We start from the raw sequence: 261543 nt of genomic DNA on the forward strand, positions 1-261543 counted from the left end.
TACTTGTAGAAACTTTTAAGCAATATCATTATGAAAGACTTTGAACAGGGAAAACTAAAAACTATCTAAGCTATGTGGCAGAAACGAAGGCTTTCTGTTTATGCTAATGAAAGGGAGGTCAACTAGGGTTGAGAATCCCATGAACATTCAAAGTTGAAACTTCTCATGGATATTAATGGAAATAAGAGGAATAAAAGGGAAACGTCATCTTAAGCTTTATCCACTATATTTGCAGATATAAACTAACCTTTTACCATAGCAAAAGCAGTCATAATCAATTAAGTTGTCAAATGAAGTAGTTACTTTGTCAAATACATACATAATGTGTTACAGTTCAATTCAGTATGCTTTCAACAATAACATGCCAAATGCTTTTAAAACAAGCATTTCTCCCAAATAAGTCCACTATCAAAAAGGCTAATTCGTTTTCCACCCTTTTGACACCTGAGTCACAACTATGGGTTTATACAGCAGTGACAGAGAGACAAGCACAAAGCTCGAGATAGGGAGGCTGAAGAGGGAATACTTATTTTATGCATCCATCTGTCGGTCAAGTGACTTCAGGGTAATCAGTGTTTCAGTCACAGAAGGATTTTGTTGGAGCAATAATGTGGTTTTGCAAAATGAAAAGAGTATGTTATATTGAAACATTGATTTATGTAGAAATGTTCTCATTGTATCACAAATTGTATGTACACCTCACCTAATATCTAACAAAGTTAGTTTTAATTTACTGATTATCGTTTTGCTTGTGCAATTCTTTTTTTATCGTGTCTTGGTCACAATTATTGACAATGGTTCGGTTTCGTTTCTCTCACAGTAGATATCGGCCCTCATGAACTCACTCTGCAACTATGAGTAAATTCAGGTCATGGAATGCTGATTACAAACAGACACGGTGCTGCATTTGATCATTTAACACGCTCTAAACTAAAAGAGCAATTACATATCTAGTAACCACGACGACGGACGGGAGTGACCAGCAGTTCAAGAGGAGGCGTCTGCAGCTGTCCCGTCCTTCCTTCAGTGTATGTTCTTCTACGCAAAGCAGCGCCGCGCTAGAAGCCAAATCTACAACCGGGAGCCAAGACGTCCCCTCCACATATTATCCTGTTTGGCACCGGTACAAAAGCAGCTTGGGAATACGGAGATAGATAAACACGAGAAAAAAGGATGATGGAGCTGAGCCAAATGGGTGGAGAAGAGACAAAAGAGGCTTGTGTGTGTGTGTGTGTGTGTGTGGGGGGGGGGGAGGGGGGGGTATGTTCACTGCTGTAGACTGAGATTGTACAGTAGACAGTAGTGTAATAGTAACCTATAAGGATTAACACATTGGATGGTCAGCATTTCTGAGCACTTATCACTGCAGAAACTCTGCTGCTGTTCATTATAAGCCACGTTGCCATTTCAGTGGAAATCATGATGGAAATATGTCATTGCCGTTTGTAATACATATCCATTTCTCCTCATTTCTCTACACTCTCCTGTTGTTTTCATTTGCAAGTGTTTTTAAATGATTTATTTGCACCTACGGAATCCTAAAAGCATTGTTATCTGAAAACAAGGGAATAATTCTGCATTGTATTGTTTCCCATACGGTTTCCAATTTGTTCATAGAAATGATCACAACGCTAGAAAAATGACACGCACGATTCCAAAAATAAGTTGCTTTATTTCTATCGGACTGAACATGCACACTTCAACACTTCACAAATCTCTGATAGCGAAATCAGACCCTGAAGCTTTTAGTGCGTCCTCATAACAGCCAAAGCACCCGCCTCCCTCACTGCATAGACAGTAGCTCAACCCGTTATAGAAACAAACAAACCCAAAGCCACCGGCGTCCCAACCAGCTGCCCCGTAAACCCACTGAGTCCCTGAGAGAAACCCTCTGTTGTGATGCATTGAGCATTTAACAAAGTAAAGGCACTGGAAGATTTACTAAAAGAAAAACCGTAGCGACAAAAAGGAGAAGAAGTCAGAGAAGGACCAGGTGAGAGAGGAATAATGACAAGGATACAAAGCGCTGACACGACGGAATGTCCCGTCCTCTCCTGAGCGGAGGCCTCGCCGTTCAAACGACTTCTGACAGTGAAAGGGAAGAATCAAAAGGGAGATGCTAAACCTCCCCCAAACCTCCCCCGCCCCCCGTGTTCACAGGCTATTGAATGAATCCTGTGTACACACACACTAATGCTGCTTCCTGGTAAAAACCGGGACACACAAAGAACATAACCAGCATGGAGGACATTTAAAGGAAGGGAAACTTGACTAGAAAGAGGCTGAAGGGCAAACTTTAAAAAAATCACGGGAAGTCAGACTGACTCTTTTTTAAAACACACACTCGTGAACATGTAACGCACACCGTGTGTCCACCGGTGAAGGTCATCGCACAAAGGAGCAGATGACATGAGGGGAAGAGCCCACTTTACAAAGTGTGGAGAGATGCAGATGTTGCAACTGAAGTCTAAATCAATCTCCATGGAATTGCTTATTATTATTATTCTTCCGTGTACGGGTTCACTGTCATTTATCCCATCTGGTGTCTGCTAAACAGCAGGAGAATCCGTTCTCGTGCAGCACATAATGTCTCTAAAAGGACAAATCTAACAAATACGAATTAAACTGTGTTCAGTGCTCATTTGATGTCACGTGCTGTCAAAGATTTTGGGGTATTATGCTCATTTGCCTTGCAAGAATCAAAGATGCTGTGATTGCACATTAAATACGTTAGCTTAGCATAAAGACAAACAGGGGTTACCAGCCAGCCTGCCTCCGTACAACAGAATCCGCCTACCAGCTCCTCTGAAATGGATATTCATCGCGCTTCCTATAGAGATGCATCGCTATGATATTGACCCAAAACTGAACCCGTTAGCTGAACACTGGTTCAGTGACAAATCTGATAGTGGATACCGTTATTTTACGTATGAATTAAGAAAGTCATTCCTGCACAGTGAGAATTCAGCTTAAAGTAAACTATTAAATGATTGTGTCGTCACACAGCTCACAGCAGTTCATCCCTACTACGGTTTTGCCGATCTTTTAGTCAACAGTAGGAGAGCTTCCTCTCGTATGAAACAAATTAAATCATTTGTATATTGCCACTTTTGCCAATTTTTTCCCAAGCGTATTCATAAGATTGAACCCTTTCCAGCTGCATGGTCCACTAGCTTCCCTCTCGAGCAACATCCTCGGGCCAGTGTCTTCTGAGAAGAGCATTTCTCATGAAATTTGCTGACTAAAACCTTCCTTCGAAATTACGCCTTCACTTCGCTGATGTCTGTTTGCAGGACAATGTAATTGTACTCAGCTCCTTTCCACCGTCCTCGTCTGTGCTGTTCGGCCTCTTCCTTTGTAGCCGGCTGGAGAGGGGAAGCACCAGAACAGAGTCCAACAGACTCTTTGTCCCCAGACGTCAGAAAACGCCACTGGCGCTCTTTCCTCCCTTTGTCTGCGCGCCTCCTACATGCGCCCAGCATGAGCATGAGTCTTTCCCGTCTTCAGCGCTCAACAATACTGCATCTCTGTGCCTCCTGCCCACACGCCAGAATACCACAGCGTGGCGCCGCGAACCTCTCCCTCGATCTGGCTCCTTCATTGTTTTGAGCACCCAGTGGCCTCTGTGTCACTCTTTCACCCGTCGCTTCGTCATCAACAGTCTCTCAATCTCCATCCTATTGTCCCTCCATCTTTAAAAATTGGTGAGCTCACCAAACCCCCACGTTAGAGCGACTTCATCGGGCAGCAGCTGCAGTCAAGGCCGCAGAGCAACGCGTTGGCGGACGGGGACGATTAACGCCGCCGCGTCTGGGACACCATCAGGTCTCTGAACAAGGCCACCAAAGATAACATTACATCCGTGTTCTTTTCACAAGAGAAGCAGGCTTTTGTTTATCTTGTTTTTCTCAAGAATGGATCTCAGTCACAAGAAGTCCAGCGATAGTGAACAGTTTCTTTGTCTGTAGTTGTTCATTTGTCTACAGGGTTACAGTACATTATTTGTTCAGGCGGTCAAAAGCCTAAATTAAAGGCTCCAGATGAGGTTTTGAGTGGTTCGGGTGCTTTACAGCGGGTCTGTGTGGTCACAAGGGGTCAGATGTTCATCTTTTTATGTTACTGTATACGTTACACGTGGAGCTCAAGGCTTTTGAGAATGGAACCACCATGCTGAGTCATTGATAGTCCTCCACAAGGATCTCACATGAAACAGAGATAAACTATTTACATTAAAATGAGTCTGATTTCAAGCTGACAGATTCACCAATATAAATTGCATTGCATTGCAGAGTTCTAATGCAGCCAAATCACAAAGCCGGTTTGACAAAGATTTTAAGTAAAAACTTGATAGAGACTGCCGCCTGCTGGACACTGTGCACATTACATCTGCCACGAAACGTCTACCAGCCTGCAGTCAATAATGAATTAAAAGGAATAAACGCATTTGACAGTAATAGCTCGGAAGTCATGAATAGTGTAGTAATGAGTAACAAAAGGTGATTCTATCGTTTACAAGATTGTTTTATTGCATGCGTTGATTTGTAAAAGCTTTTCAAAGTTGAGTACATTGTCACATGGATAAATGGACATTATTGGTTTTTCAAAAAGGCATAGAAATGTTCAAGACTGTCAACTGCCGTGATAGTAAACCATTTTATCCTCTTTAGTGAGCTACAGAACTCCTTCAGCAAAGCTTCATCACAGTGTGTGTGTGTGTGTGTGTGTGTGTGTGTGTGTGTGTGTGTGTGTGTGTGTGTGTGTGTGTTCAGAGATGCTGGTGCAGCCACAGCACTGTGTTGAGGAAGCAGTCGGCCTGTGTGTCCACTCTGGTCAGAGAATGTCCGTCATCTGGAAACCACAACAACCTGGACAGACAAACAGAACGATGCTAAAAATCGATCTTTTCCTTTATCGAGGTCTGTTCTCTGTTCATTGGCTGCACTTAGTGTTTGCTCTGTAGTACCTGACAGGTGAAGCTCTGCTCTTCAGGGCTTTATAGAGCTCCAGGCCCTGGTGAGGAGACACTCGCCTGTCTCTGCCTCCCAGCATCAGTAACACTGGAGCCTTGATCTACAAACACAAACCCAATGACAACTGATTGCTGGCTTTTCATATACATCTCGTATGAATCTACTTAGTCCTCTCTGAATTAATCCGAAATAAGTTTAACCGTGATGTCAAAATATCAGAACAAGAAAGATTTCTCTCTCAACAGCAGAACGGAAACTGGAAAGATGCGCTCAGTAGAGTTTAGATCTCTACTACTGTTGTATTGTTTAATCAAATTAATACAATGTACAATTGTTTAAACCGTCTTGAGCGTAAGCTCATCACATGTATTTCAGACCCGCATGTCTCTTTCAACAGATTTGCCCTCATTTTGAACATTAAGCGGTCAAGACTTTGTCTCCAGGACGCTCTTTATCTATGTATGTGTTATCTACATTATGCAACCAACGGCTTTGTGCAAAGCAGCGTTTGTAATCCCTCCATCCCTCAACTTCCGCTGTGGACACACAGACACACACGCACACGCAGACCGACGGACAAATGCATGCGCACACGTACACACATACGGTTAAACAGACGCAGATACCTACAAAGCCTACAGCCGGCAAAGAGAATACTTTTTGGTTTAGGAGAATGTTGGTTTCTATCATGAGTCAAATATTGCATTTATAGTTGTTGTGTGTCTGACCTGTGCAGCATGTGTGATGGGGGACCTCTCCAGCATGGCGGCCAGGGCTTCAGCAGTGGGTATCTGGTCATACGAGTATGGGAAGCCCACACTGGTGTATCGCCTGAACACACACACACACACACACACACACACACACACACACACACACACACACACACACACACACACACACACACACACACACACACACACACACACACACACACACACACACACACACACACACACACACACACAGAGGATCCAAACATTCAGCACATCGCAGAGGTTTGGACGGGCAGCAGTGGAGCAAAAGCTCACGTGTGTGTGCGCGTGTGTTGTTTTGTGCGCGTGCCTCACCAGTCTACTATGTCGCTGGTGCCCAATAAAGTAGCGGCGTTAATGACGGGGTTCCTGGCCGCGCACGCTCTGTAGAACTCCGGGTACTGACCAACCAGGTGACAGGAGAGGAAACCGCCGTGAGAACCGCCGATCACAGCCAGTCGATCGGGGTCGAGGGAGACGTCTCTCTGCAGCGCGGCGGCAACAGCGGCCTAAAGACAAATCAGGAACGGGGACTTTTTCATGGTGATACTACAAGACCGACAAAAGCGAGTCGACCTTCTCCAACTGCCAGCAATCTGTTGATAATCACGTCTCCTGTCCTCGATACTCATTCCTGTTTGTTTACATGATTCTCAATCCAGGGCTGGTCGGTACCTGCACATCTTTCACATCCTGGCTGCCGATCCGACCGATTAAGGACAAAATGCCGTCCTGGCCGAACCCCGTGGATCCCCGATAGTTCACTACAGAAAGACAGACGGCTTGAGATCGAGGGAAGACATCTCAAACAAAAGAGACCTGGAATCTTTTGATCATGTGGATTGAAGAGTTTTCATTTTTAAAAGGGGAAACTTTTTAGGCAGATTATGTTTACCCTCAAACAAAAGAAAAAAGACACAAAACTACATCCCCTGAGAATATCTTGATGAGCCTTTGTCTTCTTAGCATGTAGGTGTGCGTGTGTGCGCGCCTGTAACAGAGGAATCTCACCCATGAGCACAGCAAAGCCGAGTTTAGCCAATCCAGCTGTGGTGCAGTTCCACTCGGCTGGGAACTGGGAGTGAGGCCCGCCTGGAGGAGCAAACAAACATTCAAATACAACCACAAATTAAAGCAAGCAACATCTTCCAATACGTTTTGTTCCCCAAAAGAGAAAACCAACACAGATGAGTAAACACGCACCATGGACGGAGACCACCAGAGGCGTCTTGTTTTCATTGGGGGGTCGAGACGGTTTAACCAAGACGGCCCCGAAGTCTAAACCAGCTGAAGAGAGGAGAGGGAGAGACATCACAGCAGGTTTCATACTGACTGAGAGAGTGTGTGTGTGTGTGTGTGAGTGAGTGCGTGCGTGCTCACGGTAGTGTGTGTTGTCCTCCTCTGGTGGAGGTGTAACATCCAAAACCGTCCACTGGAAGTCAAAGGTCAGGACGGGGGGCTGTAGAGTTTGCCAGCTCACAGCCCCACCCGCTGGAGGCAGGAAGCCCACCCTCTGCAAACACAAACACATCTGCTCCGTTCAACAACACAACTTCAAACACCCTGAGGATGCACGAGTAGCTGAATTATTTTGTTTAACGATGCAGTAAACGTAATATTAGCATAATGCTTGTTGCTGTATCTCTCATGCCTGTGTGTGTGTGTGTGTGTGTGTGTGTGCGTCTGACCAGAGTAGGAGGTGTGTTCGGGCTGGAGCAGCAGACGACCATCAGGTCCTCCTGGACCGTCAGCAGCCTCCAGCTGCCGTAAGCTGGAAGATCAGAGAGACCTGCAGCGGAGGCAACAACAGAGACAGTGGAGTAAAGACCGGGAAAGAAGTGATGAAGAAAAGGGGGCAACACTTCAGGGCACAATAGACAGAAGAGAACAAAGAAATAAAGATGGGGTGTTTGGAAATAAGGACCACACATTTTTAATACTTGAAGAAATGTACTTATATTACATGGTATGGGTAGATATTGATTGTTCAATGTTCACAGGTGTGTCCAAATGACAGATGTGGACGTTGTGCAGAATTTTAAAAAGTATATTTGAATAGTGCAATTGTTTGCAAGTCTAGTTTCCAGCATCCTTATGCTCTTGCTATAAACCCTACATGCGAGCATTTCTTCAAGTACATATCGTGATGAAATGCAGTCATCTTTAGGTTGTATTAAACATCTTGTTTATTAATTTCCTGGTAGGATTTTGGTGGCAACGTTGAACCTGTTGGTCTCGTCATACCTTCCTGATTCCTCTGGTGCTCCTGATGAAGGTGAGAAGGTGGTGGAGGAGGGAGAGGAGGATCAGGAAAATGGGCGGGAGGAGGAGGAGGAAAGTGAGAGTCACAATAAGGGGGAGGAACTAGAAGGGAAGGGAAAAGAGAAGGGGTTGGTGGAGGTGGAAGCATAGGGGAGAGGGGAGTAGGAGGAAAACAAGATGGCAGATTAGAGGGAGGAAAAGGAGGAGGAAGGGAAGGCCAACAGGGGGAAGGAGGAGGTAAAAGGGGAAGGGGAGGATGAAAGAAAGGAGAAGGAGGAGGAGGAAAAACAAGAGACGGAGAAGAGGACAGCACAGAGGGAGGAGGAGGAGGAGGAGGTGGAGGAGGAGAGGATGGACTCTTACTATCACAAAGGGAAGTAACTTTGTTGGATCTTCTGTCGACCATAAAAAGATCCTGAGAGAGACGAGAGGGGGAGAGTAAGTATGTGTGCAACAAGGCTCTGCAAGGATGATCAATGCACGTATGAACATTGAAAGAAAGAAATGGACAATTGTGGAACTATGCTGATTTGTCTTCTGGACAAAGGTTAAACCACAATCTACTTATTATGGATCTCATTCCTTGACTGATCGGCAGCTCGCCGTGCGGACAGTAAAAGGGTACGAGCGAGCTTCGCCTCGCTCAAAGTTAAGCAAATCTACCAGCCAGAACTTTTGAAAGTCAGTAATCAACAAAAACTGGCATTTCGGCTCGAGTACCAATGACACAAATGATTGATTTAGAATCAAACTATTCCTTAAATGTGTTGTTTTCACCTTCCAGTTTCTTCGTGCACTGCTGAACACGACCCTCTGACTGTCTGCAGACCAGCAGCAGGCTGGCAGCGCTTCATACACACCTGCACACTGACCTGAAACAAAGTCACATGAACTCACATTCATCACCAACTTCATTGAACAGACTGACGTTTAGCATCATATTGACCATCGTAATTTAGCATGCAGACATTTTTTAAGTGTGAAGTTGATGGGAATGTGATCTTTGCATGTCCATCTGAAAACAGAACGAGATGGAAAGTCAAACTGAGGGAGGCACGAATGTCATAAATATGAAATAGTTACTGAAATATTTAAACGCAAAACCACATGGTGGAACTACAGGAAAAGTCAGAGGATCATGCAAAGTCAGCGGGACAAATCCTGCAGGGGACATGAACGTGTGTGAAGCAAAAAAACAGACAAAAAAAACGCCTCCACTGGAGCCGCAGCGGGAGTTTAACAGTGTGCGACCTACCAGTCTGTGGTCTGTTGACCACATCCAACAGGGTGGACGTCCTCTTGCTGCTAAGGTCCAACTGTGGAGGATTAAGTCACTATTAAGAAAACAAAAACGCACACGCACACACACACGCACACACACACACACAGTACCTGCTGCAGACTGAGGCATTGATTGTGAGGTCCAAACACTCTGCCCTGCAGGTAGATCAGCGTGGACCCGTCTGGACTGAGCCTGGGACACGACACTGACAAGTTGTCTCCAGACAGACACTCTGGTTTGGAGGGAGTCCAGAGTCAGAAATCAAAAGGAGCCAAGCGGAGAGTGTGTGTGTGTGTGTGTGTGTGTGTGACTCATTAACAAAGACACAAAGGCCAGTGTGCTCACCACAGTTTCCATCCAGGTCGAGTTTGAACAACGCAGACCTGAAACAGAATTTTAGGAGTACGACACAAAATGAAACTAATGTCCACAGTGTGATTCTTACACAACCAAATGAATGTACCACCAACATACTGTAAATAGAGGATATTATGTACAAATTGATATTTTCACATTAATGTTTTCTATTCATTTTGGTGCTCAAGTTGCTGTTGTCAAAGACAAAGAATCAATCTGACCTGCGGTTGGAGCAGAACCGCAGTCCGAGTCTGAAAGGTTCGTGGTACCAACCGACCAGAAACACAGACTGACCGCCGCGAGCCCACAGAGCCTGGAAGACGACGCGCAAAACACACGCAGCATTATGAAAGACCCCAAAACATAGAGAACCAGAGCGGTGGGAGGACTCCCTGCCCTCACCTGTCCAGGTGAGACGTCGAGCGGGACGCCCTGCAGGACGCTGACGGAGCCGCACTGCAGATTCACCACACAAACCACCGGGACGCTCTTATTGGTCAGCGTCTCACCCCAGTCCTCACAGTACACACTCCTGTCCTGTTTGGTCACAGTTACACAACGACAAACGAGGGCAGTTAATGTGAGTGATGTATCGTTAAAGGGAATTATACTAACTGTTCCTTTCCTCTGATGCATTTAAAAATCTGCATGTTATTCACTGTGAAGGTTATAAAGAGCAGACCCATCTGTGTAATACCTTCCTGAATGCATGTTCCCCATCGTGCGTTACCATCCACGTGCTCTTAAGCTTCTCAGCTACGTAGAGCAGCTTGTTCTCGCATTGCGACCATGAGAGGCAGCCAAACTGGGCTGGAAACACACAAACACAAATCACACAGCAGTGCCAACTTACATCACCAAATTGACGAACGCTATATTGCATGATGCCACGGTTGTAATGATGCAGCAGAGTGCGCATGGACACAAACTCACCGTCATCGTACACTCGGCCGTGTTTGTTGACAGCGCTCAGGTTGAGGCACTTCCTGAGGCCCTGGCGGTCCCATATCTGAGCAGCGACAAGCAAAGACAACAAGAGACTGTGGAAAAGCTCCGACGTTGACCTCACGAAGCACACTGCGCCTTTTCTTGTCTCACCTCGAGGAGCTGGTGGCCACTTGTTTCCCTGATGACGGCCCGAAGGCCTTGAACGGGAGAGAGTCCACTCAGCAGCCTGAAGAACAGAAGAGAAATGCGAAGGTTCAAAGACAAACCAACCCAACAGAGCAATGCTCCACGGTACGCTCTGCTTAAGGGTTAGTTTGGATAGTTGCTGCATCTGTAAGTGAGCAGAGATGCCACCTGTTTAATACCGGTATTGAGTTTCGCTGACATTTACAAGTTGAAATGAATCTGCCCTTTTAGTCCAAAACATGAACTTTTTGGTTGAATACACACACATAGTTTGTGATTGTGTGTGTGTGTGTGCACTCACTCTCCAGACACAGGCACGCAGGGTCCTGGTGGAAGGACAGTCCTGATGCTCTTGTGGTCGTTGGTGTCTGTGATCAGAGTCCACTGCTGCGAGTAGCGAAGTCTCGATCCTCGGACCAGGTCAGTCTGACTCCACTCTGAATAAGAAAAGGTCAATGGCACGGCGTTCTCTTTAAGGCCCGTCATCCAAAGTCCTGAACGAACCCAGAACTCTGGTCACATGACCCATGACACCTCTCCTCCGGAACCACAAACGATCGGCTCCTCTGACGCGACCTCTTGCCGGGGCATGAAGCAACCTTCTCCACAGCGGCCCCTCGCTCTAAAACTCTCGACCCAGACGCAGCCGAGCTTGCACCAACCGGTCCACATCCAAATCACAAATTTCTAACCCACTCACTGCTTTTAACGTGTGATTAACACACATTTTTTATGCTTGAAAAAAAATCTCTAAAATGTATTGGTGTAACAGGGCATTTTTAGGAATTGTATTAATAGCATCAAACCGATGCAAATGGAAACTTTAAGCAGCCATATTTGTCAGTGTTGAAACCACAATCAGATCCCCATGAGCTGCGACAGTCAGGTGCGTGTATAGTAAACAGATGGGTTTACTCAATAAACCCTTTAAAGCCTTAAGACGAGATCACTGTGCTCAGACGCAGCGTGACTTTGACAGCAGGTGGTCGTTGGATCCAAACAGATGCTGGACAGCCGTACTCATTCCCACTAGGATTTCTCTTCACATTCCGGTTGGTTGAAGAGACTGAGGGTTTCTTTAAGTGCCGACATTTACATGCTAATACGAGGAGGGAGACGACATCAAGACATCTAGCTGCTGGAGGTCATTCTGCAGGACTCAACTTGTTCCTCTTTGCACAAAGCAGCAGATATCGGTCCAGCTGATGGGTCGAGCACCTTCTACGGTCCTGAATCATGTGCTGGGACACGCAATAAATCTTACATGCATAAATATGGCATTGTGGAGGAGTTGGACAATCTGTGCAACTTCTGCAGGGTTGAGAAAAGCCTCATGCTCCCAGTAGTGATAATGACTCTACCTAAAGTATGGTGGGAAACCAGTCAGAGATCAAGAGGGAATTCACGCCTGATTAGAGACCGTTACTTTCATTTATGTGTAGCAGTGTAATGTTGTCCAGGCCGATGAAGCCCCACAGACAAGGACGGTCACCTGTAATCACGGTGTACGTCCGGAGCTCCGCGAGCCTCTCGTCTCTCACGTGGGCGGAAACAGGCGCAGGTAGACCGCTGACCTCTGCGTGCGCCCCGGTGACCCGCCCGGGGTCCATCTGGTCACGCACGCGCACAGCTCATATTAAATCACGTCCGAACGAACCTCCAAACCACCCAACCCTTGACCAGAGAACCCCCCCCCCGCGCATCAGACAGGGACGCTAAAGTCCGCAGCAGGTTGATTTAAAGTAGTTTGCTGCACCGGGGCGTCCATGTTGAAACCACGGATGGGCGATACCACTTTGGCTCTGTTCGCGGGGGGTGTAGTACAGAAGACTGACCACACGGGGGCAGCGGATATTCACAAGAAACCTCAATTTTTGTCGTAAATATTACCCATATATGGTTAATAGTACGCAACTGTCAATGCGTTCCTTTACCAAATTACCAACCAGCAATTTACCATGTTATAAGTTGCTCCTGCTCATTTTTATAGGGCTATGACTTTTCAGCTTTCTACCTCTTATGCTTGAATTTATATAAATCAACAATCATTAATATTTTAACATGGTTTTCAAATGGAGTTTGTTTTCAAATCCTCCTTAAACTTCTTCAACTTTCAGATTTTTCAGCTTCGCAAATCTTTCAGCTACAGACACCATTTAAACTTTCAAATGTTGACACAAGTCTCAACTATTTTATGAAAAAAACTGCTTCTTGATATCTTTTGTACTTTTTTCATAATCACTGATTATGTTTCACTAGTTCTTCGCTCCGTTTCTGACTTTTACATGAGTGTGTATTGCGTCTGCTAGAGTGGGGACCTCGAGGGCTAGAGTGTGGGGCAGCGCAGGAATCTGGTTAAAAAAAGATGGAACTTCTGTCCTTACAGCCAAAGTATACACTCTAGAGCAGGGTTTTATACTGTAACCCCACTGTCAGCTGCTGTGTGGGACATGTTATGATGTTCTGGTTTCCTACTGTGTGCTTGTCCAGTGAACGTGGCATGCATGTGACTGACATGGGGGGCGGGTCGTGTGTGTCGGCCGAGGTGCAGAGAGCAGGAGGGTGAAATTCAGTTTCCTGCCCTCTTTCGCGCAGGTGATCATGTGACTAACCGTTAGCATCGCTCGTTTAATAAAGTTTTCCTTTACGACTCACACTAACAACACATGAAGCATCTGACGTCACCGACGAGCGTCTCCGTCCATTACTACGCAGCTTCGATTCACGTAACTTCACGTTTGGCTATAAAGGAATTCCACGGTCACATGACCTTAGGTCTCCCCCGCTGAGTTAAAGGAGGACTAGTGTTGTAGTCTCATTCGGACCGATCCCCCAGGGTGGGGTTCAATGACTGCTTTTGAAAGTGAGTGTTAAGTTGTGTTATTGTCGACCATGCCGTTCGGACGCTAGTCTGGCCCGCGTTCGGTTGAAGTGGGCTGCATCTGGCCCGCAGCTGATTTGAGTTTGAGACCCCTGCTATAGAGGCTTCATTTCTTCAAATTAATGAGGGCATGGTTGTGCTGATTGGATTAATGCGTTCGTGGAATCCCAGAGTTCTTTAGTTTTGGCTTAAGGAGTGTTAGAGTGACACAACCTCTGCTAAAAGCCCCATAGGCTCCAATACAAATCTGCCGACATATTTGTCAAAAAATCCAGAAGGTACACGTTTTGTCAACGGCCATAGGAGCCGTATTTATTACCGGACAGACATAAAACACACATCCATGCGTTCGGTAGAGTCTTGGGTCTCGTAAAAACGCCGTATTTTTTAGATAGCTGTTATAGTTTTGCGCTGAATGCCATTTGTTTGAGGTGTGGATTCTGTGTAACTCGTTGTCCTGTGTCTGCCTTTTGCAGCAGCTCGTTAATGAGCACAGGTGCGTCGTTGTCGTGGTTACTCGCTCACACGCTGCAGGATCTCTGTCTGTGGCTCACAGCTGCTCCTATGACTTGATTAGTGGAGTCACATGACGCAGCTATGCTTTCTGTCAACAGACCAATATGATTAAGACACTCGCCCCCCCTCCCCCCTCCACCCTGACCTCTTCTCACTGTTAATCACTCTCAGTCAGTATGTCTGTCTATTTCTCCTCCTCTCTCTCTCTCTCTCTCTCTCCCTCTATCTCTTCCTCATCACCCCTCCCTTCCTCACCCTCTCACCCTCCCTCCCTCTATCTACACCCCCCCCACCCCACCCAATCCAATAATTTCAAAATAAAAGCCCCATGGAGGGAATTTTTACTGTAATGTTTGTGATGAGGCCTATTAATTAAAAACTTTTAAGTGTGAATAACAAACATTCTGTCTCCCACTATGAATATTACTCGTACTTCTAGTACTACAACTGATACTTCTACTACCATACTACTAGTATTTCTACTGCTATTAATACTACAACTACTACTAATGTTATTACAAATACTACTATGGCTAATAGTATTACAGCTGTTTCTACTGCTATTGATATTAAACCTACTATTACTGCTCTACTGCTAGTACTACTAATACCACAATTACAACTATTCATTTATTCATCTCAGCTTTTGTTATTTCTGTACTTTTTAAAATTCAATTAAGCTCCTGCAACTTCTTAGAAAATCTGATGGAATTCAGCTTCCCCACTTCCTGTATTTTCAGCAATTCTTTAAAATAATTTGTTTTTCTTATGCCTCTATTAACAGCAATGTTTTAATTTAATACTAGTTTAATACTACAACTACTACTAATGTTATTACAAATACTACTATAGCCAATAGTATCAGTATTCCTGCTGTTTCTACTGCTATTGATACTAAACCCACTTCTACTGCTAGTACTACTAATACCACAATTACAACTATAACTAATACTACTACTACTATTACTACAAACAATTTTAAACCTCTTTTTATTCATCTCAGCTTTTGTTATTTCTGTACTTTTTTAAATTCATTTAAGCTCCTGCAACTTCTGTTTTGTTTTGCAATATTTCACATTTATTTCAGCTGTTTTCATTCCTGCTTTTTCAGCAAATCTATTGAAATTCCTTTCAGCTTCTCCCATTTCTGTATTTTCAGCAATTTCAAATTCATTTCAGCTTTTCTAATATCTTTTATTTCAGCAAATTTATTCAAATTCCCTTCAACTTTCAGTATTTTCAGCTATTTTAAAAAGTTAATTTTAGTTTTTCTCTTCAGATGAGAAGAGAAAAACGTTTTTAGTTTGTTCATCTATGGACTAAAAGTGTAATAGCAGGTTGAGCTGGTTCATTCCCTCTTCGGCCCCCTCGAGCTGGTAAGAGCCATAAATCTGTTCAGAGTGTGCCTGATACAGATATGGATGAAGGCTATTACAGCTGATTTATGGACGTATTTGTGAATGCCAATAAACTGTCACCTGAGTGGAGCAACGTGGCTTTCAGCTCTGACTCAGCTGGTTCAGCTCCACTCACGTAGTGCGGGTTTCTGACCTTCCAGTATTCGGCCCCAGCTTAGATACGGTCGGTTATAAATGCAGAGCTGTGATTAGGCTCAGCCTGTTGATAATGTGCAGTAACCTCTGGACACGTTGGATTTGCTTGATATGGTCGAGATAAAGCAAGAGCAGTAATATAAGCGTGGCTCCATGACCTCTAGCTGTACTCAATAGTTAGTCTCAACACGCAGCAGCTTTAAAGGATTTCTGATCCAGTTAATCAATATTTAATCCAGGATACTTTATATTGCTTTGTATTGTTACACCCACGCCTTCTGAAAACAACAAAGCATCTTCTCTGAAGAAATTGAGAACTTCTTCAGAGAATACCAGGGCAGGATATCAAAACGGAAATCTTGCCTAAAATGCAAAATGAAAACACCTTGTTTTAATCTTATAAATCTAATAAATATGTGTATAAAATCCTTTTTTGCATAAGGCTTAAAATATACTTCTAACTGCGTCCACAGGTGCTGCAGAGCTGTGGGAGCCCTGAACTTCTGCGTTCGGTGATCTCCCCGCATCTCTCCATGGACACGGTGGACTTCCTGCGGGGACACCTCACCCCCAAAGAGATGACCATCTTTGAGCTGCTGGGGGATGGATGGACCAAACCCAGGTTCTAAAAACAGCTGCATTCCAACAGCACGTTTAACAAATCGCGGCACAATTTTCCTCTCATTCTCACACACTGACGACAATGTGGTACCCTGCAAAACGCAGAGGCTGACCGTTGCCTGACATCTCTTACGTGATGTGCACCTTAACGGTCCCATTCTGACCCTCCTGTGCTCCCTGTGGCAGAGCGGAGTGGCCCAGGGATCAATGTGCGCCTCCTTATCACCCTAAGTTTCGTAACGACTGGGAGCCGCCATTGGAGCTCCTCAGGACAGCCGCGTGGGAAACAGAGGGAGCAGCGGGGCCACTGGGGCCCCCCAGCAGCCCCGATTACAGACAACATGCAGCTGAAGATGTGAGGGACTTATTTGTTAGCTGCTGTCTGTGAGTGCACAACCATAACAGGTCCTGAACGCCAACCATGTAACAATCTGTCTGCTTTTTCAGTATTATGGAACACAATCCTCTAACTCAAATGGGTCAAATGGGTACGTAGGGAAGTCCTTTACCAACTTTGCCGTCGCTTTCACCCATAAAATACCTCACTGTTTGACGAGAGGACACCATTTCTCCTAACAGGTCTTACAATGGGGCGCCCTCCGCTCGCAAATATGCCAAAATTCGCTACCACTTTGTAGCACGGAATGCCAACGAGCTGTCGGTGCTGCAGGATGAAATCCTCGAGGTAAAAAACGCAAATATGGTTTTTAATCTAAACCAAATGCAGATTTTAGTATCTGGCCGGGACGATGCAAACTCTTGTTTGTTTACCTTTTGGGAAGGTCATACACGGCGAGCTGTGTGCACACCTGTTATGTTGTTTTGTTTCTTTTGTTTCTTGAAAAACCAACAAACACACACAGTTTCAACATGTATGCATGGATTAATTGGTCTTAAACCAATATGAATAACGTCCACCGTTCTCCGCTGTCGGTCTTTGTCTTTGCATGTTGCAACGAGTCAATACACTCATATGAAGGCTGCTGTCAGCTTTCATACTGTGAGTCACACTCATTAGGTATATTCAGGCGAGGTCCAGTGGTTAGAAACAACCTCCACTGACTGCTCAACAGCAAGCAAGTTCAAATACGGCATCAGCACTTATATTATTTAGCTTATTTCAGTAAGATTTCTTCCTATTCTTATTTTACCTAATTTTGTCTGATTAAATATATTTATATGGGATAAGAGAAACAGGGCTGCTGCATTTCATTGCATTTTGATGAACTGTACCTTTTAAAATATATATTAATAAATGATTATAAATTAACTAAACAAGGTCAGAATGACATAATTCCCAAATACAATAATCATTCCGATGTATTTACACATGTATTGTAAATAAAAACTTTGTGACAAACCAAACTAGACTGTAAAACAAAGAATGAATGAATGATGAATGAATAGATTTGTTCTAACCTACACTGAGCAATGAGTGAATGGTGAACAGTAGCTTCCAGAAAACAGAACAATTAAAAGAAATGAACCGTTTTTCTGTTTTCAGAAGACCAGCGGGGACTCGGAGCTGCAGGAGGTCATAAAGCGGCGGCAGGAGAGGATCGACTCGAACAACGCGGACGGAACCTGCTGAGCAGCACGACGGCTGCAGCAGCTGCTTCAATCAACCTTCTGCTAATTATAATCCACAGGGGGGACATACTGAGATGTGGTACACATTCTTAGTCTATATTTATTTTGTATCATACGACTTGCATGTATTCCAGTGTTTTCTTATCTAATTATGTTGCTTTGGTTTTCATTGCCTCATTCAATTTTCGTACGAACAGGGGGACATATGAATCTACGCACAGTTGTGTTTGTGGGAGCACGTGTGAGCGCAACATGCATGTAATGTACATATATGTACCAGCTGTGTGGTCAATGTTTCTGCTCATTGGCAATATTCTAGCTGTTTACCTAATGGCTTAAATAAACAAGCAGTCCGTATCTCTCACACATCTAAATCTGTGCCAGAACGTTTGACACATTTTCTGATATATAGCCAATTATTTTCGTATTGCTGTTTACGAGTATAACAAATAATCAAACACACTATGTATGTCAGAAGTAGTCTCATCCCGTTGGTACCTGCAGATCAGCACCAGGTATTAACATGAATAGTGTCGCTTTTCATAAAATTAATCATGCATGTTTATCGTCAATAACAGTGAGACGCTATGATGAATGTGTTTGTATGCAGCATGATGCATGCATATGTGTAATGATGTGATGTCACGAAATGAAGATTAAAGCAAAACATTCAGGATTTAAAGTTGTAAATATGATAAAAACGTTAGAATTTGGCAAATCTTTTTTTTTTTATTCAGAATTCTTGTGTTGTCATTGGATCAATAATAGCAGAGGTGGATAAACAGTCAATACATTGGCTTTATTGATTAAGATAAGAACAAGAGTAAGAACAGAAATGCAGTAACTAATTCGTCCTCAATTACATAGGAGTTTTGATCTGTCCATGTAATTGTCTCATTTTATTGTTCTGCTTCACATTATAGTTATTAAAAAAAGATCCCTTTAAATACCTTACAATTGCATCTCTAAAGCCATACTACTGTTGTTGAAGACACAACACATCCCATGAGCACTAAAAACCTGGCAGAGAATCTGAAAAAACACCAGCACTAAGAAAAGATTGTTCCCACACTATCGACTGGATTATAAAACCAAACAATTACAATCAATGCATGATTCAGAAGAGGATAAAAGGTCACTCCTTGTAGGTGCAGAGCAGAGGATTAAAGTTGTCATTTATGGAGATAAGCGTCAAGCCAGAGGTCGCCTGAGTTTTTCAGTGACCTGAAGAAAAGGGAACAAAAATACACAGTTCACACCCGACAGTTTAGATTCGGTCATTACAATACTTTCTTATTACATCTTCATTATTCTGACAGTTTCACTGCTCACTGCAATGCTATAACCTGAAAACGTCTCCTTCTGCGAGTAGATGATTAACCTGGATTGGACTTACCTGAAAACATCAGCGAAGCCTTGCCACATTGTCTTCACCTGGTAAGGGATGCCATGTTTGTCACACAGCGCGCGGACCTGGGGGGCCACCAGGTGGTAGTTATGGCGCGGCATCGTGGGAAACAAACTTCAGAGACAGAAGGGAGAGAAGAAGCTTCAAACATGTCTCAACAAATGCATTATGAAATAATAAGGGCGTCAAAGTAATCGTTTAAAAATAAGGGACGGGTGCTTTCACCATAGTTCTTTTTTTTTTTGAAGTAACATTTAGCATTTAAAGCAGTTAGGCCACATAACACCCAATGAAGGTCACTGCATGCTAGAGGAGCTTAGATTTATTCGAATTTGAATAATTATCTATAATTTCAGGAGCTTTTGTCTGTTCTTCCTACAAACTTTGAAGTGATGTTCTCCTCCATCACTGACTTACTGGTGTTCGATTTGAAAGTTGAGGTGTCCACTGAACCAGTCGTTGAAGGGGGACTGCTTGATATTACAGGTGGCGTGTAACTAAAGTAAAGAGGATGACACAAGACGTGTTCATACATCAGCCGAATGCAAAGCTGGCTCCGTCGGCTGTAAATCGGGTACCTGCATGGACAGCCAGTCCTGGTGCTTCTCGTGGTCGATGTTCATGGGCAGATGATTCATTTGAGTCACCCACACAAAACAGTGGCTCTCCAAAACCCTGATGTAAGCCAGCAGAAGACCAGTGACTGAACGTTTCGTCACACAATATGATCACGCTGTTGTAGAAAAAACTTCATATTTTTTCATAAAGGTTTTGATGGCTTTTGGGTTTCACCCTCCAGTATAGCTTGATCTGTCTACATCACTGTGAAAGGTGGTGTTTACCTGACGAAGCTGATGAGCAGCATTGAGCCAAGCAGGCCATACAGGGGGACAGAGCAGCAAAGGTAGCGCAGGTAGTGGGACAGAGAGCAAGCCAGGTCCTTCACAAAGACAGCAGGGTTTATATGAGTCATATTTGTATTCAAGATTCCTTCCAACCAGATGTAACCCTATATGTAGAAACCACTTATATATAATCTGCACTGTAGCACCCGGAAGAGGGCATCTTACCACCCAGTCGTGGCGGGAAATCATGGAGCGCATTATTTGAATGTGGAAGTAAATTGGAATGAGAAGCGGCGGTCCAACTAGAAGGAGAGAAAAAGTAAACTTATTGTTCCTGTGTTTTCAGTTTTCATAGTTTCACTCTTTTTAAAATCAATTTCAGAAACATACCGAGGAAGAAGTACTGGTGTTGGTGGTGGTAGGGCATGTATTTGATCTTTTTTATGCCGTACTGTAACAGAGAGGAATACAAAGTGAAAGGATGAAGAAAGACCGAATACCAACATGTCTAAGAATAAAAAACATCCACCACTCGCCTCCACCGGTTGAGTTTTACCAATCACGAAGAGGTGCAACATGTTGACGTCGGGGTCCTTACTGAAGACGTTGGGCTTGGCGTGATGCTGGTAATGCCTGTGATTCCACCAGTTGGCAGATGCTCCCTGAGAAAACAATCCCTTAATATTTGTGTACGGTTTGTTTAGAAATAAAGAGGTGCGACTGAGAACACCAAACCACCTTCAAATGGCCGATGGTGAACTTGTGCAACACGTGGTTCCAGCTGGACTTCTTGAAGACGGACAGATGGCCGAAGTCGTGCTGCAGCCACCCGGCCTGCAACTACAGGAGAGGAAGAGAAACCGGCGTTAGCTTAAAGTTTGTTGACAATAACGGCGTGCGGCGAAGGAATGTTCGGGGTCACCTGAGAGGTTGCCAGCAGGAAGGCGCTGAGAAGGGTGAGCGTCCAGCTGGTTCCCCAGACCCAGATGATCAGCCAGGCCAGGGCCTCCAGCAGCAGGATGTGACCCAGGTGGAAGCAGAAGAACGAGGGCCGAGCTCGGAACAGACCCTCTCTCTCCACCTTGGCGCGTAAAGTGTGGAAATCCTGTATGATGGTCGCCTGAGAGCGGAGACGAGCAGACGCCAGTCAGTGGGGGTCCAAGACTAAAAGGGGAGGTTCTCGCAACATTTGAGGACGTGCAGCTATACAGTTTTAGCGCAGGAGATGCAAAGAGACACGAAAAACAAGGCATGTAGGCAGTTTGAGTTGTCCTCAGGCGTTGGACATGGTCCCAACGCTGCCGCGAGACGCAAGAAATGAGATGTTTATTTTTGCTTGAAGAATCTGAGACTGATCTCACGCTTTTGTTCCGGTCCTGGCTGGGCTCTGTCGCTGCCAGCTCTCCAATCAGCAGAGGCTTCAGAAACTTTTGCACACACTTTAGATCGGGATGAAAAGCAGTGAACGCCTCCTGGAAGAAACAAAAATTCGGGGGGTAAATAAATTTTTTTTTTTTTTAAAGTTTGCCAAATGAGTTTTACAATCTCAGTAAAAGGTCACCGTGGCATCCTCTCCGGCGTAGTGGCTGATGACCCGGATCCCTCCCGGGTGCCTTTTGGCCCACTGAGTAATGTTGTACACCTTCCGATCGATTACCAGCCACTGATCGCTCCTGCTGCAGTGGCTCTGCACCTCCTGCCAAGTGTACACGCCACCTGCCCGCCCGTTGACCTGCTCCGCGGGCTCCGTCAGCTGGCCTCCACCTCCCATCCTCGCTGGCCTGCTTCCACCAAAGGTTCGGGTCAGCCGCAGACTTTGACACCTGGGTGTTCTGGAAGAGAAGAGAAAAGATGAGGCGTCTCAGGAGAGGTGTTTATCCTCCTCTGGCATCCAGATGAGATCAACAGATCAACAAGACCAGACCCAAAGACAAAAGTGAGTGAACACCAAGAAGTGGACGAATCAAGATGTGGTGACGACAAAGATGTGACGCCATGTCCTGTTGCTGTCTGTCTGTGCTGCAGTGATGGACAAGCTCAACAATGAGTTATTGATAAAGATCACTGCAAACAAAAGCCAGCCGGCGCCCAAGAAGTTCCACGTGGAGCGAACGACCAGCGACCATGTACCGCTCACCTTCGACTCAAACCCACAGCAGGTGACTGAATGGCTCAACGCAAAACGATTCTCTAAACCGTAAGTTACACACGCCGCTTATCAAGACATTAACAGAATCAACTGAAGAAAAGAAAAGGCGTAACTCTGACAATCTCACTAGTTATGGACACAATAATGCTGTTTTTTTAATCGAGGTGTAACGCACCACAAGAGACCAGAGTGAACTCAAGTGCAGAGCGCAGTTTTATTAGCGGGGTACAGACAAGGATCAGGCGTGGTAGTGTCCGGTGAACAGGCAGGGGTCGAAAAGCCAGGCAAGCAGGGAACAGACTGAGGCACCGTCAGGGAGCAGGCGAGGTCGTAGCTGGAGGTCAGGCGGGGGGTCGAGAGCCGGGAGCGCGGAGGTAGGCAGAGGTACCGTCGGGGGTCAGGCAGGCGTGAACGAGGTCTGGGACAAAGGAGAGATCAATAACAGGTAGGCAGAAACAGGATATCTAGAGAACGCTCAGAATGTGATGGCAACATGCACAAGACTTCGCACCGGCTTCTGAGACTTCGGCAGCTTAAATGCCCAGCCTCTCCTGATGAGAGACGAGCCACAGGTGTGTTGGTGGGAGTGGCCGTGCCCGCTCAGTGGGCTGATCCTGAGTGGCACAAACCATTGTCACGTGCCACAGAGGGGTGACTGAGATCCCGAGCTTCGGACCTTAGTACTCCGGAGACGGGGAACGTCTGTTTGTGACACGAGGCTAGAAGAAAACATCACTCTTGAGTCTAGTAGTGTCCTACTTCGGTAAAAAAATCAAATTAAAGCTTAGAAATAATAAATACAAGTTCAAAAAAACTTTCAAATCATTGTTGGAATGCATTAGATGCATTCCAAGTATTGTTCTTCGAATCTTTATTAGTTGGAATGCTTTAAGCATTCCAAGTATTGTTCTTCTAATCTTTATTAGTTGGAATGCTTTAAGCATTCTCCTTCACACTTTCAGCTATTAAAACCATTCAAATATTAAATTATTCAGCTCCTTCAGGAGAGGGGTGCTATGACTTTTCAGCTTTTTAGCTCTTAAGCTTGAATTTATATAAATCTATAATCATTAATATTTTAACATGGTTTTCCAATGGAGATCGTTTTTCAAATCCTCTTAAACTTCTTCAACTTTCAGATTCTTCAGCTTCGCCAATCTTTCAGCTAAAGACACCATTTAAACTTTCAAATGTTGACATAGGTCTCAACTATTTTATGAAAAAAACTGCGTGTGTATTGCGTCTGCTAGAGGGGGACCTCGAGGGCTAGAGTGTGGGGCATCGCAGGAATCTGGTTAAAAAAATATGGAACTTCTGTCCTTGCAGCCAAAGTATACACTCTAGAGGCTTCATTTCTTCAGATTAATGAGGGCATGGTTGTGCTGATTGGATTAATGCGTTCATGGAATCCCAGAGTTCTTTAGTTTTGGCGCAAGGAGTGTTAGAGTGACACAACCTCTGCCAAAAGCCCCATAGGCTCCAATACAAATCTGCCGACATATTTCTCACAAAAATCCACAAGGTACACGTTTTGTCAACGGCCATAGGAGCCGTATTTATTACCGGACAGACATAAAACACACATCCACGCGTTCGGTAGAGTCTTGGGTCTCATAAAAACGCCGTATTTTTTAGATAGCTGTTATAGTTTTGCGCTGAATGTCATTTGTTTGAGGTGTGGATTCTGTGTAACTTGCTGCCATGTCTCTGCCTTTTGCAGCAGCTCGTTAATGAGCACAGGTGCGCCGTTGTCGTGGTTACTCGCTCACACGCTGCAGGATCTCTGTCTGTGACTCACAGCTGCTCCTATGACCTGATTAGTGGAGTCCCATGACGCAGCTATGCTTTCTGTCAACAGACCAATATGATAAAGACACTCGCCCCCCCCTCCCCCCTCACCTCTACTCACTGTTAATCACTCTGTCAGTCAGTCAGTCTGTCTAATTCTCCTCCCCTCTCCCTCTATCTCTTCCTCACCACCATTCCCTTCCTCACCCTCTCACCCTCCCTCCCTCTATCTACACCCCCCCACCCCACCCAATCCAATAGGTGCGCCGTTGCCGTGGTTACTCGTAAACACGCTGCAGGACATACACATACACATACAACTACATCTCCTTAAAAAACATTTTTCAAAAAGGCAAAAGACACAAACATGCTTAAATAGTCTTTATTTCCTTTGATCCATCTTTTGTCCACGTGTCACGACACCAGAACCACTGATGAGTCAATTTGGTGAAGCTGTTAAATGAGTCTTGTTCCTGAACTTCACACCCAGATCAACAATATACACTTTGAAAGATGATGAGGTTTCCATCAAGGTACAGAAATTCCCATCTGTTCAGTGTCATTTTTAAATTAAATATAAATCAAAAATAATTGACCACAACAAACAAAAACATCAAACATCTGATCTGCAGTTAGTAGCCTGTATGCATTTACTGCTCCTCAGAGGAAAAGTCATTCAAAAGGGTCTAATGATTCAAGTACATATCTTACCATGAATCCCTATGCGGCCTCTACGCAGCACATGGATAGACTGCAGGAGCCCCCCCACTCGCATTAAAAAATATACATGAGAAAAATAAAAATTAATTCTTCTCATCATTGGTATCCCATTATTGTGTATGTAAACAGTTCTTAGCATTTTTAACAAATCTTAAAAAACAGCAGTGCAGTACTGCTTACAATAAATTACAATTATCCTCCAGAAATGGTTAAAACATATACATTACCTTTTTTAATTAGGCATCTTCTGTTTGTGTTTTGTATGCATTATATTTTATGATGTTAAATTAAGTTCTATTAAAACACTCAAACACACACTGCACACATTTTCTTTTAGGTTGCATTGTTTGTAAAGTCAGCTTCTGCTTTGCCAGTTGGAGGTTTACACTGGAGGTGTAAAGACAGAGGATGAATGAGGGAATAATGAGGAATATTTAGAAAGTGGCGAAGAGTATTTAGAGAATATCTTCGTGGCCTTTTTGTCGCCGTATTTGATGCTTGAAAATGAACCTTCAGGGACTAAATCCAGAACGGCTCACGTCCATAAAAAGCACCTTGTTGCGAAAACTGAGGTCAATAATACAGATTTTAAAGAAAGACTCGACTGACCCGTCAAGCCACCAGGCAGCCGTTTGAGAGCGGAGTATCAGAAATGATATCCATCAGGGCCCATAACTTGGACGCTTCCAAGGATCTCAAATGTACCATGAACAGCTTCAAAATGTTTGAGTCTTACATGAAACTGAATACACCACATGGTCTTCATTCAAATGATAAAATGTATGGAAGAACTTTTTGATATCTGGAGATGACGCGTCTTTCACTCCTGTGTAATGAAGTTGTTTCAAGCACACATTAACATGTTTAACATTATTTCTACGGTCTACATCGAGTTTAAAGCACCAAACCAGTATTTGGAAAACCAAAGACAATTGGAACAGGGATGGGTGAATATCAAATGTCGGGTAAGAGGCATAGGGGAATTGCCTGGGGCAGTGAGAGCATGGAATATAACATCTGGCATCTCAAGAACTTGCTTACAAGTGAAAAGCCCTGTTTTAGTTTTCAGAGTCTTTATGTCTGACAGCTGAAGGCATCATTTTGCCTCCATCTCAATATAACTCAGGGAGTTCGTTGCATACATTCCTTTCTCTTCATCACCATCCTTCTCTCACATGACGTCAGCCCGTTTGTCCCTAACTTTGCTCCTCTGTTTAGTCCTGGCCTTGAAAGCGGCAGAATTGAAAAGATGCTGTTGAAGACAAGAATTTAATTAATCAACAATGTTTTTCCTTCTCACACTTGATGCCCCTCGCTCTCCATTTTGCACCATGTGTAGCTGAACACTGATGCTGCATAAATTACATACTCAAAAATGCAATCACACACACACACACACACACACACACACACACACACACACACACACACACACACACACACACACACACACACACACACACTCTTTAGGTCAGATTGTTCAGTGAGCAGGTTGAGATGCCGTTACCTTCTCAAATCTAGAGATCTTGGTGCCTTTCACCGTAGCGTCCAGGATGAGGGGAGGGCCGAGGCCGAAGATGTCTCTCAGTAGTGGGTTGAACTGAACCGAATCAGAAACACACTACAATTAAAGACGTGGGTCTGGAGACACTAATCCATACTTCAGGAGAAAAGTATTTCTTGGCCTGCTGGTATCCCCATATGTGACAAACGTGTACGATGTAATAACAACATGAACAGTCAAAAAAAAGAAAAAGAATAAAAAAAAAAAAAATGAGTGGATCACATTGACATGTTTGAAAATCTACGATCCACTTTTAACATCTACTTAAATATGAAGAACTGAATAAACTGATCTGTAAAGTCATCTTACAGAGGACCTAAACTAGTGTTGCCTTTCAGTAACATTGCTATTTGTCAGCCTACTGAAATTGGCTCTTGAGTATCAACCTGAGGAGTTTGTTTATTTGAATCTATTTGCATTATGAGACGAAAAAACTAACCCTCCTATCCCTCTATGGGGGTAAGGCAGAAATATGTGAATCAAAAATAATCACGACTCGGTTTAACCCATGAGCGGACCGTGAGCGAGGCTGTACGAGCAACTTCTTTCCTCTGCTTTAAATCAAAGTCATACGCTTCACTAACGCGACAAACGATACACCACAGCTTCAGTGCGTTTCCTGACCTGTAGGTGGTGTCTGACCCCGGACTCCAGGATCTCTTTGAAGGCGTCGTAGATTCTTCTCCTCATCCAGCTGTCGATGTACACGCTCTCCATTCCAAAGCTGATCTTCTCCACGTTGAACTCCTCATTCTGAAGGAGAAGAAAGGAAACAAAGTTAAAGGCAGTTTATTGCAAAAACAGAAGAAAAATCCTCACACCCCGTTCCTGCTATGACACAAACCTCGATGTAATGTAGCACATCTCTGAAGACGGAGCGCTGTTTCCGCCGGTCGTTTTTGGCTCTATGCTTATTGCCATCTGTGGCTAAACTCTTCAGACTTTCACACATACTTTCACTGTCCAGCTCAAATTCCTGCACACAAGAGACAGATTTAGGAAAAATATAAACAAAAGGGTACACAATTGTGTGTGTGTGTGTGTTCACCTCATCTATATCCCGTCTGAGCTCCACCAGCAGGGCGATTGTCTCTCCCACTGCGATCCTGTAGTTGACGTCACTGCTCTGCAGACACGCTTGTAGTTTGGGGAGGTGACTACAGGGAGGGCGAGAAAGTCAATGCTGGATTTATCACAATGTCACGCCCATAAAACGTTAGAGAACTAAACAACAGGGCTAACTTTGCTCTTCCCTTTAGTGTGGACTGAAGGGTCTACACCGATCCATTCATTTTCATTCCGTTGGCTACACTCACTGGTCAAGCAGAACAGTCAATCTGGATTCAGGACATAGCGTGACGAGCAGCGACCAGGCCTGCAGGGCGGCGTTGTGTAGGGCTGGACTGCCAGGTTTGGGGGTGGGCAGCGTTCCCTCTCTATTGGGGTAGGAAGTGGTGAACACGCTCTCCAGTAGGGCCAAGGACTTGATCAAGTCCTGAGAGGTCCAGTGTTCATGTTGAGGGGAAACCGAAAGAAAGTACAATGAGGGATGAGAAGACGACAACAACACTGTTGAGAAGTACATATGTATTATCACAAATAACAGAGCCGTAGACACACATTTGATCATTTTATCCAGGAGATTCTTCAGAAGGCTTTTGTCACTCAATATGTTTTAGTCATTAATAAGTAAAAACAGGTAAAGAGAAATCTGAACTACAACAATTTCCCTGAAACACGGCAAGAATACAGAGATCACGATTGATTCAGCCTTGTCCTCACCTCTCCTTCTTCAGCGGTAGACACATAACAGCACATCCCCAAAGCTCTGGCACACTAATGAAAAAGAAATGCAAATACAATCAAATGACCAGACATTTATTGAAACAAAGACAGAGTGAAGCGTCCCTTTGCACTGATGCAAAGTTTGCAACATCAAAAGACATGACCAATGCAGTAGTTGCTAGGATAATCCTAAATCCTAGTTTTTGTTCATCACTAGGTCACACCTTCCAATGGGCTATAATTGTTGCTGCAAAGTTCCCAAGCTCGAGAGCCAAAAACAGTTGGTGTTAAGTCACAATGTGGGAATGATCCTAAAATGTTCCTCATTTAAAAAGTGCTCTTATCTAATTTTGAAGGGGTTTCTGTATATGAAAGAACTCAAAAGTTTTGCACAATATCAGAAGGTTTATGTGATTACTCACACTCTGGCGGACTGCTACGTTGGCACCGTTGTCAATTAGAATGGCGGTGAGGATGGGGCGGACCATCTTGAAGCCCTCCTCCGCCTCGTCTCCACCCTCCAGCTGGATACAGAGCAGAGTGAAGACTGTGGCCGCCGCTGCCTGCTCCTCCACGCTGCCTGAAACGGGGGAAAGAAGGCGTGTATGTGTTTAACTGCAGTTGTTTGACTGCATTTCTGCTCCACCGTGGGAGCCAGAGGACAACATGTTTTGTGCACTACTGGGTTACTTCCTCTTACCCTTTTTAAGGCTCCTTTCCAGGCAGTCGGTGATGGTGAGGCGCCTCTCTGTCAGAAAGTCGTATAGCACTCGGGAGGAGAATGCCTGTCGCAACGACTCGAGCCCCCCCAGGCGCGTCTTAGTGCTTAGAGGCACGGAGGGGATTCATGTTAAAAATCTTTCACTGCTGACTGTTGTACTATTTATAATCACTGGGTGAAAGAAAACACAAGCTCACCTCTTGTCCATCAGGTTGTCTATGCACTGCTTGAGCTTGTCTTCGGTTTCTTCCTGCGCAGTCTGCTCATCCACTTGCTCCCCTCCTGTTGGAAGAATCAACACACAGCATTAAGCTACCTATATTCAACTTGATGTGTGTAGTTTTACTGTGCTAATAAATATGCAAATAGAAGCCAAGTGCACCAATATGTTGGCTTCATTCCTTTTCTTTGGTGTATGTAAGCGGTACCTTGCCCATCACCCAAAATACCTAAGCACGTGTGTATTAGATCAATATATATATACACAAACCTAAGCCCTCTTCAAGCACAGAAGTGCACTCGCTGGCACTGCTGCAGTGGCTGACAACATCCGACGTCAGCTCATCGTCGCTGGCACCAGACTCTCCCTTCACCCCATTTCTAACACCTGGAGACAGACAAAAACAATAGAAGGGAAACAGTGAGGCGGGTGAATACTACGGGAGAGGGGGATGCTCAGGAGGACAAAATACCAAAACACAACAACAGGAGGCAATGACATGAGGCTAAAGGTGCCTCGCGGATTAGTCTTCTCTATTAATACATCAAAAACACCCTCTACTACTACTAGTATACCAAAAACTGACTACACATAGCTGATTCTCACAACTTAAGACCAGACCAGTTGAGATTCTAAAAATGCACTGTTACAGTGGTATGACTCAAGTTTCATTGCCCATGTAATTTATACATTTGCTCTTTAAAACGCACTGTGATCAATCCCATAACACAAAGGGTTTGATTATGATGTTAATAACCATAGTGGAATAATAGAAAATCCTTCCATTGTCTGCGATGTTCCATGTTTTTGTGTTGATACTGGGCGGTAATTGGTGTTTTTATTGTTTCCACACAGCGTCGTCCTGTGAACCCCAAGAGGCAGCCATGCTAAGCTAACCAAGATTCCTGCTGACTCGACTTTTTCTACTGTGTGTGGGATTAATGGAGACCAGAGTGGCCATTCACTTATTCAGTGGGCCAGTATGTTCAATCCAGAATGACACACACACTGTGTTGTGTTCATGTTTAGGTCAACCGGGACAGTAGGGGTCACTTTCAGTGTTGCGGCGCGTCACATCGTTGTAGTTGCCCCCCGTAGTCCATTTCTCTGTGGAAAAACATTATCCAAGTACAACAAGCCGCAAGCCCAATGTAGCCAAACAGTTTGAACAATGTAGCTTTGGCCCAGTGACATTTTTATATACTGCTGCTGCTTGAACAGTAGCTGGATAATTAAATGCCAAAACTGTGCTGTAATGACACAATTTTTCCATGTTGATGTCCAAGTGGTGGCTGCCTTTTCACTCACCTCAGTATCCTACAAGTAAAACCAGGTGTGTGTGTGTGTGTGTGTGTGTGTGTGTCTCTCTCTCAACTGGCAAACCTTGTGAAATCTCCAGCTTTTCATTCCCAAATGATTAACATGCCTTTATGAGGTAATGTGCTGCACCCTCTTCCTTTCACACAGCTATCATTCCCAGATGAGATAACACTTGCAGGCCTGTGTCACTGACTGGCTTCCGAGTCAGCATCCTTGACCCACGGGCCACCGGACGGGTTACTTCAACGCTACGCAAACAGTTACTTGCCAGTTGCAAAGCAGCCCACGCACAGCAACGATATGATATGCGTGCGCTCTGAGCCACGACTCGCGTTGCTATTTTCTGCTGACATAGCAATCACTCAAACCGCTCCAGCTGTCACTCCCCGAGGGTGAGAATCTGCTGACGGAAAAATCAGAAGTCCAAGCCAGAGTGTGGAGTTGGAGCTTTTGAGTCCCTTGACCAAAGCTACAAGACTAACTGAACCGGTCTCTACAGGCTGCTTGCCTTACTACAACTTTGCAAACGGGACCACAGATTCTGTCCAATTTTCCGCCTGTAGAGACAGAAGGCCTTGACTGCATTAATCCAAACGTTGCATGATCGTTTGGACTCAAGTCACTAAGCAGCCTGTGCAGGTAATGCATGAATAGAGAAAAGTTCTAACTATTCAGTGCAAGAGGGAGGCTGCCGGGTTCACTGCATGCACCCAAAGCGGGGTTCGGGTACGCATGGACGAGCCTCCAGCTGGACACAGCCGTGGTCAAGGGGTCAAGCCTAAGACAAGTTACCTTTCGGCGAGGCTTTTGCCAACAGATGCAGCTGAAGGACCTCTTGACGGAGAGAGCCTGTATGTGACGTATGTGACGGAGGGATGAGTGGTTGGGAAAAGGGTGTGTAGATTGGAGCAAGAACGGTGAACAGACGCATGAATGAATGAAAGGAAAGATGGGTCAATACAGGGATGACCATGATGGGAGAGAGAGAAAACGTTAGAAGTGAGCACATGTTTCCTGGAACTGAAATTACATATTAAATAATACTGCAAACTAAGAATCCCTGAATTTGTTAGTAGTATATGTCTTTACAAGTTACAACACAACAATGATTAACAACAAACATACAGAGAGTACTGGAGCGTGAGCTTGCCGGGTGTCGTCACTCCACACAACGTGAGCGTGCTGTAACATCCATAGGTGTAAAGCCCGCACAGACACACGCATGCTGCGCACATCTACTCGAATGTGTTATACAACGAATAAAACTAGCAACTGTGACATCCAAGCAGTTTATCTGTGCGAAACGTACTCGTCTCATACGTAAAATGCACCGATAGCCCACGCTGCTCTAACAGAGTCTGACCAAAGTTACGTTACCTAACTTTTACCTGGCACGTGGCTGCTAAAAATAACCAGCTGTTAACCGTCACCCTGCAAGTGTAGCTCTATTAGCTAATCAGGGCCCGCGTCGCAAGCGCAAATGATCGTTTAACCGGAACCGAAAATGACCAAACTAAATCCAACGATGCCGCATATTAACGATTAAAACGCAGAGGTTTAAGCATACAACCCCGTGGCTTTAACACGTTAAGTGTTACATGGCAGTCTGGGGAAAATGGCTAAAGTTCGAGACGAAACGTCATCGCTGTTTCATGAAGCCACGTGGAAACGATTCCCAAACTATACAACAACACGGCGGCTGAGCGCGTATCAGCGCGAAAGTACCGCGTTCGTGGCACTTTAACCGCGACCGCCGGTTACTCTGCCAGAAAGTGACCGGTGAGTTCGCACGGCAGCTTTCGGCGGACTTACCCGGCTTGCTGGAGCCACGTTTCCCTTTTTTGCCCCGCGGCATTTTGAGCGTCGCTTCTGGTCCACCGTCCACAACCAGGCTGACCGACTGACGTAGCCGAGGCTAGCTAGCAAGCTAGCCGGAGTTAGCCCGCTCGCGGGCGGACCGTCGGTTCTGCTCCTCGCGGACTCGACGGGTGGCGCGGCAGCGGGCTGGAGGTTCTCCGTGGTTTACCTCGAGCTCCGGAGGGGGTGTCAACGTCCACTAAACGACACCCACTCTCGCGCTCTTGCTCGCGGTGGCACGTGTCCTCTACGAGCACCGAACCACCAGCGACGCTCGGCGACTCCGCGCTGTTGTCGGTCCCGGAACGACGACGACGAGTCGGCGCAGAAGCGCCTTTCACCAACGGCGGTGACGGTGTATTATCTGTGGCGGTCCCCCGGTAATCTGTATCTCACGCCGGGCTGGGACAGCGAGTGGTTTCCAGAGTGTTTGGGACGGGGTTTAGAGCACGTTGCTGTCGCGAAGCCCACCATCTTCCTCTCAGTAACAACTGGCCGAACCGGCAGCGGGGGGGGGGGGGGGGGGTTGCCAGTTTGGTTGCGTTAGCATCCCCCGCTTGCGCGGTCCAACACGACCCGTCACATGATGCGTGACTTAAGTCACAATGTCTCCTAGAGTAGACTAGACGAAGATATAGTGAATTATCTGAAATAAAACAATCTCATTTTGGTTTATGAAAGCACTTTTCAATAGAGGAGGAGAAGACATGCAATGACTACAAAATCATAATAATAGTTGTGAGACAGATTATAAAACGCTGGGGGCTTTAATCCTGTTCCATATCCCAATTCTTTGCCAGGCTGACTGACCACATTTATGTGTCTTGTATTAAATAATAATAGAGTCCATTTCAGTCAAATTTGACAGTGGGCAAAAATACATTTCAAATGAACTTGTCTTTAATAGAATAGGCAAATATTTTTCTATTAAAATAAACAATGTTATGCTAATTTATTACATGAAATTCAATGAAATATTAGAATCAACAGCGAAAAAGTGTGTCAATGACAAAAAGTAAACATGGAAATCAGTAGTTCTATGTTTATATTAAGTATGTTATTTTTAACAAAAAAACTCATTCAAGGCTCAACAGAAAGTTTAAAGACAAAGAAATGGCGTCTCATCGGGTTGCAGACAGAAAACACATCAATGACAAGGAACATTTCTCCAAGTTAGGATATTTTTTGCCTCAGGTAGCGTAGACTTCTCTTTCAGCGCTCATCACATTTTGAAGTAAGTGAAGAAGGTAAATACGGTTTTATTTAATGTGGAGGTTTATGAACAACTCTCCAGAGAAACTAGAACTACATTTCCTTCCATGCAAGAACATCTCCTGATGAGAACCAAAATGCCAACTTCACTTACGGAAAAGACGTGATTGTGTTGAATGGATTTCAGTTCTGGAAATAATTTTCACCTCCGTTAATCAAGTGGTTTTCAACTAACAACAACATGAATAGAACGTTGACTGCATCTTGTCAAAGCCTTTCAAATCCCACACACATGCAGGGACTGAACATCAGAAGCACCATTTGGAATCTTATGGTTTTGGTCCAGCATAAATTATCTCACTTTTCATTAGCAAAACTTATATACTACAACAAAAAGTCAATGAAATCATTGTGTTTACGGATCTACGCGGCCTCACTAGTTCTACTCTGTCAGCCAATCAGCTTAACCCAGTGTCCAAGTTTAAAAAAGAAAAACAGGACTTGGGTTTGGGAATCTTGTTAATGGGACATCTGAGCCCATAACATTATACAAACATGTTCTGGCTCAACAATGCCGCTTGTAATTAATTTCATGCGCACACATCCATACGTGAAACCGTGTTACTGGATGATGTCTGTTATTTAGCGAGTTTGAAATGTCCAGCACGAGTTCTTTTTATGACACGTGAGGTCCGGTCAGTTCATCATGTGGAAACGGACATCACTGCTTCAGTGTCTCAGAGGCAAACTGTCATGCATTTAATGTGCGACACAGTGACAGTGTCTGATCATCAGACAGGAACACATCATGTATCGCATAACAGTTTAGCATTTTTGGATTATTTCCTCTCAGAGGACTCATCAGTGAAGACCCACACTGGTCGTGCATTGCTGGAGGTAAACAGAAGGGGGCGGCGTTGGTAAATATGGGACAGAGCGCAGGAACGATCCAGTGTGATAACGTGTGCTGTGTATAAATGTATGTGTGTGTTTGTGTGTCTGCGCGTCCCTCCTATCCAGAATAGTAGTTTGTGGGGACGAAGGGCATCTTGCTGACGGTGGCTGCCACTGCTTTTTTCCTGACTTCGACCTGGATGGCTGTTCCATTTTTAGCGAACGCTGCATCCACGTAACCCATGGCAACGTTCTTTTTCAGGCAGGGAGACGGGCAGCCACTGGTCACTTCACCTAAATAAAGCAGCAGAGAAAAAGGTCATACTTTCTGTCTGCATCCCTTGTTTGCCACATCTTACAAAAATGGATATTCACTACAATGATATGGTACGTTATACCTTTAGAAATTCTACAATGTGGCTTTAATATTAAAGAAAAAACATCTTAACTCAAGGTTTGAACTAAAGTTAAAGTTTGGGCAACTCTTAATTCAAATACATGAGTACCTCAGCCTTAAAATTGTAAACCACTTTAACCGCGTTGGCTTTCTGACCTATGACCTTTCCGTCAGGGCTGAGTATGGGCGTGTGCTGTCTGACGGGCGGGCCGGAGGACACCAGGCCGACTCTCTTCCTGGCCGTCTTGGCTTTGATCTGAGGCACAATGACGTCCGCGCCGGGGAAATCCTTGTTCTGACGCCGACGCTTTCCTACACGTGAGAAGAAGAAGAAGCAACAGACTGAGTACACGGAAAAGACTGCAGCGTGTATTCAGATCTCCTCTTTGCTCACCAGCTAGTCGCTGACTGCTTTGGTGTTTGTGGCATCTCATCCAACGGTCTGCTTGAGCACAGACATCTTACCTATGGTCCATACTAGGGTGGCCTCCACGGGCGTGGTGGTCTCATCTATGTCATTTCCGTAGAGACAAAGCCCCGCCTCCAGCCGCAGACTGTCCCGGGCGCCCAAACCGGCCAGCTTCACCTCACTGTTAGCCAGCAGCTTCTCCGTCAGCTCCACCACTCTGGACTGAGGGACAGAGATCTGAAACAGAGACACAGACATGTAGAGACGGGTCTTCGTCCATGGAGTTTTAACTGGAAACAGTTATCACATTGATATTTGTTGGATGGCATGATCTTTTTTTCATTCAAATATATATTATCAAGCAGATAATGAGTAGAGGTACTAAGTTAAATTAATGTATTACTGAGGAATCAGCATTTTTTTACAGAGCTCAAAATGTTCATGCAATAAAAACAGGAAGGGAGTCAAATGGAGGAGAGAGGGGTTGTGTGAAAGAGAGACAAAGAGAAGCAAACTCACTCACTGAGAGACCCACATCCATCCTGATATCTAGAGAGGTCCAGCTGAGCGACAGTTACAGAAGATATGAAGATGAGAAATGTGTCTGCTGGTCCATCAGTTTGTTCCAGACTGAAATTAGCATCTTATTCCGCATAAGCGTGGAGGGAGATTATAAACTCAGACATGTGTGAGCATGTGTATCTGTCCGTCTGAGTCTTTTACACGTGGTGAACATCACTCACTCTCCTCTCCTCTTAAAACGGCCGCTAGGGGGCTCGTGTTGTCATCAGCTGCTCTCATTTGGAATCTTGTTTCCGCAAATGTTTCTGAATTGCTCCCGTCCAGACGAAACAAAACACAAAGGCCACTGTCAGAAGGAACAATAAATAATAATTGTCTCACTTCCACCCCGTCTTCTCCGGTGTATCCACAGCGAGTGACCCTGCAGCCAGGAACACCAAACACAGTGGCCACGGTGGAGGTCATGAAGGTCAGCTTAGCGAGGTCCTCTTTCAGCCCCTCCTGCAGCACCCGAGCCATGGACGGACCTGATAACACACATCGCAATAGATTAACTATCTACACATACTACAGCATGGACAGCCCCACAGAGGTGTCAAATGGCCAGATAAATGAAATAGTAACTAACTAAAGACTCAGTGTGGGGGAAAGAAAGCCAGCTGAGATAATGAAACGTATACTGTGAATAGATTAATTAAATACTTGTATGGCAAGAGACGTCTAAAAGCACAGTTAATAGAGATGCAGATCTTTTAAGCATTTAGTTTGCCGATTCTTTCGTTCTAAAACGAAACATCATTGCTCAGGATAGTTTACCTGAATAAGATAAAATAGCACTAACTGATGGTTGGTTAGTTATTGATGGCAAAGATGAAGAAAACGTCTTTCTGTTATAACTTCCTTCAATGGTGGCAGGAAAACAAGAAAAAAAGGCAGAAGACAAAGAATGATGGGTCAACATGCTGGGAGGAAAAGACCTGACGAGAAGGACAGAATAAACAATAGAATAGAGGATGGGGGAAAGGACCGTAAACAATATAAACAACAATAAACAAAGAAACAATATTTTACCTTGCACAGCAATCAGCGCCGCATCAAGGAACTCCAGATCCACATCGAAACCTGCAGCTTTGAACTCTGCCAGTCTGGCCTACAGGCAAAACGCACACCCGTCCCATCAGTCTACACACACTGCCGACCCGTCTGTTTGTACACACACACACACACCTTCATATGAGCAGAGTCCTTGTCGGCGCAGCCGGCGTTGGAGACGACGTAGAGGTAGCCCTGGTCCGTCCTGGTCACAATGAGATCATCGATAATCCCTCCTTTCTCAGTGGTGAAGAGGGACAACGTGCCCTGGGGGGGTTCGAGAGAGAAAGCAGAGCTGCCGAGTATGTTATAATACAATAAATGAGTCTTAGAGCCGGTTATTTCTCTGACGTTGGCACTATTTCTTCAAGATGAACAAAATGCGGAAAATTATAACAACTGTGTGATTATTCAGACATTTTTCTGATAAACCTCTTTTTTCCTCTTTCCCCTGATTCTGCTGTCGGGACGTAGTTAACTAAAGTCTTCTCGTAACAGAAAACAACTTTGGGAGGTATTTTCTCCTGGATTTAGTCCACAACCAGTTGCAGCTGGTGCAGACCGGCCCGTTTGACCCATTATATGCGTTTCCTGACTCGTGGCATAGATGGAGTTGGGCCCCTACAAGAGACAAACTGTTGAGGATTTCTTTTAACACAACAGTCAATTTTGAAGAATGAATTCTTACCCGATATACTATTCCACAAAGGAGCTGCAATCACATGACTCTGCAAATTGCCTTCACTTCAAAAGTGCTTTTACATTATTGTTCTGGTTTGCAACTTTATTGTTTTGTTTTTTTCTTACTGCTTTCGCTTTTCACGTTCGTTGTCTATGACACTACTTGCTCAGCAGCAAACAGAGCATGAGAGTTACAATCAGGTGTTCAAAACACTCCAGTTAATGCCAATAATGTATCTAGTGAATGCATACAAATCAAATTGTTAACAAACAAGTTTCCCACATACCAACATTACATTGTGATAAAGTGTTTATAGAATTGGACCAATGATCTGTTGTTGTAGTTCAACATGATAGAACCCTTCATCTCACTTGGTTGTCCTTGAGTTCTGCGATATCAGCAACTACGAGAGACTCCATGAACTTCACCCTGTCTCTGCCGTGGACTTTGGACTGGCAGGAAAAAAAGAAAAAAGGATCTAATTAAACACAGGAATGGGATCTTTTCTTTTGCCCGGCGGATCAAAACAAATCTGCAGTACGTTAGTACGATGACGTGTTCTCTATGAACGTCATATGCAAGTTTGTACATGTATGCATGCATGTATGTCTGTACACCGGGAGGGTACTGTGTGCGCGTTCATTTACACTAATCTCACCTGCAGCATGTGGCTGACATCAAAGATGGAGCAGCGCTCTCTGGTGTGCATGTGTGAGGCGATGTGGCTGTCTTTGTATTGGACCGGCATACTCCAGCCCGCAAACTCCACCATCTTGCCCCCGTGCTCCCTGTGGAAGTCAAACAGCGGAGTTTTCTTTGCGGGAACCTGTAGGAAAAATGAAATGGTATATGGTCAGCCAAGGAATAGAAACACTTGTTTTATTGTAATTTTAAGTAGAAAACATAATGCTTCTTAAGGGTGCTATAAAGGGGGATTTTGAAATATTAGTACAATGTTTTAATCATATTTTGTGTGTCTAAGAATACAGTTATTTGAATATTTACTTGTTGTGTGGTGTTTGTCAGCATAATAACAGTCAAACCAGTGTGACGTTTTGCCTCCCATTCCAAAGAGGACTGGTTGCACGGCAGGTCGGTTGCATCTACACATTCCTGTTCTGTTCTTTCTGCCCGGACTTCTGACCAACAAACCCGCCACTGAGGGGGGGGGGGGGGGGGGGTTATCAGCACAGCAGCAAAGTGCATTATGGGAAACAGTGCGTCACACACATCTGTCCCAAGTCCAAAGTTAGCTGTTATTTTGAATGAGCAAAGTAGAGGTGGATGTTCTGGTTGTAATGCGTGCAAACACACGACTCTACACACCTACAATTAATGAACTATAGATTACGGCTCCCCAGATGCTTCACCATTGTGGGACTAATAAAGAAATATCTTATCTTAGGGTTAGCAGAGGGACTTTTGTCTTGCTTCCCTTCTCCCTTTGTGCAACACTGAAAGATAAACCTCTGCTGGTTTAGAAAAAGGACGTAACATTTTCTGATCATTACAGTAGTAACCTGCTCAGAAGGTGCAGGATGCACAATCCTGAATACGTAAATGAATGATAAAATGAGTGATTTGGAGGAAAGGCCACACATTTAGTGAGCACAGCCAGTGGTTTTAATAGCAGTGCTGCTGTGAAGTGGGGCAGAAATATGAGGGGACGGAAGCAGTCTGCTGGGACAGATTCATGTTATGTCTGCATGAACACATGTGACACACTGATGTCCTTATTCTAATGCAGCAGCACTAAAGTAGCGAACATCGACACAAACATCCACCGCATCAGAACATCTAGGAATTTAAATGATGTTAAAAGACGATCTCTTAATCCAGTTGAACAAACTACTGAGAACAAGTACTGCATTTCTAATTGCACAGCCACTTTTGTCGTACTTTTAGAGTACTTTTAGCGGTTTCGCCGGCACTCACATCTCCGCTGGACGCCTGCCTCTTCCCCGCGCATCCAGCGCCGAGCGCCCGCAGCAAACGTCGCCCGGAAGCCCGCAGGCCGAGCTCCGAGGCCCCGCCGCCGACCAGACACCGAGCCCACATCCCCCAAAAGGCTCACACGCGCGCGTCCGACGAGCAACACGCACGCTGTTTTTGCGGGTGTAAGTATTGCGGATCCACGTTTGGGAAACTCTTGATCGCGTTCTGCCAAAAACACGCGCAGCGGCAGCGAGTGGGGGGAACCGCAGAGGCTTGTGGGATATGTAGTCGGTGAGTGTGACGCGCAGGAGTTCAAAGTTTGATGATCCCGCCGCTTCTTATCATACAACGAAGATAATAATGATTTGGGTTTCAGGCATACTTTCCTATAATATAATGCATTTAATAAGGATTATCAATGTCGTATTATCATATATTGTATAGTACTTTTTTAGAAAGCTTGTTTTTGAAAGTAGATCCCATAATCGTGACACTGTTTATGGGTTAAGTGAAAGTACAGATATTAAACGTGAGAAAAAAAGAGTTTGTTTACTGCTAAATTTTATTAACATCCTATGGAAATCAAGACATTTCATCTTATCTCTTGTTATTTGAGGATCCCTGAAATGTTGTTTTTGGATAAAGATTCTGTGCTTCGTGCATCCAATGATATTTGTCCATAGAGTTGTTGTGCGTGTGTTTATCCATCTGCCTTCCCTCCAGATTATCGAGTCATCCTTTGGCCTGAGAAACTAATAATACCACCATGACTGCTGCTATTTCAGGCCTGGAGGGCCGGCAAGGTTGGAGGGGGGTAATGGGGGTGAGCAGACTCTCTCTCTTGCTCTCTTTACATGTCTCTAGCTCGCTCTACCTCTTTACCAGGGCAGCTAAATTAGAACATGGACACAACCAAACATACTTGGTAGGGGGGGCACTGGGGCGTCCTACAGTTGCTGGGACACACACACAAGCGCACACAGCGCACAGGAAAAACCTGGACGATCCCTTCTGGTTCCAAACACCAAGGAATTTAGTGGAATTTGAGGTGATTTGGATTTCCTCCGGCGCTGTGCGGCTTCTGGACAACCTGTGAGGAATATTCAATGTTCCTCGTTGCTGATCCTGTGGGGGCAGACACATGTTTTGGTGAACGGGTGTCTGAGTGGGAGGAGACCGGGTGAACCAAAGGAGCGACAGAGTGACCGGAATGAACAAGCAGACATAAAACCCGGCAGCTCCCACTTTGTGGAGACGGACGGACGGTAAGTGGGAACAGAGCTGATTTCTTGTCCCCAAATACTGATCTGATTCGTCAAAAGATGTCTGGATCACAGCAAGGCAGATCAGGCAGTCCATCATCCACTCATTTATTCAGTTGTTAGATACAGGGCCTGTTCTGCCCTTTGGTCTTTAATTCAATTTATTACTATAAATATAATATAAAATAATGATGACGGTTCATATGACCTGTTATGTTTGTTTTGACTTAAAATAGAAACAACATCTGCTTTGTTGCCCTCTCACATGATCGGCCCTCACATGCCAACGCACTCCTCTGTTCTTATTGTAACAACAGAATATCCTCTACTTCTTTCCCTCTTTTGTCTTTCACTTTCAGAAGCAATCCATCCTATTCTCACCTCTAGCAATTACCAAAAATTAAATTATGAGATGTAGTTGACATGAAAGTAGAACAAAGAACTCCATTTTTTTAATGTGAGATCAGTAAATGGAGACAAAAAGCATCTGCAGTAGCCTCTGCCGTGTCTCCTATGAAGTAAGCAACAAGTATTCAGACACAATGGCAGCAAATTAAAAATAGCGGCGAGATAAAAATGTTATTTTGAATTGCTAACATTCCAATAACAAACTACCCAGCAAGTCAAAAGCCAGTTGCGTTATTAAGAGCTCAGTTCCCTCATACAACATCTTAGTGGTTGTTTTGATTTCTTTTTTACGGTGTTGCTTGGTAGCTGATGAAGTGGAAAGCTGCACGACACACTTTAGGAAGATGAAATAGCCTCCAGATATATTCTCTGGAAAGACGTTGTTGACTATAAGTGCCATCTAGAACCATCCGTCGGTTCCTCAAGAGCAGGCGAGATGTCGAGGCCTCCGTCCTCCCAGACCACCCCTCAGTTCTACAGGGTCAGCGACAGAGACCTGACCGAGATCGAGCTACATTCTGTGGATTCGATCAACGACCTCCACCGAGTTCACCCCGAACTCAGCCACAAAGGTACACACACAACCACAAGGCAGCTGGAGATACCCTCTCCCTCTGAACATTGACATGAGGGTACACCAACACACATACCCCCCAAAAAACATCTAGGATTCCACTCTATGCTGACTTTTAAATTGAGGTTTTTGCTCATCGATCGGAGTGAATTTGAAGCATGTGTTCAGCCACAAAGATACATACACAACATCTGAATTTAACACTAAAGGTACACGCGCACACCATGAACGCAGCAATCTGCACTCATCCTGAAAGGCAAACTCCACACATAGGACACAAAGGTACACACATGCCTCAAATGCTCAAATCCCCAAATTCTGTCTATGCTCTCAGGGATGAGGCCTCCTCGTCCTGCTTACTCTCCCAGCTCGAATGGCAATCTCTACACAAGCGACTTGACGGCTGTCAATCAAAGAGGCCGTCCGATCAGCTGCAAATGGCAGAGGCGTCTCCAGGATTTGCTCACAGCCAGCTCCTCTCACGCCTACGCCATGGGCTGCGCCATCGTCACTCTGCTCCTCATAACTGTATTACTCATCTTCTACTTTTTGGGTGAGATACCGCATTCGTTCGTTGTCTCTTGTTTTCTCCTGATGTATCCCGGAATTTTTGTGTCTTCTTTGAAGTTTGCTTCCCTGAACATCTTCGTCTCAGTCGTGTCATTTGCCTCCAGTCCAGCAGGGCGGCGCCGTCCGGGCGCTGACTGAGGCAGTGAAGGAGAAGCAGGCTGCGGCCACCCAGCTGTCACTGCTGATCCAGGAGCTGCAGGCGCTGAGACACAACCTGACAGCCATGAGAGGGGGGACATGACGTCATACGTCCAGAAATGTGGACAACGGATTTGTCCTAAATGTTATCTATGTTTCAAACTCATGGCTGATGAAACCGTGGACGGTTTCTGAAAAACATTTCCACTCTCTCCTTCACTGTATGGAAATGAGGATATCAAATCATACACATTTATAATGTTTAGCAAACGGATGATTCACCATTGATGGTCATAGTTGTTTAAGTCTCAAGTGTTGCCGTTGTCTTAAGCAAGGATGTGACTCACTCTAAAAATGTGATGGACCGCCTGGAAAGCCAGGATTGTTTTTGATTGCTATGTACTTAAAAATTCACTTTCATTCACAATTATGTGTAATGATGTCATAATTATTACAACTATTTTTTTGGTTTTGCTTATAAGAGAGGCAGATTGGGTCTAAGCTAATTTCATCAACATTTCATGTCCTCAGGCCAAGTCATTACATCTTGTTGTATTTCCTGCTGCAAAGTGCACTCCAGAGAGAAATGAAAACAACATAAATGTTTTGCTGACAAATAATGTAAGAAAAAAATAAATAGTTAAACTCAAATATTTGCACATGAGGGAAAACGTTCAAATGTAATAATTACACATTTTGTATTATGTATTTTTGGGTGGAATTTTACCTTTTTAAATATTATGCAAATTCAACTAAATTCACAAATCTTACATTTTTCAACCACGACTTCGCGATGGTGACCGCACATTGGCAGAAAAGTTCAGGTTATGTCATCTTTTGACTGTCTCCGTGCTCCTCTTCCTCTTGACATTGGTGTCCGGGAAGCACTGACACACAAAGTGTTTGGGGTAACACGTGCCTTCGACGGAGTCAGAGGCCGCGGTGGGACACGAGGTGACCATGTGACCCGAGCTGGGGTTTCGTCTGGCGCAGCGGCCGTTGCCGTGGCAAAGTTGGAGGCTGCAGCTCTTCGTGTCGGACCTCAGTGATTTAACGAAGGGGCCCAGGACAGTGTGTATGTAGTCCCTGAGAAGGCCGCACTGATGCTGTGTGGATGGAGAAGTGAAGAGGGTTGCACACACACACACACACACACACACACACACACATCAGTATTCTACAAACAGCACTGACCTTGGATTTGGAAAACTTCAGCTCGCCCCACAGAACCACGCCAGCCGCTCCAAGCGCCGCGCTCTCCCCCAATGTGTGCACCAGGTCGGTCTGCACGCACACAAACACACACTTACAATTGGTGTGTGTGTGGGTGTGCACGATTTTATGAGCTGCAACAAATCCTACCGTATTGAGAAAAGTGAGAGAGTGTGTGAACGCCAGCCTGGCATAGGGAAGCACTGGTGTGGCGTGTGCGGTGTTGTTGCTGTGGTGCCAAACCGACGCCACCCTCAAAGCCTCCAACAGTGTGTGTCTGCGTGAGAATGAAGGAAGAATGTCCGTCGGTAACTGCTTTAACTCGTTGACAGTCATTTTCTTGGACATTTAGGCCGTTACAGTCAAACATTTCTTCTTGCTTTTCTGTTTTTTTGTACCTGACCATCAGCGCTGCATCCGTGGATCCTGCCAGGCTTTGCGGCAGGTAGATACTGGGATAGAGAGCAGTGGACTGACTCCAGAGCCAGGACAGACGGTCATTTTCATCTTTGGATCCCCTCTGACAGCGTCCCGTGTAGCTTTTATCTGACCACACATTTGAGACAATGTATTTTATATATTATTTTTGAGGTTTGCCAAAGTATCAATACAAATGGTAAAACATGTAATACCGTTTGGTCAAAACTTAAAAAGACATACATAGATACAAGACAGGTCAAGCAAACAAACTGATTGACACACACTCAGTGTTTGTCCTACCTGTCTTTCTCTTCTGCTTATTAAAGCAACCCGGAAAATCGTAAAAGCCCCAGAGTCCCTTGGGATGAACTCTGACCGCCGACTGCAGTGTCTCCCCCATGAACCTTCGAGCACTCTCCTCAAACTTCAGCTTTGCCAACATGGCGGTTGCGCTCTCTGACAAATCGGGTCTCTCCTGTCTCACCAGCAGCTTGGACTGCCTCCGGTACTCCATCTTGGTTCCAAAGTTTCTCTCCCACAATGGCCGCCATTCCTCCCAGTCGATAACGGCTACGCCGGTGAAGTTTGGCTGCAGCAGACTGGACAGCTGCGTTGTTGCAAGAGAAAGGTGAGCAGAGAGGTCGGCGAGCTGCGATATCCCTCCGTTAACCATGCTGCCCCGTGAGAGGTATGGATATTTCCCCAGGCGATCCCGGTAAAAGATGGTCATTTTCTGGAAGATTTTCAGGGGACAGATGCTCATTCATAGGTTTATATTCTAGAACATCGTTCTGTTTGAATTGACTTCTGCAAAGCCTGAGGTATTCAGATGGAGCCGATGTTATTACAAAACTCTTTCAGCTCTTAAGTCATTGAATTTAACATCTTGTATAACTAAAAATACTGAGGTTTTTTTTGGAAGGAGTTAGTAGAAATAAAACCAAAGATAGACGTATGCTGAATAATTAAATATTGTCAGAATGAGACACCGTTTATTGAAATTCAATATTATACATGTATGTTATAAGACATATAGCGGGGTGACAACTTATTTGTCCATTGTTGCAAAGTTCTTGTCAAATTGTGCCTAAAAAGGCAACAATATTACATTACATTAGAAGAATGACCAATACATAACCACGTTTCCCAAAATACACTGAGCTCAGTAATGTATCACATCCCATTGGTACCCATTGGTGACACTGTACGTTCGGGTCGCTCACCTGTCCCCGGAAGCTCTGCTGCGCAGTCTCTACGATGTCAAAATGTCCCAGGTCCAGATGGACGTTGAAGCGCTGGTGACACCGGGCCGTCGGCATGTTCCACACCACAACAAAGGGCCGGTCCTCCAGGACGGGACCCGCCGCGGGGGCGCAGGGGAGGACAACGCAGTGGGTGGAGGTCGGTGACAGAGAGGAGCCGTGGAGGGGAGAGTGGGGGAGGAGGAGGAGGAGGAGGAGAGAGAGGTGAGACAGACCCATGGGCGCTCCCCCACTGAGGTGCCCTGTCCTCCCTGACAGGAGAGAAATGACCATTGAATCCTAAAGAACAGACTGTTGTCATGGGAAACCCAATACACACATTTACAAACATTGAAAGAGAAGATTATACGTTTGTTTGGCTTTAACATAATTCTAACATCCTGGAAGCATATACGCAATAACATAGAAAGGACAAATGAATGTGTTTTAAAAATATATTTATTCACTGAATTTCTTGATTGAAAAGCTTTATAAGATCATTTTTTCAATATAAAGCAGGTCTTCAGAACTTTAATAGACTTCTGTTTCGTGGCACAGAAAGCAAACTCATTCATAGAACATTTTAGTGTCACTGGATTTGGGACATATTGCCTCCAACAGCACAGCGGCTCAAACTGCAAAAGTCTGGTTGGATTGGATTTTCTGGATGAGCACAATTAAATTAAATTTACTGAACGAATGTATTCCATGTCCCGACCCCTTTCTTTCAAAACACTTCAATTAATTATTTTTTGACTAATTCATTCATTTTCATAGTGAAAATAGCCACTAACCCTGATGGCCAACACTTACTGCTTCATTGGGAAAACAGTAACCCAGGAAAGCAAACATTTAATTTTAGTTAATCAATTAAATTAATTAAAGAGTTTCATGTATTATTTCAAGGTGAGAACAAGGGTTAGTTGTATCCAAACTCTTTGGTTCAATAGAACGATTCTGTCGCCCCCCCTCTCTGTATTTCCTCCATGTCTCGTTTCCTGAGCGTCTGATGGAACATCAGAGAAGTGTCTGTCAAAAGTCTTTGTGCATCCAATAGATGGGGACTCCTTTGGCGTCTCTGTAGGGAGTTTCATCCAGAGTCTGAACGACAAGCTGCACCGCAGACGGAGGAGGAGGAGGAGGAGGGACGCAAGGAGGAGGTGGAGGGGAAGGAAGGAAGGAAGGAGGTGGTGGTGGAGGTGGAGGATGTAAGCTATGAGGTGGAGGTGACCCCGCAACACAAACACTTCCTTGTGGTGCCGGAAGCTTCATCGTTGTCCGCGTTTGTGTCTTCGCCTCTTCTTCCTCTTCTCCCTCACTCTGCATCCCGGAGAACCTCAAAAGCATCTCCATGGGGACGAACGCCGCCATGGCGCCCGCGCTCTGCACCGGGGTGCACAGCGCGTACCCGAGGTGCGCGTAGAAACGCTGCTTGTCGTGAGTGGTCAGGCACATGCGCGCGAACCCTCTGCTTTTGGCGTAGCGCTCCGCCTCCTCCATCAGAGTCCGGCCGTAGCCCCTCCCTCGCTCGGCGCCGGACACCACCACCGACTCCACGAACAGGCTGCCGGCGTGACCCACGACCCGGGACAGCCGGGCGTGGCCGAGCAGCCGCTCCGTCTCCCCGAGGCCGCGCAGGAGCACCAGGCAGACGGGGAAGTCCGGACAGGACTTCCGGAGGGAGTGGACCCGGGCGGCCCGGCTGCGCCGCCACTCGGAGTTCACCAGGTCGGCGCAGGGAACCAGCAGGTCGGGACGCTGGTGTATCGGAACCGCACGGATCTCCTTCGCTTGTTCGGAGTCAGTGGGAAGCTTCCGTTGGGCTTCCCCACCCAACGTCGGGATGTCACGGGCTCTCTCGGCGCGTTGCGCGGGACGTCCTCCTGCGGGGCGCGGGGCGAAGCCCAGCTCGCCATCAGCCTCCGGATGGGAAATCGTTGAGGTTGATGACCTGCGGCGATCAGGGTGCTAAAGTCAGTCTTCATTTAACTCCAACAAATATACATAACATTTGTTTTGGATATGTGGTTCTCCAAGGCCGTGGTCAGACTGATCCAGGACGGATCAAACATGGCCTCTAAGTGTCCACATAGATCTTTTTCTACTAACTATTCCATCCCAGTGCTCGGTTGAAACCTGAACCCACTCCAGCGCATTCCTGCCGGTGAACGACACTATAAGCCCACTCAATGTGTCCGTAGTGCGTGTGACCGATAAACTAGACTTCCATTGACCCGTGGATCAGATGTGTGAGGGTCCCGGGATCCTGACAGGTCTTTAGCTCCGTTGGGCTGTAAGGGGAGACGCATGCACGAGGGGAAACTAGAGCGTTGATCCCCCTTTAATCTCCGACTGGCTCCCCGGTTCCACCGCAGCCTTTAACCGTCACAGCTCATTTTTAAACAGAATTTTATTTTCTCCCACTGCTTGTTTTGACGGTGCAAATGTGAACATGACATCCCGCCTCAGCAGAATTGAGCGACGACTGATCACATCGATGATCTCTGATATGATGTGTAGAGGTGTTTGTATAGCGCTTTAAAAATTGGTAAAAATTAAATCTGTATCCCTCACCTCTTTACAAACTGTGCAATTCAGCTGGGCCGTGTGAATGGGGAAGTATTCTGTTATCTCTACACATGTTACCACAGTTTCTTCAGAAAGCTGAAATGCAGTGAGGATATCCTCACATTTTACGGGTGACTGTTACATTTTTTGCAAATTATTTAGGCAAATCTGTGTCCTACTGACGCTTATATTCTTCATTTTATCACATCAACTCCACTAATACAATGCTCCCCATGATCTAACAGCATTTAATTACACCATGATGTCAAAAGTTTGCCTTCTGAAGCACAAAGTGAGCCAACAGCAGCAGTATGAGGAAGCCGCCTTGTTGTGACACATAATGCCATACATTGCGTATGAGACGATAACTCTAGTTACAAGCACAATTCTTGCTGTTTTTTCTAGTATGAAACTCCATAAGGCCTTTAAAACAATTAAAGAAGCAAAAAGGCGTAGAGTTCAGTTCATTAGTGAAAAAACACTAAAGAGTTTTCCCACTTTCACTCAATCAAACCTCAAAGAAAAATACAAATCTAAAATGCCTGGGATTCATTTTAGTATTGCAGAAATTAAAACAAAGTACTAAACCAACCAACAATTAAGAAATGCTAACTCACCAACAGAGAAAAGATGACGCCAAACGCCTGACTGAAGAACCTATAAACTTGGGACGACCACTACTGCAACTGCACATTCACCCAACACTCACTAAAAAAGAGATGTTGAAGAGATGCAACAGGAAACCCACAGAGGACTGATAGAAACAAAGAACATGCAAACAGGCAAGCGTCAGTAACTTCACATGTAACATGTAAACACGTGTACAGCGCTGAAGACCTCCTGAGCTACATCCACTCCGTACAGACGTCAATACAAAATAACGTTTTTAGTTATCAACACTATTTAGTACAGCTTTCTTTTTGTGGTTTTACCAGATACACAAAAAGTTCTGTCCCCTCCAACATGCCAACGCCACGCTCAACTTCTGAAGAATTTTGGAGGATTTTGGAGTGTGTGTGTTGCGGACTGACAGATAACGTCTTCTCCATCAATTTATCCGTTCGCTTCAATATGTTGGATTCATGTTAGTGTGTATTTAATGTGCAGTACCTCCGCGGACCACTTGGGGGTCGCGGACCCCCAGTTGAAGACATCTGCTTTATTCTAATTAAATAACATATATTGTTAAGCTTTAACAATCTATGAATACACGCTTACCACTGTGTATATATCCCAATTAAAATTTGATCCAATAAATATTAAATCTTGAGCCACAACAAACAAGTTTAAAAAAGAGGCGTGGCCGTGTACTTTTGAAACCTAACAGAGGAAGGTATGACGGTGGAAGGCTTCCAGCACTCTGCGGCGTCATCGTCAGTACACTCTAGTTTCTCTTCAGATCGCATAAATCTTTCGCCTTTTACTAAAGATTTCCGTGGAGAGGAACACTATGAGTTTTAACTAATTTTTTGATGCCCTGCTTCACTGCGGGGCTTCCTGAACTGTGAATTATAAACTGATCACATCCAACACGCCATCATTACATTCTTGAGCGACGTGTAAGCTAAACGTCACTGTGATATATGATATACGACGTGTATAAATGGCACTGTTACAAATCATTAAATTGCTTCCTGAGCTGTCAAAATATGAATTAACTACAGTGCGACAATTGTTGTCACCGGTCATACGCTTTGAAACTCAACATGAATGTTGCCGTATATTACGTTACGTTATAGCACACATACTGGACAGGAATGCAGGGTAAAGGAAAAGCAAACATTATATACGTAACCTAGTTATTACCTATCACAGATACACAAAAAGTTCTGTCCCCTCCAACATGCCAACGCCACACTCAACTTCTGAAGGATTTTGGATGATTATGCTTTAAACCAGAGGTCTTCAACGTTTTTCAAGCCAAGATCCCCCAAACGGCGAGGTGGAGCAGGGACCCCCTATTCCACGGAGTTTGGTCCGCCATCTTTTATTTTTGAGCGTCACGCTCTTTAGTGAGAGCATAAAGGCGATCTGATTGGCTGGTGCCTGCGCTGTCGTATTCGCATGAAAGGAGCTGTGAGGGAACCGGTGCCCAGCTTGAGAGCTGCTGAGGGAAGCTGAGCGTGTGTGTTGCGCACTGACAGATAACGTCTTCTACATCAATTTATCCGTTCGCTTCAATATGTTGGATTCATGTTAATGTGTATTTAAAGACCATAAATACAATTCTGATTCTGATTCTGAAGAAATTTACATTTGTGGGGGAAAAAATTGTTTAAAAAAATGGTCTTTTATCAACCAAAAATGTCGCGACCCCCCTGCAGTACCTTCGCAGACCCCTTGGGGTCGCGGACCCCCTGTTGAAGACCTCTGCTTTATTCTAATTAAATAACATATATTGTTAAGATTTAACAATCTATGAATACAAATTCACGCTTACCACTGTGTGTTCAATTAAAATGTGATCCAATAAATATTAAATCTTGAGCCACAGCAAACTAATTTAAAAAGTAGAGGCGTGGCCGACGGCCGGCATGCTCCCACAATGCAAAGCGTTTTCCTTGCGGTTGCCGTATAAACTAAACTAGGTATTCTATTCCGCTCACAACTAAATAATGACACGTTATACTGCATTCCGGTGCCATTTTATGTCATTTACATTTACATTTTAATTTTTATTTATTTTACTTTTGAAACCTAACAGAGGAAGGTATGACGGTGGAAGGCTTCCAGCACTCTGCGGCGTCATCGTCAGTACACTCAAGTTTCTCTTCAGATCGCATAAATCTTTCGCCTTTTACTAAAGATTTCCGTGGAGAGGAACACTATGAGTTTTAACTAATTTTTTGATGCCCTGCTTCACTGCGGGGCTTCCTGAACTGTCAAATAAAAACTGACCACAGTCAAACACGCTATCACATGCCATTTAACAGTTTGAGAGACGTGTAAGTTCTTTTACAAATCATTATCTTCCTTGATATATACAGTATGCTTCCTGATCTGTTACAATATAAATAAACTAGAGTGCAACAATTGTTATCACTGGTCATACGCTTTGAGTTGATATGAATATATAGCACACTTACTGGACAGAAGTGCAGGGTAAAGGAACCTACCACACCACTACATCCGATAACGTCAGAGTTTCATTTGGCATTGATTGTTATACCATATATACAATATGATGAGTGCTATTTACTAAATTACTAAAGCTGTGCGTGCGAGGTTAAATTGATTTGTTGATGACCTGCCTCAGCGCGCGCCTTCCAAAAATGATCAAACGTGAAAAAAGCTCAGTAATAGATTTAAAAGGACCTAAATCGAGTACGTAAATGTTGTTTGAAGCCATGATGTTAAATATGTTTACCTCCTAATTGAAGAGTTGTCAAAGTCGTATATTAACATACACACACATCCCAAATTCAAACGTCACCCGGTTCAGATGTTATCTAAGAAATGTTTTATCTTGAGCCACGGAAAGCAAGTTTAAAGAGTAGGGGCGTACCAGACCGCCGTCATGTTCCCACAATGCATAGCGCGTCCCTTGGAGTTGTCGTACAAACCAAACTACCTCTTATATTTCATTCACAACTAAGTAATGCGCTTACTAAACAATAATATCACGCGTTACGGCAGTCCTGTCCCATTTTGTGTCACTTTTATTTATGTATTTTACGTAGAAAACCTAACAGAGGAAGGTATGACGGTGGAAGGCTTCCAGCACTCTGCGACATCATCGTCAGTACACTCTAGTTTCTCTTCAGATCGCATAAATCTTTCGCCTTTTACTAAAGATTTCCGTGGAGAGGAACACTATGAGTTTTAACTAATTTTTTGATGCCCTGCTTCACTGCGGGGCTTCCTGAACTGTCTAAAAAAATTCCCCAATATCTCTATGTGTGGGCTGTAGCACAGTACAAGAAATCAACTATTTTTCTTCGCAACGCGGTATTTCCTGAATTTGTCAATATACAAAATTGTATTAATAAATTTTTCGTACAACTAATTTGAAAACGTTATTAAGTAACTATGCTGCAAGATAACAACATATATATATATATATATATATATATGCTGCAAGATAACAACATATATATATATATATATATGTTGTTGTCTTGCAGCATAGTTACTTGGTCTGTATATATATATATATATATATATATATATATATATATATATATATATATATATATATATATATATATATATATATATATATAGTATTTATACTAAAAGTGTAAGTAAAATGTTTTTATCAATGCAACAAAGGCATAAACACGCATGGTATCTATGGTGATTCTGAAAGTTTTATTGAATTTTTTTAGACAGTTCAGGAAGCCCCGCAGTGAAGCAGGGCATCAAAAAATTAGTTAAAACTCATAGTGTTCCTCTCCACGGAAATCTTTAGTAAAAGGCGAAAGATTTATGCGATCTGAAGAGAAACTAGAGTGTACTGTCGGTGATGTCGCAGAGTGCTGGAAGTCTTCCACCGTCATACCCTCCTCTGTTAGGTTTTCTACGTAAAATACATAAATAAAAGTGACACAAAATGGGACATGACTGCCGTAACACGTGATATTATTGTCTAGTAAGCGCATTACTTAGTTGTGAGTGAAATATAAGAGGTAGTTTGGTTTATACGACAACTGCAAGGTACGCGCTATGCATTGTGGGAGCATGGCGGCGGTCAGGAACGCCGCTACTCTTTAAACTTGCTTTCCGTGGCTCAAGATAAAAAAATTCTTAGATAACATTTGAATCGGGTGACGTTTGAATTTATTTGTGATGTGAAGCGTTAAGTTACACTTTACTAGTGGCGCTATTTCCCCAAATGTGAGCTAAACAGAACATGAAAACTCCAAAGATTAAATGTGTCAAGAGAGTCACCTTCTTTTACGCCCAAGCAAAACAGTGTTTGTTTCAGAACATAATACGTTTTGTTCACCACAAACATTTGCTTTCGTTTCGGCGCAGTGACCACATTTTCTATTTTATGTGCCACATCTCACTGTATTTAATACCCAGCATTACTCAAGCAGTTTGCAACGTTTCCAAAACACGCAAATCTAACGTTGTATCAACGGTAACACGCCCACAGCAAGGTAAAAATACACGGTGTTGTAAAAGCGAACTAAAAGAAAGCCGTCGAAGATGTTTGTGTTGACACATACAGACCAATTCTCGGAGTTGATATAACGTTATGTACTTGTGGCTTGACCTGAACTACTGACGTTTTATTTTGGACTAATAAGTCCACCTCGTTTACGTCCACTGCCTTGTAGGGAAAGACTACACGTATGGATGTCAGCGCTGCATGCTAGCTAACTCATTAGCTTAATTTTAGCTTTCCGTGCAGCGCAGTGTGATTTGTTAAGAAATTAGGAGGAACCGCAAGTTCACTTGCTCATCAGCGAACAACACTGTTCATCCGAGTTTGTTTCTCACCACAGTGCAACGTTACCTACATCTTTATTCTCGCGGCTCCTCCTCGGTGCTCGTCCTCCTCGGAGTGCTCGTGTTTGACTGACAGCTGGTCTGTGGTCAGCTGTAACTATTGCGACGCCGTACAACAGCGGATAGCGGCCAGCTAAGTCTGCTCTAGGATCAGTTTCTCACCGCGAGTGCGTGCCGAACGCTACCAGGAGACGTTGAGGGTCCTGTTACTGGTCTGAAAGCTCATGTCCGCCACCGTGCGGGTCGGAGTGGTATTACAAAGGATAAAACTGACAACCGATCACTCAATAATCAACTGTAGCTGGTCTAGAACGCAGGTCTACAGTACTAACTGCGTGAAGTAAAAAAAAAAAAAAAGTGGACATGCAAACAAAATGAGAGTATTAACGGAGCACGGTGGCGGTCTTAAATAGAAGCTCACCAGCGCTGTCACACACTTGACAGGATATTTGCCTCATGGCATCAGAAACGTGTTGCTCGTTGCTTTCATGGCATTAACTCAACCAATAATTGGTTTTATCGATCCTTTGCACAAGTGTACATGGCGATCATCAAAATAACAATTACTATGTTTTTCAGTTAAAGACAACATTCAACAAAGAAGGCAAGACTTAACAAAATGTTTGCTTTATTTTTTTCATTTTTTTCTAATCCAGGACAACTCATTCAAGGATAATCAAGGAGAAATAAGCACTAATGTATTTTATTAGAATGTTTTTTTCTGTTTTTACATTTTGTCAGAGATGGATGATGAATTTAACATAACTGGTCAAAGTAAAACAAAAAAAGAATAAATGAATATATAATAACAATACATTAATAATTAATTCAATACAATGAAGTGTGGCATCAATGCTAGAATAACAATGGCCCAGAAAACGTAGGGTTTTTATTGTTTTCACTGCTTCTTCTGTGGTACTGCAATAATCACCAGCACTAACTCAACTCAATCAACAACAGTAGAGGAAGAAAAGGAGCGCGCTCACAAAGTACTGCACCCGGCCTCCCAAAGAGGAAACACTTTTTATTTAAATAATATTTTATCAAAGCTTCCGTTTCTTTTATCTTAATAAAACATTTCTAAAACTTATTTGTCTTCTTTAAACTTTTCTCTCTTTTTTTGCATTTTGATTAATTTTCCTTTTCAGAGATTTAAAAGTTTTTTTGTCTCCATTTTACCACAATATGTCCGTCTTTGCAAGTGTGGTTGCCTATATGTTTTTGAGTATATGTATCTGTGTGTGTTGATGTATCCTTTGCTGAGGCTTTTTGAAAGAACTTTGTTCAAGTTGTGTGTAAGTTCATGTCAATGCAGATATGAAGCATGTGTGTGTATTTTATTTCCTTACACAGCGATACCTTTATCAAGGTCAATGCAGCAAAGACATTCATACCGGTTGAAGCTGGGTCAAGCAATGAGGTGTGTGGTCTTTAGTTTGCTGTGTGTGTGTGTGTGTCTGTGTGTGAGGGAGCCTATTAATGAGTGTTGAACTAGAATGTGCATGATGATGAGCAAACTAAGTGGTGGGCGTCTCTCAGTGAACACATAGGTGTCAATGCATGTGTGTGTGTATATGTGCGTGTGTATACATACTGTGTAGGATTGTGTGTACTTGCCAGTGAGCCTAGAACAATTCCTCATTTGTCTGTACACTCCATGTAAAGCTTATTATGAGTCTGTATAGCCATTGCATGATATGAGAGAGGACATATGTTGGTGTGTGTGTGTGTGTGTGTGTGAGAGAGAGAGATAGAAGGCACGAGGGTGGCGTGGGAGGCTCAGTCCCTCAGGTCCATGCTGGAGCCGAACAGGGCCACCAGCTGCTCCTCATAGTGGGCGATGTTCCTCTTCATGATCTCCTTACAGGAACCCAGGAGGCGCTCAAACGCCTGAATGTCTATTACTGCACACACGGAGAAAGAGAAACAAAAGATGTGACGTGCGTCCGCGTGGAGTCTTCTCGGTTAGTAAACAGCCTGGTCCTTACAGAGCATCCGCGCGACGGCAAGCAAATAAAAATAAACCCTTTTTGAGGGGAAGTCGTCAAACATGAACTAAATCATGTGGTGGACGTTTGGGCTTTGACGCTTGTCAGAAACGGGTGGGAAGAGATTCCTGCTTACAGGACCTCAGAGAGCCCTTCAAGTGCCGCTGACCTTCTGCAGCGGAAGAGGGAGAAGGATCGGAGGACGACCGACAGCAGAGGTGGCTGCACTACAGTTGAGGGATTTTTCTGAGCAGCTGTTCGTTGTACTGTTATTACAGTCAACAAAGTACGAGACGGACCGGGCGGACAAGAGCGTGGGGAGAAAAATAGGGGGGAGATGAAGGACACAAGCACAAAAAAAAAAAAAAAAAAACCTATCCGTGAATGTAAAAGAAAAGTGGCTTAATTAGCATAAAGCACATTTCACAAAGGAGGGAATGGAGCCGACAGAAGCGCAGCTGAACAGCCTTTAAAGCATCACGTGTTCCTTTTTCAAAGGGCACGTGCTGCTCTTCGTCTTTAAAAAGGGCAGACAACCACTGAACAGCCTTTAATCTACAAGATCTACAAGGTGACAACCGATGGGATGAAGAGCAAACAACACACGGCAATTCACCAAACCTAAAGTGCCACTTGATATCTCACGACTAAGTGCTTGTAACTGCAATTACTAGGAAATAAATATCAGACATTGTTGGAAGTTTGAGTGGTTTGAATAAGGCTTAATAACTGAAAACGTAATTTGATTATGATCACGTAAAGTGTTCTTCAGATGCAGGCATCTCCTCCACCCATGTTGATAGAAATCTATTAGGGAAACAAAGCCACTTTAAACACCCATCTGACTTGCTTGTGATGGCCCCAGTGAGCGCCGTTGGCGAGGACGCTGAATAATGTGTTCACAACGAGTGTGTACTTGGATCTTACCCACACACTTGACATCGCCCACTGCGTAGGCCGAGGCGGCCCGGGGCTTGTTGGTGACCAAGGCCAGCTCCCCAAAGTAATGGCCCCTGCTACAGCGCGTTATCTCCACCTCCGCATTGTCTGCATGGTCTGCCTTCGTCTGCAGGGGAGAGGATTAAAAGGTTAAGAACCACTGGTCTCTGTTTTTCTCCTTCTGCTCCCCCAAAGCGAGACGCACTGAGGAGGCCATTCTCATTCCAGCTTTTGCCAGGCAAAAGCTGGAAACACTCCTGTACTGAAGGGGAGAGGGGCGGGGGGCAAAATGCTCTGCACGGAAACCTATGGTGAGAGTAATAGAATCAGATTTTATATTTGTGCTTAGTTCTGTACCAATAAAACACATTTTTAGAAAGAATACCAGCCTACAGGTTGGCTGAATCTTTTCTTCCTTTTGATCCTTTTTACCAATGAATATCTTCTAAAGAGACGTAAATGTGTACTGAAGTAGAGGGATATTTGGCCATCAGGTCTCTGAGGGATAGATGGTGAAATAAATTCACTCTTGCGGAAAGAATGACGTTTCAATTGCATGGAAGACAAGAAGGAATGAAGGGGGGTTCTTACTTTACTCTTCATCATGATCTTGACCTCGCCCGATTCTACTATATAGAAGCATTCAGCCTTGTCTCCCTGAGAATTAAGAAAAAAAGACAAATAAATACATTTAAACAGTAGTAGTGTACTGTATTTGTATGTTGAGATCCTTAACATTTCACTGCTGTAAGGAAATCAGTTTTTTTCCAGGTCATACCTGTGTGATGATGCGCTCACCATCAGGGAACTGCTTTGATCCTAAAACGTCCACAATCTTCATCCTCTCGTTTGCCTGCATCCAAAGAACGGAGGGTAAGACAGGAAGGTAGAGGGGAGAAAAATACCACGCGTCGAGCTTCAAGGTTGATGCGGTTGCATCCACTGTGTAGTGGGAAACGCGTTGAGCCAGTGAGAGGAGCCCACAAGCCCTGAACTCACCTCCAGTGATTTGAGTAAGGGCACGGACTCGATGAAAGCCTCGTACACCCTCCTCTTCTTTGCATTGTTCTTCACAATGAGTCTACGAAACGTGGCGCGGTCCTGGAGAGAACAAAACACAGGTTCAAAAAACACCTCCCAAAAGGCGGATGGATTCTCTCCGACCGCCCCGCTGCTCCTGCTGTGCTCGGCCACAAGGGGGGGCCGCCGCCGCAGCAGCGACCCTGGGAGCGGCGCCTGGCTCCATTCACAGATAACAGGACTCCATTCTTAACATGTCGGCGCTTCACGGCTCAATGAGCTGTGGTTGGTAACTGTACCCGAGCTGCCCGCGGTGCGATCTTAAAGAGGCAACTCGAGGAAAGAATCATTCAAGGAGCTTTTTCAATTCACTAAAAAGGAGACGATTGCTTTTGAAAGTTACTGAAAAATTAAAAAAAAATTTACTGCTGGTTAGCAAATGTGATTATTCATGATTTCCAAGCAATGCCAAAAACCAAAATAAATCCACAAGACAAAAATAGATCCACGTAATGTGACAGTTTCTTACAGTATTTTGCGGTAAGTGTACGTTTGCTTACCAGTCCCCACAGCGCGCCCTCCTCGGTAGCGGCGATGGTGGCGGCGCGTGGCGTGTTGTACATAAGGGCCAGCTCCCCGAAGCTGCCCTTATTGTTATACTGACCCACCGTTGTTCCCATTACCATTATGTCATACACCCCTCTGGAGACAGAGAGAGAACAGGGGTAGAGAGAGGAAACAGACAAACACAGAAACTGCAAACGGGGAATTATGAGGAAAAAAAAAAAAGGACAAATCCAAAAGGGAACGGACGATAAATTATACTTGAAAGACTTTGATTCATGCAATTCAGCCAAAAGAGGTAATCTGTGTTTTGTTTATTGACCGGTTTAAACAGGCATCTAATTACAGCGTGTCCGCTGCCTCTGGGCACGACCCCGCGTTCGTTCGGCTGACACGGCGAGCAGATTGTTGACTGCGGTTTTGTTGGTGTAATTGTGTGCACATTTCTAAAAACACAGGATGCTTTTCATACGTTTGCACATTGTGACGACACGCGTGGCTGAGAGCCGCTGAGCGTTTATGTGAACGCTGGTGTGTGTCTACAGTTAAAGCACCACAAACCACTCCAGCTGAGCGTCTCTCTGCGGCTCTCCGTGTATGAGGAGTAAACCCGGGGAAGGTAGTTTGCCGGGTTGTTGCTCGGCGGGATTTAACCCTTTTATCCTCCATTTGCTGCGTAGAGGGGCTAAACCTATTTACTTAGTTGGACTGAATTACCGAGACGATGGGGACATTGTCTCTTTTCACAAAACTTTAAACGGTGCCTCAAATGGTCAAAGTGGGTTTGACAGCTGTAAACATTCATAAACTCTGCACAATGAATCAGAGTGAATGATTTCCAGTTATCTTTTGTCTTCGAGGCCTCAGGACAGTGGAGGTTTGTGAAGGGTTCTACTTACAATAAAGCACGGGACAGCTAGCTGACTGCAGGCTACAGATGTACTTAGTCTCCCTTTCAGCCTCATTAAATAGTCAAGCTGTATCATTTCTGAGTCGGCCGAAGGCAGACAGCTCAGTCTGCTTCGGCAGATCGCTACGCGTACGACACGTTCAAACAATGAGTTACTCTGTGCCGTTTTCTTTCCTGCGTTTCTTTTTCGTCTGTTTTTCCCTCCACCTCTGTGTGTGTCCATGCTCACACCCCACCCTGCTGGTGACATTAGCCACCACCTACGCTTTTTACAAGCCTGGGAATAGTCCCTGGATAGTATACGACCAGGCAGGCGTGCTGCTCTTAAAGGTCATCGGACATCTCATGTACAGGCAGCCAGCTGTTAGACAGAGTGTATGCAGATTGAATGATAGCGCACAACGAGTGGAGCTAAACCACTCAGCCGATACGTGCCACGCCAAGAATGAATAGGGGCTGGTGGAGGATAAACAATGACCAGCCAACAGACATATAAACGGCTATCTGGAGGTCCTTTTCCAAGAGAAAAAAAAAAAAAGAGTGAAGCTTATCAAAAGTTGGCTTTGATATCTAAATATAATAAATAAAACATTCAAACATACAATGTTTTATACATTTGTATAACTAAGCATATTATGATGACTCATTTTAATCTTCCTTTAACTAAACATGGTATTGCAGCCCGGGCTACCAAACCATGTCATGTCAAGCCTGAGTACACAGCGACAGTTTACATTAGCAGGGAAACGACACACAGCCTCCATAAGTACGGAGCCACGGGCGCACCATCCTGGTCACAAGCCCAACTCTAAGGAACGGCGTAACGGACTCACCGTCGTAAATCTCAGAGTGGTCCACTCTGTCATTTATCGCATACAAGTGGAATATATAAAAATATAAGTTTTAGAAACATTTAACTGTTTAAGTCAGATTCAACTACATGGTATTTTTTGAGGCGGCAATTGATGGTTGATGGCTTCATGTGTCTGTTACTTTGACCCCTCTAAGTTTTACCGGGCCTAAGTAATAAAAGCAATTCTACTTTCTCTCCTTGTTCGGTTTAATAAAATCAAATACACAAAATGTGCACAGGCAGCACTGCCAGTCCATTTTCTCTGTGATCCAAGGTTGCAAAAACAAATGGGCAGCGCTTGATTGATCCAATTGGTCGAGCTTCGATGACCCCACACTAGTGTCGGCCTCCTACCGCTCAATGACGTAGAAGTTGTCTCCGTCGTCGCCCTGGTCGATGACGTGCTCAAGGGGCTGAACCCGTAACTCAAACATGGCGTCCAGCACCTCCGAGAACTGCTCCTGTATGCGGGCAGAGAGGAAGGACGTCAACAACGTCGTTCAACAAGAAGCACTGAGTGGCATCTGGCTGGTGTGAGCTGCCCCTCAGCGAGACGAAAGTTAGTCGTCCCAGGAAGGAAAGTACACAAGAGAGAGCAGACCCTTTTAATATCTCACACACACACACACGTTTTACCGGGATATGCAATGTCAGCAGAATATTGTGGTCACTGGGGTTTAAGCGCATCGTGATGATATGAATTTATCATAGTAGAGGTCAAGTGATGTATGTTTCACAATGGAAACAGAAATGTTTGCTTTAAATATCTAAGTCATTTAAGCCAGCAAGACAAAACTGTCCAAATATAGTCGGGTTCAAGCCCAGTGGTTTTGTTCCACCAACAGAAAAAACAAGAACATTTTAAGAACATAACGGGGGCTTCTTTGTCCCCCTTTTCCTACTGTTCCCTTAGTGGACTGTATTTAAATCTTTTCATAATTGTTTTTGTATAAGTTGATCATTTCACCTGACCTAAGACAGCACGCACACACGCGCATGAAGATGCCAGAAGATTCAGAAGCCGGAAATAAACGAGTGGGGAAACTTAATAAATGCAGACGCTGTGATCCATGCGTTGGTGTGCATGTGTGCACATCCTACCTGATCTAGTGTTTTAAACAGAAGGATGTCTCGGCAGGCCTCTTGCAGTCTGCAGCGCTGTTCATCTGTTTTCGGGTGAACCACCCTGGGCTCCGTGTCCTCATCGTCGTCGTCTGGGTTGAATGCCTCCGCACACACTAGAGTGGAGGACCAGTAAACACGCTTCACACACACTGCAACAACATGTTCTGTTCACCCCGGTAGTGTTTGGAGCCGTGTGGCCTCTGGTGTCGTGGCGTGTTAACTCATTTGGTTCTGCTGGATCAGGCAGGTGTAAATATAATAAATAGAGCCGTTAAAAAAGTGAGCCCCCGTGCTCCGCCAACCAGAACGGCACGCAGTTCAAGAAGCGTGAGAAGAACATTATCTGGGAACGTCGACTAGATACGACCCCGACAGTGCAAGGACGCAGACGTTGGCATAAACAATCAGCATTGTGTGTTCTTCATGTATTTCATTAAGAACAATTAAGATAAGGCCCAGAGTGGCGGCAGGTCCATCGGGCTTAAGATGCAGGAATCCGACGTGTTTCGGTTCCCCTGGCCGTGGGACAAGACACCAAAACAACTGCCAATATGTAAACATTTGGTGCTTTGTTTACAAGTTCACGCGCAACAGGACGACGTGATCAAATCAAATACAAATATTCAATCGAGTCATCATTCCCACTTGGCGTTCAGGCCAAAGGAAATAAACTGCAGCTGTGATTGTGGCCTCGTGTTTCTTATTTGAGAAAACACGGACTGCTGACAACAATGCCGTCCTTCCTGTATGCAGAGTGCCGAGGACTGTAAAACACATTACAGACACACTTTCTTAAGCTACATTGAAATTTAGCTCAATAGAATTTCTTTTGTAACAAGTAAACAAAACAGCACTTTGGAAGACCTAAACATGCTGGTTGGGTAGAGTTTATTCTGCCTTTGATATGATGGAGAACGCTGCAGTGTTCTGTAGTTTCACTCTACTGTGCCTTTAGATAAACAGCTACTTTGACGAGCAAAACCCCAAAAGGACCTTTCTATTTAACATATCTTCAAAAAATGATCCGCATTATTCCCAGTCTTTGTTGTTATATTAGCACATTTTCTTCCTTGGGCTCAAATAGGATCATCACCTTCTAGTGGTGCCACACAAGATTCCTGCAAACAAAGACGCAAGGAAGGAATTTGTAAAAATCTGGACCTCTATTCAACTGGATGTTACGCTTATGAAACTACAACAAAGTTGACAACTTGAACGTATTAACCCCACGACTTCCAGAGCACACCTTTATGACAGAGCGGCATCAAGGGCAGGGTGAACAGTGACAGGAGGACAGAAGATAAACCTCAGCGGACGCACCCGCAGCCTAATCAAAGTGCAGTGCTCTGTGACGACTGACGACATTCAATTATGTGTAAACACTGGACGGCTGGGACGCAGCGTGGGAAAACAAAAGCCCCGTACGCACAGGGACATGGACGCCAAGAGAAAAGGAGAGGACGGAGTGGCGCAAATCAGCGTGTTCCAAGTCTAAGACGTACGCGGACACGCTCATTATCAAAACACAACGCCGGAGACACTCAAATGAGTACGTCTAGCACCGGGCCTCAACATGCATGACACGCACAGTAACGCAGACACTGAGCCTCTTTGGCAGTGATGTATGCAGTGTTGTCCCTGGTGTGGATTACAGCCAGGGGACGTGACGTCAAATGTGTGCACGTGTGCACGTGCACGTACACACACACACACACACACACACATTCCTTACCTGACACTCTCCTGCTGAATCTGCTGGGTGGTGGAGCTACGGAGAGAGAGAGAGAGAGAGAGAAGGAAATTAACATCATCCCCGTCCCTACGACATTTAATATGATTGCTTTTACGTCCACTGAACAGACGGTCAGCGAAACAAAACCTTTAGCACTGGGAGCCAACTTACAGAAAGCAAGTCAAAGTAACAGACAACATAGAGAGAAAAGGTACAAGCAGTCAGACAGATAAACGCAACAAGAGATAAGAAAGTAGGACACTGCAAGAGGCAGGCAAATGTGATGAAAGGCCAAAACCGAGGGAGCGTAATCACTAGGTGAGAAAACAAACTGAGGGCACAAATGAGGGGTAAAAAGATGGCAACATGTTTTTTTTTTTTCAATCATTACAAAATGAAAAACTAATAAAAACAAAACACTGTCAAACTCAGCAGTAATAATCACACATCGCATCACATCAGAGACAGATATGAGAGCAGATTCACAAACATCTTAATAAGAGGCCTCACGGCTGTGCATAGACGGGAACACGCATGATAAATAATGTGTAAGCAGAAACAAAGGTTGAATGAGCAGCTGCGTTGGTATCAAACACTCCGGCTCCATCACACCATCTCCAAACAGCTACCGATATAAATAATCAGTCTGTCTGAACCAGCAACACAAAATATTGAGGTGCTAAATCTTTATTTTTTTTTATGCCAACGTTGTCCAATCCTAGTGTCTGTGTTTATTCATTACAAATGGACCTAGAGGTTCCCGGCTTGGTGATGTTTGGACTCGTCTGTGCCTCAAGCTGGCGCAGTGACACGGTGGGACGCACAGATCCGGCTGCGACGGTGTTAACATTCCTGGGCCACCAGACCGGCGCCTCTGATGTCTCTCCGCTTCAAAGTTACGCATTAAAAGACTCACAACAGCAGGTACCTGTTGAGTAGCTGACCCGGATCTCGGCCCCCTGGTTACAAATACATTCAACCTGCTGCATGTTCTTTCAGGCCGTGCCTCTACGTCACATCCTATAAAAGGAAACGTCTTGCTGACAAAACACCACAATCAATCAGGCTGTTTAGCTTTAGCTTCAAAACACACACATTGTGCCAAGGAATGTTTATTCACGTTAGCGCTCAGATTTCTTTGGGATACTAATCTGTTTAAGTTGACCCTCGCAAACACCATGTGCCTCTTACATTGAGCCAGAGGACCTCCTACACTGATGTGACGTCCAAGTAGCACACTGTCTAAATGCATCATCATGTTGTGAGAGTATATGTCACATCTGTTCCATACAGGTGTCACAATATTAAGGTGATTAACAGCCTTAAAATCTATTACCAACACTAACTCTTATGTTTAGGCATTAAAGCCTAACACAATATGTCAAATGAAAGTATTATTCTCATTACTCTCTCATGTGCAGTGCGTTCTTCCATCACATACACACTACAGCAGCGGTGACAAGGTAAATGCAGTTAAATTACCACAAAAATTCCAATAAATTTCTGTATATTCCCGTGGAAAGTTTCCAACTTTAAAATGTTCCAAGAATTTTGCAACCCTGTGTAAAATACTAAGGTGGGTAGACATGTAAAAGCAAACATCACATACACCTTCGATCTTAATTCAAATTAATAGAATAAGATAGCTTCAAAGCACATGTCAGCAATCATTTCATGTACCAACATTTGTTTTTCTTTAAAAAATGAGGTGCCCATTCTATAATAAAAGGGCGAGTCATTTTGCCTAACAATGCATCTATAGATAGGTTATATGTAGATAGATATTTCTCCCATGTTTGTAACAACGTCAGGAAAAAACATCCAATGCAAGTCTGGTGAGTCTTCCTGGAAATAACAGAAGTCGTAATCAAATTTAATTTCTGGTCACGATTTCGCTCCGTACACTTGACACTGGACAGTATTCAGAGTAGAGGCCACCTGGAAGGGCACTGCTGGGTGTGAATATACATCAGGGATAGTAAAGTGGCAAGTCAAGAGAGGGCAAGAAGTGTGTGCATGGGGGAGAACAACAGCACACATGGAAGTGTGTTTGTGCAGTACCAGTGTGTGTGTGCGCGTCTCTATATCTGCGTCCTGTGTGGCTGTATTTCGGCCTTGGGCAGCGCTCTGGTGCGTCTATAAAAGTATACTGATCTTGTCAATGTGTGCAGCAGGGTTAATGTACAAACAGAGAGGTCAGGGTCCTAAACACCTGCTTTCTAATGCTGCTTCTAGCGAGCATGGCCGTACCTCACCCCCCCACTCCAATGTGTAGGGAGGGCGAACACACACACAAAACACACGGTGTCCATTGCGGTCTTATTACCATCCTGTCAGAGCCCATTAGACGTAGACTGTGAAGACGGGAGCCTCGGGGAAACTCACACATAGACACCACTTTCCCCCTGGACACCTCGAGACTCCGTGGAATCCACAGCTCAAGCATTCAAGTCATCTATAAAGGGAATTATTTTAGTTTTTTAAACAGACCTAAATATATAATATATATATATATATATATATATATATATATATATATATATATAAATAAATAAAATCAATAGTGATTTTGGTAGTATGTGCTGACGGCCACGTACGTAAACGGGTTCGGCGTCTGCTTTAGCGCGCTCTCATTCTGCTTGACCAGTTATTAGCAGTCTTGACTACAGCATGATAACTGCGCACCGGAAACGTCCCGAGCAGCAGCTAAGCGTGGTAGATTACCCCGAACACCACAGTACATCCTGACCAGTAACTGATCAACGTTAGGGCCAACACTGCAGTTTCCCTGCATGGAGTTGTTCTACCTTGTACAAGTGTTTAGAACATGGCAATTTAAAACAATATTCTGAAATACTTGGATGGCAAGTACAGAACATATATAGCTTGATTACACGTGTCTCCTGTAGTTGGCTCAACTGTCTATTCACAAAGGCTCTGCTCTCTGGTTAGATATCGCCTTTGAAAACAGCCGATTCATCAGCATTATGCAAATATGTATCTGTAGGCCAAGTGTCAGTGCAGAAGTTGTAGACTGCTGATTTTAACAACTCAATTGATTTTTAAGCATTGATTGCGGCCTCTGAACCATGTTTGGTTGCCTGCCAACGAGACTGGCAGAGAAATCTTCTAGCCACAGCCAAAGGTGCTGCGGGAAATGCGGAGCAACGGAGTCAATTCTTTGAGACGATGCCCCTGCTTTTACTTTAACCTCATCAGAGTGCGTGCAGCGTACAGCCAGAGCAGCATCTGCCTATTACGATCGCAACACACGGCTGAGCGACTCCATCGGCGCAATTATTTATGTGCATGCAGAAGATCACAGCTTCTTCTTTCCATGAACGTTTCAATTGTGTTATTAGTAGTAGCACACACCAATGAGTTCAACATCATTCTCAGGGTCTCGCTCACACGCCCCTCTGTCCATTTATTCTATAGTTCGCCCCCTCAGCCGGCTCAAAGGAACAGACTTTCCTCCCCCGTATTTCTCCCAGTTTCATGGCTCCTTTCCCTGCCTGCCTCTCATATTTTGGCTTCTTACTATTTCTCCTAAACCTAAAGACATAGATATGCCCTTTGAAGGAGGTTGGTACGGATTGTTTCAATGTCACACAACGTCACAGTTCATGGCTGAGATAAAAATTGACCAAAAATCAGTGAATAAAATACACTAGCCTCATGTTCTCTGCTGGTGCAGTGAGGTGGAGCCAAAACTACTTGAGTAAGCATATTTTACACCACCCTCAGTGGTCTTGCTTAAAGTAACCCAACGGTAACGGCAATATGAATGCACCGCAATAGCAAAGCTGTTACTACTGCAGAAATTACAGAAACACATCTGCTTTTATTTGTAATGACCGATATACGTCTTTGAATGACAACTGTACTGAGGCTAGGGACGCACAGTCAATCAAATATAAACAGCAATCACGATTTCGGGTGGACGACTGCTATGTAGACCCTTAAATCATCATCGCCGATACTTCCCAAACTAACAGGCAGCTACCACGGTGGCAATGGAGACGTTTGGTTTTATTTGCAGGAATGGAGCAGCACGTGGAATTAAAAGGTGATTTCATTTTGGGTTTTGTTTTGCTTCTAGGAGATGCTCTAAGTAAGGAAGGACCAGTCTTATTTCAAAGATTTGTACATCAGCCGGGCTGAAGCACAAAAAAAGCAGTGAGTTGCCCATTAAAATCTGAATGTAAAATAAAAACATTGTCCCAAAAATAAATTCAAAATTGGGATAACTAATCATGATCGAAATATTGAACTAACCAATCATTTTGGCCATCATCTTCCAGCCCTAAATGAGTCACTTCCCAGATAGCAATCAAATCAGCTATTTTTGTACAGCTCTCCTCATGTGTCATCTGGCACTCTGTACTCATGCCAGCCAAGCTGTGAGGGGCCACAATATTAAACACCAGACGATTGTGTCTGTTACATGACAATATATTTACATGTTTTCATGGTAAATTAGGTAAATAAGACTCAGCTAAAACCTCTGCCACCAAATCACAGCTGTGGAGAATATGCAGCGAACATATAGGGAAGGGAAGAAGAGCCAGGACAGTTTCAACCACCAAAAAACAAAAACAAATAATGACTACGGATGTGACTAAAATGTCAGTGATTTGACCCTAAAAATATATCCATTAATATTCTTTAACATCAGTGAGGGATCTGATCATTATTCATCAGCAATCTATTCCCTGGTGCTTATTCTTCTCCATGACTCCCATTTCAACTTCTCTCTCTCCATCGGTCAATGTACAGCAAACATTTTCACGTGAACAGTGATCTTTTTGACACCATTTATCATTCATGTTTCTGCTTCTCCTCCTTGTTCGTTGCATTCTTGGTAGGGAGGAAAGGTGACGGGTGAAGCCATATGTTTTGATGGATGTGCTATAAAAGCAAACAGTGTAGTTCGTTCACAGTAAGAGAGGATGTGTAATTCAGGACAGGGGGGGAATTGGGGCCTGTGCCTGCCCCGGGGTTGAGGTACCGACCGTGAACTGCAAGGGGACCTTTGTTGCATGTCACCCCCCCGCCGCCCCGCACCCTGTTGCTCGCAGTCTCTCAAAGAAAATGGAGGCTGGAGGGAAAGCAGCATGCAGTTTAGTGTGATTAACGCTCTAAAGCAGACAATTGATTTGTCACACATCACTGATATTATATAAAACTACATTCATTCCTTATACATGTTGGAAAAAATGGTTAGCAATAACTAGAGTGTACACAATGTGTGATAAGTCAAATGAGGCTGTACTTTGAGGTTTCCACAGGGGCGCTTAGGATTTCTGAGAATGAAATTTCATTTCAGTTTTTTTTATCTCTTCACACGCATGTTGTGTGGTGAGTGTAAAATAGTGCTGTCATAGGTCTTCCTAATAATCTTTATATTGTTTGGTACACAACATAAAGTGAAAGTATACAGTGGTTGTGGGGCTACTCTTATTTTGACTCCATTTTGACCTATAATTTTAAACAACATACAACTTGTGAATCACCTGAACACAGTAGCCGAATGTTTGTGTCTAAATAAATGAAAGTCAAGAACAATAGATAAATTAAAAGCGTTTTCCTCGTGTGAATATTTTTGAGGCCATTTTAATAGACTAGAAATAGACTAGCTTGATCAGCCGGGTTCAGTCCAAACGTTAAAACCCATTTGGAAATCAGTCACACCAGATTCAGTCGTCTCTCAAGAGCAGGGGGACATAAATCATTCGATGTGGGGGCTGCGTAAGTCTGAGTGTGCGACGTGTTAACTCTCCCTTCGGTCGTGGTGGCTGGGGGAGGGGGAGGGGATGGTGGTAGTGATGGTGGCTGTATTGAGTGTATGCCTGAAGTTGCCTTGGAAACCTAACACAAAGATCTCATCGCCATAACAACGCTACCCCCTTCGCCCACCCGCCCTCCTCGGCTGCCATCAGGCCCCTTCGCCTCTACCCAGCTTCCAACAAGTGTCTGATCACCCCCCCCCCCCCCCCCCCTCATGTTCCCCCACCCACTCACTGCCATAACAGCATTAACAGATGGAGAGAAAAGAGAGATGGGTGGGTGGGGACAGAGGGGAGGACAAGAGGGACAAACAGAGGGGACGACTCAAAAAGACAGACCAGAAGGGTTGAGAGGGGACAGAAAGACAGCCAGAGATTTGTTATGTGTAAAGCAGGTAACCGATCGGGGCAACAGGAGGACTGTAGCATGAGCTCCTGTAACTGCTCATACTGAGGAAACAAAATGCAGACAAGCAAACAGAGATAAAATCATTGATGAGAGAAAGCGAGAGAAGGAAATCGAGCATCCTCCCACCCCCCTGCGGGAACAAGTGAATTAGAAGAAGAAAAAAAGAAAAGGAACAATTCATCCGTCCCTTTCTGGTGTTTTCCATTGATTTCTTCTGAAGCCTTTCTCACTGTCTCACGGCTTGTCAATACATCAGCCAGTTAGCTCGAGGGCGGCGGGATCAAAAGGCGGGATGTGGCCACTCGGCCTCAGACACTTTCAACATCTTAAACGTGGCCACTTTTGCTGTGGAAAATGGCTACATAGTGGTTGGACAGGCAAGATGGATGAGACGGAAGGAAACACATTTAGGAAACACATGAGGATTAAATGAACCCCAAGTTAAAGTGCGGAAGCTGCGGCTGGCTCTCGAGAGGGGGAGTTTAGAGGAAATCGGGCTCTATAAAAGGTTTGGAAATGCCCGCTATTTGTTCGTCCACTTGCACTGAAAATAGTCGTGTAAATGCAGTTTGCTGGCTACTCAATTCTTAACTTTCATTACACACCAGCATGGATGATCTTCGGGGAACAAAGATGAAGACATCATAAAACACAAGCCTGTGAGCAGCGGAGGCACAGTGACATTTCTGTCACATAAATGGCCAATTTGTGTCCATTTTGAACATCACAAGACAACTGACGTGTTAATATAATTTTTTCACTCTATTCTTAGACAGTGAGGCACGGTGGCAACTTGTATCTATAGAGAAATGGAAAAGGTTTGTGCACGGTCATTAAGCACAATCGTCAAACGGTTTGCAGCTATTCCTAATTTTATACCTGTGAAAATTGTCTATAAAAATGTTGCCCTTTAGAATATTCTTCAAAAGGACTTAAACTTTAAAATCACTGTTTAAAATGAATTAATTTGATATTAATGAATGGAATTCAGACCCTGGGAGGCTTTGGCCTGCTGCTGTGAAGCGTTTAATTTACTGACTCAACATTTTCTTTATTTCGGCTTGTTATCTGCAACATTTGAACAACTAAATAACTACCAAAGGTCCTCGGTTTCTCCATCTATGCACCTTTCTCTCCCCATTTCCTCAGTATCTCTCTTCCTCAGCAACGACCCTCGCCATCTGTTCCTCCAGTTGTACCCTCCCACCCTCGTCACTCCTCCTCTCTCGGCCAGATTGATAAAGCAGGGTCGTATAAGGAGCAGGGCGCTTCCCTCACGTGTCGCCTCTCCTACACAGCTAGAAGCTTCAGGCGCCACCGTTTAACTTCTGCCTGCACACGGCACAGAAGAAGGGGAGAGATGGAAAAAAGTGGGCAAGGGCCCGAGATCAAACAACGTCCACCTCCTTAAAGCGAAAGCCCGGACGGCCATTGGTTAATAGTGACATTGAATGGGGCAATGAATTTGATGAATGAACTGTTTTTCATGCCTAAAATGAGGGAGAATGACACTGTTGTCCCAGCAAACACAAACCCCGTCCTGGCTGTGCAGATCTGCTGCTGCTGCGATTGTAGTGTCACACAGAGGACACGGAAAAACTACAAGACAATAGACGCTGTTGGAATAGAAAAGTAAGTCTATCCAATTAGAGGCATTAACATGGTTTCATTTCATGACGCAGATCAGTCCCCAACAACCAGCAAACAAATCTAGTCATTAATAGTTTTATTGATGTATAATAAGCTGCCAGACATGGAGCCCTTTGCACCAATGAAACGCTGACGACTCAAATTTTGAGAAGAAATGTCAATATTAAACACAAGCATTGATGTATTTCATCACATTACAGTCATGTAATATATTTTATAGCTTGAAAATCAAGCCCAAGAATGCAGTTACTTTTTAACTTTCATGAACTGAAAATACACTGTAAAGGTTGCGTTTACAACTGAAACGTGGATAATCCCAGATTGGTCAACACAGTGGTAGAAACCTGTCAATCACAGGGTAGCCACGCCTTAAAGTAAACCCTGCACTTCATTCTAATGGGACTAACACTGCATTTTATTCACTTTTCAGACACGGACGTTTGCACCTGAGCTTTACATATTAAATAGTTCTTTGATGCCGTATGGACGCTAGAGAGAACCACCTTATGAATTGCCAGCGAACAGATCAATACCTGAGCTTCTCCCAGTTTGGAGCAAATGTTAATCATCAGGATCTGTTATCAATACATCCTTCATGTTTGCAAAATAAATAAAAATAAAATTGTTTTCCTTCTGCCTCGTTTCATCTCTTCTGCCCAAGCAGAAAGGTAGAAACATGAATCGGGGCCTGCGTCCGCTCCGACGCACGGAGGAAATATGCAGTGTGGCTCTATATGTCTGTGCATGCTGAAGTGCTGACCTAAGCAGCACCAACCTCAGGCTGCACGCCTTTCACTTCAACATCCCGCTCATGTAATCACATAATATCCGCACTACATTGGGTCTATACATTCGCACACAATTAAACATCTGTGTCGCTAACTTGCAGCATTTGTAGAGACGTGAAATAAGCAACAGACGCCAAAACACGCAATGCATATACACACGTACAACTTTTGAAAAGGCACACAAAATAACACTGCAGTATCCAGAATTGCTTTCTGTGAAAGCAGACGTCTGCCCAAAACAGACTTCACATGTGGGCGTGGGCAATATCGACAAAATCTAACAACCATTACATTGTTAAACTGACATATTTCACTGAATAATACATATTTTGGAATGACAATTTAGGTTTGTCAGCCCACGACAGGTGAATTAATTTAGCAGAAACCACCAAAAGAGCACCGCTAAAAGCTGCTGTTGGAGACTCAACATAAAAACATTTTTAATTCACGCGCAGCAGACAGTGGATAAGAAACCTGGAGAACGTCTGTGTCATTCTGGTTATAACATGCAATGCAGCAATCAGTGGTGCTGACGTAGCACGTCTGCTGGCTGTTGTGCGTCATACCAGTCAAATAATAAGTGTCAAACAGCATGTCAATTATTGCCTCCTGTAAATTGGAGCCTTACCAAAGAGATTGCGCACACACTCCAGATCCTGGATATTAAAACTGTATTACAGACAACACCGATAGGATCAGGTTTTGCGTTGTAATTCATTATAATCGTGGGACGTTGATGTGGGTCATTGGCTGTTTCTTACCCGTTGCTGTTTTTTCCCCTCGTGGACGAGTGAGCTGGGGAAACTAAACAACGCATCGCTGGAGTAGATTGTTATGAAACCATCACACGGTGAAGTGTGTGGCGGTTGAATATTGGTCACAGTGAGCTTGTGACATTTTTTACAACCATTTTGAATCGTAAAACGAGTATATTGTGACCAGCTTTGCATCAGCTGTTCTTAGCCCACTTTAATGAATGTCTCATTAGCTAAATACAGGAGGCGTTTTTTTTTTTTTTTAAAGAGGAATGCAAAACAACAAGACTCCCTTAAATCCTTACTCAGGCGGCTCTGATATTTGAACGACAATGTGTCAGGAGAACCGACGCAAAAATGAAGAATTCCCGTGAAAAGCAGGGAGTAATGACGAATGCATTAGTGACAGGGGTAGAGCGGCGTTGGACTGCACAACGCATGAAACCTCTGAATCAATGAGCCGTGCGTCTTAGGGCAGAACTTAGTGGACGGCATGGCGGTGAGGCTTCATGACACAGCAGATATTTCCCAACTACAATCCTATTGCCCAAGAGAAACGGCGTTCACGCCTTCGCTCGTGAACAGCGGCCAATCATAATTATAGCCAACATGAAAAAGAACAAAACAACCAACACAAGCAGAAAGGACATCTGGTTAGTCATTAGCAACTGTTGTGTTTTACAGCCTACAGGATGAAAACTAGTAGAGCCAAAGATACATATGTAATTGGATTATAGCTCACACTCCCTCTCCTGTGATATCAATGAAATGAGCAGGAGTGAAGATCTCTCACTACCTCGCTGTGACACACATCTGTGGCTGAACCTGTAAGCAGAAGACAAGCATGATAGATATGGAGCATAAACATGAGAAAAGACATATGAGTGAAATAGGAAAGCTCTTTGGGCCAATCTACAGTTTCAGCTCTGTGATTTATGATTGTGATAAATTGTTTGAATGTTGAATTTATTACACAGAAGTAGAAATCAAAAGGGAGATATGAGGTGAGAAGATATCAGCAACACAGGACATCTGCACTTCACATTATCTCTAGAAAAACACACTAACACCGAGGTTTCCTCAGTGACAGATGTGGGTCCATTACATTACTTAAATTATAGCTCGTCTTTCTGACCAAAACGTCAACTCATTCACATCGTTCATCTAACCATTTACATCTTTCTGCTCTCCGCTTGAGCTTGTCTCAATCGGTGTCTTTATCTATAGCAAGAAAGCTGTTCCCCCCCCTCGTCATTTCTCGCAGCCTACACCCTCTTCCTGTCATCAAGCTTCAACAAATATTCTCACGCTCTGCACTGCTTCCCACCATGCCATTCCCGTCTCCATCTTTACCTTTCCCATTATCTAACTGTGTCCCTTTCCCTCCCACAAAATGTCACCCTCTCTCTCGCCCCCCTCTGTCCCCTCTGAATCTCTCCCTCTCTTTCCTCTCCCCTTCTGTAGCACTCTTAGGTCCTTAAAAGGCAGTAGGCCTGTCCTGCTTGTAGCAGCACTGGTATTAACCCTTTCCCAGCATCAACCAGTTTGCTCAACTTAACCCCTTTAAGCCTGTTTGGGCCAGAATTCTTCAATGTGCATCATTCACGAGGGCCATGGTTACACTTGTGCTTACACTGTACATTCCTCGGTCAAAGCAGGGGGTGTAAAACACTTTCTAAACCCATGTTGAAGCAGCAATATCAGGGAATGTTTGCTTCAGCAGCTTAACTCTTACAGCAGAGGGCAAACACACAAAAGCCAAACTACGTAGATGTAAGAACATATAGAGGGATGCATGGGAGAAGCTTAAGTTCAAACCACAGAGTTTCAGTTAGAAGTTACTAAAGTAGTAAATCTGAAAACACTTAAAACCTCTTTTTCTGTGGTAAGGGTGAAAGTGTATTGGCGGTGTAGAAAGTACACCGGTAACAATTTGCCGAATCGGACGGTATGAAATTGGCAATGCAGTCTATAGCTGCTCAGATCTCACTGCTGGAAAGATGCAGTCTATAGCTGCTCAGATCTCACTGCTGGAAAGATGCAGTCTATAGCTGCTCAGATCTCACTGCTGGAAAGATGCAGTCTATAGCTGCTCAGATCTCACTGCTGGAAAGATGCAGTCTTGAAGAGTAGGGCAGAAACTTCAACGATCCAACGAGTCACAAGCGGAGGCTTTGCAGGTTGCGGCCGATGGTCTTCGATGTGGCAACTTTGTTTTGGTGGGTAAGATAACAACAGTGAGCTGAAAGCAGCATTGGAATGTTAATTGGGTTTTTTATTCTCAGTGGAATCTGCGCCGCTTGCAATTCATGCAAACAACAGAGTCCCTTTTTATATTAAAAGAGGACAGCCAAGCAGCTTAAATATTGTAAGTGTTGTTAATCTTAAGAATCTAGTAAGATGACCGTCGGTCTGTCAGCCCCATGACTATCCAGTGTAGTCAAACTCTTATCAGCTGTCAGTAGTCCCTTTACCCAAAATTATCATTATCAAAGACAACTGACATGGCTGTGATTAGTATTTACAGCGGTCAAGCTAGCAATTTTAGCTTTAGCAATCAAGGTTGTGCCGTTAAGCAGAGGCCTTTTCAAAGTGTCAGAGCGCTTTGTAATAACGTGCTTACGTAGTATCTGTGGAAATCCCCCTCATGGTGTTAATATAATATGCATCAGGTTATTATAGACCACGACCAGTAGCAGTGAAAGAAGCAGAAGGGATTATTTTACAAATAGCTCAAGGAGGATTCTGTTTGATTACTGGACATGAAGATAAGATCCAAGAAAGTCTAAACAGCTTTCAATGTCAGCCTAGTTCGCTAGCGGATACTTACCCCGTTAATTCCTGAGCTGCCCGTTTCACTTTGCTACAGGACATGCCGCTCTGAGTAAATGCAGTAAGGTCACAGTTATTTTAAACAACTGCAGGTCTTGTCTGAAGCTATTGGGGGAATACAGAACGTTATCTTATTCTGATAAAACGTGCTTTTGACAAAATTCCGCAGCAATGTGAGCTGGAGATGTTGAAAAAAATGTATTTGTTTCAATACAATGTGAATAACGTGAAAATAAAAGAGCGTGTGGAAGAAAAAGAATCCTGAACATGCGTAATTATGATGGGTGGGACCAATCTAATGGACTGATTGATTTATAAGTAGATTTCCGAGTCTCAGGGGGGGAAACGGTACAAAGTTTCTTTCCCTCATTGTGCCCCCCGCGCCTCCTCCCACCTCTCCCCAAAAGAAATTCTTGGAAGCAACAGATTGTGAGGAGAAAAAGCAGACGCTTGTCTTCACTCTTTATTGCTTCCATCAAAGCTGTGCAGTGTTACGTGAACTTGCAGCAAAGTGGAAGAATATGCAGTACAACTTAATTTCTGAATATGAAGCTATGAACTGAGATCTTAAACCTGTGAGGCATTACTGTATATAGCATGCATCCTCAGTGGTGTTCCCTTCAGTTTTGTTTACAAAGTCCACTGTGTTATCAGTAACAGTATGATTATGAACTAGCAGAGCTTGCGGAACGACGCCGGCCCTCAGCAGGATGCAACATGACAGAATGTGGGGAAAAGGAATCCTTTTCTCTGAACCTATCCGGCACTGTGATCCCAGCTGCTGCAGGTTTCTGCAACATTTGCCGTCTCAGACAAATAAGTCAGTCTCCAACCACAGGAGCTTCTTTCATTTAAAGATATCACCGCTCTTGCCATTAGAAGAACCCGCAGCAGATGGGTGTGTAATTTGTTTGGGGTCGTGACACAGTGACAGAGAGGAGACCCTGTAGGCGTCACATGCACAGTATTATCCCGGTGCCTGGAATGGGGCGATCCCGGTGTGTGGTAAAGGAAAGCTGAGAGACATTAATAATTGTATCTACTCAGGCAACATCTGGTCTTAAGTGTCAAGTCTCGACACAACGATCAAAGCGAAACGTCTTATGCCGTCATCATATGCCAAGATGATGCTCAGCTCATTGATTCATTTTGGTTCCCAGGCTAAAATAATATTTTTCAAATGCACGGGCTGGAAACTAAATGGCATAAACCTCCAAGCAAAGAAACACATCTGTGCTGCAAAAGTCCTGTTTGGAGGTTAAACAGCAAACTGCAGAACAGCATTAGCAGCCTCCCCACAGGTAGGAGAGCAAAATGCTCTCATCAAACCACTGTGGTGGAACATAAACAGAGCCGAGCTGGTCTCCAAATACGTGACCATTTACAGCCACAAAGGAACTCCAAACCTCCACATTCACAAGCTGATGTTTAAAGTTGGGTCATTAAACGCAATAGCATTTCACTTGGACCTTATGGACACCATTCGCTGTGCCATGGGAGACAGAATGTACACTTGCACGTTTACTTTAAATGGGACACTTTCTGCAACCATAACAGGAGGTGTGTATGCAGTGTGTGCGTTTGTGTTAATGAGGTTTCAAGTAATTGTAAGAGTTAGTAAAAGAGGAAAGGCGGTTTATACCAGATGCCCTAACCAACCATATGTATATATTTTTTTATTTGCCTTTTTTTGGGGAACGATGTATTTTGAAATGTGTTTTTTTTTAATTATGTGCGCTTGTCGCTCTTGACATTTGCCATGTGACACCAAGCGTTCACAGCCCACTACTTGCTGCACACAGCAGAGGTGGCGAGTGCACGACTACAACCCCCCCGTCGGTTGGTCCGCGACGACTACTACTACGACGACGACCCCCCCCATCGGCCAGTTACCTCGTCCGTGAGGCAGAGAAAGGTTATGTACAACCTGAACCGCGCAGACACACACAGAGCGCTCGCTGTTTACAATTCCGTCCCTCTCAATGAAAAGCTAATCCCTCACTGACAGAGGGTGAACAGTGCAGCTGCCCTTTAGGAAAATAAATAAAAGGGTTACACAAACACACTCATAAGAAATGCAATACTAAGACAGTAATATGAAAACCTGTCATATCAAGGATACGCAAATGTACCGATAAAGATTATTAAAGCGGGATGGGCTGTGAACTACTAGCAACCTCCCAAGTGAATGACGATGAAGCGAGGCCACTGTTTATCACCGTCACTTAGGGCAGCAAATGGCTGACAGCTGTTGTAAGGCCAGTGGTTTCTATGGTGACCATGGCAAGGCAGTTAAGGACCGAGTTGAAGATAAACCCACAATCAATGCACTATTGACAGCGGCCCCAATAGAATATACCTATAAAGCATCTTCACTAGCTTGTTAATAGTGAAATACCTTCCCAGCTATGTCCCATTCGAGATCAACATTATAAAATAAAAAGATAAAAAAAGTTTGTCTTTGCCCTCACCTAAGAGGTTCAATAATTCTGTATATTCGAAACATATGTTAAAAACTCCAATATTGTGGGGATAAAAAGAAGTTATTTGGGTGGGAATGCAGAATCTGTGAATGTAAGTTCTACACAACCTCCCATATGAACTATGAACCTTCTGTATTAAAATATGCAACAAAGGAAAAATTGAAACAATGGTGCAGAATTAAATCTATCCTCTTTTTGTCAGCGTTGACAAATCAGGTCTGAGGGATGATGGGAATGGACCGCCGGGCTTGTCTGAGTTTGGGCAGAAAACCAACAATCATCTCTTTTCCATTACTCGCACAAGCCAGAGGCGGGGAAACTGTCCGCCTGTGACTTATTACTCTGATCAGGTGAGATCAAACCAACATGAATAGGCATTGGTCCAACACTACATCACGTGACAAATTTCGCACACAAAAACATCCTCTAAGTGAATGCATATTTTGTCACCTTCGTGCATTCTCTCGTTCCATCGTAACCGATCCTGACCCATCCTGACCCCCGGTATAATCTGTTTGCATAGCACTTACTACATGCAGGTTTGACACGTCTCCAACCCACCTATCCACCTGAGGCCCGTCTCACACCTCTCCGTCTGCGGAGCAGTTTTTCACTCTTTGAAGGAAACATGTGGATTACAAGGAAGGTTACAAATGATTCCAGAAATCAACAGCCCCTTCACGGATAACAAGACAAGGATTTATTGGAGTACTGCCGACCAACATCTAGACAAAATCCTGCGTGCCAAGGTGTCTGAAAGGGTAGAACCCCCCAAGTCAAAGATTAAATACTATCCAAATGCAGTTAATGTTGTCTCTCACCCACCAGTTACGGTCTCATTCAATCCCTTTCTCATTCATCGTTTCCTTCTTTCTTTACACTTCGCCCCATCGTTAATCCTCTCTTTCTTCCACCGTGCCAAAGACGGTTCTGCTAAACGGGTATTACTTAGAACCCCTCCTCTCTCTCAAAGGCCTCTTGTCTAATGACATTGGGTCAGTGCGTTGAGAATGAGACGTACAGAGCAAAGGGGACGGGAGGTCAGAGAGAGAGAGAGAGAGTGGCTTGGTGAGCTCAGAGGAAACCGGACGAGAGATCTGATGAACAACGACAGACTGACAGAAACGCTCTGAAAGAAAGACAGAAAGATGTGCGCTTCAATGCTCTGGAAGGGGAGGAATCTAAACGTGTCTCAAGGCTGTATAAAAACAAAAAAGACTAAGCTAACAAGGAAGATTCAAGAGTGTGACACAGAAAGACAGGAACAAAATGCTGACGTTGGCTTTTGTCGTTCCACCTATACAACAGACCTCACAATGGATGACAAACTGAACGTGTTACTGTGACCTGTTTTCACAAGCTATTCTTGTGCAAGTGCAGGGTAGGAAATGATAAAAAAAATGGAATGCCAGGTAACCGGCTAGTCTTAGCACCTCAGTCAATTCTCTTATCTCACATTGCTAGCCTATGAAATGCTGAAGACAAGAACTGTGGGTGGTAACTATCTACAAATCGCCACAATGTTGGCTAACCAACCATTGTTTATTTTAAAAGATAGTCACGCGATGGCACGGTCTGATGTTTAAATCACTACCTAGATCAACATTTCTTTCAATGGACCAACTATTTCTTCTTCTAAATACATCCATTTGTAAGAAGCTTATAATTTTCCATTGTTTCTATTCATGTTCATACTTATCACAGGCACAGCCTGATGAATGAGGCCAAGATCTCAGTTCCCATGTTTTTACTGAGGCTGGTGAAAGCATCTTTGACGAGAGCTATGAAGTGGAAAGGACCGAACAATGGGAGATATGCCGAATGATGAGTTTGTGCTGGAGGACATCCTTGGCATACATTGTAAAACAGTTAAATTGTCGGATGTGTGACAAAGCGGTGTGAAACCGCCACCACAGAATCACAGTTCTCAATATATTCTTACTTGGGCCAAAGTATTGTCCATCATTGCGGCTTGACAACACAAAGACCACTGTAATGACTTGGATTGAATGACGATGGTTCTCAAACGGGATTGCGTAAGGTGGTAGAAAGCATCCGTTAAGATTCTTAACTCTCTTCAGAATCCCGGTTGGTCCTCAGAGCCAAACGATTCCCATGTCCTCATCCTGTAATTTGACCACTCAACCCGGCTTGTCCTCCTCCTTGGTCATATTTTGTATCGTGTCTTTTTTCCATTTTGTTTGCTTTACATCTCTCTCCCCAACTTTGTTCCCATCCCGAGGCCTTCGCTCTTCTTCCTGTCTGTACTCCCACATGTCTCCTGGGAGAAACATCAATACATGGGCCTACAGCCAGTATCTGTCCTGTAACAGTACCAAGGATGTTGTCAGCCCAAGGATGTTTTTTCGAAACAATATCATTGTGAAATCAATGATTGTTTTCTTACACGGATATCTTCTATACTGTACGTATGTTAGTTCATGTAGTAAACACATGAAAAAAATACTGCCATAATTGCAAAACAGTATTCCCTTTTAAGTTCTACTTAGTAATAATCTCCTAATAGGCAATTTGAAAATACCTGGATCTTACACAGAGACCCCGAGTTGGTTAATTCACAATACCAACATAAAGGAGAATGTGTGACAAATCCGTATCCGTATAAATCTAAATAAATTGGAGTAGGTTAACAAATAAACATAGCAACTGGAGGAACTGATTTAGGGCCGTGATCGGACAACAACCTTGAGGGACGCTCTGTGTTGGAACAAGAGGGCCTTGTGAACCAAAAATAGGGGCAGCGGCGGAGGATGTACCTCCACTGGCTGAAGGCCTGCCAACCCATTTCCTCATTTCTCTACAGTGCCACTAAAGATAACTGGAGGGCAGAGAATGAGGAAGTGCCGAAGTACAATCAGTAAATGCAGGCAAGCCAGAACGTATGACAGCCTGCTGTGTCACTGCACCATCGGCCTTTTCTCCGTTGTCATTATGGGGTTTTGTCCTTTGATGGTTGTTCTTGTCCAATACAAAACTGTTTTCATGTTTTTCCTTTCTACTGGTTTAGTCTCTCTGTTCACTTGTAAAAGGAAAAACACTTATTGCTTTTACGTTCCTGTGTTTATGACCTGTCCGCTACAAAAATGTCCAAGTGGATGCAGACACGTCTCTTTACATGGAGACTAGATAAGGTGCCGTCACAATATCACAAGATCACGTGAGAAAGGCTCCTCCTAAAGAGGCATGTGTATATGCTGCAATGGTATCAGTTATATCAGAACAGGAGGGAATTTCTTCAAGACTCTTTCATCTCGCCTTCAGTAAGAGTGTGATTGACAGATGGTTCATCCAATCTCCTGCCAAGTCCTTCTTTGAAAACGCCCGCCCTTTTCCAACCAGCTTCCAACGATGACTTCTCGGATTGTTCTGTGTAACAATGCATCTGGCGGCTCAGGAAAGACTTTCAATGCCTAACTTGAATGACTTGAAGGGCAGCCTATGAAACCTGTACATCCTGTACACACAAATAAGATATAAATGTACAAATATACAAGACAAAAAGCCCAAGACATGAAAAGACAAAGCACACAAACGCACAGACAGATACAGTTTTACGGTCAGAAAGCCAGACTGAGTAGCATGAGCCGTCTGGGGGCTTTTCCACTTACGCTGTCAGCCAGCCAGTGGGGCGGCTCTATGTAGAGATGCTCGGCTGCATTAGATTTGCCAGCTGGCTTAAAGCACACCGGACACACACGACTGCCTGCTAATCGGGTCACCTGTTGCACAGCACTGAACTGACACCAGCCATACACACACGCATATACAGATTGACATAGCTACACATTTGCTCGCACTTCCTTTTAATAGGCCTTTTTCACAGCAACCATTTTGACATGTGGTTGCACATTAAAACAGATTTAGTTGATGAAACGGGTAATGGTCCCATTCCATTTAGTATCCCAGCAATTACAGTGAGCCAGCATGCACAATGCCAACATCTGCATCTGTAAATGTGGATCATCAATGACCATCAATTAGTATCTGAGGATCAACAACCCCCAAACATGGCAATTTGAGAAAAGAGAAAAAAAAAAAAAAAACAAAGGTCAGAGATGTGCGTGACCACACCTCGACAAACCTTAGCAACAGCCAAACTTGCAAGAAAAGATATTTGTGTGCTTGACACACAAACTTCACCCGACACACACATTTTGTGGTGCGGTCGTCACAGACGCAAAGACAGACTGGATTCAATTTTAGCTTAGGTCACACTTAGTTCAACGTACTTGAAAGAATGTGAAAGCGACTGATGACAGACAGACACACATACCAAAAGAATGCTACTCATAGAATTCAAGGCAATGGAAATGTATACTGTATTTCAGATCATTTGAGGCTTTCACACATTAAAACTTCTCCAGGTCTTGCAGACATCCATGATTGCCGCATATTACAGGTAAAGCTAAAATAATCGGTAAAAACGGCACTGTGCAGGATGAATCAGCACTACGGCTAAAGTCTAGGTGATATTTCATCCAGCTACAAAGCAGGGTTATACTTTGTTGAGATGGCATTAGTTGATTTTTTTTAAAGATTCAGCCTCTCGCTATCTGAATGACTGCATTATCCCTGCAAAACACATTCAAATAATTTCTAATATCATCCCTGAAACTCATACGTTTCTCTATGCATCTTTTAATAAAAAGCCCCACTTATTTCAATCACGGACGGCATCCATTGATCCCCTTCCGTTTATCTCGGTGAACATGCACTGCCAGACAAACTAGACAAGCAGACTCAAAAGCAAATAAGAACATGCACGTGTACGGAAGACGTCCTTGTGGTACACCTTTTGTATTTTGCATAAAGCCTGTGCCTACTTTCATCTACAACTGTCTTTTTTAACTTAATTAAAATGGAAAGAACTGACATTTCACCTGGATACACCGGGTGAGTAAGCATTTGATCCAGAACGCTACTCTAATTCTCCAAACTCAAAATTCACATAAAAGTAAAGCTCTGAATTAAAGATTTATTATAAATCAGACAACCTCCTGTTTGTTTGTTTTTACTGAAAATCAGCTTAATAAAAATATGGTTACTTGAAAATCCTTAGCCAAACATCACAAGATATGGCAGAGGTACAACAGTTTATATCCACAACAATATCCCCTCTTGTTAAGCAGTTTAGTCCTGTGCAGTGATCCTTTTGTGGATTAAGGCAGCAGGAATTTAAAAAGCATGTCAAATAGGAAGTTGTGTTTTAGGAGTATATTGTGCCATACATGAAAATACATAACCAGCTATTCTAACTAAAGAATCATCTTAACGGAAAGTTGAAGAAAAAAAAAAAGAGAAAAGAATAAAGCACAAGTCTCAAAGTGAGAAAATAATTTTTCAAACCTCCCAGAGAGAGTGAGGCCCTGAGGAATGTGCTCAATATTGGCACTTGACTTCTGACACAACATTGTGAATGTAATACTTCTATATACAGTACATAATGTCCAAGTTGACATAAACTAAGCCCTTGGTCGCCAGAACACTCCATACATCTGTACATTTCTGATATGCACACCTTTTGTAGTCTAACATTAGTGGTCCTACTACTGTCAATATATTGACGATATTGTCGGTGGTGTGATCAGTGCTGCAAGGGTTGTAATCAGTACGTTCAGATTGGATGTTTGTGACCTTCAGATATAACAAAGATTTGGGGTGTCTTCTTTTTTCACGAGACTGTTTTGGAGCATGTGCTGTTGAACTACAGAAGCACCAGTATAGTTCATATCCATGAGAAATAACAGTAGTCATGCAGGAGCACAAGCTGTCTTTCATTATACAGGCCTGTGTTGTTCCAATCAGAAATAAAATGTCCCCTGGAGCCAGTGTAGACAAGCTCGGCTACATAATCAACTGTCATGGATGACCCTGAGCACCGAGGCAAAGGCTTCTCTGTGGAGCACAACCATGTCAGCGCCCTGATCATTTAGATCACTTTAGGAGGACGTGTGGAGAAAACTCAAGTGATCGCTAATCAAAGTGTTCTGTGAAAAATTGCTTTATGGCGTCACCAGGCTGGAATTTGAACGGGTGTGATATAGAGCCACAACACATCTGTTTGCCTACACATTCACCCACACGTGCACATTTAATCAGCAGCACACACTGACATAACATGCACGCACACTCACACCCTGCTCCCTGTGCTGAGGTCACAGCTGTTAGATAGCGGAGTAAACCGCACAAGTGCGAACATAGAAACAGAAAACTGTAATCCCCCTTTTAGTTTGTACCAATGTACAGAGTTGGCATAAGATAAAGATGGTAAACTTATAAATGCAACTGACTCAGACCAGAACTAAAGTTTAGACTTATAAGTCATTGAAAATAAGTATTCCTTTTTTAACTTCACACAGTACCTGGATGATACTAAAGCACTGGTGGAGTGTATCTGCTAACGGTGATGATGACAGGAGGGGAACCATACGAGCCATAACAACACTTTGGTAGCATTTCGAATTCAACACGCATAATTCATAGTGAATGAAGGTGCTCATCTGGTCAAATAGAGTCTGCACAAACCTAATGTTGATGCATGTGTGCAGATGGACATTTGTCACGGTGCGCCCCGTACGCAGAGCGGGCACACCAACGGCTAGCTGGCTGTTTTGTTCCACGGTAGAGTTTAGTTGGTGATATGTGTATCATAAGCAAGAATACCATAGTTGATCTTTGTTTGGAAGGGAGGTTGTGCAAAGATCCACCCGAACCGATACAAGTTGGCAGCTGTTCACAGAGTGCCGGAGGTATGTCGGAGGCTTAAACCGTTCATAATTTGTGGAAGATACACCTACGATAATTGATCGGAACAATGCATTACAACGGATAAACTCATTGAGAAAACAGAACCCCCATTCACAAGGTAACAGCCCGTGGCGTCACAGTACACTGACGTGATCTAGGCCACGCTGCTCTCAGCAGCACAGAGGAGAGCTGAGCTATGGAGCAGCTTACATCTTCTGCCAGTCTGACAAACACAGGGGAGTGATGGAAACGAGACATGGCATCACTCCTGCTGAAGGTAAAATACTGCGATAGATAAAGCTGCAAAGCACAGCGTATACAGTTCATGAACTCTTAAATGTGTGTGTTGAAGCTATGGGCATCTACTTGAGTTAATTCCAGCTCTACTTCGATTGTTAAGTTTTAGGCTGCATGTTGGCCTATTTCTCTTAAGGCCAACATGCAGCTGCAAAGTGGTAAACACTGTTGACCAACAGTCAGTACAAATTGAGAAAAAGAAATCCCTTTGTGTAATAAGCCATTATAATGCAAGTTGCCAATACTTTCACTCTACTAAAAGGTACTATTTCATGTCCTAACAGCCAGGTGGATAATGAGAATGGAGGAGACCTAAATTAGATGAGTGGCAGATGAGGGCTCTTGCTGAACTCTGCTCAGTGAGATTGTCTGGGTTCAAGTATAAGCATAAGTATGGCAGGCCGCGCGCTGCAAGAAATATGCCTCTTAAAAAGGTGAGTAGAGGTAGATTCTGACAAGGCCTGAAGCCTCAGCTTCACTTTATCACTTTCGCTATCCAATCCCCATTCTTTCCGTCTATGGTATCAGACTCATGCAGACAAAGCTCAATGGAACAGGATGACAAGCATAACAACAAAACATCCACTTACGCTCAAAGTCAGAATCGTCGTCGTCGTCATCATCGTCGTCGTCTCCGTTGGACTCAGTCTGCATGGGCTCCCCATCAAACATCACCCCTTTCGCCGTCTTGCCACCAGCAGTGTCCCCATCCTGGCTTCTGGTGTCCCGCAAACGGCTGAAGTACTGTACCGCAAAATCCACCAGGTCTGACGGTCTTTGTCGCAGCACCTCCACAGTGTAGCCCTGCAGCAGTTCTGTCAACCCCACCGGTATCTCAATACTCATGGCTGCGTGTGGCGCGGTGGTGGCGTTTGCAGTCTATCTACGGAAGAAGAGAAAATCGGGGAGGAATTAGTTTGGGTTCAGAGTCATACTTGTGTTGAGGTGCTGGGCTGTGACGTCATTAAGGATTTGCCTCGCGAACAAACGGCGGTCTTTGACTTTGGTGCACGAGCACTGTGGGGCCTGTGGATGTAAAGTAGATAATGACAGTTCTGCGTGGCAGGTGGAATGCAAATGGCACAGCCTGGGTTACCGAAGAAGAGCAAAAAACAAAACATCAAGTGTGACAACCTAACAGATACCGAACCACCAGTACGGGCGGTGGAGGGACGTGCATGAAGCGTTGCTGTGACATTGCCACTAAGGGGCCACTTTATCGAGGGTTGAGGCAAAGAACACACAGTTCCCACTGCTGCACCAGATAGATAGGAGCCCAAGCACTCGGCACAAGTGGAGCAGATAACCAGCGGCATTAACTGAACGCGAACGTTACTGGAACCGACGTGAAAACTCGGGCTTGGTAGCCGCCTGGAACCAGCTAGCTAAAAAAGCTGATTAGCTTAATGTTCCTGACAGCTCGCTGTTCCGTCCACGGATCCACTCAACCGACCGACTCGTCGTGCGGATATTGACTCGAAGCAACGTGGAAGAGCTGCGTGAATTCAGTCTCGCCTTCAACCCACGGAGCATTAGCGGACCCCGCTAGCTAGGCTGCCACCTTCAAGGGAGCCTTAACCGTTAGCTTACGCTACAGTACGGCGCACCGGCTGTAGGAGCTAAGCCACGGATAAGAAGCCGGCCCGGTAACCGCTGCCATGCGACCGAACCGATAAGCCGCTCGGTGAGCCAACACAACGTTATCAACTGTGTCACTTACGCGAGATTCAGTCTCCCCCGGCTAAACCAGCCAGTCCCCTCCTTCTTGCCGTCTTCCTTGTTTTCTCTTATTTCGTCTCTTCTTTTTAGCCAGTCTCTTTGCCAGTGCAGCGCACGTATCCCTCCACAGAAGACACTCGCCCCACGGTAAAGCCAGCAATGTTAAGTGGACGTCGCCTAGCTAACGTTTTGACGGCTAACGTAGATTAGCTAGCCGGCCAACGGCTCGGCGATGCTGGCTAAGTTCGAGAAGAGAAAGCGCCCGACTCCGACCGCTGCAGCCTCTTGCGACGTCCACGCACTTGGTGAGGGTGGGACTTGATGTGGCGGCAGGGATCCGAGCTGGCTAGCTGGCAGGCTAACGGACCGGGGCTGCTAACCACTTTGTTAGCAACCGCCTGTTTTCCTCGGGAAACGGCACTAATGACACCACTCACTTCGAGTAACAAGTCAGCTGCTGCAGACAGGTGACAAATCCTGAGCTCGGCGTTTAACTGCGTAGCGCCCCGCCGCTGTTGAGTACAGCCCTAAGTGACGACGAAAACAATATTCAAACCTTATTCCACCGGCGTGTTCGGCTTTTTAACACAAAAGAAGCCTGCAAAAAAAAAAATGAACTAAACACACGTTTCCTCCCTCCCGGTGAGGCACTCCTCAGCTCCTCAGCGCACGAATGAATCGCTGCCTCGAGCGAGCGTGTGGAGGCGTGGTTTGTGAGTGAGCCGAACGCGGTTGACATTGATTGACAGAAAGCAAGGCCAATGAGAACAGATGGTCAGAGTACCTCGGCCAATCGCATATAATCATCTGGCCATAGGCGGGATTAAGGGAAGAAGTATATTTTTACACTCAAAAATGTACCACACCCACAAAATGCTTGACATTTCAGTAAAGAATTCTCTAAACATTGGATTATAGAAAATAAAAAACCTTCCAGACAACAGGTCTGAATATGTACAGGCTTTGAGATGATGTGTTTTACTTTGCAATGTATTGCCCTTTGTGAATGACATTTATGAGGGTTACCTTCACCCACTATTTCAACCCAAATCTTGTTTTTAAGTAAGAGTAGCTTTTTTGAAATGTCTAAAACCTGACCGATTCTGTCCCTGTTCCCTTCCTTGCCTTCACCCTGCAGTAATTCATTTGACTAACCTGCCATCCGTCATAATAAGACTCTTTGTACGTCTGTTTGGATAAGACAGCCATTTGCGCTTACCCTTTGTATGCACATGTCAAATCTTGTAATCTCTCTTAATTGCATTTCATCTGAGTAAATTTATCAATCCGTTTTTTTGTGTACACACGGCATCACTGCATTAGCAGTTATTATTCTTGTTTACCCTTCCATCTTCCTGCTCTTACTTATGTGTTTGGCCTCCCATCATTTTTCCCCTGCAGAACAAAGACAGTCGAAGTGGAGCAGAATCACTGAGGGTAGATCTGCTGGTGCCTATTCTGAGAGGTTTCCTGAGCACCACAGCAGTCCATGTAGCATCTCCTCTTTTACATTTCCATTCCTTAGCTGTCATAGAGGTAAAGCCGTTGCCATGGCCACTGCAAGCCTGGATTTAATTCCTCGAACCAGTTCCTGATTGGCTTAGGGCTCTGTTTTCAACCAACGGAGGAGACTCAGATCTCCAGGCTCCCTCTGCTGGGAGAATAAACGCAGGAAGTAATTAATTCTTAAAACATGTATTGTTTTAAGATGTTTTCAGAGCGTTTGCAACCATTTCCACAGTGTGCTTTATTTGCATAAAACAGATAAAAATCCTCGAAAACGTTATCAAATCATCGATATGAAATTCCCACAGGGAGGATTTATTACACTGCTGAAACCAATTAGCTTGTGAACCTCACTGTTTATTTTCATGCGGTTGCTGTATGTAAATAATACTAATGCCTGTGTATTGGGTCATTTTTTTCTTGTGTGGAATTTCCCATTATACCCGCAGGAACATGTGGCAGTCCAAGCTATACTGACAGTTACAGATGAATATTCACACGCACGGCCGGGCCTTGGTTTTCCTAGAAGTGCAATCCTAAGGGAGTTGCTGCTAATGTTCCAGCAAACTCCAAAAATGGCTCACGTAGGGCAGCAGCTACATTCTCAGAAAGGTGTGTGTGTGTGTGTGTGAGGGGGGTTGAAAGGCCAGAGGAAAAGCCAGGGTGACTGGGACGGATTGAAAGAAAATAGGTTGTCTGTGTGTGAATGTTCGTCTACTCTGCCTGTTTTGGCATGCATCCTCTCCAAACATCACCACTGCTGACATACGGCCAGTTTTCACTTAAGTCGTTATCAAGGGCTGTCATGAGAATGTTGTAGGGGGAGGAGAATGAAAGAGAGATTTCCCAAAGGGGGTAGTGAGTAGGCTACTGGGCCAATTGATCGCTGGTGAACCAAGGTGTAGGATTAATGTATAATTCTTGGAGATAAAAAGGTTTTGACTGTTTCAACTGAGAATCTGTGATGGAGGAAAACACCAGAAAAGATGCAGTAGAGCATGTGCTTGAATTAAAGTGTGTTATCAAAATGAGGTCGAATGTAGTGAGGTTATCTTACATTTTGAAAGTCCTGCCCTGAGATTGAAAAGTCAAAGTTCCCATAACAAACTATGAAATAGAAATCAATCTCCAGCCAAAGCCTTGGCTTATTCAACATTGTTTGCAGTGCACAAATTTGGATCTCAAACTCTACATTCATACAACTGATGCTGTCTGCAATGAGTTATGTGATACAATACCACCACCTGATGGCTGATGTGTGCTTTTGATTTCAACCGCCAGCGCTATTTGAATCTTTGTAATATTGATGTTGTATCATTCTTGGGCTTTCATACGAAACACCACAGAAACCAGTTTATCAAATAAACATAGCTGTCATTTCCAATTCAATTTGATCTATGCATCATCATCCTGTTATTGTATATTAGCTTTTTGAGCTTGTTCTTAATTTTGTGTTATTTATTTGAAAAAGACACTTACACGTTTGCAACACCAATAAAAAAACTCAATGAAATAACATCAGGGTCAAAAAGTCGTTGGATTCATCACCATTGTTCAATAATGGTGATGAATCCAATGAAAAATCTTATTAGAACGAGGACAACAATGATCATTGTCCTCGTTGTGATTGGATGTTGTATAGGTTTGTGTGTGTACCTTCCCATGGAGATAGGGGAGTAGCAGCATAAAAAAGCACAAGAATCTTCATCTACCAAAATATACAGTTGACTGTTGGTTTTTCAAATAGTGTCAACCAGTATTGAGTACGCTTTTAAAACAAGCAACGAATTAATGTCCAAGACTGGAAAATGATGTGATGCTCCCCATGAATATGATAGATGTGAAATTGATTTCATATTTTATGTCAACGTATGATCATATTTATATTTGATTTATATTCTTTTCCATAACATAATAACAAAAATAATTTTTAGTGAAATCCGTGCTGTGTGTCTTGATGGGATTATGAACACTGTTTATCCTGACAACAATTCACACTATTTTGTCCTATTTTTGAAATGTTATCTTCGTTTTCTATTACAGCCTTTGCACAAATAATTCAAATATAGATCTTTAACAGTACCGGTAACTATGGCCAGAGGGATTTGTTCATGACTATCACGACACCAGAACCGTGCAGCAAATACAAGTTAACAACTTGTGTTATCATGTAATAGGGAGAACTTCCTGTCCTCAATTGGAAATCAATGGGATAAAACATTTTCAAAATGGTACACAGTCATCAATGTAGCGTCCTAAAGGACAGCAAAAGGCTCATCAATAATGTAAAGTGTTGTGGTTGGATGTCTTTTGTCTGAGTCAAAGAACAGTTTAAAAGGGTTATTTAAGAGCGGATATGACAACCAGAAACCAGAGTAACCTCGACTTAACGCAGCTCTGTACCGTTTATCTGTATCAATACACAAAATCATGGCGTGCACTCAGATACACAATCGTCATCGCAATAAAAGGCACAAAAGAACACTAAACCACTATTCAAAAATAGACGTACAATATGAATTCCCATAAAAATCTTTAATTGTGTGGAATGCTGAAACATGCGGCTATTGGAAGAAAACCTGATACCTGCAAATTAGTCCTCAAACATATTTTGACCAAATTCTATTCAACCATGTAAGACAAGATGTAACGCAGGTTGTTATGATTTCAGAAAGCTACATTTAAGTTTCTTTTAAGGACAAAATACTTTAGAAGCAGTAAAGAGAAAGTTAAATTCCTGAAATGCAAATTTGGGAAAGAAGTACAAGATTTTCCCAAACCTGTAGCGATCACACTCTGTTGTTACAGTCTTGTTACAAAACATTTTGAAATCAAATAGTTTAAACATTTATAAATGTGGGACAAACGGCACAAATAATTCAAATCCAACTTTTAACACACGGTAGTAAAATACTCTCTATGCAAAATCATATCAGAACCATTGTCATACATTTTTGGGATTGCTGTACAAACACACAACCTTGAACAAGTTTCCTTCTTAAAAAGTATTATAGCGCTTCATGTCACAGTAAAAATGACCGAATATGGTTTATGGTATAAAAAGTGCCTTGTCATGATGCGTAATCAATATATAGTAGACTATAGATCAAATTAATTCCTGTAGATATGATAAATAAGGAATTTGTAAAATACATCTGGGGCTTGATTTTTGTACTACCATCAAGTTTTGTTAGATAAACTATTCTATTGTACAGTGTATTAAAATCCTGTTCAGTAATCAATAAACCACAATAAATAAATCAAATAAAGCAGCAAGATTTGAACCAGGGTTTTGTTCCAAATTGCAATATCACCCATGTTAAAAGGACATCTGCATTTATCAAATAACTATTATGGACTAGTGGGTAACTTAAGTTCCCAGCTTGGGAAACGATGACGACAACTTGAATCGTCTACGTTGATACACTAAGAGCATTTTGGAGACCACCTCTTCAAGTCTTGCTGTCCACTTGAGCACTGACACTAGACTCCATTCGTGCGGACTCAGCACTGAATCTTTCCAGTGCACTTTAATCTCATAAAATCAGAGAAAGACTGTCCTCTACAGAACAGCTCTCTTCTTAGAAACAGTCAAAAAGTCGCGATAAAAGAAAACACCCCTTCCACAAACCTACAACTGACTTTGTTTTGTCAGAAAAGCTGCAGCCGCATTAGACCCACCCCTTACAACACAGAACTTTGATCCTAAATAAAAACGATATTAACAGTCGATTGGATTATTACACATTAACAGAGCATCTGTACATGGCTCCTTCTGAATGTGGCAAACCTGCATACAATGCATGCATGTACAAGTCCACACACCAGTTGTTATGTCAGGTATTACACAATGGTGGATACCTATTTTTTTTTACTCATTGCTTTGTCAACCACGTTTTATTCAAGACAGGAGATACATGTGGGAAATAATACATGAACCCCTTTGAAAAAAATTAACAGATTGACATTAATATTCCAAAAAAATCATTTTTTGCCAAAATGCAAATAGTGTATTTTGAGTACAGCAGACCAGCCTGGTTTGAATTCACTGACAGTGTGCAGCTCTTTCTATTCCCCGTGAGCTGGTGACTGTAACTGTTTGCTCTCTTATCTCCACGCTCGCAAAAAAGGGAATCCTCCGAGCAGCAAAATGGCCAACCTGCTCTGCCAGCTCAGCGGCGTCTGCTTCGCATTCTGCACCGTTAACAAACCAATGATTTCATGTGAAGAGCCATGCTTCCATGGTTACCGACGGCTTCTCTCTCCTCTTCTTCTTTCAACCCATCTCCATTTATCCCCCCCCTCCCCCCACATAAACAACGATAGCAGTGATATGCACTTATGTCGTCTGTCGGGTAGCGCTTTTTAAATGGACTGTACGCTTCTGCAGCCATCGTGCAGCCGGGGTCCCATTTCCAGTTTGAATACAACTGGGACTGTGCAGCCTTTGTGTGTGCTGCGCCTGCCGCGACTCAATCAGGAACAGATTGTGTTTGAAGTGAGGTGATATGAGGTTGAGGTTTGCGGTCTGACTCCCGCTGTGACTGACGAACACAATACATCTCAATCAATGTCTAAGGTGAGGTAACCTGATATTTGGTCGACTGCACTGCAATTCTGAACTCCCTTCAATTTTTTTTAACCTTTCTTTCTCTCTCTCTCTTTTTATTGTATACTATTTATTACTTATTTGATGCATTTTACCCAATCCGTCAAACACTTTGCGTGGGGATAAAAAGAAAAGTAAGTCGACCGTGTGCTCATTTTCGTGATTGATTAACCTCTTGTTTTCCAATGCAACTGTGTGGTTTCAATACCGTGCAGACCATATCAAACCCAAAGAAGCAAAATCCAGACGCTTACCCCGACCAGAGCTTGAAAATCAGCAGGTGTGCAGTTTTATATCATAATTGCATACAGACTCAGTAACGTCAAGTTTGTTGCATCCCTGAAGTCATTTAGCGAGTCTGATACCACATTTGGCCTCGCAAAGTCCGTGGTGTGTCAAGTAATGTGTTCCCTGTCAAACGAGTGGCCGCCCTCCGGCCGAAAGAGTGGCCACTAGGGACAGTGGGGGTGGCTGAAGGAACAAGCTGTTTTAATAAGCTCTAGAACAAGGGGCTCTGTTGATGGACAGAACAAAAGACGCTGGTCACCACAGCAACTAAAAAAAATCGACGGAACTGGTTGAGATGGGGAGAGTGAGGAAATAGAAAACGTGAAAGAAAAAGACAGAGCAGGCATTAAGCCAAAAACGCATCTCATTCTACCTGTCTTGTAGTGACCACCGTGGTTACTACACGTGACATGGAGACACGGAGAGAAGGAATTCTACCGTGGCGCCCGCTTGCTGCCGTGGTTACATGTGAGTGATGGTCACCGTCGGTACCACACCATGTTCCCCTACACTCTCTGCACCATTCCCTTTGAACTCTGTGTGATAGAATACAAAACAGCTTCTAAAGAGCCAGGGTGACGGCTCACACTAGATGTTTTTTTCCCAATAGGAATGTTGGATCGTCTTCCAAATTGGATGTTGTGGGTGGACAAACATGTGCAACATTTAAACTCCGAAACTTTCTCATGTTTGATGAATAGGTGGAGAAATCCTGTAGCAATGACTGCTAATTAAAGTCCACCTCATAATATAAAATGCGCAGCTCAGCGTGAGTCCATCTAGCTTACAATTAACGGCTAACAAAAGTATAGGCTGCTGTGACATTATTGCTATGGTTCTGTTGAAAAAGGATTTGAAGCCAGGGCTGATTTTAGGTACCTCGAGTCCTTGAGAAGTGACAGGTTCGTACTTTGGGAACATAGAGAATATTCGCTGGACCACTGCTTCAGCAGATGGGATTTAGAAAAAAGATACAGCACATTATTTCTAGCCTGCGGTTGTAAAGTTTCTTTTTATTAGTTTGAATCAAATCAATTATATCCTCTATATATTTAGTGTTCATTAGGGTGTACAAACTGCTTCAAAACATTTTCATATCAAATACTAAAATCTCTCTATAAAGTACCCACCCTAATAATAATGTGTTAACATATATGTATGGAGACTATATTCTATATTCTGGTACAATCTTTAATTCTTAGTGGTCTCTCCATAGAAAGAACTATCCTCTCAGTCACATCGCTGCCGTTCCTCCTCATCTGGAATCTATTCTCCAGAACATCCTGTTCTCCAAAAAAAACGCCTTTGTCATAGTTCTGAGGGGTTGGATTCCCACTATCGACTCATGCAAGAAGTTGCATACGTTCATGTTACTTAGAGCCGCTCTGGATAAACGTGTCACTCAATGACAGAGGCTGTTGAACAGAGGACATCTACTCTTTTGTCCGCAGTGACGGAGCCATGGGTGCCCTTTATTCTTCCAGCTGGGTTCTTGTCTGCAGTCCGAGCTTAATGATGTTACAGCTGCAGAGAATGACCCTAAAAGTGAAATCAACTGTGACCTTAAAGGTCAAAAGGTCACAGGGGGGGGGTGACTTTGCATTCTCCCTCTTACAGGGAGAGAAAACGGCTTCACCTTGTTATTCCACGTCCTCGTCATGGCAGTGGACTGTTAAAGCTCACTGAAAGTGGAACGCCATTGTGTCCATTCATGACTCAGTCAATAAATGGAGGTGGTGGGAAAGTAATGTAATATATCAGTGCCGAGCATCTGTCAGGCCAAAGAATAGGAACATGCAAAAGCCAGGACAAAAGAGGGTATGATATATATACACAGTGACATGTGCTTTTGATACGAGTTTACACGAGTGTCAAAAGACGCCAACCAAACCTGGAACCTGCGCTCCACCGTATCCACTGATCTGGCACCGTAATGACTCTGTGAAGACAGCAAAGCTTTGTGAAGACGGAGCTATCGACCGTTCACCCTGCACTGAACATATGGGAGCTCCGGAGCGCTGTTCCCCTGCTGATTCTGACCTCTGACCTTTCTCATCCTGGGGGAAAATGTGCAGATCACTAATGTACTACATCAGGTTTGACCTTACTTCTTAAAAAGAAAGGAAAGGAAACTTCATTATTGCACGTGCTGAAGCCCAGCACACAAACGTTAATTAACTTGAGCTGCACCCCGGAGAGGTCCAACGGAGATGATCACATGGCTGGCCGCTGACGGAAATCCCTGATTAAATGCTTTGCAGGAGAACTGATCTACAATAAGACGTTTTTTTCCGACCCCCATTGTTCAATTTGAGTAACTTGGTTTGAGGTTGATATATTTAGTTTCATATAGTTTGCGCCCAATCAGTACGCTTTTTCATCCAGAGAAAATAAAACCTATCTATATAGCAGAGAGTGGAGTAGTAGTGTTATTGTTTTGCCTGACTGGAAAGCGAGCTGGCCTCTTGGAATGAGGGTGTGAAGTTCCCTCGGAGCGGCGGCCGCTTTGCCAAAGTCCCGATTCTAGGAGCCTTGCGGTTGTGGCGAAGTTGCAGCGGGGAGGCGCTCTGTGATCCAGCCGGTCACCTCCTTCAGCACGGCGTCGGCCACCTCCGGGAGTTCGTGGTGAAGGCAGTGGTAGCCTCCCTCGAACACCTGAACAGAAGCGAGAGAGTCAGAGAGGCGGCTCATTTGAAATTTAACTCATTTGCAGAACACCAAATGAAATGTAAGTCTCAGTCTATTTTAAATTCACTGAAGCGCAATTCACCCGTAGCTAAACCGAAAACTTCCTGATTGTTCTTTTATTTGTCTTTGTAATATTATTGATAAGAAAGGTGATAATGCAGTCCATGAAATTCATGAACCCGACCCAATTCAATAGAAAAGACAAAGATCCACAAAGATAAAGAAGTGGGCCGGACCTCTCGTCTCTTTCCACTTTTCTTTGTCAGTTAAGTTATTATCATTAGCATCATTAACGGATGAACTAACTTCTTTTTTAAATTTTTAATTCTAACTTCTTCTTTTTAAATGTCAAAAGCACTGTTTGGACAAAATGAAGCTACTTGATTCAAGTCAATGTCCTTATTCTATTGTCTTTGACCGTATTTCACCAGGCGGTCTCACTGAAAAATATCAATCTAAAAACCTTTCCAATAAATTTCCATAAAACTTCTCGGAAGCAACCCATCCTCACCTTGATTTTCTTGTCCGAGCACGGAGCATTCTCGTACATCATCTTGGAGCCTCTGATGTCACACAGCTTGTCGTCGTCGCCGTGCAGGAGCAGGAAAGGCCAGTTGATGGACGGAATCTCCTTCTCGATACGTGCCGCCGCCCCCATCAGCTGCATGGCGAACGACACCCGCATGCCCCCGTGGAAGATAAGCTCATCGGTGGCATACGTCTCCACCTGCCAGGAGAGATACAAACGAGAAAGGGTGATGGGCCAAAGTGGGTTTATTATGCTTGACATTAAGTCGTACAAGCACTATAAACTGTGGTTTCATCCAAACATGGAAGAGATTTCGGAGGACAATGACTCCATGGGAGAAAAGTGTTGTAGAGGTGAAACTCTACATTAGTTTAAACCAGTGTTAAGGAGCAAATCACACACACACACACACACACACACACACACACACACACACACACACACACACACACACACACACACACAAAAAAAAACAACCCCCTACACACCTCTCTTTATGAATAAACAGAGATGATAACAAAAGCAGCTTCTCACGAGCCACATGCGCTGCTGCTTTGAATAATGAATAACTGTAAGTTGAGATGTGACACAACGCAACATGAATCAGAAACATTGTGTATACATACATGGCGGTTGCTGCTGTTGATAAGATAATTAGAAAATAGAAAGTCATCATGAAGGAATTTGTGCAGAGAATCACTCATGATTCACATGATGACTGTTCTAATTATTATTATTATAAAATTGACAGATTAATCCTCGTCTCCAGACACAGTTAAGGACCTGCGAGCAAACGTCTCCTGCTCCCACTTGCTGTTCTTGCTGACATAACTACATAACTAGTACTACTAACTACATAACATTGTCTACAGATGCATTATTATTAATATGCATGACTTCATATACTGGTCTAAATAGATATTTTGAATTGAAGGAAAATAAAATGTCTGAAACTAGTCCTTAATCTGTTACTGTAGTTCTCTATAATAAGGAATCCCATACATATTAAATATTTACAGATATCCAAGATAAGAGTTTTGACTAGACAACATTACTTTGCAAATTTGCCACAGGTCCCGGCATGTTTTGTCTCCTCTGTGGTTCATTCAAAACACACACACACACACACACTAAACAAATACAGGACACACAAGCAATGTTGTCTCCCTGTCCTGCAGGTGACTCAGTACATGCACATGTTTTTATAATCATAAATAACAATGAAACCCACTCAAGGTATTACACACACAAACACACACTCACCTGGCTAGACAACACAACAGTAATTATGGTTTGGAAAGGATTCAAGTGATGTCGGCTTGTCCATTAAATCAGAGTCAGTGCATGACATCACACATGTATACAAATAAAAAAACACACACTGTAACAAATTGCTGTAAATTTACGGTGCATTTCTAACGGTATCTTACAGTATGTCATAATAACTGTAACATAGTTAAATTTCCATCCCTTGCTTGGAAATTAACGGCCAATGTCATGAATAAACAGTTAAAGCTGTCAATTTACTACCGTAATTCAACTGCATGTTACATATATTTTATGAAGTGGTTGAAATACACATACAAGTGCAGTGAATCACAGTAAATCCCATGTCAGCCACTGAAAAACAGGTCCTGTAAGTCATCATAATGAGATAGTACCGAAATGAGTTTGGTTGTCTTTCTTTAATTTGTGAGGAATTAATTACCGTAAAATACCGGTAATTGCCTGGCGTCCCTGCTGCCAGTGAAATACTGTTAATTTACAGTGACATTTTTTAGAGTGCATATTTAAATTACAAATAACTACACAGCCCCCCCCCCCCCCCCCCCACCTGGACGCCCATGTGTCTCTCACCTGCTTTTTGTCCCGTGAGATCCATTTGGAATCGATGGAGCCAAGAGAGAGGCTGGGCACCATGTGGTTGAGGACCTTCGCCATGAAAACCTGCAATCAGCCAAAAACAATACACACACACACACACACACACACACACACACACAGAGCATCCCAGTTTATTTTCACACATCAACACCTCCCTAATGGATGTTTCTAGCGCTCTCATTTCTTTTCTCGCCATCTGACTAGTGTTACAAAGACATACAGTGACTAATATTTTGAGTATGCACTGTTTAGTGGAAAAAGAAACCCCTCGTTTCTCTTCCCATGCAAGAATGCGTCCGTCTTCGGCCTCGACAATTGGACACACTTGTTTGTATCTGCGAGATTCAGAAGGAGAGACAACTGATGCTGCTCAACTGGCACTCGCACTGATTCACGCCTCGCAACACTCAAAATTAAATAAACGTAGTAATTCCGGGTAAACTGGGATTTTGGCTGAATATAGTAGGAGAGAAGGGAAGAACAGGGCAAATGAGAGAGCGAAGGTAAAGAGCACAGAGGAGCAGATGAGCGGCACCTTGAACGGCGTGGCTGAGTCGGGGTTCATCTGGACCATCGGAGCGATCAGGACCACTCCAGCGAAGTCACCGGGCCTTTCACAGGCCGCCAGGATGGAGATCGCACCACCCTGAGTAGGAAAGAGCACGGAATGTAACAATACACACACAGAAACAGAAATTCCCTAATTATTTCACAGAGAAACCCTGTTCCCTTTAAATTCACTCTACTCTTTTGTCTGTGTTGCGCTACACAGCCAGGGAGAGAAACGCAAACGTTGAGCCGCGGCTCTTGAGACGTGGCATGCGCGGTGAAGCTGTGGCGAACAGCGGCTCAGCGGCTCAGTGATTTGAGCTTGTGGGTCAAACCCTGCGATGTAGGGCCGGGAAGAATAACAGCGCCGTGGCGGCCGAGATTCTAATCAATTCGTCGTGGTTCCCCGTGCTGGGGTTCCTCTGCTTATATGCAACAAGTGCAAGTGTCTATAAGGGGACACACACACACACACACACACACACAAACACACACACACACACACACATACCAGCGAGGCCATTCCGCATGGGTGGATCTGAGTCGGTCTCTCTCTCTTTCTTGCTGCAAACTAATTGGCTTCAACCTTGTTTATGCGAGCGTTCTTTGTCATTTGTATGAATATTCATCAGGCTGGGGCCAAAGGCTCCACACAAACAACACACAAAGGAAGAAGCTGGCTAGCTCCATACCTGATTTCTACTTTACACACACACACACACACACACACACACACACACACACACACACACACACACACACACACAGATACTCAAATACAAGCTGACTCTGACATGTCCATGTGTGTAAATACCAGGACACACACACACACACACATAAAATGGAGACATTTCTCTGGGATGATTTAAGCAGCACAAAGTAGAATGCTCCATCTGAATCTATTTGAATGTCCAGATAAAAGTAAAACGAGGCCATTCTAGTTCCATGCCCTCACACCCGACAGCACGCTGTGCATTCGGTCCAGTTTGCTCCACAGAAATATGTTTGAATAGGGATCAGAATAGAGACATGCTGACATGGAGAGAGTGGATTGGGACAGAGAAGCCCTTTTAGAAGCTGATTAGAGGCCTTCTTACATTTTCTCCCTCTGAACTTTGGTTGAGAGGATGAATACTTGTATTGTTTGTCCGTCTGCCTACAGTGGGTGGACGAAAACTGTCAAAGATTCCCTGGGAAGTTAACATTGCTACAAAATACGGACTATACCGCCCGTATACTCACATTGCCACGCCTAAAGTTGTCCATTTCCCCCGTTTTTAGAAGCAAAGGAAGCATTTCAAGCAGTTCAATTGAAAGGTCCAGTGATTTGGATTTAACTACCTCCATATCAAACAATTGAGCAACAACTAAACAGTGAGAGGAAAAAGCAATAAACTAAAGGAAATGAAGGATAACTAAATATGGTTTAGTTTAAGAAACTGAACAAGCGATGAAAGAATGACAAGCTAAATTAAAAGGACTTGAACAGCGACAAACCATAACATAAAACTCTGGTATTAAGCAAGTATGACAAATGAGATTCAGCCAGAAAAACTATCGGAGAAGAAGAAGAATTAGGAAGAATGAGAATGAGCCAAAGCTGAAGTCATTTGTCAGAATTCCCACCAGCTGGTACGACACCAACAAACCGCTCCAGTTCTCAAATCACTGCTTAAACAAATAAGATGCTGAGAAACCTGAAAAAGTCGGTCTGGTCGATCAGACACAGATTCTAAAAAGTTGTTATTGTAATTTACTTTCTCAGTTTATTTTGATATGTTCGGGAGATTCTTCTTCGACTAATTAACTCATTTCCAATAAGCTTGAAATTCCTCTTAACTTACTTCACGTCTCGGCATTTGTGTGCAGTATTTGTGGCAATTGTTGCTGTTGAGATATTTCACTGTACTCGTGAACACTCTGACCTGCTGTCGGGTTCAGATGAAAAGTCACATGCTCACCACAGTCATTAGCACAGCTCCCTCGAGTGCTGCGGATGTCAGCGAAGCATTTCATGCTAATTCATCAAGTAAGATCAAAGGGGCCGACAGGCCGACATTAGCCAGCCTGGCCGAAGATGACAAATTGCTAAAGACGCTTGAGCCGTACACCACTTACGGCAACGTGCATTCGTTTCAATTTCCATTGCTCGGTGGGAAATATCCCCAAAACGTTTTTGATTGAAGAACTGCTGCCGGTGGATTATTTGTGTGAGGTCATTTCATCTACAGTGCTGGGCCCCGCTCAGGACCGCTCAGGATGTTATCTTTGGAGCAGCACGCACTGTAGAATCCACGGGCCGTTCCCATGGTCCTGAGGCTTTTTGCGTCATCCCCGGTCCTGTTTAACAATTATACATACAGGCAGAGGAACACGCTAACAGAAACAGGATGGAAGAGTCACAACACTGAGGAAATGAGGCCTGTAAAAACATAGGAGCACAATATGTGCTTTGGGTTGGGTTTCCCTGATGAGAGCTTATGAGAAAAGATACCACAGAAACACTGTGGGTGAAGGAAGTGCAGGAACGATAAAAAGGGAAAAAAAGGTGTTAAAAAAAGCAAGATGCCAGGAAATGAGAAAATGTATTTCAAGCAAAACAGTTTATAAGAAAGTACTGTGAAGGGAAAAGGGGGCAGGAAATGAAAGCTGGTGGCGATACAGATGGACCGGCTTACTTTACAGCACAGTATAAACATCTGATAAGATAATACAGATGGAGGGATGGAGAGAAAGAAGGAACGAGAGCAAGGAGGGAAGAGGTGAGGAGAAGAAGAAGAGAGGAGAAGGAAGGAAGGAGAGAAGGAGGGAAGAGGTGAGGAGAAGAAGAAGAGAGGAGAAGGAAGGAAGGAGAGAAGGAGGGAAGAGGTGAGGAGAAAAGGGGAGAGGAGAAGGAGGGAAGGAGGGAGGTACCACAGTGACTTCGGTCATCTCTGCCTAATATTTACAGACTTATCTAAACACACTCTATGCCTCCGTCTGGGATCCCACACTTTCATTTACACAGAAATATTTGCACCTGACTTCAGATTGCATTAGTGTTTATATAAATACATTACTGCATTACGGTAAAACACAAGCCAGAAAAGGGTTGCAAAAATAGACCTAGGAATTAAATGACGTGTTGTTTAAAACTTCTGAAAGCCAGATGCCGTAGAATATGACCTCATTATGAAGAAAAGATCTGCTCTGGAATAGAAGACCGTGTGATGTAAAAGCAAAATATTGAAAAACAAGAATCCACAACAAAGACTTATCCATCATTAAAAAAAGATGGCAAACAATAGTCATTTAACAATGTGCTAAATCCATCATGAATGACGTTACTGTATGAATGTATACTTATAAACCAACATAACAGAGAAACTTAACATGGTTACTCACTAACTGGTTGACTTGAAGGCAAAAGCTTAATGTCTTTGAACATTTAAATATATTTTCCTACAATACATGAATCCAACAAGCGTGCTGCTGAGCCGTGAGATAACAAGGCTCCATGCGTCTCATTGCAGAACAGTCTGAGAATGCATTCGCATTCATCCGCCGCGTCCCATCGTGAAAAGAGGCCGCCAGCAGTGAGCTAAAAAGCTAAAAATATATATATATATATATATATATATATATATATATATATATATATATATATATATATATATATATATATATATATATATCACATATATGGATATCACACTCCAGATTGATTTGTGGGTTCTGTGGTTCTGTATCAATACAACGTTTTAGTGGCTTGCTCATCTGACACAAATGAGTTTGAAGGAGTAAACGGTTGATCAGACCAACACTGACATTGACATTGATATTGATTATTGACATTGATATTCACATTCAACGTCCACAAAATGGATATTTTAACGTATCACTCATCCATACCGTTTGTGTTCTGTTAGCTGGTGTAAGAGTTGATGGATTACATACTTTCTTACTAAACAACACGGGGAGAGGGTGTGATGTAGGCAGTTTTGCCAGAAACAGAATACGCTAAACGGTTAAAAATAGTCCCGTGGACGGATGTATTTTGTGTACAGGCATTATGTAAGTTTTCTCAATAGGAATTCTGGTTTTCCCTTCTTTCTGTAGATTTATACAACCACATTTAAGTTTCTTTTATACTGCTGCAGGCATTTACCATCTACCAACTCAGGTAAAAGGAAGATCCAGAAAATGTAGATATTAATAATATCTAAAAATGTTTTCAGGTACAAAACGTTGGAAAACAGTACGCTGCACACAACAAACACCTGCTTAGTCGTGATTTTGGCCGTGGGAAACTTTCTAAAGCAAAAGCTCAAATCTTGGTGTAATACGCCTACTGCTTTTTTGGCAGGGTCAGAAGAGAAGATTGGCACCACTCTCATGTCTGAACAGGACATATAAGACTACAGGCACGCTATTAGCTTAGCACGACGACTGGAAACTGCAGTATTCAGCTTGCTTTACACCCAGGGAAGGTAACACAATCTGCCTACCATCCCTTCTAAGTCTCTGGAATCAACACATGCGTCCTGCGGGTAGCTGGATTTTGTTATTGTTGGACAGAGTCTAGTTATTTTCACTATTTATGCTAAATCAACGACCTGCTGGCAGAGGATTATTCATGAGAGCGCTCCTTGTCTTGTCTACAAAGTAAATACCCGCAATTCCCAAAATATACGAATAAACTAAAAAAATCAATTTAATAAAAAATGAAATATATCATTAAACAGGGTTTGCCTGTCTTCATGCAACAGTCCCTCTGTGTGTGTGTGTCAAGCACACTGTACTGGGAGCTATGAAACAATGCTATGTAATTTCACACCAAACAAAACAGAGAGACAAACATTTCCCCAGAGCAGTTACTTGAAATACGATAATGTGATTCAAACAAAATGATGCCCACAGATTGACCCACAGCTGAATCTGTAATACACGGCGTGATGCCACTGGGAAACGTCCTACCATGGAGTGACCCACGATGAAGACGGGCAGGTCTGGGTGGCGAGACTTCACCAGGTCAACGTGCTGCAGGGAGTCTCTGATGTAAACCTGGAAGTCTTTGATGTTCATCCTGTCTCCTTCACTCTGACCATGGCCAACTGTGTGGGAAAAGAGGGACGAAATGGTCTTGAAAAATACACTAAGAATATAAAACATATAAGAGACGGATGAGACACTTTCTCAGAAACGCTTCACTACAGTTAAAACCCCAATTTGACCCGAAAACCTGTTCAGCTGGTCATGATTTCCAGTGTTTGCTCGATGGAGCGACAGCAGTGGGGATGAGGAGGGACAAAGTAGAGGACAGGGATGAGGAAGTGAGACACTGAATGCACTGCACAAGGCAGCGAAACCTTTCCTGTCTTTAAAATGCATTATTCAACGATACTGGTTATGTTTAGAGGTGTGGGTCATAAAGATACGTCTTACCTTAAATAACTGCATTCTACCTAATGACATGTTTTGGAATATTCACCAGTTTAGGTCTGGATTTAAATGTGTTTATTACTGAAAGACAGCAGACTCTCCACATCTCACCGAATGTATGATCTTACAATACTAATTTATAGTATTAAACTGCAATGTAGTATTAGAGCAGTATGATTCTACAGCATCCAACCACAGAAAGGTTTCCAATAAAAGGTGTGTCTGTCCGAGAGAACACGGGAGAATGAGAAGGGGAAATGGAGAGAAGGCCCGGGTGGAAGAGGTGGAGGCGGCGAGAGGACGACAGGAGACAAAGACGATTTGACTGACAGATGGTGAAGAGGGGAAAAAAATGAATATGTATGTCTTTGCATTCATGGATTGTTTGTTGCAGCAGTGGATGAGAGGTGATGCGGGTTGCCATGGCAACCATTGGACCAATACCATCACCCAGCACCTCAACCTCATGTGCAGCTCACACCTTGCTCTCGCTCTGCAATCACAAGTAGGTGTGTCCGTGTGTGTATTTATAAATACTGTGTATGGGTGCAGCGCGTGTGCACAAAGACGTCTTTGTACTGCAGCGCCGCAAACTGCACATCAATGCACACTGCACTCCTTCCACATGAGATCACACTCCACTGAATCCACATCCTTGGATACACTCGAGCACACGGCTATGCACACTTCAGACAACCGTCATACGCACACACACACACACACACACACACACACACACACACATATATATATATATATATATATATATATACATATATATATATATATATATGCATATAAACACTGAGGTCCACTGCTGCACAACCGGAGGAGCCACAACAAATGTTTTACGGGACAATTTTTGTGGTACTAAAACAACAACTTATGTTGTTGAGCATAAAACTAGTATATACATAATAATAGTAATTGTGTGGCTAAAAGCAGAAATAAAAATAGATTTGTCAACAACAATAACTCCTTGTGCTCTAACCTACAAGCGAGGCAAACAGATAAGGAATCATGATTGGCGTATTCAAGGTTGCAACAATATAAAAGATGTCTGCTATTGAACAAAGGCTTGCGTGAATCTTAATACAAGCACCTGACACACTTCAGAGAGCCTGTGTGTTGGGATGCTATGGTATGCTGACAAACTTTGTTTTTTATGGATGCTGAGGAATGCTTGATGAACATAATTGTAGAAATGAGGATATTGTCTCTTTTACCTGTTTTTTATTTCTAAAATACACTTAATTAAATAGAATAAAACAAATGTTTATTTTCTTATTACAGTTAATGACCTGTTGACTTGGTTCCTCTGAGAGTCGTATAGACTGCTGGATGCAGCGCCCATCTAATTAACAGTCACAATTCCATTGTGCCCCAATTATGTAACAGGAAGACAAACACCAAACAAACAATCCACTATGAGTATTTCACCCCTGATTCAACATGAAATGTCAGTGTGTAGTATGAGTCAAGTGATATGCATCAATTATTATTTGGTATCTTGGAGTATTTTTGCATTTTGAATGAATTAACAAGCCACCACGCCATATTTAGAGGTTGTCATCTGGTAAATAGCTGCAGTGTGTAACAGATGGAACAAACCTCCGGTCTGTCCCGGCTGCTTGGGAAAAAACACCCAAAAGTCCTATAATTAGAACGCATTGCATGCGAGACAAAGGAAATTGTGACAGAGGAAAAACACGAGAAAGATCTCAACTGCTGAACTCTATCGGGGGCTGCACGAGGTGTGCGTGCGAGCGTGTGTGTGATAGATAAAAGGGAAAACTAGTGTCTACGGAGACTCGTTCCAGTTCAGTATTTTCCACATTTTACGCCCAGCCACAGAGCGAGCTGCTCCAGCCTGAGCGGCCTCAGTCGTCCTCGTATCTCTGCCAGCTCTTTATTAAGATGTCTACCTGTGTAAATATTTCTACATTTACGGCGGGGACTTTTTGTCTTTACCTCCTCGCGTCGCCTCCTGTCCCTCTGTCCCTGTGCATGAGTTTACTAAACACACACGCTGCTCTTTGTGCAGCGAGGCTCTGCTGCATGTGGGACCAGCAGGACCACACAGCCTCGCCTAAGAGCCCCCGTTGGAGGAATGTATCAGAGAGGCCATTACATAATTACTCATTCCGTTAAGCTAAAACGTTCACACATTTTTTTAAAGGTATTGTTCGGTTTCTAATAAAATCCTTCTTTGAGGGTCCATTTCGTATTTTCTCTTCAGATTGAACATGCAGGTGTCAACAGCCGGGTGAGACCGCGCTCGGCCACGAGAATCCATTAAATTGAACACTCATCATGCTAACGTCCTCACAGTGACAAAATGATCATGCTTGTGTTTAGCAGGTGGGCTACAACGTTCACCAACCTGGGTTACCACCAAATTAGCACTAAACACATAGCAGTAATAATGTAAGTAATAATGACACTAGATGAAAAGAACTCTAGGTATTACAACGCCTCCTGAGGGGGACATGAATGTCATCTGTCCAAAGTTAAACAGGCATTTCACTCAAAACCAACAATATCAGCGCTGTGAGATTTCATTGAGATTCACATCTGTGGATTGTGAATTTCTGTACCATATTTGATCCGATCCAATTTTTGTGGATCGCGGATACGGAAATACTGTCAGTGTGCTTTTCAACCACAGAAGTTTATCATAAACTCATCAACAGCTGTATTGATTGGAATACTTTAGTTGTGTTTTGTGAGATGAACTGTTACTGGGGGAATTTGAGTTTGTCTATCTCATACCTTCTCACAACCCTCTCGTGAGCTTTAAAGCACCTTTTTCTTAATGTTTAATCGATTACCGTGGTGTTTTTCACTGAGATCTTTGTGTTGCTAAAACGCTAAACATTTTCCCTCAACAATGACTAAGGACAGAGAGGCGGATGATGATCCATCTTTGAACCTTTGCATAAGCTCCTCTGTGTTTACACTACCGGTGAACACAAGGGCAACCACGAGTGCAGGTGAGAGGGTACTGATGCAATGTGTGTTTGTGACTCACCGTGGTCGTGTGCAAATACCAGCATGGACAGTTCCTTCAGCTTCTGTGCGATCTCATCATACGGCCCGCAGTGCTCCCCGGCCCCGTGGACGATTAACACCAGAGCCCTGAGAGGAGGAGAGGGAAGGGTTAACTCCTCTGTTTGAATGGAGGTGTCCTTTGATTCACTTCACTACAGTGCAAGGCTTCAACGAAGGAGACATACGGGGACACATGAACAATGTGCATAAATGTTTCCACAGGTAAAATAAAATATCTATATATCTTTGTAAAGTGCACATTAGAGTTTGTGAGTGCATGTGCTAGAGGAAAGGAGGAGAATGAGAAAAAAAGATGAGAATGTTTTCAGAGCTGATATCATTCATCCGTGCGTGTCTCTGCACCAGCGCAGCCCTTCCTTCCTGACTCCAAACAAACTGGGAATCCAGTAAAACAGAGAAAAACTACTTTGACATTCCTGCTCTCTTTTCATGAGAGGATCCATTCAAACATTCAGTAAAATGGAGCACATCAACTTCAGTGACTCAGTTTCCAACAACAACAACAAAAAAGAGATCTATATTGTGTTCACTCAATAAAGCTGCATGGAAACAAGGAAGTCAGATCAAATATCCAGCTGGTTGGAAGCAGAACCACGTTAGGGAGGAAATTACATTTACAGCAGTCATTTGCATTGGAATTTAATTTCGCTCATAAATGACATGGTTCAACAAACATTTTTGGAGGTTGCAATTCCTGATGTGGAGTGACTGCTTGATTTGTCCCAAACCTGCTCATGGAGATATTTTGTTTTTGCATCTTGCACATTGGCAGATGGTTTAAATTATAATTCAATTACCAGTCGCTTTACCTCTGAGGGTAACTTTTTTTTGTCAAAACAAAACAAAGCTGGCTATCAAGAAGAAAAACTACACTCACCATAAGGATTATTAGATTATTATCTCTTACCATACTAATACTGTGTTTGACCCCCTTTCGCCTTCAGAACTGCCTTAATTCTACGTGGCATTGATTCAACGAGGTGCTGAAAGCATTCTTTAGATATTAATAGGAAAGCATCGTGCAGTTGATGGAGATTTGTCGGATGCACATCCAGGGCACGAAGCTCCCGTTCCACCACATCCCAAGGATGCTCTATTGGGTTGAGATCTGGTGACTGTGGGGGCCATTTTAGTACAGTGAAGAAGAAACCAATTTGAAATGATTCGAGCTTTGTGACACGGTGCATTATCCTGCTGGAAGCAGCCATCAGAGGATGGGTACATGGTGCCATAAAGGGATGGACATAGTCAGCAACAATGCTCAGGTAGGCCGTGGCATTTAAACAATGCCCAATTGGCACTAAGGGGCCTAAAGTGTGCCAAGAAAACATCCCCCATAGTGAGTATAGTACCTTACTGATTTTATTGACTCTTACCGCTCTGATAGAGTGGCGTTCCGCCACAGCAGGAAGCTTTCCCCTGTGAAAAAGCTGCCTGGTCCCATTGTGCACTTCCTGCTTGGCACCAAACATCAGGCGGGCACATAGAGCGACTTGCAGATGAACAGAGTGGAGCATTGATATTTATCTCAGGGGAGCACAAAAGCAGAGCTTTTGAGAGAGGGAACGCTGGACACAGAAATCCCTCCAAGTGAAAGACAATGTTTCGTTTATTTTCTGGATGTGGAAATAATCAGTTACTGCAGAATATACTGCAAAAATATTATAACTAACTATATTAATATAATTATATGGTCACTATTAATCTTAACACCAAAGAACCCCCTGCTAGTCTTCATGCAGACTACAACCAACAGTGAATCTCAACAACATTCTGATCATTATGTGAAAGCCGACATGATAATTCCTTGTTAGTTTCATCTCTTACACCCATTTAAAACGGGTAAGAACAGATACATGTAAAATAAATTAAAAATGAATTAATCTATCAGTGCATATTGAGCAGCAGAGCAGCACTGAGACGCTGCAGTGTTCCTCCTCTGAACGGCGGCACAGCTGAGGAGGCTGTGGGAGCAGACAATTAGCCCAAATGTATTCAACCACGTAGAAAAAAGGGGAAGCAAGTGAAAAATGTGGGAACGTGATTGGGAGTGCGAGGCGGGTAGAAGAGTAGAATCAGAGTATCTGTTCATCGGGCTTCATTAGCGAACCTCTCTGATTTCACTCTCTGCCCCTTTCCTCCTTCTGCAAAAGCCATCGCCTCGGGCGGAGACTTCCTCTGCACTTGTTTGCTCGCTTGTATGCGAGTGCATGCGCGTACTGTGTGTGAGCGCGCTTATTGACGAGAGGCCGTGCGTGTGAATGAGGGTCTTTGTGCAGGCACAATGTGCGGTAGCACACATGCCGAGGGGCAGCAGGGGACTAATGGGGCTAATCTGGGTTCATTGTTATGGCGACTGTACAGGGAACAACACGCGGCCCACTGCAATGTGACATTTCTCTCTGGCCTTTCATTGTTCCCTTGATATCTAGCCGGTCGGCCTTATTTATCTCGCCTTCAGATGATTTCTATGCGAAATACGTATTTGTTCTGTCTTTCTTTGTGTACAGTCTGCGTTGTTTTGAAGGATTTAATTCTGCATTCACACATATACAGGCGACTGTAGACAACTAACCATTTTTCAGTTATCGTTGGCTTTAAATGTTACTCATAAAGAATGTTATATTGTATATAATGGATACATTTTAGGCTTAATGCAGGCCACGCTGTTGGAGAAGAGTACTTTATAACACCTACAGTCCCTTAATTATCAATCATTATATTAATCAATAATTATGAATTATTATTAATAACTTCAAAATTGAGATTTTTTGTGATTATGGTCCCTGGTCCTATGAGGCCAGTGGGATCGTCCATTAGAAGGCAAACGCAAATTGTGCTCGAAAAACATTCAATAACACACATTTCCCAACCATCTCTTGTACCAAGTATCTTCACCGGTGGGATGTTTTGTATTACGGTCTTCAATATTGATTTTTTTACGATTGTTCAGACAATAAAAATGCTCAATAGCCAAAATAGAATGTAGCTGAGGTACTTTAAACTTTCAGTAACAAGAAACGAGGCTCTCTTCAGCCTCTTTCTCCCTGTTTCCCCCTCATCGCTCATGGGAACGGGAGACCCACTCGTCTCCCACACCAGCTCCATTTGCTTATAACCAGCCTTATTAAAACACTCAAAGAGAGGGAGAGAGAGTTTAGTCCTCCCTCTGGCTCTGCTCAGAGCTACTTACAACAACCACAGACCAAAAACAAAGCCAAGATCCTAATCCCCTCATTGCAATGCTGTTTAGATACCAAGATTATTTAGGAACTCACAAACCTTCCAACTGTGCCCGAATGGAACATTCTGTGGCTTCGACTGTGAGTCTCAGGCATGCGGCTGACGCTCACTGAGGCTCACATTTAAAAGGTGGACGAAATGTATCTATTTAAAATATCTAAACATGTTGTTCTCTACAGTTTGTTAATTGTTTTCTATAGGAAGATGAAATGTGTTCACCGCTCATAAATCAGCCCACCAATAAACAGGTAGCATGGTTGAGTTCATTCTATATTCCTACCGGGGGGGGGGGGGGACCTACTAATTGTGAACAACCAAAGTGCAGAGTTCAATAATCTAACAGAAGAATAGAATAGACTGGCATCTTTCTGTTACTGTAGTTTATATAAGTGAGCGCAGCAGCGCCAGGACGGTGTTAGCGTGTAGAGCCGGAGCGACAAGCCTTCTGACCACAGGAAAACACAGGTGTTTGCAATCAAATGAAAGGGTTAGTTTGAGGGTCATGTATGATGTGCTGCTGTTGCTGCTGATGTGAGCAGCATGTGTGTGTGTGTGTGTGTGTGTGTGTGCGCGTACGTGTTCATGAGGTATGTGGGTGGGTCACCAGTTCCGTGCTGTAGACGTAGTTTTGGGTGTGTACGGATATAGAAGCAAAAGCAGAACCGACCAAAGATACAACAGGAAGATAAACGTAGTGCAGATTGAAACTGAACGTCATCAACAGCGTTTGGGAAACCAAAACTTAAGAGACTTTTCAAGGCTCCAAAGTAAAGAAAGCTCATGACCATCCCTCCAGATTTAAATGGAATACATAGTATTCAAGGTACAGTGATGGCCCTTTATGCAGATTATATTTAATTAAAGATCAGGTCACAGCAGCATCTAAAATGATCAAATTTCACAATCTGCCCCCAAGCAGGAAGTAGCCCTGCAGGGAGCGGTTGCAATGCAACAGTACTAAATTCACAAACGTTTAATAGTGTTTAAGACGCTGTGAGACTTTGTAACAGACCATGAATTCAGGTGAGAGATTTGATTCCGGGGAGAAAAACTAAATATGACAGAAAGAACAGCGTGACGAGTGAAAAATGACATGGAGGCCGAGAGAGGAAGGAAGTGCGTAACCGTGTGTGTGCGTGTGCGTGTGTGTGTGTTGTGTGTGTGGTGGGGGGGTTCTGAGAGAGACAGAAGAAATTGCTGTGTAGTGGAGAGAAATGGCTGCAGGCAGACAGCAGTGATCCACGGAAGTAAAGTTCACACCAGTGAAAGAAAACCAAAGAGCCCACTATTAAAAATGTCCCACTCCCCCTCATAGTTGCAGAATGCAGAATTGGGCAAAGAGCATTTGGGGACCACGAAGATCGCAGCGATCTTCTAAAGGCAGTAGAAAAGAAATGCATGAATTTATGCAGCGCTTTGGAAAAAAATAATAGGATTGTCAACATTACTTTGGAAGCCGTTTGCCATTCAGAGTAAATAATACAACTCAGCGGGAGAACTCAAGAGCTGCACACTGTGGAGACAAAAAGACCTCAACAGTCACTGTGGAGACATGCAATCAGTTCCTTGATGTCAAACAAGAGAACAAAGAGGTTAAATGAACAAGATCTTGAAAGACAAATGAGAAAAAAAGAGAGACAAATTATATGCAAACTCTCTGCCTGAAGTAATTTTATGAATTAATTTACCCGATACGACCACTTTATCACTTCTTGTTACGGCTGTAATCCTACATTTCATTTTTGCTGCTTTGCATGTTTGCATAAACGTTTTTCTTTCTCTCTATGTATTTGCAGTACTTTTTGTTGCAACATTCTTTTCCATTTAATATAGAAATATAATATAGAAAATGTAATCAATGGAAATTAAAAAGGGTACTTGTACAATTTATTTCCATAAAATGGCTTCTGCTTGAAGTGAAATAGATGGAATACTTCTCACTTAGCAATACAATATTAATGAAACCATTAAGTCACTGGGGATACGAGCAACGAGTGGGATGAAGCATTTTCTTTTTCTCCGCTTCCTTTTCAGACACATTAACAGTAAATAATCACAGCTGGCACTTTCTCAGTGAATTATGGGGCATATTCTATACAATAATACATACATGCTCCTAAGTGCAAACACAAAGAGAACCATTAAAGAGCTTTTATCCTTCTAAAGGATCCTCCAATGACAAGAGTAAAAGGAGCAGCAGGGGAACTGAATGGTCTGACAAACACAAAAGGAGACGATTGTAATGACACCCTCAATGATATCAATAAAATCAATAATATAACAGCTTTACAGTGTGTGTTTGTGTGTAACTGTCAATGTTTAAAATGTCAAAAGCAGGTGTGCAGCGCATGCATGGTAGAAATGCTCCACGAGGGATCAGAGCTCTAGTCTAGCGTCTATTGCAAGATCTGTCAATCATTGTGGATATCCCTCCCCTCAACCTTTCACCTACTCCCTCGCTCACCATGTGAATGTGCTTTCCAGGAGCTTTTGACCTTGGACCTCATCTCATTCACATCCCCACAAAAAATATTTCAAATAAAGAATTGCACATTTTGTTGCTGTATATTATACTTCACAATTATCCACTTTTCCAAAATTTTCCAAATTGCTACAGAATATGGTGGACATGAAGTAGGCCCGCACCAGAAAGAAACACTCCGTGAGCCTTTTCTGTTAAATAAATAACCCACGAGAAAAACTGGCCTACAGTTGATCCAGTTACTTAAGTTAACAAATGTATTCCTGCCCCTCTCAGACTGCTGCAGGGCATCATTGGTGCAGAAAATCACATTACACCTTTAAAGGTTGATAAATCCTTTCAGCCCCTTACAAGCAAAAACACATGTAAATTCCATCATCTCCACTGTACGGATCTGGTGCTTTTCTTTGTCTTATGTCATAGAGGACTAAAACTCTGTGGGTTTAAAAAGAACAAGCAATATAAAGACGCCATGTGGGTTTTAGGAAATTGGGATTCTTAAATATTTTATAGATGAATTGGTTGATTGATAAAAAAAAATCATATCAATTGAAAACAAACAATAAATAATGGAAATGTTTGTGAGCTGCAGCCTTGTTCTGATTTTGATCATCTCACACCAGAAAAAATACTTTCATCCCAGAACGATTATACTCTGATAAACACTGACGGCGGCATTTTCAGTTTGGGGGTAATGGTGGTCTTACTGAATAGCTTCTGGGGTTTTTTCAGCTTGTAAAAAGTTTCTGGGAGCTGCTAGCTCAGCTAAAATGATTAATTAGTCTGGGCGCTGGTGAAGAATTCAAGCGCCCAGTGAGTCTCTTAGATGCAGCCTGTAAAGCTTTTTCTTCTGAGAACAGTGCAGATTATCAGCCATCAAAAGCACACATGGGCCACTGATGAACGCGTCCTCACTGGTGGAGCCTGTGGAGTCACTCGTGCCTCCCTGTAACGTGACTCCCTGCATCGTTCACATGGTCACTAACCGGCCTCCGGCGCGGTTACATAAGCCATCCAAAGCCTTGGCTCTGAAACAGTGACAACACAGACGGATCTGCTGCTATTTTGAGCTCGCAGCTCAATTCAGCTTTTTACTTCCAGAAAACGTGATTTACAGATGGACAGTGAAGCTGTAATGATTAATGACAATCACATTTGTCATTTGATTAATTGATGCTTGATGTTAAGAGTAGGTATAAGAGGAGGGAGTAGATTTTCTGAAGTGTGGGGATTGGTCAGAGAGCTCGGTCTGTCTCTCTTCAAATGTTTGTCCCACTGCCCGAGCAGGATCACCAACATTTAGATCTTAACATATGAGCTGAAAGAACAGGTCTGCACCAGGCAGAAGTTCATTCCAATCACAAAAACAACATACAATGTTGTCTACCCACGAACAGAAATACCTGCACACGGGTGTAACAGCATCTGCATGCACACATGCTGCAGACATTGAACATATCTGCAGAATAACAAACAAGCTGGTGTAAAAGTTTGTTTTATAAAGTTTGTGAAGCAATTATGTAGCAGAGTCCCAGACACAAGCGGCTGTAATGAGTCGCTGCTCTACTGAGATGTGTGAGTCTGTGTGTGTGGGAGAAGTCAGTAATGTCTTGACTCCAGATGTTTTGTGGTGTCTCTGTCACATCCCTTTCCTTCTGGGCTGCATGCAACCGTGTTATTTGTGACCACCACCAACAGCAGACACCAGCACCGAGTGGGTTTCTCATAAACCGGAGCCATTAATCATCGAGTTGTACTGTTTGATGTATTTTTGACTGAGCGACCGCGTTGCCTATTAGTCAGCATCAGGCCTTTTGGAAAAGCACTATGATGCTGTTCATCAAGGATGAGCGTACCATTCGAATCACCTACAACCTCCAAACACAAGGGTTTACGGGTACACTAGTCCATTAAAAAGCAACAAAGACAAAACTTGATACAAGAAAATAGATACAGACATTTGCTCCAATATTTCCAAACTGTATGAGGAGACAGATGTTGTTATTTGATAACCAACATTCTTGGAAAGTTGTATTTTTTAGAATAAAGTCATCTAGGGCGCTGGAGTCTGTACTGTTGTTCATCTCTCTCCTTTTGGGAGTAACAATGTTCCGCGTCTTAGTAAAATGGGGTCATGACCCATTATGAGTCAGTGGTGCGTCTGGCAGTCAGCACTATAAAGAGATTAACATAATTATAATGTTTTTTTAACAAGCTTGGGTCACAGAATGAGACTCAATTGTCTACTGTCAACTTGCTACAGGTTGATTTTATTTCCTTTATTTAGTCTAACTGGTGGCCTGTTGTTCTCTCAGTTCGACCTAATGATGTTTGTGTTGCAAACATTAGTAGTAAACCGATTACATCATTTAGGGGTCGGCCCAGGACTTTCTAGGCCTGCAATAAAGATGTAAGTATTTTATGAAATGGACCTGGGCCATGTGCATGAATGTTTAATGTAGAGCTACTGGATCACAGCTCATAGGCTGCGTCTCATTATGTAACCCCTGTCAAGCTCAAAATATTGTGTAACGGTTTAAAACATCATTTAAGTGTTGACTTTACTGTGTAAGGCTGGAGGCGAGGCGTGGTGATAGGAGGGTGTTTGACCAGCCATAGAGGACATACGACTCCTTATGGGTGGATGAATGCGTGACCCTCCGTTTGAAAATAACAACTCTGATGGGTGTGGATTCATACCGATGTTGGTGTTGGTTAAAACAATAACACACATCCATCTGCACTGACCAGGTAGGGGTGGAGAACACCATACTGTGTACTTTTGAACTCATGGTCCTGGAACACCCCCCCCCCCCTCCCCCTCCACACACACACACACACACACACACACACACACACACACACACACACACACACACACACACACACACACACACATGCAGGAAGTTGAAATGCTCATGTGACTCCAGGACAGAAAGCAACCACGTGAATAGAAACCCTTTCCTCAAAACGCAGCTTTATAAAGCTAAACACTTCAAATGAAGCCCCCCCCCCCCCCCCCCCCCCCCCCCCCACCGTGTGGAACAGACTCCACCGGGGGGGCAGTGAACGCCGGTTCTCCTGCGCCGCTCTCCACTGACCTTGGCGGGGCGGCGGGCTCCCAGTAGCGGCAGAACAGGTGCAGCCCGTCGGCGTTGACGAAGTGTCGCAGCTCGGCGTAAGGAACCCCCTGCGGGCTCCGGCGCGCAGCGGCTCCCGGCTCGGGCATGGAGGGGTCTGCAAGAGAGAGCCGCAGCAGCAGCGATGAGAGCACATCGCTGCCGACCAGGTACCAGCTGAGGCCGGCGGCGAGCAGGCAGCCGGCGGCGGTGGAGGCGTTCATCGCGGGCTACGGTGCGTGTTTGTTTTTTTTAAAGGCTATTATTTGCATCCGCGTGCGTCCGAGACGAGGCAGTTGTTGCGGGCGAGGACGCGCGCAGCTACACGCACGCGCACGCACGCGCAAACACACACACACACAGGCGGTGTTGTCAGAACGTCCGCAACGACCGGTGTTACGTCACGGGGCCATATGCTCGGCTTCTTACAGCCTCCCCCCTCCTCCCCCATCTCTCTCACACTCACACACACACACACACACACACACACGACAATAATTGTGATGATTGCCACTTAAAAGTGCAATGTAGTGTTGTTACCAATGTGCACAAAGCGGCCACTGCAACAACACTGTACTGTAAGGTTAGAAAATATATGTAAATATGAATAATAAAACACAAGTTAACAGTTGACTGTTTAAAGGGATATGAGTAGCACATGTAGTAAGAAAAATACCGGAGAGAAGATTTAAATTGGGTCAATTGTTGGCACCGTTCCCTCTCCAAATTAATCAGTTTTATTTGATCCCTCACCTCTGCCTGCCCATGAAAACACACACACACACATACACACACACACACACACACACACACACACACACACACACGCACACACACACACACAGAGGCCATCCTGGCATCAGGTCCGGCTGGATGAACTGGATCCACGTCACGTTACCGGAATGTGCCGCTGTTCCAATGAAGAGGACAGTCACACCGCGCTCCTCAGGTGATTCGGTGAAAGCCCGTACGTCCTTATTCCATTCCGATTGTTGAATAAAAAACACGAGTGAACTGTGTGTCCGTCTGTGGCTCGGCGCTATATTGTGATTTCAGGCTGAGCTGACGCGGGTTCACGGTATTTTTTTTTCTTCCTGTATGATTAATAACAGGCGACACATGTCCGCTCGTCTCCGCGCGTAAATCGTTCCACCCGAACGGGTCAGAACCGCAACAGTCCACCCGAGTACTGCGCCTCCCGCTCGGAAATAAAAACACGTGTAACTATGAGTGTGAGTCGATGCTTATTTGACACATGCTCTCGTGGCGTGCGCGCAAATAAAAAAAACCGTTTTCATCTTCGCTGCAACCATCCCGTTGCATGTCCATGCACATGGCTGTGTAAGTAACAGGAGGGACATCCGTGCTACCGGGAGGAGCGACTCAAATGTCCCCACTGAACCGAATAGCCTTCAACGGTTTGACGTCGATGCCAGTGCGCCGGTAAGTGCGCTAGCGGAATAAACGCGCGTTTTATTTTAAACACCGTGAGAAAATACTGCTGCACAACTATACGACCGCCAAGGGATTATTATGCTGGAGATTCAGTGCGCCGGAGTGTCCGTCGTATAAAGGTCAGCAGACGCACCGGTGGGTCCCCGTGCAGAAATATGGCAAAAGTGCGCAAAGTAAATCATAGACGTGGAACCAACCTGTGAAGGAGCGTTTGCGGTGAAGTTTCAGCTTCTCCTCGGGCTCTCTTCTATACTTGTGTGTCTCTCTCTTCCGTTCTCCCTCTCTGGGTCCCCCCTTTCTCTGATACTCCGCCCGCGTCACCCTGCGAGGGAAGAATGCAGTCAGCGACGTTTGGGTTGACACTAAAGAAGTATCCACACAACACACACACACACACACACACACACACACACACACACCCATCCCTCTCTCTCTCTTTGTCTCGCACGCTCACATTACCGTTTCTGAGAAAGAAAAAAACTCACCCTGGTTGAGTCCACATTTACATTCTCTCTCTCTCTCCCTCTCTCTCTCTCTCTCTCTCTCTCTCTCTCTCTCTCATTATTTATCAGATTGAAGCTTCCACCTGTGAGGTGTTTTTGTCATTGTAGTCCAACTGGTATGTAAATGGTTGACCTTGTTTGCTGTGTAGTGACAGGGGGAAGTTAACGTTGCGTTAGTTCCCTCCGCAGATCAACAGTGTGAATATAAGATGAAGGTAGTGTGGGGACATTAGATAATATCATTTAGACACTTGTTGTTCGCAACCACATTTTCTTAAGAAACACACGAGCAACATTCACTTATTTGGGGGTTTTGAGATGTTATAATGCCTCAAGCTTGTGTAAAAGTGCAAATAGGCTACTATTTATTTCTGGATTTGATGCCTCATCCAAACCCTCAGAGAATTAACTGCTCGGCTTTGAAGGGTTCCGTTTTAAATAGTGGCCAAACAGTGAACTAGGACTGACTGGTCCCTCACAGACTTCCAAACGGAACCATATTTCCAGTAGAAAAGAGCAGACTTTGGGTTAAAGGGGATACTGGTGCATCAGCTTTATGGGCCCGTGAATGCAAACGATCACTGGAAGATCTACGGTCATTTACCAGAGCAGCTTATAGGAATAAACGGAGCCCGCTCTATTACAAACGATTACATGATTGATATTCCTGTTTTTATGACTGTATGAAGTTGTGATGGTAGGAGAGCAGAAAAGGACCTTTTAGTGCACATAGACAGGGAGAAATCGGAATAGCACAAGCCGGTCAACACGGATGCAAACAATGCAGGTTTAAAATATATTCCTGTTTTTTAATCAGTTTTCCTTTTATATTTATTGTGGAATGAGTTTTTTACAACTAAACACCATGTAAACCCAAGGTTTGTGTGTTCACAAGAAAACTCCACATGTCATTTTTGTTTCCAACAAACACAAAGTCGGTCGTGACTTCGGGCCATCTGACAAATGTTAGTTCCATACTTAATTCCATTTAGCTTCGCTTCATCAAAGCTGGTCGTTTACATCTGTAGATGAGGCTGATAAGAGCAATGAACTCAAACAGTAAAGTGGGATAACAATCCAAAAGCTCTAAAATGGCACCTTGTTTGATATATGATACGTTATGATTATGATAATATTATATTAGTGCAGGTTCAATTTTAGTCATTTTTTTGTCAGGTCTTAAAGAAAACATTCGTTTCACTTTTTGGAATTAGGTAAGTAAATCCATCGCAGGAAAAGCAAGGTACTTTAAATAATATTTATGAGGATAACATTAAGAAAATATGATTCATAGTGTTCGAATAAACAATGATTCATCAAACCTGGTTGTAGTAAACAGACAAGTGATGTGTTTGAAATCACCACGTCTCCAACTGCACTGATAATTAAATGAACTATAATCCCTTTCCAGCACATTGCTGTTTCATGAGTGATTCAGGGTCAAAACAGCAACAAAAAAGATTGAGTTTGCTTATTTGCTACAATATGAGAACACGTGAGGTGGTTCTGGGTTTGGTTTCCGCCGCCCTCATTGCTACTCTCTGTTCCTGAGTAACATGAATGAGCATCTCAAACATCAGGCAGAAAAACAAAATTCACTGAATGCGTCTGAACACAAACAAAGAGCCTGAGTGCGAAGGCAGCGTCCTGGTCCCAGTGACACGGGAAGGGAGAACATCAGACCTCATCTTTTCAGAGGCTTTTTGAAATTTCCTGTTGGCGCGTCACCAAATCGAAATGCCTTCGTTGGAATCCTCAAATCACGAACGGTATCATTCAATGAGAAGTAAAACAATGTTTATTTTCCATGTGATTACATTGAAATTGGCTGATTTTTAGATTTTCGTGAATAAACCATCCATGCACGTTTTTATTTGGTGTATTTTACCGATTAAGGGCAATTTAAAAGAATCCTTTTTGATGCATAAATACATCACAGAAAAACATCAGTCTGTATTAATGTGTTTTAACTACACATCTGTATGTCTGTGTTGTTTTTCCATGGCTTGGATGTGTAAACTCCTCCAGCGAGGCTTATCATTGCAGGACTCGGGGTGTGTAATTGTGTTTGTTACAATTTGTGTTTGTCTGCATGTTTGGGTTTCTGTGCAGTGCCCCCGAAATCAGAAGCTCACTGGATTAAATCCTCATGTCCGGCTCTTGTTCATAAAACCCTCCATCACTCTTCTCAGGACTCAGAAATGTGTCGCGTTGTAGTCCTGTGAAACAGAAGCACAGGAGAGATTAAAACGAAGGAAGGGGCACCAAAGCGAGAAGAGGACAGATACCGAACAGAAGATTCAAGATTTTCAAAATATGTTTTCCTTTTCTTTGCCGTGGCACGAAAGTCTGAGTTGAACGAGGAGGAGCGCAACTGGAAACAGGCCGCCTCAAACTTTGGCCCGGCAGGCCAATCCCACAAATAATGGTTCATGAGTCAAACTATTTTCAGTCGGGTGGCTTCACTTTGCACCATGTGGATTCCCGCATTCCCTCCGTTATGTTGAATATTATATATTGTGCTTCTGGTGGGCCTCGGGGGTGAATGTGAGGCTCCACTGGCTCTCTGGTGAGCTGAAATGCTTCTGTAAAGTGATGTGAGCTGGAGATAAACTAAGGGCCCGATGGATTTATTCATTTAACGGCTTGCTTCTTTCATGTAAAACCATTTCCATGTGAAAGATACTCATTTAGGGCAACCTGCATGTGGATGTCTGTATGTGAGTATTCATTCATCTGCATACAGGGGCTTGCAAGTTACTGTGCCTTCTTGTTGTTTTTGGCACAACCTCATGCTCCACTCACCATGCACAACGGATTTCTGTATTGTGTGCATGCCAGTGACTGTTTGGGTTTTCATGTGTGTGCGTGTGCTCCCCAACTCTCCCATGATAAGCGATAGCGCCTGCGAGCTGAGCGATCATGGATCAGAGCCACTTCTTTGTTTTCAGTTAGATTGGTCCTATGGGGACAGAAACATTAATCCAACCAAATACCAACACGAAACAGGAAGAAATGAAAGCACATGCACGGAACCATCTGCAGACAACCATGCCAGCACAGGGGCGTGTTTAGGAGATTGCTACATAAAATGCTCTTTAGCTGTTTGTGTGCAACTGTGTATTAAAAAAATCACATGGGATTTTGACTGCAATCAAATCAATTTAAATGATTGTCCATTAAGATATTAAGAGCTTAACACATAATTCCCACCCTCCAGGCTCCTAAGTGAATGGGACCGGTTTGCATATTCTTGTAAGTGATGAGGTGGATTGATTAGGAATGTGATGTCGATCAATTCGATTTTCCCCTTTTCATAAAGTGCAGCGCAGTGTGACCTTCCGACAGGGAGACGGTTCACTCAGCTCGTCTTCAGCTGCTGCACAATTCAACGTTTTACATACAAACATGTGGATTTGCTGCTGTCGGCTGTCAACATGAACACTCTCAGCTGCTCCGATCAATATTCCTTCACATTATACTGTCGGTGAATCAAATTACAATGGATAATGGCAAAGGGGTCGCTCGTACCGAATTATCGCCTGACCCCCCTCCCATCGGCTCCATAGAGCTTTGAAGCTCTACGCTTTTGCATCTTTTACTCATTATTTTGGTTTTACTAGCAACGTTACTTTGCTGCAGCGGATGGCAGCAGGCGGTCCAGTCGTTGCAGTTCCGTCTATAAATAAGTTTTTTAACGATTAAAATCCTTTTAAAAACCTTAAGTTTTTAAGAAGGACAGCCGTTAGAGCAACGTGATCTCCGAAACCTGTTCGTAAAAATGTATACGAAAAACTTGAACATACAAATTTGTAACAATACATAGGAACTGGCGGTGGTTAACCACGCCCCTTGAGTGAACAACATGGCGGACCAACCATGTTGGATTTTTTGAGGGGGTTAGGGTTAGTATTGTATTCTTACAAGTTAACATTGATTTCTCGTTAAAAATGCAATCATAACACGTTTATTTTACATCGTTAGACTTCACAAAGTGTGTTTACGGGGCGCAGGTCCCCATTCGCTTTGAATAGGGTGACGTCATCAGTTGCAGTCCGTATTTATTTAGTATGTATCACTACGAATTTGTATGTTCAAGATTTTCGTATGCATTTTTACAAACAGGTTTTGGAGATCAGGCTGGTTAGAGAGACCAAAATGAGTTTATTTTCACAACTACCTTGTTTGATCTGGACGTCGCAACTTTTCAGTTTGCTCCAAACCAAATGTAAAAAGTAAAGATGTAAAGCTATAAAATGTAACAAAATTAGTCCTTCGGTTTAAAAAATTAACACATCTGCCTTATTTTCTGTTGGATAATTCTACAAAACCTGCCCGTACTACTTTGTGATGACGGGTCTGTTTGGGTGCGTATGTGTACGCTCACCTCATGAGGGCTGTGCTTTTGGGCAGACTGACAGTGCAGAACGGCGTCATGGACGGTGGAGAAGAGACAGGACTTGGTCACCCTGTCGTTAAAGAAACCTGCTGTCTGCAGGTTGTCTATGACGCCACCTAGAAAGAGAGCGGATGACTGGTAATTAAACCACATAACTCCTCGCCGTGTGAACAGTCCCTTTGCTCGTCAATGAAGTATTTTCTCTGATTACAGGCTATCGACTTGGTTCAGGCTAATTAGAGCTGCTGAACCTTTGAAACACACTGGATGCCTCTATGTGAAAAATCTGGAAAAAGAAGGCGCTTTAATACATTGAGAACAGGTTTAATGTTCTCTCTTAGCTTCCCGTAGGACTCACTAAAACCTTCTCATGACCCAATATTGTTTAGCAAACATAGCAAACCTTGAATAGTGTTTTCTGCAAAACAGACCTCTAATTGGCTGAAGTTGTTCCTACATGGAAGTGTTGAAAGAACAATGGCAAAAGGCTGAAATAACATTTTGTGTGGTTGAATGAATATAAATTCTGTGTGGCAAAGTGTGGCCTGGAACGTGAGTGTAAAAACACATCATGTGTGAGTTACAGTATGTGGGACAACCGGATCCCACTGGAATTCTGCTATTCTTAAACTGAACTTAACTGTCAGGCAATCAGTGACATCTATCACACAATATCTCAAAGGTTCCTGCTTAAGGGCAAGTAAGATTTGAGACTGTTTTCACTTTAAAGTTGTACAAGCTTTACAATAACGCAAATTAAAGAAAGAAGGAACAACGACTATCATGGCGCACAAACTGAACCCCGTCTCGTATTCATTGCCCTTTTCCGGTCTCAGCCGCGCCTACAAACATTTTCATCAAATTGAACTTACTGGAGCAGCCAGCGAGAACCACCTCTATACAAACTTCCCCATAGTCCCTCCGGATCTGAAACAGGAAAAGGTTGGACAGGAGATCATTTCATTAGTCTGACAATTCAATTTACCGGATTTGAACACCTGAGGAGTTTATTGATTACAAAGTACTGGATGTATGGAGGAAAGGTCTAGCAGTGAAAAGCAAAGTTAAAAAGTGGTTAAACAAGAAGAAATGTAGACAACAAATGTATGTTAAGACACAAAATAATAACCACTTCTATATGCACATATGCGAGAAGTACAATTCTTAATCTTATTGAATATTTCCCCTCATCTCTTTGCATGTGCAGATGTGTAAATGCGCGTGTCATTGAACGTACGCTGCGCAGCGTCTTGACGGCCACCGTATCCAAGAAGTTGACCGGGCTGAGGTCGAGGATGATGGCTCTGGGGAGTGAGGGGTCGGGCTCCGCATCCATCTCAATGATGGCAATCTCATTCTGGCCGTCCCTCTCTGGCCCCCCCTCCTGTATTGGAGGAGACACAACATTAAAATGTTGTGCTTGTTCAGACGATAAATCGCAATCAAATGTACTTTCAGCACAAGGAATTCAAATTAACATGGTGTTTTAGGGTCAGACATGTTTGAATATTTTCTTTCTGTTTAACAAAAATACCTTTGTATAAAAAGACAGTTGTGTTTGAAAGGTGTCAATCAAGCTTGGATGGTGGTCTGTGCGTTTTTGAATAAAGTGGACAAAAACTTCTATTGTGTCGTTTACTGTCATTGTGTCTCTTGCCGTCCTCACCAGGTTCGCGGCGCTCCTCTTTGCAGCTTTCTTGGCATTTTTCTTCTCGTGCCTCTTCCTTTTGGCCTCTAGTTTCTTCTTCGCTGACAGGAGTTTGGTAATGTCAATGCCCGACTAAAAGAATCAGCAAAAGACAACCACAGACAGTGATAGTGAAGCTCACATATATCACCTACAGATAAATCCACTATGACGACAACGCACCACCACTTATTCTGTAACCTTCTCAGACTGTAATTTGTCTCCAAGCTTGAGACAAAATTATGCCACTTGAATTTATGGGATAGATTCATGGTTTTTAAGTCTGCCTAAATACAATCTGGGTGTGATCACGTTCAAGGTACATTTGAGAGGCTGAGTATTGTTTTAAGACAATTGTCAAGCTGTCCTGTTGGACAAGAGAAACCGGTTTTCATGTTGGGATCAGCAAATACCAACGGCATCACTCACAAAGCTGCAAGTACGCATGCAGTAGAAATGAGGTGTGAGTCCTCCTTGAATTTGGTCACTTCATCATTGACTAAATTATTTTTGAGTGGCTGTCATTCATTTCTAAAGCTGTATTTCTTGCACTAAGTCTTTACGTGGGCAGTGCTCCAAATGTTTCCTTACTGGCATTACTGGTTCATGCAATGACAGCATTAGTATCCCATTACCCAACTGCGAAACACCAGCTTAATCGCTGTCGGCGAGGACTACCAGGAAGCAATCTCAGATTTCCCTTGCAACTTTCATCTTGGAAACGAATCCCCAAATTGGAGTTGTCTGAATGCCGCAGTGACTGGTCGAGTAGAAGCTCTTACCATGCAGATAGAAAGTCACCATAATTCATCTGGTGGTAATTTATAACCTTATTAACAGACATTCAGCCTCTGACGGCCAGCAACGGCTTTATGTAAGATAAGCAAGAAAAGAGCGACCCGGTGGCTTTGACATGCTGACATTGTGGTGAATGAGCCGCTCCATTATCTCCCACCCGTATTCACGCTCTGCCTCTCACCCTCCCTCCATCTTTTGTCATCTGTTTTCTACCTTCCCTCAATCCGTCTTCCCATTTACCCCAAAGAGACGTGACAGACGAGGAGGAAGAGGAGGAAAAAAGGGGAGGAGGAAGGAGATGGAGGGGATTGTTCAAACAAAAGTTCAAGGGAAACAAAGGAGAGGAGAAAATGGTGGGATGACATTTCTAACAATGTCTGTCACGGCCGTGACGTGAATCGGTGAAATGCCGGGTAAGTTATTAGTGTCAGAAATAATGTTTGCGAGCGCAGAGTTAATTGCACGGAAACTGTGACAAAAAGGGTTGTTGGTGGAGGTGGTTGTTTCTTCTTTTCTTTTCTGTGTGTGTGTGTGTGTGTGTGTGGCTTTGTTGTGTCCGTCTGTATATTCATTGGGGCTCGTGTTTCCACTATGGCGTTTCTGTATCTGATGCTGTTTTTTGGTCTACATTAATACACACATTTGCATTAATATTCTTGTGTTGGTGTTCTGGTGCAGGTTTTACTTTTAGAGTCTGAGTGTGAGAACATTTGATCCGTTGCACTTCTGCAGGGAGCTGGATTAAAGAGTAGGACCTGGATTTAGGGGGAGGATGGGGTTAAGGTGCGTGTGTCCTCACCTTCTCTCCAAGTGCTTCTTGGTACATCTCAGCATTGGCAAAGTAGAGGGTGGCAGAGGAACGGAAGATCAAAATCCCTGGCACTTGCTTCAGCTGAAACCAATCGCTCGGATAAGTTATTCAGTTTAACAGTCGGAAAATGCTGATATTCGCATTCTTACATGGGCACAATTGAATTGAATTTGATTTAATAATAAAGGTATTATGTTCATTTCATACACCATCTTGGCGTTGCGTGTTAGCATGCTAACAATCAGTAAGGTCACAAAGTTAAATCACAGTTCATCTGGAGGAGGGCAGTCATTATGACATTTAACATGAAACCACAGATGTCCCTTTCGTGGTCGGGTCAGGGGATCAAAGTCATTGAGATTCATCATTTAGGATCGATGGATATCTGTGTACAATGTTGTGGTAATTATAGCCTACTCAACATGTCCTTTTTTACAGGTTTTGTTCACCTTCCATTGTTCTATTCATCTCTAGACCAGTACTCGCCCTGACCCCCGGTTTCAAGTTATATCAAATCATAAATGTAATGTGCCAAACCTCATCGTAGTCCTCCAGTGGCCTGTAAATGTCGGTGTCTGGGACCTGCCCTAATTTGGAGTATTTAGGTCTGGAATACACACAAAACAAAGCCTGTTTTAATCAATCTGTAATCATTTGTAATTGGTTATCGTCTGCAAGAGAAGAACTCAATTCAATATTTGTTGTTGTGATTGATGGTTTCACTTCCACACTAAACTCAAGATGTGTTTATTAGTGTATAATTGTTGGTGTGTGTGTGGCACTGTACTCCTACAGTTGTGTCCTGAAGATGACGGTGAGCATAGAGAAACCAATGGCAGCAGCCAGTCCCAGGTCAGGGTTCAACAGCAAGGTGAGGATGAAGGTGGCCACCCAGATCAACTACAGAGGGAGGGAGTGATGATGATGATGAACAGCGGGCAGGCAAGTGTTAAATTGAAATAACATTCAACTTTGCTGTTGTTAGATGGTTGAAATGTGAAGTTTTGTCTTGATTGCAAATACATTTTTTAAATCCTCAGTGGCCTAATAAGTTTAAGAATATGTTTCAGGGAGCGTCAGCTGTAGTTCATCAGCTGCATAGACTAAATCTGCATTCACACAATCAGCATAACAGGAATTTTCATGTGTTTTTCCACGTGTTTCAAAATCTTTATCCTTGTTGCTTGCTTTGCTTTCACAAAAGCCTAAATTGTCTATTTTTACCAAGTGAAACATTACGAACCAAACAGTGTATAACTCCACTCCAACTACACTTCAATTATTTTTAGGTAGCATTTGATTTAAATCCATCCAGCAGTAATAGCGATGCAGCTATTCTACCAATCGGTTGGACACATCCGTGGTTCTTCTCAAGAAATATCAAAGTTCACTGGGACTTACTAATAGAGGGCGGATTTAAGTGCTTTTATCCCTTGGCGCTCTGAAATTAGGTGTGAATGTGTCTCTGAAGTTCATCCTGTTACCAAAATCATTAACCAGTACCGTATCTATAGTCTTCACTACACTCACCATGTCTACTTTGTTGCTCCTCCACAGCACACGGATGTCCATGAATTGCTTCATCATGCCCTGGAGGTTGACATAGATGATGGCGGCCAGCACTGCCTGCAAAGTGAGTCAAGTATAGATAAAAGCACGGAGGTGACTTAGTTTGTTTTAGTCAAACCTCTTGTGTAGGATGGTGACCTGTCATGACGTCTACTTAAAAAGTCTGCAAACCAATGACCAAGAGTTTTCCAGAAAAAGTCATAACGTCGTTAAGACAATCTGGCTTAACGGCCGTCTGGTTCACTCATTTCTGGTTATAATCATCTGTTTATTAAAAAGAAGCTATGTGCTTTAGTACAAAGCTGAAGTAATATCTGCTGGTTGCCTGATAGCAACACAATCTCAACGGGTTGTCTATCGTCTGAGGAGGGTGGTTCACAATTTAGCAGACACATGTGTGCACAGATGTGAAGACATTCAAACATCCACAGCACCTTTGGCAAATCTTCAAAGAGCGTTCCAATCCAGAGCGTGATGAAAAGGATAACTACTGCAGATAGAGCACCAGCAACCTGCAGTGAAGAGAGAGAGAGAGAGAATAGAGGCACGATGAATGAAAATCAGGACAGAGACATCAGAGGAAGCGGGTTGAAGAAAAAGATGAATGATGTAGTGATTATTTAAGAGAATGCGGTACATAATGCAGCAGCATCAGTTAGCGCCTCTCTCCTGTAATGGGCCTCAGCTGATTGATGGTGTTGTCATACTAAATCGGTTTAGCCGCTTGGCAAATCTGTGTTTGTGTAGGTGGACTTCAGCGATGTGAGCAAAAAAACCAACTGCCTAAGTGTTTTTTAATGACGCCACTTCAGAGTGACGTTAATTATGCCCGTTTTCTCACTCTGCTTGACCTTTGAGGGGAACCAGTTTAGCAGCAGAACGATCATCTCATGGAATGGCCTGTCCAGGAAAAACAAGCCATAGAAAACACCATTTTTAAAATGTTGCTGAAATGGTGTCCAGCCATTTGGAACAAACAAAAGAGAACCACAGAAGACCATATAAACTAAACGAGGCAAACGGTTGAAATGTAACTTTGTAGTGGTGCATCAGTAGCACATTGATTACTATGTATTAGCCCCATAAAGGTCTACCTTACTTTGATCATAAAAGCAGCACAAGTGGTTCAGATGTGTCACATTTTTATTTTTTTCTGATACTAGGATGGTAGGTGTGAGAATAGTCTCTACTTTGTGACAGAGATGAAGGCACCCTGACAATGTGCAATCACTTACGGGCAGTTCAGCAGCATAACCAACCTGAGTCTTCCCGCCTGTGCTCTCCTGAACCATGCTGCGAGACATGGAGCAGCTGATGGCGAAACACTGGAAGACGCCTCCGATGGAGTTACTCAGACCCAGAGCGATCAGTTCCTTAAACAAGGAAATTCACACTATTTATTTACAAGATATGAAAAGCACTTCATCCCAGAGTCCATCCATCACCTCCTCACCTGGTTGCTGTCCACTTTGTATCCATATTTTAGCGCAAAGATTCGTCCCAGGGAGATGGCGATGCCGTAGCCGACCACGGCCAGAGCGAAGGCGTCCCCGATCACCTGACCAAACAGAGAGGCGTCCGGGAGCACCGGCGGTTGGAGGCTGGTGAACATGCAGGGTAGAATACATCAGCAATCACAGACGCCGTGGCTTTTCACATGTGTAAACACACGTTCACGTATGTTTGGTGTGTGTGTGTGTGTGTTTCTCACCCTGAGGGAATCAGTCCCACCACGTCCACTCCATATTTGTCCTTCAAGTTAACTTGCCAGGAGATGACTGTGGCGATTACAATCTGGATCATAGGAGATTCATTCGTGGGTGTAAGTGTCACAGCGTCTTTGTGAGGGATTGACTGTGCATTGAGTACTTGACAAGCCGATCTATACTCACACCAAGCAGTTCCACCGGTATGGGAACAGGTAGTTTTTTACTCAAGTATGCGTTGAGCTCCTTTACGAGGATGAGGCAGATTATTGCGACGACACTGACCACAAGAGAACCAATGTTTGTCTTTGGAAGGAGATAGCATATCTCCAACACCGTCTGCAATCAAATATATATTACAATTGTTTGGGAGAAATAAGCGGTACAACATGTCACACAAGAAAAGACAATGCTCATGTTAGATTCTTGTCCGTCAGCCTGTCAGCAAGCAAATGTTTCATTCCTGGCTGTTTTGTGGCGTAGATACATGAATGCTTACAGGGGGGACGCAGACATTGTTATACATTATTAGCCCACTATGCTGATGAAGTTGTATTATCTCACTTGCAGGATCTTCCAAAACCCCCAAATAGCATTAGTCATTAAAACAAATAAAAAAACATGAGCAGGTGTCCACTGTGTTCTTTCTTACATATATCAATGAGAGCGGTCCACTGTGTCTCACGGGTCTGATGCCGAAGGTGTATTTGAGCTGGGACACGATGACGTGGATGGCCGCTCCTGTGGTGTAACCTCGGACCAGCGGCTCGGACAGGTAGGTCACAACGAAACCAAACTGGACGAGGCCGAGTAGAATCTACATACGTATTGAAAGACACAGTGAGCTTCACATCAACAAGTCAAAAGATTCAGAATAATATTGGATTCATATACGTCTGTCTGTGTTAACATTAACATTCACAGAATCACAAACAGGTTTGCTCACAGATGATAACCAGGGTCTAGTTTTACAGGCACAGAACTTGTCTACAAATGCATTACTTATTAACTACAACTTTCCCTTTCAGCCTGGACAACGAGAGAGACACATGTTTTTAGGACACAGAGAGCACAAGCTGGATGGATCCCATATGGATCCTTTTGGAGGCTTGAATCTTTTGTTGTTCACGCTCTGAGGATGCGTATTTCAGTATTCTATTGGATCGATGTGTTTCTTGCAGAAAATCCCTAGTGATCATTATGAGAAGTATCAATGGGAGGATTACCTCCAAACATTTGACTTCCAGTAATTTACCTGAAATAATCCAGACACGAAGGTGACGGCTGCAGCCACTTTGACCCTCTCTGCGTCCCGGGCGACCACGTCGACTTCACTGGCGTTGGTCACGTTGTCCCAAATCATGAAGTTGGAGTCCGGTGCTAATCGCTCTGTCACTCCTCCAACCATCACACTCAACACCGCAAACGTTCCTAAATAAGGGAGACGGAGGCATCCGCCCATGTGTTTGCTGGCCGGTAAACAACATATTGGATCATGTTGGATTAATACCCTTGTGTCTAAATGACTTGTGTGCAGATAACGTGTTTAAGAACAAACCCAGGGAAATATGCTTTGAAGTGCCAAAGATGAAGTAGACGAGGACTGGATAAAAGGAGGAGTAAAGTCCAAAGACTGCAGGGACAGAGGCGAGCAGGGCATAAGCCATACCTGTAGTGATAGCAGAGCAGATGATAACAACATTACAGTAGCAATCAGAAAAACGCTCGTCACAGGAACGGTATTAAGTTGTAGGGTAAAACAAACCAATTATTTATCTTCTACAGTTAAATTTACGTTAATAAAGATTGTGGACATTTCGGTTCAAATATTTAAACATTCCCGGCTAACAGTCAGCGTGCGATGGGATGGCTTCACCCTCACCCTGCGGGAGCTGCATGATCCCCACACTGATTCCAGAGATCAGGTCGCCCAGGCAGTTGTCTCTGAGCGAGTACCGAGGCAGCCATGACAGAACGGGAACGCTCCCCAGCAGGCAGCTCTTCAACCTGGGACCAGAACACCTGAGGGAAGAAAAAAACAAAAACAAAGTCCTGTCATTTCAAGTTTCAACATTCGTGGCATTGAAAAAGACACTTTGGCCAAACGGATAGAAATGAAGCAGATGAATTATTATTAGATGAGTTATTGAAAGTTGAGGGTCATAAAATGTTCATTTGATTTGTTTCATGTAATCATCCCAACTTGAAATAAAATATTCAAATACAATTCAGTAAGGTTATTACTTTATCAAATCATTCGGGGGAACTTTACCTCATTGACTTTTTGAGCTTCTCACGCAGGGATGACTTTGAGTCAGACTTTTTTGCAATCTCATCCACGGCCTCTTCGTCCAGGACCTCCCTGTGCACGCTGTAGCCCGGCCGCCTCCTCTCTTCCATGGCTTCAACTTGCTAAAAAAACAAAAAGATGTTCTATCCTCACCAGTTCTTTTATGTTGGCAAAAAAACCTATTCCTTGGTTTTGTAAAATATTAGTATCTAAATGCTGCAATTGTGTTTTTTTACATACACCTAAAAAGACGTCTTTAAAAAGTATAATATATTACTAGATCTGTAATATATGAATCTAATTATTGTTTTTGCACACAAACAGTTTGTCAATCAGTTGCATGTTCGTTCAAGTAAAGTGATTCCAATACCTCCAAGACTTAACTGTTTAAAACTCTTATAATTATAATGATCTTGTGTTTCAGTCGTATTAGAAAAGTGTTGTATTTTATTGAAAAGATTTATTTTACAAAAAGCCCAGAACCTTCTGAAACCCTGAGATGAACCATGCAAGTTTAGTATAGGTTTACAGAGAAGTGATATCATGTTTGGTCTTTTATTCCAAATATATTGCTGGTTGAGGTTGTAATGGAAATCATTCATCTAAATAATAAAAAAAGGTTCCTGCAATCATAGGAAGACACATCACTCTTCATGAAGAATTAATCCTCTCACTTGTGAAGTGTTGTTCAAATTGAATCGGTTGTAGTTTTCCACAAGATACAAAAACGACTAGTCGGGACTGATTTTTGTTGCATCCATCCGATGAATGTTTTTCTTTAAAAAAAAAAAGAGGATATTCATAGAAAATAGTTTGGCAGAAAAACGGTTTAAATATTTCCCTCACTCCTCTTCGTCTCCTCTGTCGCTCTGTGGCCGGAGGGGGAGACCGTCCTTGTGGCGTGGCTCCACTGCTGTGCCCTGAGACGCTGAAGGAAAACCTGGAAAGGTTACATTGTTGTCGGGCGAGAGGGCAAAGTTCTAGTGTGCAGTTGCGCCGTCGAGGTGGTAACAGAAGTGGCAGACGTGAGAAATGAATCAACCCCCTTTAGTTATTTTGTTAAGATATATTCTAAATGTGTATTGACACCACCAAGTATTCACCATGCAGTAATTACATAGACAGTCATATGAATACCGACCATAAGGAAATCCCTGGATATACTCACTTTTCATTTGACAGCATCCAACAAGTCCTGTCATGAGTTTTATGCCTTATCTGTGTGTGGTTAAATTAGTCAGCCATTTCCGCTCAGTCAGGGTTGTTCTTGTTAAATCATGACTACACACCCGTAGAGTGGGAGGGCTTGATTAATCATTGGACCAACAGTTACCGGTTAAGTAAGCGTGACAAACAATTTTCTTTTGTAAAGGCAATTTAGTTCCATCAGCAGGCATCTTCATCATGATGTCACAGCTTGGTTACACTTTAGATGATTCTTAGGCTTATTTGCTTTAAATGCTCCTTTAAATGTCTTAGTCAATCTTGGGTGTCTTTAAAATGTCAGTTTTATTTATTTAAAATTTAGCACAAGGGAAGGAGTTCAAGTGCCTCTGGGCCTTGTTCCACAGTGAGGGGAAGATGGGCCTTTATGTGGGCCGGTATTGTGATCCTGATCAAACTTGGCCACAGGTTCCCATCTGTTTGGGACCACAGAGTTACCTTCTGTGACCACAAGTCATGGTTTATGTCATATGAAATGTAATCCTCTTTAGTTAAGTTTCCTTTGATTCCGTACTGCGCCCTATCTGATATCAAAGTTTGAGACACAATGAGTCATCAAGGAAGCTCCCAAAACAAATAGCGTGCTAAACAATTATCATTTAGTTTCTTCCCGGTTCATTTCTCTACAGTAATGTACGTACATATAGATATACATGACCGTTAACAACAACCTAACGCTATATCACATAGTTCTTAATATTGTCTCGCTTTTTTATCTTATGTTTTCTTAGCAACCACAACTCAAACACACGCACACGCGCACACACACTCACACGCACACAAACGTCTTAATGTCTCTTTAGTAATAACGTTATATCAACAGATAATATTAACTCAACTGTTACATGTTAACAGCTCGTCCTTTACAACATTAGATTAAACTCTATTGAAACGTAATATCAAGCTATCTGCTAGACCAGCTATCTGCATTGTTTACTTATTTATAACCAATAGTGAGACCTTTCGTCGCCAGCAGAGTGGCGCAGCGGAAGCGTGCTGGGCCCATAACCCAGAGGTCGATGGATCGAAACCATCCTCTGCTAGCTTTTTTTTTTCTTTGCATTTGAGTGATTTTTTTTCTCTAAATCCCACATTAAAGTGGATTTACGTTTTCCTGCAATGGAAAAGAAAGGCTAGTTTTTGGTTTAATTGGATGTTTTCATTAACTATTGACTCGGTCTGCACGCGTAAAACCAGCGCGGCGGACTACAACCCACATAGCGCGAGTGGGCAGAAATAGGTGGAGACTGAGGGGCTTTCCTGTCCCTCAATGAGCGAATCACAACTGCTTGTAATCATTTTCTGCCGTCGCCGTTGAAGAGTAACTTCACGTCTTGGTTTCGCTGGCATCACAGTTGGCGTGTCTCCAGGAGCAACACAGGTGGGAACCTGCTGTTATTGTTCACACATCCAATACCTGCTGTTTGGATCCGATCCCACACGATAATGGATGTGTGCCTTTTGTTTTTTCACAGAAACGAAACATCCAATACTTCTAACCCTTTTGCTCCTCTCCTTTTGCCAGTACGGGTTTTTCATGTTTTGTGATTATATTTTTGTGAGGGGATCGGTTGTGTTATTGAGTTATTTCAAGGTCCGTCTCTGTCACCCACAACCAAGTCATTGTCACTTAATCCAAATAACACAGTTCAGTAGTCAACGGGAAAAACAGAGACTTGACTCAGTTATGAAAACAGTCAACTCCCGTCTGTGGTATGTAGATTTACTTTTTGTAAATGTGTAACTATGTTATGTTGGCTGAGCAAAATATTAACAGTTTGCACAGATTCAATGTACCACTTTAGGGGCCAATGAATTCATACCTGTTTTAAACGCTTTTTTCGATTTATCGTTTGGGGCCTTGGTATATCAAATAGAATACTAAATAGAATGGCACAACAATCAATTTCATCCTATACATATGTTGTTAGCCTGCTACGGCAAGAGTCCTTTCAAAGCAGGTTGGACCTCTGACCCAGAGATTGATGGATCAAAACAGTTTGAATTTGAATTAAGCATCTAATCGAGTCAAAAATACTTTACCAAAAATGATGCAAATCCTAAAACATATACATTTATTGTCTAGGAATGTGTTAAAAGTGAATGCCTATACACGATGGAAAGGTTTTAATGTCTTACTTTCAAAACAAAATGAACAGTGATTGTCCTGTTCTGCCATCTTAGAGGTTTACCATCACCCTCTGATACATTGATGTGACGTAACTCTTCTGTAAAAGCAGCAGCCATGCAGGTTCAACATTCAGTTGCATCTGGTATGATTTCCTGAGAAGAGATATAAACAAAGAAAATGTTTTTCTTGAAGTGCCATATTTTACACAAATGTATTCAGTGAGATGTCCTGTAAGAACAATAAGGGAGTCCGCCACTGATTTTACATGGCACACCTTTGACAGTTCAAAAGAAAGATCCAAATCATTGCAGCAGAACAACGGATCCTTCTTCCTTCACAAAACCTTGTGCCGTCAGCCACAATAACCTCTTTTTCTTTTTCTAACTTAAGGCTCAAGCGTCGGCTGCAAAGTGACCTTGACTCGTTTGAAACTCTGCAAACATTGGGTTGAAATACTTTTGCTCATTATGTCTGCGGATGAACTCGGAAGCGAGACAGCGTGTACCTCCAGAGGCCTTGGCAGGGTGCTCAGGCAGCGCTGGACAGCATGATGGACCGATGGGGAGAGACACAGGGTGGACAGGCTGTCTGCTTTACAACCCTGAGTCTGCAGCTGAGATAAGATTCTCTCTGGTGAATCAAAATGACAATTTCAAGCATTTATTTCATGCGCAATGCAGACTGCGTAGTCAGATCACATGTGTTTGGTTTGACATCAAAAATAAAATGTTACTGTCAAAACTTAGACAAGGCTACGGTTGTGGTGGGAAAAGGACAACAGCATTGCGTGTGTGTGTGTGTGTGTGTGTGTTTGAGTGAACACACATATGAGTGTGAGACATATGAGTCACTCTATAAAACATAGACCTGACCTGGGCACGCTGCCAGAAAAACACCGACACCTTGGACATCCAAGTCCTCTGCAACCTAGTGAAGAACACACACAGGCACCACATGCTATTTACTTATAGCACCAATAAATCATAAAAAGCTATAAACAACCACATAAAACATAAGTAACACCTGCTTTGCTTTTTCGTAGTGTTAAATATAATACATTGCCATTTGTACTTGTTGCCCTAAACACGTGGTACTTTATGGAAGCCTGTATCCACGTGGAAAATAAAAAATAGAGATAAAGTATTAAAGAAATATTTATCACTTTTCCTCTTTCTCGCTTGTAGAAAAGGTAATTTCTTGCAGAATAGATTATATGTGCTAAATTCCCAGAAGGCGAAAGCAAACTTGTTGGCCAGCTCGAGAAGTGACAGACAATGAAAAGGGCAATGTCTGCAGAAATCAAGAAGTCAAGATTCCAGGCAAAGAGGCCCTAGTACACATGCTGTTTGATTGACAGGCAATGGGTTAAGCGCATAGACACACGTGTGTACCTAAAACCGCATACGGGTTCAAACATTCACTCCAAGTCTCTTTTATCACCTTGCAAAGTGCCAGCATGGCCACTGAGTCCATGAAGGTGACTGAGCTGAGATCTAGAACCAGGCTATGCGTGTGTCTCCACGTGTGTCCTGAAGAGGAAGAGGAGGAGGAGGAGGAAGAAGACGAGGTGTGTACTCCAGCTGGGTTTTTCTTCTGATCACGACTCACCGTCTGGGTGTGGTGAGGAAAAGGTAATCAGAAACACAGTGCTTCATTGTCGTGTTGGATGAACGCACCCTACACATGGGAAAGATGAACTGTTGAACTGATGCTCATCTGGGTTCATTCATTCTGCTAATTACATAATTACACATAATAAACCACCACACGTCATTCTTGAACTTGGTCACTCAAAACTGGCTCTTGTTTCACTGATGCCAATGCTCGGTTCTTTCTCTGCCTTGTTTTTACTCCATCCTGTGTGTCTGTTTGTGTGTTGGTACCTGTCTGATCTGTGTGAAGACCAGTTCAGAGTTGGCAAAGTAAATCGGACTTGAATAGGAGAGTATCGTCACCCCAGCAACTGCCTTTGCCTGTTAGAAAGCAACAGAGACACAATGTGCAGAAGCTGAGTTTTATAACTTGCCTCAGTAGTCACACGTTGGATAGAAGGTCAGGACTTACAACAGCAGTCTGGTGCTTTTACGGAAGGTCGATTGGTACAACAAAAACAAGTCTGTGGACCAAACAATAAACCAGTATATCTGGTTCAGAGTTACGGCAGTTTATTCCGTTTTACCGTAAGGAAAAGCCGCTGCATGCACCGTCCCTGGTGCACGACAGGCACTTGCCACGAACCACAGAGGGACGTGCTGCAGCAGCCAGCAGTGAAACCCAGTGAGCAGAGAATAAAGCGGAGGCTACAGAGAGCGAGGAGTTGAGAGCAATTCACCGCCGGCCGGAGCACAAACAGATTGCCTTCGGTGACGGTCTGGTGCTTGATGTGTGACAGATGGTGGTTTTCATCCAGGGATGTATTTGTTGTGCGTTTTGGCTCGGGGACAGTTGTACCGCCCACGTTGGTTTGTTGAGATGATTAAAAGACTGACCTTCACTAAAGAATTTGGTGTGTTATTTGTTTCTAGAACCACAGTTTAATGACCTGCTATCAAAGATATCTCCTCAATTCATTTCCAAACCTATTTTTTATATTAACTTTGGGATAAATTGATTTGTTCACCTGTCTTTCATTCCATTAAGTAAGAATCTGTCATTTATTAACATCGCCATAAAGATACATCCTGCACAAATAGTAGACATCAAATGCTTGCGGCGGCGTGCATTTGTGTTGCAGATGATGATAATTCATTTGAAATGTGGGGCGTGTTTCATGTGCAGATACAAGCCAGACTGTGCAGAATTCATTACTGACCTTGTTGGCAATGTAATGGCATTTCAGATATGCTAGTCCACACCCGGCAACCATCAGAGATCATTGTGGGTCATGTTACAGTCATTCATCATCGCATCCGGAAAGCCCCATGAGTCAGGCCCTGGAATACTGAAAGCGCATAATTCAGCTCCAGCTACCTCTACCGCAGCGCCCTAGGGCATATTTTTTAACTAAAAATATGTTATGGCAGATGGAGGAAAAAAAGAAAAAGAAACAGTTTTGGGTAAAACTTGGAAAGTCAGAGGAGAGTTGAGATTTTTTATGTGAGCCGCTGCTTGTAGTTGATTTGTTGTTGGTCTCATGGATGCAAACAGCTGCTGCAAGATGATTAATGTCATCTTCTAAATGGCATCTTATGAACCTTTTCAAAAGTATTTCAAAAGCTCTAAACCTCAACGATGACCCTGAACAGTGATGGCACGAGTGAGGCAGAGAGCAACATGCTGGCAATGCAGAGCACAACACCAAACCATAACAAAATATTTTTTTCTTTTTTCTTAAAGCTTATTTTTCTGTGTGAGAGATGAAGCGTACCTTTGTGTAGAGTACCACATCTCTGTAACAGTCGGTATCAGGAATACGACCCAAAACAACAGTGGAGGAGCTGGAAGATGAGGACAAGATGGACAGAGGAATGTAAATGAGAGTACACATCTGCCTGCAGGAGACTAGTAAGGAGGGGGGGACACTTTTTAGATTAATACCTAAAATATATATATATACAGTCTATACTATTTTATTCCCAACTTTCTACCCGCTTAATACAAAGCATCAATCTTCACACATCTTCAAACTCGGCCTTCACTTGGATCTCAACTGCACACCTGCAATGTTTAGTGACTGCAGCTTTTTCGTTTGGGACAAAATCCGCCCGCAGACAGAAAGACAAACTAAAATACACTTGGTAAAACTGCCTTCAGCCACTTCTCGCCACATCGGGTGTCTCCAGCACCACATTCTGCCATGACGACTCAACCACAGACACCTGATGAGACGATACCTGCATCGCTGTCACGGCTTGTGACAAAAAAACACCTCCTATGCTACCTGATAATCTGTTGGAAATCTACAGTATGATCAGGATTAAACAGCAATGCTACATTGATGTAAAATGTCCCATTAGCCTTTAAAATGACGTTCACTGACTGTTGTGTCCTGTAGATGAGTGTGAGTAGAGAGAAGATGACGGCCACGGCCAGACCCAGGTCCAGGTTAAAGACCAGCGTGGAGATCAGCGAGGCTACCCACACCAGCTGAAGGAGGAGGGAGGACGAGCATCAGAGCTGTGTGTGTGTGTGTGTGTGTGTGTGTGTGTGTCTCTGTGTAGCCTACCAGGTCTAATCTGTCACACTTCCAGAGCAGACACAGATCTTTGAACTGAGCCATCAACCCTTGCAGGTTCACCACTATGATCACTGCCAACACCGCCTGGAACACACAGCGAGGCATTACTGGACTAAGACGAGTGAATCAGTGAGCCAGATGGAGTATGACGTGACATTTTGTAAAACATCTTCACTGATATTCGCCATTATTCCATGAGCATTATGTGGGGGTTTAGGGCAAGCTGGCCGGTAAACTGTCAGTACGAACTTCTGGTACACCAGCGGAGTAACATACCCGATGAACATGAATAACGTTTGTTACCTCGCATGCACGTTACCTTTGGCAGCTGTTCAAAGAGATGACCGATCTTTAGCAGGATGGTGAGCATCATCAGAGCGGATAGCAATCCGGCCACCTGACACAAAAGATTACAACACAAGAGGAGGACAGAAGACCACTTCAGTTAAATGATGCACAATATAAAAAGATAATCGAATGTTGTTTCCTTATACATTCTTTGACACTGTGCAAGGACAAAGGTGGGGTTTTTATTTATGTCATTTGGAATCGATTGCGTACCTGTGATTTGACACCAGTGCTGTCCTGGACCATACTGCGAGAGAAGGAGCAGCTGACAGCGAAGCACTGGAACATTCCTCCTATGGTGTTACACAGACCCAGAGCCAGCAGGTCCTGAGGGCCGAGACAGACAGCAGCCATTTGAAAAATACCCCCCTAGGCGGCCGCCCCGCTCAGGGATACAACTGGAGCGTAGTCAGGGGGAAGTGGTGGGCTTCAAATAATATATACATGCACAGAGGTTTTCCATGGTGAGCAATAGATAACCTCCCCAGTTGATAACTGGGGAACCTTTTTTTGATTTAATGATATTCCATTGACTATGTGGTCATTTACATTTCAAGGCTCAAAGCATTTTGTAATTTGTAATTTTGATATTTATCTAATTATATCTAATAATAATTATAATGTTTTGAAAATACACTCCAGGGGAAAAAAATAGTTATTCCATAGTTAGGTAAGTATTTTTAACTTTTAGGATTGAATATGAAAGTGAGTCTGGTGCTCTCTATTTCTGGTGAATATAGGAATAGCACAACAACAGATTCAGACTTAATATTTGCACAACTTTAAAGAGATCAGCTCAGTCTCTCTCTCCTTCTCCTTACATTACAGGGATCTCTACGATAATGCATGAGCGCATAACATGCAGCATGCGGACGCAATGACGAAAGCTCAATCGCTCTGTGGTTCCTGGCTGGAATGCGTGAGCGCTAAAACCGCCATGAACGTACCTGACTGCTGTCCACGTGGTAGCCATGTTTGTTGGCAAACACCGAGCCCAACGCCGAGAGGAAGCTGAAGCCGACCAGAGCCACTGACAGAGCGGGAACGAACAGCTGTGTGGCCTGAGAGAGGGAGGGAAGGACTGGGGGAGACAGGCTGGGTGAGAGTAGGAAGAGGAGCAGGAGGAGGGAATAACTAATCATTTAAAAAGAATATAATATAAATAACTACCAGTTAAAAATGACTCACCCCATGAATTCCCTTCATTTCTCTCAAAGCTATCAAGGTTAACGCAATAAAGCTAACTGGCGTATAATGTGTGATGAGAACAGAACTGTGAAAAATGGGAGGTCAAAGTTTCAGAAAGAAGGATATTAACTAACCGAGAAATACGTTCGTTTGTTGAAGACAGAATATGCAAGTGGTAGTAAATAAAACATGCTGAATCTGTTCTGTATCTTGTTAATTATCAATGATTCGTTGGAGACATTGAATGAATTATTCCTTTTAAAAGCAGTGCTATGTTGTGCTATGTCTACCGGGATCACTTTTTTTTTTTTAAATACATATAAAAGACTGAACGACAAGGGAAAACCGACAATGACACAGTTCTACTGACCCACTGGGTATGTGTCCCACCACCTGGACTTTGTGCTGTCCAACCAGATCCATCTGCACTGACAGGATGGTGCCCAGGACAATCTGTGGGAGAAAAACAATGAACATGACATTTTATGAACAGAACGTTCAGTTTGGAAGACAACAACATTTAATATTCCACATTTAAATGTCAAATCATGATGAGTGCATATTTTGTAATCAATGCGCATACACACGTGCACATTGTTGTAAACAGATGCTGTTTTTACACTATTGTAGAAAGCAGTTTTTATCCCAGTTGTGGTGCAGTACTTGAGATGGGGCCCTCTCATTGGGCAACTTCTCCTCGTCCAGATCCACATTCTTTATTTGATGGACTTTCTCTTCATAAGTGAGGCCTGCCCTTACAGCTTTGCTCATATTTCAGTCGTGCGTACTGCCTCTTTAGAAAGATCTCAAAGTGAACAAAAGTTCTGGTTCACTATTGCCTCAGGACGTTCATCATCCAAAACAGGGGAACCATTCAGAAGACCTTTCACACAGCAGTGGTTTCACTGCATTTCACTGCATGGGGGCAGTTTCCTACAGTTTATAATATTTATTGATTTTCCAAGGCTTCCATATCTTCGGGGTATTCAGTTCGGTAAGAGGTTCCACACGAGCATTCATCTCTTTTCACCACAACGGACAAGAAGGACACAACGCAACGTATACTGTTGTGAAGCCTTCAATGTTTGTGTTTACCAATAGAGAAGCTGCACTATGACAGCTAATTTTGAACAAATCTGTAAAAAAAGAGATGAAATTAACCTGCATTTGCCTTGAGTTACAGTTTGTATTCTAAGTGGTCGTCCCAAAATAAAAACAAATAAAAAAACATAAGGCATAGGTCTGCTGAGCCTGTGTGTTTGTATGCATGTGTGTGGAAGCAGCCTCACCAGTATAAGTTCCCATGGTACGGCAACAGGCAGCTTGTTCTTAAAGCGCTCATTCAGTATCTTGCCTCCGATGAGTATCACCATGGAAACACTGGAGACCGACAACGCTCCCGGTACAGCACTGGTCACTCCGTGCAAGACATCATGTAACGTCTGGAGGATGACAAACCAAGACACATTCAAACGTTTTGTTTAAAAACTAAAACCTTTAAAAACCACAAACACAACAGAGCATTCTTTCTAGCGCAGATAGGGTGATTATTAACTGCTCCAGCGCATACTGGAAGATAAAGACCAGAGAAACTGGAAGAAAATCGGATTTAGCCGATAAGCCAAACAAAACCACTCTAGAAACACTGCTTGTGCAGACGTGACAAGGTGCCTTCAAGGAAGAGTTTTATCCCAACGTTTAAGTTGAAAAGACAGATCTGTGCCCCGATAACTAATTAAATTAATTTAATTAGGCCTTGGTGGGCCTCGCAGTAGCCAAAAGGTGAGGAGACCTGGTTAGGGTCTGCCAGCACCGGTCCAGCCAACGTGATCTCCAAAACCTGTTCGTAAAAATGGATACGAAAATCTTGAACATACAAATTCGTAACAATACATAGGAACTGGCGGGGGTTAACCACGCCCCTTGAGTGAACAACATGGCGGACCATGTCGGATTCTTGAGTGAACGTCTCTCCGCCATGTTGGATTTTTTGAGGGGGTTAGGGTTAGTATTCTATTCTTACAAGTTAACATTGATTTCTCGTTAAAAATGCAATCATAACACGTTTATTTTACATCGTTAGACTTCACAAGGTGTGTTTACGGGGCGCAGGTCCCCGTTCACTTTGAATAGGGTGACGTCATCAGTTGTAGTCCGTATTTATTTAGTATGTATCACTACGAATTTGTATGTTCAAGATTTTCGTATACATTTTTACGAACAGGTTTTGGAGATCAGGCTGGTCCAGGAGATGGGACACGAGTTCCAGTCCAACGACAACAACAACAACCACAAGTCATCATTACAGTCTGCTTCAGGCCCGCTGTGTGCTTAGAGCTCTTTGACTCTCCTGGTCAAAACCCCAAATCTTCTGTGGCTAACATGAGTTTATGCTCCCTCCTTTATCCATCCAAATTTATTCTGTATATACACTGATTCGGAGATCACAATCGGCCACATAACAGCACTAAGGGAGCTCGTGTTGAGGCTGGCTGTGTCTCAACTGACCCAAACTGAAGGCAGCAGTCCCGTGTGTCTCTGCGCAGGTATCCCAGTCATAAGTGGCAGCTGCAGGATCATCACGTGCAGACCTGCTGCTGTGGTGTAGCCTCTGATTACAGGATCCGACAGCCAGCGACCCACACCTCCTCCACGCAGCAGGTACATTAGGAGCTGAGTGGACACACACACACACACACACACACGCACACGTACACAAACACACAGAATGCTGCTCTTTGATTCTGAGAGACTAATATGACATGATGATTTGATGGTTTCCATCACTGAGAATGTTTTGCTTTCAAACTACACTTTGGCAACAGAAAACGTATTGATCATTTCTAAGCACGAGTAGTAGGAGAAAATCTTTGCCCTCCTCTACAGAGATGATTTCAATCCAGTGCAGTTTGGGGACCCAGTGTGGGCGCAGGGAAAATATACCAAATATAAAAGGGAATCAGCAAGAACGTTTAAAAAAAAGAAATAAAATTAAATCTGTGGGTCAAATTTCACCTGTAATGACGACAAGGGAGTGTCTCAGAAACTCGACAGGTTGTGTAACTACAACTGTAGATGAAATGATAAAAACAAACGTGATACTCAACCGGAGGTCTGACATTTTCCGGCTTGTCTTCATAATGAGGCCAGAGGTCAGAGGTGAACAATCTGTTTGTTCATGTATTGTGTATTGTGTGCATGTGTGTGTGTGTGTGTGTGTGTGTGTGTGTACTGTATACCTGAATGAGGCCACAGAGGAAAGTGAGCTGTACCGCCACGTTCACTTTGGCTGCTTCCACGTCAACCTGTTCATCACCAATGTGGAGCAACTCCACTTTAGCGGTCACAGAGCCAATCATGATGGCCAGGATGGCAAAAGTACCTGTTACACATAAACAGATACGCACACGTGTTTAACAATGACCTTGCTAGTTGTTATTACATTTTGTTTAAACAGCAATAATAAAAGAATAAAAAGTTGAGCTATTAAGTTTGTTGAATGTATTTGGGGCACGAGACATTTTTCTAGACGCCCTCTTCACAAAATGATGGGTTGAGAGTCACCAATGGAGAGGTGTCTGGAGGTGCCGAAGATGAAGTAGATGATCAGAGGATAGAGAGAGCTGTAGAGACCAAAGACTGGAGGAACTCCCACCAACATGGCGTTGGCCATACCTGGGGAAGAAGAACAGGAGGTGAAAAGTGTGGCTTGAATGAGCAGCTACAGCGAGTTGCTCAACACAAAGAAAGTTCCTGTATATTCAAAAAACGTGTTCTCTGCACTCTTGAAAATGAACGTCCCACCAAACGGACACTAACAAAATAAAAAGGCAGGAATTGCTTCCTCCTGTGCGTCTACTTATCCAGAGAAACGCCTTCATGTATGACTGTGTTTTCAGCTTGCGTCCTTTTAACCTGCAGCTACAGTTGCATTTGTTGTGGCAGCCGTTGAAAACCTGTTAATGTCCTTAATGTGATTATTCCCCTTCACCTTGTGGCAGCTGTATGATCCCAACACTGATTCCAGACACCAGGTCCCCGACGGCGTTCTCCCTGATGGAGTAGCGAGGCAGCCATGACAGCACAGGAAATAAACCGAGCAGCGAGCTCTTCAACCGGGGGCCGGAACAACTGGAGGAGCACGGACGCACACGTAGTCACACACAGCTTCAGTTCAAGGGTCTTGGCCGCTTAAAACGGGCCGGGGGGCCAACAACTTAACCCATCCTTCGACTTACCAACATTGTGCCTTCACCCTCTCCAAAAAGGACGGGGACTGCTGCGGTGCCCGTTGCCCGAGGACGTCCAGCTGTGCTTCGTCCAGGGCGACAGCCTGGTGAGGTGGCCTGTTGTGAGGAAAGGCATTTTGGTCAACGCTGTCCATCTGTAATCAACGTCAAAGATTACTGGCAGCACAGTCAAGTCTCCCTTTGTTATCGTCCCAATACTGTGTGCGCGCGTGTGTGTCAAATGTGTCTCATGCACTTTTCTTTTTGTGTGTAAACCGTGTGGATGAAGTTACATGACAAAGACCACGGCGCAGCAGCAACTATGTAGTCACAAAACAAGCCGCGGCCGAGAGAGAGAGAGAGAGAGAGAGAGCGGCTGAGCGAAAGGCTGCGAAAGTACAAGTACACAGTTGACATGTGCAACAGTGTGCGTGTCTGACGCGCAACACGCACACAATCACACAGCTCAACAAACTACCACACGTGAGTCGAGGAAGGTTGAGAACAGCCTTGAACTCTGCACATTACAGCGAGTTACAGCCCCTTTCTCCTCCTCTTCACCCCCCATTCAGTACGTCTGAATGCCTCTATTATCAGAGCGTGTGTGTGTGTGTGTGTGTGTGTGTGTGCGCGTGTGTGTGTGTGTGCGTGTGTGTGAGAAAGAGCGAGAGAAACAGAAAGAGACATTTTTTAAAGCTATTCCAATGGTGAAAATGTGTTACATTTATTTTTAAAAATGTATAATTTTCTTTTAATGTCACCACAATAAGCAATTGGAACAACAAACTGTTAAATTAAAGTGTTACTGTAAAGTAAAGATTCAGGTCATTCACAAATAAAACCTTAAACAGAAACTTTATTGACTGAAAATTCAAGAGAGAAAAGTCTAAAATCTGCGCACAGTTTCAGACTTACAAGTTTACAAAAGTTGTAAAAGTGTCATTACACACTTTGACACGACAAATCAAACATTGAATGTATGGTAACGTTGTTGATTACATATGGTACATTTTACATAGATAAATGTTATCTTGACGTTCATTAGATATTTATGTGAATTTAAGGAAAGTATCAAGATGAAAACTCAAAAGTAAGATAATAACCGAGTTAAATGCTGTTTGCAGCACAAAAGGTAATCAATCTAATTTTTGACAAAATTATTTTTTATCTCAAAATCACTGATGATTCCAACTTAAGTTCATTTACATTTCAAAAGAAAAAACTTTTCAAGAAGCAAAGAATTTCATCACTCATGCTGACATAATCCCACAATTATTTAAGAGTTATTATTTCAAAAGTCTCTTAAACCAGCCGTCCAAATGTCCCTGAAACAAGGTATGACAAAATAACAAGATGTAGCTCCTGACTTGTGTGTGAGAGTTTGGGTTTGTGGGGGATTCAGTCTCATTAGACGGGTCTGGGGGCTCATTGAAGAGGCAACAAAGTGGAAGCTATGGCCCGACAGAGTAAACAGGGGAACGTGTGCGGCATCAGGAGGCAGTGTCACAGGTTCCGTGATCACGTGAATCCGCGGGTAATCGAGCGGCTCCAGTCATCAGTCCTCCCTGCAAAGTGTGTGTCTCTTCTCTCTCCAGCTGTCAGCAACATTGGAACAGATAACAGCCAAAGGACAGCAAAACACAGTTTAGAGGCCAAACACGCACAGCTGGGCCAAACAATCCGTCCTCAGGTCCAGAGATGTAGCAGTGGCATTTTATGTGTATTTTATTAGGTTGCGCAACCTTGTTGTGTTCACAGTAGGTGGACCTTGTACCTTGAATGAGAATAGAACAGACATTGCATTGTTTGCTCTGGTCATTAGATACCAACAAAAAAAAACTTTATTCAGTGGGACCATAATGTGAGTCACAAACGCCGAGACAACGATTCCTCGACAATGCGATCGGACAGTGGTACACTGATGTTTGAAACGCAGCGTTAATAGAACAGACTCGTTAGAAGTGCGTCTGTCTCAAAAGCAGCAGGAGGTTTCTGGCGCGTTCGGCGCGGCAGCGAGGCGCCTGGTGCTGTGGCAGCTCGAAGAAGGAAAAGGTGAAGCTGCGGGAGAAGCTCAGGTTGGTGACGGGACGCAGTGGCGGGAGACGGGGGGGACGAGGCACTCGCCGCTGGGGCATCGGCCTACGCCTCGCCCGCAAACCTCTCCCCACTCCTGCGCCTGCAGAGACAGACAGGGACGGAAGCGGAGAAGAGGAGAAAGTGAATTGATCGCAAAGCTACGAAGGCGGTCCCGTAATCATCAACAGGCCTAATGTTTTTATGTGGCTGACTACGTGCATGTGTGTGTTTTGTATTTGATCTTTGTGGCGGCCTTTTATAGAACAACACACAACTAATGGTCAAACACTTTGCAGAAATCCGTGTTTGCTGTAAAAACCAATTCGATCAGGGGGACTGTCAGGCTTTTCCAATCACCTGCATTAACCACGTGCGCGTGACGCCGGAGCAAGTCATGATCAAGCGCCCTGGAAGAAAGTTTCACCGAGTGGGCAAACGGTGCAAAAGTCACATGACACCATGAGGCCCATAAAGACATTTCCACGTAGACTTGAATCTTGTTAGTTAGGAATAATGGACACCTTAACGTTGGCTTGACAGCTTTAGCCTTATTTCAGATCCAATAGATTGTTTTGATAGTTGGGATGTGTAGCTGAACACCTTCTAACACCTTCTAACATACCCTCACTGTCCCGAGGGGCCGCACCGGGTGGAGATGGAGCCTCGGAGTTAAAACTTGAACTTGAAACTTCCTCATCGTCCTCCTGCCTCCCATGATACGAAGCGGAAGGCGTGGGCTGAGGAGCAGGAGGGGGTGGAGGTGGTAGTGGAGGAGCTCGCGGAGGCGGAGGCAGGGGTATTGAAGCGAAAGAGGATTCGGAGAGAGCCAAGCCGGCCCACGGTGTCATGGTGGTGTCTGAGACGAGGATGGAAGGAGGACCCGGGCGAGGCTGAGGGGCGGCGGACGACGACGTCCGCTGCTGGCTGCGTTTTCGTTGATTGACCTGATGGCGGCGCTGGAGGGCAGGCGGGGCGAGCGACGGCTTGGCCCCTGCGAGAAGAGGGAGACTGTGAAAAAACGCAGACTAAAGTGGTGTGGTTTGAGCTGCTTGATAAGCTGCTTCATTGATTAGGATGTAATCGGAACATCTCACTGCCGTCTTATAACTAATAACTTTAGCTATCCGACTGTAGTGGTGAGAGACCACAGGTACGAACACACAAAGAACAAGAGAGATGCTATTGTCTTAACTCCATGTGGGTTTGCATCACACAGAGTTCAAGCTATTTGAGGATCAAATAATGACACCATAGAAAAACAGCCCACTTCCGTTCTAATAAAGTGAAACGGGTGGATAACCTTCATGGAGAGTTGGATCACCTGTTGTTTTACTTCCAGAGGAGTCGATGAGAGGCAGCCGGTCACGTGACATCACCGATCCGGGAGCCTGAGCAGAAACCGGCATCATAGGAACACGTCATACACACTGCAACGCAAACATGTATTTATTTCAAGTGAAAGTGTAAGCATGCCGCTAATGCCGGTAAACACCATACAGCTTAGTTTCAGAACTAGTCCAAATTTCACTGGAAACAATAAAATTGGCTTTTTCTTCCGGTGTGATTGCTAATGCCTAAAAATACGTCATCCCTCGGAAAAAGTCACCCTACATTCAAAGCTTTTAGATATATTTGCCTATAGACGCATTACGTCTGTAAGATGTGCAGCTTTTAAACTTAATTCCAAATTTTAAGAAAACATTTTTTTAAAACACCTCACTCTATTCACTCCATTCTTGAATTGTTCGGCAAATATTGCATCCGTAACTCTAAGAAGAGACACCCGATGACAAAGATGCAGGCCTGACACCACGGCGCTGTGGCTGAGGTAACAATGAGGTTGGATGTGTAACAAGCTGTAAGCTGCGTGTGAATATGTGCACAGGTTAAAGCACCCTGAAAGATAATGTTAAAGCAATTTGTCTCAAAAATCTTGTCCACGGTCGGTCATTTGGGTGTCAAATGCAACATGTAGCGCTCCTGTGAGTGACAGTTTGAAATGAGGCATAAAGAAAGGTAAGTGCTCTGGCCTGGCACCAAATGTGCTGGAAAATAGAGCAAGATTAGAAGAAGAGAATGCAGAGTATTCACGAGTCAAAAGGCAATAAGTAAATACAGCAAATGCCGCGTCGTCGGGAGTGGTGATGGAAAGAGTGTGTGTGTGCGTGTGTGCGTGTGTGTGTGTGTGTGCGTGTACCTCTCTGATGGTTGTAAACCGTCGTCCCTTCTGCACTTTGACAGACTCTCTCACGCGAGGGTCCTCGAAAAGAACGCAGGTACAATTTCCCGCCCGGGCCTTTTATCTGCACGGACGCTGATGACTTCTTCGCAAGCCGGCCTCCATAACCCACTTTATCTCCTTGCTCATGTTGCTCGAGGGCTGAAGGTGACTAAAATAAAACAAAAACTCAGTCCCGGGTTTGAAATGCATTGCAGGCACACACCTCTTGCCGGTGCCTGCAATGGTTGTTCCTCCCTGTGTCTCACCTTACACTCCCCCTCTCATCAATCACTACTTCTCCCCGTGTCTCCTCAGCTGTCTCACACCTACTTTCTCTTCCGTGACCCGGCACACACAGGCAGTAATGCTGCAGCAGCAGGTGCCTTCTCCATTTCTGCCCCCCTCCCCTCCCCCCTTTGTTTTACCCTCTGCTGCTTTCTCTGGGCCTTTTCTGCCACCTGTAAGTGACAGTGGTGGTTACACACTTTGGCTCTTGCTTTCACTCCCCCACTTTCTTCTTTTGTTTCTGTCCAACAGAACAAAGACAATGCGCGGCACCTTCGTCCCCTCTTCCCTCGCTCATCCTCCTCCCTTCTTCATCTCCGTTGTGAGTGGCAGGTGGGGAGATGCGTACTTGACAAAAGGCAACGCGAGACGAGGCTAAAATATTAAAATATTCATGGATACCTGCAGTCGGCCCCTTCATGGGCCCTAACCCCCACCTGGCCCTCCACACACACACACACACACACACACACACACACACACACACACACACACACACACACACACACACACACACACACACACACACACACACACACACACACACACACACACACACACACACACGCACGTCTCATTTAGCAAACGTCTCACACACAATTTTATACATTTAAATTCTTGGCAGGTGATTGTGAACCAACACACTCTGTATGACATTAAATGCAGAGTTACATGCTGCCAGTCCTCTCACGCGTCATCTGGCACAGCTACATTTGCATATCGGCCAGACACTCTGACACACGCACAATATTCCCACAACAAAAAAAATGGTGCACACTCCCATTGCAGCCTCCCACCTAAGCAGTATTAGCAATTCATGTCATAACACATTTCTGCTTTATAGCGGTAACTTAGCATATCAGCACACAGGCACAGTGGGCTCGGTTACACACATACACAGTGACGGATGTATTACACACTTAAGCTTAATCGTGCTCTACACTTAGTTTATACTCTAAACAGAGCAGAGAGGCTAAACTCCCGGGAACTATTTGAAGTGCGGTCTGGACAAAACGGATACCGTTTATCTCCCAATTCCTTTTTTACCTGATTTGGGAGACATTTGGCAAAGGCAGTCTTTTGGTTTGGCCTTGATCTGACATAAAATAAAGAGTCCTAAAGCTCTCCTCAAGTAAACAGCTTTATTGACTGGCTGGTTGATACGCGTAACATGCTCTATTTAAAATGTTGTTGTTAAAAATAACTCCATTCATTTCAGGCATCTTTGCTCAGGGCCCCTGGGGGAAGCCACAGATGGCCTAAACACATCACAGACGGTTTAAATATTGTCTGAAAATAACCATGACGATGTTTTAGTAGATGAGCACCGATGGCTTTCGGCTGCTACGAGGATCCAGACACGGATTTAGTGGATCCTGGATCCTTTAGACACTGTATTTAGTTGCCAGAGAACTCAAGACAAACTTTAATCAGTTTAAAAATCTGTTTTATTTTTCTTGAAGCTTTGGTCTGTTACAGAAGTATTTATATCGTTCTATTTACTTTTACTAAATCTTCATAAGTGGCAGATGTCTTCTGTAATCACAATGTACCCTGTAAATAATGAGAATCAATTTTATTTAAAACATTATTGGAATTATTTGATAAAAATTGCTGTGTCTCAACAAGTTTTAAAGATATAAAATCATTTAAAAGAATTATGTACATTGAAAATAATCATTGCTTGGGTGACAGCTCTCGTGATTATGTAGACTTTTCTCTCAACGCTAAACTCGGAGCGTCCCTCCTACTTCTCTCTCTGCCTTTGGGACCCGTAGCAGCTGGAGGCCCTGTCCGCAGACGAGCACCCATCCCGTCGTTCCTCCCTCTTCCTGGCTCTCCCAGCAGGCCCTGACACCCCTCTCGGTGTTCACCTCACTCTCCGTCTCACCCAAGCTGTCCGCCCCGCTTTGCCGTCTACGCTCAGCAGCAGTCTCGCCTCCCCTCTCATTGCTGGTTTGACAAACCGGGTCACCTGCCCCTCTCCCGGCTTCAGCGGGTTCTCCGTCTTCGACCTCGTTCTTTGTTTTCTGGTCCTTATCAAACCGCGCCGCCGTCTGATGCGTCACTCTTAGACCCGTCTGACTCCGCCGACAAACCGCAGTCTCCCGCTCAGACTCACGCCCCCTTTCCTTACGTTTATCTTCCTCCTCCTCCTCCTCCGTCAACTTGCCCTCCCACACTGCGAGTCCCGCAGCGTCCGCAACATGGCAGCACAGCGCCCCGACGTGGCCGATGTCGGTACTGCCGACCCTCCACAGGCAGACCCTCTGATCCGAAGAGGTGGAGACCACGAGGTTTGGGCTCAGGAGCTTCAGGGCGGTCAGAGGGGAAGCGTGAGCCAGAGGGACGTGCCACTGGGAGTGCAGATGGAGATGGAGCTGCTTCCCGGATTGGATCTGGGCTTGTAGAGAAACCCGGGGCTCGGGCAGCGGAGCGTCGTTTGGGTACTGCACTCCGATCATAGAAACGGTCAGTTGTCCGTCATCCCCTCCGCTAGCGACGGTTACCCGGCAACCGTGCTCATGCCCGAGTTTGTCCGCCCGGACGGCCAATGAATTGACGCCGCTCTGGTGGGCGTGAACATTGAAGGAGGGGCTTGGTGCAGTCGGACTGCGGCTGGACTCACCGGCCCATAAGGAAGACGCGTCGGTCAAATCCCACACGGCAATTTTGCCATCTGTTGCAGCGCTGAACAGCAGCTGATACCTGAGACGGATACAAACCCCAAACACAAAACTCAACAAAAAGCCAAAGTTCCATTCTTAAAAATGGTGTGATTTCAAATATTAGAATTGTATTGCAAAACAATCAACGGCCTGGTTCTAAAGTATTTCTACAAAGCAGGACTACCATTGACTTCCAGGTCATTCAAAACAAAAAGCATCAGCACAAATCGGCTCACTTGTTGCATTTTCCATCCTGCAGGCTGCAGGCGGCGACGCTGAGGACACAGCGCTGGTGGTAAAACGTCTCCCACAGCAAATCAATTTGATGTTTGACTTCACTGACCGAGAACAACCTGGAAAAGACAGTCGTCGAGGCCAGAATCAAGGAAAAAGGACTGAGGGCATCATTATAGGACAAACGGTATTTCAGTTTCGCAGTTCAGCGACTAAAGGAACAAAGTAAATGTCTCTGAGCACATTTAACCCACATTTTCTCTTGTATTCATTTACGACCGCTCACTGAGGGGAGGGTAGCAGTTTGAAATCATTTTTCTAAACTAACATTTTCCTTCTGCCCCTGAGAGAATATAAACTATTTTTAAAGAGCCATTTTGTTCCAGTTTTGTTTAAACTCCCACCACTTGGGGGCGTAGGCGCTCTGTCAATTAGGCCGCATGGTCAATATAATCAGCAGGATCGCTAGAGACAGGTGGTTGTTGGAAAGCGTTATTGAGCGTGCAAAGAGATCCGATGTGTATGATAGCCGGCCGTAACAAATGTTATTACAGAAGGTGGTAATAATTTGCCATAAATAGGAAACTGGACTTTGCATAGTTTATTTTACGTGCCAAAACAAAAGCAAGCGGTGGCAAAATATTGTGTGGAAGACACAAACCTGACCGCTCCATCGCTGCAGGCCACTGCCAGAAGACAACCGTCTGTCTTCTCATCCACCGCCACGACAGACATGTACCTGGAAACCAAGACGCAACGGGTAAGAGCAGAAAAGAGGACACGTTATTCTCCTCATGGCTGAAGTGCCCCTCACATGTGTGCAGAGAAACAAGCATCAACCTGCCTGGTTTCTGGGTCCGTTTTCACCGTCTTGTGGCGGTTCCGCCTCCTCTCCCACTGTTCGTCCAATCGGTGACTGGCCACCTGGATCACCTGGCAGGAGGGAACCAGTCTCCGCCTGTCCCAGCCGACCAGCAGCCGGTAACACTGCATCTGAGCTCGCCCGCCGGCCGACACGAGCAGGGCGGAGAGCGACTGGCCCTCCCTCCCCCCCTCTGGGCGCGTGACCGCCGTCACCGTCCGGACGCTGGAAATGTGGTCCGTGATGACTGAGAGGACTTCGACGCGGCCGGAGGAGGGACGCAGCGCCAGGACGGTCAAGCTGGTGTCCTCTCCACCCGTCGCCACTATCTCCCAACGCTCTTCTTCCCTCTCCGCCTCCTTCACGTCATCAATTCCCGCGATCGCCCCCAGCCGGCACACGCAGCCGATCCCCCTCCCGTGGACGCCCTCTCTCAGGCCCCACCCTTCGCACCTCCCTGCCTTCCCGGAACCGATCCGTGCCCCTCCAGGCGGTTGCGAAGCCACCACGGCCCCCTGCTTGATGAAGACCAGAGCTCCGTATCCGGGCCAAACCCCTTTGAGCGACGGCCAGAGACGCCAAGAGCGATGGCCCCCACCACAAGGTACAGCTAACAACCTCTCCTGCCTCACGGGGTCCCAAACCACAAAGTGGACGGCATGGAAGCCGACGATGGCGAACCTGGCTTCTCTCCCGTGATTTTCTTCTTCTCTTTTAAAGCTCTCCTCCTCTTCTCTCGCCTCTGTCACCTCCAGCTTTCCTGACAAATTCTTTGTCTTGTAGTGGTTCTCAAACTCCTTCCCTAGATCCTCCTCCTCCTCCTCCTCGGCTGAAATGTCAGATTCGAGGATCAAAACCCTCTCCAGCCACTCCATACCCTTGCAGGCCCGCTGGACTCTGAGAACCTCCAGCTGAAGCCCCCCTTTGTTCTCCACACTCTTTCCATTCCCCTTTTCTGGTGCTGGAAGCACCCTGAAGACCCTCACGCAGCCGTCCCTGCCAGTGCTGTAGAGCAGTCCCTGGTACTCGCTCACCGAAGTTACACCCAGTTTTCCATGCACCCCGAACAGGCAGCTCAACGGCTGCAGCAGCAGCAAGTCGGCCACTTCTCCCCTTTCACTTTTTCTGTCCCCACCCGGACCACTTTCCTCATCCATCCTTCGGTCATCCACCATCTCGTGCTCTTGTGTTCCTCCGTCCTGAAACAAAAGCAGGGACCCTCTCCTGTCCCCACACACCCACAGCCCCCCCTGCGCGTTGGAGTGGAGGCGCACCGCAGCTGTCAGCCAGCGTTTGGCGCCGCGAGGAAGGAGGAAAGAAGGGAGGCGATTCGCGCTCAGAGACGAGGGAGAATTTTCACCCATTTCCACCTCCACTAACCAGCGAAAGACGAGTCCTTCGGAACCTGACGCGAGCAAATAAATGCCGTCTTTGGTCTCTTGCCAAATGAGACTGTGGATCTTCCCTGTTCCGCCGGCGAGGAGAATCCCACACTGAGGACAAGCGATGGAGAAGACCTGTATGGATCCACTGAGGTTCCCCACAGCACACAAATACATTTTTGCCGTTGAGTCCTTTAAACTGACGGTTGTTGTTTCCATCAAACAATAAGATTGAAACTCAGGAGTCCCTTTCCAGACCATCTCCCACTGCCCAGCGCTGTATTGGTAAACTGTTCCCTGATCAGTGCAGACGACTAACTTACTCTGACTCCAACTTGCATATTCCTCCTCCTCCCCTACCATACAAACCACTTTAGGCGAGCCGTGGCCGGTAAACTTCAGGTCCGTTAGCCTCTCTGTTACTGTGTCCTCTGATTTTTCCTTCCCTTGCTCGCTCGCTTTCACCCTCCACAACCTCAACCCTCCGTCCGCCCCCCCTGTAGCCACCCATCTCGCTCCGTCTCCCGTTCCCTCACTCACTGCGAGTGCGCGAACCCCCCCGGCCCGGTGGCCTTTTAACGTGCAAACCACCTTCCCGCCTCCAGCCCAGTCCCAGACTAAACAGGCCCCGTCCTCACCAGCACTGAACACGTTCCCTGGGGACAGACTCACTGAGAAAACCCTCGCCTGGTGTCCGTATAGGACTCTTAAACAGGCCGGATTGAGCTCTCCACATTTCCCCTCGGGGCCCCCTAAAGCACCGACACCCCAAACCCTCACGCTGCGGTCATCGGAGGCGGACGCCAGCCATCCTTTCTCCTGCAGGTAAGCGATGCTGAAGATGACCCCACTGTGGCCCAGCAGACGTCTCTCAACTGGAGCTTTGAGCTCGGGATCCACACGTTCAGTTTCACCTCCTGCAGGCTTCCAGAGAACCAGTTGGTTGAAAACAGTCCCACCGACTAGGACGGCATCTGACCAGGATTGGTGTACCAGAAGGAGGGCAGAGTACAGCAGACAACCCTCCAGACAGGAGCGCTGAGCCAGGACATTTCCGGTAATGCTGTCCAGAAGAAGAGCTCTATTGTGAGCAACAGCAACACAGAGCAGCGAGCGTTTGTCTCCAGCGAGCCAATGGGCATCCAGGGCCCAGTCCTGTAGCTCCATGAGGGGGCCCAGAGTCTCAAAGTGCGGCTGCTTCCCATCCCGGTGATCCACATGGAATCTCACAAGCCTCACAGCCTTGCCACCAAACACTGCCAGGTCATGGAACTTGGGCTTCGATGTTGAGCTCAGTTCTGGGGATTGTGAAACAAAGAAAAGGTGTCTGGATTTGAGGGTGAAATATATCATAAACAAATCAATTGAGGGCAAACTCTGTATCAACACTTAACATTTCACCAATCACGCAGAGCCCCCCCACCACATTAGAGTGAAAACAAACATCTGCTTATGCTAACCATCTCCCTCCTTCACATCTGTAGCGGTGGATCTTTGTGGTGTGACTGCCTTCAGTCTCCTAGGCCGTATCCCGTGGATTCTGTGGTGTTTGAGCACACTCAGTGAGGCACAGGCTTTGGGGCGAGGATGGAGGTTGAACCCTGACAAGACTGGACCCTCACCTAGCGGGATGGGGTGGGAGAAGATTTGTCACGTGTGACCCTTTTTTTACAGCGTTCAGTCCCCAAACAACCAACAATAAAAGTGATAAGTAAAACATATAAAGTTGTTCTACTCACGCTTTTGTAGTAAGAGAAGTTTAAAAATGCATAACAACAATGCATCATTAGAAAAATCTGAATTGGCTCTTCAGGTCCATATTTTTGCATCACTAGAAATATTATTGATGTATTTTCAACGATGCCTCTTACCTGTCAGCAGGAAAGCATCCTGAAGGAACTCCAGAGCTGTGAATGGAGCTACCAGAGCTGCTGTCTCCATTATTGATAACTTTCACTGGAGATACAGTATCAATGATGTCTGAAGTATATAGAGAACAAAACACGACAAAGACGATGGTTGATGAATACAACAAAACAGACGGGGTTGACCGGCATTTGAAATATTACAATGTTAAGTCCATATTGAGTCACTATTAACTTTCCAGTTAGCCGTTGCTGCTAGCTTGTTTTGCTATCTTTGTCTTATTAGTCGTGTATGAATCCATCAAAGTGCCTTTGTTCGGCCCCCCGATGCTCGCACACATTACATTATCAAAAGCCTCAAACCAAAAATAAACGTGCCATAAATCTGCATTAAATCCGATGTATTAGCATCCACGATCACAGTACCCATGTGTGTGTCTGCCTGTCTGCTCCGTGCCGTGTTTAAACCAATCAGGGCGCACTGTTGGCTTCCTGGAGGTTGATTGGTTAGAAAATAAGTTAGCCGTATTTGTATTGGAGGAAGCTGCACATGTGACCAAGCACTGTTAACTTGTGCTTTCTGTAGGTGTTTTTTTTGGGAAACTATGTTGAGTATAATGCATTGTTGGTCGGTTTTAAACAATACTGATATCATTTTGGTTCAAGCCTCCTTTGTCCCTTTGTTTACCTTACATTGAAGCCTATTTCCACAAAGTTACTCAACTATTTCACTTCACTACACCAACAGAGCAAACAGTGTTTGGTCTGCACTTTGTGATACTTTGTTATTTTAGAAAGTTATAAAAATGCAATTTGTAGAAGAAGTGTGTGTATATATACGGAATCTGGTTCTTTATAACAACAATACAACGAGTAATTTAAATTAAATTTCCCAATAATGTAAATAATTGTGGCTTTTCCGTGCCGCCCGTGAACGCATCGGGAGACGGCTCACGGGAGGCTTCACCTAACTAGCCGCAAGGTAGCGGTCCGGCTAACTTCAGCTAAGCATGCCCGGCAAATGCAAATTCCAGGACTCCTGGCTCTCAAAGGGGATTTACAAGGACTGGCTGGTTAAGGAAATCCAGGACATTCACTTCGCCCGATGTAAGGCCTGTTCTAAATCCATCAAACTTCAGACGATGGGCGAGGCTGCCCTGACCAGCCACGCAGGGGGAGCCGGCCACAAAGCGGCGGTGCGCAAGCTGAGGGAAGGTAACGTCACTGCGCTCACACCTCCGACTGATGCTTAGCGATCGCTGTTTGTTCAGCCGGCTGTTGTTGTTGAAGTGTGTATGGCTGCAACAGCAGTGCACACGGCGAGTGCAGAAACATCTGTCCCACGTCATCCGCCAGAGGTTTCCCCTCGGGTCGTGTCTTCTTTTTTTTAGGACCTGAGTTAAAATGTCAGTACGCGCTTTTTTGGCAAAATGTTCCTAATAAAAACATTACACACCAGCAGGGAATGATGTGTGAAAACCGCCGGTGCAATGGTACATATTTTACAAATATTAAAATGGTGTTTAAACACATAAAACCGATCAAGCCTGGCTGAGGAGATTCTACCTTCTCTGAGGTGGGACCACGTGTACTGCCGGCAGTCTGCATGCATCCTTCTCCACACATCCAGCAGGCCATGAGACTGGACCAGCCGCCTCAGAGCCTGCTGGGAAGCTGGATGTGGCTCTGCGTGGTTGCGGTCTGTAGTCGCATCTTCTGTACAGTTAACATCCCCCCCTAAGAATAAAAAATCCTCCGAGGCACAGACATCTAAAAGCTCATTAACTTTTTTGTAAAAACAGCTTCCTCTCTGCACCGATTGCTGGAGCATACACATTGATAAAAAGGTCGAACCGCGCCTTTACTGGAAACAACCTCCCCTCATGATGTGTTTGACCTCCAGGGAGACTGGATTAAAAGACCAATTCGCCTCCAGAACAACAGGGGGAGTGACGTGTTTCTGTTGAAGACGACCTAGAGAGTCGCGTCTTTGTGTGTGGAAGTCGTTGGTTTGTTTATTCATTTATCATAGACTTTATTGCCCCGTGCATCGCCACTGCTGCTTTTCATCACGGACACATTTGTCCCGTATTTTCCTCCACAACTTTGTGCACCTCTCGACCTGCAAACCGGCGTTTGCGGCGATCTCCCTCCGTGAATCCAACCCGCTTCTGCAACCCGCCAATGACGGCTTGTATAAGCGGTCATATTTACGCATTTCTTCTGACAAAAGTTCTTCAATCTGATCCGTAGATTTTGGCCCACGGCACCGGAACCGGCCGCTCGGCCGCCGCAGCCCGGCTGTCAGGATCCCACCAGCTTCACTCACTCCTCCCACTCGTTCACAGTCCCCTAAGTTCTAATCACCATCACCTGCACCTCAGCAGTTCACCTCCCTTTATATTCAACTCCTCTTCACGCACTCAGTGTCTGGTCTCGTCTCTACGGGACACCACAGACTCTCACGCAACCTGCCCGCTACGTACCTGAACCCCTGCCGGCTGCTCCAAGGGAATCTCCTCCCGCATCTGTAACCTGGAACTCGGCCCACCCTTCAGTTAAAGTCCCAAAGGGCAGAGAAAATATCCTTATAGGATCAATTCATCTGTTTTCTTGGGTGTTATCAACAGCTATATATATATATATATATATATATATATATATATATATATTTTATCATCTTTCAACTTCCCCTTTTGAAGAGTACTTTGCACTTTTAGTCTTTTGCCCGGCCCCCTCATCACATTCTCAGAGATGAATGGGCCGATAAAGAATAACCCTGCTTTAACATAATACCTCCTCTAGCTTTCTCTAATTCTGACCTATTTAGCTTAGTTTAGCTCAAAAACACACCCAAGCACGCAGGCAAAAGTCCAGAAAAGAATTTCAGACAAAGAGGTATATTTGCGTGACGAAAACACTGTATTATGATAGTATTTATTATATCATAGAACATAATAAGTATGAAGTTAAGAGGGTGAGCAGCTTCAAATACCTCGGGGTCCACTTCAGCGAGGACCTCACCTGGACACTCGATACAACGCAGCTGGTCAAGAAGGCTCAACGGCGGCTGTACTTCCTGAGGAGGCTGAGGAGGTTTGGGATGTCTCCCAAGATCCTCAGCAACTTCTACAGCTGCATCATCGAGAGCATATTGACCAGCTGCATCACCGTGTGGTACGGCAGCACATCCACAATGGACCGCAAACGCTTGCAGAAAGTGGTGAGGACAGCAGAAAAGATCATCAAGACCCCACTGCCCTCTCTGCAGAGCATCTACCACCGCAGGGTTCACAGGAGAGCTGCCTCCATTCTCAAAGACCCCACCCACCCCCAACATGGACTGTTCAAGCTTCTACCCTCAGGCAGGAGGTAAAGAAGTGCCAAATGCAGGACCACCAGACTGAAAAACACTTTTTTTCCCCACTGCCATTAGAGCCCTCAACAGCTGAGAGGACTCTATAACCTAACTCACAACTGGTCTGCACTTTAGCTTGTTAGGATTCACTTACTGTTACTGTCCTGTTAAATTAAATGAAATATGTGCAATATAAATTAAGTTTTTCTTTTACAACCTGCTCAGTTTTGCACTTTTCCCCTTACCTCATGTCTGCCTTATCCTTACCTCATTTTTATTTTTATCTCATGTACATTTATGTAAATGTTGTATTTTTTATTTTTATTTTAAAATTGGTCGGCTTTCCAGAAAAGGCAAGCACAAGTATTTCAATACACAGTGTGTAATTGACAATAAAAATCTTTGAATCTAAATGATGTTGTTATATGAAATTAGAACTATGAAGTATGATACTATATTAGTCCTATATTATGTTATATGATATTATAAATATGACGTGTGTGTATCAACTGGCCGCTAACTAGCTAACATCATGGCACGGAGGTGTTTTTTTTTTCATCGCCCACCATTCAACAACTCAAACGTGAATTAAGAACCTTTTAATATGTCAAAGAACCATTTAATATCCCAAATAACGAAAAACACGTAGAACCATCTAATAGATAAAGCGGTTCTTTAGAAGGTGTTGGTTCTTCGTGAACCAGACTGTCTTGGGGCTTGTGTTTTTTAAAAACACTTTAGAAATATAGCTATTAGGCTGCAAGAACCATTTCAATCCAGAGAGACTTGTTCAAATTTTAACAATGCTTTATTGTAACAGGCATAAATATATAAATTGCCAAGTTGTTTGGCGCTTGGACCCACAGGGGAACCCACAGATGACGGGGTGGCCCATGTTATCACATTTTTCTTTGGTGATGGTATCCTCCAGATGTTGATAGGAGGAGATTTTTTTTAATGTGGGAAACCCATAGATGGAGGGAAAACCCACTGTGTGTGTGTGTGTGTGTGTGTGTGTGTGTCCTGGTATTTACACACATGGACATGTCAGAGTCAGCTTGTTTTTGAGCGTGTGTGTGTGTGTGTGTGTGTGTGTGTGTGTGTGTGTTTGTCCTGGTATTTACACACATGGACATGTCAGAGTCAGCTTGTTTTTGAGCGTGTGTGTGTGTGTGTGTGTGTGTGTTTGTCCTGGTATTTACACACATGGACATGTCAGAGTCAGCTTGTTTTTGAGTGTGTGTGTGTGTGTGTGTGTGTGTGTGTGTGTGTGTGTGTGTTTGTCCTGGTATTTACACACATGGACATGTCAGAGTCAGCTTGTTTTTGAGCGTGTGTGTGTGTGTGTGTGTGTGTGTGTTTGTCCTGGTATTTACACACATGGACATGTCAGAGTCAGCTTGCTTTTGAGCGTGTGTGTGTGTGTGTGTGTGTGTGTGTCCTGGTAATTACACACATGGACATGTCAGAGTCAGCTTGTTTTTGAGTGTGTGTGTGTGTGTGTGTGTGTGTGTGTGTGTGTGTCCTGGTATTTACACACATGGACATGTCAGAGTCAGCTTGTTTTTGAGTGTGTGTGTGTGTGTGTGTGTGTGTCCTGGTATTTACACACATGGACATGTCAGAGTCAGCTTGCTTTTGAGCGTGTGTGTGTGTGTGTGTGTGTGTGTGTGTGTGTTTGTCCTGGTATTTACACACATGGACATGTCAGAGTCAGCTTGTTTTTGAGTGTGTGTGTGTGTGTGTGTGTGTGTCCTGGTATTTACACACATGGACATGTCAGAGTCAGCTTGCTTTTGAGCGTGTGTGTGTGTGTGTGTGTGTGTCCTGGTATTTACACACATGGACATGTCAGAGTCAGCTTGCTTTTGAGCGTGTGTGTGTGTGTGTGTGTGTGTGTGTGTGTGTGTGTCCTGGTAATTACACACATGGAGATGTCAGAGTCAGCTTGTTTTTGTGTGTGTGTGTGTGTGTGTGTGTTTGTCCTGGTATTTACACACATGGACATGTCAGAGTCAGCTTGTTTTTGAGTGTGTGTGTGTGTGTGTGTGTGTGTGTGTGTGTTTGTCCTGGTATTTACACACATGGACATGTCAGAGTCAGCTTGTTTTTGAGCGTGTGTGTGTGTGTGTGTGTGTGTGTGTGTGTGTGTGTGTGTGTCCTGGTATTTACACACATGGACATGTCAGAGTCAGCTTGTTTTTCAGCGTGTGTGTGTGTGTGTGTGTGTGTGTGTGTGTGTGTGTGTGTGTCCTGGTATTTACACACATGGACATGTCAGAGTCAGCTTGTTTTTGAGCGTGTGTGTGTGTGTGTGTGTGTGTGTGTGTGTGTGTGTGTGGGGTCTTGAAGCGTCTGAAGCGCGGGTGGAAGGGGAGTGGGGGTCGATGGATGAGGTAGGATGGAGTGGGAGATGAAGGAAGGTGTTCCTACAGGTGTCCAGTCTCAGGCACGTTGATGTTGACGTCCTGGATGGTCTCCTTTTTCTTCTCTTCTGTCTACTATTTCTTTGCCTCCTTGTCCTGCATCTTGCGCCTCATTTTCTCCATCTCCGTCTGCCGGTCTTGCATCCGTCTCCCAAAGATGCCTCTTTTCTTTTTTTTTAAGTCGAGGCAGATGTTCTCGAGGACTGTTTTGTCGTCCTCTAAATCCTGGATCCTGGTGATAAGGATCTGATTTTCCTGTCGGATCTTTGAGATCAGGAAACCACTGCTTGTGACCATCTCGTGGTGGGTCTCCTCTTGGCTCTTTTTAAAAGCAGCCAGAGAATCCCTCTGGGTCTTTAGCAGTTCATGTTCTGCTTCCAGCTGCTGCCAGGTCTGCTTGTTGACCGTGATTTCCGCAGTTTTGACAGTGAGTTGTTCTTTGGTCTCGGTGAGCTTCAGCGATAAACCCTCGTTCTCCCGGATAGTCTCAGCCAGAGCCTCTGACTGGATCTTCAGCAGTTTGTGTTTTTCTTCCAACTGGTGGTTACTGGCCTGCTGCTTGTGCAGCTCCTCTTTAAGAGAAACGTTAGTGGAGAGTAACCCTGTTACTTTAGACTCCATGGACTGTTGTTGGTGATCCAGTTCCTTGAATGTCTTTTCCTCCAGTTCTTCATACTTCTGCTGCCAGGTCTGGTTGTTGACCGTGAGTTCAGCAGTTTTGGCAGTGAGTTGTTCTTCTGTCTCTCTGAGCTTCAGAACTAAATGGTTGTTCTGCTCAATAAGATTCCTGACCTGGATCTGGTGGTCTGAAAGCATTGTTTTGTGCTCGCAAACCATCTGATCAAAGGCCAGATCTTTGCCTTCTAACTGGCGGCACAAATTGGCCTTCTCAGTTTCAATGTAGGCATTGAGTTCGCTCACTTGCCTTTTCAGGCAGTGCACTTCATTGTTGGCTCGAGAAAGTGCAACACTCACATTGTATCCAGTCGGAGGACGTCCAGGGATTAAAGGGCCAGCTCCAGCTCTCTGGTTGTTTCCGCGGTACATGGTGAATACTTGTATAGCCTTGAAAAAGACTGTTGGTCAGCCCTGAAAAGGGGTGTAGTCTTGAAAAAGACTGGTGTTTTATTTGTCGCTAAATGACTCGATGTAACCTTTGAAAAATGGTGGTAAATCTTCAAAAAAACTACTTAAGTGTGTAAAGGACAAAAATCGTAGATACTTTTGAGAGAAAATATCCAGCTGCACTCTTATAGAACCAGAAACGCAATGATCTAGTGTTCCGAGACACATCAAAGACTCTTGTTGATGTCATTCCGTTGCCATGGAACTGATCGCCCGAACAAAAACACTTGTTGATGATGTGTATATATATATATATATATATATATGAAAGACCTCCACCAGAATACTTTCAACAAGGTTTAAATCACATAAACAGAAATAGAAGTATTGCAAATTACGATCATGGTTATAGCAAAGCAGACTGGAGATGAAGTATATTTAAAAAATATTAAGCAACCATGTGTCTATCAGACATTTTTCACAAGTGTTTCTAACAACATGGATGCTGACTCTTATTCTCAGTCTGTCTATTAGGACGGCCTCACAGCGCAGTCTTCTGTTTTTAATGATAAAAGAATATAATTTACCACTAAAGTCAGCAGCAGGCCAAAATAGTTACAGATAACACCAGGAGGTAAAGAAGTTCCAATGATGCAAACCAAGGCTTTGTGTTAGTTTCTTATGTGTGTGAAGTGTGTCTCACTATGGAGAAACACAGATGTTATGGATCATCTCTTCTAAATACAGTTTCTGTTTCAGATCCATGAACGCAGCTCCCATAATCTAACTTTGATCTTAATGCAGCTACATAACACATCTGACCCTACGAGGATCATTTTACACACTTTAAAAGGGTTCTCTTCATGAATATGAATATTGTACATTGCATCGATTAGCATATTAATATATTACTTTGGTAATGACAAAACAGTTTTTCATTGCACTTTTAATGTGTTGCTGTCCTCAACCTGCGTTCCCTCTTGGCAGGAACAGACAGCTAGCTTACACTTTCCTTTATGAATAAAGATGAACTACCAGCCTTGATTTTCATATGTGTAATGTTTTCATCCTCTGCATTTATTCATGCCGGATTGATCATTGTCAAACTGGAACAGACAAAACAAAGGCTACATAAATACCACGTAAAACAACGTGGCACCAGGATAACATGACACAGAGAGCTAGCATAGTTTAGCTGCTATTTTCCAGCGGAGAATTCCGTGACATAAATTCAACATACTTTCGAAATTGTCTAAATCTTTACAGCAACACAAAACATGCACTCACAGACGAATAATGTCCGAAGGCTCTTCCAGGAGGAATTCAGCTGCGACCAACAACAGCGGGTTCTCTCCATGAAGTGACCCGAGCCTCGTGTGGCCGCTCCACTAGGCGGCTGCATTTACTCACGTGTAACTACTCAAGTCACTACATGTATGGTGGGCATGTCACACCTTCTGTTTTCTATAACGACATGAGGTGATTCTTCCACTGTTTGTGTTTGTTTTTATTGATTTGGAGGGACATCATATTCCCTTTAGTGCTCTACACATGATGTGTTGGTCTTCAATGGAGCATGTCCAAGTCATGTGCTTCATTTGAATGAAAGAAAAGAAAAAAAGATAGTTTCAAGAATAAACAAGGAAATTGACAATTATGATGGGGATGACAAATATTAGGATCACACAGATTACATTACATTACAGGTCTTTTAGCTGACGCTTTTACCCAAAGCGACTTACATCCTCTTCAAGTCGCTCCCTAAAAGGAGCACACAGACTACCGTTTATCTTCAGCTCACTCTCAACCTCACTGTACAACACTTTGATCTTAGCTATGCAGAGGTGTCAAGTAACCAAGTACAAATACTTTGTTACTGTACTTAAGTAGAAATTTTGGGTATCTATACTTTACTAGAGTATTTATTTTTCAGACGACTTTTTACTTCTACTCACATTTCCACGCAAATATCTGTTCTGAACTGCTCCATAGCTTCCCTCAGCCTGGAGGCTGACCCCTGGACAGAAACTTGTAAACAGTAGAGACACAGGGCGCCAGCAGCGCTGTTACCGCTCTGCGGCAGGACATCGGCATGGAGCCAGAGGCCAGACTTTCATTAAAAACCTCCAGGATGTCAGGTGCAAATATTTCCCAGAATGTTTTATAAAATTCTGCGGGAGCACGCCGTCCCTGCATGCCCTGCAAGGCGGCCTTCAGCTCCTGCACGGTCATGGGCCTGTCGAGCGCTTTGTTTGTCTCCTCAGAGACTTGAGGTAGTTCGCTCATGAACTCCTCCGTCAGTGCTTCCTGTACTCTCTGGTACAGAGGGAAGAGCAAAAGCTGACCGCTCGGTTCCTTGTCTGGCATGGTTCCACCACCGTCCAACAGGTCGGCCAGAGCCATTTTTTTAATCTTGAGGACTTCAATATGTCCTCGCTCTCCTGTGGACTCCCTTAAATGCTTTAGTTCCACTATATCAGTCTCCAGGTCCTTCATAGATCTGGTGATGTCTCTGGTGACGTTGAAAGTGTGCTGGTGACAAAGAAGCCCAGTCTCAATCTTACCGTGGTCCCACCACTGCCTAAGACTGCTAAAATCACTCTTCCTCAGCCTAAAAACACTCCAAAAACATGAAAGGAGCTCTCTAAAATTCTTATCAAATCCTTTTCAGGAGTTGTACTACGTCATCATCTGCTCGTTTTTCACTAACGTGCTCATAATTGTTAGGCTGCACAGCAAACACGGGCGTCAATGCTGATGTGCGGGGGAGACGAGGAGCTGCTGGAGCCGAACATCTGCAGCCTGTTGAAGTGTCCCTAAGCAAGTGCTCCAACTTAGAGAACAAGAGCCAATTTTTCTTGTCAAATGTTTTGTAAATTACCTGTTTGTTGTTGATAGAAGAGCAGAGAAACCTTTTTAGAAGCTGGGATCTCATACTTTTCACTTGACTCGAGCCGTTTATTCCATTATGTAAGCACTGATTCAGCTGTCTTCTATGTAGATTCAATAATTCTGTTTAAGGTCACTCGAGGGAGGTGGATCCTCACTGCGACAGGAGTTGGAATACGAATCCTCAATTTTCTCCTGCTACCTCAAATCATCAGTTGGATAAAAAGTTACACAAGAATCCAACGTGGAAACTGGTTCAATAATCCCTGAATTCAACACTTAAATGTTATCGTTACAAATGGTCATTACAGCAGATACGTTTTTTATAAAGACAAGATTCAAATCCTAAATTAGATGAATTTCTGCCCATTTCCCATTATGCTTCAATACTTGGAATAATCCTTTTAAAAACATCAACCAGCGGTTGGGACACATGTGTAATGTGTGAAGGGTTTTTGTTGTACCGGCCTTTACCAGTGGGAGGCGCTCTTTACTTTTCCTGTAATACATTCACCAACGGTCTCTTTCTGTCCTTTTTCTCTCATGAGCAGACAATGTGATGCTGACAAACGCCGCCGGGCAGATTAACGGCAGCGTGAAGCAGGTAAATATTTCCAAATTGTCTTTTGGGTTAACAATGATCTCAGGCATCATTTCAAACATCAATTAAACCAAAGAACATTCAAAATTAACTTGGAGCCGCTCCTACAGTAACATTGATCGCCCCGGGGACCTCAAGGGGGTAAAAAGGGCAATACTTTGAATTATGGAGAAAACAAACTGCCAGATTGTGACTTTGGTGTTTGGTTTAATATCCTTTCTGTGACAAAACGTGTACCTCTGGGATCCTTGGACAACTCTTTTTTTGTGTGGGGTCTGTGGACTCATTTATCCAATTTAAGGGGTCCTTCACCCTAAAGAGTTTGGGGAACCACTGACTATAAACACGCACTTCACTCTCTTTGTCCCAGACTGAGGACAGCAAGGAGCAAGTGGCCATCTGCCTGCAGCGGGACACCTTGGACAGAATAACGAGCAGCGACTGGTCCAATCTGCCCCACGGCCCCACTACAAACGCCATCTCCCACAATGCAGAGCTCCAGGATGGGACATTTCCTGCTGCCTACTTGGCAGCGCCAGGTCAGTGAAGCTCTGCAAGCTGCCACGCTATTAGTTGCCTAGAGACACGTGTTCAGTGATCTTTGTTAGAAAATAAGGGTGACCTTTGAATGTTTTATGTGTTTCTCTTATGAAGAAACGATTAAATAAACAGCACCGATGACCTTCAGCTGAAAGGGGTTATTGTGTAGGCCCCTGAAGATGAGAAAAAGGCAAAGTGCCTTCTCTATATTTGATGAACTAAATGTAGTCCCTGATTCCAACCTACGGCGGCACGCCTTCAGAAGGTTCTTGGTCCCTTGTCTAAACCGCTGATCCCAGTGCTGTTTGGCTTTAAAATGGATCCCAATGCATTTAGTACTCTGTATTGTACCGATGCATTCAGGAACACCGGGTTCCCCGCAGTGAACTTTTTCCTTCTTTTTTTTCCCCCCTCAGGCCTTGCAGGCACCTCCCCCGTCGCGAGCCAGCGCTTGGACCCGGCCGGCGGCGAGTCGGACGGGGCGACCCGCCGCTCATCTCCACACCTCGACCACGCGGACCTGTCGAGACGGGAGCACCAGCAGAGGGCCGACGCCGTGAGGCAGCAGCAGCAGATGAAGATCCTGGAGTGGGAGAACAGGATGAAGGTGCTGGCGTGGGAGCAGGAGCTGGTGAGGGAGAAGACGAGAGCGGCGCGGCAGAAGGAGAAGGCCTTCAGGATGAAGAAGTCTTACTACAAAGCCAAGCTAAAGCGGATGGGCGAGGACGTGCCGCCGTCTTCGTCCAGCAGCGACGATGAGGCAAAATCGTGCGGACAATCGGGATGAACTTCTGCAATTTGTTGCATCGTTATCGGTTCTTTTACACTCTTGTCTATCCGCCGTGCCAGTTTCATACGTTGTCTGGTATCGTAATGCAAAAGGAGGATTTTCACTTGTTTTGAATTGGCTGTGACACAAAGGGGGATGTTCACTTTCCCTGCGTAAGACCCATGTTTGGCTGTGGTGGAAGGCAGAAGTGACATTACTTGGTTTGCAGACGACTCAAAAGTACACAGGCAGCTTTTTGGAGACGAGAACAACGATTCGTTAAAAACGAATGATCTGCAGAGCAGCAGCCACTCTCTAAAATACTTTAGAGGGCTTAGACAGACTAAATTGTTTGTAGTAATAGAAAACACTTTATTCTAATACTTCCACAACTTAAATTAATGGAAGTGCTATGAAGGACGAACGTAATAAACATTGCACAGCATATTGAAAGTGATCAAAATCACAGCGTGGTTTTAATACTGAAAGAATTCATGGGTTTTTAGGGTTGATAAAGCTCATAAGCCTTATTCTAGGGAGAATGTGTAATTCTTACAGAATTTATTACATCAAGTTGCTGCAGATGTAGAAACGTAATGACATGCCTTAATGGACAATCTAGATCCAGATGTTTTTTCCCTGCATAGCTTATTTGGCGTGTTAACTTTATGTAAGCCGACACAGAATACATTTGTATTTGGTTTGAATTTGGAGTTGACTACTGACGGGTGACAAACAAGACAATGACCCTCTGGATAGAAGTAAACTAAATATCCCAGTTCCCTCTGTGTGTGTTAATGCACGTATTCTGTATTTAAATAATACTAATCCAGTAGGAGCACGGATTTCTTTTGCCAGTCGCTGTGTAAGTGGGGAAAAAAACACATCTGGGGGCTTTTTATATTGTTTTTACTGGGAATGAAGCGTGAGAGGACACTCGAGTCAAAACAGGGACAGAGCGAGATGTCCAGAAAATCGTTGTCTCTCAGGACGTTTCCTCCCGTGGATATGAAACAACACACAGAATAAACAAACCCAGCCAAGTAGGAATAAGTTATTTTTTTAATGTCCAACATTTCTCTTGTTTCCGCGGTAACAGGGGAACATCTGTTTCCTTGCCGACGGCGGGATAGAAGGCATCCCATAATGAACACACAAGCTAACAAAGACAAACCCTCCTCCTACCCAGACTGGATCTCACTCTTCCTTTCTTTCCGTCACTTCCCCAATTATTTTCTTTTTTTAGAGCACATCACAATTTGGTGTTTATTTAATGTTTCTCGCCTCCTGTCGGTCCGGACCACGTCAACCTGAAGCTGCAGTTATCATTTGTAATCATTCTGAACAATATCAGTTAACAATCAGATTTTGTGACCGAAGCTTCAGCCTGTGAACAATAACACTGAGCAAAGAGGTTTTGATTCTGGACGTATCTGCACCATTTACATCCAGTATGTGCACATTTAGTCTGTGGATGAAGAAACAAGGTTGAAATTCAAGTTTTGTCATATTTTTACAGGTTTTAACCCCATGATTGGATAAAAAAAAACAAATAAATCCAATTCTGAAAAGCAAAGCACCCTGCCTCAAATTTGTATCTTCACAGTCCCGTCTCTTGTCCTTCAATTGTGAATTTGTTGCACCGAGAGACATAAGAAGCAGACAAAGGGGAACATTTCAATGCAACAAAAATAATACAAAAATGGCAATATAAATTAATGTTAATAAATTATTGATAAATAAAATAAATCTCATGTCTGTACAAGTTAAAGGTATTGTCAGTTGAAGATAAACAATGGATCTGTGAATAGCAAATGGGGGAACGAAAATGGAGCAGCTGAAAGAAACGTGAGGAGAAAATGCTTCTGCTCTGCAAGAGCATCTTGAGCATTTTTTGGCAATGCAACTGTAATAATGGGCTGTCAAAAAAGGGAGATATGCATTCGCAAGGCGGTTGTGTGTATTTATTCCTGCTATCTATTTCCATGCTGGTTTGTTTTCCTTTCTGCGATAAATAATGCCGACCCCCCTCCTCCCCGTACAGCTGACTCAATGTGTCCCGGCCATCTCTCAGTTTGTACCACACGATTTGTTCTTATGCCCGTTGTGCTCTTTTGGCCTTCTTGTTCTGCTGTAGTGTTTTTACAAGTGCCGTTTGAATGTCAGTGCTCTCTGCTCGAGGGCCAACACAGAAACCTCCTTTCACCTTCAGGTTTTTCATGAACAACGTCATTTCTTTGCGGCCGATTTAGCCACAGTGCCCTTATTCCCTCTGCAGGCTGTTGGCATTTGCTTACAAACGCCTGTGCGTTGTTACCTCGAGGCCCGTCATCAGCGCTCGCTCCAACAGCTGTGAGAAAGGACACGTTGCTGATGGAGAGGGGCCGCGTCTCAAAACCACTTAGAGGCTTTTAGCGCTGACACGACTGACGAAGATACGTCGGATCTTGCGGTAGATCTCATCTCTGTTCAGCAGCATAAACCACAGGAGCACATCTGTATTCATGTGTTCTGTTGTCAACTTCTCCATCAATGACAGCTTGTGTTGGATGTTTGTTGAGCACATTTGCAAATTCAGGAAGTTTCTCATGTATAAAAGATATTCTCCCGGAAACTGATCAGCCAAGCAGTTAAAAAAAAGAAACCTTGCATCAGATTCATGTGTTACTGACATGAGCTAATATATTCAGGTAGATACCATGCTGGATATGTACTGCAGGTCTGCTTTCAGGTCTCCAGGCGAATATCTGGGCAAGCACTAGGACGGGACTCGCACCGCGTTCCCTGGGACCCGCTCTCCTGCACCGACACGCTGATGCGGTCTGCTGCCAACCAAGATGCCAGCCGCAGTGGATAGTGTCGTAGAGAAGGTCTGGGGCCTCGTTTATAATTGATTCCATGGCACAATCATGAATAAAACTTATCAAAATTAAAAACCAAACTGTAAATCACACAAGTCATTTTCATCACACACAGAAACTGAAAAAAAAACGTGTTGCACTGATTTTAAGCAGCTGTCCCTTTGGCTTGGATTTGCAGAGAACTTCTGCATGAGAAGCTCTTACATACGAGCCCCTCGTGGATACTGGCGGAGAGGTTGGGCTGCTTCTGCGGCGCATCTTGAGGCAGGTTGAGTTATAATGCATCAAAGAGTACAAACACCGCTGAGGGTCTTTCAGTGGTTGTTACATGATGAAGCCTCGTACGGGGAAGCAGATCTATCTGCCTTCGCCCGCCTGATCTGCAGAATACCACTCGAACTGATATGGTCAAGGTTCACACGGCAACAGGCACAAAGACACACAAAGACAGAGGACGAGGTCACATTCATATGCAGTGGATCAGAATACAGAACAATCTCCTGAGAGAGGGGACACCGGGACGCTCGGGACCGAGCTTTGATGGTGGTACCACCACCTCTGAACCATCGTGTGGCGCTTTAGCTTAATGTTGACCATCTTTCTCTTCACAATCATCTTCCATCATATCTCTCTCCTATAATAACCCCTCCCTCTATGTACAATCACTTTTCGCAACTTTGATATTTTTGCTTCAACCACGTGTTCTAATAATCTCATCAGATACTATTGGCGGACCCCTGCCGTCGCTATACAGTCGATGAGTGTAAGGGAAACGGTTTTTGGAGGGAAAATTTGGGGATTTTTTTTTTTTTTTCGTATGCAAAATGTGTCCCTCGGCAACAAACAAGAATCCACTCGCACAAACCTCACTCACCACCGCACACAGACAGTCATTAAAAAAAACAAAAAAAAAGACGTCACAAAAGATTTCTTCTTCATCTCCAATGAAAAAGATACAAAATGTATAAAAATGTTATTTACAGTCTTTTTTTCTTCTTTTACACTGGATCAAGTTGACTTGACGTGTTTGTCTTTTAACAGTTTTTAGGTAGAAGTGGGGAGTCATCGATCGAGTCAAAGATCCTTGTAGGCAGTGGGACTGTGGAGAGACAATCTAATTTATACAAACGGACCACAAGCCCTCTTTTATCCTCACGGATGCTCTCTGCCTTACGCTCTTCTAACTCTTCCTCCTCTCACCCACGTTTGTTTCTAGGCCTCAGAGGTCCCAGGTTGCCTCAGTGGCTCAGGACCATCCATGACCTTTGACCTTGCCCCGGTGTTTCAACCTCGCAATGCATAAAGGGATGTGGAGGCTGTCATCAAGACTGTCCTTCACTTCTGTTGGCTCTGCGAGGATGGAAAGAAAAATGAGTCATGAATACGTTCACTCACCTCTCTACTGATTGTAGTTTCACTTACACGTAAAGCGCTACACAAGCTAGAAAGTAGGAAATGGAGGAGTAAAGTTAAGCTGAAATAGATGGGAGGAAGTGGACATGGTCCCTGTGGAGATGCTGGAGGATGCAGAAATCAGTCGGGGGATAGAAAAGGGAGGAGATGCAGTGCACAACAAGCCGTGTTTTCACGGGATCACAGACAATGATGGGCTGAAGACGAAGGACAGGACATCAAATGGAAAAAGGGACAGGAGAGGGCGAGTGCAGGCCGACTGTTTTCAAAACCACAAGGACTTACTCGGAGTCGGGGGAGACTTCAGATATGCTGTGGGAGGTGGCTGACTGGGGCGGGGAGGGGGAGGGCCCATGGGCGGAGCCATTGGGCCCAGGGTTCGAGGCGGCGTGGGGAGGAGTGAGGACGGAGGAACTGAAGGACGCCAGGATGGAGGACAGAATATCCAGGTGCTCGCTGGACGGCTGTCGGCCCAGCGGGTTGGGACTAGAGCCTGCGACCTGGGGCACAGTCTGACCCGGGTACCTACATGGAGGCGCAGAGTCCAGTCGCCCTCTGATGTGAGCCGGGTGATGCTCCTGGTGGGGCTCCTCGGAGATGGGGGGAGGAGGGGAGGAGGAGGGAGGCTGGTCCGGGTGCGAGGGCTGCCGGGGAGGCAGCGTGCGGAGCCACTCCCGACACGGCTGAGCCTGGGCTCCGCCCCCGTTGGTCTCCAGCTGCTCCCTGGACCGGCTGCTCATCAGAGCCCCCCCGAGGTGCTCTCGGGACGAGGCCTGCCGCCGAGTTAGCGAGTTCAGGTGCGACCTGGACCCGCTGAGGTAGCCCTCCACTCCCAACCCGACCGCTCCCCCGTTCCCACTCAAGTCCTCCCTCGAGGCGTGGACGCTGCCCGCGTGGTGGTTGTCCAGTCTGTCCCTGGATCCCGTCAAGTTCTCCCTGGACGATGAGACTCGCTGGTGATCCAGCCCCAGTCCCCCCAGCCCGGCACCCTGTCCCAGCTCCCTCCTCCTGGGTAGGAGATCGAGGTTGTCCCTGGAACCCCGGGAGTCCAGTCGGTCCCTCGACCCCCCAACCGTCTGCCTCCCAAGCGGGTCCCTGGACAACTGCCTCCGGGACAGCGAGTCCAGGTGTTCCCTGGAGGAGTAGCGGGAAGCCGGTTGAGAGAGCGAGCCGGAACCTCCGCTGGCACCGGCCGTGGCAGAGTACATGCGACCGTACGAGGCGGCGGGAACGCCCCGGTGGCCCAGAGTAGAGGTTCGGTACCAGTTGAGCTCACTAGGGACGCGGCCCACGGTGGAAAGACCCTGGAGTGCTGGGGGACAGCCGATTCGATTCTTCAGGATACCTGAGACGGGGAAATAGGCGCTCATGGACTTTGTCCAATAACAGTTTCACAAATATTTCCCTATGCTTTGGGACAGCATAATTTGATTAATATCGATGGGCCTGTATTTCCCGTCATCACTTAACCCCAGTGTGTCTCTGCACCTTTGTGTGTAGGCGAGCATAAGCCAATTGTATATGTATGTATTCTCAGCATAGAGCACACACTTTCCTGTGCATTACCGAGGAGCTTTCCAGTGTTGTTTCAGTCGTTCTCTGTGGGGGCCACTGACTCAACTCTTTAGCGGGTTGTGGCGGTAAATCATTTCTACGATACATGTTACAATCGTTCACAAAAATGAACAGTGTGTGTGTTTGTATTTCATTGTTATGGGACTCCTCTGATAAATAAACACAGACCTATAAATGACGAACGGTTTCCTTACATGACATTCACTTGCACTACAACGATTTGACTGCGAGAATCGAGCTCTCTGGATCAAATCTTCGGTTGACTCCATGAGGGGGAGTCGCGCCTAGTTAAAAAAAAAATCCCGCCATGTCAGCGTGCCCTCTGCTTGTGTTTTTCTCACCCTTGCGGTGCCGGTTGGTCTGGGTGAGGCCGTTCTCGTCCCCACTGGTGAGCGCGGCGTCCTGCTGGTTGTTGTTGGCGGCGTCCTTGCTGTAATCTGCCCCCAGGGGGCGCTCCGAGCCCCACTTCTGAAGGCTGTGTGTATCGCACTCCTCCAGAGCAGGCCAGTAGGACAGGAGGTCGTTGCCATCCAGATCTGCAACACACACACACACACACACACACACACACACACACACACACACACACACACACACACACACACACACACACACACACACACACACACACACACACACACACACACACACACACACACACACACACACACACACACACAAAACTTTCAGGTTATTGGTGAAATCTTTAAGACATTAAGACAAAAATCCCTGTCATTGCTGTCATCACTGAATAATGTACTATTTAAGCCACTTAACACCAGTTACGATGCCGATGTGTTCTTATGGCTCATATTCATTTTTTAAATTTCCAGCATTGTTTTTCATTTTGTTGCCTTGTGCGCCTCCCAACAAACAGAACAGACATCCAACCAAATAGGATGTGTTCCACATGAAATAACTGACACATTGGTCGACACGAGAGTAGTGGACAGGCAGAATTCATCTTAATGTACAAACATCTATTGTCTTCCCTTTGCAGCCATTTGACACATCGAGAAGTTCTTTGATTGTCAACACTTTGACATCATCCCCAAACAGGTCGCGGGTTAGGTCACCCACATTTTGTCAAAATGTTACCATTAGGGCAGCAACTAATGATTCATTCCATTTTCAACTATTTGTAATGAATTATTAAAGTAAAACAAAAAGGGAAATAAAAGTCTGAGCCAAAAGCGACGGCTTCACGTTGTTTATTTTGTCCAATTTTATTGATAAATTATGGGACAATTAAGAATAATCTCCATGAAGAAATAGAATGATCATTAGTTATTCCATCTCACCATCGACGTTAAGAGCTTACTCTGAAAGACACATGTTGTTCTTATTGTTAGACTTCAGTTTTAAATAACAACAGGTAAATAAAAAAATCGATGATCTGCTTTGGTTCTCCGGCACTCGGCAGTCGTCTGTTGAGCTGAATCGATCGGGGCTTTAATCCTTTGTCACAGCGAATAGGTCGCCATCCTCAAAATGCCACGTTCACTAAAAAGGCTTCAGTTTGGCTGCAGCGATAAATTGGTTGGACTGTAGTGGCCATCTGGATCCGATCCTCCTCCATTTGTTCGTACTGCATTAGAGTTCATTGATCCAGATGGCTAATTAAGCTTAGAATTGATTACCTCCATGGATTTATAGATTTGCACATCTGGCATTTCCTCCAGTGGAACCTTTGTCGGAGCACTGTGTATGCATGACATTTACATCACATAGTTTTAGGTGCACAAACTCATGTGTTATTCATGACTACCAACACTGACATTTCCCCTATTTGTGTGTGTGTGTGTTTTTGTGACACACATCTTCCTTGATTGAACATATCTGAGATAAAAAGAGTGGACTTCCTTTGAAACAAGGTTCTTATTTGTTTGTCTGTGTGTGTGTGTGTGTGTGTGTGTGTGTGTGTGTGTGTGTGTGTGTGTGTGTGTTCACACAACCAGCACGGAGACGCGCAGGTCTGGTTAACTGGAGACTTAATGAAAGTAAAGCTGACATTGTGAGTCCAAACATGCTGCTCTTGTGATTGACAGGCAACCCGCCCATGGTGACTTGTGCTTCTCATCCAAAGTGAAATTGGACACACTCCAGAAGCCACCAACCTGCACAGGGGATGATGGCGCAGTACTCCAACAAAGACGCCCCGAGCCCAAACCCCTACTCCAATCAAAACCTCAAGTGTCCTTGAGGAAGACACTTCAACAGCACGGCCTTTTCTGAGAGGAAATCCGCGAAGACGCAGAAATGAGATTAGCAACTTAAGTGGCGGTCTACCTTTGGTACCGTTGTGGGCGGGCTCTGTGAGCAGACGCTCGCCATGGTTGGAGCGCTTGAATCGCCGCTGGATGCGGCCACGCAGTCGGACGTTGTCCTCGCTCTCGGAGGAAGGGATGGAGAGACTGCGCTCCTCCTCCATGGAGAGGTCCGAGTCGGAGTCGGAGTCCTCACCTGGGAGAAGGAGGAGTTAACGTGTTGTCATTCTCTGTGATGTGGGCTTGACCTTTACATTTGTATGGAATGAGAAAAAAAAGAAAAAAAAGCCAAACGAGGGTGCAAAGACGGGAGAACTTGTCCCTGCTGCTGGTTGAGAGTGTGCGTCCGTGTGCACGGTGGTGTTTGTGCGCTCACCTCCGTCTCTGTGGAACATGGCCACGTCCAGGTCAGTCGCTCCGGGGTGGACGATGTTTTGTTCCAGAGTCTGACGAGCTAAAAGATTTTCTCTAGCAGGGAAAGAAGAGAGAAGTGAGGACACACACACACACACACACACACAAGACACACACAGATACACTGTATATTGTGTTCATGGTCACGCAGGCTGATCTAGATTAAAGATAGAGGGCATCCACACACACATGTAAAGTTTGTACTGTACACACACACACACACACACATGAAGACAGTCACTCAGCCATAACCACAGCGCACTCAGAGTACATTAGTCTTGCTCTACATACACTACAGTGCATTGTTCCATCCAATCAACTTCATCTTTACCCCACTGACCCACAAAATGTGCGACAGGGTGTCTGTTAGCGAGGGAACGTCCTCCCAGAAGCTTTTTCTCTTAAACCCCCAGAGAATGAGTCCAATTTCATCACTTGCAAATTATTGCCATTAAAACGGTTTGATCTGCAGGAGTAACTATGCCATTTCTAATCTCCAAGCAAAGGTGTGGAAGCTTTCTTTTCAATTCATTTTTCGAGTTTGTTGCTGTAAGTAATGCACACATCATGCACGTATGTATGAACCTTTGTGTATTTAAATACCTGGCGGAGCTGACGGAGGAGATGGTGGAGGTTCCCAGAGTGATGCGGTGCAGCCCACTCTGCTCCAACAGAGATGCATTGTGATAGGGGTTCTGACCCTAAACGCACACAAACACACATTACAGGGCGGAGAGTGTTACTTTAACCATGACACGGATCGGTACAAAACACAGTTCTTAATGAAAAATGAAATCATGATGGTTTTTCAAAAAAAGTGCACTGAATGTTGTGTCGCTACAACAAATACTGCAAAGTATCAAGAGTGTGCATTCTACCTTTATGGGTATTAAGGTCACATTATAATGGGCACCTTCTTATGTTATCATAATTCACCTTCTCATAAAGGACTTTGTTTTTTTTATCCATTTCACTGAGTACTATTATAGATGGCTATCATTTTAGAACTCCATCAAGACTTTAATATCATTGAAAAGCAACCGCCCGTGATGTTTCACTATAGTGCCCCGGGATTTGCGGGAGCTATTATCGTGTCTGAATGGTGACCGGGGAAAAATAAATAAAAAGGAGGAGGCTAATGGAGCAGAAGCTGCTTGTCTGGAAGCGGGTCAAGATTTCTGCCTCCCAAACTGTAAGAGGTCACCGTGCTCATAGACAATGCACCACACAGTGGTAACAGAGCTAGAAACAATGGTAGAAACAAGTATATGTGGCTGTTACTTTTGGAAAGGTCAGTAATTCTGAATCCACATGTGTCAGTCATGGATAACAAGAGCGACAGAGGAAAGGAGGGTTTAAAGGGTGAAATGAACAACGTACAAACTAACACGTCTTTTCTTACATAGACACACACACACACACACACCCAGGCTACACATGAAACTCACTGGATAGAAGTGGGGATAAATAGGTGACCATGCACTCTCTTTCTCGAGGAGAGACAATGAGAGAGACCTAAGAGTGCAGTGAGCTAAAACACACACACACAATAGAAGAGAGTGAAGCAAAGATGTGAAGACGGGACAGGGTTACACACACACACACACACACACACGCTCTCTAAATAGACACTGCACAGGGCTTTTGTAGAAATGGACCTCAGAGTGAGCAGACCCCCACTGGTCAGTATATTGTCTTATCTGGGTCAGCCACAACCCCTGAAGGCAGAAGGAGAGGAGACGAAGGACAGGAAAGATGGATTGGTGGATGGAGGGAAGGAGCAATGAGAGGCAGGAGGGCATTTGTGCTGGTCTAATAAGTGAGAATGTGCATCGAGGAAAGAGAACACAGAATAAAACATAGTAAATGGCTCAGGGACGATGCACAGCTTATATAGAAATGGTGCATCACGTTAGGATATTAGCAGACATGAGCTGCAGAAAAACCTGGACGTGGCGGGAGGCCGGTTGCGTTTGTTACTCACGGCGTTCTGTGGGGGTCTCGGTTGGTCTTCTCCAGGGCTCTTCTTGCCCAAACAGGCCACGCTCCACGCCTCCTTAACCTCCGAGTTGAACACAGTGAAGACCAGCATCACCGACAAACCCTGGCAGAGAGAGAGAGACGGTGGAAGGACACAGATTAAGCCAGTATTTTAGCATTTCAGTAAAGCAGAAGGAAGGTGAGTCAGAGTAGAGCCACGTCTCTATATATTAACAAGCACTTGGTTCATACCTGCACGAGGCAGAGGACATTGAATATGTAGTAGAAAGCCAGGATGCTGTTGTTCACTGACATCAGACCACACAGCCAGGTGGAGGTGGCCACCAGCAACAGCAGGAAGGCATTGCGAATAGTAGCACTGGGCAGAGAAACACAAAGGTCAGGTTGGACAAAAGACGAGACAGACAACATCAACGTGTTGCATCTTTACGCGTTCAACGTGGACGTGCGAGATAATGAGGCGGTTGAGCTTTGACTGGCATTCACACTTTAATGATTACTCTGGTTTCTTTGTTTTATTTAACTCGTTAACTAGCCAGCAGGAGCTAGTGTAACATTTGAAAACAAATGTAACCAACCCTACTGTGTGCATTTGCTTGTGATACCACAACAATGTAAAATGATCTAGGATTATGAGGACATTTAAAGACAGAAAAGAAAAAAAGGGAGTTAGAACGTGCGTATAGAGGAGTAATAGCATAGGATGAATACTGACACACAGGCAACTGTCGTTTATGCACATGTGAACCGATCAATAACACGGCCTGACAGGATCATTCTTCATCAAATCAGCAGTAACTGAATGAGACGCATGTAGTTCGCTCACCAGCAAACAAAAATAATCAGTTTCTTAAGTGTCGGCGGCGGTTTGTAATGTGTTACTAATGTGTTTGGTGTTAAAACGTGGCGCGCTTAAGGCGGACTCAGGAAAAGCTTCTTGACATGAGCATGTTCCTCTTCATGCAGTAACATCTCTATACACGTTTACAGGATTAAAAACAGCCAACAAGTCACTTTTGTGGGAATGAGTCATTATTGTGGGTACTCACATGACAGGGAGCTTCTTAGTCTCCTTCTGAGACGGATTGCAGGACATCTTGGCTACGATCATGAAAATACCTCCATTCATCTGAAAAAAGGGAAATCAATAAAATCAGCGGTGTTCAACGGATTCCAAAATGTGGTCATCTATAGAAGGGAAAACCGATACAAGACATTCAAGGGCATGACTTGTTTTTTTTCTGTTCGGGTTCCTTTTCTCAAACAGTGTAAGAAAATACGCAGATAAGTGAATGTCAAAATAAATTGCAGAATAGATGAATGACTTCAAAAGAAGCAAAGACGGAAAAAAAGGCCAGATTAAAAAAAGGGAATTCACATTGTCAAAGTATATTAATGAATAACTCTATATTTCTATTTGGAATGTTCATTTTCAAGCCTAGAAAGCAGAGCTTATCTGCACGGTGTTTTATGTTGGCATGATATTTTCAAGGCAAACAAAAACATAACCAAAGTTCCTCTCAAAGAAGAGAATTAATCAACAGCTCCGTTGTCACTTTCATTGCGCGTTGGTTTAGCGTTAACAGACATGGGACAGTTACCAGTATGACGATGGCTATAGGACCAGCAAAGCTCCAGATGAGTTTGTCATAGATGGAGATCCAACAGAAGTCCGGGTTCCCGTATCCCTCTGGGTCCAGGCCCACCGCCAGGCCTGCAGCAAGGACACACACAGGACGATCAGACAGGACGAGAGAGGCAGGGATTATCCGAATGGCTTCGGGGAGTCCATGATGTGCCGTTTCTTAAGATTGAATAATTTCCAGTAGAAGTGATATGACAGGGTCATTACCATCCCACAATGATACTAGCAAACAAAAAAAATGATATAAGATAACTGTTTTTGTGTTTTTTTTTATATTAACTAATATTGTGATAAAAAAAAAAAAATCATTTTCTCGCACACATAATAATGGAACCACACAACCAGTGTTGGTTTAACCACGGCGATAAATTCTTTATTCAGCCACCCTTTTTTCAACCACATGACCAGGCCTTACGACGTCGCTATACTGGGTCACTGGGAGATTTATGGCGTAAACTGGGAAGCCTTCACTCCTTGTTTGGAAAAGTGTCAAAGTTGTGACAACGTGAATAATTTTAAAATTGAATTGCAGACGCGAGAAAGACACAAAGGGTCTGAATGAAGACGGATGGACAGATTATATGCCCCTCCGACCCGGTGGGAAAACACATGCTGCCAACCATTGTGTGTGTGTGTGTGTGTGTGTGTGTGTGTGTGTGTGGTGGCAGACAGATCCATTCTTGAGGCAAGGTGAGACAGCGGTCGGTGTGTGTGTGTGTGTGTGCACGACTCAATGATCCACAGATAGAGCCGACAGCTCTATCCAGCCTGGAACTGCTAATGTGTGTGTTTGTGAAGAAGGAGGGAGACTTTCTTACTGTGTGTGTCAGGGAAGAAATTGCTTGCGCCTGTGTGTGCGTGCATTTCTATCTCTATATTAAAATGTCACTGAACCCTTATCTACACCGTCAGACCCGCTGTGAACGCGCGTCGTTGCACGCGCATCGAAGCGCGTCGGCGTGAATGAACGCGGCGAGGGCGTTGATGCGCGCACACACGCCTCAGACACCAACCGCCTGCGTGCACGCGGGTCAACGTCACCTGTGATAATGGCGGGCACGCCCCAGCCGATGGCGTAGTAAAACCTCATGGCGCCGTAGTTGATGTTGCGCTGCTCGGTCTGCATGCGGTAGATGTGAAGGCCCTCCACGAACATCCAGGCAAAGGTGGACATGAAGAAGTAATGCAGGAGAATGGCCACGACCGTACACAAGAACTGGAGGAGAGAAAGACAGTTAGGTGAGGTGAGGGAATCACGGCGGACGACGCCGGAAACCATCAGAAGGAAAAGAAACGAGAAGAAGGAGGAGGGAGGGACGAGCAGAATAAAAAGATGCAGAGTAATGCAATCTATTGCGTTGTATTGATTTTGTGACGCGTGCGGAGCAGAGATCTTGGCCAGCAGCCAACTCGTCTTTGGAAAAAACCTGGCAGGTGTCAGCGATGAAGTAAAAGACATTCATGATTTAATTAGCAATGTGAATTGCAGACGGTCTCCGGGAAATGCTCAGAAATATATATTTATAATTCAGAATTGTAGTAATAACACCCAAGAGTGTGTTAACTGAGGCAAAGTGTATGAAAGCGTTCGTTAAACATAGACAAGTTTACATGAGTAAAAACAGCAATAAATAAAGAAAATATAACTGAATTTTATTTATTTTTCATTTATTTTGGAGAGAGTTTGGCCCATGGTTGATTTATTTATTTTGGTCCTCTGAATCATCCAATCATGCAAAATTTATGTCAGTAAGACGGGGCTCTACATTGTGATCCGTGGATGTGGGAGTGAAGCCGCAGAGGGCACAACGGCAAAGGAAGCGACACGCCGCCGCCGCCCCCCCCCACGGGCAAAATACGACTGGCACCACACGCCTTTTGTTTCTTTACCTAAAATAGACTCCGCACAAGCGTTTTCCTTTTCACTGCTGTATGTGACAGTAGTTCAAAGGATGAAACAAAGAATCTAGGAGAAGATGCCCCCCACATGAAAATAAATAATAATAGTAAATGAATGTTGACTCTTATCACACTAGATGTCCATTACTTGTGCAGATCTATCCTCTGTTTTAATAACCAATGACGTAATAACCAGAGAGGCTATGAATGCGATATACACCTCACGTGCAGTTGAGACCAAGATGAATATATATATAACTCATTATGGGAGGTTTGACTGCAACCGGCCAACAGGACAGATACTGAATATTCATGTTGGTGATGTGATGACAAATCAACTATACATACAAATGCAAATTAAAACAAACTATGACATCACTAAGGTGTTGCAGTCTTACAGTACACTAGATGAGAGCTGTTAAAAGCCTGAAATGTAAACTTCAAAACTCTAATGAAAAAGGAATAAACACTGAAATCATTTTGCAGCTCAGCCCTCCACATCTTCAAGTTAGGGAGAGCAGACTCGTGCTCCCCGGATGAGGCTAAAAGAAGCTCAGCACATATTCCCATCGACGCAGCCAGAGACGACACTGAAATAGCATCCGCCTCGGAACACAGCCAGACAATGAATTTCCCACTCGCACAAACACACACACGCGCGCGCGCACACCACAATAGTTACACACTAAAAAAAAGAAATATTAAATTGTGCACAAGCATGTATAAACATGTGTGCACAGAAACACACACAACTGCTGCGAGCACTAACATGCTCTCCCGAGCATGATGTACATAAATAAGAGAACATATTGTTCAGCTAGAACTATCCGGCCCCACCGTTAAGAGCCGTACAGGCAACTTTGTGGGGGGATACAGCTTAATTAATTGGATTTCATGCTGAGCGAGCACGTATTTGGAGTACCCTCTGCCTGAGACTCACTGTTCCACACACACACACACACACACACACACACACACACACACACACACAAGAGAAAGGGGATGGAGGAGGAGGAAGTATTGAGCAGAAGAGTTCCAGAAGGTCGCAGTAGGTAGGCAGAAAAACGCACACATGATGTGGAGACGCACAAGTGAGCAGGATGTAATACGGAGGATTAATAGCAAAAGAACGGTAAAAAGATGTCTTGATGTAGACTTTAGAGCTGTAACAGTTATATTATGTTCTACAGTATAAAGAAGGAAGGCAGTGGATTAAAGGTGAGTACTCTTAGATATGACTCTATCATCTCAGATTTTGGATATCGTAAATATGACACACGTGTCACATCTTTTCCCCGTTTTAAAGGTTTATTACGGTTAAGTGATGTCATTTTGTTAATGATCCAGCTGGCCTGCCATCTGCTTTCGTCCACTCAAAAATCTCATGGTGTCAAAAAAGCACTAATAGCAAACCCTACGATAATGTCCCTAAATTTTCATTGAGTTATTCATTTAATATGACATATTGTCATATTGCCCAGAGCTAAGTACACCTTCAACAAAAACCTGCAACACCTTCGACCATAAGTGGCTAGGAATGAGGCAATTCTGAAGTTCAAAGCAAGTTTTTTCTAAAGTTGTGTACTGAAGGGACGGTGATGGACAAGAGGCAGGAAGGAAAGCAAAATATATGACAGAACAAACACTTCCACAACCCCCCACAGGTATCTACCTGTTGCTCCGTCTGATTGACCCCCAGCAGAAACACCAGCTCGGACAAAAGCATGGCCGCCGCTGTGTTTGAGTGGATGCTCCTGGTGTTGGACTTGAGGCCTCGGAGGCAGGACAGCACCAGGACCGTGAGGAGGAGGGCCAGCATGGAGGCGCACAGAGAGGAGTATGTGACCAGGGCCAGAGTCTCCAGATCCCCCTCCAACTGCTGCTCAAACACACACGGGAAAATGAAATGAATTGATCGGAAAGTATTTGAGAAAACGAAACTGCACCAGCCGGTCGCAAGTTGTCATTAATTATGGCATCTAACATTTGGGGTTTTTGCACATAATATACGGCTGCTTTGTAATTTGCTAAACATTAAAAAGGTTTTGAACGTACGGAAAGAGAAAATAAGAGTAAGCAGGCGAATCCAACACCAGTCGAGCTGGAGAACCGGTAGTATCAAAAGCATGACGTTTATTCGGATCACTGCCTTCGCGTGCAGAGAGCATTCCAGTAAACATCACACCTTCAGAATTGTATCAGGGCAGATTGAGCATATCACCGGTAAGCCCACTTCTCGTTGCTCTGGACTAATGATAACAAACAAGCATCTTATTGGAAGTGATTATACAAAGTAAACCTGAGGTATTCAGGGCAATGTGCAACTTTAAATTCATCACAAGGCACGAGGTGTCTGAGTTTCCAATCTCAAACGTCAAGATCTGGTCCATCATCGCTTAGTATGCTGCGGGCAGGACGGGCAGCGGGTTTGCATTAAGCTGTGAATGGGTCCACAGCTGTAACGGGACTTCCTTTAGCCTTCAGAATGTCAAGCAGGATTCCTTCTCTGGGATTTCAGACTTTAACACCGATTACATCGCAAGCAATTACCCGCCAAATGAAGAAAAGAAGGACGAATGCAGAAAAACACAGCATGGTCACCGAGGCTTAACGCACACTGAATCCACGAGCCTCATTTAGATAGAGATGCATATAGAATGGATGTATAAATATATGTACGTCTATATACACGCGTCCCCTGACCTCTCTGTGGGAACTGTCCATCAGCACACCGAAGGTGCCCAGTCTCTGGCACTGGCAGCGGACGTGGGAGGTGTTCCTGTACACCACCATGCAGTCCCTGACCGTCCAGCAGCCTCCCAGCTCATACCTGCACAGAGAGACGGACTATGAAAACACACAAAGACACAAACACAGTCCACTGATGCTGCTGGTGTGTGCGGTAAGGACTCCACGCTCTCTCCTGTCAGTGAGCATGTGTGGAACTGAGTGAAAAGGGAACACAACACATTGGCATTTTGTGATTTAGGTGGAGGTGCTCATATGAACAATGGTAAAGCCCCTCTGTGAATTTAAAAGAGGAACCGGTTCGGCAGACAGCATCACTCCACTACCGTTTAATTTCACCTTTAGCGTCCACTGAGCAGCACTGCGTCCGTAGATGAATAAATAAAAAACAGTTCTCACAGCAGACAAGTCGACCGTTACAACAGGAAACACACGGGTGTAATTAATCTTCATTGATCTTTATTATCGTTATTGCCTACAACTGAGCCTTTCATACTATCGCGGGTCTGCGAGTACAAAAGTGTATAGTTTGGCTGCCATAAAGGCATTTTATACTTAAAACCAAACCAGAGACTCACCTATAAATTATATTTTGATCCAAAAATACTGTCATTTTGTGACACATTTAGTATGAATCATCAGTGACGTGAGTAGTTTCGCCTTCAGCTCCCTGTCAAAGTTTGTGACATTTCCATTTAAACCTACAGAATTTAGAACACGGCCCCACACACATGGCTTCACTAAAAAGACTTATTGTAATGCATTACAATAATACATATTGCCATTTGTCACAGCAGGAAATCTCTCATCTCAATACAATGTGAAGCGTCACACAGTACGACAAGCTAACTCACAGTAACCAGCCCTACTGCCCCGATTTATGTGTTTGTGTGTGTGTGTGTGTGTGTGTGTGTGTGTGTGTCTGTTCGTGTGTGTGTGTGTGCGTGTTCGTGTGTGTGTGCGTGTGCGTGTGTAAAGGTAATCGGTCCTCACTGGTTGCTGTGGTTCCACTGCACACACAGGGGCTTGCTGCGATTGGCCGTCTCCAGCAGCTTGAACTCGAGCAGGATGGGCTGGTCCAAGTGTCCGGCCACAAACGTCTGGTTGTTGTAGACGGAGATGCTGACCACTGGCGAGTTCATTACCGGGTGTCTGGGGAGCCTGAGGAGGAGAAAGCGCGTCGACTGAGTAAGACAGAAAGCACAGTTTGATGTCAAAAAGAAGAGATAGGAACTTAGATGACAGCTCATTGACATCTTGCCAACGCTGGTTTATTGATTGGTAATTGATGAAGCGGGGAGAAGGAAGGAAGGAGAGTTGAGAGAGAAATAATATGTGAGAAGGAGAGAAAAAATACAGAAAGCTGGGTTTTAAAAATGATGATGAATAGTCAATCAACTATTAATCTACTGACAAAAGCTTCACTAATCAGAATTTTCATAATGAATGGAATATTTCCCCAGCAGATATTTTGACGTGCTTCTATTCTCAATAACAACAATAATAGGTGCATTCAGAGCCATTGTTACCTTGATCAATTTCACCTCTGTATTGGTTATTATTTAATTGAGCCTTTTCCACCTTCTCCAATGTGAGGTTTTGCAGCTTTTTTGTCTGTAACGTTCTACATCATTCTAAATATGGACGGTCTGACAAAATGATCACCTGGGCCTTTTGCCATTATTTTGGGACGCTATAATGTTTATATTCAAACATTAATAAATATATAGCGCAGTATGTGTTTCTAATAACGTGGCGCTCCGGTTGCATGAGAAACTGTTTTGCTGTTCGCCGATGAACGAGGCTAACATGGAAAGTTCTGATTCTATTTCCAGGATGTTTCCTCCCTTCCTGCTGTAATCACATTTGTATTCTTCTGTGTGTGTGACGGATTCCCACCTCACTCCTCGTCGGTCTGTGTGGTACTTGGGAGGGAGGGCGCCGCCCAGACTGCGATAGATCAGCAAGATGACGATGGTGATGGGCTGCTCCGGCATCGAAACCGTGCGTCTGGCCGCGCTGTACTCTCCCGTCTGATTGGCCGAGATGCCGACGGGCTCCAGAGCTGCGTTCTGAGCGGCCGGTGCTGAAATGGAGAAGTCTGTGTGAGCGTGACCTCCTAAGTTTCAGGCCACCTATCGAGCCGTCAGTCCCAACTCTCTTCTTACGCTCTTTCTCCGTCCGCTCCTTCTCTTTCCAGTTGTGTTGCTGTTGCTGTCGCTGTGGCACGAGGGCGGCGGGGGGGAGGATCACATGCGTGTTGGGATCCCACAGAGCCTGCCCGCGGAACAGGGTGGTGTGGTAACGTGGGAAACGCCGCCGCACGTGGGTTTGGTTCTCCAAACGGTCCAGGTTCATGACTGGCAAACAAAGCACACACACACACACACACACACACACACGCCGCAACTGTTAACACAATACAGGTGGTGGTGTTTGTTAATGTGCGGTTCAACCTAAATCAATAGTTCCTTTAAACTCCTGCGGGAGATGCTAAAGACATTTATTGAACAAATTATAGACTCTTTCAGAAAACATCAGTCACTGCTGCAGAGTTTCTGCTCACATTTGGTTTCTTTACTAAATACAGGATCAGCACCAATATATTGCACCAACGCACCAAGTCAAGTTCCTCTATGTGTAACACTTGTGGCAATGAATGGATTCTGATTCTGATTCTGATTGAAAGGGATCTTTACACAACGCTTTCACTACTCCCACCGATGGAACATTGTGAAGAACTGTAAAGGGGTCGCTGTGTGTCTACATATGATACGGTTTATAACTTATTTTTTCTCAAACCGCAACGCTAACGGCACATTTGATGGCTCTTTAATCAACAGTGGATCAAATAATTGGAGAACAACCATTGAACACACACCATGTTTCAATCGGTCAGAAAGTACACAAGTAAGAAAGGCTCCTGACAGCATTAAATTATGAAAATCACACAATATACTGGATTTGCCTTTTTTACTTAAATGATGTGAAGGGTAATCTTGCTCTTATTAATTTAATACAATACATTTCCCTTCTTGAATACAATACAAGGGAAAACCTGCGCCGCGTGTGCCAATAAACCACTTAATCTCTGTGGATTTGGTAATAGATGAAACCAGTACAGACCGAAGAACACAGACACACAAACACACTAAACTGTTGTATTACGGGAAACGATTTGGCAAACAAGAACTACAGAGTCAATGTGGAGTGTTGAACACTTGGTCAAGTGTTCGCTAATGACTGAACCCTTGAGCAACCGAACAGAACAGCACTCAATACTGAGATGGGAGACACATCTATATAACAGACGTGGGTCATATCTGCGTGTGTGTGTGTCTCTGTTTTTCAGATTTTAAAAGAGTCAAATGGTGTATTGGTCAAATTAAATGGAGAATTTGGCATTTTAATGATGAAAAACAACAAGAGAAATAATGTATATTAGAAGCTAACAGATGGACGTGTGATGGACGTTATTCATTGAATCTAATTTAGCTTGACAGCATCAAGTGTCTGTGTTTGTGTGTGTGGGAGTGTGAACATTGGCTGTATTTTTTATTCCTTCTGCTTTCACTGCCGCTAATTCTATGCACCCTGTCTGGAGACGTGTTGTCAGTTTTTGGATGTAATCCAGAGGAGAATTACATCTGAAACAAGAGATGGAGGAGAGTCAGATTGAAAGGAAATACAAGCAGGCGATTCATATTGGCCCAGCAAGGTTAAGATATTGGATAACTGGGATTTTCTGCGTGACCAAACTGTACTGGAACCGGCTTGTGAGGCCACATTCCCTAGTTGGTAACTTTGCCGAGTTTGGGTTTGATTGTGTTTTATAGGAATCCAATCTGTGTGTAGCTAAGAGCCTTAACTGAGTGTGAAGTTCATTGTCGGGCTTCATCCCTGCCAGAGCTGTCGCTGCTATTTCAGCGCCTTGTTGTCTCATGTGACGCCGATATTTTAACAGTATTTTCAACAGAGCTTAAGTGAGAGAAAATTGTGAAAAAGCGCAAAACGTGACAGGATGCCAGCCACTAAATGACAGATACTAACCCTGCAGATGTATGCTACATGCACTGCAAGAGCAAGAAAGTGCACACGTGTGTGTGTGTGTTGATGTCTGCATTACCCCATGTGAGTGATCACGTGCGTGTCTGGCATCTGCACAGTGCCTCTGGGCTTGTGTGTGTGTGTGTGTGTGTGTGTGTGTGTGTGCTGGAAGCTTTAGCTGGTGTGTGTGTGGGAGTGTGAAATCCCTCTCTGTCCTGCTGCCAGCGCTGCGTCCGTGCCATCGCAATTTGCATTCGCGCTGTTCATCTCTCGCTTTGCACTTGACTCATTCTAGCCGATTTCACAGCAACGATTTATGAGCAACTTGTTGCAGATCATCTGTATCACTGCCGTGGCCTCCTATACTCAGTCTGAGTGGGCTTTAGCCGTTGTCTTATGCGCTGGTGTAATGTTTCTGCGCTCACCTATGTTTGGAGCAACCAGCGCCACAGGGTTGAGGTAGGTGAGCTTCATGTTGCGGGCTAGAATCTGGGCGTACTGCTCCAGCAGCTCCGTCAGCTCGGCCGGGCCGCCGCCCGGGATGTGGTTCTGACTCTGAGCGAGAGCCCGCCAGAGCGCAGAGGTACCGGGACCCATCAGCACACTGCAGCCCCGCACAATGTTCTGCAAGGCGCGCAGAGAGAAGCAGTCAGGAGAAGAAAAAAAAGGAAATAAACAGACTGCCGCTTTGCAGCAGGTGAACACATGGGCTTGCGTATTACATTGCATGTCGTTTAGCTGACGCTTTTATCCAAAGCGACGTATTATGATGATGGAGATGAAGAAGAATGAAAGATAGGGTAGCAAACTATCCATTTCCATCAACTGATTTGAAAGGAATAAAAATAGGTTGAAGCTATAAGCTATGCTGTCATCCGCCTGCAGAGTACAAGTAGGAAAGATTGCAAACTAGAAACACCGAAACATGTTGTCTTGGTAATCTAACCTACAACAGAAAAACAGAAGGAAGTCTTCCAGTCAAAGACAAGCATTCTGCACGATACAGCTAATAAAGCCAAATACAGGGAGCACATTTCATTTATTGTGACCTGTTATAGGAAGCAATGTAGAAAAGACTACACAGCCATGCAAAATGTCCTTAACAAAGAGTAATATTCAAGATCAAGAGAGCAACAGAAAGATAGAGAGAGAGAGAAGGTGCTACATGGGATTCCTTGCAATCTGACTACAACAGACCCAATAAAGCACTGCAGTCCCACAAAATGCTCTAGGGATGAAAAATACGCAAGAAGGCCTTCAGACAAACAAGGAAAACAATATAGAGGAGCACAGGGAGAACGTAGTGAATTGTAGAGAGAGAGAGAGAGAGAGAAGTAACAAACAGAGATAGCAGATGAGAAAACTATGAGTAGAAACCAGTGAACCAGAATGAGCGAGAGATACAATTGATGATCACAACAGACAGATTGAATGCAGTTTTTTAACTGATTTGTGACAAGAAGGTCAAATTCCCCCTTCCCCCCCTAACCCAATCCATGCTTCTTAAAAGCATCAAACATGTGCCTCCTCTGATCATACAATTTTATTTAGAGAGAATCGGGAGCTGAAACACATTGTTAATAGAAGAAAAAAACAGACAAAGGAAAATCAACAAAGCACAGAGACGTGTGCGTGATAGTTTTTTAAGGAGGCAGGCTTTAAAAAGACAGCAGATGCCATGATGTCAGAAGGAGAAGGCGGAATAGGGACAGCATGGGTGACAGGCTGGAACATAATGCAGGTGGATCAGTTCAACAAACATACATGTGACACTTGTGTCGCATATGCACACTACTTTTGAATTGTTTTTCCACATTAAATATTCAAACAGTTTTTTCCAAATGAATTCTTTTCTCTTCCCAACCATTGTTTAGGTTCATGAACAATTACATGACCAACTGAACTGAACTGCTGAACATAGAGAGAACATGTCCTGGTCTCATTTTCTATTCAAAAAAACACATTTTCACTGTCTGCTTGATGAGACATGAGACATGAGCCCTGTCTGCAGGTGCAGCAGCCTGCATGCATTTGATCACAGCATGAACATGAAAGACTTCTTCCCTCCACTCACTGCTTCATTCCTCAAGTGAAAAGTCTTGTCCCCTCTCTCGCTTTGTTTCTCCTGCAGCCGCTGGGCTCTGTTACTATAGTAACTGTGTTCCACATTACCTGCTAGTCTGGCCTAATAGCTGCTGTTTAAAGTGAGGTGTCAAGTACATCCAGAGAAATTGTATTTTGTCTTTTTTTTTTTATCGTTGTGAAAGTACAGTGCACGCTGCCTGTAGCTGCACGAGCCGCCTCATTAAGTCGACATGAGAACAAGTGGGAAACACCGTGAATTCATTTCGAGCCAGAGACTGAGGAACAAAGGTGAGTTCTGGGTTTTGTTTGCCGGACACTGCAAAAAGATTATAATAAAATCAACATAGCACTGAGCGTGCGCTATGCTGCCAACCAAATGTTGAACACTAATGACCATATTTCTGGTTTGCTGTCAGGTGAAGTAGGAAAGTGAAATGTCAGGACATGAAAGGAAAAGGTTTTCATTTCCCTCACTATAGGATGCCATTAATGATTCTACTGTGTTGCCATAGCAACTGTCCTCTTCAGCTAAAGATGATGTATTGATCACATGAAGCAATGTACTGGATTACGCGAGAGGCTTCAACTGTGATGGTCTTGAGTGCCCCAATAAAATGCTCACGTTTATTTGACATTGGATACGGATGCTTTATAAAACAAATTCAACATCGGCTCAACAGCAGCTTCTGTAACAGGAGGAAGCAAAGAAACATTCGTCCTTCTTCCTCCTATTTTGGAAAACAGGCCCTAGTAAAAAAAAAAAGGTGTTCGAAGAAACACAATCAGTTTAAATATAATTACTAAAAGGAGGGAGTGTGATTCTGACTGATTCTACTGTTACACTCACTCAGTTTCTATAGCAACACTTCTTAGCTGTATTGGCAGCATGAATGATTTCAGCACCGCAGGGTGGGGCTTCTTCTGTAACAGTTGTCATCAGGTGGCTAAATTCTCCCTGTTGTCATAAATCACGACATGCTTGCCGGTGCAAAATACTGCTTTCTAACTGCCGACCGCGACCCCTTTCCTCAAGGAATCACATCACGGCTGCATGAACGAGCTGGAACACTGCTAGAGGTGTAAAAATATATCCATGAACAACATCACTTGTGATATTGTTTGGATTCTCAAACACACACATTCATCACTTATTGAATCACATCAAGTATTTTCTTACATTTCGATTCATGGCAGACGTTTTACTCAGATTTTACAGAAAGTATTTATATAAAGCTGTAATTAAATAGATTTTTGATATAGATATTTTGTGATTTTTTTATAGATTTTGTTATTTATTTGTTTAAAATATGAAATTAATAGTAAATCGTCATGTGCCGTGCAATTTGTCAAAGACTGACACATGAGCCAGTACATTTGAACATTAGTAAGAGCTGCGACGAGGGCTTTACTTATGATATATGGACAAACTGATTTGTTGTCAAGCGAAATGTGTGTTGGCTGACATGTACCAACTCAATATTTAACTAAATATTTTATCCAGCTAAAACGATTCTGTCTCTCAGCTCCAGCATCTTCCACTGAAGCTCATCAGTAAAACGAGACCCTGTCAGTTAATGTGGAAAAATGACATGTCGCAGTATTTTATGAGCCGCTGTCACTGCATCGCCATAGCAACATCACATCCCATTACCGAGAAAAGACAGCTTGTTTTTACCATTTCACCACTTATTCTTTACCCCAAAACGGTTGACCATGTTAATCACATCTACCATCTCAAACAGCAGCTATTTGGGTTTTATGGCAGATTCTTGGTTGCAGTAATGAAATGCAGAGTGGAATTCTGGTTTAGATCTAAGAATAAGTTAAATGTCACATTAACGTATATAATTTCAGATTATTTTGGACAATATTTCCATAAACTGCTATTTCAAAATGTTGATCGGCTTGTTGGCTACCCGTGAAAGAAAATCAACAGCATAAACTCATTTTTGGCTTCACACTTCACTATCTGGTCTCTTTCAAATAACCTTTCACAACCTACAGGCACATCTATGTTCATGTTCTTACTAGAATTTCTGGTTTTAATGTTAGCATTTTGAATCATAAAAACGTCAATTTAAGTAAACATGTGGACATTTCTGAGATCTTTCTCACACTCTTAGTAGCCCCAATAATAACAACAATTTCTGACTGTTGCTTCGCCTTAAATGTTTCTGCCGCAATGATTTGGTCCATTGAGCCTGATGCCATAGATGATGAAAAAGAAAGAACTGAAGCACCTTTCCTTTGCGTTTAGAGACTCGGACCAGCTCTCCTCGAGGCTGTCACTTGGATTGTTCTTAACCTTCCTAAGCTGAAATGAACTATAGGCTTGGAGCCTTTGTCTGAAATAAGAGCGCTGCTGTTCACTCTCTACCCAGAGGTGAATGAAAAACAGACCAAAAACTGCCTTCGGTGGCAAACACTGTAAGTCTCAACCATACGCCACAGGAGCAGACTCTGAAAGCTTCAGCTGTACAAAGGAGTCATCAAGTCACGCGTTTTCATCGTCACCTCATTGAAATGTGCATCCTGAGTAGCGGTGAGTCCGAAGCCGCTCTGTTGGGTCTCAAACGTTAGGAGGCGGGACAGCAGCCGCTCGGCGATCTGCAGGTCGTTGCCGTAGAGTCTGCCCGTTGCCTCGGTAACGTCACGGAGCTGGTGGGCAAGTTTCTTCTCCATGATGGTGTTCAGCTCGGTCTCATTACGCTCCAGAGAATCAAGCTGAACATGCAGACGGCAACAAAACGTGAGTTGGTTAAATGAAATCTGAATTAAAGATGACAACATTCATGTAGAGGTATTGTATCCGATCTGTAGTTCATTAAAAGGTTGCTTAAAAATTGACCACTTTTAACTGAAACTCCATCAATGCAACAAATAAAATAAATAAAATTGTTCTGGGCTTTTTGATCCAATAACCAACAGATGGCTTCCAAAGCAGTTGGAGTACAGTATAAACTGTTAGCGGAGAGAAGGTGACGGCTTTTATCAGCGAGGCCACATCTTCGATGTGACCTGCACTCAGCACTTATGGTGGTAGGTTTTGGGAGCCACGCAGACGTGTGTTTAAAAGGTCTTTGTGGTGTTACTCTACTTACAGCAGCATTGAGCTCCACAAACGGAGGCGAGGTGCAGTTGTAAAGGTCCGGCTCCATCCATCCTCTCTCCGCATCACAGTGTCTGATGGCTGCACCTGTGAGGAAGGAGAAACGGGAGGATCTTTCTCAAGGACGCGGCGTACAGAAAGGATTCCTTCCCTTGTGTCTGAGTGTGTACGGACCGACGGAGCCTTTGGGACACGGAACCGCTGCGGGAAGGTTGAACTTGGTCCGAGGCCACCAGATCCCCTGCGTGATGGTCTTTGGACAGCCATCATAAATGACTGCAGAGAGGAATAATACAGAGTATTTAAAATCAGCCTCATCAATCGAACATTTTAATTAGAAACATTCAAAAAAAAGTCACTGATGATGTGGGAATATTTTCTTTTTACTTGACCCACGTAGATAAGAAAATGAAAGTGGGAATAGAACAGAGAATAAAATACCAGCAGTAAAGAAGATGATTACAAAATTAAAACTGAAAAGTGAACTGCGCTCCAAAGAAAAGAAAAAAAGATACATTGAATAATTGGGAGATGAATCTGAATGTAATTAATATATTCTTTGTTACTGTATGCTTGGGCAGGTTTGTTCGACAAACATTCCCATTTGCAAAGACAGAACAAAAGAAGAAACAAAGATCCTCTGATTACACAGTTATAATTAATGATGGTGGAAGTTCAGCGTTGCATAATTATTTTCCTTTCATGTCTGTTTGTGTCTATGGATAATCTACTGGTTCAAAATTCCATCTTAAAAGTGATACATGCTACAATAAAAATTACAAATAATAGCGTTTTCTGTACAAAGGGACATTTCTACCAAAGAAGGTAAATTAAGCTTTGCAAAATATTGTTCACAGGAAAATAATTTTTTTCAATAACTTTTTCAATGAGCCACAAAGGAGCTGCGAGATAGTGACATGTATTCATCCATTCAAAGGATGTAGTTGGCGGAAATAGTGATATCACAAATGCCAAAAACAAAGTTCTCTCATTAAATCATTTCATCTCCCGTTTGTCACTTTACTGTGTTAATGGACGCTGTAGCCATTTTAAAACATAAGCATTCTCACCATCACAGCCTGAATTGGTGACCTCAGCAAAGGGGCTGTCACATATGTTGCACTGGCGACCAATCACGCCGGGCCTGCACTGACACTGGCCCGTCTCGGGGTCACATGCCCGCGAGAAGGAGCCCACCGGGTAGCAGTCACATGGCAGGCAGGTGTCAGAGCCTCGCACGCGATAATGAAACTCCTGACAAACACAAACGCACAGTTTGCGTTTTATTTAAGGACAAAACTCATACGTCACAGGCCAAGAAAAGCGTCAGCGATGATGTCATCACACACATTCGGCGTGGATGAGCCGGAGAAGGAAAGCGGTCAATCATTTAGTTTACTAAACTAGCATGAGAATCCATCTCCAACACCACATGTTGGACACGTGATGACGGTGCTTCCAGGAGATGATGGTGCAGCACCACTGTTTTATTCTTTAATCCCCTGTTGATTCAAAGATTAAGTATTTCACTAATTGCAACTTCACTTTGAGGTTTCACCGTTTCTGTGCAGAATGATGCGTGTTTTTGGTTTTCAGATGAACTTGCCAACAGGTTGAACAGGTCAACAAACATATCTGGAGTTTTTTAAAGGAGAGTTTGCATTTACCAAACATTGTTATCTCAGATCCCACGAGTAATTTGCTGTTTGATATCCACTATAACACCACTAGTATTATACAGTAAGCATAAAAAGCAGAAAAGGCTTCATTTCGAGCTCTTTTTTTCAGAAGATCAAGAACAAGGAGGGAACTCGACGCATGAGGTCAAGTACTCTGAGGGCAATATCAACGATTACAGATTAGGGTCACAAAATCAGATTAAGTACAGGATAAAACACGGTTAAGTACGCTGGCTACACATAAACATATCAATATCCTCACTTACACGTTCACACATGGTGATGATGGAGTCACAGCTGATGTGGTTTGTATGTCTGGCTTATTCAGTCAGACCGTCACACTGTGTCGGGCTTAAGCCAAAGTGAGCTGTAGAGTAACACCACCAAAGTCCTTCTAATCCTAACAGCACTTAATCCAATGATGGCGTACAGAAACGGTCTGAACGGACCTTTCAACGGAGATCTCAACATCTACAGTCCAACAGCTCTGTATAATGGCAAAAAACTAAAAATCTGCCTCCGATCATCTGGTGCGAACTGAATGCTAACGCGCTTAGCGGTTACCTTGCAGTGACAGTGTCCGCTGGTCTTGTTGCAGTCCGGGTCGAAGCCTTTGTTGGTGTCACAGTGACACGGTCCGCAGGTCGGAGATCCCCACCAGCCCCTGGGACAGTGGTGATCAATCCTACACACACACACACACACACACACACACACGGGAACAATTACACAAGTCTGCAGAGTCGGGACGGGAGAAAACAGTAATAGAGCGTGTCGAAAATCTTTTGAATCATATTTCATTCTGAGTTCTAACAAAGAATAAAGAAATACTGAGTTGGAAACAGAGACAAAAGAGACACTGTGAGCGGGAGGAGGAGGGACGGAGGAAGAGAGGGATCAAACTGATCAAATATTGATAGTGGAAGATGCAAAGAGAAACCAGAGACAATAAGAGCGAGGATGTGTGAGGGGCCTGTACGAGTAGAGCTCAGCAGACTGCATTACTATAAAAAATATGAAGAATGACGTCAGCTAATAATTGACCTTACATGCAGCATTTCTCAACACTCCTCAGATTTTATTCGAGTTTATCGTCACTCAGCTCGTCTGTCCTCATTGCTCACATCTCATTGACTATAATGTACCGAGGACCATTTTCACTGTCTTTATTGCTACTTACTGCAAACTGGGACTTTTTTTGACTCAAGGCGGTAAACGGGAGCCGGTGGAGTCGATGGCGTGCGTACCTGTGTTGGCAGTACTGCCCGTAGTTGTTGTCTCCGCAGTCACAGATGTATCCGTGGGAAGAGCTGGGCTTCCTGTGGCACTGCGCCTCGTTCTCACATGGGTTGAGATGGCAAGCGTCAGTGCAGCCTCTTCCATAATAACCTGTGGGGAGAGAGACACGTTCCCATTACTCCCAGTATGAGCAGCACAGGGGCGTCTTTGTCTTTGGAGCAGTATAAGAGAACAAATTCTAATACTAAAAGATATGCTTTAGATTCCCTGGACAAACATTGTGAGGAAAACAAATAACGTAAAGTCGCTTAAAACATTACGTTAAGTCAATATGAGCTCATGACTTCACTATCGGAGTAGAACATCTGATTGATATTCCAGTCTCTTTCCACTGGAAATATTTAACTAAATAAACTTACTTGACTTATTTTGACAAAGACGCACGAGACGTCCTTGAACTTATCGTCGGTGCAGTATCGTAACATAAGAGGAGAACACTGAAATCTAAATATGCAGTCCACATAGCAGAAGTAATAGCATGTCGGTGCACAGGTAAGCATCTCGCACAGCAGTAATTATCACATGCAGCACTTCTCAGACTCCGTCCAGCTGGGCCGACTAATGGAAAACAAGCCAACGACTGTGTATTACAAAGCTGTCATTCACTCAGAATGAAACGCAAAGCCACGCTGCCTCTGAAAGAAAATTACCACACCGGCTCGCGGAAAGTAATTTAAAAAAACATTCAAATTCAGCTACAAATAACACAAACGGGTATAATTGGGGCATTAAGAAAACAGCGCACTTATCATTTTCCACTATGCTGCAATTTATTCAAACGACAAACTCAAAGAAGTTGATGATTCAGCTGAGATCAAGTAAGAAAGGGAATATTTGGGAATCATACATATGTTTTTAGAATGATTTAGCAATATTTTCTTATAGCTGAGATGTCAAAGACAAAATGTAAACTCAGCATATTAACTTAACAACGGAGCCCAACTGCAGCCTGTAGGTCTGATATCCAGTATCAGACCTACAGGCTGCGGCCTGTAACTGGCAGGTACCACAATGCTCAGCAGTAACTCAGGACCTGCATCAGATCATTTCACCAATTTAAAGATGTCGAAGAAATTCAGCATTTTACAAACAAAAAGATTCAAACAAACCATCACAGCCGTAAATGACACACGTAACAATGACTGGACAGTGGTTAACCTTTGGTTGTGGTCTTAGTATATTTGGATACACGTGTAAACCCGGAGATTTTCTGGAAGAAAATCTGCACAACACCGGCAGAGTAAAAGTGGACACACTGTGCTGGAGAGAAAAAAAAAGTAATTTAAAAAACATGAAGGTATTGGAGAGAAAAGTCCACCAATGTGCCTCACAAAGCAAAAACAGCACACACATTTCCATAGTTCAAAGACACACACACACACACACACACACACACGCACACATCAGCCTCTCATAGAGAATACAGGCCAGCTGATAAAGCCCCGCTTTAATTCAATGATGAATGCAGAGTGCTTAGCTCCCGCTCTGGGGTGTATTTAGCACAAATAAATAAGGCTTCTCACCCAGACCTGGTTTTAATTTAAAAATTAAATAATTACTGTATCTAGAATTTAATGTACATGTATTTATATTTGGTTTAAATATTATGTGATTTAGAGCCTCATCATGAGCCAACTTTTATGTTGAGATGGAATTAAAAGCAATAAATCTAATACGCTCACGTTTACAGTGGTGCTAAAGGGCAGCATCCAAAATACTTACATGCAGGATTGAAGGTACTTACTTCTGAAGCAATCAATAAAATATTCCAAAATATTATTTATGTGACGGCTTTCTGGAATCTTCCATTTGAATAATTCGGGATTCCCATGATGGTTGCATACATTTTACATTTATATTCTCTGATTTTAAAATGTTTTTTGATATTATATAAAGTCTAATTAAGCAGTAAGCGTTGAGAGGCTGTACTTTATTGTCCAATAATATATTATTAACAGTTTGTGGGTGTTGTTAACCCTCGAGTACCTTTTGGCTTTTATAATACGGTTACCAGCGGCATTATAAATAGGAAGTAAATAGCTGCCTTTCGGCAAAAAAAAGTTGTAGCCACCAAACGTTGTGTATCTCATCTCAGTAGCCTGGAGAAAAATAGTCCCCGTACGTGTAAACAGGTTCTCCTTGCAAGATCTCGCAGCATCTCATTCACATCTAACTGTTACTTTGACAGCGCGGTGAAATGAAACGCTCGGGTCAATGTCAACAGGTGCTGTACATTATGACTCAATGATGTTCGCCATGACTCACTCTCAACCAATCAGAATGCTGGACTTTATAATAAGATATCAATAAGTATGTGTTTTTTTTTCCATTGTTTGTGTTGAAAGCCTGAGTGCGTTAAATACAGACATAGATTTAGAATCTTAGAGAATGAACAAAGACAAACAGTCATTAGCGTTTAAAAGCCTCTCAACCACAAGACAAAAATATTCCCGTTATTATTCATGCAATTCAGGTTAAAAAATCAGATATTACATTTGGCCTTGGACGTCGTACTGAATGATCACTCTTCCTCCCCAACACAGATCTCTGCCTCACATGCATCAGTGCCCCTCCTCCAACACCTTTTTAATTTAACAGCACTGAATAGAAGGTCGCCTCTATAGACTCAAGTGTGACTGAAGTGCGTGTGCAGCTTTGTAGGGGTCTGCATTCCTCCCTCTGGAGCTGACAAGTGTGTGTGTGTGTGTGTGTGTGTGTGTGTGTGTGTGTGTGTGTGTGTGTGTGTGTGTGTGTCGTCTGCTTTCACAGGGACGGCTTTGCTTTTCAAACCTGTGGCCTCGGCTGCAGCTTTAGACATACCCAAGGTTTTGTAATGACTCCTTTTATGTAAATCTCTCTCTTTCTGCAGCTTATTCCGTTCTTTGTGGAACAACCTCTTATCAAATCACACAAAAAAACACGCACACGTATGATTCAAGGTGTGGCCTTCACTTCTGTCGCTGTGTTGCTTAACGACAGACACACAGACTCCACTGACTTGGGTCCTATACATCATTGCACTTTCACCATGGCAACTGACGGAGAGACGCAACGACAGCATTGACAGTTTTCAGACGCATGTTATGACGCTGGCCTTGTCACAACAGTATGGAAGAGAGATAGAGACAGAGAGAGAGAGAGAGAGAGGCTCCAGCCAGCAAGAACAAAGAGCTGTAAATCATCTGTGTGTGTGTACGCTTTGTTTTTGACAGCTGGAGCTTTGAGAAGTTATGGCTCTCAGGCTGAACACACATCCAGTTTGACCCACAGCTTCACATCTGGCTTTAAACACTTCATTGCTAACGTCAGCTTGACTTCTCCTCAACACCAAAGAAGAAACAATGATTCATCTTCTCTCTTGAACACCACGGGTGTCAGAAGTATACCACAAACACGCTTTGGTGGGAAAACAATGACAATGTGTTGTCTCATAGGGATGAACCACGTACAATGAGAATAGTCCATTGGAATAAAACACCCTTCTATTGGGATCCAGGTTGACAGAATGTAGAGCACAATACACAAACATCCAGCTAAAGGCTTAGATCATGGTTGGAGTTAAAATCAGCCAAAACTTTCTCCCTGGAGCAGATTACCACGATTATTTAGAATAAACTCAGCATACTGTATCACGGACGTAGCATTCATAAAGCTGCACAGCAGTGCCAAGTACCGGTACTTCTTTGGTTTTAATATCAAACGTGATCAATAAATGACATTCGGAGGTGAGGAGTCATTTGTCACAGAGAACAACTGATCCAGCACCTTTGAGCATCTGGCATCTACTCCGGACTCAGGAAGAACAGCCTGAAACTCATAAATCTCTTTCTCCCGGGGGTTCCACGTATTATACACCGCAGCGCCTCACACCTACAAACCGCAACCTCATATAAAGTACTTCCCCAACATACTATACTATATATACTATACTTTGTCCGTCATTTGTTGTTTTCAACCACAATTTGATGGTCTGAACAAATCGTTGATACAATACGTGTTTTCTACATGTTGGTTGTGCAAGCAGCTCACGAAAGTCATGGAACTGTCTGTACACGCACATGAGCTGAAATAACAACATACACGTCCTGTGAGGAAGAGTACGAGGGCCGGTGTCTCCATGCCTTGTCACGTCTGTGTTTGTGCGTGCATGCGTGTTCTGTACGAGTCAATCAGAGGCGCTAGAAACGCAGCTGCATGAAAGCCACTGGGCTAAATTCAGCACCAGGCCAAAACACACACACACACACACACACACTCACACACACACGTACATGAAAGAGAATTATTCAGAGTTTGCACCTCTATTTAATTTTCTCTCTGCTTATTAAACTTTGATTTGATTTGATTTGTCCCGAAGCGGCATCCATTGTTTAACAGTTTCCATTTTTAATGCTCATTGTGCTGATGAAAGATAGTGATAATGAGAGTGTGTGTGTGTGTGTGTTTACAGTAAATAAGTGCATGCACATAAAGTTTGGGCCTGTGCTTTGTGTGTCGGCTTCTCTCTGTGAGTTGAGGTGTTCGCCGTAGCTCGCGGGCCGTTGCAGGAGGCTGCAGGGATCGCAGCGTCTCTCCGCTTCCTCTCACGTGGTGTCGGGCCTCGAGGCTTTCTCACTTTAACAAGCCACATACTCCTTGAAACGCACACTCTCATTGTTCTTCCACTTTGATCTCCTGCCCTCATTTTCAAACTTTTCCTTCTTGGAAAACTTTCCATAGGTTTCTATTGTATGGACACTAGAATAGCAGTGGTGGGACTTACAAACGCACAATATAACACTATATTACACTATTTTGCTCCACCAGAAACAAGGTGCAGTGAAATTGAGGTTTCCAATGGAAACGCAGATCAGAATGTCCTTCATTCGTGTTCAATTACATTATGATGCTGGATGCTTAAATAAAAAAATAATCATTTGCATCATTACGATTAACATTTGTCTTCAAGGTGGCTGAGGACCCAAGCAAGCAATGTGTGCAGAGAAGAGGCGCCGCACAAAACATACATGTCGAGCTTTAGCGGAGGAAGATGATGGAAGCTCATGAGGAGTCTTAACTTCAGTCTCTTGTCTATTCTCCTTTAATCATGAATACAAGTAACCTCCTCTCATCATCTCTACTTGGACGCTTTACTAAATATCTTCGTCGTCAACTGCGGCTGGTTTATCATTAGCAGCTAATGAAGCTTCAAACACGTATCCGATATCGCTTCTTCAACCTCTCCTCCTCTTTGATTCCTCTGTCTCTGCTGCATGTGCGTCTTTCATGTTCCGCTCAGCTTCATGATTTGCACGTCTCTGTGTGCATTTATGCCAGCTGTGTGTGGACCTATTCCCAAATGTGTCATCAGTGCTTTCAGGCTGTTTGATTGGATTTTCTCTCTCTCTCTCTCTTCTCTTGCCTCAAAACTTTTGGTGTTTGTTTTAGACTATTTCTGCCCCCCTCCCGTACTCTTCATTAATCATTCATATATTCAGTTCCTCTGTTCCTCCTCTGCCTCTTCTTCATCTTTCCTCTCACCGTTTGTCTCTATATAATAGATGTTTAGCTCCTCTTTTAATCATGTTGTTCTCCTGCACTCCATTAATTCTGCCTCATTATACTCACCTGACTAAGGAGATTTGGGAAGTCAGCCTGCAGTCAGCGTCTTACTCTCGGTCTCAGGTGGCTGAGAGCTCATTGTGCATGTCCAAATATCTGTTCAACCCAGTTAGAGAACTGGCACACGCGCAGGTATGGCCACATTATTAGCATTTTCTGTGTCCAGTCAGCTGGCTTCTTTCACCTTCTGCTCAAACATTGTCTCTTTCACGTCCAATCTTCAGAATGTGGACTGATTATTATTATGTGACCTTTTCCTGTCACACAGGTTAGCACGGTAGCAATTTGTGTTGCATGACTGTTGTTCTTGGCTGTGTTTTTTGGCCAGTTTATCTAATATGGCGTGAGATGCATGTAATGGTACAATGGTCACATGTATGTTTGTAGGGATTAGGAAACGTGCCAGTTGTTCCAAACCTTAAACATCTGTCTTCGACTTGATAAGCCTTTTGTGTTGTTAATGAATCACCCTTTCCTTTTTAGTAAAAAATTGAACCTCCGTATTCTTTAAATTGTAACCAATAGGAAGCTATGATGAATCTTTTAATTCTTAATATAATTTCATAAGACAAGATACGAAAAGCGGCAACAAAAATTCCAATGGAATCAGCATTTTTAGTCCTCATTAATCATCCTATAATTGATTCTTAGAACCGTGGTGATTTTCTTTTCCTGCTGCTCGTATTACCAGGCAGCACAATTCTCACAAGTGCTTTTAACCTTTATTCTTTCTAATGGCTTCAATTTACTAAATTATGGCCCAAAAAAAGGCGCCAGCTCGCCACTACGCCGGCCTGGGAGGAGTCAGTGTTCATGTTGTTCTTCCTCAAGGACCACATCTTCAACCTGGTCCACAACACCAGCACCGCGTCGCATTTCACTCACCGGGTTCGCAGTCGCAGGTGTGCCGCTCCCATTGGTCGGAACAGCGGCTGTGGGCGGGGCAAGGAGACGAGACGCAGGGGGCGCCGACGTTACAGCCGGTCTCTACTTTGACAGTTCTTGACGGCCGTGGCAGGGGAGGAGAGTCGGGCCTTACGCCCAACCGAACGCCCTGTCGGAAGAGAGAGAGGTCAATGTTCAGAGTTCTCAGTCCATCCCATTTACATTTCGTGTGTTCAATCTTCCCAGCGTCCCACCACCCGCCCATCCATCAATTCACTTCATCCGTCCTCACCTGTATGCATCCTTTTATCCCGTTTTGAACCTCTCCTGAGCCCAACACTCCTCCCACATGCAGATGTTTCACCTTCAGACCATGAATCTCATTTCCCACTATCACTGTTCCCTGGGGAGAGAGAAATGGAGAGACGTAAGGGGACTGATGGGGTCATAAAAAAAGAGATTATTAATATTACCTGCTGTATGCAAACTCAGTATTGAGTTATCATTTTAAGACCAATCTCTTATACAATTTTATTTTTCTGGTGTGAAAATATTATGGTCGTAAATAAAAAAAATGAAAAATGAATTTTGTATCTGCAGAAATCGGTGAAGAAAATTACATTTTTTTCAGAAAACATATCTACTTTCTTTTTTTTTTTTCATCACAAACTGGAAGTCCTGATTCTTCTATATTTTCATTTAGTATCACTGAGCATCCGGCTGTTAATGCGGCTCATGTCAGTTCCAGGAAGAGAAGGAGAACTGCAGAGTGAATGATTGACTTAATGAAATAAAGCAATGCGATAACATGCGGCCGTGGTGGAGGAGGTCGATACTCAACTGACAACACAGACACTGTTGTGACGCCCCGTTGACGGGCAACTACCATAACAAAATAATCAATGAGCCCAATCATTTTTCACCAATAAAGCAGCAGTCAAAGAATTAGACGGTGCGATCTGGCTGATAATAACTGCAAACATGCCAAAAGCTTTCAGAGGTAATTGCTGTTTAATTGGCAGTGGCAATGATTGATAGTTATCTGCACCATTTACTCGGTGAATCACTCGATGCACTTCGAAGAGTAGCCGGGTGAACTAGAATAAAGAAGATGAAAGGCATAATTTGTTGGCTGATAAATTAAGAGTCAAATCAACGTAAAACTGGAACACGTTGCTTTGCGTAAACTAAGCCAAAGACGACAATAGTGTTTCCTTGTTTCCTTCCTTCCTACTGTCACATGTGAACAAACCTCATATAAACACAGGCATGCGCGATCAAACACACATCATCTAGTTCAATGTTACAAATGAATTCACCACAGAATCGGGAAACTACAATTACCAAGCCACATTTTAAAGTGACTGAGTGTGTGTGTAGTCTGCGACGTGGTAAATGTCTTTGAAAGGAAATAATAACTTAATGAAGGGCTGTGATGGAAAATCTGTAAAAGAAAACATGCTTAGATCTTGAGATTAAGAGTGATATTATATGTAAATGATCTGGTAATTTTCAAATATCTTTGGCAGTGATCTCCTGCACCGCATTTACTCCCAGCAGGAAGTGAGGATGATACGGAGACATTTTAGATTAGAGGATATTAAAAGGGATATCTCATCTTCACTTATTAAAAGCTTCACATTTCCAATGAGAAATCTCTATTTATTAAACTGAGAAATCTAGTACACCCAAGTCACTGTATATTTCAACAATTAGAGCTTGAAAAGAAATGCCTTTTTCCAAATGAACACAGTTAAAGTTAAATACGGTTTGTGAATCCATTAAGTATAGTTGTTCTAAAAAAGAACACCAGAAAAATCAACTGTCCTTTTGATTGAATAAAGCAGAAATGATTTATTCATTAAAATCTGTGCTTGCAGGGCAAATCCAATTCCAAATAACTGACTTTACAGTATTCTGATACTGTTTAAGGCTCAAAGACGCTGGAACATTCAGGTGGTTGTGTGACGTCCGTTACCTGATAGAGCCCAAAGTCGAGCCGCAGCGTTGCGACGTAGCGCGTCTCGCGGCCGCTGCGGACGTCTCGCAGCTCCAGTTGGACGTCGTGCCACCGGCCATCTGCCACCTGAACCTGATCCAACCGCAGACGCACCGGCCGGGTCGAACCGCGCGTCACCGAGAACACCAACTGACCATTTATCACCTGAGAGCACGCCGCATCACAGAGGAGGAGAATGAGAGGGGAGTGTGTGTGTGTGTGTGTGTGTGTGTGTGTGTGTGTGTGGGTGTGTGTGGGTGTGTGTGTGTGTGTGAGATGAGTATGAAATCGAAATCCAGCATCTTGGCTGCACTCTCGACAAGATGCTGCTAATTAAATACGGTCTTCGGATGCAGAAAATGTAAAGCTGCCAATAACTTCAGGGATAATACCAGCTTTTTAGCTCTTTGTCTTCCATAAAAGATGATAATTTAGTATTAATTCTGTGCATTTTAGTTGCAATAACCATGAGGCTGTATAATGTATAATTCCCATAACCAATGTGACTAACACATTTAGCAGCCTGCGCTGTATGTTACATGCTGTACCGCCTGGTGGGATTTGGCTTAGAATGAGTGGCATTGATTTAAATGACAATATCTAAATGGTTTATGGGGAGAAATTGAAAAAATGCAAATGTCATTTATGTTGCAGCATAAATCCAGCTAAAGCTTTTCATGCTTCTGGCAACGGTAAAAGGAAAAAGAAATATTGTCTTCAACAGAAGAAAAAAAACATTAAACCAAAGGCCAGACGAGGGAGGGAGAGGCCAACAACATCCTTCACCACAGGAATAAAAAGGTTCATGTGAAACGTGGTCTTGTTTTCTCTGACTCCGTTCAGCCCGGAGCGACTTGAAAGTGGGTAATTACGTAAGCCGTGGTCTCATGTGATAAAACAAAACCAACAACCAGTACTATTTTCCCGGGATATTCAATTGTTCAAATACTTTATAGTGCAGACGGTAACGCAAATGGACGACAGTCAGCGTGTGTGTGTGTGTGTATGTGCACACACCTGGAATAGCAGACTGGTGTACTGGCCGGCCTGAGCCTGCAGCAGCGTCCCCTCTCGCGCTCTGGTCCTGAACACCAGGCCGAGGTACCAGGGCGTCGAGATGGTTACGTCGTTCTTCAGGTCCCACCACAGGACGCTGTTACCCAGGAAGCGGTGGGCGTGCGGCATCACTGATGCGGTGAGGGAGAAGCAGACGGTGAATAGAAGTACCGGAAATACTTAGAGAGCCTCAAGATGCCACTGCTATAAATCGCGGAATGATTGATATGAGGCATTCACATGCAGCACATGTTAGCAACGGGAAAAGATGTCGCGTGTTGGAAGCAATCTGGTTCTGTTTGTGGGTCGAGTAGTAGTACCGCTGTATCAGTAAGTAGGCTTTGGTTGAATGCAGGTCAACAGTCCGCTTTGGGAACAAAAGATTTGTGATGGTTGAGATAAAATCTTGGAAATATTGTCCAATGATCATTTTGCTTTTTATTTTATTTTAACATGAGCTTGTTAACTGCATAAATTTATAAGTGTGAAATAATCCGGTAATAATCCTCCAACTATGTCATTTATCTCAAATTGCTAATTGGCACGGTTATCTGCTGATCTGCACCAGAGCGCCCACAGTTGACCTTGTGACCTTTGTTAAAGGGCATTCCAAATATCTCTCCCCACTTACGTCCTGTCTCTCTGACTGTCCACTAGGATATTCAGCCTTAAAATCCCCTCAACATCACAAGAAGGAATTAAAAGAGCTACAGCGGCAGGTTGCGTCACAGGCAGTTTTCAACTAGCGTGACTGCAGAAGGTCCACACATGTGTTGGGAATCACACCAGATCAAAGCTCAGGAAATGAAGTCAGATATCCAGGATTTTAACAACCAGCTCGCATGCAATTTGCGCTGTAGTTTTCAGTAACTTCTCATTTCCTCTTTCGGAGGTCGACACACCCACCATCCATCCATCCATCCTCACATCACTATGCATTTCACTCAGACACTCACTTTGCTCATATACTCTAAGAGCCTATAGCTGTGATAGCTCAGTACAAACTGAGGAATAATTACTGGAACAGAGAGAACCAATGCTGAAGTGCACATTTAGGCATTAAACTGAATGAATGGTTGAAATAGCACAAAGCATTGAGGATGGGATTCATTACATTAATACAGGATACATTTCTGTAATCAAACACAATACAAGTAAAGCATTTATTCACTAATTAATGTGGTACTGCTGATAAATGAAGGCCTCTGAAGGTCAGACCAAAACTGGCAATTATCTCTCAGTGTCGTTACTGTGTTCGTTTACCTAAGGTGGCATTGTTGATGGTTGACAGTGGTCGAAAACACAACACCCCAATGATGACAAAGGCATGTATCCTCTCACCGTGGCTGCAGTCCTTCCCTCCGTAACCTAGAGGACAGTCGCAGGAAAAAGTCTCCCAGCTCACCCTGCAGGTTCCTCCGTTCTGACAGGGGTTGGATTTGCAGAAGGGAAGCTTGGCGCTGCAGCCTACGAGGGGCAGCACACACATTACATAACCGATCAAGTCATCTCACTAATGTCAGCAAATCCACCAAATGAGATCCATTAATGCCTCACATTTTCAGCTCAACAAAAATATTTTCAGTGGCCAATGAGCAAATTTATAGTCTTTTCCAAATGGACTAGTAGGATATTAAAATTTTAATTTGATTTTACAAATCCAACATAGTTTTTTTGACTGAGCGGATCCTTAAATTACAATGTTTTGGATAGATCTATTTAAAAAAAGAAAAAAGGGCCAGATGGCCCTTAAAATGTGTTTTTTTTTTAAGGGCAAGCTTAGCAGTGCTGACCGGGGAGAGTTCCATTGTTAGCGATAAACCCGGCCATGTCCAGCGGCTTGCTGTCAATGTGCAGCTCCTTCATGCAGCCGATAAACTCCCTGGTGCCAAATGGGAAGTTGTCCGGTACGTTGGGAACTCCGCCCAGAAACAATGGACCAGTCAGGTCCAGCGACCTGAGAGAGGAGGGAATAAAGACAAAGAGGAGTAAAATAAGGGAAATAGGGAAGGAATTGTGGATTATCTCCCAAGGATGGAGGTGAGGGGGGAGGAAGTGTAAGAAACATAAAAAGAAGGAATGAGAGATGCAAAGGGATTGAAAACGCCCCAGAGAGTAATGTGCCATCAGAGGAAAATGTCAAAAGAAATGATTTTGAAGAGAAATGAGATGACAATGGTGTTGTTGTGGGTGGAACTGAAGGGGATGAGAGAAATGTGGAGGCAGTGACGAAACAGGAGATCAAATACAAGTTCAAGAGAGAAGAGCTAGAGGTGTATGAGAAGGCAGCGGGGGGAAGGAGACAGGAGCCAGCAAAGGAGGTGTAAAGGGGGGAGGATGTTAGGGGACGTCTACAAAAACCAAAGTTGCAGGCATGAAAAGGAGACGGAAACCATCGGAGACAGCCGGGGAGGCAGATGAACAAAAAAGGGATTAAGTGCTAGTAACAGCCAATATCAAGAGAGATTAAGCATAAAGGCTGACGAGTAGACAGATGGAAGACTGCTGGAGGAAACGAAACCGGGGGGCGGGGGGGGGGGGGCGGGGATGTAAAGAGGACGATGTAAGGGGCAGCAAAAAAAACTTAGGAGACTGCATGAGCTGGAAAACAACACACAGTAACTCAGAGCAGTGAGCTTACGACTTGAGTTTTTTCCACCTGGCTGTGGCAACACGTCACATGGGGGGGCAGGATGGGGGGGGGGTAAATAAGACAGAACCCATCCAGACAAAAGGCGCCGGAGTAAAACAAACAACAGATGACGTGCGAGCTACAGAACAAATATCAACAGAGTGTCATTAAGGAGACGGTGTCGGGACAGTGTGAAACGCCCGACCCCCCCCCCCCACTGTGACGGGCTGCTCACTGCACGCCGCAACTTTGACACGGTCGAAAAGAGCAGGAGTGGATTAAAAGCCACGCAGGGGATTTATGAACTGTCCAGTTGAACGTTTGGGTTGGTACAGAAGAGAGGGCGCGAGGAGGAGACGGGTGAGAGGAGCAGAGGGAGGCGAGGAGGAACGAAACGTTGTCGCTGCGCCGCGAGGAGCCAAATAAGATATTTAGGTGAGGAGGAAACACTGCTGACGCTTTTGGCCAGAGCTCAACAAATCAGACCACTCAAACCGGCATCTGATGGTGTGTTACACCTTCTTTCCATTTCAAAATTGTGATTATCTCAGACGTGTGTTCAAACCAAGCGGAAAAGGAGATACTCTGAATCTGTGAAGCTAAACATTCAAAACTATCTTTAAAAAGAATTGGACACAAATTGGACACGAATAAGTTAAGCAGATTGTCCTCTTTGTTGCATGCTAATATTCATGTGTTATCATGCAATGGCAGGCAACTGCTGTTAAGCATATATTGTGTTATCTTGGGTAGAGAACAAAACGGCAAATCGTGAGATCTACAGGAGGAACTAGTTCAACAGCCCCTACAGCTCACGGTCAGTGACTATAATTGAATTGAACACAACTTTCCCACCATCTGAAATAATGCCACATATAATATATTCACACGCAGTTGATCCTGCAGATTATTTCATGTGTCGTGACTCTCATTGTCCACTGGTTCACCGCTGACTGAAAGGGTTAAATTAAATATTTTAGGACCACGTACATTTATATCATTTTATGTCTTTACAGTCGGGCAAGCGAAACACATTTAAAGAAACAACTAGATTGAACAGAGAAACACAACATGGAGGGCTGAAAATAGACGGGATGGACTCACTTCTTGCTGCTGGTCTGTTTTCCCTGCGCTGCGCAGCTGTAATTTCCCAGCTGCGTACCGAAGCGAAGCGATAATGCCGTATCGCAGTCGTCGACGCTCACAACAGCAACCTTCTCGTCCGACGGACCCTGTGCCTCGCCACTCATGCTGCGCTTGGGCTGGAAAGACACACACACACACCAACACAAGATTGAAAACAGTCCCAAGGATCACAAACAAAGAGACACCATGACAACCGACAACATGCAGGAAATAGGACATCGTTGACTAAATCTAGAGTTTATATTACTGCAGTCAGTGACACACAGAACATATGGGGCTGTGTTGAGTATCTACACCGCTACCGCACATCATGTTAAAAATTAGAGTTAGTCAGAGGAGAGACAACAGAGAGGTGATGTGGGTGGGAAAAGAATGGAGCACAACTAGATTGAGACACATTCACTCTGCACACGCTGTGCGCTGGTGAAAGAAAGAGAAAGGACAGGAGAAGAAACGGAGCAGGAAACGAGGGAGGAAGGAGATGCATGTGCACCCTGACGCACACTCATACTCACATAGCGTGTAGCCGGCTGAGGAAAATGAAAAAACATGAGAAAAAAAAAAAATCAAAGGCGAGATGTAAAGGCGAATATGCGTGAGTGACGTGGTGACAAGCAGACGGCCACGCGGCGCTTCTTCACAATTCAAAGAGCTTTGTGGGCATGAAGGCAAGTACAGCGTGGATAATGATGAGTAGAAGATGTAAACGCACCTTGTTGTAGTAGTGTATGTGGACTGTGTGCCAGTTGCCGTCACTCACACCACCAGGCAGGAAGGGACTCACCTGAGTGGACGATTCACCTGAAGGTCAAAACATCAGCAGATTGTTATATTATGTGTCCGTTACTTACTAATATATATTTGTTATCATTCTATTTCCAGCAGTGCATGTGCCAAATATATATACTATATAACTCTATTATGTTGTTCATTCTGTAGACATGACGTCCGCTCAGGTTTCTACCAGAGAGACATTTTCCTGTTTGATGCGAGGCTCCAGGTACAGAGAATGTTGTATTTTGTACAGATTGTAAATCCCTCGGAGGTCAAATTGTAATTTGTTTCTTGGGCTGTACTAATCAAATTGAATTTGTGCAAATAACTGTGACTTCTGTACTTTGGGGTTTTTACAAACAGCCTTCACTCCTTGAGACCAAGTGTCAATAAATTGCCTTTTTAAGAAAAGAAAAATGAGCCAAAACTCTTGCCAGAGCAGGATGTCACTCACTTTGATAGTCACAAGTATTTTAAAAAACTGGAGTTTGGTTCTCCATGTCTGCAGTTAGTAAAAGACTGAAAGACCTGGCATCACTGTAGAGCTTTCTCACAGCAACACATTTCACTTGTCTGCAGTTCACGGCGGATCTGAGTGTGATTGTGTAAACCCCCTATTTAAAAACATTTAATTCTAATGTTTTATTATCCTCATTTCATCTGGATTCTGATCCTACACCTAAATAAATCCCCCAATAAGCACCGAACAGAACTACATAGCTCTTTCTCCTTGTGAATACAGTGTGCATACAGATTACAGACAATTCTAGAATACAAAAGAACACTGGCACAATATAAAAGGTACCTGTGGAATATTTGAGCACCACTTGTCCTTCTTGGATCTCCAAGGCGATGAAGTCGTGCTTCTCATTGAAGCGGCCATTATAGAAGAGGAGGCCGCTGTTCTCCAGGGTGGCAAAACTAGAAAATGCACAAACACAGAAACCCACGTCCATGATAGGTTTATTAAACGGACATTTGGTGTGTGAAACAAGATTTCTACAGTATATTTGACATGTTTTAACCTGTAGATTTGCAGTTCAAACGAATCAAGTAAAGTAAAAGTAACATTTATTTACTTTCAGATGAGATTTCTAACTCTGTCTTGGTTAATGCAACACTGATCTTGAAATAATTAAGCTATACAACAACTCATTTCACAGGGAAAAACAACTCCTGTGCGTCTCCTCATGTGCTCCGTACGGAATAACAGATAGTATTCAAACTGTGCTGCAGTTTTGAAGCATATTGCTGCCGACTCCTTCCAGCTGCTCGGTTGATTTTCCGAGGCCGAGGGGAAACGCTGAAGCCAAGGCTGCCATGTAAACCCGTCCTGATCAAAAGAACTCTTTGCTTTTCTGATACTACAGCACAGAGGACAAATTGTCCCTCCTGGTAACAAGATGCCGAAAGATTCACACTGCAAAACAAAATACATTACTTTCATCTACTCGTTTTTTTTTTTAAATAAATGTGTCACTATGAACTCAAGTTCTCAAAGAACAATATTGATTCCTCCTAGCTGCGTACAAATCCTCTGCCACACGATTGGCCGCCATTAAGGAGACATCCATCCTGTCACGGCCCCAACGGCGCCGTCTTACCCATCACACTTAACGAGGAGGAGTTATGACAAAGAAAACCAAATTTCTTTAAAGGTTGAAAAAAGAAACTAAGGGAGAAACTGAGTCGCATGAATAATGTTTTGCCCTGATGTGAAAATGAGGCCAACGCGCAAAGCTGGCGGCGAAGACAACAGAAAGACCTGACGTCAGAGGAAGAACAGTCCTCTGCAGCGCATCCACCGGACAGCTGGACACTCCTGAATCAGTCACCATCAGAAAAATAAAGCAGCATTGCCCAACAACAATAAAACAAGAATAACAAGAACAAAAATTTCCCTCAGTAGGAAAAAAAGGTTACGCCCCAGAACAAGGCACTGAGATGATAGCTGACGCTGTGGAATGAAGCGCATTGGCGCTGCTCAAATGCACCTTTTCTTCTTTTCTAAACAGTCCCTTAAAGAACTAATCTTCCACCATTGCAGCCAGTCTTCCAATAGAAACCTTCCCCCAGAGATAAATTAGCATGTGGCCGTTAAGCCCTGACGATGCACAAACCTAATTTGGAAGTAATATCACGCCCTGAATGTCTGAAGCAACCACTCCATGGTGCGAGGCCCCAATCCGCCTAGCAACAACCCCGTGGGCAATGTCACCGTAGCAACAATCATTAGACGACATCACCCATGGAAACCAACCCATAACCCTGCCTGGACACTCTTAAGGACCACTTTCGATCCCCCCGTAGACAACCACTCACGTCGAGAGGCAGAGGAGCAGCAGGGGAACGTGGGCAAGACAAAGACAAGGGAGCTCAAGCAAGTGACGACCCCTGACCTCTGTAGGAACATATTGATACGTGTAAAAAAAAACGGTGGTAAAAATCTAGGGTTGTGCACCACCAAGTTTGAAGACGCGTGCTCGCTTACCCGGCCTCACTCACGTGTCCACAGGTCGCACGTAGGTCAGTACTCTCAATGAGTCTTGACAAAAGCTCCAAGAGAACATTTGGTTTTGATTGTAAAGCTACAGACCTACGGACAGGAAGTCAGTTTTCCGGTGACCCCGTAGAAATGCAGCATTTGCCTTTGGAGCATTTGCTAAAGAGAAAAGATTGAAAGAGGAGCTCACGGGTTCTTATGATGTAAGACAAGACGAGAGGGGAGAGAGCCAAGGAGACGTTACTGAAACCAGCAAATTGATGGATGAAAGAGGAGAAGAGCAACCGCACTCCTACCGAGGGGAGGATGGAGGAGCCGGCGAAGAGAGAAAACATGAATAATAGGATCCACCGCGGAGATGAAATAAATAGATTAAAGCAAAGAGGAGAGAGAAGAGGAAGATAAACGAGCATCAAAGAGGAGTTGTTATGGATCTCTGAGTGCAAATGGATGAGAGGCAGAAGCTAAAAGAAAGGCAGCATTAAAAAAAGAAAAAGAAAAGAGTCACTCACGTTAAGGAGATGGACAGGTGAAATCTCTGCCTCAGGCCCCGGAACATGGCGAAGGACTTTGGGGGGAAGGAGCGGGCCGTGACCGTGCAGTACGGCCGCTCGTAGCCTCCTGCAGGACACTCGCAGCGGAATCCCCCGCCGGAGAGCTCCCGACACGTCCCCCCGTTACGGCACAGACCCGGCACGCATCGGCCCAGCCGCCGGTCAAACTCACACCGGTCACCTGGGGATCGACAGGGAAAATAACGTGCTCGATCAGCACAAAACAATGGAGACGCTTCACGCTGCAGCCAGGGTCCCGAAGCGCACGTGATTCATATGAAATATGCTTTTCATCAATGATTTAATTAACCTAGAATTATGACGTACTTTTAGATCAGACAGCATATGAATATGTGGAAAAATTCTTCCACAATGCAACTATGTGTATTTCATGGTTGTTCAAAGTCTCTTCTTTATCGAGGTGTCATTCCTTTTTATTATTTACTTCAAAAACACGGCTATTGCCAAACTAAAATGTCACTGCATAAGTGACGACTAATAGGGGGGCTCAACTAAAGTTGCCGTGACAATTGTTACACTTCATTGTCTTTACTACTGAATTTACAAGACAATGGAGTCAAACCTTGAGAGACCCTGTTATTCAGTAACGCAGTCAGCTGCTCTGCAGACCTCTTAAGGTCGCGCCGTGTCACCGGGGAGCGTCCCGTAGGTTCTGAAGGAGGACACTTAACGCGAGGGTCTTGAAATCGCTTCGCCGGGCGCTTCGGATGTTAATGAGCGCGTGATTGAACGGTGGGAGCAGCAGGGAGCGGATTCCTGAGGAGCAGGAGGAAGACCGAGAGCCTTACAAGAATAACATAATAACATTTACCGTCCCTCAAATGCCGGCAGGCGTGTTTTTGATTCTGTGGTGGAAACCGCCGCCCCCCCCCCCATAAAAATAAAAAAAATACACACAAACATGAAGAAGGGAATAAACACAGATTTGGCTGCCGGTCAAACAGGCGCCGGTTTGTGTGTCTCAAGAGGCTGATACACCCACACAATACACACAAAACACAAACACACACACACAAGTATACACATGACAAAGGGATTTAGGAATAGATGTTTCCCTTCGGTTTTCACCTTTCCTAGAGCACATTTGCACGCACACACACACACACACACACACACACACACACACACACACAGTCTGACGTTTAGCAGCTGCACACACAAAACGCCCACACCCAGTGGCCTCCGTGCGAGCAGAGCAGACAGCGCTTGAAACCAGCCTGAAGACAGGCGGCTCCTCCGGGGGTCTACGCGTACACACAGACAATAGATGCTTAGATATAGATGAGTTTTTATTTCTTAAAATTCATTCTTCCTCACATAGTTCCCCTCTCTCTCTCTCTCTCTCTCTCACACACAGACACACACAGACTGTTGACCCCGCCCTCGAGGCTGTCGGGTGGTATCATGTATCTGTTGGCCGCAGTTGATGCCAAAAGTACCTACGGGCAGTGTCCTGACACCCTAATAGCCACACACACACACACACACACACACACACACACGCAGATGACTCACAGCACTGCCGATGTGAGTCAATAGAAGCCTTCACCTTTCCTCATGTTCGTCTGTACACAGATACGATCTGACACACACCAGAAGTGGACACACTCGCACCATTTCTCTCACACACACACCCGAGGGCAGGTCATGAGCACACACACATAGATGTACGCGTCATGCACACACACTCACACACACACACACACACCGAGGGGAAAGCTGGCACTCTGATGCTGACGATGCGTGACACATACGACACACACATGAAGTGGAGCATTTAGAGCGTGTGGGAGGGTCAAAGGTGCAAGCGGCTAAAGTCCGTCTCTCCGAGTGAAGTGAAGGGAGCCTTTTTTCATTGAAATGGCTGTTCGGCGCTCAAAAGTGTGTCACTGCACATAATGTTTGCTTGCTGATTGCTCGGTGCTCCTGCGTTGTGCGCGCCTGAGCAAACGCCGCCGTCCTGGTCGGTGGTGCTTTCTTTCCTGCTCTTTAAATCAATCAATCGTTGGCTTTATAGCGGTTTATTCATTTGTCGATCTCACTCTCCATTTCGCCACCAGGCAGCCGATAGACGCGCACTTTCCCACCACAAAATCACACACACACACACACACACACAGACGCACACACACTCAGACACCCGGACCCGCACTCAGCTCGGCTAACAACAGCCCAAGGACATTGAAATGATCGCATCTGTCTGTCCTCGTCCTCCCTCCCGTGACATTAAGCATATACCTCAATGTAAATGCACACAACGGGGAACCAATTACAGAGGGAAACACGCACATATGCACTCTGACACGGCACTATTTCCCCGCCTTTTGTTTCTGTTGCGCCCACTCATCCGTACAGACCCTCTCATTAATATTAAAAGAAATAAATAGACATTAATACTCATGAATTATGCGTGTGGTGGGACTTAAACACGCGTCGGCTCATTATGCAAACCCGGTTGCGTACAGGTTGACGCGCTGACGGGGAAGACGTTTGACGATGGGAGACAGAAAAATGAAAAACTAAACATTTGCAGAAAAACATCTTCAAAAGCTGCAGTGAGTAATTAGAAGAAATAAAGCAGAGCAGACTTCATGTTTATCAGACTCACTCAGCGGTGAGGAGGCCCGTTCACCAAGGCCCTGACACTGATCAGCAATGATAGGAAACACACACACACACACACACACACATAGTTTTATTCAGCGTTCGCATGGACAAGAAAAGTTCAGCGGGTTGCTAAAAGTGTTAAAAGTAAAATTCACACACAAACACGCACACACACACACACACACACACACACACAGGAAACCTCTGACTTTCTGTTTGCACTTGTTTGAAAGGAGATCGCTCCTTCCATCCACCCTTATGGATGTAAAATGCTCCACCCTTTACTCCTCCTCTCTCTCCATACCTCCTCTACGACGGCTTAATGCATTCACACCACCCCTTCGTTCTCAGCCATGTTTTATTCATCAAAGCCAGTATTCGTCAGCCCCCCCCCCCCTCATCCCCACACACCTCCCCCACAAACCCCCTGGCACCTTAGTTTGCTCCGCCCGACAACTCTCCCAGCCACCGGAGCCCCTCCCTCCTCCACCTCCTCCACCCAAACACATGGTACATCCCCAGAGGCGTCTCCTCTCCCGCTTTTCTCCCCCGCTGGGTCTCGCTTGCGTTTTTTGGTGCTTTTTTTTTTTCCTTTCACACCCTCGCAGTGAAAAAGTCCTTTAAGGCCTCTTCTGATTTGAATTTACGTTTCTGATTGACTGGATCACAACTTTAAATGGTTCTGAATTATCAATTTGAGTCCTGTTTCCGTATTATCATTTTCAAATCTCTTCACTTTCTATTACTTTCTCCTTTCGGATTTTCTCTGCAAATGTATTAACTTTAAATTACAACATTTTCCACAAAGTGATTTTTCTCCTGTGTAATTCATTCAGAATACATATCGGTGTAATTCTTTGTGACGGTTTTGTGTGTAATACATACATACAACGTATAGGTGATTCATTCATGTCCTCAATTGAGTCATTTCCAATGACTTGTTTTTATCTTTGTTTGTCATCTTAAAACTATTTCATATTTCATGAATTAATGAATATACTGTAAATGCGTAGTCAAAATAACGGAGCTTCCGACAGTCCAACAGTGAATACAATGCTTGAAAATATCCATTTCCTTGTCTTGACGTGGGAGTTGTAAATTGCTAATTACATAATTAGTATAGCTTAATAATCCGCTGTGATTTCATGACTCCGTTGTGCCATCGACATGCGTTAAGAAGCTGCTTCACCACAGACCAGCGAGCACCGCTGGGAGAACAAGAAACAAGTACGCAGGCCGTCGAGTCACATTCTAATCTCTCTCTTTTTGAAAATTGTATTTGTGTAGCCACTACATCACCTTGAATACTTTCCAACTTATCTCATCTCCTCTCGCTCTGCATCCATCGGCCAAACTAATTCACCTCTCACTTCATTCTCTCCGTCTCCCTGTTCCTGCCTTCCCTCCCTGTCATATTAATCACTCTAATTTAGTCTCACAGCCGTTAGAACATTTTAGCATCCTCTTCTTCTCCCGGCTTATAAATCTTTCCATTCTTTTTTTTCTCGTTCCTTACATTTAAACCGTCAACACCTTCCTCGCGAGGCTACAAGTCGCTCGTACAGCTGCATTACTCTTCAAAAGCCACACATATTTTTTGCTACTTCAAGCTAATTTGCTCCGCGCGTGTGATCCGTTTCCCTCCCTTTGCGCTGGATTCAATTTCTAAGTGTAACGTGCATATCTACTTTATCACACCCAGAACTAATCTCGCCGCTGCCGAGCGCATCTCCTCCGCGTCTCTTCCCATTGCTTCGCACAACAAAGCAATTGGATTTCTACCTGTGTGCTCTCTCCTCACGGCTCGCTCACAAACTAATTTAGTCTCCATACGTGGCGATCTGCGCGCTCTACATCTCCCTTCATCCCTCCTCGGTCTGCGCTCTTCAGGTTGGAACTTCCATCTTTGGAGGTTCAACTGGAACTTCTCTTCGTACTTGCGGAGGACTTTTTATTTTTTCAGCGTTAATTTGCGTGCTTCTGAGACAAATGTGCGCTGGAGGTTAGAACATTTTTAATTGTTATGAATAAAAGAGTGCAGATGGCAGCGATTCAGAGTTTAAGCGATTGTAGCTGTAGGAGGTGTAACTAGAGCGTCCCACCGATTGATTAACTCTAAAGTGAGGCCCGCTGGAGAGAGGTTCATTACAGCAGGAGAAGCTATCTATGCGCTTTCAATTTATTCCTTTTATCGCTGCTCCTAAAACCTACACGATTCACAGGCTCATATTTAAATCAAGGTTTCAGAGCACTGGTTAATAATTACCAAATATAAAAAACAACAACATCAAACAAAAAAGTGTTGGATTTGAAAACAAAATATCTGGTTTCCAGCTGCCGCGGTGCGTCCATGAGACATGAGCAAAAGAACAAATGTGCAAACATTTGACAAAGAAATAAAAAGAATATCATCTTCACCAGGAAATGACACTGCAACTTTGTATTAGTCAAGGATTGTTTGAATTCAATTCATGGATTTGATGCTTTCAGAAGTCTGATAACAGAAGCCGTTTTCCCACTATAATTATGCAAAATGTGAACAATTACTCTCGTACAACATACAAGGTTTCATTTAAACCTTGAGCTAACGGCGGGTAGTCAGTGCTCATCTGAAGGATCCACTGATGAAGTGCTTCACACGGTTCTACATAAAGCTGGTTAACCTTTCTGCACAGCAGGGTTTACACCTCGTGGGTGGAAAGTCTCGTTCAGTGTCAAACCTTTCTATTGCCAGGGTTAAATGTGTGGTGAGGAGACGGGTCGACCTGCAGTTACACTGTGAAACCTTTTTTTATCATCTTTTGTCTTTCTCCGATGGAAGAATTGAAGAGGCTCCTTAAATAGTCCAGTATTTTCCAGAAGAGGTTTTCAACTGCTGCTGTCGTTTGAGTCCACTTACTTAAACCTACGAGGGTCAGTATCAGCTTTAAAATCTCTCTTTAATACATTTGTTTTTCACATGTATACTTTGGATTTAGTTCTAATCTGGTAATGTTTTGTATAAACTCAGTTTGCTTTTATCATTCTTGGGTTTTCATTCTCTGCTTCGTATGAAGTCATTTACATCTTTATTTATTTTTATTCTACTGGAAACTTCCATACAGATAATTTTAACAAAATGTATTTTTTCTATTATGCTCTTGGGGGAACAATATCCCACCAGCTCACTAGCAAATACTTCATTTTATGACTTCGACTGATGAAACACTTAATAGCATAAATGTCTCAGTGAAGAAACACCAAAGAAATTCTTACACAAATCACACCTCATGGATATCTATTAAAAAGCAAAAGTTCTAGCGCCAGAAATATGCTTCGCTCATTTGAAAGGGAACGTTTCCAGGCTCGGCTTCCGCCTGTGAGAGAAATCCACGGAGTCTCAGGCAAAAGCAATTCAAAGCCACAAAGAAAGGATGAGAGGGTGAATAAAGGCAGGTGGATGGAAAAAAGAAAAAAAAGGGATGTGATAAGAGAGAAAACTTGGTTGGGAGATGTCTGGAGATTTCCTGTGTGCTGCAGAATGAATTTGTCCCTGTTTATTGGTCCTCCTCCTCCCCCTCTTCCTCTTCCTCCTCCTCTACCTCCTCCTCTTCCTCCTCCTCCTCCTCCCCCTCCTCCTCCTCCCACTGGCTCTGGGCGTTCACAAGACACAGCAACACCCGACGCCTACGCAGGTACCACTGACTACCCAGAAACCCATTTGATTTCCCTCACTCCATCCCTCATCTCTCATCCTACATCCCTCTCCCGTTGCTCCCAGATGCCTCCCCCCCCTTCTCCCCCCTGAAGCCCTCCTTCCATGTTATTCCTTGTGAAGTCATCCGTCTCTCTCGCATTGCTGTCGAACTCGCCTCTCCTCCGTCCTCCCCTTCATCTCTCATGCTCTGCTGTTTGCCGTGTCTCTCTTTCTCCCGTCCCATCTTTAACTTCCTTCCTGTTTAATCTCTGCTCCTCTTTATGTTTTGTCCGGTCTGTCTTCTATGTCTCCGTCCTCGGGCCCTTACACGTCTCGTGCGAACAGCAGCCGCGCATGTTCATTGCATGTCACACTGTGCACGATGGCTCCAATAAAGCCTTTGATGACAATGCCATCTATTTGAAGGTACGTGAATATGTTCATAATGTAGGTAATATACTAATATTTATCATAAATATCGTCCACTTTTGTGAAGAGGATCAACCCCCACAGAGCAGAGCAACCCTGATCGCGTTGAGCCGGTTACAAACCATCCTGGTTCCTAGTGTGCTGATAGATGTTGTGTTTGGGCTGAGCCATTATGCCGTTTCCACCTCGTGCTTCTCTGTGCAGTTTGCTGGAAGTGATGTAGTTCGGCCCTGATGTGTTTTATGCGGTGAGCACTGTGGTATAATCGCCATGAAAATGCTATATTGCTTGTGCGCCTCGGCAGTCTATGGTTACTTTGGAGGCAATTTTGCTTTCTGTGCTCTGATTAATTTGGCATGCAGTTATAATTTTGTTTTAATGAACACAACTGCGGGTGTTTTTCTGGCTTTGAAGAGGGAAATTACAGGAGTAACGGAACACCCACCTTTTTTAAAAAGTGACACAAAAGAGTGACACTCCTTTTCTGTAAGGTGGATGGCATGTGCGGTGGACCCCCGCTGTGCCAAAGCAGTCAACCAAGCCAGCAAGTAAGTTTCCCTCCTCATTATCAACTTTTCACCGGTATCGCCCAAAATCAAAGATATTTCCTCGATCACCTTGATATCTCTCCCTTTTCTCAAACTTCCCAGCCTCCCTCCATCTCTCTCTCACTCTATTCTCCATCTTTCTCTCGCCCTCCCACTCGCTCTGTCTGTCTACCTCCAGTTGTCCTTCGTTTCTTCCCCTTCTCGCTCTGCATTCCTCTGTCTCGCGGAAAAATACTCGGTGTCGCGCATGAAGGAAAAGCGGCTCCGCTCCGCCAGCTCTCCTTTGATTAAAACGGGAAACATCCCCCCTGACAGACACACTGACACTCACATCATCCATCCTCTGCAATAACCTACTAAGGGCCAGAGAGGGAGGAAATTAGTCTAGAGTTTAGGAAGAAAAGAATGTGTGTGTGTGTGTGTGTGTGTGTGTGTGTGTGTGTGTGTGTGTTACAGGTAGAGAGACGGGGGGGGGGGGGGGGGGGGGGGGGGGAGACTCTCCCAAGGGTTTGTGTGTTTTCATGTTGCTGTTGAGTTAAAACAGAGTAGATCAAAAAAGAAAGCCAACATGGGAGATGAAGAAAGTAACACACTGTCAGTTTTACTTCACCAGTCTGGAGTTGAAAAGTCTTCAATCTTAATGTGAAGGAAAATACTGAGTGAGTCTTTCATAGAAGATGCTTTAAACAAACTAACTAGCAATACATTTCATAACCAACATGTCTATATCATCACCCCCCCTCCTCTAAACAAATGTCTGCAATAACCACAAAACACTCGTCCGTAACCTTTGCCACGTGCACACACACTCACCGGTGTAGTCCTCGCGGCAGATGCAGGTGTAGCCTCCCTCTCTGCGGGCGCACACCCCTCCGTTCAGGCAGGGGTTGGAGTAACACAGGTTGATCTCCGTCTCGCAGTAGTCGCCCGTGAAGCCGACGGGGCAGCGGCAGCGCAGGCCGGCGATGGGGTGGATGGGCCGGAACAGGATGGATTGGGACGAGATGAAGGGGGCGGAGCTGTTGAAGCGCAGCACTGAGATGCACTTCATGTAGTTCTGGCACGGCTCACGCAGACACACGTTGTCGTCGAACGGGAGAACCTGGAGAGGGAAAACGTGTCAGAGGTCACTGTGAAGGATGCCGTAGCTCTGAAAACGTGCAAAAGCAACAATTTATTGCTTTAGATGTCCTTCAGTCATCTAACTCAATGCATCCAGATTCAGATTTTTTTTATTTTTTAAGCGCTTGTCAAGGCGAGTTTGCTTCCCGTACAGTCATTCTCTGCCCTTTCTTGTCATGCCACATGTTCTCAGGTCCGTCATCATGAGCTTAGATGCTTTCACAAACAGTTTGCCTTAAAAAGCACCGATGTGCTCAGAAGATTGTGTCTTTGTAGACAGCGAGATGCAGTCTTCATTTAGTTGGTGAGTCTGTCATACACCATAGTCATACACCGTAAACATCTAATGACACTGCTCTCTTTTCCCTTTGTTACACTTCTTCCTTCTTCCGAAACATCTCATTGTCTCATGCATGCTTCTGCCTTCCATGATCATCACTTCACAAACAAACACGCTCTAGTGACCATGAGATGCATCCGTGTTCACACGTTGTGCAAAACTTTTGCTTTGCCTGTTTCACTACACGTCGCCCTGATCTAAAGCGTGTGCGTGCGAATGGCTTTCTAATCATAGCACGTTGATTCGAAAAGGTATTTTTGCTGATGTCCCTGCATGCAGTACTACACACACACACACACAAACACAAAGCAATCACAGCAATTTGTGAACGGGAATTGACCTCCATCTGTGTAAGTGAGGTCAGCCTCGGCCTGTTCAGGTACAGCTGTTCCTCCAGCGTCTCAGACGGGAAGAAGAGTCCGCCGGGCAACGCAGCGGAGAAGCTGACGTTCAGGATGCCTCCCGGCGCCGCGTCCAGGTCCGGCTGGATGTTGAAGATGAAAACGTCCTCGACAGGCACGGAGAGCACGGCCGACACGCCCTCCAGGAAGTTACCCAGCAGCGGTGACAGGAAGTGCTCCTGGGACATATTCTGGAGACGGACGGTGACGCTGCTGCCCAGCATGTCCTCGGTGATGATGAGGACGCGGAGAATGCACTGCGCCGAAATGCTGTGGACGCCATCTGAAAAGATAAGAAGAGGGTCAGTGGGATGAATCGGCTCATTCGTGAGGTGAATGGAGTTGGATGGTGCAGGAGCAGGAGATAAAGAAAGATGGAGAAGGAGGGGGGCCGGTTGGAAGATGCAGAGTGATGAATGGGTGTGAACAGGTGGAGGAGTTAGATGAAGGGGGACAGGTCCACGGCAAAAGGGATCAACAGCAATGATTTGAGAGACAGAGGTTAAGAGACAGCGATAAACAACAAGGAGCAAAGAGGGGGAGAGAAAAAGGTGGGGAGGTCACAACAACGTCCGGAGATATGCAGCTCAGGCTGCTGTTCACGACTCCGTCTCACTACTTTGTGCATCGTGCAAGACACATTCGCTTACACACATGCAAGTGCAAGAGGAAAATAGGTTAAAGATCACTTTCAAAACTGCTCCGTGAACTTGACATTTTACAGTGAAAGTGGCTCACGATGGATAAAGAGCAGAGTTGCGATCATTAAACACTATGCTAACAGGCTACGTGCCCCAGAGACGCTCTGCACTGCAGAATATATGAATAATAAGCGGACTCTGTAGTTTGTGTGCATTTGCTACACAATTGTGAGTCCGGCCTGTTGTGGAAGAACAAACTGTTGTGTGATCTTGACCTGATGTCAATCTGGCACGCAGACTGTGATCGTCACCTCACGAAAGGACTTTGCTTTATATTTGATGTTGGAGAGTGACTCGTTTCCCAGCTTGCACTGACAGAGAGGGACCACGCCGACATGGTTTACCTGGAGGCTTTTAAAATCAAACTCCGCCCCCTCTATGTTATGCACAACAGACTCTGTAAAGAAAGAGCCACCCAATGTTAATCTGCAAACTATTTTAAAATGATAGATACCCACGTGGTTATAGGACTTTTATTTTGAAATGGTCAAAGGAAGTTTTGTTTTATGTAGAAATTGTAATCGTATGTAATGTAAATTGTAATCGTTCAATGCTTCCGTATGCCAACAGGCAAAAAGCTCTTACGGTGGTGTTTCACAAGTTTAATGAAGATCTTTTGACCCAAAGGAAGAAAATAAAGTAATTTCACCAGCAGTTTCACGTCATTTACATGGATCCGTTAATAAATATATAAATTAATATACAATGATTAATATTGATGGTGTAAAATCGTTTTTATACGTCACAACGATTCACAAAGATGATCTTTAGTGTCCTTTCCTCATACTGGATGCAGAGAACAGCAACAGACCTAAATGCGCGCACACACACACACACACACACACACACACACACACATCTGCTTTCAATCAACCTGGCGTAGCCGTCACAGGTAATCTATCATGATTCAATGTGTTATTTAGGTAATTGAGTGAAGAAGGAGAAAGTTTAAAAGTGATTGAAACTGCCAGTATGTTTATATATATATATATATATATATATATGTTATAATAATGTGATAGGAAGTCTGGTCTGGCCGGACTTGGTTCTTCTTATGTTAGAATGTAGGCGCTATAAAATTACATTTCCAGTTAATTTCTTCTTCTTTTTTATTCAACTACTTTACTCTGTGTTGTGTTGTTTCTCACGGCTAAAGGCCGATCAGTTCACAGGACATGACGAAAACAATTGTTCATCAGAGGATTTTTCCCACTTACTCCATGCATCCAGTGGACAGTCACGATAGCCCACGTATGGTCTATGACGTCATGGCCAACGTCTGAAATCCACCTCACAGTCGTTCTCCGTTCTCTGATCCTATGTTATGAGATCCTCGGAATTCTACACTTTCATGAGAGCCAAGAAGTGAGTCTGAAGCCTCAAGTATCACGGAGCGCTATCGTCCCTCAGCTCCTCACGTCCAGCTTTGGTTAGAAATTCAACCCAGAAACCCGTCACTACCAAGAAATGAGCACTTACGAATCACAGCAGGTCACACTCACAACAACACCTGTTAGGACAAGTGCCACGTTTCATCTACAATCCACCGCTGGGATCTACGTCGCAAAGCCATTTGCTGCGACAAGCCGGCTAATAAGCTGTAAAAGAATACAAATGCAAGCAATGTTCTCCGGCGCTGTGGAGGCGAAACGGGCAGAGCGGTAAGACGGAGTGAATGAAGGAGTCAGGATGCAAAGCAAGGAGGGGTCTCGTTGCAAAAAGGACACGGCAAGAGGTGAAAGGACACAACCAAGGAGAGAAAGAAAGGTGGAAAACGAAAGGAAAGAGCACGGCGGCAATGGAGTGAGCGAGAGAGGGAGGATGTGCACACATGGAGGCGACGGAGGGTGAAGGAGGTTTATTAAAAACTGGTAAAGGCAAAGAGAAGAGAGATGAAAAATGAGAAACGGAACAAGGGATTCATGACAAAAAGAGCCAGGGCACTTATGGTGACTCAATCAATAACAAATTACAATTGCGGCAAATGATGGATTTGTTATTGAAGTACACGTTTTTCCCTTTGGCAATACTGTGAAACATTTGTAAGATTTGATTACACACTGTTGTTGTTATCAATATAAAAGGAGAACAAAGTGAATTAAATTTTAATTTGCAATAGTTAAATGGACATGACGGTAAAAAGATAAAAATTGAAGTCATTTCAGAGAAGGGAGGTCACAATAAAAAGTCCACAATGAAAACAAGAGAAATCATCGAGAAAAACAGAGAAATGGAGAAAGCGATGGAGCGAGATGGAGCGACAGAAGACAGAGAGCGCTGGAGGGATGGATGGGGGTTGGGGGTTTGGTCGGGTGGCAGCTGGTTTGATTACCGGATTATGAGGCTCACTCCCTTCTGACCTCTAACACACACTCGTGCACTCACACTCACACTGAAATCCAGAGCCCTTCATAATAAATGGATGGACATAGTGAGCAGTGGCATCATGCAGGGACAGTGGAAAAACTCCCACAGATAATCAGCAAGCGATATTTTAATAGAAGCATTTGCAGGACGAGTTGGATCCAAGTGGTGGATGTATAGACGGTCTCGGTGTAGTAATGAAACGTCGCCTCTTCCTCTGGGGCTAAAAGCCAGCTGTATTATCAGCTCGCCGGATCACGACGCAGAAGTAATTGACGCTGATCTCCCATTGTCATTGAAATGAGACGGGGATCTATGTAAAGAACCCGTAATCCTCTGTAGTAGCACCCGGTGTGTCTCTTTCACACACACACACACACACACACACACTCACGTACACACCCATTAATGAGCAGATTCACTGGTTTTCTGCTACCGTTGACACAAAGCGTTTGCCGGCCCCTGACTTTAAACATCTCATCTAGAGGCCTCACACCAACACTAAAAGAGGAGTTAACAAAATCCAGCCCATCGTCCTGCACCAAGCCTGTTAATTCGCTTGTTGCATACGAGGAACTACATTTCCTCTGCGATGCTCGATGAGTATTTTGCGTCATAGACTCTCAGGAATCCCCTCCGGTGACCCGCAGTGGACAGCAGTGATGTAAACAGGATTATATAACAAATCCAGGAAAATATTCAAAGGCCTGGAAGGAGAAGTAATATTAGTATCAGTGCCTGAGAGTTTATACCTTTGATGTAATTTGATCAGCTTTGAGGGGTATTCTCGCCAGAAGCAACCGCTCGATGATTCCAGTAAACCAAGCGCACACACGCACATGTGAATTAGCTTCATTGGGTTTCCCTTTCGTATCCGCTGTCCAGCAGACTGCGGCATCACCGCGGTGCTTTGCACCCATCCATCTACATATGATCATCCGTCCACTTCCTGTCTGCAGGTCGGCGAGTCCTCCCCCTCCTTCACTGAGATCATCCTTCAATGATCTCATTCAGTGAGGTCATTTTGCAAAAGCTCGTGCTGATTACACCTCTGCTGAAAACACCAAGGCCAGAGTGTTAGAAACCGCATGCAGGGACTGCTTACTTCGACTCAAGTCATTGGGCTTTGAAACAGGGGGAAATATCACATTTATATTTAACCTTTAGGGAATCAGATTAAAGATTTAAATCAGATATTGCCGTGAAAATGCTAAATATTTTCGAAATAGTGTAAAGCTGAGGTACAATGGTGACACTGAATAAAGAGATCCCTATAAAGGACATAAGTCCTTTTCATCAGACAATACATGGACTCATCATTTGAGAAAACGCCCACATATCAAGAACTGAATCAAGAGGCATCAGTAGAATATGAAGAAGTGGAGCAATTACTTTGTCGATGGCGGTGAGTAAAGGTGATCTGGTCGGCAACTTCCCAATAAGCCAGGAGGTCATAACTAATTCATCGTGCTTTATCCATGGCACTCTGCTTTAGCGTGCATGGAAACAATAAATCATTAATAACCCCCCAAACCCAAAAGCCAACAAATGGAAGGTTATTTTAGCATCTTTAGCTCCACGGGAAAACAAAGCATTTCATAAATAACAAACTGTGAGAGGAGCTTTCACGGCTCCTGTGGGCCTTGAGCCAGCATTTCCCCCTTGGCGTGTCCGCACTTCAAAAGACGGAGCGGAGCTCGAGGCTGGCGTGCATAAGAACAAACACGCTGATCTGGAATCATCGGCGAGGTCCCGTGGATGTGTGAACATCACCCCAACCCGGAGACTGGTGGTGGGGGGGGGGGGCGCCGCAGATCAGCGGCCCGGCTCTAAGATGCTTTGTGGGTCCCCAGCGTTTCAAAGGGTTGAAGGAGTTCAGTGCTATCTCCCTGCGCCAGGTAGCCTGACTAATAGCAGGCTCAAAGCTCCTTGAATGTCAGAGCATCCCGAGCTCGCTTCCTGGAAATCCAGACAAAAATAGTCTGCAAAGTAGTGTACAATAAGCCCACAGCTGGAGCTGAAAACAGCCCCAGAAACATTTTAAAAGCTGCAGTACGGGGCGGGAGGAGACGAGCGCTGGCATTTTCCTCTCAGGAAGAACGTACACAGCAAAGCAAGCAAAGGCTTGGAGATAACTGCTCAGGCGCTACGTGATGCTGTGCGGTCCAAAACGCTTTATTATCTTCTTCAAAAAAGTCCCAAAACTCACAAATGCTTTGGAATTTAAATGAAACTGGGCTGATTTCTTTTCTGTTGGTCCAAAATGATGAAGTATAGTAAAATAGTATCCCGATTATGTTGGAGCACGTTCTGTAGACCCAAGCTGGGCAGGCGGTGAAGCAGCCCGTACATCCATTACATTTGGGATGAATGAAGTGGTTGGAACCCTCTTATTTACTGATTTTCAACAAATAAATGACTTGATTTTGTATTATTATTATTATTAGCTTGCTGTAAAATAAGCCTACTTTTTAATCTTTTCAGTTAGAGCATCTAAATCTCCTGTGTTCTAATTCCCTTCCCTGTCACTGTGGGAGGAAAATATTTAACTTCCACAAGGTCGTTTTGTATTAAACAAAGTTCATATTTTAACAATACGGATTATTGACAACTTAAAAAGTATTTTGACGAAAAGGTCATTGGGCATGTATTTCCTTTTACTTTTCCATTGTGGCTCTACTTAGCTTAGTCTAAAGGTCAACACTTCTGAGGTCAAGAGGTTCAAATGCCCAAACAGTCCATGAATTCACATAAACCCTTGACATTGGATTAAAGCGCACGATGCTGCAAGGAACTGGGATTTTGTTTTGTTTTTTTAAAAGCAATAAAAGGGGACATGTATTTTAACTAGCAAAACCCCAAAGAGTAAAACTGGATTCAGACCGGACAAAAGCTGTATGTTACTACTCTGCAACACTCTGAAGACTGTCATGGTGCCTTCAGCCCATTACCCAGTCCATGCATCCCCGTCCGTGGCTTTAAATCCCATTTCACACTGTGCTTTCACCCCCCTTTGTTTGGCCATTTCATGCTTCTCCTCTGTTCTCATCACACTCCAAAAAAAGTCCAGGATACACAAGTGGGTTCAATTCTAAATCCTGTGTGTCAGGAGTATGTCACGTTTTTGGCAACGTAAGATGCTTGCAGGTCAGGAAAACAAATAGGCTGAACAAACGCAAAAAACACATGGAACTCATGAAAAGCCAAACTATACAAAAGAAGTACAAATATGTGAGTCGATGATAGCTGCAGAAGCGTTAACAACATGCTGTGTGCATCATTGCAAAGCGCACACACACACACACACACACACACACACACAAACACCCCAGGCCCAGCTGATTTGGTAGTTAAAGCCTTTCCACCCCGAGGCACGTATTTTACTCAGTGCAAAGGACAACAGTTTAAAAAAAGCAACAAACACACATAAAACACACACAGCAGCCGGAGCAACACAATGGTTTAACCACTGGTTTACAGAAGCACTAATCCTTTGCATTAAACTAGATCATTTACACACACTGAACACAAAAAAGCATTCTGTAATGCAAAGACTCGTATCACATTTAAACACACCCGCATGTCTATTGTACGGATTAATAACGCAAAGCCACACTCTGACCTCTTTGACAGGCAGACGTGACATCTGTTTGCAGCTGGTTGTGACTCTTTCTCCGTCTTGCATGTGTATGTGTTTGTTTTGTGGTGCGCCTGCTGCTTTGAGCATTTTCTCTCAAAAGCACAGCTGCATTAGGTTTGTCGCCCCTATTGCTGCCCAAAAAGAAACCAAATCAAAAATGGCTACAGAATTGCTCCTAAGGGGCAGTAATGTACCATCAGAGGCTGTTTGGGCTCAAGTCAAAAGCAGACAAGAAAAGAGATCTGAAAGTTACCAAAGATCGGTCCAAAACAGATCTGAGGAGAATTAGACCAGACCCTTCATGTGGTCAATCCCGAGCTGACCTAGAGACAGGCAGCAGTTCAAAAGAGTTCCCACTCTTGTTACAAAGAGAAAGTGCATGGGGATTATCAAAAGCCGAAAGAGTCACATGTCAAATAAACCGTGATTGACCTTAACTGTGCTCTGTTTGCCGTTGCTGTGCATTAAAGCTCATTCGACTATTCACAACAGACTCATCAATCCGGTCCCGCCGTCTCGCATCTAAAAAGCAGCACAGCGACTGGAACAGATCCCCCCTCCCCTCCCTCCCCCTTTCTCTCTGTGATCCAGTTTGTTTACAGTAATCACGTTAATGTCGTAAAGCCAAAGCAATAATGATTTATCGACGGCACGGCGCTAAACGTAGCAGGGAAGTTCCAGTCTGTTCATGATCTCACCTCATGGTCCTGTGTTGTGCCTCTCAGGCCTCCTCAGTGGATGATTTGGACTGAACCCATTTTGACCATCACAAACAAATCACTAAAATGCTATTTATGAACACTTATGCATCCATTTGGCACTCAGCATCTGCCTCTTCGATGTCTAATTGCATGAGTGCGTTGCAGCAGCAGCATTTCTCTTCATTCCGTGCCATCGACCCCGTCTGTATGTCACCTTCTACCAGGTACTCAGGAGTTGTTTCAAAACTGCTAACAGGAAACAGGATGCAATGGATCCATTTCAGCCTTCACAATTAAAGACACAGTACGAAGCAACATTTAATTATTCAACACTTTTTTTTAATCACAAACTTTCATTAAGGGCTCCTCTTCCAGCAAAATATACCTAGGTAGAGGTAATGAAAGCGTCTGCTGCCAAGAGTTCAACTATTTGAATTTCCCCACCAAATTAAATAAATGACAAATGCTGAAAATAACAATTCCCTGTCACACAGGGTTAATGTACTGCGGTTTTTCCAATTAAAAAATAAATACAATAATAATAATAAAAACAATAACTCAAACTCAACCTATTCATTATCTATATGATGGTTTCATTAATTTGATTTAAAAATTTTAAACGCACAAAAAAGTGTGAGAAGCAGATCACAGAAGTACTGGCTTCCACGTCCAGCTACAAATACCTCAGCAGGGGACACACATTTGTTACGCTCTTAAATATTCACTCTTGGGGGCCCACCGTGTCCGAATTTCCCCCGTCATGAAATTCCTCTGTGCATATTACTGCCCATGTTATCACTATTTCCCAGCAGTCATCCTGCAGCCCAAACCACATCTCCTTGAGGAGAGACTGTATTAATACAGGGCAGCTCCCAGTTGGGGATGCGCCCAGCTGTGTGGATCCAAGGTAACTTGGCACTTGGCGCTGTAAAAGAGACCCGAGTGCAAATACATTTTTAACTGTAGCAGTACATTTATAATTGCCTCAACCCTCGGCATGAAATAACAGAATCCATATACTTAAGCTGTGTGCACAGACCACTCTCCTTTGAGTCGTCGAGCCCTTTACTACGTGACCGTGTTACACAGACATCCAGCCCATCCCCCTCCTAATATCTCTGGCCTTCAGTGAGCTCAAATCCAGAAAATCTGATTTATGTCCTTCCACTGAAAGCTTTGAACGGACCCTTGGTCTGGTGTCACTACATAAAACACTAGAGTCTCATACAACCCCCTTGTTATCAATGTCAGCTATTACCAAACTGTTTAACTCTGAAACCTGAAAGCCAGGACAGATACTGGCCAACACCTGTGGAGCTCACAGGTTTTTATCCCGGCGTCGGTGCAATGCTTACCGGACACTGAAACTACCCAATAAAGAAACCGGCCATCTGGCTCTCTGCTTGTCTCTTGATCTGAAGCGTTTAGCTCCTGACGGGTGGTAGATGCATTGTGACCCCGGCAGCCCAAAGATGTAGAGCGTACGTCTAATGGATCCTAATGGCCCGGGTAAAAGTTCCATTGCGTTGTGCTTGGCCAGTGTGTGCAGCTTAGGACATGGCGGCTGCTAAGTAAGTGCTGCGTGTCCTCATGATGCTGTGGCTTTAGGGCTGCTTTGTACCCTTTAAGTTTAAAGACTATATGTATGGTGAGGCAACCAAAGTAGCGTGGAAAAATGGAACGCTCTCAGAGGACGCAGTGAGTCGGGTTATGCTGGAAAATAGGTGCGCTTCTGATAATTCAGAGCCGTGGGCTTGGACAAAGGTTCTAAATTGCACCGAAATCAGGGAGATAAAAGATCAATAAGTCAGGCAGACTGGACTAACATATTCCACACCAAAGCGCCTTTGCCCCTGAGCTCTCGGCCTGGGGATTGAGAGGGGGGATCGGCAGGTTAACGAGGGGTTGCATTTTGATCGTTCCGCTGAGGAGGAGGACGGAATCGCCCCCCCTTCAAATGGAGAGGAGTCACAAGGCACCAGACTCACAAAACGACGCAGAGAGAAGAACAAGAAGCGGTGATTGTTTAAATATATACCCTTAGGCTTAGGGGTTGTACTCAGTACAAAATGACATAAAAAAAGAGAGAGAGAAGAATTTCATTTCTTTCTCACCTACACACACATTGTCAATGTTGGTTTTACAAAGTTATATTAATTGTCGGAAGCATTAGTAGCTGTAGAAACAGAATGGAGATCAAAAAAATGAAATAAACACAGTTATGTGGTGAAGGCTGTGGGGGCTTCCTGAGGGGCGACCCATTAAAAGCGGTCCATGACATTAATGTTTTCATTCTATTTTCTCTTGCTGGATCAGCATTTTTGAATGTATTCTTCTCTTTCCCCGGCATAGACAATAAACACACGACTCCGAAAGACAGGCCGTCGATGAATAGATATACTCAAATCATTCATATAATAATAGTTTCTCAGCGAGACATCAAGGATGACAACCTGCCAAAGTGAAGAAACAGAGCACGATACCAGGACCCTGAAACTAAAGCAGCTGTAAATCAACCATCATTCATTTTATTATTTACACCAGCACCCTTTCTGCTGTCACTTCTAAATTTTAAAGGCCAATTTCAGGTCATTTAGTTTGGCTCATGTTTTTTTTAGCAGCAAAGCATCGCTTCTCATTTTAACTGCTACACATAATCACAACTGGGTGTTTGCCAGTACAGCCATAGCCTGTGCTGCTGGCCATGGGAGCAGTTGGGAGTTGCTTTGCTCAAGGGCACCTTGAGCTGATGCGGTCTGGGGAGCCAAGCTGAAACTAGAAATCCTTTTTCACTTGCCTCAACCAAACTGATCCCAAAGCCAGTTCCATTGGTGCAAAATGCATATTGACGCGTCTGTTAGTACTTGAACCACAAGCATGGATGCAGCGTTTAATCTCTGCGCACCGCAGACAGGGGAACCATCCGGAGAATCAAAAGTCAGGAGCAACGAGAATCGGGAGAGGGGGAGGGAAAGGGGGGAGAAAGAAAGAAGAGAGAGAGAGAGAACAAAGTGTAAAAGGCCGTGGAAATAAGAAAGCCAGAGAAGTCCCAGTGTAGCGCCGGCACTCTGGCATGCATAGATACTATTCATTGAAAAGGCATGAATACACTCTCAAGTGCAGTGCTTTGAGCCACCTGAGAGTACACAAACACACACACACATTTGCACAGCACTATTATATGCAAACACAAATAATTCACAAGCACACACACAAAACTGCAACTAGAAAACACTGTTCAAACACACACATGAGTCAAAATCAGGCGGAAACCGACAAACAACAGTGGAGCAGAGACAGAGAGGAAATACGGAGGGCAGAAAGCACAAAAGAGCAGCGGAGAAAAGAATATGACATGGAAGAGACACGGCCCATGAGAGTTATGTGAGGATTGAACAGAAGCAGTGAGGCAAGGAGAAGAGCTGGAGGAGAGTATCGACGGATACAGACGGGAAATACTACAACCGGCTAAAGACTGAAGAGCGGCCTACGAGGAGAAGCAAATGAACTACGCGTGCGTAGAAAAGGAAGAGGAAACAAACGGAAAGAAGGATGATGGAAAAGAAGAGAGGAAAACGCACGGGCCAAGGAGTCACCCGTACATTTTAGGACGGCGGGAATAGAGGAAGGGGAAGAAAGCGACGGCAGGCAGAGGGAAGGGTAGTCACAGATAAAACACAGCACACAATGAAAGTGACAGCTTTGCTCCGAGCATGACTCTGGCTGACTGTTGTTTCATTATAATCTCATAACTGTCAAATCCCGAAGCGATGGGGGAGAGAGAGACAGACAGACAGAGGAAAAGGCTCTCACAGCGAGAAAATTGTGAATGAATCTACACGTCTGGTTGAATCGAACCAAATGCACATTAGAGGCGTGTAGACAAAGGCTTGCATGTGCATAAATACCGTTTATGGCACACATGAGATTGATCATTCCTTTACCCACTCTATGTTAATCTTATTAATTAACATTTAACACACTTGTTTACTCACTCGATCCATTCAGTCACTCATCTCCCCGAATCTTATTCACTAGCTTTTTTTACTCAGTTACTTTCTCACTCACTCGCTCATATTCTTGCAGGTGACTAATTCAGTCACAGACTTCACCATTTGTTGACTCGATCCGTCGTTCACAAATGACATCAAAATTAAATGCAACGTTATATCCTGCGTGTCATCAGGGAGGCTGGTATGGAAGCTGTGTAAATAGGGTAGCAGGTCACACTCCCCCCCCCCGAGCCCGAATACAAAGACAGCACCAAGCACGCCGTCGAAGCGTAAAACAGTGCTCTTGTTTCTTTTCCTTATTCTGTTTGTGAGGCTTTGATCAATGAAGAAGCCTGAACCGCCTAATCCTCAGACATGGAAATGGAACAAAATGATCAGAAAAAACGCCTAAAAACTCATTTGAATAAAATTCAACAAAATAAGAGTATTGTATTCAAGAATAAAAATTAAATAGATACAGCAAAGACATATTTGTACTGCAAACAAAACTACTGACGGCATGAAGTGATCAACAAAATGAATGGTCCAAACTCTGGGGCGACAAGTTAAGTTTTCCTGGAGAATCACACTGTGTTTATCTTTAAATCAATAGACAATAGGTTTGCTTTGAAGGTTCTTGTCATATTTCATCACGCAATAAATCAAATCAAAAAGAAGGATTTATAATATCTACCAGCAAGTGACAGCATTTGCCTCTGAAAGTCAAACCTGTCCGCCTCGTTGATTCCCTAATACATTTTTATTTTACAATGGCAACTTTGACTGATCACATGTCAATCAAATATCACAGTAGTTTTTCCAACAGCAAAAATGTCTCGCCAAACTGGAAATAACATACATGCCTACACCGCTTGCTTGCAGTTGCATATCTCATAAACTGATGACACGCAGACTGATATGAGAAGCCCACTAATACGCATAGCCAGTTATCTCACAGCAACAGGAGTGCCTTCAAACACTTATCTCTTCTCCAACACGTTTTCTCCATTCCCCGGTATCTGCTGCTGCATTTTCTCACCCAAAATCCACACTCAGCATCGCACACACTTTCTCTCTTGTCATCCTTTCCTCGCACGCCACTCACCTCTTCCTCAAAGGGAAAGTCTGTTAAGCCGACCAGCATCCATCTGCGTAATGTTTACCTCCCATCCTCTCTAGCTCTGTCAGCTCTGCCCTCGTCTATATTTCTCTTACAAACACACAATTTCTCCATAGATCATTCTCCTTCAGGCACAGCCTGAGACACAGGTGACAAATCTGCTTTTCCCGCTGCCTCCCCCCTCTCACCTGTTCAATTAAATTGCAGACAAAAAGAGCTGTGTTTTTCAGTTATTTCCTGTGTCCAGAAAACGATACAAAAGGTAAAAGCAATGCTCAGGGTTCAATGTCGCCCAGTCTTGTCACTCTGCTTTCTCACTCGCATTTAACCCTGTAGAAGCGGGGTCCTTATCTTTACAGGCTTTGTAACAGCGAAGAAGGCTTCAGATGAATCTAAAACAGACTACACACACACAGACACACACACACACACACACCCTTCCCCTCAGTTCTCCCTCCATGCAGTCTTACCCGTGACAGTGATCAGCATGGGAGCCACCAGCGGACGGTTGTTATCCAGTTTTCGGCTCAGTCGGATCTCTCCGCTCGTGTGATTCAGGAGCAGCAGGTGAAGCTCGTTCCCTCGGTCGATGGTGTAGTACAGCCTGTCTGACACATCTGGGTCGTGGGCGGGTACTCTCCCGATTACGCCGCTGGGGAAACTGTTGGACCGATTGGATACGAAGTTGTTGAAAATGATTTGGAAGTCCTGCAGAGTGGGCCTGTTGTCGTTCTGGTCCACCAGGCGGATGCGGACAGTTGCCCGGCTGACTAGAGGTGCTGAGGTGGCTTGGACTACGATGACATACTCATTGTGGGCCTCATAGTCGAGATCAATGAGTGAGGTGAGCTCCCCTGAAAAAATGTCCATCTGGAAGATCTCAGGGATGTTGCCCTCCACGATTTGGTACATGATTTGAGCGTTGGCGCCTTCATCCGGGTCGGTGGCTGTGATCTGAGCTACCACAGAGCCTACTGCGCTGTTTTCCTTCACTAGAACTTCAAAGTCATCCGCGGGGAAGACTGGGGCGTTGTCGTTGACATCGAGGACTGTCACCTGGATGTGGACGGGGGTTCGCTGAGGGGGCACGCCTCGATCCACGGCGTAGGCCGTCAGCTCATAGAATGGCACACTCTCGCGGTCCAAGCGGCGAACAGTCCGGACGATGCCGGACGTGGGTTCAATGGTAAAGTCTCCATCCCCATCCTCGCCATTTTGGAAGGTGTACTGGACACGGCCGTTAGCGTGCGCGTCGCGGTCGGTGGCTGAGATTTGGAGGACACTGGTGAAGGGAGGGGCATCTTCGGTCACTGTCCCCTGATATCTGGGGCTGACGAACTGAGGTGCATTGTCGTTGACATCATTCACGTTCACCTCGACATATGTCGTGTCTGCTTTCTGTGGTATGCCGTTGTCTTTAGCCGTTATGGCCAACGTGTAGGTCATCTGGTCCTCGTAGTCGAGCTCTGCCTGTAGGGTTATAGCCCCTGTGCCTGCGTCAATGCGGAACTGTGGTATATTGTCCTCAAGGAAGTACGTGATTCGAGCATTTTCACCAACGTCATCGTCCGTGGCACTGATCACAACGACGGTGCTTCCCGGTGGTCGGTCCTCGTTCACGCTAATAGAGTAGTGGGCACTCTGGAAAACGGGCCGGTGAGTGTTTGCGTCCGTAATGTTGATGTGCACCTGACAGGTGTCGTGGAGAGTGCGGTCTGAGGCGGTGACGGTGAGAACGTAGCGCCGCTCCTGTTTGTAGTCCAGTGGGAGAGCTAACGACAGAAGTCCAGCGCCCCCTGCCGTGCTGATGGCAAAGCGGTTTCTGGTGTTTCCTCCCGTTATCTGATAGGTCACGGCGCTGTTGACGTCTCGGTCCACAGCCGTGACGGTCACTACGCTGGTACCAACGGACGCATCCTCATTCAGGCGAGCATAGTATTCCTTTTGGAGGAACTCAGGGCGGTTGTCATTGACGTCCATCACTGTGATTGTCACACTGGCTGTAGCAGAAAGAGGCGGCATGCCGTAATCTCTGGCCTCCACGCCAAAGAAATAGTGCTCCACAGATTCACGGTCAAGTATGGAGCTCACAGTGACCCAGCCAGTAGCAGAATTGATAATGAATGGTGTGTCGGAGCCTGTGCCAGTTAACCTGTACTCCAGACGGGCATTATCACTAGAATCTGTATCAATGGCCTGAATGTGGAGGATGGAACTACCAATCGGGGCGCTCTCGAGCACAGACGCCTGGAACGGTGTGGAGACAAAGATCGGTGGGTTGTCATTGACGTCCGTGACCTGCACGCTTACAATACCGGTGTTGTTGGAGAGAGGAGGCCGGCCGTTGTCCTGCGCGCGAACGCGGAGCGTATACTCCCGCTCGGACTCAAAGTCAAGCGGGGCCACGACGTGGATCTCCCCGGTGACGCTGTCGATGGAAAACTGTCCTCGGCTGTTGCCACTGATGATGTTATAGTGAACAGCAGCGTTGCTGTCCTTGTCCCGGTCCGTGGCGCTCACGCGGAGGATCTCAGTGTGAGGCCGCACGTCCTCTTTCACTGCTACAACGTAGCGCTTTTCACTGAACTGCGGCACGTTGTCGTTCTCATCCAGCACGGTGATGAAAACTTTAACAGTAGCGGAGCGTGGCCCCGGCTCCTTCCCCTGGTCACTCGCCTCCACCTGTAGAGTGTAGTGCTCGTTGTTTTCCCGGTCTACCGCTCCGCGGGTCGTGATGAGCCCGGAGCGCGGGTCAATCTCAAAGGCCGCCCGTGCCATGGCAGCCGTGTCACCGACAAAGCGGTACCGGATATTGGCGTTAGATGGGGAATCTAAGTCTGTCGCTCTCAACTGTAGGATGGGATACCCCTCCTCTACGTTCTCCCTGATTGTCTCCCTGTACTCAGTCTGCTCAAATATGGGAGAATGATCGTTCCGGTCTGCAATCGTGATGGCCACCATTGTGGTGCCGGAGAGACGAGAGGAGCCGTGATCCGTTGCAGTGACGCGGAAGTAATGTAAATCCATGTGTTCTCTGTCCAGGATCTGTGTGGTGGAGATGAGACCCGTGTCCGGGTGGATGCGGAAGTAGTCAGATGATCGACTGTTCATCAACGGGGCCATGGTGTAGCTCACCCTGCCGGCATCTCCTGCGTCCGGGTCTAAGGCGGACATGATGATGACGGAGGTTGCGGGTGGCTGGTTCTCAGCTACTTGTACTTGGAAGTTATACTGTGAAAAGTGGGGGTGTCTGTTGGCCGCACGTCGAGCGCGAGGCCAGGGCATCAAAATCTTCCTCCCCCTCTCTCCCTGTGAGATTGCATCATCTGCCACTGTTATCAGCCGCTCCAGACTCCTCTCTCCCCTTGAGCTGTGCCTCTCCGGCTCCCCACCTTCCCCCCTCTCATTCCCCTCCCCAACCTCACGGCTTTCATCTGCCCGGCTCCCTTTCGTCCCTCTTTCGCTATCTGGCTGTGCGATGGTGCTGCTGCTCCTATCCTGACCCTTTCCTCCCTCTGCCTGGCTTGCCTTTGTTATTCCTCTTTCGCTCTCCCGCTCCTCCTCCTCCTCCTCCTCCTCCTCCTCTGGCTCTTCTCCCCCTGGTTCTCTCCCTGCCGTCAGCCGCGCCTCTCTCTTGCCCTCCCCCACCTGTAATTTTCCTCCCCCAACAGCGGCAGCAACCGCAGCAGACCCCTCCAAGCCCTCTCCCTCCCTCTCTGCATCCCTCTCCCTTTCTGCCTCGGCCCCCATCTGCCGCCTAACACCTTTGGGCGCTAACGTCAGTTTCTTAGCAGATTTTAATTGCATATGTGCGTGGTCGCCCTGCTCGGCGGCTGAACAGTCAGTGGAACTGCTGTCAGCACACCCTGCCTTGGCCATCTCTTGCAGTGTGGCCTCCCACAAGTCCTGCTGATGTGTCCGACCGCGCCAAGACGGGTTTCCTGTGTCAGAGTCACGACTGTGTCCTTTTACGTCCCTGCTTTCCTCCTCCTCCTCCTCCTCCTCGTTGTTGTTATTACAGTTGCTGTTGAATTTTTTATACAAAAACACGCGGCGAGAGTCCCCGGCCGCTGTCCGCGGTGCTACGATCACGTCCTCCGGATGGGAAGTGAAGGGAAGTGAATGCACGGGGTCATCCTGGCACGCGGGCAGTGTCATTTCCAGGAAGGAAGAGCGTTGGTTTGCTGTGGTGTCGTTGGGCTGAGGGAGCAGAGATGAAGTGAAGGCTGTTTCAGAGCGAGTGTCTGACAAAACACCGGGAGATTTAGCCGGAAACTTTGCAGGGGAGGAAAAGAAGCCTGAGTCACTGGCAGTCTCTGAAGTTGTGTTTACTTTCTCACCAGACAGACGCATTGGTTGGGATCTCTTTCCACTTTTTCTACCACCGCCTGAGAGTGTTTGAGGGGGCGTATCGAGCACACGGCCAGGATGTGTTGATGCAATTGATGCGCTTTTGCTGGATGTAAAACGTCGGTCAGGCGTCGCCGCGTGGCTGCTGGGGGGACATTGGCTGGGGGGGTTCCTCGGAGCTGTGACTCCCTCCGGGACCATAAACCCTGCTATGTATCCATCCCCCATTTCTTTTCTGTCCAAAGAACCAAAGCGACCACCAGAAACCTCCCTGCTTTCTCCCTGGGTTTGGCTGCCCTGCCCTCTGGTTGCTGTTGCTGATTTCCCCTGCGGAAGCTCATCATCGGCCCGACATTGGAGCGTCACAATCGGACAAGCCAAATCATTACCCGGATAATTAGATAAATTAATGTATCTGTTGCCATGGTTCACCCCTCCTCCTCCTAATCCTCCTCCCCCATCCTTCTCCTCTCTCCTCCCAGCCCTATCCCCCCTCTTACCCATAATTCTGACATGGTAATACCCCTCTCTCTCCTCGGGGACAGGGGGTCTACAGCAATGTAAGTGCGCCCAGGTACCGGGGTTAATCGCTACCGGTGTGCGACATCTGCGCGCTTCCTTTCCCCCCTCATCATCTTCCCCAGCCTTCATCCCCTTCACCCTCACCCTGCTCAGACAGCTATCATCACCCACCTCTATGTTACCGCGGAGATCAATAACATTGTGCCTTCCCAAATGAGAACAATTACCAGCTCCTCTGTCCACGCTGGCCGAGCCCCCGTCAGCATCCCACGTCTTCGTGTCGCTGCTGTTCATGTAAACTAGACGGGTCTGAATTGTATCTATGAAGCTGTTCCAAGAAGAATAAGATGAAAAAACGTGGTCTAAATTTGATCCCTTCGTGTAGTTTGAATTCTTGGTAAAAACGGGAGGAAATTTGAATTTGTAGCTCGAAGACTCACTGTGTGGTGAATTGTATCCAGAGAGAGAGCAACTGGTTAGTAAGGGGCCAAATGAGGGGTCGTTGGCCGGGAAGAGAGCCTGTTTGCCGGCCCTCGGACGGTAGAGATACCCGGGTATCGGGGAGCAGCGTGTAGCAAAGAGCCTCCTCACTTCACCGGCCCTCTCCCACGCCTGCTTCCCTCTTCCACCTCCACTTCCGGGTGCCCTGCGCAGGCCACGGGCGCGCACAAAGGCGCAGGCGGCGCCACGTTTGGTGAGGTGTGGCCCCGACGCCGGCCGCCGGTGCGCGCGCCCTCCGGTCCTTTGTGCTGCCCGCGTGCCGCCGTTCTGAACCGGCGAGGGGGCGAAAGGCGGTGGGGCGGGAGGAGAAACAACGCCCTTTCTCCTCATCCTCCCGCTGCCCGCTCCCTCTCCTGCGCCGACGCTGCTCCTAATACCCGGGTCGAGGGGAGGAGGGGGCGACGATGGCGTTGAATTGCTGTCCCCCTCCCTCCAAAACGTCCCGACTCCTTCGAGTCTCGCCTGCCGTGTCCCCCTCGCCCCATCCCGGTGATACCTCGCCGGGCCCCCCCCTCCCAGGCACCCCACGGTCCGCGCCCGCTCCGCGGTGCACCTGCTTGGGCGTGTGTCCCAGATGCCCCTCGGCGACTCCCCCGCTTCCTCGCTGCGCTGCCGCCGTTGCTGCTGGCTCACTTTGCCGGCGTCTCGGTTACGCAGACCGGGGGTCCATCGGCCGGAAGCCCCTGGTGTATTCCCGGTCCCCGGGGCGAGGGCGAACAAAGGGCCGAGCAGGAGCAGGTGGAGTGCCAGAGAAGAGAGCAGGAGCGGGGTGAAGCCCGGTAGCGGTGCAGCCATTTAGTCTCTCCCTTTCTGTCTCCCTCCGTTCTCCCTCTTCAACCACCTATTCTCTCTCTCACCCCCCCCCCCCCCCCCTCTCTATCTCTCTTTCTCTCGAGTGCGTCTCCCCTGCTTCCCGTTACTTCTCTCACTCCCTCGATCCGGCTAGGTGACCAGTTCCGGGACCGCCGGCACCGCCCGACACCTTCCCCCAGGCTCCCCCGTCTCGCCGTCGGCCCGGAGAGTTGGCATCTACCCGCTGTGGTCCGTGGCGCTGGAGGTCTGAGCGTTAGGAGCGGCGCGGCGGCAGCAGCAGCATCTCTCCTCCCGTTCATTCACATCCAACATGGCTTACGCACTCTCACTGACTGACTAGCTGGCTGGCTCACGCATTACCCTCTCCCCAGAGTGCGTGCGTGCGTGTGCGTGTATGTGTGCGCACACTCTCCCTTGCACAGCCCGGTGGTGGTCTATCCATCCATCCACACACACACACACACACACACACACACACACACACACACACACACACACACACACGATCAAACTCTCCTCCTCTCTCCTCTTTCTCCCCCTCCCCCTATTGCTCGCATCTCTACCACGCCTCTCCCTCTATCCCTCCCTCTCCATCCCTCTCTCTCTCCCTCTCCATCCCTCTCTCTCCATCCCTCTCTCTCTCCCTCTCCATCCCTCTCTCGTGATGGTTGACTCCGGTGCGCGAGGTTGCTACACGTCTCCCGCGGCGGCAGCCATGTCCACAACTGGAAATGGACGGAGGGGATATCCTGGATCTCACACGAGCGCACCACCATCAGCGTATCCTCTGGACGAATGATCACCCTCACAAAGAGCCCCGCAGGTTTGCCACCTCGTGCCGGGTTTCAAACCTGCGGATTTCAGATGACGACTTAAAATGTGATTCTGACATTTTAAAATAAAATTATGCCACAGTTTTGGATAAATTGCGGAAAAGAAAAGTCCTGGAAACTTTTCCAAAAGGATACCGTGACAAAGTATCAGCTAGTATCAGTATTCTATCGTGTGTATGACATCATTTTTATAAATAAACCGACATTTTGCAGCGTTCTGTGTTAATAACCGACTAAAATTGTCCTATTTGCTGATATCATCCTCGTCAGGCTACAATCAATATAATCCAGACCAGTGACGTAAACTCTGGCGCGTCAGGTTAGCGCTAGTAAAAGTGACGTCATACCCGAATGATCAACGAGGAGTATTTCGCGCTCGCGCACGTGCACGCGCACACACTCACTGAAGCAAAGGAAAGACCAATTCCAATTGTATCATTTTACTGTGAATAATGTTTTCTCTGGAAGGATGAACTGTATACATTTTATGGGTTATTCATATTTCTGTCTTCCAGTAGCCATATTTATTGTTATGTTTAGTGTGATTCATTTCAAATCGTAAAGGCACATGCCCGCTATCCAGCAATCATCCCAATTTAACCCTAATTTGTGCATGGCTAAATGGGCAGATCCATTTCCTGATAGTTGGAGAAAAAGAAATGACATTATGCAAATACTTTCACCCACCGCTGTCCTCCCATTCAATACCAATTTATAGTGTTGTCTGGGCGTAGTTTTTCTAATGGCACGGCTAGAATTGAACACGATTTCTTCCCGGGGCTGATGGGAGGAGATACACAAGGCGTGTCAGTCGGGGATGCTGAGGAGAAGGAGAATATGAGCCCCCGAGCTGCGTGATGCGAGTGTAAGTATACGCGTGCGTCTCCCCGTCCCTGCTGTGTTCGTGCTCTGCCTCTGTCTCCTGTGTATTGTGTCTGACTTCGAGTCATATGTCTAAGGTGTGGTTCAACACTTAAGTTCGGGTGTGGTTGAGGTGTATCAACCTCAAACCTTTCTAATATCAAAAGTTGCCAATGCAACACATGCTAATGTTGATATTCTCCTTTTCTTGGGCATTAATTTGTAACTTCGCCAATTAAAAACCATCATTTTACTTAGGTTATATTTAAAGGCAAACATGTATATATCCTTCATATTGCTTAACTTATCAAACTGTACGGACTTATCTTATTCTCATTTGTCATGGAAGATGTATTGTTTAGTGCATAGCGTATCATTAACCACTGTATCTAATGCAGAGAATAAACATGATGATTGCGTTTTTATTGTCAACTTATTTGAGGAACAGCCAACACAGAATGGATTAAGACTACATATTGTGAATGGCGCTCCACACTGTTACTGTATGTCCCAGCCAGTTTGGATCCAAACCTTTTTTTTGCTCTCAGAATTTGAGCCTGCAGGGCAGCTTCAGCCACATGCTGCTCGGTAACGTATATATCCCCCTTTTCCAAATAAGATTTGAATGCACAAAATGCCCTTCCGCTCTGCGGGTGTCAGCAGCTTCCCTCCATCCTCCCTCCAGCCTCCTGCTCCGTCACCAGCATTTGTTGGCGTTTTTTTCAATCGTTGCTTTGACGACTTTGCACGCCTCAGTCAGTGTGATTACAGTAGAATGTAGGTTATTGTGGAGCAGGCGGGCGGCGTTAACAGGATTTGGAACGTGCGTGTCGGGGGAGGACGTCTAGACTTGTGAGGCAGCGTGCGAAACAGTCTGACGGGTATTACCCCATTTACCCATTCAGTAGAGATACTTTAGATGTCATGATTCTTTCTCATCACACGCAGAGGACGCTCTATTTGTCCTTGCCACCCATCAGAGAGGTCAGAGGTCAAAGTGAACCCTGAGGTTATCAGGGTGTGATACCTCGAGATACCTCGTCGGGTCGGATGGAGTGCTTTTTACTGGCTGCTCCGGCCCTGAAATCTAAGACGGTTCGATGTTACAATGCTTTTCTCCCGGGCTTTCTAACGATGTTTCAATTCCAGTGATTGATTAGCACAATTACCAGTAGTTAAATATAATTCTTCTACAGGAGTGAGAATCAAGTCCAGGCAGACAAAAACTATTTTTCTTTAACTTGTAATGTATTGTGCCAAGAATGATTTGTTTTCTCCGGCAAGGTAAATGAGAAATCCCAATTTTTAAAAAACAAAAAGTCAAAAGAGTGTGCGTTTGTATCAGGGGGTTTTAATGTCTATGTCGAATGGTACTATATACCCCTTTAACACTAAACATAGTAAAAATAACAGAATTACAAAGCATATTTCGCATGAAAAGTATTCCCAGTCTACATGACAGAATATGGAAACTAGTTCAATCCTTATACGCCCTTGAAAGTCTTTGGGATATTAATAGGCTTTGGTCTATCAGGAAAAGTAAAATCCAGGCAGCAGTAAATCCGTCTGGGGAACATTTCTGTCACAAAGTAATTCGGATCCCTATTCTGGAAAATTGACAGTTGATTAGAATGAATGGGAACTCTAATAATGTGAGAATGTGAAAACCTGAAGACTTTCTGTGCGTTGAGCAACTTATTAAGATTTGATTAGACTCTGATTGTCACCTCAATTGTTCATAGAATAGTGGTTGTTCTAGAAAATCACAGAAACCTGTGACTCAATATTAAACTTTTTCCTCTCTAATTTCCATGTTATTTGGACTTAATTACTACAAGTTAATCGGATAAGTAACTGGGATCACTTACTAAATGTTGTAACTCATGTATACCTTTATTTTTAATCGGAGCGGCGGTTTAGATTAATTAGGTTGAGTATGAGTGTTGAGTGACAGCGATGAGGGAGCGCTGTGCCACTTAAAGCATTTATAATGGATCAGAGAGGCTGGACGGACCATAAACACTAAACGAAGCTGACTGACGGGCAGTTACCACGGCACCCTGTGGGCCTCTGACATCAGAAGGAGAGAGAGAGAGAGAGAGAGAGAGGAAGTGGGAGAACGAGAAACTGGGAAACGAGTGTGAGTGACAAGGAAAATGGGAGGCGGGGGAGGAAGGGACAAATTTCAAATCAGCGAGGAAGGAGCAAAAAGTCATAGTCAGCCGCTGCATGGAACTCTAAATATTACGTGGTGATTTCTCTCTGGCTGCAGTTGATTTGAAATGAACATGAACATGTGTGTGCCGTGAGGAGGCTGCCAGAGGAGCTTCCTCCACAGACTTTATTGGCATTGGTTTGCTCCCTGTATTTGCTTCATGCATTATGACAGAAACGTCATAACCGTGTGCACGCTCAGCCCTGGACTGTCACAAGTAACACTCCGGAAAATATGACACGGTCCTAGTAGGGGGAATAAGCTGGATCACTGTCAACAAGTACATGCAAAAAAAAATTACCTCTCAGTTTAAAAAATGGTGTCATGAACCAAGAAACACGGGACATGCCCAGAGTGTGAGACGATGGTGAAGAGGATGGAAAAATGGAGACTAACTGCAAGTGTCTGAACCAAATCCTTTGATGAAAAACACCAATCTGAAATTTGTTCATCCAACAGTCAGCGACCCTCAGGCCGTCTCGTTCAGGTCTAATTACATTCGGCTCTATTTAATGATTATAGTCCAAGGTATCAAACTTCCATTTACTGACTGAAACCTTGACATGTATTTAAAACCAGACCGACCCAGAGACTTGACAGGTGAGGCAGGCTTTGATGATTTAAACCTATTTCACAGCAACACTGCCCTCCTAAAGTGAGAGGGATGGAGGCTGAGGTAAAGTCAGCAGGCAGATCCTTCATTTCACTGTTTTGTATCACCAGTTTACCATGTTTAACTTACCATGTCCAGTAGAACATGCATGTACGACCCTTTATACTTGAAAAACAGTCTGCCATCAGCGACCATTGTAGTTGCCTTTGATAACATCCTGGTGAAATGGCACACTGTTTATTTAGTCTAATACACAAACAACAACAGATACACAAACATACAATGCAGGGCCCGCTGGGGAACCTGCTTTTTAAGGGTTTGCAATGAGTTGGCTCATTCAGGACCACGGACAGCCGCCTGCTGTGTCCCCTTCAAAGCGCAGCGCATGCAGCGTTCTGTTGAGAAATGTTGTAAACCCAAACAAACCGGCGCGTCGGCATCATGTTGATTGTCTGAACGTAAAATACTACAGCTTAAGAGCACAATTAATTTCACAATTCTGCGTGCAGCCTTTGATGCAACTTGCTGTGGAGTCCACAATCAACCGAAAAAATCTTAGTTCCTGCGAGGTAATGTGGGTCAGGAACAGCTGGATCCCGCTGCTGAGCCACTCCACTGCCTTCTGCTCTGCAATCCGTTAATAGCAGAGTTTGTGTGCACATGAACAGAATATAATATTGTTCTCCAAACATGAAAATAACGAGGCTTCCGTGCAGCTTTGTCTGACTGTTTGACAGCCTTGAAATGACCAAATGTTGTGCTAACGCTCACGGGCCGCCGACTGCCTCTGGAAACGAAAGGCTTCTGATTAAAAACTGTTTCTTGGTGGTTAAGCGCCTGAAAATGATGAGTCTTGTTAAGGAGACCTTGTAAAGGTAGTTTGAATAGATGTGCCAGTGTGTGTTATTGTATCCCTGCATTCACATTAAATCAGAGAACGTGAAGGACAGGACTTCATCTGCATTTCTTTAATCACTGAGCTCGGGGGAAGCGCTACAACAGTTATACAATTTCCTGTGTGCAACGCGGATTTTCCCAAAGCCCGAGGAAATTACTCATTTCATCCCTCAACTGCAATTTTTCGTGGCATTTCACTGTGGGAACAACACAATATTTGTTTGCATTTTGTGTTCTTACATTTCTAAAAACAACAAAGCTCATTGAAGGCTTTTCTATTTTGTTTGTCATTCCTGTACCTGCTGTTAAAGCTGACATCTCATCCTTGAACTACAATTACAGTTGGAAATAAGGAAACGCATCAGTTGCCGGTGAGTTATTTGTTTTCCCGTTTATAAACGCAGCAGCGTGTCTATTCACGGTAAAGCAACAAACCGGTTTTGGCGGGTCTGTTTTTGTGCACGTGTGACTGTGTTGTGTGTGCACGTGCACGCCTGGACACTGGGGCGGCCACCGTGTGCCGGGGGATCAATAACCCGGCCGGCTCCTCGTGGGAAGTCTCCTCGCCGCCTCAAGCCTCCAGGCAGGGGCCCGCGTGCTTTCTGTCGGTGTGGGTTTCCATGGGAACAGTCTGCTAAAATGCTTGTGCAAATGTGTATGTGTGTGTGTGTGTGTGTGTGTGTGTGTGTGTGTGTGGGTAGAGGGGGGACACCGAGATTACTACTGCTGCTGCACACACGTGTGTGTGTGTGTGTGTGTGTGTGTGTGTGTGTGTGTGTGTGTGTGTGTGTGTGTGTGTGTGTGTGTGTGTGTGTGTGTATCAATTTGAAAGAGGGGAAAAAATAGAAAGAAACGAAAGGTGAAAATTTTTTAGGGTGTTTAGGGAGACAACAAAACAGGATAAGATATAAAAGAACGTCAATACACGAAATGCTCACACACACGCAGAAAGATGGAGGCATAGAAACTGAAAAAGGAATAAGGTCTTTACAGATAAGGTAAATAATAATTGTGTCCCCGTTGCCTCCCCCTTCTCGCATAACACTCCCCTCTAATTGCATGCTGCCCTCGGCCTTTTGCCTCTCTGTAGATCCATCTCATAGGGGGGGCGCGGAGGAGGGGGGTGCCGCTGTAGAACGACAGGCCACAGGCTGTCTGTAACCCCCTCCCTGCCCCCCCCCACTCCAAGAAAAACAAACCGGGGAGATTCTCAGCAGCGGGCCAGCAGGTGGCCGTCGGCCTGCTGCTCGTCTGTCCCGTTTGAAAGCAGCAGTGATGCATATTCAGCGCGTGCAGGGCGAGGGGGGTGACGGAGGTGGGACAAGGGCAGGGTGTGTGCAATGCGTGAGAGAGGGAGAGAGGGAGGGGCTGACACATCCCGCCATTCATTCAGACAGAAGAGCCACTTGCCGGAAACCTTTCCCTCACTCACACACACACACACACACACACACACACACACACACACACATAGAGGTGACATATGGCAGCAGCTGCCCGGCGCGTGCCGTGATTGTGTGAATCTGAGGCAGTGTGGTGCGCGCATGAATAATGAGCCTCGCCTCTCCGCGGGGACGCGCCTCACGCGATGAAAAGAATTATGGGAAAGGAAGGAGGTGAAAACCTCCTGTGGAGCAGCTTCTCCTCCTATGATCCATAAGTGTCGATTTAACAGCTGACCACTAATTTCATCATTGCAAGTATAAGTATAGTTCACTACCTGTCTTTCATTCAATTTATATTTTGATCCTAAGCTCATGTACAGTAAATATGAAAAAAGTAAATGTATATATTTATTACAACAGATGGTGAGTCTGACCCCTCCAGTGGGATCCCCATGTTGCTCCATTTCAGCTGCATGCGTCAGTAATGCTGCAGAAACTCGATACCCTATAACGATCGATTTTCCTGCTTTCTTCTCATCAAAATGAATGCAGTGTAAGCTTTTTTTATTCCCTGTTTGTTTTGTGCCATTTTTCTCCCTCCTGCTCTCTGTAAAGGTCTAGACGAGTAGTATTCAATTCAGTGCATACACTTTATCTGCCAACAGCGCATATCCAAATGAACAATAAGACAAAAACATCTCATGATTAAACATGTTAATGTTTTTCTCTCCAACTCACAACTTCCCGGCTCCCGTACTGCCTCTCGCTTTCACCCCTTTTGTTTCCTTCACTTTCTCTGTGCTTCCTTTCTTTCCTTCATACATGCTTCCTTTGTTCCCCTCCTACTATTCTCTCTCTCTCTCTCTCTCTCTCTCTCTCTCTCTCTCTCTCTCTCTCTCTCTCTCTCTCTCTCTCTCTCTCTCTCTCTCTCTCTCTCTCTCTCTCTCCTTCCTCGTCATTACCTTTGGCGTCCAATTGGCTGGCATTGTTGCAAGCTGCAACCCAAAATGATGTCATTAATTATTCGGGTAGAGTTTATGTGATTAAGCCCTCGTGTATGTGTGCGTGTGTGAATGCCTTGGTGTGTGCACATGTACTTGTGATTGTGCGCCGTATCTGGTGGCCACATCATTAGATTCAGATGAGGGCGACGTGAGCCTGCGTGGGCAATTTATTTGTTAAATTGTTGACCCACTGCTACTCTGCTGATGAGAAGCAAACAAACACAGAAACAACAAACAAACTAATATCGCCCCCTCTGAATCCGTCCTGCTGCCACAAGATGATCAGTAAATAATGCAAAAAAAAAACAAATTAAATGGCTTTGACAGCCAGAAGAAAAAAAAAAAAAAAGAAAACAGCAAATATTTGTGGGATAAGAAATGAGAGCAGGTTGTTGTAATTCCCATGGAGCACTGCGTTTTAATCAGGTCACAGAGTTTTGTTTATGAAACGACTGATGAGGGAGAATCATATCCAGCAATAAAGTAAGGCGAGAGGACAAGAGAGAGATGAAACATCTCAGGAAAGCCATAAAGACAACGATGTGGAATTTTTTCACAGATGCACAGGATGGACCAAATAAACAAATGGGTTCCAGGACACTTTGTGCCACAGCGTGATTCATCATAATGTGTGTGTGACGGGGAGGAGGGGGGGGCAGCAACGTGTTTTTTAGGGCAGCTGTGTGTAGTCGTTTAGTCAGTCGGTGACCTAAATCACTGAATAAAAAGAGAGCGAGAGCGACAATGAGTGTGTGTGTGTGTGTGTGTGTGTGTGTGTGTGTGTGTGTGTGTGTGTGTGTGTGTGCGTGCGTGTGTGTGTGTGTGTGTGTGTGTGTGTGTGTGTGTGTGTGTGTGTGTGTGTGTGTGTGAGAGGAGGAACAGGGAGAATGAGCAGTGAGTCATTTGCCAAAGAAAAACGGCGAGATGCAAAGGTCGAGGAGGAGGAAGGATGTCGACGGGAGGAAGAAAGTATGAAGGAGAAGAGTTGGTGATGAAAGCGGAGAGAGAAGAGGGGGAATGAACTTGTTTGAGACTAAAATTATGCAGCGCAAGACATAAATATCTGGGCTTGTTATTCGTCCTTTGCCTGCTTTACATTTCCTGAGTCAAAAAAAACTTCCAAGCCGCCACACCGCTCACTACACAAACGCACAACCGCTCCCTGCAGCCACATCCTCTGTGCGACTGTTTGCTAAACATAGCGCCACACCACGACATGCATAATGGAAGAACAACTGTTGAGAGCAACTGTAAATCGCACACATAGAGAGGGATCATTAGCTGCATCGGGGCTGTAAAGTGGGCCCGACAGAAAACGCCTCATTAACAATTCATCACGTTATGTCATGTTAAAAAGTTATGATCAGAGGAAGAGATCCTTTTTTTCTTCTCTTTTTAAATACAAATGTCCAATAGTGTTGAACCGGCACACGACGTATAAATATACCTCAGAGAGACAGATTATCTCTTATATCTGCCCTTCTTATAAATGTGCTCATGGTCACGTGACTCTGAGCAGGGAGGCACACTAAGAGGGATCAGACACCGGGGGCAGAATCCATTAGCATCTCTTTTAGGCTCCACATCTGCTCGCTGCCCCAACCTGCTCAGGACGCCGGCACCGCCGGAGAGCGCCGGCACCGCTGTGCCCCACACCAGGAACTCAGCTGCTCGAGATTCAACTCTGCGGTTGAGGATATAAATGATTGGGGTTCGAGTTTGCTGGTTGGGGAATAGATTGTTGTTTGACAGGTCAAAATGACCTCTAGTTCTTGATGATCATTTTGAAAGGGAATTCTGCCGGTGAAGTTGCTCCGCAGTCTTGAGCAGCTGTCAGGTGGACGTTTGATGGAACCGTATGGGAACAACAAGCCTCTGCTCGAATGAAATTCAAGCTTGACCAGCAAAACCTTCACACTTTGTCTGCAAGTGTCCAAGTGAAGCCGTCTGGAAATTCAGTGTCTTTCTTCAAAGTTGTTTTCTTCTAAAGGGCCGTTGTGTTAATGCAGTAATGAGGCAGCTCCTCCAGCGATGGGTAAACAATCCTTTGGCCTGATGAGCCTCGTCTTGGTCCAGTTTCTCCCGTTATGGTGCAGTAAGTTCATATTTCAGAGCCGTCACGGTGTGCTGCTTTTTATGGAGATCGAGGACTTGTGGATAACCGCTGCCATAATCCATACCTGCCTGCTGGGTTTTGTCACATTTCCGGTTGAGTGGTTTAGACACGGTCCAAATCTTTGGGGGCCACGGTGCCGATAATACAGAGAGAACCAGACCAAACAATCTGGATCATTTCATTTCTTCCATTTCCTGCTCCCGAGGTGGAAAACCTGTTCAAACAGCTTGTGAAGTGTGTAACACTTAAGAGCCCATCTTATTAAGTCTGCAAGTTACATTTATTTAATATTCAGTGCTGTTGTTCAAGATTAGAAATGTGTCTTCAGAGTGTAATTGAATGGAAATGTGTTAATTTAAGTCATTGGCATCCACAAGACCCTGACCAACAAAAACTGCTCCTCTAATTCAAATGAGAACAACTGTTAATTAAAATCCTATCCAGGATGGCGACAGGTCAAGTGATGCAGACTTACTTAATCGGAGAGATTTCAATAATTGTCCTGAAAAGCAGCCAATGGAGGTCGTGTCCATTTTGTGTAATGTGTTGTTTGGAGTTAATCCAGAGCAGCATGGGAACACAGATGGATTTTTAAACTCTCCAACCCAATCAAATCTGAATTACGCAGTCATTAAATGGCTTTATTCATATAATGACATAGATATTGAAAAAAGTACATTGTCACAATACAATCTTTTAAACCAACGCATTCAATAGTGATCAAATGTTACTGTACTATGTGTGTGTCAATATACTAGTTTCTATCGTGCATCGTCAGTGTTCTGACTCCCGAGGGGGTTGCTAAATATTTGAAGGCCCAATGATAACACGAGTAAAAGGAGAAGAGGATTTGGAAGGCACAAACACTGCGAGTACGTTGCAGGCGTCATCTCCCACTGAGCCAGCAGGACATTCAGGAACCAGGATTGGCGGTAAATGAGTTACACGTGGTTACAGGGACCGACCTCCATGTTGGACGGAGCAGCAACACTCAACATGGAAATCTTTACTGCAATTATGCTTATGACAGTGATGCAGTTGTGCATCTATAAGGAGCATCTTCAAAGGCATAATGGCCTTTTATACAGCAGCATAACTACAATGCATGTGCACATACTTTCTTTTTGATTAAATACTTTTTATATACAGTATATTGAATCGTATTCTACAAAAACAGCAGGTGGGAATCTTGGTGTTGTAAAATAAAAGCTAAAAACCTGCTTTGGTTTCCCTGTTTACTGTGGTCCCCTGTCTCAAAATATGTGGTTTTGTATCCACTTCCCTCGCTTTACAACAAAGAACTGCACAGAAATTCAATGCTTTTCAATTCATTTTACAATTAATTTCATATCCAGACCCACCTCTATTCATAATGGAAAAAAGGGAAGATGTGTGTACAGGATGTACTTTAAAACAGAAACAGATTAAATCAAGTCTCTCTCCGGCACACCGCTCTTAGATCAAGCGTTCATCTCCCCGTCTGGATTTCATTCAGCATTGCTTCACGTGCCTCTCGCTGCAGCGCACACAATAGGACCAAAGACACTCAGAAGATCAGACTGCTAATCAACCTCCAAACCAAATCTGTAATCTGACTCTAGAAGTACCACTCATCAATGGATCCCGCTCAATTTCGCTGGGTTTCACCCTGGACGCGAGTCAAGCTGCATTCGTATTCGGATCAGCGTGGCTTTGTGTCGCTCTGGCTCTGGTTCCTCCGATCGCCCGGTCCGTCTGCTTGGCACCGGGCGAGTGTGTCTGCAGCCAGGCCTCAGATGGAAGTCACACCCAATTGAATCAATATTTAATCCAGGAGGGAGAGGTCTTTCCACACAGCGGTATTGGAAAGTTACCGGCGAGGAATAGGATTACAGTAATGTCTCAGTAAAGAAAAGAGGTGACCCCTGTTTAACGCTGGCATTTTACTCACGTGCTTCGACAAGAAGCAGTAGGTGATAATCAGTCTGTATTGAATCAGTATTTAATCCAGCTGGATAGCTTTGTCTTTTAAGTGAACTGCATGATGAAGTCACTGATTTTGTGTAATAGGATTAGAGGATTACTGGGAATCTGGTTACAAAAAATAATAAAATATATTTTTTGAATAGAAGAACAGCTAGCGAGGCTGAAATACAGCAGAAGACACAGTTTTGGGGCCTCAGAGTGGCACCAGAGGAAGGTCCGGCCACCTACTGAGAGGGTTCACCGTCTGTACGGTGGTTCTGTTAGGACATTCTCACACTCCACTTGTCAGGGTCAGCTCTATTTAATGTCCAGCGCTGTTAAAATAATTAGCTCTTGGTCCTTTGGGCGAAGTCATGCATCAACATTCACCACAGTGAAACAATGCGGGAAAGCCATTAGCCAATGGCCTTGATCACAGCAATTCCATTTTCAAAAAATCAGATTTTTGCCCCCAAACTCTTTATTACTGATATCGTTGGGACCCTTAGACTCACTCTTCTGCCTCCAAACGCTTTAATCATCCGCAGGCCGAAGGAATCCGCGATTCAGTTGCTAAGGCTCGTTGGAAACAATTATAGTGGTAAAATAAAATAACTGCATAGCGGAACGAATCAAGGTCTTTAGGGGCCTTTCATGTTCGGCCGATGACATGCAGAAGCTGTGCGCTTGTAAAACCATGTAGAGAGGAACGGTTGGGGTTGGCCTGTGCGAATCCAGGTCGTAAGGGGAGTAGGTTTGTTACGCCCTCTGAGTGTCTGGTGTCGTCAGACTAGAGCGGCGTGGCCCTCAGACACGACATTATTCAGCCGTGCATTGCTTCAGCTGTAGATGTGCGGTAGTGGTTTTTCACCACAGCTCGTGCGCCGTAAGTCCCACCTGTGATTTGTTTTTTTCTCTGGCTAAAAGCCAAACTTCCATAATTGGTGACTTATTTCATCTATTGCAGTAAATAATTTACATACATCAATCAATCAGCTGACAGCCCAATTGAAGCCAATGCCAGTGATCTTTACATGGAGGAAATGAACCCCATTAAGATCTACGAACAGCGACTACAATCATCATTTTAACATAATCACTGAATCGGGGGAACATGCCGAGGTCTGGAGTTGTGCATTAGAGCGCGAGAGCTCAGCAGAACAGAGGGAACGTCTCATCTGGTATTCTTCTCGGTGTCTCCAAATCACAAAGCATTCCAGCGCATTTACATTTCAGGCCCATTACGCCACACAGCCACTTATCATAAGTGCATCAGCAGGAGTTTGGGGAGGATCCAAAGATTATTGTTTCACCGTAAAAACCTTTTAGACGGGTGATTGGGGTCCGCATGCAGACGTTCCGTCTCCTGACAACATGGAGGAGAACCGGTGACATTTATCTCTAGTTCAAACACATCTATATAGTCTCTCCCCTTGTCTTATCATGTCTGAGCTTTGGTTTTTTTTTGTTTTGATTGAAGTCTGTTGTGTCCTCACGCAGAGTGCACGTTTGGCATCAGCCGTGTTCGGTGCGTTGGAAGGGGATTTGAGGCAACGTGAGGAGGTGCGAAGCGTTTGATAATCGTGTTTAGACGCGTGTCGTCGCCTGGGCTTTGAGGTTGGCTCAGTGTTTGCGGCCAACAACAAAAGTTTGCAGTTTGGTGCGTGCAAAAATCTATATATACGGCAGCTTTCTCTGACTGAACCCCCCCCCCCCCTCCAAAGAAAAACGCGTCGATGACGGAGAGACATACCGCCACCGATTCAATGATGTATTTTCAAAATAAAATGATGAAGGTACTATCGTGAACATTTGACTTTTTCTTAAATCATTCACGTCCACTGATCGCTAAAATAATTACTGTTCCTATCTGTCCATACGGGTCACATGCATGTATCCAGGGGTCAGCCTGTGAAACGTTGCAGAAACTAGGTTGATGTGCAGCACACAGGTGCGTGACTCATTGCTCGGGGTGAGTGGATGCAGATTTGCTCCCACTTGGATCCACACTGAAGTCCTGCTCTGACCTCTGTGGAAATGGATGTGTATGAAATGTGGCAGGTGTAATCACATCCCCGCGCCCGAATCCTGAAGAGGAAATGATGTGCTGGTTACATATCTAATTAAACGAGCCGAGCTGTGATAGAGGCCAATATAGAGGAGGGTTTCGCCATAAGACAAAAAGAGGAAATAGGTCACAATTGTATGTGTGTTATTGATTCATTGCTGAATCTGGTGGAGATGTCCGCTGTGAGAAAATGACTATCTCGATAATAATTTAACATTTCAGTGGTTTGTTTCAGCTTTTCAATTGAGGATTCGCCTTTTTCCTCCGTTCTAAATAATTCCCGATATTTGACAACAGATCGGCCTCGTCTCCACCCGGCTGGGAGAAGGTCGCCCGCCGCTGTTCCTTCCCCGATGTTTGCTTTGTGTCAGTCAGGCCAATGAGCATCGTCCTGAACCAATGTGCTGTGAGTTCTATCCGCTACCAGGATAACAAGTTAGTTCTGCTTTCTTGCGCAACTCCCTTTTCTCTTTTTCTCCCCCCTCGCCCCCGAATTCAGATCTTTGAACCAACGCATTTTCACACAGTCTCAGGTTTCAGAAGTCCCCTTTCTTTGAGCACACACACACACATGCGTAGAGCGCTTTCAGCACCATGGAGGTTCAGTACACACTCACAACCCTCGACTCCCTGATGCTCCTTCCAAATCACTATTGCTGGATAGGCACTTTGAGGATTAGTGTGTATGTGAAGGTAGAAGAGATAAAAACGTTAATTACCATATGTGAATGTCAGCATGCATGCTTTAAAATGCATGCTTTAAAAACAACGTGTGTGTGTGTTGATGTGCACGTTAAATGTCCTTTCAAAGTCAATCCAGGAAGTTGCATTAATGCAAAAGCAGAAATGAAATGGAAACAATGTTGGTAGTTTACTATGAAAACTAGTCATTAAATCACATGTTACTACAACCACTGGAAGTAGAGAGATGCCCACAGTCTGTATAAGCCTCTGTATGTGTGCTCAACGTTTCATTTGAATAAACGTTGGACTGAGGTACCAGCTATTCTTTCACCCGCAGTACATTAAAATGCCTCAACGCCAGCATTACTGGATATTTCAACATGGCCGAGGATCGCTGGCCTTGGGAAAACCTGCATGTGGTAAAGATTCTACATTCAAGGTCCACTTCGTCAGCAGACAATGTTACAGCAGACCCCGAGGCCACACACAACAACAACAACAACAATAGCCGTCAATCCTCAAATACAGTTTTTAATGGATGCAGTCAAGAAAGAAATGGTTCCTGGCAAGATACTCCTGTTCACTTGGCAGCGGTTCAGAGTGACAGAGTCGCTCCCAGCGGCGGTGATGCTGGCGAGGCCCGAGTGAGGTGAGGGCCAGAAGCTGTGAGCATCCCGCAAGGGTGCAAAACACATGGTAATCGTAATCGCACCATGGACCCGACATGCATCAAAGTGGAGGTGCTGAGATTTTCTTTCTGTTGTCACAGAAACAAAAGCCTCTCCCCCTCATAACAGCCACACAGTAGACCACTTAATGCCACTGTAGCCCACCCTCAGAGATGAGTAAAGCTCACTGGGAGAACGGGGAGACAAGCTGACCCAGTGACGCTGTGCCAAGACAAAAGACAGAACCCAACGTTACGTGTTTGTGAACACTGCATGCCGACGCTCCCTGCTCACAGGAATGCAATCTCTCAACAGATCACCTGCTACAACATCCAACAGCACACGCGTGCTGTGGCTTCAGTGTGTTTGTTTCTGTTCGCAAAGAGGAAAACTGTATCAAACCAGATACTCATCTGCTGAATCAGGGATAATGGAGAGTACTTATCCGTGCGTGTGTGTGTGTACGTGTGTTCGGCCACGTGCATGCTGAGGGTACACACGCGTGTCCTAAGTACACTCGCACACACATACTGAGAGAGGTCCGGAGATATAGCAGAGATATAGAGGCTGAGAGAGGCATTAAGTGGAGATGGAATGGAGGAGGGAGGAGGGGAGAGAGGGGGAGGAGGCACAGAGATTCTGGGTCTGGGTGACAGCTGTTGCATCGAGAGTTTATCTGATTAAATCTGACCATCTCCGCTGTAGGAGGGAGGGACACAGTTATCTGATGCCCCAAAGACACACACACACACACACACAGACACACACACACCTCAGTGGACACACGTGTAAACTTTATACTTTAAGCTGCTTTGTCAATCAAAAGACACTTTGCAGCATTGATCACATACAATCACAACAATGTCCTATCCTGATGACAGATTAATCATATATTAAAGATCACCTCCACCTTCCAGGAGGACATACTGACGTCACGTCCCGCGTGTCCACATACGTGTCTTCCAGTCAGTCGATTAGTTTCATGATGGATTTCTTATATAATATAATTAAATCTGTGCGTTGTGACATCGAGAAATCCTTCCCTCTTTGTTTCCAAGGATCAGGTCACAACTTCTAAAAATTATTTTTTCTTTTACCAAAGTTCAATAGGAAGCAGCTGCAGGAGTAATGTTTTCTATTAAGCAACATTATTGTTTCTGTGTAAATGCACCAAACAACCGAAGGGCTGCGATTCCTTTTAACCCTCATTTACACTTTAATAAATGTCTGTCAGGCTGTCTCCTTGCCTTTTGATGTCTATAAAAGAAACAAAAAATTGCAGGATAATTCCTCCCAGGGGCCGCGCCTCCCTGCCAGTGCCCCTCCTCCACCCAGCCCCCCCGCCTCCTCCACCAGCCGCAGCCTTGGGCTAGCGACCGCGGTTCACAGCAATTACGAACGCGCAGAATTGTAATTTATGTGATTTAATTGAACTCAATACTCAATTTATTCAATTATTGTATAACACAGACCCCGCTTCTACTTCCAACCCCTGTCACGACCAAAACCCCCACCAATCTCCTGCCTGTCACTCGACGGGAGCATTTGCAACTGTTTGGCCGATCAATGGAAGGGCCACGGTTGACAAAACGCTCCACGTGTTGAGTCTCTGCTGCTGAGGGATTATTCCACATATTCTCACTTCAGAGCTGCAGGGGATCCGTTGTGATTCACAGACATTTCAGAAAAAGCTGACAGAACAAGAACCTTTTTGAGCTTTTACTCGTTTGTTAGCAGGCACACTAATGAGGAATCTTCATAGAGGTTCCAGCCCGTCTCCATTCACACATGTGTTTCGCTCATTGTCCCATCGCTGTGGAGGGTTTTCCTGTTCTGTTGAAGGGGGGGGGGCGGGAGTCATTCTGTGCTCACCTTTTAAACCACCAGTTTGAGGTGACGTGAGGTTTGGTGACTTGAGAAGTGGTTTGAAAGCTCGTCGTTCACTGAAGTGGGAAGGCGGAACGCACACTGATAGCGGACTTTTCGGTCCTAAAGTTTACATCTTGTGTCCAGCAATAAAACCGCATTTGCATATTCATAGATTCAGATGTTTAATCATGGAGAAGAAATGATCCAATCCCATGATCCAATATCTCCAACCGCCCTGCATCCAAAAGACACCTTGCAAGGGCCCCAAATGTGCATTCATCTTCAGCTGGAACTAATTTTGTTCCCAGTTTAGCAGGTTTTAAGATGTCCATCACGGACAGTGAGTGGGCCGGCCAAACCTGCATCAGCCATGCGCTCTCACCTGTGTGTTTCAGTCTATTTCCACCTGGTGCATTCAGTCCATCCCTGCCCCCTTTCTCTCACTCTATCAAGCCGTCTCTCTCTCTCTCTCTTTATTCTCAGGGGCGTCCCTGACCCCATTCATTCATCTCTCTTCAAGACAGTGGATACACTCACAGCAATTACTCTACATGCATTACTCTCCCTCTAACAACCCATCGCTATCAAGCACTTTCACGTTCAAACCCCCCCTCACTGGTTTCTCCCCTTTTCTCTCGCTCCCCTCCCTCTTTTGTCTCTCTCCAACCTATTGCCCGAGGGGAGTGATTGACAAGCAAGCGGGGGTCTTGTAAAGGGGAGTTTCTGATTGGCGTAGAGGGAGAAGAGAGGGATTAAGCTTTCTAGATCTGCCCTGACTACACCGCAGCAAAAAAAAAGGCTCCATTATCATTTGTCTCGTGCTCAGTGCGAAGGGGCTTCACAGTGACATCGGGTCAGCGGCGTTTTCTGCTGTGTTTGTCCAGGTGATCCACATAAAAGCAGAGTTACTAATAGACACTTGTGCAAAAAGGGAAAGAAGCCACACAAAATTGCTCAATAATTTAAGATTTTTTTGGCATTGCACGGATTCCCTGTTGCCAGTTTTCACTGGCACCAGGAATATTATGATTATTTTTCCATTGGGCTTTGAGTTGCACCAATATCGAGCAAGAAAATTGATGCTCATGCAAAGCAGCAGCTTTTATTCTGTGAAAGAAAATAAGCGAATCGCAGTTTGAGATTTAAAATGCATGTTTTTCTAACTTAAATCAGCTGCCGACTAATTATTTCAGCTACAGTTCAGATGCAGACATTCTATTGCAAAGGGCACATTCATAATTGATCATCGTTTTCTGACAGTAAAATACCTGAATGTGAGTTAGTTGTTGTGTATTTACAAACTGGTGAGAGATACAACCGTCAAAAAGACTTGTCTGTTTTTTCTTTTCTTTTAAGACAGCTGTGATGTAGTTAATTAGCACTGATGACCTGACAAACAGAAGAAGAAAACCCTAAAACCAACGCAGTTGTGAGAATGAAAAGGCAGATGTTAACATCTGGCAAACTAAGCACGATGCTTATTTCCAGCTTCTTTTTGTGTGTCCTTCGAGGAGGGTTGTCAACCACACAACTTTAGTCCCAGGAACTGCTTATTTATTTAATCCACCGCATTATTTTTAATTCGTATTTGCATTATCTTCGGCTTTTATGACCTTAAAAATTGAGAATATTGTACAGAGGAAGAGAAGACCACTGTCCATCACCTCCACACACGGTGCGTCCCTTTGGGCTCACGGTGTGCGAGTCAGCTGATAAACCTGTCGGGACACCGCCACCATGCGGCGATCCTGCTGTACTGCGGTGAGGTTACATCATCGCTCTGCATGCCTTCCAGTCAGTGGTGATTCAGCTGTGTTTACTGCCAGGACAGAACATCACAAACGCTCCTGCTGAATATATGCATAGGATCTTCTGTGCACGTGTTCACATTTACAATTTGTAAAGATGATACAAGAAAGAAGGGAACAGCGCTGAGAGCATAGACAGCGCAGCCATGCTTGAAAAGTGAATATTCAAACTGTGATTGTGACTCAGGTGGACATGACGAAGCAGCGAGTGATGAACTCCAGAAGCAGCTGTGTTGTTGTTGTTGTTGTTGTTTTTAAGCACAGCCTCGGAGCAGATGATTCTCTCAATTTGTGAGTGTGGGTTTAGAACCTGCATGTGGTAACTTTGTCTTTGGGTTGTTAAGCATTTTTAAAATGTTTTAAAAACGAACCTTCGTTGAATCCCTAAATCAACGTGACTTGTAAAGCGCCTTGTGCTCCCTCCTGAATTAGAGAACCACCCCAGCATCTTCAGGCCGACAGAGCTGAGCGCAGCTCATTACTGTAGGTCAGGACGGGGTGTGAGAAAGAGGAAGCACATTATTAACACCAGCGCGACGCGGCCAGGAGTTGCAATGATTATTTTAATTCAAGTCTGCAAGTGATGTGAAGTTACTCTGGAGAAAGAAGCTGCTTTCTGTACAGAGGATACTCCATGAATCAAATGAATGAATGTAACTTCCAGTCTGCAAGCTTACCAATAACACGGCACAGAACTTTATATGATTATGTAATTGAATATCCAAGGTTTAATGGTTTTTACATAACACAGATCAGCTGATTAATTGAATTACCGTGACTGTCCTACTGTGGTTTGTGTGAAATTATTATCCATAATGGTTACACAAGTCTTTCAACCTAACCACCAACAAGACCCAAATACATATTAAAGAAAGGCACACAAAGGTAACTCAACGTATGATTTTGTCCTCTGTGCTCATTGACACTCATTTGAGGAAAGATATCACTACCACAACATAATCCTCCTAATTATTAAGTTGCTTGTAATCATATTTCTGCACGATTATTGAAATGCGTATTTCTGCATTGTTAAGTTGAGCTAATTGGAGATCATCTGTGCAATAGGATTACTGTGGACACAAACCAATACCGCTGAGTAATCATCTTTTCTTAATGAAACTGAGATGTTTTCAGTAATTGCCCACATGGTTTCCCACGTAGGCTACATGCTAATTACCGACGGTGACCTTGACCACGGTGGAATTCTACACTAATAGCATTATTATGAAGACAATCAGCGTATTTTTCTGTGCTGCTGTTAATTAAAAGCAAACCAATTCATTATTTATATATATTCTAGACGTAGATGTTTCATGAACTCCTAATCATATGCATCTAACTCTATCTAACTACATACAAAATGTGTTGGAATTTCCTATTTGAATGCAGCAAAGTGTCCTATTTCACACTGTCTCACTCACAACAAATCAAGTGTAGGCCCCTAAATGTGGAAATCAAATATTCAAGACGCAAACATCT

At 44.5% G+C, this 261543-nt stretch overlaps 15 protein-coding genes, 3 long non-coding RNA genes and 4 other non-coding genes across 44 annotated transcripts; 9 read left to right on the forward strand and 13 right to left on the reverse strand.

Annotated features, from left to right (window-relative positions):
• Positions 1 to 4503: 4503 nt before the first annotated feature.
• apeh (acylaminoacyl-peptide hydrolase) lies at positions 4504 to 12585 on the reverse strand. Of its 2 annotated transcripts, XM_040194090.2 has the most exons (22): positions 12253 to 12585; positions 11062 to 11197; positions 10725 to 10800; positions 10560 to 10635; positions 10324 to 10436; positions 10029 to 10163; positions 9848 to 9939; positions 9615 to 9652; positions 9380 to 9501; positions 9243 to 9303; positions 8765 to 8859; positions 8351 to 8402; positions 7970 to 8089; positions 7414 to 7514; positions 7106 to 7238; positions 6929 to 7012; positions 6737 to 6817; positions 6401 to 6489; positions 6041 to 6234; positions 5699 to 5801; positions 4964 to 5070; positions 4504 to 4865 (listed from the first exon to the last, which is right to left on the reverse strand). In XM_040194090.2, the coding sequence occupies exons 1-22, from the start codon at positions 12368 to 12370 to the stop codon at positions 4766 to 4768; spliced, it is 2226 nt and encodes a 741-aa protein (XP_040050024.2). In that variant the 5' UTR covers positions 12371 to 12585; the 3' UTR covers positions 4504 to 4765. The 2 variants fall into 2 exon arrangements, with proteins under 2 accessions (XP_040050024.2, XP_040050026.2); XM_040194092.2 differs by lacking the exon at positions 7970 to 8089.
• Positions 12586 to 15502: 2917 nt separating this feature from the next.
• On the forward strand, positions 15503 to 17922 carry LOC120829776 (epidermal growth factor receptor kinase substrate 8-like protein 2). The gene is made up of 6 exons (XM_078086233.1): positions 15503 to 15533; positions 16184 to 16332; positions 16518 to 16686; positions 16779 to 16819; positions 16911 to 17082; positions 17836 to 17922. Exons 2-6 carry the CDS (start codon positions 16244 to 16246, stop codon positions 17920 to 17922), a joined length of 558 nt encoding a protein of 185 aa, XP_077942359.1. The 5' UTR covers positions 15503 to 15533; positions 16184 to 16243.
• Positions 17923 to 18624: 702 nt separating this feature from the next.
• On the reverse strand, positions 18625 to 22741 carry LOC120829775 (acyl-CoA Delta-6 desaturase). Of its 2 annotated transcripts, none has more exons than XM_040194176.2 (13): positions 22499 to 22741; positions 21736 to 22006; positions 21536 to 21646; positions 21097 to 21294; positions 20913 to 21014; positions 20711 to 20836; positions 20565 to 20625; positions 20400 to 20476; positions 20172 to 20269; positions 19908 to 20004; positions 19747 to 19826; positions 19318 to 19443; positions 18625 to 19145 (listed from the first exon to the last, which is right to left on the reverse strand). In XM_040194176.2, exons 2-13 carry the CDS (start codon positions 21943 to 21945, stop codon positions 19094 to 19096), a joined length of 1338 nt encoding a protein of 445 aa, XP_040050110.2. In that variant the 5' UTR covers positions 21946 to 22006; positions 22499 to 22741; the 3' UTR covers positions 18625 to 19093. The 2 variants fall into 2 exon arrangements, with proteins under 2 accessions (XP_040050110.2, XP_040050111.2); XM_040194177.2 differs by having other exon boundaries at positions 22633 to 22731.
• Positions 22742 to 24479: 1738 nt separating this feature from the next.
• ifrd2 (interferon-related developmental regulator 2) lies at positions 24480 to 32911 on the reverse strand. 2 transcript variants are annotated; one of them, XM_040192781.2, is made up of 13 exons: positions 32254 to 32822; positions 31234 to 31290; positions 29392 to 29508; positions 29099 to 29183; positions 28881 to 29005; positions 28603 to 28760; positions 28178 to 28231; positions 27712 to 27890; positions 27444 to 27552; positions 27240 to 27371; positions 27020 to 27148; positions 26339 to 26431; positions 24480 to 26083 (listed from the first exon to the last, which is right to left on the reverse strand). In XM_040192781.2, the coding sequence occupies exons 1-13, from the start codon at positions 32294 to 32296 to the stop codon at positions 26003 to 26005; spliced, it is 1362 nt and encodes a 453-aa protein (XP_040048715.1). In that variant the 5' UTR covers positions 32297 to 32822; the 3' UTR covers positions 24480 to 26002. The 2 variants fall into 2 exon arrangements, with proteins under 2 accessions (XP_040048715.1, XP_040048717.1); XM_040192783.2 differs by lacking the exon at positions 31234 to 31290 and having other exon boundaries at positions 32254 to 32911.
• A 265-nt stretch (positions 32912 to 33176) lies between these two features.
• On the reverse strand, positions 33177 to 53439 carry amt (aminomethyltransferase). 2 transcript variants are annotated; one of them, XM_078093311.1, is made up of 14 exons: positions 53303 to 53439; positions 45249 to 45538; positions 44326 to 44758; positions 44004 to 44151; positions 43756 to 43882; positions 43588 to 43677; positions 38165 to 38332; positions 37878 to 37958; positions 36960 to 37091; positions 36804 to 36882; positions 36114 to 36259; positions 35267 to 35447; positions 34958 to 35113; positions 33177 to 34698 (listed from the first exon to the last, which is right to left on the reverse strand). In XM_078093311.1, exons 2-14 carry the CDS (start codon positions 45504 to 45506, stop codon positions 34523 to 34525), a joined length of 2175 nt encoding a protein of 724 aa, XP_077949437.1. In that variant the 5' UTR covers positions 45507 to 45538; positions 53303 to 53439; the 3' UTR covers positions 33177 to 34522. The 2 variants fall into 2 exon arrangements, with proteins under 2 accessions (XP_077949437.1, XP_077949429.1); XM_078093303.1 differs by lacking the exon at positions 53303 to 53439 and having other exon boundaries at positions 45249 to 45563.
• Positions 40320 to 43044, forward strand: LOC120829033 (uncharacterized). Of its 4 annotated transcripts, none has more exons than XM_078093424.1 (4): positions 40320 to 40706; positions 41066 to 41683; positions 42020 to 42238; positions 42360 to 43044. In XM_078093424.1, exons 2-4 carry the CDS (start codon positions 41548 to 41550, stop codon positions 42494 to 42496), a joined length of 492 nt encoding a protein of 163 aa, XP_077949550.1. In that variant the 5' UTR covers positions 40320 to 40706; positions 41066 to 41547; the 3' UTR covers positions 42497 to 43044. The 4 variants fall into 4 exon arrangements, with proteins under 4 accessions (XP_077949550.1, XP_077949531.1, XP_040048719.2 ...); XM_040192785.2 differs by having other exon boundaries at positions 40330 to 40706; positions 41063 to 41683; XM_078093405.1 differs by having other exon boundaries at positions 42020 to 43044.
• Positions 45708 to 49763, reverse strand: naa80 (N-alpha-acetyltransferase 80, NatH catalytic subunit). Of its 2 annotated transcripts, XM_078093369.1 has the most exons (3): positions 49641 to 49763; positions 48452 to 48588; positions 45708 to 47217 (listed from the first exon to the last, which is right to left on the reverse strand). In XM_078093369.1, exons 2-3 carry the CDS (start codon positions 48526 to 48528, stop codon positions 46299 to 46301), a joined length of 996 nt encoding a protein of 331 aa, XP_077949495.1. In that variant the 5' UTR covers positions 48529 to 48588; positions 49641 to 49763; the 3' UTR covers positions 45708 to 46298. The 2 variants fall into 2 exon arrangements, with proteins under 2 accessions (XP_077949495.1, XP_077949491.1); XM_078093365.1 differs by lacking the exon at positions 49641 to 49763 and having other exon boundaries at positions 48452 to 48668.
• On the forward strand, positions 49214 to 49329 carry LOC120830000 (U5 spliceosomal RNA). The gene has a single exon (XR_005713774.1). It is a non-coding gene; the product is annotated as a U5 spliceosomal RNA (small nuclear RNA).
• Positions 50591 to 50706, forward strand: LOC120830002 (U5 spliceosomal RNA). Its single transcript, XR_005713776.2, has one exon. It is a non-coding gene; the product is annotated as a U5 spliceosomal RNA (small nuclear RNA).
• LOC120830003 (U5 spliceosomal RNA) lies at positions 51579 to 51694 on the forward strand. Its single transcript, XR_005713777.1, has one exon. It is a non-coding gene; the product is annotated as a U5 spliceosomal RNA (small nuclear RNA).
• LOC120830005 (U5 spliceosomal RNA) lies at positions 52174 to 52289 on the reverse strand. The gene has a single exon (XR_005713778.1). It is a non-coding gene; the product is annotated as a U5 spliceosomal RNA (small nuclear RNA).
• A 463-nt stretch (positions 53440 to 53902) lies between the features above and the next one.
• On the reverse strand, positions 53903 to 86888 carry prkar2aa (protein kinase, cAMP-dependent, regulatory, type II, alpha A). Of its 7 annotated transcripts, none has more exons than XM_040192721.2 (11): positions 86469 to 86888; positions 84784 to 85076; positions 62423 to 62458; positions 60667 to 60803; positions 59920 to 60026; positions 57799 to 57940; positions 57218 to 57319; positions 56997 to 57071; positions 56810 to 56875; positions 56207 to 56345; positions 53903 to 55195 (listed from the first exon to the last, which is right to left on the reverse strand). In XM_040192721.2, exons 2-11 carry the CDS (start codon positions 85037 to 85039, stop codon positions 55071 to 55073), a joined length of 1185 nt encoding a protein of 394 aa, XP_040048655.1. In that variant the 5' UTR covers positions 85040 to 85076; positions 86469 to 86888; the 3' UTR covers positions 53903 to 55070. The 7 variants fall into 7 exon arrangements, with proteins under 7 accessions (XP_040048655.1, XP_040048652.1, XP_040048651.1 ...); XM_040192718.2 differs by having other exon boundaries at positions 84784 to 85072; positions 85914 to 86888; XM_040192717.2 differs by having other exon boundaries at positions 85914 to 86655.
• LOC120829004 (uncharacterized) lies at positions 85353 to 88805 on the forward strand. The gene is made up of 2 exons (XR_005713618.2): positions 85353 to 85877; positions 87314 to 88805. It is a non-coding gene; the product is annotated as an uncharacterized LOC120829004 (long non-coding RNA).
• A 1133-nt stretch (positions 88806 to 89938) lies between these two features.
• On the reverse strand, positions 89939 to 117238 carry mgll (monoglyceride lipase). 2 transcript variants are annotated; one of them, XM_040192724.2, is made up of 8 exons: positions 116955 to 117238; positions 115285 to 115420; positions 106418 to 106524; positions 102922 to 103058; positions 97952 to 98062; positions 97390 to 97479; positions 95515 to 95730; positions 89939 to 94970 (listed from the first exon to the last, which is right to left on the reverse strand). In XM_040192724.2, the coding sequence occupies exons 1-8, from the start codon at positions 117178 to 117180 to the stop codon at positions 94839 to 94841; spliced, it is 1155 nt and encodes a 384-aa protein (XP_040048658.2). In that variant the 5' UTR covers positions 117181 to 117238; the 3' UTR covers positions 89939 to 94838. The 2 variants fall into 2 exon arrangements, with proteins under 2 accessions (XP_040048658.2, XP_040048656.1); XM_040192722.2 differs by lacking the exon at positions 116955 to 117238 and having other exon boundaries at positions 115285 to 115526.
• Positions 115212 to 123283, forward strand: LOC120829003 (uncharacterized). Of its 2 annotated transcripts, XR_013453393.1 has the most exons (3): positions 115212 to 115537; positions 121674 to 121797; positions 122867 to 123283. It is a non-coding gene; the product is annotated as an uncharacterized LOC120829003 (long non-coding RNA). The 2 variants fall into 2 exon arrangements; XR_013453392.1 differs by lacking the exon at positions 115212 to 115537 and having other exon boundaries at positions 119747 to 121797.
• slc26a6.2 (solute carrier family 26 member 6, tandem duplicate 2) lies at positions 119041 to 131764 on the reverse strand. 3 transcript variants are annotated; one of them, XM_040192713.2, is made up of 21 exons: positions 131689 to 131746; positions 131367 to 131448; positions 130503 to 130642; positions 130113 to 130252; positions 129789 to 129899; positions 129486 to 129661; positions 128883 to 129047; positions 128417 to 128569; positions 128236 to 128318; positions 127978 to 128125; positions 127784 to 127897; positions 126959 to 127036; positions 126486 to 126581; positions 125749 to 125855; positions 125493 to 125562; positions 124944 to 125036; positions 123326 to 123439; positions 122897 to 123043; positions 122532 to 122586; positions 121648 to 121775; positions 119041 to 119479 (listed from the first exon to the last, which is right to left on the reverse strand). In XM_040192713.2, exons 1-21 carry the CDS (start codon positions 131703 to 131705, stop codon positions 119456 to 119458), a joined length of 2241 nt encoding a protein of 746 aa, XP_040048647.2. In that variant the 5' UTR covers positions 131706 to 131746; the 3' UTR covers positions 119041 to 119455. The 3 variants fall into 3 exon arrangements, with proteins under 3 accessions (XP_040048647.2, XP_077949427.1, XP_077949415.1); XM_078093301.1 differs by lacking the exon at positions 131367 to 131448 and having other exon boundaries at positions 131689 to 131764; XM_078093289.1 differs by lacking the exon at positions 131689 to 131746 and having other exon boundaries at positions 131195 to 131508.
• On the forward strand, positions 126464 to 128852 carry LOC120829002 (uncharacterized). The gene is made up of 2 exons (XR_005713616.2): positions 126464 to 126588; positions 128011 to 128852. It is a non-coding gene; the product is annotated as an uncharacterized LOC120829002 (long non-coding RNA).
• Positions 131765 to 133452: 1688 nt separating the features above from the next.
• Positions 133453 to 144154, reverse strand: slc26a6.1 (solute carrier family 26 member 6, tandem duplicate 1). The gene is made up of 18 exons (XM_040192715.2): positions 143827 to 144154; positions 143580 to 143719; positions 143153 to 143263; positions 142828 to 142970; positions 142097 to 142261; positions 140878 to 141030; positions 139959 to 140041; positions 139348 to 139495; positions 138614 to 138727; positions 138372 to 138449; positions 138041 to 138136; positions 137855 to 137961; positions 137243 to 137312; positions 135759 to 135848; positions 135316 to 135486; positions 134748 to 134802; positions 134381 to 134505; positions 133453 to 134027 (listed from the first exon to the last, which is right to left on the reverse strand). The coding sequence occupies exons 1-18, from the start codon at positions 143970 to 143972 to the stop codon at positions 133998 to 134000; spliced, it is 2025 nt and encodes a 674-aa protein (XP_040048649.2). The 5' UTR covers positions 143973 to 144154; the 3' UTR covers positions 133453 to 133997.
• Positions 144155 to 144655: 501 nt separating this feature from the next.
• LOC144389389 (uncharacterized) lies at positions 144656 to 148451 on the reverse strand. Its single transcript, XM_078093387.1, has 4 exons — positions 148091 to 148451; positions 147215 to 147281; positions 146516 to 146884; positions 144656 to 145993 (listed from the first exon to the last, which is right to left on the reverse strand). Exons 2-4 carry the CDS (start codon positions 147264 to 147266, stop codon positions 145773 to 145775), a joined length of 642 nt encoding a protein of 213 aa, XP_077949513.1. The 5' UTR covers positions 147267 to 147281; positions 148091 to 148451; the 3' UTR covers positions 144656 to 145772.
• A 1378-nt stretch (positions 148452 to 149829) lies between these two features.
• On the reverse strand, positions 149830 to 155939 carry wdr6 (WD repeat domain 6). Of its 3 annotated transcripts, none has more exons than XM_040192709.2 (7): positions 155838 to 155939; positions 155418 to 155526; positions 155007 to 155168; positions 152147 to 154844; positions 151964 to 152041; positions 151305 to 151421; positions 149830 to 151108 (listed from the first exon to the last, which is right to left on the reverse strand). In XM_040192709.2, the coding sequence occupies exons 2-7, from the start codon at positions 155485 to 155487 to the stop codon at positions 150127 to 150129; spliced, it is 4107 nt and encodes a 1368-aa protein (XP_040048643.2). In that variant the 5' UTR covers positions 155488 to 155526; positions 155838 to 155939; the 3' UTR covers positions 149830 to 150126. The 3 variants fall into 3 exon arrangements, with proteins under 3 accessions (XP_040048643.2, XP_040048644.2, XP_077949398.1); XM_040192710.2 differs by having other exon boundaries at positions 155790 to 155910; XM_078093272.1 differs by having other exon boundaries at positions 155007 to 155086; positions 155838 to 155861.
• A 294-nt stretch (positions 155940 to 156233) lies between these two features.
• Positions 156234 to 168635, forward strand: fsbp (fibrinogen silencer binding protein). The gene is made up of 4 exons (XM_040192725.2): positions 156234 to 156626; positions 165701 to 165753; positions 166121 to 166289; positions 166707 to 168635. Exons 1-4 carry the CDS (start codon positions 156422 to 156424, stop codon positions 167075 to 167077), a joined length of 798 nt encoding a protein of 265 aa, XP_040048659.2. The 5' UTR covers positions 156234 to 156421; the 3' UTR covers positions 167078 to 168635.
• On the reverse strand, positions 168102 to 242153 carry celsr3 (cadherin, EGF LAG seven-pass G-type receptor 3). Of its 3 annotated transcripts, none has more exons than XM_078093256.1 (37): positions 235384 to 242153; positions 222335 to 222678; positions 221346 to 221634; positions 213210 to 213432; positions 211000 to 211115; positions 210133 to 210221; positions 209936 to 209950; positions 209379 to 209536; positions 207436 to 207599; positions 206984 to 207109; positions 205604 to 205773; positions 204566 to 204751; positions 202880 to 202990; positions 202588 to 202756; positions 196050 to 196191; positions 195367 to 195487; positions 194194 to 194377; positions 193298 to 193399; positions 193116 to 193210; positions 192529 to 192738; positions 188355 to 188553; positions 186051 to 186242; positions 185782 to 185968; positions 184876 to 185043; positions 183838 to 183964; positions 182807 to 183013; positions 180277 to 180451; positions 179192 to 179304; positions 178640 to 178719; positions 177822 to 177948; positions 177574 to 177693; positions 176193 to 176290; positions 175552 to 175643; positions 175198 to 175371; positions 173250 to 173444; positions 171619 to 172678; positions 168102 to 171270 (listed from the first exon to the last, which is right to left on the reverse strand). In XM_078093256.1, exons 1-37 carry the CDS (start codon positions 241079 to 241081, stop codon positions 171243 to 171245), a joined length of 12054 nt encoding a protein of 4017 aa, XP_077949382.1. In that variant the 5' UTR covers positions 241082 to 242153; the 3' UTR covers positions 168102 to 171242. The 3 variants fall into 3 exon arrangements, with proteins under 3 accessions (XP_077949382.1, XP_040048642.2, XP_077949391.1); XM_078093265.1 differs by having other exon boundaries at positions 170960 to 171270; positions 171863 to 172678; XM_040192708.2 differs by lacking the exon at positions 209936 to 209950.
• Between the last annotated feature and the right edge of the window lie 19390 nt (positions 242154 to 261543).

The sequence above is a fragment of the Gasterosteus aculeatus genome, chromosome 2, assembly GCF_964276395.1.
Source record: "Gasterosteus aculeatus chromosome 2, fGasAcu3.hap1.1, whole genome shotgun sequence".
NCBI classification, from domain to species: Eukaryota; Metazoa; Chordata; class Actinopteri; order Perciformes; family Gasterosteidae; genus Gasterosteus; species Gasterosteus aculeatus.

Bases quoted from the DNA above. Each gene is read 5' to 3' on its own strand.
- celsr3 (XM_078093256.1), bottom strand. From the start codon at position 241,081: ATGGCTGCACCGCTACCGGGCTTCACCCCGCTCCTGCTCTCTTCTCTG. The intron at 213,433-221,345 runs GTGAGTGTGTGT...GTCGATCCCCAG, and splicing joins CTGCCGCGAGGACTACACCG to GTGACCGGTGTGAGTTTGAC. The intron at 186,243-188,354 runs GTGAGCGCAGAA...TTTGTTTGCCAG, and splicing joins GCTGGTTGCTCCAAACATAG to TCATGAACCTGGACCGTTTG.
- LOC120829776 (XM_078086233.1), top strand. From the start codon at position 16,244: ATGGACACGGTGGACTTCCTGCGGGGACACCTCACCCCCAAAGAGATG. The intron at 16,333-16,517 runs GTTCTAAAAACA...TCCCTGTGGCAG, and splicing joins GATGGATGGACCAAACCCAG to AGCGGAGTGGCCCAGGGATC. The intron at 17,083-17,835 runs GCAAACTCTTGT...TTCTGTTTTCAG, and splicing joins TAGTATCTGGCCGGGACGAT to AAGACCAGCGGGGACTCGGA.
- LOC120829775 (XM_040194176.2), bottom strand. From the start codon at position 21,945: ATGGGAGGTGGAGGCCAGCTGACGGAGCCCGCGGAGCAGGTCAACGGG. The intron at 21,015-21,096 runs GTGACCCCGAAC...CCTCTCCTGTAG, and splicing joins TCCTGCTGGCAACCTCTCAG to TTGCAGGCCGGGTGGCTGCA. The intron at 20,837-20,912 runs GTGGTTTGGTGT...TTGTTTTCTCAG, and splicing joins TCACCATCGGCCATTTGAAG to GGAGCATCTGCCAACTGGTG.
- LOC144389389 (XM_078093387.1), bottom strand. From the start codon at position 147,266: ATGTCACGTGACCGGCTGCCTCTCATCGACTCCTCTGGAAGTAAAACA. The intron at 146,885-147,214 runs GTGATCCAACTC...CTCTTCTCGCAG, and splicing joins CTCTGGAAGTAAAACAACAG to GGGCCAAGCCGTCGCTCGCC. The intron at 145,994-146,515 runs GTATGTTAGAAG...CTGTCTCTGCAG, and splicing joins GGCCCCTCGGGACAGTGAGG to GCGCAGGAGTGGGGAGAGGT.
- fsbp (XM_040192725.2), top strand. From the start codon at position 156,422: ATGCCCGGCAAATGCAAATTCCAGGACTCCTGGCTCTCAAAGGGGATT. The intron at 165,754-166,120 runs GTAAATATTTCC...TCTTTGTCCCAG, and splicing joins TTAACGGCAGCGTGAAGCAG to ACTGAGGACAGCAAGGAGCA. The intron at 166,290-166,706 runs GTCAGTGAAGCT...TTCCCCCCTCAG, and splicing joins TGCCTACTTGGCAGCGCCAG to GCCTTGCAGGCACCTCCCCC.
- prkar2aa (XM_040192721.2), bottom strand. From the start codon at position 85,039: ATGAGTATTGAGATACCGGTGGGGTTGACAGAACTGCTGCAGGGCTAC. The intron at 57,072-57,217 runs GTGAGTTCAGGG...CTTTGGATGCAG, and splicing joins CCTTACTCAAATCACTGGAG to GCAAACGAGAGGATGAAGAT. The intron at 56,876-56,996 runs GTATGACCTGGA...CTTAATTCTCAG, and splicing joins GTGAGCGCATCATCACACAG to GGAGACAAGGCTGAATGCTT.
- LOC120829033 (XM_078093405.1), top strand. From the start codon at position 41,548: ATGTCGAGGCCTCCGTCCTCCCAGACCACCCCTCAGTTCTACAGGGTC. The intron at 41,684-42,019 runs GTACACACACAA...CTATGCTCTCAG, and splicing joins CCCCGAACTCAGCCACAAAG to GGATGAGGCCTCCTCGTCCT.
- wdr6 (XM_040192709.2), bottom strand. From the start codon at position 155,487: ATGGAGACAGCAGCTCTGGTAGCTCCATTCACAGCTCTGGAGTTCCTT. The intron at 155,169-155,417 runs GTAAGAGGCATC...CCATCCCGCTAG, and splicing joins GGATGCTTTCCTGCTGACAG to GTGAGGGTCCAGTCTTGTCA. The intron at 151,109-151,304 runs GTGAGCCGATTT...TATCCGTCTCAG, and splicing joins CAGGATGGAAAATGCAACAA to GTATCAGCTGCTGTTCAGCG.
- apeh (XM_040194090.2), bottom strand. From the start codon at position 12,370: ATGGACCCCGGGCGGGTCACCGGGGCGCACGCAGAGGTCAGCGGTCTA. The intron at 8,403-8,764 runs GTGAAAACAACA...CGTCTCTCTCAG, and splicing joins GTGCACGAAGAAACTGGAAG to GATCTTTTTATGGTCGACAG. The intron at 5,071-5,698 runs GTCAGACACACA...TTGTGTTTGTAG, and splicing joins CCATCACACATGCTGCACAG to ATCAAGGCTCCAGTGTTACT.
- mgll (XM_040192724.2), bottom strand. From the start codon at position 117,180: ATGGGTGTGTGTGTGTGTGTGTGTGTGTGTGTGTGTGTGTGTTGTGTG. The intron at 106,525-115,284 runs GTCAGTGGAGAG...TCCTCCTCTCAG, and splicing joins GAGCCCGCCGCCCCGCCAAG to GGCTCTGGTGTTAATCGTCC. The intron at 94,971-95,514 runs GTGAGGATGGGT...GCTTCTGTTCAG, and splicing joins GCTCGGACAAGAAAATCAAG to GTGTTCGAGGGAGGCTACCA.
- slc26a6.1 (XM_040192715.2), bottom strand. From the start codon at position 143,972: ATGGACAGCGTTGACCAAAATGCCTTTCCTCACAACAGGCCACCTCAC. The intron at 140,042-140,877 runs GTGAGGCTGCTT...TTTCTCCCACAG, and splicing joins TACCATGGGAACTTATACTG to ATTGTCCTGGGCACCATCCT. The intron at 135,487-135,758 runs GTACCAACACAC...CACCACACCCAG, and splicing joins TCTTCACACAGATCAGACAG to ACGGTGAGTCGTGATCAGAA.
- slc26a6.2 (XM_040192713.2), bottom strand. The intron at 129,662-129,788 runs GTTTGTTCTTAA...TCCCTTATTTAG, and splicing joins TTCAAAGCATATTTCCCTGG to GAACGTTTGCGGTGTTGAGT. The intron at 128,126-128,235 runs GTGAGAAACACA...CATGTTCACCAG, and splicing joins GTGGGACTGATTCCCTCAGG to CCTCCAACCGCCGGTGCTCC.
- naa80 (XM_078093369.1), bottom strand. From the start codon at position 48,528: ATGTGCAGTTGCAGTAGTGGTCGTCCCAAGTTTATAGGTTCTTCAGTC. The intron at 47,218-48,451 runs GTGAGTTAGCAT...TGATCGCCGCAG, and splicing joins GCGTCATCTTTTCTCTGTTG to GTCATCAACCTCAACGATTT.
- ifrd2 (XM_040192781.2), bottom strand. From the start codon at position 32,296: ATGCCGCGGGGCAAAAAAGGGAAACGTGGCTCCAGCAAGCCGG. The intron at 29,184-29,391 runs GTTTGTGTATAT...TTCTTCCAACAG, and splicing joins TGTGCTTGAAGAGGGCTTAG to GAGGGGAGCAAGTGGATGAG. The intron at 27,891-28,177 runs GTGAGGACAAGG...TGGACCTCTCAG, and splicing joins CTACCGCTGAAGAAGGAGAG to GACTTGATCAAGTCCTTGGC.
- amt (XM_078093303.1), bottom strand. From the start codon at position 45,560: ATGGTCATTTCTCTCCTGTCAGGGAGGACAGGGCACCTCAGTGGGGGA. The intron at 44,759-45,248 runs GTGAGCGACCCG...AAAATCTTCCAG, and splicing joins AGCAGAGCTTCCGGGGACAG to AAAATGACCATCTTTTACCG. The intron at 36,883-36,959 runs GTGTGTGTGTGT...TTTTGCCTGTAG, and splicing joins AGGACTCTGCTCATATGAAG to GCCAGACTGGCAGAGTTCAA.